At 49.0% G+C, this 279,213-nt stretch overlaps 7 protein-coding genes and 2 long non-coding RNA genes across 28 annotated transcripts; 4 read left to right on the top strand and 5 right to left on the bottom strand.

Moving 5' to 3' along the window:
- The first annotated feature begins 17,719 nt into the window (after nucleotides 1–17,719).
- ZSCAN2 (zinc finger and SCAN domain containing 2) lies at nucleotides 17,720–38,286 on the top strand. 3 transcript variants are annotated; one of them, XM_053223515.1, is made up of 4 exons: nucleotides 17,720–17,986; nucleotides 19,752–20,251; nucleotides 20,383–20,477; nucleotides 35,562–36,010. In XM_053223515.1, exons 2-4 carry the CDS (start codon nucleotides 19,861–19,863, stop codon nucleotides 35,868–35,870), a joined length of 795 nt encoding a protein of 264 aa, XP_053079490.1. In that variant the 5' UTR covers nucleotides 17,720–17,986; nucleotides 19,752–19,860; the 3' UTR covers nucleotides 35,871–36,010. The 3 variants fall into 3 exon arrangements, with proteins under 3 accessions (XP_053079490.1, XP_053079489.1, XP_053079488.1); XM_053223514.1 differs by lacking the exon at nucleotides 20,383–20,477 and having other exon boundaries at nucleotides 19,756–20,251; nucleotides 35,562–38,286; XM_053223513.1 differs by lacking the exon at nucleotides 20,383–20,477 and having other exon boundaries at nucleotides 35,562–38,286.
- Nucleotides 38,287–46,388: 8,102 nt separating this feature from the next.
- LOC106965894 (zinc finger and SCAN domain-containing protein 20-like) lies at nucleotides 46,389–65,344 on the top strand. 4 transcript variants are annotated; one of them, XM_053223512.1, is made up of 8 exons: nucleotides 46,389–47,005; nucleotides 47,759–47,843; nucleotides 48,399–48,475; nucleotides 49,157–49,280; nucleotides 49,755–50,522; nucleotides 50,922–51,374; nucleotides 52,077–52,175; nucleotides 64,482–65,344. In XM_053223512.1, exons 1-8 carry the CDS (start codon nucleotides 46,607–46,609, stop codon nucleotides 64,910–64,912), a joined length of 2,436 nt encoding a protein of 811 aa, XP_053079487.1. In that variant the 5' UTR covers nucleotides 46,389–46,606; the 3' UTR covers nucleotides 64,913–65,344. The 4 variants fall into 4 exon arrangements, with proteins under 4 accessions (XP_053079487.1, XP_053079486.1, XP_053079485.1 ...); XM_053223511.1 differs by having other exon boundaries at nucleotides 52,074–52,175; XM_053223510.1 differs by lacking the exon at nucleotides 64,482–65,344 and adding an exon at nucleotides 53,746–56,457.
- WDR73 (WD repeat domain 73) lies at nucleotides 52,294–79,584 on the bottom strand. Of its 3 annotated transcripts, XR_008298942.1 has the most exons (10): nucleotides 79,493–79,584; nucleotides 78,856–78,923; nucleotides 78,449–78,537; nucleotides 76,864–76,952; nucleotides 76,223–76,287; nucleotides 69,908–70,072; nucleotides 69,241–69,606; nucleotides 67,467–67,759; nucleotides 53,065–53,354; nucleotides 52,294–52,399 (listed from the first exon to the last, which is right to left on the bottom strand). XR_008298942.1 is itself a non-coding variant. In XM_027068146.2 (8 exons), the coding sequence occupies exons 1-8, from the start codon at nucleotides 79,531–79,533 to the stop codon at nucleotides 67,524–67,526; spliced, it is 1,119 nt and encodes a 372-aa protein (XP_026923947.1). In that variant the 5' UTR covers nucleotides 79,534–79,584; the 3' UTR covers nucleotides 66,889–67,523. The 3 variants fall into 3 exon arrangements, 1 of the variants encoding a protein (XP_026923947.1); XR_008298941.1 differs by lacking the exon at nucleotides 52,294–52,399 and having other exon boundaries at nucleotides 52,490–53,354; XM_027068146.2 differs by lacking the exons at nucleotides 52,294–52,399; nucleotides 53,065–53,354 and having other exon boundaries at nucleotides 66,889–67,759.
- Nucleotides 79,585–80,464: 880 nt separating this feature from the next.
- NMB (neuromedin B) lies at nucleotides 80,465–83,434 on the bottom strand. The gene is made up of 3 exons (XM_015061974.3): nucleotides 83,215–83,434; nucleotides 82,430–82,602; nucleotides 80,465–80,737 (listed from the first exon to the last, which is right to left on the bottom strand). Exons 1-3 carry the CDS (start codon nucleotides 83,369–83,371, stop codon nucleotides 80,573–80,575), a joined length of 495 nt encoding a protein of 164 aa, XP_014917460.1. The 5' UTR covers nucleotides 83,372–83,434; the 3' UTR covers nucleotides 80,465–80,572.
- Nucleotides 83,435–92,213: 8,779 nt separating this feature from the next.
- On the bottom strand, nucleotides 92,214–132,838 carry SEC11A (SEC11 homolog A, signal peptidase complex subunit). 3 transcript variants are annotated; one of them, XM_027068149.2, is made up of 7 exons: nucleotides 132,642–132,838; nucleotides 111,531–111,640; nucleotides 105,559–105,708; nucleotides 99,203–99,322; nucleotides 98,649–98,686; nucleotides 93,148–93,205; nucleotides 92,214–92,738 (listed from the first exon to the last, which is right to left on the bottom strand). In XM_027068149.2, the coding sequence occupies exons 1-6, from the start codon at nucleotides 132,690–132,692 to the stop codon at nucleotides 93,180–93,182; spliced, it is 495 nt and encodes a 164-aa protein (XP_026923950.1). In that variant the 5' UTR covers nucleotides 132,693–132,838; the 3' UTR covers nucleotides 92,214–92,738; nucleotides 93,148–93,179. The 3 variants fall into 3 exon arrangements, with proteins under 3 accessions (XP_026923950.1, XP_026923948.1, XP_026923952.1); XM_027068147.2 differs by lacking the exon at nucleotides 98,649–98,686; XM_027068151.2 differs by lacking the exons at nucleotides 98,649–98,686; nucleotides 105,559–105,708.
- On the bottom strand, nucleotides 109,300–111,025 carry LOC128315850 (uncharacterized). Its single transcript, XR_008298943.1, has 2 exons — nucleotides 109,607–111,025; nucleotides 109,300–109,384 (listed from the first exon to the last, which is right to left on the bottom strand). It is a non-coding gene; the product is annotated as an uncharacterized LOC128315850 (long non-coding RNA).
- A 9,233-nt stretch (nucleotides 132,839–142,071) lies between the features above and the next one.
- Nucleotides 142,072–161,078, bottom strand: LOC106965898 (uncharacterized). Of its 2 annotated transcripts, none has more exons than XR_008298940.1 (4): nucleotides 160,435–161,078; nucleotides 157,872–158,040; nucleotides 155,542–155,682; nucleotides 142,072–145,772 (listed from the first exon to the last, which is right to left on the bottom strand). It is a non-coding gene; the product is annotated as an uncharacterized LOC106965898 (long non-coding RNA). The 2 variants fall into 2 exon arrangements; XR_003423331.2 differs by having other exon boundaries at nucleotides 160,609–161,078.
- A 274-nt stretch (nucleotides 161,079–161,352) lies between these two features.
- On the top strand, nucleotides 161,353–219,901 carry ZNF592 (zinc finger protein 592). 7 transcript variants are annotated; one of them, XM_053223507.1, is made up of 12 exons: nucleotides 161,457–161,506; nucleotides 178,759–178,842; nucleotides 189,209–191,480; nucleotides 198,247–198,425; nucleotides 203,967–204,143; nucleotides 204,417–204,576; nucleotides 204,691–204,978; nucleotides 205,210–205,322; nucleotides 205,883–206,018; nucleotides 207,618–207,875; nucleotides 218,300–218,396; nucleotides 219,090–219,901. In XM_053223507.1, exons 3-11 carry the CDS (start codon nucleotides 189,228–189,230, stop codon nucleotides 218,384–218,386), a joined length of 3,651 nt encoding a protein of 1,216 aa, XP_053079482.1. In that variant the 5' UTR covers nucleotides 161,457–161,506; nucleotides 178,759–178,842; nucleotides 189,209–189,227; the 3' UTR covers nucleotides 218,387–218,396; nucleotides 219,090–219,901. The 7 variants fall into 7 exon arrangements, with proteins under 7 accessions (XP_053079481.1, XP_053079480.1, XP_053079479.1 ...); XM_053223504.1 differs by lacking the exons at nucleotides 218,300–218,396; nucleotides 219,090–219,901 and adding an exon at nucleotides 173,886–173,989 and having other exon boundaries at nucleotides 161,453–161,506; nucleotides 207,618–211,582; XM_053223508.1 differs by lacking the exons at nucleotides 218,300–218,396; nucleotides 219,090–219,901 and adding an exon at nucleotides 210,924–211,582.
- Nucleotides 219,902–221,042: 1,141 nt separating this feature from the next.
- On the top strand, nucleotides 221,043–276,156 carry ALPK3 (alpha kinase 3). Of its 4 annotated transcripts, none has more exons than XM_027068157.2 (14): nucleotides 221,043–221,260; nucleotides 226,289–226,327; nucleotides 229,746–229,867; nucleotides 239,897–240,014; nucleotides 240,613–241,825; nucleotides 257,738–259,757; nucleotides 261,311–261,458; nucleotides 261,874–262,001; nucleotides 262,127–262,162; nucleotides 264,536–264,816; nucleotides 265,403–265,491; nucleotides 266,279–266,514; nucleotides 269,367–269,415; nucleotides 270,240–276,156. In XM_027068157.2, exons 1-14 carry the CDS (start codon nucleotides 221,118–221,120, stop codon nucleotides 270,583–270,585), a joined length of 4,968 nt encoding a protein of 1,655 aa, XP_026923958.1. In that variant the 5' UTR covers nucleotides 221,043–221,117; the 3' UTR covers nucleotides 270,586–276,156. The 4 variants fall into 4 exon arrangements, with proteins under 4 accessions (XP_026923958.1, XP_026923959.1, XP_026923960.1 ...); XM_027068159.2 differs by lacking the exon at nucleotides 221,043–221,260 and adding an exon at nucleotides 221,884–222,153; XM_053223503.1 differs by lacking the exon at nucleotides 221,043–221,260 and adding an exon at nucleotides 222,185–223,402.
- Nucleotides 276,157–279,213: the final 3,057 nt, after the last annotated feature.

The following is a 279,213-nucleotide window of genomic DNA, read 5'->3' as shown; positions in this document are numbered from 1 at the left end:
TCAGCTCAGGTCATGATCTCGCGGTTTGTGAGTTCAAGCCCCATGTTGGGCTCTGTGCCGACAGCTCGGAGCCTGGAGCCTGCTTTGGATTCTGTGTCTCCCTCTCTCTCTGCTCTTCTCCTGCTCATGCTCTGTCTCTCTCCTTGAAAAATAAATAAACATGGAAAACAACAATAATAATAAAATAAAATATTGGTAAATTCTGCTAAATCACATTCCAAAAGGCTCCTTCAATTTCACTGTCTACCAAGTTTGTGAAAGTGCCTGTTTTTGTGCATCTTCATCAAACTTGGTATTATCAATTTTTAATTTGGCCAATGTGTTTGTCATATAATGATACATTGTTTTAATATGTATATTTGTACTATTAGTGGCATTATATATTTTTGCATATGTTTCATGACCAGTTCATAAGGTTTTAATTGGAAAGTATAATAGCCAGGTTCGCATATAATTTCCTACCATTACAGACATTATTATAAATACACACAATGAAACAGAAAATCTGAACAGGTCAACTACTAGCAAGGAGATTGAATTAGTAATCAAAAACCTTCTAACAAAAGTCCAGTACCAGACAGCTTCACAATGAATTCCACCAAACGTTCAAAAAATAATTAATACCAGCCCTTCACAAATTCTTCTAAAAAAGAGAAGGGGGGGAACTCTTCCAAACATATTTTACAACACCAGCATTACCCTGATAGCAAAACCAGATAAGGACGCTACAAAAAAAAAAAAGGGGGAATTTTTACAGGCCAATATCCATGATGAACATAGATGCAAAAATCCTCAGCAAAATATTAGCAAATTGAATTTAACAATACATTAAGAGGGTCATACGCCATCGTCCAGTGGGGTTTATTCCAGGGATCCAAAGATGTTTCAACATCGGCAAATCAGTTCACAGGATACAAAACGAAGGATAAAAATCATATGATCACCTCAACAAATGTAGAAAAAGCATTTGACAAAATTCAACATCCATTTATGGTAAAAACTCAACAAAGCTGATATAGAGGAAACGTACCTCAATGTAATAAAGGTTATGTATGTCAAACCCACAGCCAACATCATACTCCATGGTGAAAACTGAGAGCTCTTCCTCTAAGATCAGGAATAAGACAGGAATGTCCACTCTCACACTTCTTTTTTTTTTTTTTTTAAGTTTATGCATTTACTTTGAGAGAGAGAGAAAGAGAGAGAGAGAGAGTATGTGAGTGAGCTGGGGAGGGGCGGAGAGCAAGAGAGAGAATCAACACGGGGTTCAATCTCATGAATTGTGAGATCCTGATCTGAGCCGAAATCAAAAGTCAGACACTTAACCAACTGAGCCATCCAGGTGCCCCAACTCTCACCACTTCTATTCAACATAGTATTGGAAGTGCTAGCCACAGCAATTGGGCAAGAAAAAGAAAAAAAATTTTTTCCAAATTGGAGAGGAAGAAGTAAAACTGTCACTATGTGAAGATGACAAGATATTATAGATAGAAAACCCTAAAGGGACACCTGGGTGGCTTAGTCGGTTGAGCGTCTGACTTCAGCTCAGGTCATGATCTCACAGCTTGTGAGTTCAAGCCCCGCATCGGGCTTTGTGCTGACAGCTCAGAGACTGGAGCCTGCTTTGGATTCTGTGTCTCCTTCTCTCTCTGCTCCTCCCCCACTTATGCTCTGTCTCTCTCTGTCTCTCAAAAATGAATAAATGTAAAAAAAAGAAAAAGAAAAAAAAAGAAAACCCTAAAGATGCTATCAAAAAACTGTGAGAACTAATAAATTGAGTAAAGTTGCAGAATATAAAATCAACAAATATCTATTGTGTTTCTTTACACCAATAATGAACAGAGAAATTAAGAAAATAATTCTATTTACAATTGCATCAAAAAGAATAAAATACCTAGGAATAAATTTGACCAAGGAGGTGAACAACCTGTAGTCCAAAAATTATAAGATACTGATGAAAGAAACTGGAGAAGGTACAAACAAATGGAAAGATACTCCAAGCCCACATACTGAAAGAAGTAATATTGTTGAAATGTCCATAGAGCAATCTATAGACTCAATGCCATCCCTGGCAAAATTCCAATGGTGCTTTTCACAGAAATAGAACAAACAATCCTAAAATTTGAATGGAACCACTAAAGCCCCCTGAATGGTGGCATCACACTCCCTGAATTCAAACTTTATTTTGAAGCAACAGTAATGAAAACGGTATAGTACTGGCATAAAAACAGATACATAGATCAATGAGACAGAATAGAGAGCCCAGAAATAGACCATCACTTATACAGGCAATTCATTGATGACAAAGGAGAAAGGAAAACACAATGGAGAAAGGACAGTTTCATCAGTAAGTGATGTAGGGGAAATTGGACGGCCATATGCAAAAGAATGAAACTGGACCACTATCTCATGCCATACACACAAACTAACTCGAAATGGGTTAAAGATTTGACTGTAAGATCTAAAACCATGAAAATTCTCGAAGAACACATGAGCAGTAAACTCCCTGACACAGGTCTTGGTGATGAATTTTTGGATCTGACACCAAAGGCAAAAGCAACAAAAGAAAAATACGGAAGTGGGACCCCATCGAAGTAAAGAGCTCCTGCATGGCAAAGGAAACCATCAACAAAATGAAAAGACAACCTACTGAATGGGGGAAAGTAAGTGCAAATTACATATCTGATAAGGTGCTAATATCTAAAGTATATAAATAACTCAGACTCAATAGCAAAAAACAATCTGATTTACGAATGAGCGTAAGATCTGAATAGACATTTGTCTTAAAAAAATTTTTTTTGAGAGAGTGAGAGAGAGAGAGAGCATGAACAGGGGAGGGACAGAGAGAGGAAGAGAGAGAATTCCAAGCAGGCCCCACATCATCAGCATGGAGCTCAATCCAGGGTTCGAACTCACAAACTGTGAGATCATGACCTGAGCTGAAACCAAGAGTCAAATGCCCAACTGCATGAGCAACCCAGGCGCCCCTGAGTAGACTTTTTTCTAAAGTTTTTTTTTTTAATTTTTAATGTTTGTTTTTGAGAGACAGAGAGGGAGCGAGTGGGAGAGAGGCAGAGAGAGAGGGAGACACAGAATCGAAAGCAGGCTCCAGGCTCTGAGCTGTCAGCACACAGCCCGATGTGGGGCTTCAACTCACAAACCACGAGATCATGACCTGAGCTGAAGTCAGATGCTTAACTGACTGAGCTATGCAGGCGCCCCAAAAGAAAACATACAGATGGCTAACAGGTATGTGAAAAGATGCTCAATATCATTAATCATCAGGAAAATGCAAATGAAAACGAGAATAAGAGATCATCTCCCACCTGTCAGAATGGCTATTACCAAAAAGACAAGAGATAACAAGTGTTGTGAGGATATGGAGAAAAGGGAACTTTTGTGCACTGTGGGTGGGAATATAAATTGGTGTAGCCACTATGGAAAACAGTTGGGAGTTTCCTCAAAAAATTAAAAATAGAACTACTATAGGGGTGCCTGGGTGGTTCTGTTGATTAAGCGTCTGACTCTTGGTTTCGGCTCAGGTCATGATCTCACGGTTCATGGGTTCGAGTCCTGAGTGGGGCTATACACTGACAACATGGACCCTACTTGGGATTCTCTCTCTCCCCCTCTCTCTGCCCCTCCACTGCTGGCTCACGTTCTCTCTCTCAAAATACATAAATCAACTTAAAAAAAAAAAAAAAAGAACTACCATATGATCCAGCAATTCCAAATTCCACTTCTGGGCATATATCCAAATAAAACAAAAACACAAATTTGAAAAGATATATGGCACTCTTCATGTTCCCTGCAGCATTATTTATAGTAGCCAAGATATGGAAACAATCTAAGTGTCCACTGATGGATGAATGGATAAAGAAATTGCACACACACACACACACACACACACACACACTCAGAGGCTGGGATGTTATTCAGCATTTTAAAAAGAACAAAATCTTGCCATTTGCAACAACATGGATGGGCCTCGAGAGCATCATGCTAACTGAAATAGGTCAGATACAGAAAGAAAATACTGTGATCTCTCTTAATGTGGAATCTAAAAATAAATAAATAAATAAAAACCAAGCTCACAGATACCTGTTGGTGGTTGCAAGAGGTGAGGGGTTGGGGGTGGGGAAGAAATGGGTGAACCGCTCTATTTAGTGTGGTTTTAAAACACTGAATAATAATTTTAAAAACCCTACATATTCATCGAACCACGCAAGGCTGACATGATCTTCAGCTGGACTTAGGGAAGCTCCAGGTTTGGCACCATTGGGGGGTTACCAATGTCAAAGCCCTAGATTCCTTCTTCCTGCCATGCCATCCCGGGCTGGCATCCCTCTTGCCACAACATGGCTGCAAGCGTTTCCGATATCACACTGGCTACAGAAAAGTTCCTAGAGGGAATGAGACCATCTCTTCAGAATATGCAAACTATTCCTAGGAGCCCCTGCGGCACATCAGCCTTTCTCATCTCATAGGTCAGAATCGGATCACTTGTTCACCCTTTAAACCAATCCCTGGTAAGGAAAATGGAACCCCGGTGATTAGCTTCAAGTCCACAAATAGGCCAGACAGTCCTGCCTCAACCAGGCATGCTTGCTCATCTTTCTCTGATCTTTCCTCACTTCTCACCTTAGCAGCCAGGCTTTTCTTGACCATTGTGTTCGCAATGACACCTCCAGCATTCTCTTTTTCTCTTCTCTGCTTTAGTTTATTCTAACATAGCATATGCTTTACTTGTTTTTTAAAACGTATTGCCCACCTCTTTCAACCAGAATGTAAGCTGAAGGAGCGTAGGAATTTTGCTGTTCTATTCACTGCTAAATCATTAGCACGTTCTGGCCATATAAATAATACTCCGTATTTGGGGCGCCTGGGTGGCTCAGTCAGTTGAGCGTCCGACTTCGGCTCAGGTCATGATCTCACGGTCTGTGAGTTTGAGCCCCACGTTGGGCTCTGGGCTGACAGCTCAGAGCCTGGAGCCTGCTTCGGATTCTGTGTCTCCCTCTCTCTCTGACCCTCCCCCGTTCATGCTCTGTCTCTCTCTGTCTCAAAAATAAATAAAAAAACATTAAAAAAATTTTATAAAAAATAATACTCCGTATTTGTTGAACAAATGAATACTATTTGAATGAATTCTATCTGAATCCATCTCTCAATTAATTCTAAACTCAGGTGAGGAAAAGAGGGGAATTGTTTCTTGAGTCCTCCCCGCTCCCACCCCGCCTGGCCGCTGCAACAACAGTTTGCATATCAGCAGGGCAGGGTGACCCCATCATCACCTACCAATCTTGGCTCTGTCGCAGACTAGGAGTCTGGAGTTCTTCTCTCTTGTCCAGCAAGAGAGCAGACGCAGCATTGAATACGAGAGAGGCTAATGTCTGGGAGGAGACAAGAGCCCCGAACAGGGGTTTCATCTCCGTATTTATTGAGCTCTCAAGATCTTACACACGTGGTGAATGTGGAGAAAACAATGGGACAGTAATTGTTAACTTGTGTAAGAAGTAAAGGGCCTGGGGGGCAAGTGGTGTTTGTGATCAAAGTATATTGGCACCAGATGGAAAGTAGTTTCCTGTAGGTGACATAACAAGTTACTTGTGGTCCTGTTAACAATATCTCGCTAGCTAACCTCGGGCGCTTTTGCCACATGGTGGTGGCTTTCCACCCTAAGCTTTTTTCTACTAAGTGGTTAACCTTGGGAGCTTTCACCCTGTGGTGGTGGCTCTCTGCCCTAAGCCTTCATAACCCATCTATGTGAGTATAAGGAATTCTGGAGACTATTTCCCCCCAGGCTCCACATACAGCACTTCTACCTGGATGTGAGGTTGCTGCTGCCGCCCGATCGCAGGTGCATTTGAGCCGAGGCACAGTTCCCGGTCCTGGCTGTTCTGCTCCAACGTTCCTCACAAATGACCACGACCACCCGTTGGTGTCATGCCTTAGCTGAGAACCTCTACTCCAGGCCACTCTGCGGTCACGTTATGGCTTTGGGACCAGTATCTTGCCCTCATCCTCGGTTGTTTACATTTCCACCACCTGTGCTCATGGTCCCTTCTCCTCCTCTACTCCGGTGACTTACACCTCCATCTACTCAACCTCTGAGGCGTGGCCATATCAGGAACCTGCTTCTGCTTCAGGACCTCAACTCTGTTCTCCTTATTCCCTCTCTTCCTTTCTCTTATAACAACGGGGACAGCTCTTTATCTTCACTGATGCCTCTTTTGCGTCCTTGCTTATTATTCCTCTTACTGTCCACTCAGTCTGGACCCTACAGTTGGTTCTTCAACCATATTCTTTTTTTAAGTTTTTTTTTTATGTTTATTTGCCCTTGAGAGATAGAGCGAGAGCAGGGGAGGGGCAGAGAGAGAGGGAGACACAGAATCCGAAGCAGGCTCCAGGCTCTGAGCTGTCAGCACAGAGCCCGACATGTGCTCGAACCCACGAACCCTGAGATCATGACCTGAGCTGAAGTTGGACGCTTAACCAACTGAGCCACTCAGGCGCCCCTCAACCGTGTTCTTGCTAGTGTCCTAGAGTTCCTGTTCTCCAGCTTCTCGGTCTACCCACTGTGTCATTCCCCACAAAGGGGAATTCCCTGCTGTCTGCATCTGCAACTTTCGGGCGGATAGAAGTGGTCCTGACCCGGCCCAGCCGGAGGGACCTGTCCAGGCGGTACAATCCCCACAGTGCCATCCGCCATTTTTCTTCCTGGAGCTGTCTGGGGTCCTGCCATCTGACCGGCCTAGGGAGTGGGAAGGAGATGGGTCAGGTGAAGGAGGGAGAGAAATGTGGGGCCTCAGTGCACTGGGCTGGCCAGCCTGGGGGAGATTCTTCTCTCTCCTGTTCCTCCTTCAGGCTAGCCCAGATCCCTTACCTACGCCTAAAAACTTTCACATCACCAGGGAAACTGCTTGATTTCACAAATGCTTTGAACCAACTGGGAACTTCTTACTAGAAATGAATGAAAACAGGGCTTGCCCTCCAGGAAGCCCCTAGCAGCTCACTGGCTCCCCAAGTTTTGATGCTTTGAGAAGAAGCTGAAGTAGCAAATGAAAAAGCAAAAACAAATGCCCAGAAAGACAACAGTATATGGACTTCACCTTCTTTACTGGAAATTTGGAAATGTGTAAGAATGTATTTCTTTATGTTTTCTAGGCACAAGAAATAATTCTAGCTTTTCTTGATGATTTATAATTAAACTGTTGGTCTTGTCGTAACCCTATCATTTATTTATTTTTAATTGTTTTAAAGTTTATTTATTTTGAAAACGAGGGAGAGAGAGAGCACAAGTAGGGAAGGGGCAGAGAGAGAGAGGGAGAGAGAGAATTCCAAGCAGGCTCTGTGCTTGTGGGGCTTGAACCCACAAACTGTGAGATCATGACCTGAGTGAAATCAAGAATCAGGTGGTCAACTGACTGAGCCACCCAGGCGCCCCTGTCCTAACTCTTTTAAATACACTCAATTTGATTTTGAAAAGAAACTGTTTCCAGAATGAATCCAGGCCATAACCTATTACTAACCCTCAGCTTAAATATTGGCAATATTTTTTTAATGTTTATTTATTTTTTGAGGTGGGGGGAGGGGCAGAGAGAGAAGGAGACACAAAATCCAAAGCAGGCTCCAGGCTCTGAGCTGTCAGCACAGAGCCTGATGCGGGGCTCAAACCCACAAACCGTGAGATCGTGACCTGAGCTGAAGTCAGATGCTTAACCTACTGAGCCACCCAGGCACCCCAATATTGGCAATGTTTAAAGGTAATGTTGTATTTATTTATTTAAAAAAAATTTTAATGTTTTTATTTACTTTTAAGAGAGAGAGACAGACAGACAGAGTGTGAGGGGGCAAGGTGCAGAAAGAGGGAGACACATAATCCGAAACAGGCTTCAGGCTCTGAGGTGTCAGTACAGAGCCCGATGTGGGGCTCGAACTCACGAACCGTGAGATCATGACCTGAGCCGAAGTCGGATGCTCAACTGCCTGAGCCACCCGGGCGCCCCAAAGGTAATGTTTTGAAGAGAACATGATTGCAATTCTCATGCAGATATAAAGTGAATACATGTCAAAGATTTTATTGAATGCATTAACTAATCAAGAAACTAGTAAGATGTTCACAAGAGTATTCAAAGAACTACACACACACACACACACACACACACACAAATGTAGGCAGATAGGAAATGCTAAAAGGAATTTATAAATCGATGCAAATGTATATATCCACAGGGCAGTAATCAGTTCCATTCCACCAGACATGACTAATTTGCATTTCTCTGGACAAGAATAACTTGCATTAATACTGGTTTTGTACAACTTACAGAGGTGTAAAATAGGTCAAAGATGAGAAAGATACCAGGGATGGGTCCTCTAGATAAGACACCCAGTAATGTGCGTTTGGTCCAGTTTAGTCTTTTGCTTTTTCCTAATAGTGACCACTGGAGGAGAAAACCAAGAAGTATGAATACATTAACATTTAAAACATGTACATCACAGTATATATATATATATATATATATATATATATATATATATATATAGTTGTTAAAACTCTTTGGTATGTACACCTAAGATCTGTGCATTTCATTGTCTTATATTTTACCTACATTAAAATAATTATTTCAGGGGTGCCTGCCTGGCTCAGTCAGAAAAGTACACGACTCTTGATCTCGAGGTCATAAGTTTGAGCCCCATGTTGGGTGTAGAGATTAAATAGCTAAGTAACTAAATAAATGGTGTTAATCTTAAAAAATAACAAGCTGACGGGGCGCCTGGGTGGCTCAGTTGGTTAAGCGGCTGACTTCAGCTCAGGTCAAGCCCTGCGTCGGGCTCTGGGCTGATGGCTCAGAGCCTGGAGCCTGCTTCCGATTCTGTGTCACCCTCTCTCTCTCTGCCCCTCCCCTGCTTGCTCTCTCTCTCTCTCTCAAAAATAAACATTAAAAACAAAAATTTAGGGGCGCCTGGGTGGCTCAGTCAGTTAAGCATCCGACTTCGGCTCAGGTCATGATCTCACGGTCTGTGAGTTCGAGCCCCGCGTCGGGCTCTGTGCTGACAGCTCAGAGCCTGGAGCCTGTTTCAGATTCTGTGTCTCCCTCTCTCTGACCCTCCCCTGTTCATACTCTGTCTCTCTCTGTCTCAAAAATAAATAAACGTTGAAAAAAAAATAAGCTTAAAAACCTTGTGGATGTTAAAAATGTTACTAATAAATTTTTCAATTCAGCACTACACTGAGAAAACATTTGAAACATGTATAACAGACAATAGATGAGCATCGTCAATAAATAATGGGGTCATGTGAACCAACCGAAAAAATTAAAACTCATATAAATGGGCAAAAGCTACTAACACACAACAGAAGCAGAGACATACATTTAAAACCATTCATACCAGTGATTAATCACAAATTTAAATAAACTCTTTTTCACGTATCTAATGGTCCGAGAGTCTTAAAAATCATTTTACTTTGGACAAGGGTGCAGGAGGGTAAGCATTCCATATCCTGCATGCTGCTGGTAGGACACACGGTTACCTGTTTTTGAGGGCCTCCGTTTACAGCATGAGTAAAAAGACTTACAAATGGTTTTGACTCAGTAATTCTAATACTAGGTCTCTTACAAGGAAATAATTAGAAATAGCCCAGGTGGCTCAGCTGATTGAGGGTCTGACTCTTGATTTTGGCTCAGGTCACGATCCTCAGGGCTGTGGGATTGAGCCCCATGCTGGGCTCCACCCTGAGTGTGGAGCCTGCTTGGGATTCTCTCTCTCTCTCTCTCTCTCTCTCTCTCTCTCTCTCTCTCTCTCTGTCTCTCTCTCTTTCCCCCGCTGCCCCTTTCTACCACTCAGCTCTCTAAATTAATATAAAATAAATAAATAAAAAGAAATACATTCCAAGATGTTATGTACAAAAATATTCAATATTGTGAAAAATTGGAAATAACCAGTATCTAGTAAAAGGCGAACCACTACAAAAATTACAAAAGAGGGGCAACCAGCTGGCTCAGTCTGAGGAGCCTGTGACTCTTGCTCTATTGTGAGTTTGGGCCCCATGTCGGGTGCAGAGATTACTTAAATAAATAAAACTTTAAAAAAATTACAATAGAACCATAAGGTGAAAAGATCACTCAACCATTAAAAATAATGTTCAAGGGACAGCTTGTTGGCTCAGTCCGTATGGCACGTGACTCTTGATCTTGGGGTTGTGGGTTTGAGCCCCAGTCTGGGTGTGGAGATTACTTAAAATCTTAAAAAATAATAATGTTTATGAAGAATTTATAAAGACATGGGGTGATGCTCAAGATACATTACGTGAAAAGTGGATGTGGATCTGTATAGGTTACGTTTACAACCATATAAAAAATATATGCACCGCATATTCATATGTCATAGATGCTGTGCTGGAGATGTAACTTGTGGGTTCTGTCACTGCTCTACAAAAAGAATGCCAGAGGGGAGCCTGGGTGGCTCAGTTGGCTGAGCGTCTGACTCTTGGCTTCGGCTCAGGTGATGATCTTGTGGGTTCGTGGGATTGAGCTGTGAGCTGGGCTCTGTGCTGACAGTGCAGAGCCCGCTTGGGATTGGGATTCTCTCTCTCTCTCTCTCTCTCTCTGTCCCTCCAACACCTCCTATCCCTGCTCTCTTACATCCCTCCCCACACACATGAGCCCTCTCTTAGTAAATAAACATTAAAAAAAAAAAAAAAAGAAGAAGAATGCCAGAAAGTCTTCTCCTGGGGAGGAGATGCTCTATGAGGTCTCCTTCCTCCAAGGGAGGTAACTAGACTTTAGCTGTTTTGAAGGGCTGGCCCCGCCAGAGACAATCAGGCCCTATTGTGAGGGTAGGTGGGGACCAGTTACCAACCTTTTGTGTGAAAGGGTACACAAAGGAGAATGCGTAAAGCCTACTGAAAGTCGCATTTGGGGCTAGGGTGGAATTTGCAGCCCTGCGGTCCAGGGGGGAAGTGGAACAAGCCCAGTCTGGTTTTGTTTTGTTTTTATATGAAATTTCACTTTTTTTTCCAGTTAATTTATTTATTTTGAGAAAGAGTGCACATGCGTGGGGAGGGGCAGAGAGAAGGAGAGAGAGAATCCCAAGCGGGCTCCGTGCTCAGCACAGAGCCCAATGAGGGGCTCAAAGTCACGAACCTCGACATCGTGACCTCAGTTGAAATCAAGAGTCAGAGGCTTAACCGACTGAGCCACCCAGGCGCCCCAGGCCCAAGCTGTTTTAAGGGTCGAAAACACCTATGCAGGAAAGAGAAAGCGGTTGGTAGAATTACACAGCTGTTCATTGGAGCCAATCCTGAGGCAGTGCTGGGGGTGGAGGGCTGAAAGGGCTGGACACCTAAACGAGGCCTTGGGAGCTGGCAAAGGACTCTGGATTAGCTGACGCCGAGAGAGTGGACTCCCTCCTCCCTAGGACCTAACAGACCCTGTGTCCACCATCCTGGCCATCAGTCCCCTTGGTGGGAACAAGCAGGAGCACCGGAGAGTGACACCTTGTGGTGGCAAAGAGCCACTGCAGAAACAGCCACAGCGCGGACCTTAGGACAGGAAGGCTTTTCTCCCAGTTTTGAGCGGGACTCCTTTGTGTATTACATAGACTCCTGGGCAGGCCAGGAGAAGGGGAGCTCCAAGAAGGGGGTAAATGGCTAATTTAGTAGTCAGAGTCTAGGGCTTGGTTTTAGTTTCATTTATTTTGGAAAACTTTTTATTTTTTTTAAATACTTATTAAAACAAATTTTTTTAATGTTTATTTATTTTTGAGACAGAGAGCGACAGAGCATGAACGGGGGAGGGTCAGAGAGAGAGGGAGACACAGAATCTGAAGCAGGCTTCAGGCTCTGAGCTGTCAGCACAGAGCCCGACGCGGGGCTCGAACTCACAGACCGTGAGATCATGACCTGAGCCGAAGTCGGACGCTTAACCGACTGAGCCACCCAGGCGCCCCTTTAAATACTTATTTTTGAGAGAGACACGTATACACATGCACACACGCACACATGCACACACACACACACACACACACACACACACACACACGAAGCGCAAGCTGGGGAGGGGCAGAGAGAGGGAGACCCAGAATCCGAAGCAGGCTTCAGGCTCAGAGCTGTCAGCACAGAGCCTGATGTGGGGCTCAGACTCATGAAGTGTGAGATCATGACCCAGGCCAAAGTCAGACGCTTGACGGACTGAGCCACCCAGGCACCCCTCCTTTGTCCCTTTTTCTATACAGTTGTTGGTCTTTCTCATGCTCAGCTGTATGGATTCATAGTAAATTATAAATTAGTCCTTTGTTACATGTTACAAATATTTCCCCTACTTTGTCATGTGACTTCAGTTTTAACCTTTTATGCTACACAGATGTTTTTAATTTGGGGGGTTCAAATTTATTTCTCTTTCTTGCTGTGTCTGAGTGCATTTGTTTTATAATTAAAAAAAAATTCAAGTTGCTTATGTGTGTGTGTGTGTGAGAGAGAGAGACAGAGAAACAAATCAAATACACAAGTAAACGACCATTAAAGTCTATGGCCAAACCATTCCCTGGGGATGTCTCTACCTCCCACACCATGTGGCTCAGTCAATCTCAGTCAGTGGCTTCGATATTGGCATAGGAGCAGCAGTCTGGTTTGACAAGCCAGTTGGGGAACTTGTCCCGGAGCCTCTCCTGCATGCCAAGTGCCTTGCAAGCTTTTACTGAAGGTTACAAGATTTTTCTTTTTTCTTTTTTTTAATCTTTCCAATGGTCAACTATTCCAGGAATGATTTTTCTTCCTATGAACTGAGCAGCCTAGGGATTATATATACAGCTGACTCTTGAACAATATGGGTTTGAATTGTGCGGGCCTTCTTCTATGTGAATTTTTAAAAATAATTTTTCTAAATGTTTATTTTTGAGACAGAGGCAGAGCATGAGCAGGGGAGGGGCAGAGAGAGAGGGGTGACAGAATCTGAAGCAGCTCCAGGATCTGAGCTGTCAGCAAGAGCCTGACGCGGGGCTGGAATTCATGAACCGTGAGATCATGACATGAGCTGAAATCAGACGCTTAAGCGACTGAGCCATCCAGGCACCCCTTAGGTGGATTTCCTTTTTTTTTTTTTTTTAAATAAGCTCTATGCTTAATGTGAGGCTTGAACTCATGACACAGAGATCAAGAATCATATACTCTACCAACTGAGCCACTCAGGCACCCCTAATGTGGATTTTTTTCAATAAATACCGTATGGTACATTTACTGTATAGTGTATGTACTTTCTTTTATGATTTTCTTTATTATCTTTTTTAATATTCATTTGAGAGAGTGTGTGAGTGGGGGCGGGGGGAGGGGCAGAGAGAGGGAGACCCAGAATCCGAAGCAGGCTCCAGGCTCTGAGCCGTCAGCACAGAGCCCGACGCGGGGTTTGAACCCACAAACCATGAGATCATGACGTGAGCCACAGTCAGATGCTTAACTGACTGAGCCACCCAGGCGTCCCTCTCTTATGATTTTCTTAATGTTTTCTTTTCTCTGCTTTATTGAAAGAATACAGTATATGCCCACATATCAAATGTGTTAATCGACTGTTTCTGTTATTAGTAAGACTTCTGGTCAACAGCAGGCTGTTAGTAGTTGAGTTTTTGGGGAGTCAGAAGCTCTGAGTAGATTTTCAACTGCTGGGGTGGAGATGGGGGCGGGCACCATGCATGCATTTACATTTTTTCTTTTTTTTCTTCCCCTTTTAAAAAATGTTTATTCATGTTTGAGTGGGGGGCAGTGAAGGGGAGAGGGAGAGAGGGAGACACAGAGTTGCAAGCGGGCGCCCAAGCAAACAGCCTGACGTGGGGCTCAAGCTCACGAACACGAGGTCGTGACCTGAGCCCAAGTCGGACGCTTAACCGACTGAGCCACCCAGGTGCCCCTTTTCTTCCTATGTTCATAGTTAGTCTTTGCTTGTAATAACCTGAAGGGACACTGGCGATCGTGGAGCTAAATCCCCCGTGAAGCACCCTCTATGTCAAAGCATATGCCTGGCGCCACTCCCGCCTCTGCGTTTGGCAAGCATGGCTCTGCACGAGGCCGCCTCCTGAGTCATTCCGTCCAGCCCAGAGCGCCCGTGTGTCTTCTGAGAAACATCCTTGACTAGGGCGGTTCACAACAGGGCGTGGGAACTGGCCGGAGGCCCTGAAACCATTCTTTCTCTTCCCTCTTGGCACAAAGAGGCTAAGGAGCCCAGGCCAACAGGACGACTTGAGACAGAGAAACCAGCATCACAGGAAGAGAAAGACAAGGACCAAAGGGCCTCCCCTCTGTCGCACTAACTACAAACCATTCATTTAAAAAAGAGGTGGGGGGGGGGGCGCGTAAGGCGCCTGGGTGGCTCAGTTGGTTAAGCATCTGACTCTTGGTTTTGGCTCAGGTCATGATCTCATGGTTCATAAGTTCGAGCCCTGTGTCGCTGACAGCGCAGAGCCTGCTGGGAATTCTCTGTCTCTCTTTCTCTCTCAAAAGAAAATAAACATTTAAAAACCAAATCCAATCAAATCAATGTTTCCCTGATCATTCCCTAATTTCTCTTTCTCCCTGGGCATTCCTACTATAAGCGAGCCTCCCTTTAGATTTTTTCTCTTTTTAGGCCAGTCTTACAGCACCCTACAGCACTGTTCACTTAACGATCCTTCCCCGGTCACACATAGGGGTGCCAGCTCCGTGGCATACCTAGCAAAAATGAGACACACATTGTTCACACAAATGAAGAGACTCCCTTCCTACACATGGAGGAAACGGGGTAGATTAGGCAATGGTGGGGGTCTCAGGCAGGGGGAGATTCTTCCTACATCCTGCCTCAATGCCTGAGTCTGCTCGGAGGTCAGTGGCCCTGATCCTGACCAAGTGTTATGGAAATCAAGTTCCCCCACCCCATCCTCACCATCTCATCACTTCCAGCTGGCCTGGGAGCTCCCCCAAAAGCCTTAGGTTGAGCATTCCCTGGGGCAAGGTCTCTTCTCCCTCAGCATCTAAAAACAAGTGGTGACACATGTAGTTTCTTCCCGTTCACTTTTCCCTAATGGGCCTTCCATCGATGGAGTGGAGAACCTGTCTTTGCGTGTGGTTATGAGTAAGGAAAACTAGGAGCCAGATCCAATCCCCTCACCCGGGTGGGTTGCGGGGGCGGGGGGGAGGGGGAGCAGGTGACAGGCTCAGCCAACCCAAGGCGCTTCCCCTGGTCTCGGAACCTTGAGAGGAAGGCAGGCTAACAGAGATGCCCACAGGATCACCAGGGCTCATGGGGAGGGCACACTGGCCTGTTTCTGCTAAGAGATTGCTGCTGTGATTCTTGGGGCCTTACTTAGCCTCTGTTTCTTGATCCCAACTGTTAATTAAGCCTGATTCTTCAGCTCCCATTTACTCATGAGTTCTCTACTATTCTTTCCCGAAGTCCCTTTTACTTAGCCAGACTAGTTCTCTGAAGCTTTTAACCAGGAATGCCCACTGGTAGAACAGAGCGTCTGTGACCCCTGTGGTTTGGGCGATGGAGAGGAGATTCACTGGGAGGAACAATCCTATTCACTGAACAGGGTTGTGTTTCTAGGCTTGCTTGCTGTCCCAGGATGCTCTTAGGGCTCTAGCTTGGGCACCAGGACCGTTACGCCATAAGTGTCTCAAACGTCTTAAATGTGAGTTGCTTTCTATCTAAACCCAGGACAGTTGACACTGGCCAGGACCATCTTCCGGAGAATCAGGCACAGGGAAGAGACGGCCGGCTCCAGGATTCTCCTGTGACAAGACAGTGTCAGTTTCCTGTAGTCCAGGGTTGGCCTGGGAGAGCAGCAGGGGCAGATTGCACTGGTAGGCTGTTAGAAAGCTTCAGCAGTGCACCCCCTCCCGCCACCTAAACTAATCTTTTCCCTTTTGTGTAAATTCCCATTCCTAGTGGGGATGGAACTGTGGAGAAACAGATCTTTGTAATACGAGATCATCCCCAAGAATTATCGTCCTCGATTATTTTGCATAACTGGCTCTCTAGGAATGCTGACCACTAGAGGGGAGGCTGGGAGTTTTGCCTCCAGGCAGGTGGTGCAAACTTCTCAAGCTGGCCAGGAGGTGGTGCTATTTGCATGAGGTCGGTTTAGGCTACTAAACGGAGGTTGTAGTCAGTAACCGGACCTCACTTTGCATCTAAAAAAATTTTTTTTAGTGTTTGAGAGACAGAGAAGGAGACAGAGTGTGAGCAGGGGAGGGGCAGAGGGAGAGAGGGAGACAGAGAATCTGAAGCAGACTCCAGACTCTGAGCTGTCAGCACAGAGCCTGACATGGGGCTCAAACTCTGAAGGGCAAGGTCATGACCCGAGCCAAAGTCGGACCCTCAACCGACTGAGCCACCCAGGCACCCCTGCATCTTTTCACTTGCACTAATTAAAGGGATTAATTAGTGAAAAACAGGTGAAACTCAAATAATCTTGGGAGTGGGCGGAGAACTTTCTAAGAATGACACAAAACTCAGAAGTTATAAAAAGACAAGGTGGACGGCATAAAAATTTCTACGCTAAAAAAACAGCAAAAAAAAAAAAAAAAAGAACAGCAAACAGAAAAATAGCAACTTCTGTGACACACTAATAAAGAACTCTTACAAATAAATTTAATTAAAACATAGGAAGAGAAAGAACGATCTTGCCATTTGCAGCGACATGGATGGATCCAGAGGATTTAATGCTAAGAGAAATGCTGAGTAATGTATGGAATCGTTGAAGCCATATATTGTACACCTGAAACATAGAACATTGTATCTTAACTATTGGATCAAGAGAAAAAGAAAAAAAAACACAAAAAAAACCATGGGAAGATATTCATTCACTGATATCTCTCAGTTCACAGAAAAGGAGATTAAAATTATCCAAATAAACATAAAACATCTTTCAACTACTCATGAAATTTTCATAAAAGTGAAATGAAATATAAATTAAAAATTAAAGCAACAAATGTAGTCATTTGCTTGTGCGCCTCCAGTGACTGGTCTGCATAATAAAAGCATTCACAATTGTCGTATCACAGACCACTGACAGCGTGTTTGTTTCCATCCTCATATTTCCCCCTTGGGTTTCCAGACGGTTTCTCACCTGTTGGCAGGAGGTGTTGGGGCAGTCCTTTCTTCGAGGGCGCCAACTGTGGGAAGGACAGAGGCGGATCTCCCACTCTCACCTCCCAAGGCTGAGACCCACGGTGAGTGGCGCTGGCGTCGGTGACTGACACCGAGCCGTGGAACAGGTGTGCTGGGCGCGGAATCCGCGCCCGGGGAGGTGATGATGGGGCAGGCTCCGAGAAGACCAGGTGGACGAAAGAAGGGAGTTCTTCGGTGGCAGAAGAGGCGGGGACTTACCTCCAGCAGGAACGCCACGTGCGAAAACAAAGGGGTGTGCCGAGGCCAGGTGCGACCGTGGACTTGCAGGTTGAGGGAGGGGGCGCCGGGCTCGGGCAGCCGCGGGGATGGGGGTGCTTTTCCCGGGCGGACTCCCGCCTGCCCCGGGCACAGCCTTCGGAGGCGCCTAACAACATGCCTTGCCACGCAGTCCCCTCCACACAACTTTCATTTTTTATAGGCAAGTACGCGGAGGCCTTCGGGAAGTGAAATGACTCGCATCAGGTCACAGCTCTGGTCCACCCTGGGGTCCTGAGGGCCGGTCCGCGGATTGGCCTGCCGCACTGCCAGGGCCGTCCACGCTGAGCGGCGCTCCCAGCCCGCGGCCCGGGCCGCCGCTGTGGACTACGACTCCCACAATGCCCTCGGCCCAGCCTCCTCCCTCTGGCCGTCTCAGGAGAACCAGTAGAAGAGCAGGATTTCCAGGGGCGTTCTCGGCGGCCAATAAGCGCGGTGGGGGGCGGGCCTCTCCCGTCCATTGTTCTCGGTGCCCCTCGGGCTCGAGCCGCGGTGGATCCGGAGGGGTCGTGTTGTGCCCGGGGGCGCTTTTGCGTGCGGAGTGGCTGCGGAAGCCCGATCTGGTCTCCCGAGAGGTGAGCCCGGAGAGACGGGCCGGGAGCGGCGCGGGCCGGGGAAGTAGCCCTCAGCAAGGGAATAACGGGCCTGGAGCCAGTGCGGGCAGTCCTGCTGGGGGAGGGGCGTCGGGGGCGCTGTCCGCGACAGTGGGCCGGGGTCCCAGGGTGGGACGCCTGGGGTCCGCTCGGCGAACGCACCCGAACCTTGCTCGCGGGCGGTGACCTGCCTGCAAGTTCAGTCAGGGGCGCGGGATTGGGACTGGAAGGCACGCTGGACGGCGTCCCGCTCAGCTCCTGGTTTCACGGATGGGGAAACTGAGCTTCCGAGGGGGCGTGTCTTGCCCGGGTCCGAAAGCGAATGAGCTCACCGGGTGCAGTTTTCCCGGGCTCCCAAGCAGGACTTCTGTTATACCTGTGCCTCTTCTAGCCCTTTGGTAAATAACACATTGAGAGCTTCAGTGTTCCCACTAGCTTTCTTCTTCTTTTTTTCCTTCTTCTTCTTCTTCTTCTTTTTTTTTTTTAGTTTTTCCTTCCCAGTTTTCCCTTTTTTTTGTGGGGGGGGGGAGGAGGGTTGTTATCTGAGTCTTTACGATATAGTAATGATTTTTAAAGAATAATTTTCCCTTTTATAGTCTTTGAGTAGTAATTTCACTGCTCCCAACATCTTGTGTAATTAACGTCCCAAGTTTTTATTTTGTTTTGTTTTTTGCCTTGTGTACGTGTTCATTTTTAAAGGGATTTGGGGTCATACTTTGTCTAGTGTTTCTGTTTTGCTAGGTGTGTTTTTTTCCATAATTTTCATATTTATGAAGATTATCCCAGATTATTAATGGTTAATAATAATCTTTGTCAGCATAATTTTTTAAAAATATTTGAAACTACAGCAGAATGCACAAATCTGAGATTTCATATGTATGTTTTGTGCAACCATCATCAAATCAATGTGTAGAACGTTTCTAGCACCCCAAAGGCTTTGTTGAGCCCCTTCTCAGTCAGTACCCCTGCGCCAAGGTAACCATTATTAAATCAGCATATTTTTTAAAAAATTGGCATAAAATAAATATATTTTACTGTGTGGCTGTGCCATAATTCACTATTCCTCTGCTGCTGGATTTTTAAAACGTCAGGTTTGTTTTGCAATTAGGAACAATGCCACGGTTTTGTTTCCTTGCAAATATATTTTTCTTTACAAAGATGATTATTTTTAAAGATAAATTCCTGAGGGGCTGAGTCTGCATTGAGGAGAATGAACATTTTAAAACTTCATACTTTTTTTTCTCATTTATAATTTTAATCGAAGCATTGCTGTTTATTTTTTAAAACTTCATACTTCTATGGTAATAATGCAGTTAAGGTATTGCCTTCCTTCCAGCAAGGCTCACAGTATCTTCACACCTGATCCATTGCCAATCCTGAAGATGTCCCCGTAAGAAGGATGGTCCCTGAAGTTAAGTGACTAAGTTGTGTGTTAGGTCAGGGTCATTCCGCAGCAAGTTTGAACTGATTCAGGGCAGAGTAACTCAGTCCTGGGTTCTTCGGAGGGCTTTGGATTTCTGATACTCCTGCTTTTGGAAAGAAAAGTGCTTGTTTTTTGTGCTTGTGATTCATCTATTGCCGTAGAAAAGTTTTCAGGAATAAGCCATTTTTCCTTTAAGAGAGGCAGGAAACTTCTGTTGATCTGTGGAGGTAAGAATCACTTGGTGGCCTGACCTGGGCTGCTGTGAGTTAGATCCCTGTAGGACAGTCTGCTTATTGATTGTGGTTCCCTTTTCTCACTTCTCAGCCAGACAACTTGTTGAAATTTGAGGACGGAGGTGTCTTCTCAGACAAGCCTGGGTCTAGAAGACTGACGTTCAAGGCTCGAAGCCTGCGGGATTGCCTCGGGAAGGTGGATGATGGCTGCAGAGGGGCCGAGAGTAAGCACTCCCTTGAGCCCCTTGGTCCAGGCGCCTCATGAGGAAGATGAACAGGAGGAGGTCACCACCATGATCCTGGAGGACGACTCTTGGGTGCAGGAAGCTGTACTTCAGGAGGATGGCCCTGAGTCCGAGAGCGCCGGCAAGGGCAGCCCCCACGGGGAGGCTGCTGGAGGGCCTCAGGGTGCGCTTGGCCGCCTTCGGGAGCTCTGTCGGCGCTGGCTGAGGCCGGAGGTGCACACCAAGGAACAGATGCTGACGGTGCTCCCCAGAGAAATCCAGGCCTGGCTGCAAGAGCACCGGCCCGAAAGCGGCGAGGAGGCCATGGCCCTGGTGGAGGACCTGACGCAGACCCTTCGGGACGGTGGTAAGACGCCGGGCCTCACCGGGAGGGTGGGCACATGCCTCCGATGAGGGGGAGTGTGGTGTTTGTGGCAGAGGAGAACGTGGCGTCCAGGATGGAGCCCGGTGCAGCCCATTCTCCTGCTCTGTCTGCAGGCGGTCAGAACGCTGTCACCCCGTTTAACGCCCTTGTTGTGTGCAGTGACAATTCCAGAATTTCACAGGACTACGCTCGGAGCTCTGTCTGTGCAGTAAGCGCAGTTTTTATGTCTGTGCTTATTTGGCGAGGGTGGGAAGCCGGTGGAGGTGGGGGAGGAGGGCGGCTGGAGACCGAGTAAACCACCCCCCTTGGCACCTTCCCTTGGTTGTGCAATAAACGTTCAAATATTTGCATTGCCAGCAATTAGAAAAACCAGATAATCCTATGTTCAAAGAGTGATTATTTTTATGAAACCAAGATCAGTGACGGGTAAGCCAGCTAATGCCTAGGAACTGTCTGTTGAAGTCATCCCGGGCTCTTGGCAACAGTTAACATACTTGTCTCCCGTGTCAGCAATACCTTCTGGGACGTAGACATGCCATTTCACTACTCTGTCTCCGTTCGGGGCTTCGGTTGTGGACTGAGCTCCCTGCTTACCAAATGCCTTCCTTTAGGCTGCTCCAGGACCCGTCGATCGTGGCTGCCTTTGCACTGCCCAGAACCGTAGACGTTCAGAGAGAGCAGAGGACGGGAGAGGTCAGGGAGGATGTGGGACTGGAGCAGGAGGTCGTCGGCTGGAGTGGAATTTGGAAAAGGTGCAGGGTGGCGGGGAGGGGTTGGCACGAAGCTCGCTGGTTCAGGTGACAGTAAGGGAGGCCCGCTGGTTGGAGTAGAAAGTGTGTTTTTAGGAAGCGGTAGGATGTGGAGCACGGGGGCAGGGTGGGCTTGGACTGGATGTCGCTGGCCTCAGCAGGTTCTTGAACTAGAGCCCAAGCCTGGGAGGAAGCGGAGTTTGGCAACAGGAAGTAGGTTTGATTCGAGTAGGGAGATGCTGGTGACAGGACAACAGCCGGGCCTTGGCTGGGCTGAGGTGGGGACAGCTGGAGAAGGGGAGGAGACCGGACACACCTAAGGTGAACTGAGAGTAACACTGGTTAGCGTTCATGGAGCCTTTTCTGGTCCGGGCCCTGTGCCTAGTATCTACGATGCAAAACTCACAGACCCTTCACCATCTTGGGAGAGAAGTGGGATTATCACCAGAGAAACTGAGTGACTCCCCGAAGATCATGCAGTGAGTACAAGGCCAAATCAGGATTCGAACTCATGGGTCTGAGGACACGGTTCACGTTCTTAAGCATTTCATCACAGATGTGGTGCAAAGCGATAGTTCCCAGTGAGGGGTTGGAAAGAGCGGACGCAGGTGAGGACGAAGACAAAAGGGGGCTGACTCAGAGGTGTCTAGTCCGGAGGATTCAGAAGACTGGAAGAGAAGAGAAGGAAAGGAAGGTGGTTTGGGAGCAGAGGTTGTGACAATGCCTAGGGACGTGGGAGGTATGAGTAAAGCTGTCTTTTGGAGAAAGGGGCTGATGTCAAGGGCCCACTGTGAGCCCAGCCCTGCCCTGGGCACCTTATGTGGCCATCTCACTGGCAATCCTGGGGGCCACTGTCCTGTTGCAGATGAGGAAATGGAAGCTCCACCAGGTCAAGGCCTTACTCAGTGTCACACACAGCTGCCAAGTGCTGGGGCCGGGATTCGCGCTCTGGTCTGTGTGCTTCCGTGTGTGTTTCGTAGTTTTTTCTTTCGCGTTGTTTTGTTTTTTGAGCAGCAGGCAGAAGTTTATATTAGAGTATAAGACCCGAAAGGAAGAATAGTATGAAAGCTGTCTTTACAGAGACGGGGGCACTTGAAAGTGCATACCCTCGTGTTTGGTAGGTTTTATTTGAAGCGAAGTACCTGAGTTTCTTTGGCCCTGAAAAATAACTTTTAATCTTACTCTTCCTATTTAAGAAAACAAAACCAAAAATCTGGCATCCTATCCTGAAAACTTAACTTACCTGCCTCTTGACGGATGTGACAAGCTTGTGATGAACTTCAGGCTCTTCAGTCTGAGGCTGTGGAGAGGCCAGAGGGGTTGAGGGCTGGGGAGTGACCCCTGGGTTGTTTAGTTGGGGAAGTCACAAAACAGAGGGTCAGGTCTCGGCAGGTGTCTGAGGTGGTTACAGGCACCCCCTGCTACGACCCTCCCCACCTGGCTTGCTGCAGGGCTTTGTGCCTCTTATCAGCCCCAGAACATCCAAGATGGGTTCTTCAGTCCTCTGTCTTCTGCCCTTTCGATCGGCTTTGTTGGTCTCCATTCATTTCATAAAGTGGTCTGCCCTCCTCGCCCCCCCCCCCCCCCGTGATGACTCAGAGGTACACCTGTGATCATCTCCGTCCTTTCTCATTTATTCAGCGTAAGACCACTTGACCTCCATTCTGTTTGTGCAGCTCGGCACCTTTGGACATGTGTATCCAGCACCGGACATTGCAAGGCCTGGTTGGACAGTGGTTATTTAATGTTTCACTACCAGGCACATCTAGGTACTCACATTTGAAGCTTCTTATAAGTTCAGTTAAGACAGGACTTGTGTGAATAGCTGAGGTGGTAACACTCATCTCTCCTTGTGTTCCCCAAGGACACTTTCGTCCTCATTCACAGCCCTGAGCCAGGCCCTTGGTATTTCTCACCGGCACCCCCGTAGCGGGCATGGCTTCTTCCCCGTCCCTGCCCCTGTTCCAGTCCCACCTGAGTGATTGGGCGCCCTCCTGCTGAAAACTCTCATGAGTTCCCCCGTGACTCCTAATCCAGCAGGACCTACTTCTTCAGCCTGGGACCGGGGCTCTGTGTGACCTGCCCTGCGGCTGCCCTCGGTCATCACGTCACTGCCCCTGCTCCATTCACACCAGATCTTGCTGTTCCTTGAACGTAGCTGGTGCTTTCTAGTGTTCATCTGTGCTCCTGAATTTAGAGTTGGAATGGCTTTGTCCCGTCCCTGTGCGAGAAAACCCCGGGAGTCCTTTGACCGCATACCCTTGGAGATACCCTCCATAAAGCTGTCCTTACTTCTGGTCCCTCTTCCTGTCCCCAGGTCCAGCCACCCAAGAGCGTCCCTGATCATCTCTTCCAGAAACCATCTCCCCCAGGGCGTTTGGAACCTCCTTGTCCTTTAGCTTTTGGCCTTGTCCTTTAGCTTTTGATTATGTTCCATGTTGTTTTCCAGTTATGTGAAGGGTTGACTTAGTTCTTCTAGGAACCTATAAAATCCCAGAAGGCATGGAACCTCTTACCTTTCCTTTCCCTCCCTCCGTCCTACCCTTCCTTCCTTTCCTTTCCTTCCTTCCTTCTGTCTTTCCTTCCTTCCTTCCTTCCTTCCTTCCTTCCTTCCTTCCTTCCTTCCTTCCCTCTTTCCTTTCCTTCCTTCTCCCTCAGCACAGTGCCCCACTCACAATGGGAACTCACGAAGTGTTATTGGTATGAATAAGTAAATCCTTCCTGCCCATCTGCAGGTGTGGAGACGCTCCCCTGCACAGTCCACGAAGGAAGCAGACAGCTTCTTCATTCCAGGCTTTCTGCCTCTCCTTGAGGAAGCCGTGCTGAGCTTTTGTTTTATTTTTATATTTTTAAATGTTTATTTATTTTTGAGAGCGCCGAATCGGGGTAAGGAACAGAGAGAGGGGGAGACAGAGAATCTGAAGCAGGCTCTGCGCTGGCAGCAGCGAGCCCGACTCAGGGCTCGGACTCACCAACTGTGAGATCGCAACCTGAACCGAAGGTGGGACACTCAACCAACTAAGCCCCCCAGGCGCCCCTAGTCACTGTAGAATTGAGGCAGTTTGACCCAGTGCTGTTCTGTAATTGCTGTACCCAGGTTTCATCCAACTTTCTGTAAGAGGTAAGCAGACACTGTTGGAGCCTACGGTGGCCTTCCCCAGACTCCCCACTACCGTGTTGGTGCTACATCAGAGGAAAGGGGAAATGCTTCTCTCCTGATACATAGATTTCATCCCACAGAAGCTCTATCACCCAAAAAAGAGACTGCTGACATGAGAGGGGAGCAAAGGGAAATTACTGGGCTCAAGATGGATAAATTCCTGATAGATCAGTCCTCTGACCATTATTGCAACGTGTGGTCCCTGGACCAGCAGCATCAGCGTCATCTGGAAATGTGTTAGAAACGAAATTCCTGGGCCCCACCCCGGACCGATGGAACCGGAAACTTTGAGCATGGGGGGTTTAACAAGCCCCCCGAGCGATCCTGATGCTGTCTCTACTTCGCGGGCCACCATGCTACACCTCTGGTTCTCAAACTTGACCACACTTGGGAACCACTTGGGGTCCCAGAGCCCACTCCCAGGGATTCTGATTTTCTGATTTAGTTGCCATGAGGTGTGGCCCAGGCAAGGAAGTTTTGAAAGCTCCCGAGTGGTCCTAAGATGCAGCAAAATTTCAGAACCACTGCTTAGAGCCTGGTTACTCAAAGTGTGGTCCATACACTCAAAGATACTGGAATCACCCGGTGCTTGTTAGAAAGGTACACTCAGTCTCACCCCAACCCAAGTGAAGCCAAATCTGTATTCGAGAACTCCAGGTGGTTCGTCTGCACTTGGAAGTTTGAGAGGCTCTGCTCTGGCTTAGAGAGCATTGGAGGTTGTCCACTTCAGACCTACTCTCGTCCAACAGTCGAGCCAGAGTCACAGCTGACCTCTCCAGCCATCTTTAGAATCATCTGGCTTTTGAGCACAGGCAACAGGTGACCTATTCTGAGTTTTCTGCCACAGCAAAATGCTCCCTTTATGACAACAGAGCAAATACATTCATTTTTCTTAAGAAGGAGAGCAGAGAAGGTGTCTGTCTTTTTAAAGCCACGATTCTTGGGGTGCCTGGGTGGCTCAGTCGGTTGAGCGGCTGACCTCGGCTCTGATCACAATATCGCAGTTTGTGGGTCTGAGCCCATGTCGGGCTCTGTGCTGACAGCTCAGAGCCTGGAGCCGGCTTCGGATTCTGTGTCTCCCTCCCTTTCTGTCCCTCTCCCACTCAACGCTGTCTCTCTGTCTCCCAAAAATAAACAAACATTAAGAAGTAAAAAAATAAATAAAGCTACGATTCTCAGCCTCAAAACAAAAATCACCTTTAATTCACGTAAATATCTGAAATGTGTACCACACAGAGCTCTTAGATAGAATGTCATACCTGTAGGATGTTCGGCAGTCACTCGTTTAAACTGCTAACAGAGCTCACTGCCGGTTTTATCAGCGGTTAAGCTTTCAAGCGGCCAGAGTGCAGGTGGAACAGAGACAGCGCTCCCAGTCGCTCAGGCGTGAGCAGGTTCCTGCCAGGCTTGCCAGGACAGCGCTCCGATGAGGGAGCTCGACTGGGCCCCAAGGGGTAGCCCAGTCAACGCCTGCGTTTTCGACCAATGGCTCTGACGGTGGTGTCGCAGTCAGGTGGGAGGGGCTTTACCAGAATTTGAAGCCTAACCCATGCTAAAGTGCCAAAGCCTGTGACTAATTTATTTCATTGTTGTAAATGAATTACAGTAAATTCAGGTTTATCTCCCTACTGATAGCTGTTTTCTGCACACTCGCTGTGTTATGCCTCCTGGTGTGAGAGAGAAAGAGGAGGCGTCTGGCCAGGCAGGGGTCACGCACGGCCCTGTGAACCCCAGCGGGGATGTGCTGTGCATGTGAGTCTAGAGCCTGTGTCCTGGGTGGGAAAATCCAGGAACCATTGCTTTCGCCTGAGCTTGGCCTGCAGCTTTTGTTCAGTAACCCAGAAGGGAAGAAAAAGGTCATATGGCAATTCGAGAACTGTTTAGTGAATGGTATTTGGACGGTGGTCTCGCCATTTTGAAAAAACTAACATTGGATCCTTATTTCATAACTTACACAGAAATAGATACTGCCTCACAAGTGACAAAAATAAAGTCCAGATGGATTCTAGCTCTCTACTCTAAAAGACCTGGAATGACACGTAGGAGAATCTTTTTATAATCTTGTGGTGGAGAAGGCCTTCTTAAGCAAGACAGCAATCCTCAAAGATGGATTGGACACAGGAAAACAGAAAAGTCCTTTGTGTAAAAAAGGTACTATGCACAAGGTTAAAAAACAGTGCACCAACTGGAAATATTTGCAGCAAAGTCTGCGGTGTAGCAGATAAGCGCCCAAGATCCTTGATCTGTGAGAGGTTCTGTAATCATAAGAAAAGTCAACCCAGAACAATGAAAGGTAATTAAAAGATATGCATGGTCGGGGGTGTGCATGGGTGACTCAGTCGGTTGAGCGTCTAACTCTTGATTTCGGCTCAGGTCATGGTCTCGTGGGTCATGGGATCGAGGCTCCCACACACACCCCCAATGGAGCGATCAGCTTGGAGCTTGCGTGGGACTCTCTCTCCTTCTTTCTGCCCCTCCCCAGCTCATGCATGTGAGCTCTCTCTCTCTCTCTCTCTCTCAAAATTAATAAATAAAAGATATGAACGGGCAATTTAGAAATGGAAAGTAAATTGTAACTTTATGAAACCAGATGTTCAACCTTAGGAATGATCAGGGAAATACTCATTACAACAAGATACTATTCTTTTGCCTACTGGACCATCTGAAACTTAATAGCATGTTTCTGAGAATTCTCTGCCTTTCTGAGCATTTATTTAATCTTTTAAAATTAACTTCAGAATTAGGAGGTAATGTCACCTATTTTAAATTTGATAGAGGTGAGCCATATATTCTTTTTTTTTAGTGTGATAAAATTTACAGAATATAAAATTTGCCATTTTCACCATAAAAAAAATTTTTTAACGTTCATTTATTTTTGAGAGACTGAGACAGAACACGAGCGGGAGAGGGGCAGAGAGAGAGAGAGAGAGAGGGAGACACAAATCTGAAACAGGCTTCCAGGCTCTGAGCTGTCAGCACAGAGCCTGACATAGGGCTCGACCCCACGACCATGAGATCATGACCTGAGTCAATGTCGGACGCCCAACCGACTGAGCCACCCAGGTGGCCCGCCGTTTTAATCACTTTTATGTGTACAGTTCAGTGACATTAGATATATTCATATTGTGGTACAATTGTCACCACCATCATTCATCTTCAGAACTTCTTCCTTTTCTCAATCTGAAACTCTGTGCGCATTGAACAGTAACACCCCATTCCTTCTTCGCCCGCGGCCCCTGGCGACCATTGTCCTTTCTGTCCCTATGATGAACTTCCTCCAGGAACCTCATATAGAGGAATCACACAACATTTATCTTTTTGTGTCTGGCTTATTATTCCATTTAGCACAATGTCCTCCGGGTTCATCCGTGTAGAAGCATGGGTCAGAGTTTTATTCCTTTGCAAGGTCGAATAATATTTCATTCGCTCATTTGTTGATACATGTGTGGGTTGTTTTCAACATTTGGTTGTTACGAGTAATGCATGAACATGGATGTAAGAATACCTATTTGCGTCCCTGCTTTCAGTTCTTTTGGGTAAAGATCCAGATGTAGAATTATTAGATCATGTGGTGATCCTGTGTTTAATTTTTGGGGGGAACCGCCACACTGTTTTCCATAGTGGCTGCACGATTTTACATTCCCACCAGCAGTGCACAGGGAGAGAACCATAAATTTGAAGTCTGTCTTGGGGATGCATTTTTCAAAAAGTTTATGTTATTTATTTATTTTTGAGAGAGAGAAAGAGCAGGTGTGCACAAGCAGGGGAGGGACAGAGAGAGACACTCTCAGAATCCGAATCAGGCCCCAGGTTCCGAACTGTCAGCGCAGAGCCCCATGCGTGGCTAGAACTCGCGAACTGTGAGATCATGATCTGAGCCGAAGTCAGATGCTTAACTGACTGAGCCACCCAGGCGCCCCTCAGGGGTGCATTTTTGACAATCTTTTTATACTTTCTAAAACCTGAAGTTAGTCACAGACAAATATATATGGCGCTGTTAGTAAGTGGGTAATTAAGCGCTATATCCAAGAGGAACAAGCTTGCTAATTGTGTTTACAGTGAAGCATATGAATAAATCAACTGGGTCGATACTGTACAGATAACTGTTAAGGTCAGTTAGAGGAGGGGCACATGGCTGGCTCAGCTGCTGAAGCACGCAACCCTTAATATCAGGGTCATGAGTTTGAGCCCCACATTGTGCGTAAAGTTTACTTAAGAAAAAGTCATTCAGGGGTACCTGGGTGGCTCAGTCGGTTAAGCGTCCGACTTCGGCTCGGGTCATGATCTCGCGGATCATGAGTTTGAGCCTCGCGTTGGGCTGTGTGCTGACGGCTCAGATCCTGGAGCCTGTTTCAGATTCTGTGTCTCTCTATCTCTCGGCCCCTCCCCTGCTCATGCTCTGTGTCTCTTTGTCTCTCAATAATAAATAAATGTTAAAAAATTTTTTTTTTTTTTTTTTTTTTACAAAAAGAAAAAGTCATTCAGAGGAGCACCTAGGTGGCTCAGTCGGTTCAGTGTCCGACTTGGACTCAGGTCATGATCTCACGGTTCGTGAGTTCAAGCTCCATGTCGGGCTCTCTGCTGTCAGCACAGAGCCAGCTTCAGATCCTCTGTCTCCCTCTCTCTCTGCATCCCCCCCCCCCCCCAATAAATATCAAAAAAGAAAAAGTCAGTTAGACCAATATTCCCATCTTGGCCAGATATCAGCTTCTCAAGAGGGGCCCTCTGGCCGCTGGCTTTCACATTACCCTATTTTATTGCTTTCACAGTACTTCACACTGTCTGAAAATAGCATAATCTGAATAAAGAGTGTATGTGAGGCTCATCAGTTCTTAAACTGCACAGGACAGTCCAAAACCTTCGTTTTAGAGTCTCCACATCGATAAGGTAACTTCTTTGCTACTTCAGTAGTTTTAGGGGAGAGAAGTTATTTAGAAAATGTGACCCTCTCTTCCTTATTTCCTTAACACCTGACTCATCTCTGGAGTTTTCTGTCCTGGAGATCTGGGCCTTCCTACCACATCCTCCTTCCTTCCTGCCAGCCTCCCTCTTTGCAGCCACATCTGCAGAATATGCTCCTCTTGGCATCTTGTAATAGAAGATACGACGTCGACTCGTGAAGTTCCTTTGGAAAGAAAATTCCCAGCCCGACCGGCTCTTCCCGCCCCACGCATCACGTGTTGGTGAAGACACTCCCCGTGCATCTGACCTAGCCGTTTCTGAATCTTCATGCTCTTCATTGGCCACCAATAAAAAAAAGGAGGGAGCTGCCTGAGCTCAAATGCACTCTACTTTGTACCTTTTTTTTTTTTTTTTTTTTGAGTAGGCTGCATGTCCAGCATGTGGAACCCAGCGTGGAACCCAGCGTGGGGCTTGAACTCACGACCCTGAGATCCAGACCTGAGCTGAGGTCAAGAGTTGGGCGCTTAACTGACTGAACCACCCGGGCACCCCTACTTTGTACTCTTTTGACTTCACCCGTGCCCGTCTTTCTTGAGATGCTCAGAAGGGGCCAGGATCCTTCATCCTTCCCACCTCGGTGATTGTGTTTCCCGTGGAGGCCCTTGTGAAGGCAGATCACTCGAAGGGCCCCTCTTCTGTCCTTCAGAATGGCTCCTGTGCCTCTCTGCTATCAGAGAGCAGCTTTTAAATAACTCCCATCCCTCCTCTGGCCTTTCCTGGAATATCACAGTCTTGCCTCTTTGTCTAGTAAAGGGGGGTAGGACTGGTTCTTAAGCTGCAGACGGCGGGAGGGGGTGTAATGAGGTGATAGAAGATAAGCACATAAAGTTAAGCATCACTTTTAAAAGCTTTCCCAGGGGCGCCTGGGTGGCTCAGTCGGTTAAGCGTCCGACTTCAGCTCAGGTCACGATCTCGCGGTCCGCGAGTTTGAGCCCCGCGTCGGGCTCTGGGCTGATGGCTCAGAGCCTGGAGCCTGCTTCCGATTCTGTGTCTCCCTCTCTCTCTGCCCCTCCCCCGTTCATGCTGTGTCTCTCTGTCTCAAAAATAAATAAACGTTAAAAAATTTAAAAGCTTTCCTATTATAAGGGAATTCTCTCATATTTTCATCTAATTGTTTGACACTGTTTTTGTTTTGTTCACATTTAAATCTTCGATCTAGTTGGGATTTTTCCTGGTATGGGATCCAACTCAGATTTTTGCATGTGGCCTAATCAGTCGTCCAGCCTCATTTACTCAATGTCGTGTCTCTTCTCCACGGATTTGAGAGGCTGCCTTTATCATATGTTAAAGTCCCAGAGTCATTATACGGATTCTTGTTTCCCTTCCACTCGTCTGTCTTTTCATGTGACACCTGCATCAAATTCTGAATTCACATGTCCTTGAGTCTATTTCTAGAGTTACTGTGTTGCTTTGTTGGTCTTATTGTCAATTTATATTTTCATTCTTGAGATTTGGTAATAGGTTTTAACATCTGGCAAAGATAGTCCCTCTCCTCCCCACCCCTGATTTTAGTCAGTAATCTTAAGATTTTTTCAAGTTTCTTTTTTTTTTTTTTTTTTTTTTTTTTTAGCAATCTCTACATCCAACATGGTGCTCGAACTCACAGCCCCGAGATCAAGAGTCGCACGCTCCACTGACCGAGCCAGCCAGGCGCTCCTTAATGTTTATTTATTAAAAAAATTTTTTTTAACGTTTACTTATTTTTGAGAGAGACAGAGGGCGAGTAGGGGAGGGGCAGAGAGAGAGGGAGACACAGAATCCAAAGCAGGTTCCAGGATCTAGGCTCTGAGCTGTCAGCACAAGGCCTGACTTACGAACTGCGAGATCATGACGTGAGCCGAAGTCAGACACTTAACCTATCGAGCCACCCAGGCGCCCGTTTTTGTACTGATAAAGACACACTTCGAGTGCACAATTTGCCAATTTTTCGTGATGCGCTTTGAATTCCTGGGTATCCAGATGAGGCAATCAGTGAACACGTCCCGTCTCCCACCCACCTTCTCTCAGCCCCGATTTTGGCTAGAGTATCACTTCTGCACCGCTCTGTAACCTTGACGTTCTCTTTTCTCATCGTAATCGCCCCAGTAGTGTGAGACTTGCTATCAGGCGTTCATCCCCAGCCCTTTTGCTCCAGGGTTGCCTTCATCTCTTGGTTGACCGAAGCTCACCTCCTGGTAGTTTCTTCAAGAAGGGCTCCTAGGACCCACATTCTGTGACTTTGTGCAGATTCAGCGCTGTTTGCCTGCAGGCCTGATCCTTGGGGGTTTCGTTGAACACGAGATCCCCAGCCCACCTTTGCTTTCCTGGGCTGCCTCGCGGCTCTTGCCGCCTGAGGCGCTGAATGTCCCCGTGGAGAAGTCTCAGCCCAGCTGGTTCTCCTCCCCCATGTGAGTGATTGGGGCCTTGTTGTCCCGTCTCGTCGCTAACCACTCTGGGCTGGTTTTCCTGACACAGCGCACCTTTCAAGGGTCCTTGTAGCTTCATAGGTTACACTTTTAGTGTTTGTTCTGTTCCTTGGTTTAGTTCTCTTTCCTCGCTAACTCCAGTTCTGTGCGTGTGGCCTCTCCTTTTGTCTGTTTCCGCCCTTCTCTTTAATCCCCTCGTCCTCTCTGTCCCCTTCTTTTCACTGCTTTTCTCATTTGGGTCCCCCTTCCCCCTTTCTGAGCTTTCCCGTCTGCCTCTTTTCCTCTGTGTCCTCATCTTGTCCTCTCGTCTCCGGACTTCCCCTGCCTCCCAGAGCCCTGCCGCCACCGCTCCGGCTCTTTCTCGACCGTTCACTTCGCAGCCGGCCTTCCTACAGGCAGTTGCTTTGCTTAGTGTTGTTTTAACGTGTGACCTATGTCGCTTTCTCAGGAATAATTCCCATGATTAATGTGAGGGTCAGAGGCTCTCTCTTTCTCCGCTTCGCAGAAACAGACGCTCCCTGCATAGGTGGCTCATGTGGGTGATTCTGGTTGCAGCCTGACCTCCCGAAGCCGGCCCTGCTTGCCCAGGTCCCACATGCACTGTTGCTCTTGAGGGTGAGTCCCTTACCTTCAGGAAGTGACTTTCTGAGCTTATTGAGATCAGTTGCCCTTGGTCCCCCCCCCACTCCCCCCGCACCCACTTTCCATGTTTATTCTCTTCACTTCCTGCCTCCTCAGCCTCTGCCCAGTCTCTGCTGTTTTTGGAAGCCCTTGTATGTATTTTGGTGTCTGCAGATTAATCTGCTCCCTAATCTCACTGCAAATGGAGTTTGGGTTCTGTTCATCTTCCCTGTTGCTTCTGAGCTCGTTCCAGAACACACCAACCAGTTCTTCTGATTTTAAGGCAGCGGAAAAGCTTATTAGCTACTGTCCTTGTTCAGAAGAGAACAACTAGTAAAGTCATTTTAAAAACATGTCTCGGGTAGTGTTGGCTTGCCGAAAATAAACCAGGGCAGGGCGTCTGCCTGGAGGACCTTGTAGAAGAGTGGTGATGGCAGACCTCTGTGCCAGAACCTTGGGAAACTGTTGCAGGAAACCGAGGACGCGCAGAACTCCTGGTCCTGGCCTTGTGGGAACATGCACCGGGCCCCTCACGCCTGCACCGGTCCCTGGAGACCTGGGGCCAGAGGGCAGGTGTAGGGGCCCACACACTACCAGCAGAGTGTGTGTTAGTGAGCATGAAATGTACCCTTATGTCTACCTGTGAGTTTAAGTACAGTCTCAGCCAGTATTGACTGATGGCACGGCTGGAACCCGGGTTCTCCCTGAGGGATGCGTGGCAGATTTGATCATGTGCACATACGGAAATTTACCTTACCTTGCAGAAACTCATAATCATGGAATCAAGCATCTAACTTTAAATAAACGATTTCTGGGGCGCCTGGGTGGCTCAGTCGGTTAAGTGGCCGACTTCGGCCCAGGTCATGATCTCGCGGTCCGTGAGTTCGAGCCCCGTGTCGGGCTCTGTGCTGACAGCTCAGAGCCTGGAGCCCGTTTCAGATTCTGTGTCTCCCTCTCTCTGACCCTCCCCCGTTCATGCTTTGTCTCTCTCTGTCTCAAAAATAAATAAACGTTAAAAAAAAAGTTAAACGATTTCTTAGCTTCAGTCATGGAAATGTCACTAGGACTTTGTATAATTATTTTACTAATTGTCTTCCCTGCTCTGGATGGATCCGCTCTTTTCTGGAGGTCTTAAGTTAGGTGTTAGGGATAATCAGCCTGTCATCCTTATCAATAAATCATTGATTTACTTCTGTACCCTACAGAATTCCAAAAAAGAATTAAAGACAGCTTACGGAAACTGCACAAGGGTGCTCGCTTCGGTAGCACATGTCCTAAAATTGGAACGTTACGGAGATTAGCCAAAAAGAAAGAAAGAGAGAGAAAGAAAGGGGAGGGAGGGAAGGAAGGAACGAAGGGAGAAAGAAAAGAAAGAACAGAAAAAAGAAAGAAAAAAGAAAGGGGCACAAGGAAATTATAGCAAAAAGGAAAATAATGGGAGGGGAAAATGAGATGAAAGAACACAGATTGCAGGCGGGACAAACATCCAGTATTCTTTCTCTGAGCTTTTGGCTCCAAGCTTCCAAGCAGGCAAGGCAGAGAGGGGGAGCCATCACCAGAGGTGTGAGGCAAACACAAATGTGTTGATCAGAGAGTGGTTCTTTTGGGAATTTCGGTTACAGGGAAATTTCCTTCTCGCTCATCAAGAGGACATTGTGTGGTATAAACAATGTTGCCAACAACTTCCTGGCAGTGTTAACGTTCCCGACAGCCATTAATTTCTGATGACACTTCTCAGACTGCTCGTGACTATCGGCCAGAGTCATTAAATCAACACACGGTTCAGTTCTGCGAGGATCAGAACAGTGCGATCCAGGCTAACGGCTCTCCACTGCTCTGGTTTGATCTTGGGATAGACTTCAGAGTCTCTCCGTTAAGGAAGGGAATGCATGTCTTTTCAGGGATCCTCCCGAATGACTTCTTTCACCCAAATGTTTGATAAGTACTAGGCGGTAGTTTGACAAGTTTCTGGAAGGTAGATACTTTGTATTACCGATGGGAGGTCCATTCTACTGCAGAGAAATTTTAGGGCTCTTAACTGCCCACGTGCTTCCAGTCATCTATATAGACACCTGGAAGTCCTTTTTGTAGAGGCCCTGTTATCTCATCTGTCTTACTTAAAATCTAGTTCGATTATTAACACCATAGTGTGACGCATGAGATTATTATATAATCTTTTTTTTTTTTAAAAGCTTTTTAATTTATTTTTGAGAGAAAGAGACAGCGTGAGTGGGGAAAGGGCAGAGAGAGAGGGTGAGAGAATATCCTGACGCGGGGCTCGAACTCATGAAACCATGAGATCACGACCTGAGCCGGAACCAAGAGCTGGATGCTTAACTAAGCCACCCAGGCACCCCTGAAAAGAGACTGAGTTTTAGGGAAATTTCTCCGGCACCAATGAAAAACGTATTCATTCATTCACCAAATTTAATTGAGCACCTGTTAGGCATATAGCACCCTGGTGAGTTTTGGGGGTCACTGTGTTCCCTGTTGTTTTCCCTTGATTAGGATTTTCACATCCCCACCTGACTTCATTTCCCAGTGGAGAAACAGATATAGATGTGGGACCCGAATCTTTAAGTCTTAGAAATTCTGGGTGATTACCACATGGGTATGAGGTCTGACAACCAGATAATCAGAAGGAAAGGAAATCAGCCTGGTTTTTTTCTTTTCTTTCTTTCTTTTCTAACATTTTTTTTTTTATTTTTGTGAGACAGAGAGAGAGCGCAAGCAGGGCAGAAAGAGAAGGAGACACAAAATCTGAAGCGGGCTCCAGGCTCCGAGCCGTCAGCACAGAGCCCAACGAGGGGCTCGAACTCATGAACCATGAGATCATGACCTGAGCTGAAGTCTGACGCCTAACTGACTGAGCTACCCAGGCGCCCCAGAAATCCACGTGGTTTTTAAAAGTTTTGAGTATTCCTTGGCCTCTTCGTTTTCATTAGTTTAAATTTTAGGGGAGCCTGGCTGGCTCAGTCAGTAGAGCGTGTGACTCCTGGTCTCAGGGTTGTGAGTTGGGGCTCCGCATTGGGCATGGAACCTACTTTGTTTATTTTTATTTTTTTAGTGTTTATTTTTGTGACACACAGAGAGAGAGAGCGTGCATGAGCAGGGGTAGGGGCAGAGAGAGAGGGAGACGCAGAATCTGAAGCGGGCTTCAGGCTCTGAGCTGTCAGCACAGAGCCCCACGTGGGGCTCGAACTCAGGGACTGGGAGACCGTGACCCGAGCCCAGGTTGGACACTTAACCGACTGAGCCACCCAGGTGCCCCAAGCATGGAGCCTGCTTTGAAAACAAAGTTTAGTTTGTAAAAGATTTCACTCTGCTTTCCTTTCCTCATCATTACAGGAGGTGGAGTACAAATTGAAGAAACGTGTTTTTCCTCCCTGTTTCAGATTTTGAGATCCAGAGCGAGGATGGGGAGAACTCCAATCAAGATATGTTCGAGGACGCGGAATCACGGCAGATGTTGCCGGAGAGGCCCGACGGGGCGGGCACTCAGCGGCCTGGCTGGGAAAGCGACTTGGAGAGAGACCGTGGCCCCGGGGGGCGCCGGGGAGGGGCCCCGGCCGGGGGCCGCAGGGAGGTGGCGGCCCAGGGCCGGGAGGTGGGACGGCTCATCGGCCTTCAGGGCACCTACCTGGGGGAGAAGCCCTACGAGTGTCCGCAGTGTGGGAAGACCTTCAGCCGGAAGTCCCACCTGATCACGCACGAGCGGACCCACACGGGGGAGAAGTACTACAAGTGCGGCGAGTGCGGGAAGAGCTTCAGCGACGGCTCCAACTTCAGCAGACACCAGACCACGCACACGGGGGAGAAGCCTTACAAATGCAGGGACTGCGGGAGGAGCTTCAGCCGGAGCGCCAACCTCATAACCCACCAGAGGATCCACACGGGGGAGAAGCCCTTCCAGTGCGCCGAGTGCGGCAAGAGCTTCAGCAGGAGCCCCAACCTCATCGCCCACCAGCGGACCCACACGGGGGAGAAGCCCTACTCGTGCCCCGAGTGCGGGAAGAGCTTCGGCAACCGCTCGAGCCTTAACACGCACCAGGGCATCCACACCGGCGAGAAGCCGTACGCGTGCAAGGAGTGCGGGGAGAGCTTCAGCTACAACTCCAACCTGATCCGGCACCAGCGGATCCACACGGGCGAGAAGCCCTACCGGTGCCCCGACTGCGGGCAGAGGTTCAGCCAGAGCTCGGCGCTCATCACGCACCGCCGGACGCACACCGGCGAGAAGCCCTACCGGTGCGGCGAGTGCGGCAAGAGCTTCAGCCGCAGCTCCAACCTGGCCACGCACCGCAGGACGCACCTGCCGGAGAAGCCCTACAAGTGCGGCGAGTGCGGCAAGAGCTTCAGCCAGAGCTCCAGCCTCATCGCGCACCAGGGCACGCACACGGGCGAGAAGCCCTACGAGTGCCTGACGTGCGGGGAGAGCTTCAGCTGGAGCTCCAACCTCGTCAAGCACCAGCGCATCCACACGGGCGAGAAGCCGCACCGCTGCGGCGACTGCGGCAAGAGCTTCGGCCAGCGCTCCCAGCTGGCGGCGCACCGACGGACGCACACGGGCGAGAGGCCCTACCGGTGCGTCCTGTGCGGCAAGAGCTTCAGCCGCGGCTCCGTCCTCGTCATGCACCAGCGAGCCCACCTGGGCGACAAGCCGTACCGCTGCCCCGAGTGCGGGAAGGGCTTCAGCTGGAACTCGGTGCTCATCGTCCACCAGCGCACCCACACCGGGGAGAAGCCCTACAAGTGCCCCGACTGCGGCAAGGGCTTCAGCAACAGCTCCAACTTCATCACCCATCAGAGGACTCACGTGAAGGACAAGCTGGGCTGAGGCGGCAGAAGGGCCCCGGGACACCGAGGTCCCTCCGGGAGAGCCATGCTCCCTAAGCGGTCTCTGGGGACTTTTGCGGAGACCTCGCCCTCCCCCGTCCCCATCTCTAACACACCTCGGTGGTCGCAGGCGAACCCCCAGAACAGGGCACGGGGACGGAGGGTCGGGTCTTCTCACTGCTTCGTTTCCAGGCGCGACTGGCGTCCTGCGTCCCGGTGCTCTGTGCCTCGGTCCCCTCTCTAGTGGGACGGGGTGGGGTGGGGGTGGGGTGTTTCGCATGTGGAACGGAAGGCCGCGTGCCCCCAGCCCAGGCTGAGTCCTCGGAAATACGGTCCACAGGTGCTGGTGGTTTTGCCCCCACCTCGCTGGGTTGAGGTGCCTTGACCCCGAGCTGCTGGCACGCCAGGGTGCCCCGTCCAAACCCACTCTTCCTGGCGTGCGTCCTGGGCTTTGATTGCAGGTCAGGGTGGATGGGCTTGTCCAGCTCTGGGTCCTCCACGTGAAGGCAAAGGCCGTTTCTGTTTGTAGAAAGCATCAGGAACACCTAAACACCAGGCTGTACGCCCTGGAGCCAGCGTCCTGGTAGGCTTTCCGTTGGTTAAGAGCTGAACAGGGCCCGCCAGGAAGGGTATAAACGGGGATATACACATTTGCCTGTGTCTCTGCTTACTGTCCTGTGGGAAGTCGGCTGCTGGGGGAATGCACTGGTTTTTGTGGAGTTTTGGTTTTTGAGTGGGAAGTGAAGTTGGGGACCCCCACTGCCTACCCCTGGCCGATGGTGGTTTCTGTCTCATCGAGGGTGGGACAGCCCTGCACTCTTCAGGGGGGCCTGTGTCTTCACCCCCACAGATAAACAGCCCCCAGATCATCTCTCTGCACTGGCCATTCCCGTTCTTCTATTTTTTATGTTCTATATGCAGAGATAGAATTCTGTCTGGTAGCTTTTGTATACTTTCATATTTTTAAGGAAGTGTTGATTTTGAGGACACACAGTCTGTCCCCCGGAGGGATGTGAGCTTGAATCAGGGGCTGTTCTAACAGGTGTCATCCTTGGTCTGGGGATGCTACCAGCGCTTTGTGGTTGGGTCCTCGAGCCTTGAAACCGTAGAGACCAGGGGATGGTAGCAGGTCAAGGGGGTTGTTATAAGGAAGAGGAGAGCAGATAAAGTGTTTCTGGGAAATATGAAACCACCTCCTCCAGCGCATGGAGCCTGTGCTCACAACGGGCCTTGGTTCTTAGAGAACGGATGCTCAACATTGCCTAATAAAATAGTCTCATTCTTTTCCTGTGTCTGCCTTCTAATGTGGACCGGACTATTAGCAAACCCACACACCTCACTTCCCACCCACTCACCTCCTGCCCTAGGCCAAAAGTGGCCCAAGACCTTCAGGGAGTCAAAGTCAGTGGCTTCAAAGAACACACCTTTGGGTGAACCAGGATCTGTGTGCTTGACCGGTGCACACACCTGTCCACCGCCCTTGGCCGACTCTGCATCCAGTCTGTCAACCAAGATGGAGTGGCAGGTTTGGCTAAGGAGGCCGTTGGGCATCATCTCTATCCAGAATCAACTAGAGTAGACACAAGGAGGACGTTTCTAAACTAGGCAGTGATGGTTGTTAAACCAAGCCACGTAGGCCATGAAATCCCCATCATTCACTTATTTGGCAAACATTGAGGACTTAAGTACCATCACGATGTTGGGTACTAGGTTCTAGGAAAACTCCGTGAAGTTTTCGTAGGAGGAATAATCCCACCTGTCTGGATGGATACGGTGGTTTTCCAGCTGATACCAAATTCTGGGATTTGGGTCATAGAAGATACTAGCGCTCTCTTCCTCTAAGTCTCAAGAAAAGAGCTGATATTAAGCTTTGCAAAACTTTTTTTTTTTTTTTTTTTTTACTCCTCTCTACCTAGCAGGGACACAAAATATCTTAGGAAAAAAGGGACAGATCAGGTTGGGAGATGACAGTCTGTGGTCCTAGAAAGGTTGAGAGTCCGTCACTTCCTGTCCTGCCTGCCCCTGGAGCGGATCTGTGGAGGCAGGGGGGGCTCAGCATGCACTGGCCTTCGTGCGGCTCTGCGGGATGCAAGGGCACAGCCTTCTTCCCTGGAAGACGTCAGGAAGCCCCAGGCCCCTTGGGGGGGACTACTTCGGCCCCCCAGCAGATTTCCTTCGGCCATGTCTTTGCCTGTGATTCAGTCACACCTCTGTAACAAAGGCTATTTCCCCTAAATGTACATGCATTTAGGGATTGAGGTTTTATCATGTTTGTTTCATGGGAACAGCCTTGGGACAGTTACAAATTTAGGGACAAATTTCAAATTTAGAATAAATGGTGAAAAAAAAAAAAGCGATTGCTTCACCCTCGGGGAGTCCCCCATGTCCAACTCAGCAGGTCCTCTCCATGACTTGCTCACTCCCCTCTCCTGGGCCCTCAGGGGCCTCCTTGCACCCTTCGGCCGTTCCCAGACCCAGCTTGGCTCACCTTCCCTGAGAACCCCGAACCTGTCCGGTGTGGCCTCCCTCAGCGTCCCGGCCCCAGAACAACAAGCTTGTCCGTGGCACCCTCACTTCCTCCAGGCTCACTTCCTCCAGGCTCAGCCGAGAGCCACCGTTCAGGGTAGCAGTAAGCCATCTCCACCTGCGCCAGTGGCCGCTTCTCTCCCGGTCAGGGCCTTGCCCCCTCAGTCACTTCCCGACCCCTGCTTTCCAGTCTCCTAGAGCCTCAGACTCAGCATGTCCAGGAGGCCCCCTCCCTGCCGGCCTCCCTTGTGTTTGCTCTGTGAGTAGCACTGCCATCGCATGGCCCCACTCAAACCCAAACCTGGGAGTCACCCAAGACTCCTTCCTCCCTCCCTCCCTCAGAGCCCTTCAGGACCCAAACCCTGCAAGTTCTGCCTTTTTAACCTCTCTCCCGGCTCCCGCCTCACCCCACCCCAGGGCATAGTTCATACCCTTATGCTTGCAGTAGCCCACAGGCTCCCTCCCTGCCTCCTTCTTCATCCTCAACTGTAGCCAGCCTGAGTGTGAGCCCCTCACAACCCAGTTTAACCCCCCCAGGGCTCCCCATCCTACAGAAAGGCTGTGTTCCTTGGAGCACAGATGAAGTCTTCCTGACGGGCCTCTGAGGAACCTGTGTACCCTGACCATCCTCGCCCCCTGGCCGCTCCCCTTGAATGTGCTCCACAGGCCCTGCCTTGTCCTCCCGCTGTCTCCTGTTCTGTTCTGGGATGCCTGGCCTCCCGAGGGCACACCTGCACATTTCTGAAAACTCAGTCTGGGTACCGTCTCCTTCATGAGGCCTTCCCTGCTCTTCTCTGGCAGACCTCACCCTGCGTCCTGCACCCAAGGACTGTCCAACCTCAGAGCCTCAGACATGATTCTGCCCCTCTGCCTTCTATGTGTTATGATCACACCTGTACTGATGTCAGAAGCCAGTGGGAAACTAGGCATGTTCTTTCCTGTAGCTGAGTCTAGTACACAATGTTTCTCTTGTCTGGACAAGCAATGGGACTTGGAGACTGTATCTTATCTCACTCTTACCCTTTGATCCTAGTGCGTTCATATGACATATCCTGAGGACCCCCCCCCCGTTTTAATATATACATTTTAAAATTGTTTTTTTTTTTTTTTTAATGTTCATTTATTTTTGAGAGAGACACAGAATGTGAGCAGGGGAGGGGCAGAGAGAGAGGGAGACACAGAATCCAAAGCAGGCTCCAGGCTCCGAGCTGTCAGTGCAGAGCCCGACTCGGGGCTCAAATCCATGAACCGTGAGATCATGACCTGAGAGGAAGTTGGACGCTTAACCGACTGAGCCGCCCAGGCGCCCCTAATATATACATTTTAAAATACAAAACACAGGTAAGTGCACAAAAGTGTAAGCTCATGGCACTCTTACAAACTGGACACACCCATGTAACCAGCACCCAGACCAAGAAACAGCACCGCCACATCCCAGAGGCCCCTCAGGTCCACGCCCAGCAGTACTTTGTCACCCTGTCCCTGTTCTCATGTTTGGCACAGTAGAGGGAGTGTTGGGAGCTGGACAGACCTGGTTCTAGACACTTGGGCCACCAGTCACACCCCCCCCCCCACTTGACTTTTAGTAGACATTTTACAGTATGAGGCAAGTCATAAAGAGACTTCTTTTTTCATGGAATTTTTCTTCCCTTTGGGTTGCATTTTTATACTTTATGATAAGCCACACTAGCCTACAGTAACAACCCAGGGAGCAGCTGCTGTGCACAGGCTCTGTGCTACGTTCTACACGTACGCCTCACTTGATCTTGACAACCCTGTGAGGTAGGTCCGTATCCCCGCTTCGGGGCTGGGGGAGTGGAGGCTCAGAGGGGAATCCGGTGCGTAACCTGCCCGGCACCTGCTGCTTTATTTCACTGTGTTATTAAAGCCCTGAGAAGTACCCATGGGAAAAAATGGAGAAAAGAACCAAACACTGAAATGCAAACAACACTGGCTACGAGGCTTCCCTGTAGCTGGTAGCAAGAAGATCCCACAACTGGAATTGGTCCTGCCTTGCACGGGGCCACGTTGACCGGTGGTGGCTCTTCCCAGCCCCTTATCCCTGACTTTGCAGTCCTGTCTCCTCACAGGGAGCTCAGCAGGGACCCAGGATGCTGGGCTTGCACTCACAGTCCCTCCCGGACAGTCCTGGAGTTTTTTCACACGCACGGCCATTTTAACCTCTCCTGTTGCCCGGGCGGGCCCTGTTAAGCTATTTCAAATTTCTGGACAGAATATTAGGGCCCTTCCTTTTTCTACTCTCATGATTTGATAACATAGCCCCAGGCCCCAGAGGAAGTGGAAGTAGGATTGTATGGCCAATGGTCAGATTTTGAGACAGAGGATTTCCTCGCCTGGTGGGGGGTGACGGCTGGTGGCGAATCCCCTTTGGCTCTCCACCCAGTCATTGGTGCAACTGAGCTCATGCCTCTGGTGTCAGCAGGGGCTGTGGCTCTAGGGCCTACCTGCCCCCGGTTCCCCCTCTCCTGCTGGCTCTTCCCAGTGTCCCAGCTCTGATAACTTTCCATCCCTTCGCAGGCCCGAGCCAGCTGTGGAACGGCTGTGGGGTGGGGAGTCCGGCTCCAAGGAAACACCACCCGGGCCCCTGGAGCTCCCAGGCCCTGGCAGACACAGCGTCTCCACTGCCTGTTTACACTGTTGGCGTCTGAGGGCAGGCGTGCCTGCCAGGAGGCCTCAGCGGGGGCACCTTTGGCCAACTGACCGCAGAGTTCTGGTCCCCAGCCTTTCTGGTGCAGAGACTGGATTTCCCCAGTTACCCAGAGGTGACCGGACCCTGGGTGGCAGGCTCCTGCTAACTCAATTTCCAAGAGACCAAGAGAATCTAGAACTCAAATTATTAATTTATGGTGGGGGATCTCCTATCACAAGCCTCCTTCAGAGCACCCATCATTCCTGGTCTTGAGTGACTGCAATGGTGGCTTTGTGATCAGAGAGTGCTTGAGCAGCCGGACATGAAAGGAAGCGGTCATGTGAGGGACAGGCAGACGCCAGCCACGAGCCCCTCCGGGGACAGATGCTGGGCTTCAAAACCACTTGTTTCCGTGTCCCCCCATGCTGTCTGCTCAGTGCCCAAGATGGCCTTGTTAACTCTGCCAGCTTTCCCTGTTGGACAGGTCTCCTTGCGCAGGTAAGTTAGTATCACTGGTTAAATGAGTTGGATGGATGGTCCAGTGGGCCTAGGGAACACAGTCTCCACTCATTATATGTGGCTGTCATCTGTCGAATTCCTGGAGGATAAGCTTTTATCTCCTTCACCTGGAAACCCTTGTCCCCTTATGCACTGCTTCTAAACACCTCTGTGCAATGTTTTTCTAAATACATCAGGGATCCAGAAACCAAACGCTTGCTGAAACTGACGTACAGACATTTGCCGCTCCTAGCTGTCCCAAATGGCGCTGCCTTCAGAGTTACTGGCTCCTGTGTGTCTCCCTCCCACTCATGTTCTGGCATCTGTGACATAGTGGATGGTGGGTTGTGAGCCAAAGAGACCTGTTGGGCGTCTGGGTGGCTCAGCTGGTCGAATGACGGACTCTTGATTTTGGCTCAGGCTGTGATCTCGCCGTTCTCGGGATCAGGCCTCGCTTCCGGTTCTGCACAGACAGCGTGGAGCCTGCTTGGGGTTCTCTCTCTCTCTCTCTCTCTCTCTCTCTCTCTCTCTCTCTCTCCCCCCCCTCTCTGCCCCTCCCCCCAAAGCATGCTCTTTCTCTCTCTCTCTCTCTCAAAATAAACTTAAAAAACCTCGAGACCTGCCAGACCTGGTTCTAGACACACCTGTGCCACTAACCAGCATTATGATGAGGCAAATCACTTCCGGAAGCCTCATTTTCCACATCTGCAAAACTGATGACAGGGCTGCTCGGAGGAGGTCGGTCACTCTGTATGGCAGAGAACACTAAAATCCTATCCGTGGTAATATTGCTAACTCTGACCTAGACGTAGCCTGCTTTCACCAAAAAATGCACCTGTCTAGGTTTCTGAGGACAGCTGTCCTCTGAGGGACCAGGAGGCCACAAGTGGGAAAGTATCTCATGTGTGTAGACTTTTGGGGGTCCTTTAGTCCCATTCTTTGAGGGGCGTGGCCCACAGCTTGAGGACACGTATGCGTGTCTTCTCCCTTCAAGTACTGGATGTGGTGTTGATGGTCGATATGACTTGTGTTTGGGGCTACACTGTCCCTGCTTGATTTTGCTTCCAGTGGAAGTTCCATGTGCTCAGGAGCTCCCTGAGTTAAGGTAATAGGGCAGGGACGTGGATTAGTAATTTTAAATTTTCTTCCCTTTTTTTTAAACAGAGGAGGGGCGCCTGGGTGGCTCAGTCGGTTAAGCGGCCGACTTCGGCTCAGGTCATGATCTTGCGGTCCATGAGTTCAAGCCCCGCGTCGGGCTCTGTGCTGACAGCTCAGAGCCTGGAGCCTGTTTCAGATTCTGTGTCTCCCCTCTCTCTGACCCTCCCCCATTCATGCTCTGTCTCTCTCTGTCTCAAAAAATAAATAAATGTTAAAAAAAACCAACAACAGAGGAACCTCTTTTCAAGGGAAATCTTAAACTAATAGAAAATGCATAAAAGCAAAGCTTCTCCGTGACTTGATGGTGGGAACCCAAAGCCTTCTCCTGGCCCAGACTCACAATTGGACTTAGGGCTTTCTGGAAAGCCCCTCTTGCCATCCTGTGTTTCCCTTGCCTGCCCCTCCCCACCCCCAAGGCTGTCCCTTCTGTGGGAATAATCACAGCTTCACCCACCTTTAATTGAATTTTAGACCTTTCATCTGTTAAAGAGGGAGTGAGGCCTACTATGCAGGATTCATTATCAGATCCAAACTGGAGAAAATATGCAATGTAAGTGCTCAATAAAATGCAGTTTCCTGCCCCCTTCCCCTGAGGCCGCACCTTCTACCCTCTAGGGCTCTCCCAGTCGCTCTCCAGTATTTCTTTCCAGCCACATTCTTTGAAGGCACCTTTTAGCACTTACCACACTGCATTGGAGATATGTGGGTTGTTCAGGGCAGCATTTTAAAATTGCATCCACCAGAGGCGCCTGGCTGGCTCAGTCATTGGAGCATGCCACTCTTGATCTCGGGTCATGAGTTTGAGCCCCAAGTTGGACCTAGAGATACAAAAAATAAATTCATAAAAATGCATCCTCTGCTGGCCTGCATTCCTTAGGAGGAGGGAGTGTTTGGCTTGGGCCAAAGTTAATGTTCCACGGCTGATTGTTGGAATGAATAAGCGTCAATAGTATTCATCTGGTCAAAGTATTCACCTTAAATCTCCCAGGGCTGTGCACGCAGGAAATGAGGGTGTGTGGTGGACGTGTGTGTGTGGAGGGGTGGTGGTGGTGGTGGTGGTGGTGATGGTAAAGCATTGCCATAGTGGACAACCATGCCAGAAAAGTACTTTCTTAAGTGGCGAAAAATCTGAATTGGAGTCTCGGCGGCGCACTCGCAGACCCCGGGCCCCCAAAGGCTCTCCCTCTCTCTCAGGGCCCCCGGCAGTCGGGGAGCGGGTAGGACCACATCACCTCCGCTGGGTCTGCTCCAGGCTGTGGCTCTGAACTCCCAGATCCCGCGTGCAGTAAAGTCCCACCCCTCATCAGTGATTCGTCTGAAACACAGACGTCTAGGCCGTTCTCACATTTTATTGGCTAGTGCTGTTGTCAGTCTGCGGGCACGGAGGCCTATGGGAAATGGAGTCTGGCAAAACCCAGTCCTTTTGGGGATCGCGTTTCCGCTTCCGGTGTTTAGTGGACGTCCGAACGCCAGGACTCCGGGTCCCGGCTGGGGGTTCGAGGGTCGTTTGGGGACGTTGTGCGGCCGCGGAAAAGGTGCCACGGGCCCCGGCCCCCCGGCGTCGCAGGGCCTCGGCGGGCGCGCGCGGCTGTCACCTCGGGCCCTAGCCGCCCTCGCCGGGTGGGCGTGGCCGGACAGAAACCCAGGGTCCCGCCGCCTGGGGCCCAGGCCCCGCCGCTTCGCGAGCGGCCCCGGGCGAGATGCGGCCCTCGTGCTGGCGGCGCCCTCCTTCGCGCCGCCCACCGGACTCGGCGGGGAGGACCCTGGCCTTGTAGCCGCCGAGGCGACCCCGTCCCCAGGGCCCGCATTTACCCCATAAGGCTTCCAGAGAAGGTCGCCCGCGGAGCAGAGTAGCCTTCCGGTGTAAGTCACGCTCCGCGGGCCAGTCCCCCAGTCCACGGTCAAGGGGCTGAGCCCCTGTTTATTTCCTGCCAAACACCAGCCATGTGACCTTGGGCAAGTCTCTGGGGGTCTCTGAGCCACGATTGCCCAGCTTTGAGGGAGTTGAAGTCCAAGTATTTCTTAACTTTCCTGCCAGCCCTGACATCCCGTATGGGTCTGTTTTTAGTATCTCTGCTCTTAAAGCTTGTAATCCTAACCAGGGTAAATCTTTCTGTTTGGGAGAGAGTTATTCCAGGGCTGAGGAATCCCGAGTGGGGTGACCAGCCAGAGGTGAGGGCATAAAGTTTAGAGGTTGGACCCTTTGAATCTCTGAAAGGTTAGAGCCAGCTCCACCCAGCTGCTGCTCTCCAAGGTGCTGCTACCTTGTGCGCCCTCTGGTACTTGTCCTGCCACATTGACTTTGTCACACTCTAGTTCCGAAGACCAGTGGCTTGGGAGGGCGGGCGGCTTATTGTCCCCATTGTCTTCTCCAGTCCATCCTCACTCGTCAGTGTGGATGAGTGACATCTTCTCGGCCTCAAGTAAATTGCTGTGCAAACACAGCCTCCAGCCCCCCTACTTTCCAATCAGATCACCTGCTCTTGACCCTCCTCTTAAACTTCTGGAGCTGCTTCCCCAGTGACACAGGGCCAGACTCCACGGGCACCAGGACATGGGGAGGGGAGGATACGAAGGCTCTTCTCTTCACCTCAGTCCTGCTGGGCTGACACTTGTGATGGTCACTAGCATTCACTCTGTAATGTATTATCCGTGGCTCTAGAATTTCGAGTTCTACTTAGTGACTCCTATCTGATGGTAGCTCCCCGTTGAGGTAAAGGAAGAGCTTTGAGCTTCAGAGCCCAGTGGCAAGGTTCTTCCGTGAGCTGAACGATGGCTGTAGCTGGGGACCCACAAGTCCAGACTCCTCGAGCGCGAGAAGAGCTTCAAAGAGTGAAGCTGGAAGACGATTCCCACTGGGAGCGGGAAATTTCCCAAAGGAGCGACCCTGGACCAGAGACCTCCTGCCGGCGGTTTTGGCATTTCTGCTATCAACAAGCATCAGGACCCCGGGAGGCCCTCATCCAACTCCGGAAGCTCTGTCATCAGTGGCTGAGGCCAGAGAAGTGTACGAAAGAGCAGATCCTGGAGTTGCTAGTGCTGGAACAGTTCCTGGCTGTCCTTCCTCGGGAGATCCAGTTCTGGGTTAGACAGAAGCATCCAGAGAGTGGAGAGGAGGCCGTGGCCCTGGTGGAAGACTTGCAGAAAGAGCCCGGGAGACGGGGGCTCCAGGTGAGAAGCAAGAACCTTGTTCTGGGTAAAGCAGGGGGAAGTGGGAGAGTGCCCTTGGTTTGCCAGCAGTGTGGGTGATGTGCCGTACTTTGCTGTTCGTGGCTAAGTGGCATTTGCTCATTCCCTGGGCCTGGTGGCTACGGCTTTCCTTCCACGCTCAGACGGACTCTTCAGAGAATGCGTAACAGCGCTTGCTCTGAGTGTGGGGCCCTGCCGTTAAGTAAGAGAATTGCTTAAAATGGCTTGAACACCACTCCGGGTGAGGAGGAGCACACAGAAGGACAGAAAAGCTAGGGTTTGTGGGTGGGTGGGTTGGTTTTTGGTTTCTTTTTGGAGAACAGCTCTCATTCATCAGCAGCCAGCCTGACGCAAGTGGCTTCACTGGTCTGTATGGCCAGTATTGCACCTTTGGGTCCTATTGAAAAACAGCTATATTTTTGGTTGGCTGAGTCTTGCCTCAGGAGAGCTGGTGGGCAGATTGCAGTGAGCCTGGGATCCAGACCTTATCTGTTAGTCTTTTGCACATCCACACTCCTTACTGGACTGCAGTGATTTGCAGGAGACTGATTTCCTCCTTTGCTTCTTTGCATCTTGGGATAGTTAAGTTTTAGTGCCTACAGAATTTCGACCCCTCTAGTCCTTGAACAGGGACAGGAGGTATGCTCAGAGGAGAAGGAACGCTGAGGATCAGTACTAGCTTCCCAAGACATCCATCTCAAGGAAGCACAGACAGGATTCATGTGTCCGTTACAGGTAGTGGTGAAGAACTCACAGCCAGAACCGGAAGAACAGTGGCATCACAGTCCCGAAAAGGAACTCCCAGCCTTGCACAGGAGCGGTAAGAAGCAGCAGTCTGGGGAGAGGGTGGGTAAGTTCCCTCAGAGTGCCGAAGGTGGGAGGATGGGGCAGGTGAAATGAGGCTTGGGGGATCCTCGGCAGGTACCTCTGAAGGGAGGAAGGGCCTTGGTTGGCATGTTTTGTAAAAGTACCCAGCGGAGCCTGTGGTACCTCTCCTTGTGTGAGTGAGGTTACTGTCCCAGTAGATTGGGCACAGATTTTAGGTCTGGCTGGTGGAGAAAGCACAAGGTGGGGTCAAATCCAAGCACAGAAATTCTCAGGACAGGTACATGTGTCCCAGACCAATTTGGATGAGGCAGATGTGTTATCAAAACTGAAGAAGAAAATCATGAAACTGCATCAGTAACCTGGATGGATATGGAAGGGGAAAATTGGGAACTCTCCTCATTTTGGTTTTTCACCAACTTTCTTTGCTGGGACAGAGCAGACACCAAGAGAAGGGGGAAGACTCTTCTGTTTCAGAACTAAGTTGGGCCTGTCCTCAGGAGGAGTTGAGAAACATGGTCTCCTCACGGCTCCTTTCTCTTCCCCACAGCCCTGCCTGGTCCTGGAACTCTGGGTCTTTCTGTGGAGGAGGGCGGCAGTGACCAGGGGGTGATGCACAGCCCCCAGGTGAGCCAGATCTTTCTCTTACTTAGGACTCCTTTCACTATCCAAGTGGGGGCCCTTTGCCGCCAACTCTTCTGCTCACCAGAAATGCCAAGAGAATTTTACCCAGCGGTGGTGGAGGGGGTTCTCAGTAACTTTGTAGATTAGGCTCCAGAATTTCACCAGCCAGAAAAATGTTGCTGAACCCCCCCTCCATCTGGAAGGCAGCACCACAGCTGAGGTGGTGAGGAATGGTATTAAGTCATTCTTTTCCTTGAGCCCGAGATTGTAAGATCATGCTGATTGGCACGTTTGCCTTAAAAGGAATAGTTACTTCCTTCTTTCCATATCCGAGTCTTGCCCACATGGTGTGCAGGACTGTGGAGGCGTGGAGGGAACAAAAGCCTCAGGGTCAGAGAGTCCTGCGTTCAAATCCTGGCTCTGCCACATACTGACTGTATAACTGAGCAAGTGTGAAACTATCTGGCACAGCACACCTGGTGTTCCGTAAATGTTAGCTTCTTTCTGGCTTTTCTTTCTCTCCCCCGCTCCCTCCCCGTCCTTTATTGCCTTTAAAAGTCAAAGAAAACTCACTTTTTAGTTTCTCCTCAGCCTTTTTCATCACCTGCCCTCTGATGAAGGCCGTATAGGGAGGCATTTTGTCCCAAGGCGGCACCTTTTGAACAGGGTGTTACGTTTTCCCAGGAGTTGGTGACATTCGGCGATGTGGCCGTGTACATCTCCCAGGAGGCGCGGAGGCAGCCAGGACCTGGATGGAGGAACCACCTGGAAAGAAGTTGGGAGAAATCTGCAAGTGAGGTCTCGCCGGGTAAGAGCGCCGTTTTCCTGTACAAAGTTAGCCATGGCGTTATCTGTAGTGTTCACTACCCCAGACCTTTTTGGGATCATATTGTTCAAAGCCCTCAATTCTGCTTGAAGAGAGACCCGTAATCTAATACCAAAGTCAGTGCTCTCAAGGATGAGTTTCTAGAACCCAGAGAGAATATTGTGTTGACATTTACTGACCATCTTAGGAAGACGGTCAGTAAAGCCTCTGGTGGGAGCCTGAATTTTATTTGTTTCAGGACAGATGTACGTGCATGTGTAGGTCTAGATTTGGGCCTGGATTTTTTTTCTTACTGTTCCCTCGCAGCCTGAATACTACTTTTACCGAGGCTTCCCAAGAATCCCTTTAGACTTAAAAAAAAAAAATGAATAGTATCTCCCCTCCCTGGCATATAAGGTGGTTGGGATGAGAGTCACCAAACCACTGTATCTTCTGTGTGTCTCCCTCTGCAAACAGATTTGCCAACCCCCCTACCCAGTGTCAGCTCCCACGTGGAGCAGGAGGAGGACCCACGGAGGCATGATCTTCAGTGTCCCGGAGAGGAGAACGCCAGCGACTCCGCAGCGGGCGGGGGGAGAGGCCAGCCTGGCCACGTGCCCGTCCTGAGAAAAGCCAAGATGTGGGACGAGCTGGAGTTGCAGGGCCTGGAGGATGAGAAGGTGGCAGGGGTGCACTGGGGCTATGAGGAAACCAAGACTTTTTTGGGAATTCTCAGTGAGTCTTGGATCCACGAGAAACTGCGCACCTGCCATCGGAACCGCCAGGTGTACCGGCTGGTGGCCGAGCGGCTGCGGGAGCGCGGCTTCCTGCGGACCCTGGAACAGTGTCGCTACCGGTTCAAAAACCTCCAGACCCACTACCGCAAAGCCAGGAGCACGCACGCCCCGGGCACCTGCCCCTTCTATCGTGAGATGGACGCCCTGATGTGCCCACGGGCCGCCACCCCCCTTCCAGAGGTGGCAGGGGCTCTTCTTGGGCACAGGGCCTGTGATGTGGAGCATGCAGAGCTTCAGGGGCGCCGCTGGGGACAGGAGGAGGCAGTGCTGGCTGAGGCTGTGTTGGAAGGTAGGGCAGAGAAGCAGGGGCCGGACCCCGGCCACACAACAGCATCTGTAGAAGAAGGGCATTTAGGAGCCGTCACAGAGGATTCTGAGGGGGAAGAACTGGGGGTCGAAGAAGTGTCTGGAAGCCCTGGAATCCCAGCCCTGTTTCGGAGTCCGGCTGGTAAGTCCTTGTCATGAGCAAGCTGGGAGGGTCCTCGCTGTCAGCGGGGTTTGGAGAAAAGCTCGCTGCGACCGGTCATTTCCGGGGTGCCATGGGGATTCAGGGCACACTGTAGTCATCTGGAAAGGGCAAGGAAAGGCTATTTTTATGTACAAATGGGACAGCCCTTTGTTCCTGTGTGCAGTCGAGAAAAAGGAAGAACCATTATGTAAGAGTCATGTGTATGAGTGTAAAAATAAACGTGTGCACATTGTCGGATCGAGTCCCATCACAGAGGAAAACCCGCTTGACTGTTTCTCCGGAAATCACCGAGATGCTGTGGTAGGAGTGGGGGGTCTCCTGCTGTCCTCCGCACAACCAGCAGCACCATCTCAGCTCACCTCTGTACCTCTCCTCCAGGTGTGCACTGGGGCTACGAAGAAACCAAAATTTTCCTGGGGATTCTCGGTGAGCCCTACATTCACGAGAAACTGCGCACCTGCCATCGGAACCGCCAGGTGTACCGGCTGGTGGCCGAGCGGCTGCGGGAGCGCGGCTTCCCGCGGACCCTGGAACAGTGTCGCTACCGGTTCAAAAACCTCCAGACCCACTACCGCAAAGCCAGGAGCACGCACGCCCCGGGCACCTGCCCCTTCTATCGTGAGATGCACGCCCTGATGAGCCCCTGGACCCTTGCCAGCACCTTTGATGCCTTCGAGGTGGCGGGAGGCCTCCTGCGGAATAGAGGGGGCTCCGAAGAGAACCGGAAGGCCATGCTGGAAGGCGTGATGGGAGACGGTAGCGAACCGGCAGAGAAGCCCCGAGAGGAGCCCAAGAGCCGTGGCCCCCAGGCTCTGAGGGGGAATCCCAGTGGTAAGCTCTCCTCCCCACAGTGGCCACAGACAGTGGGAGAGACAAGGGCCCGAGGGAAGCATTAGGGACTGTGAAGCGGGAGAGATGCTTCTTGTCTGTCACTCTGGAGTGACCTCCTCAGGTTAAGACCGATTTCTTAGCCAGTAGTGCAGGGTGACTCACAAAGACAACGTTGAGGGTCTTGCCCTGCTCCCTGTCTGCTTTTAGTAACAACATTCTAGAAATAATATTAGTAACCATTATAGGAGGAAAGAGAGGTCCGAGTGATGTAAAGTTCCAGTTGTTTGTTTCCATCTAACATACCCTGTGCGTATTACATGCAACAGTCTGCCACTGAAAGACTTCTCTGTTCTTGGGCAAACTGGTTAAACACCTAGGCCTCCACCGTCGCATCTGTAAAATGGACAGAGTATCTAGCTCACTGGGCTGTTATGAGGATCCTGGTACATTGCTGGCCCTCAGCAAATGTTCCTTTTCATTGTCGCCATCATTGTACTTACCGTTAAGATAGATGAACACCTTGCCCTGTACTCCTCACTTAAGGGGGCACATTTCCTGAGTCTTTCACTAAACGATTTCTTCTGAAAACCAGATCTTTCTGGTAGGTGTTTCCATTCTCATTTCACCCACCACGTCCAGGTATAAGAACAGAAGGCAGATTGCATAAGAACTCCATGTCCCTTCTTGATTTTCCTCGAGTAGGACTTCCAGTCCGCCAGCCAGACGGGGTCTCGAGGCCAGAGAGAAGTGAAGAGCTTTGGAATGACGATCCCCGGGACTTCCGGAAAACTTCCTGTGCAGGTGGGAAATGAATGAAAACGAGCAAAAGCTAGTATTGCACCAACAAGGAAGTCAGATCTGGAATTCCGAACATGGACAAGGCAGCACTGGGCGAGGGCTGGGAGAGGAACCCACTCACTTGGCCTTCCCGGTTTATTATGCAGGGGTGCTGAAGCCACAGGATGTGGGAGAACAGAAAAGCAGGTCCAGCCAGGAAAGCCTGCTCTCCTGAGTTACCATGGCTTCTAGATAGATATAAACAAATCCTTAGTGTTGATGATTTCCCTCCTAAATTTCTTTTTTTAATGTTTATTTTTGAGAGAGAGAGAGAGAGAGAGAGAAACAGAGACAGAGACAGAGACAGAGAGACAGAAGCGAGCCGGGGAGGGGCAGAAAGAGAGAGAGGGAGACACAGAATCCGAAGCAGGCTCCAGGCTCTAAGCTGTCAGCACAGAACCCCAGGCGGGGCTCGAACCCATGAACCGTGAGATCGTGACCTGAGCCAAAGTTGGAGGCTTAACCGACTGAGCCACCCAGGCACCTCTAAATTTCTTTTTTTTTAATGTCCCCTTTATTTATTAAGTAAACATCTACCCCCAATGTGGGGCTCGAATTAATGACCCCAAGATAAAGAGTCACATGCTCTACCGACTGAGCCAGCCAGGCTCCCCTCCCTCTTAAGTTTCTATCAGAGTTTTAACTATAATTGACTATCACTTAACTAGATTAATAGAAAAAGTGAGCCCTGGCAACCCCAAATTAAACAACAGTCAGCCTTAGCTTATTGCAGGGGTGAATTTCTCATGGTTAAGATGAGCTTCCCTCCTTGGTTGGGCTCAGTCATTTTGTTGGAAGTTTAGGAGATCTGATAAATAGTACTGCTCTTCCCCCGCTCAGATTCCAGACCAACCAAGAAACGTAAGAGTAAGACGCTGAGATCAAATGACAGCTTTCTAACTGTAGAGCCCTTGGGCAGTGTGGCTCAGATGGGTGGCCACGGTGGGCTTCCTCACTGAACCCCAGTTGGAGCCACAGGCAGCAGGGGACGGCCACAGCCTCCCCCCCGCAGGGATAGAGGCTTCACTGCTGGTCTTCTGAGCCACGGGGCCCAGCTCCTCGTTCATCAAAGAAGTCCTCCCTCCCAACTGCAAGGAAGGGGACGGAGAGAGGCCAGAATCACTCTCAGGCTTGTCCCTCTGCCTGGAAGAGAAAGGTAGCCTTTTAGTACCGATTGCCAGCACACAGGTGGGTGGGGAGAAGAGGGGCCATGCCTGGGGGCAGAGCATCTGATTGGCGGGGAGAGGAAGAAATGGGCCTGGGTCCTGCCCTCCTCCCTTTCCTCAGTCTTCCTCCCCACCACCTTCTTGTTCAGAAGCTGGGGGAGGGAGTGAGATCTGGAAGTCTGCTGTCTTGAACGAGGTTCAGCCCTGTTCCAGATGATTGGTTTCTGGTTAATGGCAAACTGACTGTGTTCTATGTGTCACCGGCAAGAGTTTGTTTCCGACCGTCTGGTAGGGCCGCTTTCTCATCGGTTCTGTTCTTCTGAGCTCAGAAAACACGCTACATTTGCAGTTTCACCTCATTCTTTCAGATCTTGAAACAAGGACAGAGAATGAGGAGAATTCAAGCCAGAACATTTCAGAGGAAGCAGAACTGCCGGGGGCATTATTAGAAAGACCCGAAGTGGATGTTTCCCAGTACCTTGCCTGGAGGAGAGACTGGGAAGGCAAATATGGGGCAGAAAAGCAATGGGAGGTACCCTTAGAAGATGGACGAGGGTCACTCTCCCCTCCAGAAAGAGACGCAGGGAAATTCATAGGTCCTCAGGGAACCTACGTAGGAGAAAAATCCTATCCATGCTGTGAATATGGGGAAAATTTCAGCCAGAGCTCCCACTTAGCTGTCCACCGGTTAGCCCACATCGGAGAAAAGAAACCTTTTAGGTGTGGCCGTTGTGGGAAAAGCTTTGGCCGAAGCTCTCACCTGGTCTGCCACCAGAGAACCCACACCGGGGAGAAGCCCTACAAATGCCCCGAATGTGGGAAAGGCTTCAGTGATCATTCTAACCTCACAGCACACCAGAGAATCCACACTGGAGAAAAGCCCTATAAATGTGGAGAGTGCTGGAAAAGCTTCAACCAGAGCTCCAGCCTCCTGATGCACCAGAGAGTCCACACAGGAGAGAAAGCCCACAAGTGCAGTGAGTGTGGAAAGAGTTTCACCAATAGCTCGCACTTCAGTGCGCACTGGCGAACGCACACTGGCGAAAAGCCCTACCAGTGCCCTGAGTGCGGGAAGAAGTTCAGTAAGAGTTCCACGCTCACCAGCCACCAGAGGATCCACACAGGAGAGAAGCCCTATGAGTGTCTCGAGTGTGGCAAAAGTTTCAGTGACCGCTCAAACCTCATTACCCACCGGCGAATTCACACTGGAGAGAGGCCCTACAAGTGTGGCGAATGTGGGAAGAGCTTTAATCAGAGCTCAAGTCTCATCATACACCAGAGGATCCACACAGGAGAGAAGCCCTACGAATGCGGTGCCTGTGGGAGGCGATTTAACAACAGTTCGCATTTTAGCGCGCATCGGAGAACCCATGTGGGCGAGAGGCTCTAAATGTCTTTAAGAAGCATCAAATCTAGAAGCACCACAGAATCTGTTCTAAGAAAGGTCTGTATGGTCCTTGATTCTATACCACGACCCCCACAGGAGATGGGAGACCAGGGATTTAGGTCCCAGTTCGGTAGAGGTCATTGTGTTTCTCTCACTGAAAACTCAGCTGGCTTACGGAATACTACTCAGGGCTTGCTTATCCGCGCTATTGAAATGGAAGCTAATTTCCAGAGAATTGAGAGACTCATTCTGAATTGGACTGTACCACCATCACGATAGGTCTCCATTAGGATTCTGTGCCTTAACTTCCACAGCTTGGTAATATGAGGGTGAGACTCTTGTCCCCAAGACCCCCCTTCAAGGACAGAGGAGGTCCGCCCCGCGGTGCTCATGGCATTAACGGTGGCCGGCTCCGCCACAGGGCCGGTAGTGGCTGAGCTCTTTCTTCTCAGCACTGGGCAGCTAGACGGGGGTTTATTAACTGAGCACATTTTTCAAGGTCTTCCACGGTTCTCCCCGTGGAGGGTGGGGCCCGCGAACCGTCTCCATTTCTCTACGTGCTTCTTACCCAAGAGGAGAGCACTCTGTCGTGTCATTTGGAGGAGGAAAGGTCAGTGCTCCAGGTTGGCTTTCTAAACCATGACCTACTCTTCCTCTCGACATGTTAGGTTGAGCCATAGGAGACTGGCATCTTTGAGGTATAGAACCAGCAATTAATAGGACTCGACCTAAGCAGACGTCTCGCAGGGTAGAACTGCTCCAAATTGCCAGCAGTGTTGCCGGCGAGCCCTACGGCCCATGCGGTGCCCTAAAAATATAACACTGTGTCTAGGAGATCACGAACAGGATGATGAAATGGGGAAAGCCTTTTCCGTTTGCAAGTACGTCCGGAGCAACGACCACTAACCTTGGCAGCGGTAAGGAGGCCGGGTTGGAGGAGCCGCTGCTCCATCCCCAGCCTCAGGGGAGGCCGCGTGCAGGCGCACAGGTCCTGGAGATCTAGGGTGTCTCTGAGTGAGCAGAGCACAGCCCCTGGAGGGACTCTGACACACGCAGCAAATGGTGCTTAGAAAGAAATGGAATACGGTTTCTTGCTCTTAGTTTCTCCTTCGTGCATTTGGCTTGAAAATATTTTCCCCCAGCCTTCCAGAAACCCACCAGTTATAAAACAAAGCACAGTCTACACATGTCACGGTTTCATATCGTTAGATTTATAGAATACGATTAAGTAAGGAGTCTTCTCTAACGAACATAAAAGAACCTATTCAAGTAAGTGTTGTCCGTCAAAAGCAGCCGTTCTGACGGGCTGTGAACTCTGTTTGTTGTTGCCATTACTGAAAACATTGAGTTTTCCTCTGAGAATTGTCTTCAGACCACCTTAGAAGGCCTCCTATCGATGTAGTTCTAGCACAGAGTAGTGTCTGGCATGGAAGAAAGGCTTAATAAACACTGGCAGAACGAACAGCGTGTTTATTATCTGGCCCGGTCACCTCTCTTATCTGTGAGACTTGTCTCTGCCCAGTATCTGCTATCTGGAACCAGAAGTCCTTCGAAGGATATCAGTTTGCTGCCACTGAGGACACTTCGGAGAGCCTGTTTTTGGAGATCGTTTTCAAAGAGGTATCCCAGAAATCTGAGTTCAGAATTTTTTTTATACGGCCAGGAAATAAATCTGATAATGTATTCTTTTAAATCATTTTACTCTTTTGAATGAGAAAATCTTTACTTGGGTGGAAATTCACGATACTAAAATTAACATAGCTGTGCGTTATAAAAAGAATTTGGAAATAACCACATTCCCTTTTGGAAACTTCTGGAATGGAACACGGAGATTCAGATGTAATATCCATTACCATGCCATCTCACGTGTATTTTCCCCTTAGCAAAGCAAGGGGAAAACTGAGCTGGAGACTGTAGATATTTCATACGGATTTTACAGTCCGTGAAGCACTGGGACACGTGAGATGGCTCTCCTAAGTGATGTTGGCATAGTTCTCAGTGGAAGACTAGAGCACTGAGTCTCACCAGTTGACTATCACGTGGAGAGGTTTCCCAGTGAACCCAACGTAATATGTACTTTTTACAGTGCCTGGATTTTGATTTGAAACTAGTTATCCATTCCCTTGCTCCAGAGTGTTCTGATTTGCCTTTTCGCCTACCTCGGGACGAGGCATGAGCAAAGCTCTGGGGGCTTTAGTTTTTAGCTCACCTCCAGCTCCAGCTCATAATCACAGCTTCAGAGTTTCTGAACCAGGCAAGCAAGGTGGCTTTTGGAAGCTGTTCACTTGGAAATCCCCTTAAGAGAAAAATAATGAAGTGATAGCGGGAAATGCATGAAATTCACCTCTATTATAAAAGTTGCAATAGATGACAATCAGATTATGCATTGCAAAATTTTAACTGAAGAGGCGCATAGCAGAAATACCGGTTCTTATTCTCAGGCACAGAGAGCAAGAAACACAGGAGTTAGGTTTCGGGGCACTAATCCTAGTAGCCGAAGCTGATGCAAGTATATTAACCCATTAAATAAGCGAATTCCAAGCGAATCCTGTGAGTGCGATGGCCAAAGGGTGAGCCGTTTTCATCAAGTGATCACAGACTCAGCCCCAGGGCGGAGAGTCCAAGAAGAGACTCTAACGGCCACAAGCACCAAACCCCGCTGAGGTGCGTGTGACCCTGGCCTCCCCTCTGTTCAGCCCAGGATGCGGGACCCACTCACTGGCTCTGACTGCTCGGCTTGCAGAGAACAACACCCTCTCCCTTTACTTCTCTCCAGGACCCCGGCTCCCCAGGCCTCCTGCACAGCTCCGCCAGTCCTCTAGTGGAAGGCGGAGCGAATCAACACCAGCCCCTGTTCCCTGGTTCCCTGCGTATTTGGCGAGGCAGGCCCCACGCTAAGCACTTTATTGCAGGATGTCGACCATTTCGGCCACTCCGAGGTGTGGGGAGACGCACAGAGCTGGGACTGCGGCCCTGATCTGTCTGCCTCCACCACGGGGGGGGGGGGGGGGGTCTCGATGATCCTGTCGTATCAGTCCCCAGATGCGCACTCCTGGGAGCCACGGCTTCTGTGGGGGTTGGGCTGTAACGTCGGCACGGAAGGGAATGATTGTGTGTGCCCAGAATGACTCTTGAGAGTCCCTGCCACAGCCCCTTAGCAAGGACAGCGTCTCTGTCAGGCCTGTGAGATGCTGAGTGCTGAAGGCCCACGGGGGTGGGGGGCAAAACCTGCGGGAAGTAGCGGCGGGGCCCCGTCTCCCAAAACCGCTCCGGACAGCTGGTCCCTTTAACTAATGAGCGCCCTCCTGTCCAGGCCACATCCCCTCTCTGTGCCCTGTATTCTCATCTGCAAAACTCACTCCTGACCCTGGGGTCCGATGCCCCAAACACCCTACCATCATTTAAAACACATAACTATAGCTCAGCCCCGGGGCCGGACCCCGACATTGTGAGACACTGGCCAGAGTACAGGCCGTGACAGTCGTCTAAATATTGAGGGTTCCAAGTCAAGCTAACAGACTGATATTCTTAGCGTCTCCCCTCAACAAGTATACTTCAGTATGACGTGGAACATCAGATTTGTGTGTGGGTTTTTTTTAAGTTTAAAATGCAGCTATTTTCAGGATATTCAGAAAATTCTGCAAGTGTCACCACTATCTAATTTTAGAACATGTTCATCACCCCAGGAAAGCCCGTATCCATTAGCAGTCGCCCCAGTCCCTCCGCCCCACGTCCGCTCGCAGCCACTCATCCACTTTCTGTCTCTGCGGATTTGCCTGCGTGAACATTTCACATAAATGGAATCCTACAAAAAGTGGCCTTTTGTGACTGGCTTCTTTCCCTCAGCTTCGTGTTTTCCGGGCTCATCCACGTGGACCAGGTGTGAGTGCTTCACTCCCCTGTCCAGCCTGGAAGCGTCCCGTCGTCTGGATAGAGCCCAGGTTTTGTTAGCCCTGCGTCAGCGGGTGGACATTGGCTCGTTGCACCTTTGGCTGTTGGGAATCATGTTGCCGTGAACATTCATGTGCACGTTTTCACGTTTTGTGTGGACGTGTTTCCAATTAGGAGTGGAATCGCCGGGTCCTCTAGTAACTCGATGTTTAACCTTTGGAGAAATTGCGAGACTTACTTTCCAAAGAGGCTGCACCGTTTTACAGTGACACTTCCAGTATATGAGGGTTCTCATTGCTCCACATCCCCCCCCCGCCCAAACTGGGTATAGTTGGTTCTTTTTTTTTTTTTTTAAGATTTTATTTTTAAGTAATCTCTAGACCCAAACGTGGGGCTCGAACTCACAACCCCGAGCTCAAGAGTTGCATGCTCTACCGACGGAGCCAGCCAGGCATCCCTGTTCTGTCTTTTTGATTCTAGCCATCCTGGAGGCTGTGAGGCGATGAAGCCAGGCTTTGAATTTAGAACCGGGGACTCCTGGGGCACCTGGGTAGCTCGGTTGGTTGAGGGCCTGACTTTGGCTCAGGTCATGATCTCCCAGTTGGGGAGTTCAAGCCCCATATCAGGCTCGTTGCTGTCAGCCTGTCAGCGCAAAGCCTGCTTCAGATCCTCTGCCCCCTGTCTCTGCCCCTCCCCGCTTGTGCTCTCCCCAAAAATAAATATGTTAAAAGAAAAAAAAAGAAAGAACTGCGGACTCCTGCAAGGCCCAGGATGGAACCTGGAGGTGTGGGAGGAGCCGCCCCTGCCCCGCCCGCTCTGCGCTGTGAGGCCTCCCCTGCAAGTGTTCAGGTGCCCTGCTCTGTGCATGTGGGCTCTGTCCGTGCTCCTCTCTGTCCGTGCTCCCGCCAGTAGCTGCTCTGGCCACCTCTCAGGCCCAGAGTGCACACACTGACTGCCTAGCCTGTCCTTGAGAGGATGGAATGGACAAGAGGCCATTCAGACAGGACGTTCTGGGTCCCGGGTTCCCGGAAGATGGCCTGGAGGAGGAACGTGGGATCTGTGGGTGCACTGCCTTGGCCATGAGGACTTCCCGGCCACGGAGAAGGACACAGCTAGAGGAGGGCTGGGTGGGGCTGGGCCCTCTAAAGCACTGGGCCCTGGCACCCACATTTGAAAACTGTGGTAAAACAGGGGTGCCTGGCTGGCTCAGTCAGTTAAGTGTCCAACTCTTATTTCAGATCAGGTCACGATCTCATGGTTCCTGGGCTCGAGCCCCACGTCGGGCTCTGCGCTGATAGGCTGGAGGCTGCTTCGGATTCTCTGTCTCCCTCCCTCTCTGCCCCTCCCCTACTCATGCTCTGTGTCTCTTTCTCAAAATAAATAAAGAAACATTCAAAAAACTTTTGGGGGGGGGGCGCCTGGGTGGCAAGCACCTGACTTCGGCTCAGGTTGCGATCTCACAGTTCATGAGTTCAAGCCCTGCATTGGGTGAGTTCGAGCCCCGCTTTGGGTGAGCCCCACTTTTCTCTCTTTCCCTCTGCCCGTTCTGGGATTCTATCTCTCTGCCCCTTGCTCACTTGTGCCCTCTCTCTCTCTCTCTCTCTCTCTCTCTCTCTCTCTCTCTCAAAAAATAAAATAAATTTTTAAAACTCAAGTTGAAAAAAAAACCGTAGTAGAACATACACAACATTAAATTTACCATTTTCCCATGTTTAAGGGTACAATTCAGGGCATCAAAGACATTTGCATTTCTGTGCAATGATCACCACCATCCAAGACCAAAACTTTTTCATCAGCCCAAACTCAAAGTATATCCGTTCACCGCCAACTCCCCATTTCCCCTCCCCCCAGGCCCTGGCAACCACAGTTCTACTTTCTGTCCCCGTGAATTGGCCTGTCAGGTCCCTCATGTTAAGCAGATTCAGACATTTGTCCTTCGTGTCTGGCTTCCCTCCTGGCGCCCACTCTGCCCACGGGGTGGTGCTGGGCAGAGGAAACCTAAACCACCCGCTGACTGGTTATACTTCCCAGAGGAAACGTATCGCAAACGATGAACGAGCATATAAAGACGGGCTGCCGCACAGGTGGGCATCTGTCACACATCCTTGCTCTCCTGGCCTGGAGGAGGCCTACGTCCCTCGTCCAGACAGCCGCGTAGTCCCCGCCCGGATCTGCTCACTCAAAAGCCTCCGGGCTCTGCTCTCCGGCCCGACACCCCGACATGCGGGGCCGTTACTGACTGGCCACAGCCCATTTTCTCAGTCGTATTTCCAACTTGCTTTGCCTCCCAGGCTGGGCCTGTGGCTTTTCTCACTTCTGTCTCTTCCCACGTGGTTCCCTCGGCCTGCAACACCCCACCGTCTCCTTGGCCTGAAGGAAGGATACAACTCAAATATCCTCTTTCCTGATCACACCTGGTCTCTCACCAAGCAGGGGTGGATACTCGGCCCTCTGTGCCCTCAGAACACACGACTGCTTCCCCCTACACGTGGGTCCTTCAAGTCCCCCGCCAGCGGGGCCAGGTTGGCACATCTCTGTATCTCCTATCCCAGCGGCCATTGTGGTGCGATGCTCAGTAAACGCGGTGGAGAGGACCAGAACCTGTGGCGTCACCTCCACCTCCCACAGCTGCAGGCACCTGCGAGCCCCGCTGACCGGACCCGTTCATAATAACCGGTCACGGCAACGACACACGGGAGGGACCATTCATGCCTCCTGCCTTCATGCAAACCTTACCGTGCCCTGTCTCTGTCTCCCTTTCCTTGCCCTCCCTGTCCATCTGTCTCAGGCTGCGGTTTCCTTCTCGCCCCTGCTCTTCTCTGCACAGGTGTCCATGCTCCGGGCCAGGGCTCCTTCCACAGGCTCGCATCCTTGTTCCCCCGAGACCCAGCCTCACGCAGGAGCCACAGCGGTCCCGAACTGAATTACTCACCTTAGCTGCAGTGCCATTTGCTGTATTTCTTTGTTTCTCTCTGTTTTGCTGCTTAGTCTTTCTCTTAGTTCTTGAATTTTTATGAGGCCAAAACAGTTCCCGAACATTCTCTCCCTTCCGTGCTGCTGAATCTCCGCTCTCCTTGCCCAGAGCTGGAGTGGGTCCTGTGCTGATGTCAGTGTGAAATGACTGGGTATCTGCAGGTCCCTCTAGGGATTCTCTCGGGCATCTTCCTAGAATTGCTGAGAGAACCCCAGGAGTTCCTTCCCGGGGACTGTGTAGGTTCCCACAGGAGCATTCTGGAAACCGGAGGTGAGGACGTGTAGTTGTCCCACAAATCGGAAGCTCAACTGGCATTTGGTGGCCGGGGCCATGCAGACGAAATGCGATTTTTGAGACAGTCCTGACCAACGCATGTGCTGCTGGACGTGCAGGGACTCGCGGTGGCTCACATACGTGCAGCAAGGGCATCACCTGGGAACCTCCTAGAAGTGCAAATTCTCCAGCCGCACCCCCAAACTTGAGGTGGCTTTATAATGTGGCAACTCGGCCAGGTAGAACCACATCCCCCCAGAATTCCCTTCCCTGTATGTTTCCAGGTAGAGCGAGCCACAAGGGTCACTGTGGGATGAGACCTGGACGAAGTTAAGTGGCTGCCATTTTGTTTTGATGCTGGGCCGTGGGGCCGGTGCCTTTGCAACTCACCCCGGCGCCTGTCTGCATGCAGCCGCTCTGTCTCCAGTGTCTCCCACTCCTCAGCCATGGGTGGGCTTAGCTCCGTGGTGAAGGGTGCCAGCTCCTCCTGCAGGAGACCCACGTCGTCAACACTGGAGACAGCGAGAACTGACCCGCTCCAGGTGGTCCCGGCTCTGCCCTCCTACACCCACCTTCCCTTCCCAACTGCCTGCCCGCGGGCCCCAGGCCCAGCTCCCCCAGGTCCGTAAGGTCAGGTCTGTGTGCGCGTGCGTGTGAAGTAGCCCCGGCTGGCCTGCCTCTCTCACTAACCCCTGGCTGGTACTCTTACTGGTCACAAACTCCAGGAGCGGAGCCCAGCAACCTGAACCAGGTCTCTAGGTGCTTCTGACATATGTGAAAGTTGGAGAACCAGTGATGGAGGGGAGCCTTTTTTACGTGGGCCTAGACCCTAACTTTTTACATCTACGGGAGGACAGCTTTGCACGGTTTTAATAGATCCGAATTTCCCGGAAACTCGACTCCTATAGAAAACGAGGGAAAATAGGGGCACCTGGGTGGCTCGGTTGGTTAAGTGTCTGACTCTTGATTGCAGCTCAGATCATGATCTTGCGACTCGCGGGATCGAGCCCTGCGTCGCGCGGACAGCGTGGAGCCTGCTCGGGATTGTCATTCTCTCTCTCTCTCTCTCTCTCTCTCTTTCTCTCTCTCCCTCTGTTCCTCCCCTGTACGTGCGCACTCCCTCTCTCTCAAAATAAACTTAAAAAATAAATTAGGGAAAATGGCACATTCTTTTGTTCAGAACTTTCCAAGGTTTTCGCCAGTTCCGAAGAGTCACGTCCTCAACTCCTTGGTGCGTGAGTCACAGATACGGCACACACCTGTACTGGTCCGTACTTGGAGCGGTCCTGTTCTCGATGATTTTACACACGTATGAACATTTATGTATTGAAACACATATTCTTTTGTATTCACACTGGTTCTGAAATTGTAAGTAATCCATTTTCCCTGTAAAATTTTATTTCAGGGCAGAAAAGGGGTACTCACAGAAGGCATGCTGGGGCTGGCAGTGTTGAGGGCCACTGTCTAGTGTTAATGACCGAGCTTGAGCAAGGGTGTCTGTGTGTGCGCATGTCTGTGAGCACACCCGGTTTCTGGGCCATGTGTTGGTATTATACGATTACATATGGTATCATATGATTATAGCACCTTCATAAAGAGGAATCAGCTAGTTCTCCAGTTTTTTGTTTTTGTTTTTTAATGAAACTGTCTCTATGGCATGGGAACTTGCTGTTCTTTAGAAGTTTAAAATAATGGGGGTGCCTGGGTGGCTTAGTCAGTTAAGCCTCGGACTTCAGCTCAGGTCATGATCTCACAGTCCACGGGTTTGAGCCCCGTGTCAGGCTCTGTGCGGACAGGTTGGAGCCTGGAGCTGGCTTCGGATTCTCTCTCCCTCTCTCTCTGCCCCTCTCCCACTCATGCTCACTCTCTCAGAAATAAATATTAAAAAAAAATACAGTTTAAAATTTTGTACCCACAAAATTGCCCTACCCCCAACATTCTTTTTGGTGCTACTCCTTGAAGTTTTTTTTTTAAAACTTTTTATTTTTTAAATGTTTATTTAAACTTAAAAAAAAAATTATTTATTGAGAGAGAGAAAGACAGAGAGTGGGAAAGGGACAGAGAGAATCCCAAGCAGGCTCCGTGCTGTCAGCGTAGAGTCCTATGTGGGGCTTGATCTCATGAGCCGTGAGACCATGACCTATGCCAAGATCAAGAGTTGGACACTTAACCAACTGAGCCACCCAGGCATCCCAGTTTTTCCTTCTTGAGTATTGGGTAATTTCAAATTTTCTACTAAACTAGTAGTTTATAAATATCTATGTTTTTAAGAAAATTAACAGTATTGGGGCACCTGGGTGGCTCAGTCGGTCGAGAGTCTGACTTCGGCTCAGGTCACGATCTCATGATTTGTGAGTTCGAGCCCCACATCGGGCTCACCACTGTTAGCATGGAGCCCGCTTCGGGTCCTCTTTCCCCCTCTGTATGCCCCTCCCCCACTTATGCTCTCTCAAAACATAAACATAAAAAAAGAAAATTAACAGTATCTTGAGATTTTCAAATTAACATGCAATTGTACACAGTAGTCTTTTACAGTCTTTGTCCTATTTTCTTTTTTTCCTTTTTCTTGCTTAGTTCAGAGGTTTCGATGTGGCGCCAGCCTTCCGTCTTCAGATCCGTCCTGGTTCCGTCCCCTCTGCTTTATGCTGCAGGTGCAGACTCCTGCTGGCTGCCCCTCTGCGCTCCCCTACGGACGAGCTCCTGTCACATCTGGTCTTCTGGTCCCGGGCACAGGCAGGATGCTGGGCGGCGGAAGGAGAGGAGCCAGGGGACTCGGCCCGTCTGTACTTCCTGCACTCTCCCGTGGTCGCCTCGGCGGTCCCCGCTCCTGCCCCGTGGCTCCAGCCCCCGCCAGCAGGACTACTGCGCTCCCCTCCCCGCTGGGAGGCCCGACGGTTCAGCTCCGGTCACCCGTCCCCCCCACCCCTCCGTAACCCTCCGTGTAACTTCCTGCTGTGGCTCACGTCGTGGGCCCCACCTTCCCTCGCAGCCGCTTTCAGATGCCTTGTAACTAAATCCCCACGACTGAATTATTCCGTGTGTTTGGCTCTCTGGCTGGACGATGACTGATTGATATGCATTTTATCAGGATTTTTCAGCAAAACAGCTTTTCAGCTCATGCATTAACTCTACTATTTTCTAAAATAACTCATTTCTGCTTTTACTTGGTGACATAATATAGCTTAGACAGTGGTATGCTGCAGTATTGGCCAATTTCTGCGGGGTTAAATATTTCCATCTTGGCCATTTTCAAACTGCTGATGTGACGTAACTGAACAGGGCTGAGAAGAGAACAGAATCAGCTCTCGAGGGGGCGTGGGGGAAAGGAGTAGAAGACTTCGCAAAATGGTAAAAATGATCACATCTTGAAACTGTGTATTTTAAACTCCAAAATGTAATGTTCCCTCGACTTCACTGTTAAACTGAAAAAAACAAAACAAAACATTTCATTTGAAAATTAGGTTTTTCTCACTTCAAAATAATTCCTAAGTGCTATGAATTGAATTGTGCCCTCAACCCAAATTTCTATGTTGCAATCTTCACCACCAATGTGACTGTATTTGGAGACGAAGCCTTTAAAAGATAAATAAGGAGCGGGCGCCTGGGTGGCTCAATCAGGTGAGCACGTGACCCTTGGTTTTGACTCGAGTCATGATCTCAAGGTTTGTGAGATCGAGCCCCACATGGGGCTCTGGGCTGACAGTGCAGAGCCTGCTTGGGATTCTTTCTCTCCCTCTCTGCCCCTCCTGTGTGCATGCTGTCTCAAAAATAAATAATAAACATGAAAAAAACAGGAGAGGTAAATAAAGTTAAATGAGGTCATAATGTTGGGGCCCTAATCTGAAAGGACTGAAGGACTCTTGTCCTTCCAAGAGGAAAGAGACCAGAGCCCTCTCTGCAGGGACACAAAGAGGCCATGTGAGCACACAGAGATGGTGGCTCCCACAAGCCAAGAGAAGAGGCCTCACGATGAAAGTTGCCGCCACCCGGATCTTGGACATCCAGCCTCCAGACTGTGAGTACTGAGTTTCTGCTGCTTGAGCCCCCCAGTCTGTGGGGTTCTGTTATGGCGGCCCGAGCTGAGGAATACAAGTATGCCCTCCCCACAGCCAGAAAACCAGAGCCGTGATGGTCACCGTTTGTTCGGGGTGATGAAAGTTCTGGAATTGGATGCGGTGATGCTTGTGCAATGCTGTGGGTGTACTTCATTCTGTGCAATTGTATGCTTCAAACTAAAAAAGACCACAGATTGTTATATGTATTTTACCACAATCATTTCTCCTTTTTATTTTTTGAGAGAGAGAGAGAGAGAGAGCGCGCGCGCGCGACAGCGCCCAAGTGAGCAAGGGGCAGAGAGGAGAAGCGGACTGAGGGAGAAGGAGGAGGCTCACCCGAAGCAGGGCTTAAGCTTACCCAACGTGGGGCTTGAACTCACGAACCATGACATCATGACCCGAGCCGAAGTCATATGCTTAACTGAGCCACCCAGATGCTCCCCACAATCTTTAAGAATTGACAATATACCAAACCACTGAGTCGTACACTTTCAATGGGTGAATTGTATGGTGTGTGAACTGTACCTACGGTGTGTGAATTACATGTCAATAAAGCTATTTTCTAAGAACTCAGAGTCCAAACAGCGACTAGTAATCAACTAATTTCAAAACCAAAATGGCTGAACATTCTTTAACAAGTGGGACAGTGAGAAATTATATGTGATGGGGATGCAGAGGCACTTTAATATCTGCTACAGACCGGACTGCCAAAAAGAAACGTCCCTTGGGCCTACTCCTCTGGGAGGGCGGGGGCTGGTCTGGCAAGGTGCCACCCTGGTGAAGGCTGTGTTCCATGGTGGACCGGGGGGTGGGGGTGGGGTCCCAGCCTCTGCCTGAACTCGGAGGCCGCAGGGGGTACCGGGGACAAGGCCTGTCTCCCCACCCTGGCTCTCAGCATCCTGAGAACTATTTGCCCCCCAATTTTTAAAAAAATTTTTTAAATGTTTTATTTATTTTTGGGAGAAAGAGTGCAAGCAGAGGGGGGGCAGAGAGAGGAGAGACACAGAATCCGAAGCAGGCTCCAGGCTCTGAGCTGTCGGTACAGAGTCCAACATGGGGCTCAAACCCATGAACCGTGAGATCGTGACCTGATCATTGACCTGACGCCCAACCTACTGAGCCACCCAGGCGCCCCTGGGGTTGACTCTTTTGTTTTTTTCATGTTTACTGGCCCATATACATTTTGAGCTCTGTAAAAAAGTTCACAAAACTGGTTTACAACATTTGCTGTTGTTTTGGTTCTCACTCTGATACTGTGAATACAGACAGGGAGGAAACACTGCCGTTCTACACGGGGGGTGGGGTGAGGGCAAAACGGTCGCTGCGAAGTGTTTACTGCGCCACGCATCTTGCCAATTATTTTTTAATACATTACATTACTTCTAACTTTCCCAACAACCCTGGTAGGCGGTTATCACTAAAACTGGGGCTAAGAGAAGCTGGTTAATTAGCCCGAGGCCACTGGGCTGGGAACGGGGACCTGTGGTCACTTGAGTCCTAAGGCAGTACCTTGGCTTTCCGGTAGCTGCTTCTCTTCTTAGAGGCCTGGGCAGGGAGAGGCTGGAGTCAGCAGTCCGCACGGTGGTCCACCCAGTCCCACACGTGCAGAGAGGCGTCGCTTGCTGCCGATAACAAGGTCCTCGGCTTGTGGGGGTGCCAGGTGTGGGTAGTGACCAGTGGCGCAGTATCTGTCTGATGGTCTTCCAGGAAGATGTGACCTCTGTGAGTGAAGACAGGTTCTACTTGGCCCCCCGTTCCGTCCCAAGATGTGGCATCATAGACCTGGACTGTCCCATCAAAACCTGAGGAAGAGCAAGAAAAGAGAGGATTGACACTGAAACTCTAAGGTAATTTTTCATTTTTTTGAAAAAAGTTATCTCTATGCCCAACGTGGGGCTTGAATTCACGACTCTGCGATCAAGAGTCGCATGCTCTACTGACTGAATCAGCCAAGCACCCCTAAAGTAATTTTTAAAGTTTGTTTGTTTGTTTATTTATTTATTTAGAACGTGAGTGTGTGGGAGGGGCAGAGAAAGAGGGGGAGAGAGAGAATCCCAAGCAGGCTCCACACGGTCAGTGCTGACTCCAATGTGGGGCTCGAACTCACGAACCATGAGATCTGACCTAAGCAGAAACCAAGAGCCGGCTGCTTAACTGACTGAGCCACCCAGGCGCTCCACCCCTAAAGTAATTTCATAGTTTGCTCTGTGGTACTAAAACAGGCTATAGGATGAAAAGTCAAATAACAAGATGCTTAAGGCCGGGGTGCCTGGCTGGCTCAGTCGGTATGGCATCCAACTCTTCGATCTCAAGGTCATGACTCTGAGTCCCACACTGAGTGGAAATTACTTAAAAAAAAGAAAAGACGCCTGAAGCCAACCGAAGGGCACATATCCTCTGCCCTCAATGTCGGCTCCACAGGGCATGTGATGGTGTATTTCTGTTGTTCATCTATTATGTGCCAGGTGTGAGGCCAATCCTAGACATGAATTCTTTTAATCCTCAGAACTGTATGAAATTGGTACTCTTATTCCCTGGGGAACCAGGGAACTGAGGCCTCAGAGTCTTTTGAGTCTTGCCTCAAATTCCCGTCCTGCCACATGTGAACCCTCTCAGCAGATGGCCTTGCCTCCTGCTTGGTAGGGATACGGAAGGCTTTAGAGAGAAGCACCCTCCTGTCCCCCATGACTTAGCTCTACCCACACTCGCTCCAGCCCACTGTCTACTTGCTACCAAAAAGCCCATTCCTCCACCAAGCTCGGTTCTTTCCTTCTGCTCTTTCTGGATCCTGCCATTATCAATGATCTTTTCTTAATCTCTCGACTATTCTCTCAACCTCTCCCTTCAATGGATCCTTCCCACTGGCTTTTAGAGATGCTCATTAACACCCTTATTCGGCTAGAAACTGCCAGGCCAGACCCAGGAGCCTACGGACCTGGTGGCCTGCTATCATTTGAAAAGCAAGCAGGCTGGGAAGCACTTTGCCATACCCTCAGCTCTTCCTGGAGCCGTCCCGGGGCCACCCTGCTGCCTCGTTCTCTGCAGGCCTCTCCGCCAATGTCGGCTCTGAGCTCCCGCCCAGGTAGGAAAGGCCTGCTACCGATGTGGAAGTTTAGTAGCCAGAATGGGGAAGGGCCTGCCACAGAAGCACCTGGAAAGCTGACCTCAAGCTTTCAGCTCCGGGCCAGATGTATTACGGGGCTGCGGGCTCCTTCCTGAGCACCATACAGTCCTCTGGAAGAGAGGGATCAAGTAACAGACACAAAAGGATGCCCGGCGGTACCTGAAATAGCCAGGCAGTCGTCCAGGCCTGGAGCCCAGGTCACTCGCAGCAGCTCTGGGGCAGGGCTCGGTGCGGACACGGGGCACCGCCCCGAGCTCACAGGGTGGCAGAGATCCCGGGGATCAAGGAGACAGAGCTGCCCGTCTGAGCCAAGGCTGGCAATGCTGGGCCCAGGGCCCCGGCGTCGGCCCCCAACTTCAGCACACCACCTCCTTGCAGCGGCCCCGGGGCCGGGGCCGGCATTCTCTGACGGCGCCCACTTCTGGCGGATGTCAACGAGCCCCAGCCGGCCCGAGGCACAGCAGAAGGCAAAGGTGTCTGCGTCCAGGACCTGCAGGCTGCTCAGCTCCTCACTGTCGCCGACCCCTGAAAGACACACGGCGACACAGAAAAGCTGCTGGAGTCACAGGAGTCCAGCTGGGTCCGAGCCCCTTCCTCCGGAAGCTTCCCTCTGGTCCCAGGCACCTCGCCACGCTCCGCCCAGCTGGGTCGGTGCCGGTCCTGGGCCTGACTCCTCCAGCCCCGATGCGGGAGCCCCTCGAGGCCAGGGCCCGCCTCGCCTCCACCTGGTCTCCCTAGCACCTGGCACACGTGGCTGAACTCTCTTCTTCACACGGCTAAGGGGGGCCGCCAGGAGAGGCCGGCAAGGGCCGAGCTGCTGCGGTACCTGAGGAGTACGTGGTCTTCTGAGTTTCCAGATCCACAACCTTCAGACCGCGGAGCCTCGCCCCGTGCAGAACTCCGGGGGCCATCGAAGAGAAGATGGCCACCCTAGGCCAGAGATTCCCCTCCTCCTCCTGCACGGCAATGGTGCTGACAGCTTGAATGACGTCTGGGGGGAAAGGAGGAGAGGCTGAAGCCCGGGACGGTGAGGAAGTCTCCAGACCTCACAAAGTGAGGGCCGGCCAGCAGTCTTCCCTCGTGCCTTTAGGAGGTCAAGGAAGAGAAAGGGAGCTGACAGGTGGCAAGGGAGGATGTGAGACACGAGCACTGTGTTCCGCTCCCATTTCTGAAACGGTCACAAGTGCTTTCGTCTCTTTCCAATTTGTCCTACACACGGTTCTGCAGAGGGGAGATAATGAACCATAGTAGCCACCTCAGAACCCCAAGAGCAGTTGGGGCTTTTTATAGTTTTGCAAAGAACAAATAAAGATAGAAGAAAGCAGAGAGCACCCTGATGATGTCATTTACATCGTAGGTGAAAATAACAGTACAGAGGTCACGAACTAATAGTATTTTTTCAGACGCATGTTCCATGACCTCCAGCGATCCGCTGAAGCCCAACAAGTAATGGTTACAACACAGATGTCTTCTTCAGAGATAGACGGGGCGGGAAGGCCCACGACGTTGTGAACAGAAGAGTCGCCGGACCTCAAGTTGAAGGAAATTTCAGTTGTGTTTGTCTCAGCCTGCTTGGTTCTCACCGCCACCTGCTATGGTTGCTGCTTCTCTTAATGGCAGCCATTTTGGACTCGGCTGAGAACAATGAGTTTGCTGCACACACTACTTAATGGGGGACGCAGATTTTCCACTTTTTTTCTTGCTCCAAGACAGGCTCATTATTTGGTCTCTGCATTCTCTGAAGAAAACGGAGACCTATCTATTCTTTAAATTCCGCAGGCTAGGTAAAAGCCAGCATGAGGAAGGAACGGGTAAGAAGGAACGCTGACGTGGCTTGTCAAGCGAGCACATGGCAGCAAGTCCCCCTGAGAGCGTTCCCATCCCAGGGGTGCACGGCCGTGTCCGGGCCGGGCTAGAATGCAGACGGCCCTTGCGTGTTGCTCCTCAAGCACACGGGCTCTGGGTGGCCTTGCCCCAGACTTATTGAACGTAATCGCTCCTTCCACAGGAGCTACGCAGGCTAGGAGCAGACACAACAGCTGAGCCTCAGGACCAGCGTTGGTCTCTGGGGAGCACCAATGGGGCTGGGATTCAAACCAGCCCCAGGAGAGCCTTCCTGACTCTCCTGGGCCACGTGTGAGCCCCTCTTTCCTTTCCACACCCTCTGAGGAGCCTGGAACAGATTCCCCAGGACCTGCTGCTCAGATGTGATCTGTCCTCTGATGGGGGAGAGGAGGCGGCCACGGGAGAGCCGTCAGAGACCTATTTCAAAGATGGGGTGGGAAACAAGGCTTCGGAGCCTCCTGACTGGAGAATCACTTTATAGCTTTTCAGAAAGAAGTGCAGGCCTCCTCCTCCTCCTCTCTCTAGTCAGTGGTAAAATGCTCTCCTCCAGGGAATCCACACCACATTTAGCAAACCAGCCCCAAACGGAAAAGAGAAATGACTAGAAAATCAAAGCAAAAGACAGTGAGGCACCTCCAAGAACTTGGCAATAAAAGAAGGTTGTGGCTGAGGATTAACCCAACACAGAGTAGGTCAGAGCTAGAGGTAGGCACACTCCTAAGGAGTCAGAATGGCGCCCTCACCTGCAACACTGAGCAAATGGATGAACGGTGATCTAAAGGACGGTGGCGTCCCTGAGAGGGGGCTGTCCAGCCATGGGAACAAAGAAAACACTGGGGTCTGTCCAGGGCAGGAGGGGCCACGCCAGACTGAATATTGAACTTCAGAGTGGATACAGCAGGTGAAATTCAGCTGAGACCTTTCGAAATGTATTCATCCAGCTCAATGGTTTCCCCAGCCCTAGTGAAAGAAGAGGCCTTGGGCGCTCACCAGGGGCACGGACGGCAGTGAGGCCTGGCCAGCAGAGCCTTCTCAAGTTTTATACTTTCTGCCTAAGACAACGTGCAGAAACACAATCTGGAAACTTCTCAGCTGATTCCTCTTGTTACGGTTTCATTTAGCACGCAGTCTTTGATTACATTCCATCTTCTATAGGCAAAGAATAAGGACCTGGAATATTCCACGTTTAGGGATACTCATGGCAGTCTTTTGAGTCTGCTGAGTACGTCTGCCTCTATAAACAGATTAGTTTAGGACGTGGTAACAATATCAAGTTTTTGAGACAACAAAGCTGTGGGTCAAAACCTGGACCTTGGAACATTCACCTAGGTAATGCTACGCTTTTAGGCTTCTAGGCAAACAGCTGGCCAATCTTCCCTAGGCTCTGGAATATTCTGCTCTAATATCTAGGGGAAGGTAAGTCTTGATCTGATTTCCCATTCCCACATGAATGTCAAAGCAAGCCCCCTTCGGCCAGTAGCTCTCCTGGGCCTGGGGCTTTAGGTCCTATTTGGCACCTGGTACCAAACAGGCGCCTCCACACGGTGAGACTCCTCTCCCACTCATCTCTAAACAACTGCCACCCCACATGGCCTATTTTTAGGCAAAGATAAAGAAACAACTAAAAGTTACTGGCATAATTATGGACAGACAGAAAGATCAGTGGAACAGAACTGAGAGTCCAGAAATAAATCCTCGTATTTATGGTTAGGCAACTTCAACAAAGGCATCAAGACAAATCAGCGGAGAAAGGTGAGGCTTTCTGACAAACAGGGAAGAGACAACTGGATATTTCCATGCAAAAAGATGAACTTCGACTGTTACTTCAAGCCATACACAAAAGGGAACACTAAAGAGATCACAGGCTTAAATGCTGGTGCTAAAACAAACTCTGGGAGAAAAATAAAACAAAGCAGAGGGGACGATCTGTGGGTTAGGTAAAGATTTCCTAAATAGGACCCTAAGAGTACAGTCCTTAAGAGAAAACACTGACAAACTGGACCTCATTAAAATGTAGACCTCTTATGCTTCAAAACACTCTTAAGAACGTGAAAAAACAAGCTACAGACTGGGCGAAAATATTAGCAAAACACGTATTGGGCGAATAATTTGTATGTGGGATGTACAGAGGACTCTTACAACTCATTGAAGACAAAAAGGTAAATCAAAAACTGGGCAAAATATGTGACCAAATATGAGCACCAAGAAAAGAAGAAGCGTCTATGTTTTTGCTTTGCTGTTGTATCCCCAGCTGGACACATCCAAAGAGCACAAAGAGGAACTGTTGACTGAATGAGGAGATGTTAGTTACTGCTACAAATAATAGTAACAGTAATCATCATAACTGTTCCCCTTTAAAAAGTTTATTTAGGGGTGCCTGGGTGGCTCGTCAGTTAAGCGTCCGACTTCGGCTCAGGTCATGATCTCACAGTCTGTGGGTTCGAGCCCCGCATCGGGCTCTGTGCTGACAGCTCAGAGCCTGGAGCCTGCTTCCCATTCTGTGTCTCCCTCTCTCTCTGGCCCTCCCCTCCTCATGTTCTGTCTCTTTCTGTCGCAAAAATAAATAAAAACATTAAAAAAAAAAAAAGTTTACTTATTCTGAGAGTGAGAGATGTGATAGGGGCAGAGAGAGAGGGAGACAGAGAATCCCAAGCAGGCTCCGTGCTGCCAGCACGGAGCTTGACATGGGGCTCAAAACTCATAAACCGTGAGATCATGACCTGAGCTGAAACCAAGAGTTGGACGCTTAACCGACTGAGCCACCCAGGTGCCCCTTTCTTTCTTTCTTTCTTTTTTTCAAAGTGATCTCTGTGCTCAACGTGGGGCTCAAACTCATCAACCCAAGATCAAGAGTCACAGACTCCACAAACTGAGGCAGCTGGTACCCCCGTAAATGTTCCCTTTCATTGACAAATCTGCCTCCAGGAACCAGCTCAAAGCAAAATGGAGGCAAGGACCACATTGCTGCTCAGTAAGTACCCTACCACTTTTTTTCAGAGCCCGTACACCTGTACTGAGATCAATTATTATCATCTAACTATACTTAGACCCTGACATGGTTCTGAGCAGACCCTGAAGTTACACTAGACCCATGACCAGGTCGTGTTACTATCTTTGTAACTTTCAACAAGTTAGCTTCTCTGGGACAGACTCTGTTCTCAGACTTCTGAGAATATGATATCATGCATGGAAAGTACTTGGTACAGTGCCTGGAGTATAATACGCTTATTAATATTACTGTCACCTTGTACAGATTATTGGTTAATTTGAGCAAGTATCTATTAAACGTACAGTGAAACCAGAACATCAAAGGGCCTGGGACAGCACGCCATCTCAGCCTGCTGGGGGTGGGGGAAAAAAACAACAAAACTGCCTCATGAAGATCTGAATAGGCATTTCACCAAAGAAGATATATGAATGGCTGATAAGCCCATGAAAAGATGCTCAATATTATTAGTCATTAAAAAGATGTAAATGAAAGCCACAAGCAGAAACAATTTCACGCTCAATAGGATGGCTTTAACAAAAAAGACAAAAACAAATGTTAATGAGGACATGGAAAAATAGAAACCCTCACACACTGTTGAGGGGAATGTAAACAATGAAGCCATTTTGGAAAACACTTTGGAAGTTTCTTTAAAAAATCAAACATAAATTTACCACCTGGCCCAGCAATTCCACTCCTGTCTATCGAAGGGAAATGAAAACTTATGTCCACACGGAGACCCGTAGATGAATGTTCTTGGCGGCATTCTTCATAATAGCCAAAAATCAGATCCATCAACTGGTGAAGGCTGGCCCAATAGAATAGATCCACGCAGTGGAATACTAATCGGCCACAAAAAGGAACCACTGATTCACAATGTATCACTGCCGTTCGTCCTGACAGTGTCTGGGGCACCAGGTGCCACCAGGTGTGACACAGAAGACCTCAAAGCACTGTGCGAAGCGAAAGAGGCCACATACAACAGACTGCATACTGTACGATTCCACTGACAGGACGTGTTCAGAAAAGGCGAACCAACTATAGAGACAGGAAGTAGGTTAGTGGTTGCCTGGGGCAGGTGTGGGCATGGGGATTAGCAGTAAATGGCACAAGAGATGTTACTGGGGTTATGAAAATGTCCTAAAACTGATTTATAGTGATGGCTGCACAGCTCTCAAATGTACTACAAATCACAGAACCGTCCACTTACAATGTGTGAATTTCAATAAAATTGTAAAAAAATCATCATAGGTACAAGGAAACGACACAAACTGGCAGCTACAACATCAGACAAGTGACAAGTGACAAACCACGAGGGAAAAGCCCTCTGAGTCAGCGACTTCGAAAAGCAAATGAGCACAAGAGCGGCCGTTCTGTAGCAGTGAAACTTGGGGAGAAGCCAACAGCTGCCAGCCAGTTTCTGGGAAGCGTCTAAGCGAGGTGGCGTGGGGACCGGGGACAGAGGGTCACACAAGCAAAGGGCCGGTCCCAACAGTGGTCCTGAGCCCCCGAGGCTGGTCTCCATTCTGGCCGACGGTGGGAGGATGGAAGGGGCTGGATCAGGGCTGCAAGCTCTTGGCGCCTCCCGGATGGGAACCTGCAAACCCACTGCCAGAAGGAGCCCTATTCCGCGTGAGGGAATGGGATCAGCACTCCCAGCTCCTTTTCCTGTTGCCGCCAGGGAGCAGAGTGACCTAAGAGGGAGACTGGTCAGCCCCGCCTCGCCTCCTGCTCGCTCCTTAAGTTTCCATGGCCACGAAGAAAGGGGACCTCTTTGCCCCCGCCGCCACCTCCTGCAAGAGGCGAGCTCACCTGAGCGGCCCCAGCTCTGCCCTCGCAGCCGCCCCTGCCGGGGGGAGAGGCGCCACTTCACTAGGTGCTTTGCTCACGACTGGGTCGGCAAACTCAGTTCCTGGAGCAAGCTACAGGAAGCTCCATTTGGGAGCTGTAAGCCGGACTCTGGTAGCTAATGCATCTTTGCCCATGACCAAGTAGATACTGCATTTTCATTCCCGCCTGGCTCCGAGAATGCTTTTTTTCTTTTTTAGCGTTTATTTATTTTTGATAGAACGCAAGCGGGGCAGGGGCAGAGAGAGGTGGATGGAGGACCTGAGGCGCGCTGTCAGCACAGAGCCTGACACGGGGCTCAAACTTATGAACTGTGAGATCATGGGCCGAAGTTGGGTGCTCAACCGACTGAACCGCCCAGGCTCCCCTGAGGCTCTTCTTAACTGGCTTACATTGGGGGCAGGGGTGTAGGAGTATCAGGCTTTCTTACAGCCCAGCCCCCACCACGTCAAATTCACTCACCACTGTCCTCTGTCACCTGCCACACATGCAGGTGACAACCTGGAAGACCACTGGTTACCAGCAACCTATTCAAACCAGATAGGAAGTATCAGTCCAGACGGTGGGGCGCTCCCCCGCCTACCTCCCCACCCCCCACACGCACCCTCAGCTTGGGATCCCTACATTCCCCACACGGGGAGAGCTTCCTGCAGGAAGGGGTCATCAAGACCAGTCACCCCCATGTAACAGATGAGGGACAGCCCCAGAGCTCACGGGAGTCACGGGACTGAACCCAGGCTTCTACGTGGCCTGCTGGGTCCTCACAGGACACCAGCACGGAGCTGGGACATGCAGCCCTGACCCAGAGACTCTCCGCCCCCGCCGACTGGGGCTATTAGTCCCCGCTACCCAGCACCAGCTCTTTGACAAACTGCACTCCCTGGAACAGCTCCGGTGCTCTGTGGGGAACATTCGTCCCCAGGTCTGCGAGGGACATGAAGCTACCGGAACGATGGTTTTTTAATGTTGTGAATCCGGATGTGTGGGCACGCCTGTGTGCCGAGAGGGTAGGGGCAGAGGTGGCGATCAAGAGGCAGGACGCCCCGGATGTTTCTAGCCGCTCCACCCCAAATGGAAGGGCTGGGTCACGGAGCTGACCATACCTTGTGTCCAGCACGTGCTTCAGATCAAAGACAGACGTGTCTGAAAACCCTCCGTGGCGTACCTTGAAATCTCTTTCTGGGAATAAGCCCTGAAATGCAAAGGGGCGGCTGGTCAGAGAGCCTGCTTTCCCAAGGAACGTTTCAGACGAACTCCGGGTGGGGGGGAACAGAGAGAGAGAGAGAGAGAGAGAGAGAGAGAGAGAGAGAGAAATAAAGAGAGAGAGAATCCCAAGCAGGCTCTGTGCTGGCAGTCCAACTCAGGACTCAAACCCACAAACCGTGAGATCGTGACCTGAGCCAGTGGGGCACCTTAGCCACCAGAGCCACCCAGGCGCCCCGGTTCTTCTAACGATAAAAATGCAACAGCCACCAATTGTCCAGTGTTCGCTGTGTCAGGCACTGTGTTTAGTGCTTTTTCTACATCATCACATTGAATTCTTACAACCACCCCATCACGTAGGTTCTTGTAATCACTCCGATTCGAAAATGACAACACTTGGGCACAGGGCACTTGAGCAACTTTTCTAAGGTCACACAGGGATTACGCTGTGAATCTGCACCCAAGTCTGTCTGACCAAAGTTCATGCTCTCGGCCACCAGACGCCACTATCTCCACTATCTCCACGTGAGCAACCGGAAGCAGAGGGAAGGGAGGTGGCCACAAGCAAAAGAAGCCAGGGGTGAGGTAGGAGGTAAATAAGGCCTCTCATCAAGGCTCAGGATGGGTGAGCGAGCTCCCGGCTCAAGCTTGAGTGGTGGGGATGGAGGGGGGGGGGGGCATCAAGAGCACTAGGCAGGAAGCTTCCCCCCAGGGAAACAAAGGTCAGGCTGCCCTATGAGATGGGTCTGAGAGATTCCACAGCAACGCTGGGCAGGTACTACCTCTTTTCTTCTTCACATGTTCTCTTCTCTTCGCTTCTGAAACACTGACCTTTTCTGACACCCCTCCTACTTCGAAGACTATTATTCCTTCTGAGTAGGTGTTGTGGGTTCGTCTTCCTCTAACCGTTCCTTACGTGTATTCCCTAAAGTTTTATCTTTGGACATCTTCTGCTTTTATTCCTGAGACACTACAGTCATCCTAGGTGATCTCACTAAGGGCTTCCACCACCCTCTATACCCTAATGGCTCTCTAGATCTATTTAAAAAAAAAAAAGAAATTTTTTTTTCATGTTTATTTTTGAATGTGTGAGCAGGGGAGGGGCAGGGAGAGTGGGAGACAGAATTGGAAGCAGGCTCCATGCTGTCAGTGCAAAGCCCGATGTGGGGCCCAAACCCACAAACTATGAGATCATGACCCGAGCCGAAGTCACACTGCCAACTGACTGAGCCACCCAGGTGCCCCTGGATCTCTTTTTGATGACGTTAAACTGCCCTCTTCCTCTAGGAGCCCCCGTAAATTTCAGACATTCTGTAGCACTCCTCTCTGTGGGTACTTGCCTCCCTCTATTAGACTAGAAGGGGAGAACCAGTGTTTGTCCCTCTCTCTTTCTGGTGTCCAGGGCAATACCTAGTAGACAACAGGAACTCCCTAAAGGTTTAACAAAAGGAGACACACATGCTCAGCATTTATATTTCTAGTTACCTGGTTTTCTTTTACAGAAAGTCTGAGAGGTAGTAACAGATGAAGAATCTCATTTTTTTTCAGGCTTTCATAGCCAGCAACACAGACTCCTGGAAAAAGAAGAAGGAGCTGTGACAAACTGCTAGGAAGATTCTGGACCATGGCTGGGGTCTAGAAATTCCGGCAAATCCCCCAAAGCAAAGACAAATTCCTCTGCCATTGGTATGCAGCCTTGTACTGGGGAATGGAAGAGACTTAGACCTTAATAAGAGGAATATAAGCGCTGACGGAGTGTGAACATTGCTACGAGACCAAGAAGAGGCCTCAGATTCCCAGAAGTGTGGGTTGGGTCCCTCTGGGCTCAGCTTCAGAGTCCCAGCCTGAGAAGGAAGATTCCATCTCCTTCAGGGCCAGGTAGGGCACATCACCTTTGTCATCAATCCATTCAAGGACTCGTGTGGCTTCGGAAAGGTCGAATGCATGGAAATCTTGGTACCTGCATGATAAAGACACAATGTCACATGGAGCGCACCACTCTACAGCTGTTCAAGAACTCTGAGAGGGCGGTGTGATCCGGTGGGTAAGGGACCCAGGCTCTGGAGTGAGGCAGACCTGGGAGCAGGTCTTGTTGCACATTTTAACCCCCGTGTGACTGGGCCCAGGCCAGTCACAATATCCCTGAGCCTCGGTCCTCATCTATAAAATGGGATTCCCAGAGTACCCAGACTTCCTTCCCAAGGTTGATGTGAGGAAGCAGAGAGACAGATAATCTGATCAGAGATCCACTCCGGCTGGCGCAAAATAATTGGTGGCTCGTGTGATTAATTCTCCTCCGCAAGCACTGCGCTTCCTAGTGCACTGCGCTTCCTAGTACCCCACACAACGGCGCACATAGGCGGGTCCCGCTTCCCAGACGCGGGAGCCGACTTCCAGGCGGAGTCCTCGGTGTCGCCACCCCCCCCCCCCCGCCCACCCCAGGGTTCCTCACGCGCTCCAGCCCGCACCCGTCCCCCCACGCGGCCAGCTGCAGGCCCGGGTCCCACGTCCCAGGCCCACAGGATTTACAAGCGCAAGGATTCCACCAGCCAGTCCTCCGCTGACTCCATGGCAACGCCGCTTCCGCTACCCCACTTCCGCCTCTGAGAACCTTCCCGGGCAGGCGCGAACCTCTCGCGAGAAGTGGGCGCGGCCGGCTCGGGCTGGGGGCGTGGCTCACGCCAGCGGGGCGGGGCCGAGAGGTGTCCGACCGCCGGCACCAGCGCGCGGTGCCCTTGACCGGCTGGGTCCGGGGTTCTCCCGGCAAAAGCTCCGGGGAAAATGACGTAAAATCCGGGGTTCCCAGGATGTCAGTTCCGGGCGGAGCCTCAGGGACCTAATACCCGCCCGTTTTACGACAGGATATTTGCAGAGCAAAGGGTCAAGGCCAGAGAAAATACAGGATGCCCGGTTAAATTCGAATTTTAGATAAACAAGTTTTTTTTCTTATAAATATGTCCATGCAGTCTTTAGGACATCTCATACGGAAAAACTATTGATTATTTAAATGAAATCAGAATTTAACTGGGTGTCCTCTATTTTTATTTGGTACCTCTGGCAACTCTACCAAAGGCCAGAGAAGAGAGTAAGCAGACAGCGAGGGCCGGATCCTAGCTCGGCTCACTCTCTTGCATGCTCTGAGCACTCCCCTCGAAGCTTGGCGTGGGAATGAAATGAAATGCGGTGAGCAAAACCCCATCTTGCAGTGTAGGCAGCTCCCTTCTACGGGAGAGGAAACATGAGACTTGCCTGTGCCAGCAGGTGGCAGAGGTGAGTAAGAACCCAGCGCCTGGCACAGGACCAGGCATATATAACAGGCCCTGAGTACCTGCTTGCTGAATGAGCGACTGACTTCGAAGTCCTCAGGAGGCTGGTGTCGTGAAGTTTTCTTGGCTTTTTGGAGCCAGCTCCATCTTACTGAGCATCCTGTCCTCCAGTCTTTCGGCCCCCCTTTCCCTCCCATGCCCTCAAACATAGCTGGAAGGAGAGGATCAGACATGCTTCATAAAGAGCTGGGTTTTATTCACAACTTCAACAGGGAAGCAAGAAATACAGCAGGGACATAATTTGTGTCTGCATTGGCAATATTCCTGGCGACACAACCAGAAATCACACTAATGGAGTCACAGAGATTTGAGGCCAGGTTTTACGTCCAGATGGGGCCACTGCCAGGGTCCCGTTCAGCTCCTCCCCTGGGAGGGCACGGTCCAAGCCACGACGTCGTATCTTCCTCATTAATGGTGTCACTTCTGCACCACTTGCACCAGCAGCCTCCTGTACCGAAGGGGAACACACAGAAGAACTGACCTGGGTCGAGGGGGGAAATGACAGGGGCATCCTGCCATTCCTAAGTGCTAGGCGTCCACAGAGGCAGGCAGGGGCAGGCTCTTAGCCTAGGCAGCCTCCCCCTAGCACCTTTCTCCCAGAAGAAGAGGTGGGAGGGGTCGGGGTGGTGGTTTTCCCAGGGTGACAGCCCAACCTCAGAGTGATCATGACAGTCAAGGAGATCACAGAAGTGAAGTCCATGTGCGTGCCTGGCCCTGGGCCAGTGTCAACGTTTTCCCTCCCCTGCCCTCAGCTCTGCCCCAGACCTCACTTCTGAAGCCCCATCCTCTAGTGCTAGGTACTGCTTCCTCTGAGACTTGCTAGTTGGTCTGCATGCTTTAGGCCTTCAAGACCAGCAGCCCCAGCCAGAGGTGACATCATCTCCATTCAGACTCAGCCAGCCCAAGGTCCTGGCCCTTACATCTGAGGTCCCCAGGGGCTGGCAATTCTGTGCATGAGGAGGACCAGGCATGCTGACTGGGGCTGGAGTTAGACCTTCTCTAGGGAATGCCCCCTCCCTTCCTTCAAAAAGTGTGCACTATATGCTGGGCACAGTGGAGGTATGAAGGTGAGTCTGTAACAGGTGCTGCTGATAGCTCCTGTTTACGAAGTGCTTTCTATGTGCCAGGCATCATGCTGAGCATATGACACAAACGGTCTTGTTTAATATGAGATGGGCGCTATCAATCCCATTTTATAAATGAGGAAGATGAGGCTTAGAGGGGTTAAGTGACATTTTTAAGGTCACACAGCTACTAGTTAGGTTAGGAGCCTAGCACGCTGTCTCCAGAACCCACATTCTACCACATTACACTGCCTTCTGCCCACAGTAACAAAGTACCGGGAAGGTTGTGTGGGGTGGGGGCCGCCTCAGGAGCAGGGAATGAAGAGCTGCCCTTCTACCAGGCCAGAGACCAAAGCTGGCTTGGCTCTACTTTGGGGCCTTGGATCTCATAGGTCAGTGGTTTATGACCAAAGGTAATCTGGCTCCCTCCCCTGACCCCCTCACAAAGAAGGCCTCCGGCAATGTCTGGAGGCATGTTTTTCTGTTGTCACAACTGGGCAGGGGGAGGATGCTCTAGTGGATAGAGACAAGGGATACTACAAACTTCCTACAATGCACAGGACAGCCCCCCCAACAAAGAATTATGCAGCCCAGGATGTCAAGAGTCCTGAGGTTGAGAAACCCTGCACTGAGGGTCACTGAGGCAGACGAGTGACTGGGAAGAGCACTGGTCAGGGCGAACAAGGTCTGGACTCCGTCTTGGATGCTGACTCTCCTCCTCTCTGGGCCTCAGGGTCCCAACTGTAGCCGTAAGTATCCCCGAGGCACGGCAAACGTGGGCAGCTGGGGTGGGGCAGGCCTGGGGGTGGGGGGCACATCCTGCTGCAAGAGGCTGGCTAATCCTAGGCTGTGACTTTAGACTGAGGACTCGGTGAGGGGGAACTTCTTCCCTACTGGGAAGGTCAGCTTCCTTTCTTCAAAGTCTTCTCCCTTTGAACTCTGGATCATGGGGAGAGCCTGGAATCCCTGGCTTTCTGGGGCCCATCATACCTTGGGGAGAAGTCACACCCTAAGCCCCGTGCTGGAACCAGGAGCAGCTGGGTCTCTCCTGGTCCTGAGGTGGGAGCCTGGCTCACCTGGGGGTGAGGTGCTGGGCTGCTAAGGCTCACGCCCAGAACTTTCTTTAGCAGGAGGATCCTGGGCAGATCGTGACTCAGCTGCCATCTCTGGTCCCTCAGGGAGATGTGGGGAGCTGTTCCCAAGAGGAATGGGCTGGGGGTTTCCAGACTCTTCTTGCCCATGAAGTGACCTAGAAAGGAGGTGCCAAGGCACAAGGAAGGTGGGGAGAGAGGATCCCATCTCAGTGGGAAAGTTCCCCACCTCTCCCAACTTTTCAGTTCTCATGGCAGGAAGACCCACGGGCAACCTTCCTCCTCCCTCTCCTCCTCACCAAGGAGCCACAAGCACCCCGGGGTTGGTAGCACAGCCCACCTCCGCTTTTCCCGAACAGGAGAGGATGGCACAGCTGGAAGGAGGGAAACTCTGCCAGCTGTGCTGCCTGCTTTCCAGGGGCCGGGCGAGGGCAAGGAGGAAAGTGGAGAAGGAAGAAGTGTCTGCCAGGTGCAGGGGCAGAGAAGACACACCAGAGGACACAAGAGGATTCAGTAGACTCTTGCCCAAGGCCAGGGGCACCGGCTGGCAGGCAGATCTAGGATCCAGCCCCAGTTCTGCTTTAACTGGCTGAGCGATCTCAGCCAAGTCACTGAACTGTCTGGGTCTCAAGTTTTCCATCTATTAAATTAGACGGGTTCCAGGGTCCTCATCCGCGCAGACACCAGAGTCCGTGGCTGAGGAACGGCCTGAGAAGGGAAATGGGATCAGAGCACGGAGAAGGGCACTTGCGCGGGTCCCGAAGACTTACCGGTGGCCCAGAGGTTGCCCCGCGGGTGCACTCGGATCTTGCTGGCCCTGCTGCGGGGCTCCGGAGAATCCCAGCTGAGCGGCGCGGCGCCCGCAGCGAGCAGAGCGAAGAGCAGGAGGCCGCCTAGCAGCCGAGCGCCCCCCGCCCGCAGGGTCATGGCTGTGCCCTCGCCGAGCCTCCGCCCCGGCGCGCTTCGCAGCCAGTACGGACGGGGCCCCAGCCTTCCCTCCTTTTAAACCCGCGCTCCTGGGGGGGCGGAGCCTGCTCCGAGGAACCCGCCCCTGGCGCGCTCGCGGCCGCTCCGCCCCCGCGAGATGCGAGGCGCCGCGCCCGTCGCTTCGGCCACCGCCTGGGTACCGCGTCCGCAGGGCGGGCGCCCAAGCCCACTATCTTCAGGCAGAGGACCCCCCACTACGGGGAGGGGGGACGGGGCGAAGCCCGTTCCCCTGGCCGCCCCCTCGCCGCTCCCACTGGCTTTCGGGCCACGAGTGGTTACTTCTTGGAGTCTCTCATTTATAAGGGTAGAAGTGGGGGCGAGGACACTGGCGCTGCAGTGCCCAGCAAAGTCCCGGGCACCAGGCGAGCCATGAGATGCCTGCCAGCCCTTCCCTCTTCGGGAATACGACCCGTGTTCACCCTACTCTCGGCCCTCTCACCACCAGCTCACCAGAGGTGATGTCGAAACCACAGCAGGTGCTGGGGTGGGCAATGCAGAACAATGGATGGGGGGATAGTGAACACCCCTCGCCCCAGGAACGGACGCTCTACTTGGGGGGCGACCAGCCTATCACTTCGGCCGAAAGCGGATCTCTGGGTCAGGGAAGTAGAAAGAGCACCAGACCAAGAGTTCATATGCAAACCGTGTGACCTCGTTGAAGCTCACTTTCTTCGGCTATAAAATAGTAATAACCACGTTGCCCCGTTTTTAATAATTTTACATTTCTTAGCACAGTCACGTTGTGGCAGGAAGCAGCAGTCCTGCAGCCGGCCCTCTCACAGCCAGCACTCTCCTCCTCCCAAGTCCACACCTGTCTTGGAAAGAACTTTCGGGTCAGTGGCATCACTTAATGAGTAAGGCACTGTGCTCCAGAATAATACTTTTATTTTTGCTTAAAGGTTCACTAAACACCAATGTTCGGGAGCATCAAGGTAGGCACAGTAGGGAGACAGAGGGTAATTCCCAGCTGCCAAGGGAGTTTACCGTCTCACTGGAGAAACAGAGCACCAAAGGAGTGAATGATGGGGGAGCGTGAGTGCAGACCAACCCGGGGTTCTGGGCTCTTCCCTGAAACACTGCACAGTGTGGCTGTGACAGAACCTATGCCCCAGTGTGGCTCAGTAATGCTGCTTCATATTATTAATCTCACACGTATCCAGCGCAGCACGGGCTGCTAACTCTATGGATCACCGTCCTAAACGGGGAAGTGTATATGAGAGGCTGGTTGTCATGCTGAATTCCCAGGAGCATGACATACAGGACAGGGACACTCCATTTCTGGCCCTGGCTTTTCCCCCCAATCTCCTTGCTTCTCACCCCCCACCCTGGCATTTACACCTCTCTGCATTCTTGTCACTGTTTAGCTGTGGTGTACAGATATAGCTCTTATCACCTTCCCATCACAACTCCCTCTGTGATCCCCTCCCTCTCCTCTGGCCCACGGATGTAGAAATTAGTGGGAACACACACGAGGAACCTTATTTGGAACCTTACTTGGTAGGTTTATCTCTCATTTTATAACTGGGAACAGGCTCAGAGGTTGAGTCACTCGCCCAGACGTCACACCAGAATCAGACTTCGGGTCCGCTTGGATCACTCTGTCAGGCCCCCAAAGTCATGCGGGGCAGATGCTATTTCCCTAAACCACACCCACTCCCATTTTACCACCAAAGTGTAACCATCTCAAAGCTGGTTTGGGTTTCTCAGGGGAGAAAGGGAGCAGGCACTGAATTTAGAGTTTGCCCTCGCTTCTAAAGGTGACCCTGGGACCGTGGGTTCTGCTCTGACAGGTTCGTTTACACTCCAGACAAGCCTCCTCTGTCAAAGCATGGGTCCACAGCTACAAGACTGTCCCCAGGTGCCCCCAGGGGGATCATTTTATCGGTCAGGCTAGCACAGCAAGCACGGGGGCCTGAGAACCTTCCTGCAGAAAGAAGCAGGGCAGCAGTCCCACTGCCAGCCATAAAACACTGTCCCAGGGGTGAGCAGCACTAGGCAAGCAGAGGGGCTGGCTTGCCAAGACCACAATTCCAAGCTCGATGCCCCAGCGAGTGTGCTAGGCTCTGAGTTTAGAACGAGGACCCCAAGTGCCCGCTGCCTGTTCCCCAAGTCTACTGTGACGGCAAGGGAAGTCTAAGGGCTGCCGTCCCACTGGGAAGACGGACAGTGAATCATCCGGAGGCTCGTGGAGAAGCTCTTCAGTGCTCACACTTGGCCCTTCCCAGGTTTCTACAACATTCAAGGATATCCGAAGGCGCAGAGAAGATTCATCGGACAATCCAAAAGATGATTGAGGGGTGAAAGATACACGGCAAATCCTGTTATAACCAATGCCGACGAAACATTTAAACTGCACCATGGTTTTTAATCAAAGATGGCTTTGAATAAAGGACACATGTATTACTCTTTGCTATATTTTCATTAAATTAGGATCAATTACAAGTTACATCTTTTCACAACTGCATCTTTTCTGTTGTTGTTTTCCAAAGGTACCTACACGCACGTTCCTTTGATCATCGACACTATTTTCACGTAGTAAAGACTGGTACGACGCCCATTTTATAGATGGGTTAACGCAAGGACAAAGTGAGTTAGTCACACAGAAACTAATAAACAAATGGAGAAAACCAGAGTGGACTTCACACACGTGAAAGGTGCAGAGGACAACGGAGGAAGGGAAAAGCAGAAACTTAGACACACACGAGTCTGGTGAAAAGGAAGCACAGTAAACCCAGAGCTGCTCAGAAAAGGACGCTGTAGGAGCACTGGCGGCACACGCTTGAGCACAGATCTGTGCCCGTGTGGGCCGGGAGGCTGAAGAGAAGCACACTGAGCTGTATCTCAGGTCCTGCTCAGGAAAGCAGTGTAGAATCAGGAAAACAGCAGAATCCTTAAGAGAGGAGAGGAGACTCAGGGATGGAGGATACAATTTCTCAGCCAGAGGGAGCACATAAAGATTAGCTAGAAAATCAGAACACTAACCGTTAGTAAGGAAATACTGCAGAAACCGAAACTGCCAAAACACAAAGTGGTTTTTAAAGGCAATATTCAGAAAAAGAGAAAATCCCTCCGTCTGACAAAGTGAGGGCAATCCCAACGGTGGCTAAGGGGGCAAAGCAGCTGCTGCTCAGGGACGTCCCGAAAACCCGAGAGAGGGGGCGGCCCCAGGCCCAGCACTCATGTTACCTGGGTGGAACCACCATGTACTTCAGGGGACATTTCAGTAACTGAAATAAATACCCCTTAAGGTCCAGAGCGCCTCACTATTTCTAAGCGATTCGCTCATCTGAGCAAGCCCACAGGACAGCCTAGAGCCTCTGAAGAATTCCCAAGAGCCCTGTAGGCGTGGGATCTATTCCAAATGAAAGGGTCTCATCAGATATGACAGAGGTACAAGGACAGGGTGATTGATGACCCCTAACAGCGTGACATGAAAACGGCAACAGGCAGGTCTCTTAACTTCTGGTTTCTCTTATGTAAAGTGCAAGTTTATTCTGAAGACTGAATGGGAGAAAATAAAAATCTGTCACAGATTCAAAAGCACTTAGCCGAGCACATGGCAGACTCTAAGTACCCTGTCTTATTAGCTGGGTCCTGGGAAAAGCAGAGCCTGCCTCACATCTGAAGCCCATTACAGGGGAGGGAGGGGCCCTGGGTAACCTCTCAAAGTGTGTTGACACCACAGTCAGCAAAATGCCTGTTACACTGCAAGCTGTCTGGTAGACTAAAAAGGCTAGCATATTGACCTCAGCTTTTGGCCCATTCCAAGAGACAAGTTCTAGAGCGATTTCTCTTTTTTCGCTTAAATAAGTTGTCAGGCTAAGTCTCATGCCAGGGATTTAGTTGCCCGCCTGACACAAATCCAGAGTACAAACTCTCTTAACTAGACTCCTTGATTTAAAGCTGGAATCCAGCTTATCAATCTAAATTAACTGGCCAATTAAAGGAAAGGGAAATGACTCTTAACCAAGAGTAGGTACCATTCCAGAAACTCCTAAGATTCGTAGAATAGGGATTTATAGTTTAAAAATCATATTCTCTCCCTCCACATATGATATGTATACATATTCAATATAATATAACTGTATATGAGAGTCATATTCAATATAATGTAACAGCATATGAGAAGGAAGTCAGTCTTGTTTTTACAACAAAAACGAGAAAAAGCAAGAGAAAATATTCTTTGCTGGAGAGGATGGAGGTTGCATATACCAGACCTGAGGGGGGAGTTGGCCAGAATGGAGAAGAGGGAAGAGATTTTATGTTTCTTAAAAGAGGCCATGAGTTTTAAAAGGTTAAGGAACACCGTTCTACAGGAAAGGTGCCGGGGGCTCCTGGCTGGTTAGACGGGTAGCTGGTGTTTGGTGAGGTGGCTCTGTGCGGAAGCGGCCGACCATACCTGTACTACAGAACGTTCTCTGGAACAGTTGCATGGAAATCATGAGGCTACTCAATGTAGAGATTACTGCAGAACATCACCCAGTGCCCTTGTGGTGGGGTCCCAGAAGAGAGATGTCTTGGTCCTCGTGTACCATTACAAGGTTTTTTGGCGTTGTTGGTGGTTCCATTTTATGTCCATTCCATAAGGCACAGAAACGACTGCCTCCCTGTTTACATGAGCCGGAAGGAGTTGCGAACCAAGTCTACGGATCTCCTCTGGCAGACGGCGGAATGTCTGACGTGTCTTGTGAGCACTAACCCACCTCTCATTTCATCCTTTCCTCTCCCACACTTGGTCCCACCCTGGACTCTTCAGTTATGTTATATCTAATCACATGGTGGGTACCACGCGTATCTTGATAAGCTGTTCCAAGCCCTTCCTGGAACAAATCCTTCTGGAACAATTTATTTATCAATCAATAAATCTAAAACGTGCAAAGCACTGTGACAGGGAAGAGAGGGTACACAAGGATGAGCCAGAGGCTGGCCTTGTCTCCACGCCTCTCAGGAACCCGTCGGGATGTGGGACACACACATGACGCACCACTCTGAGCGCGCTGTTTAGGAGGACGTGGACAACGGGGAGGGGCGGGCTGGGAAAACAAGAAAAAAAGAAAAGAAAAAAAGAGGGCTCAAATCAAGTCCTGACGGCACCGAGCAAGAAGCACTAGCAGAGAATGAAACACACTCCTCCCCTGAGCTCCCTCCGCGTCTGTAACCCCACTTATGGCGCCCTGCGGGAAAACTGTTCACATGTGGCTCCGGTTAAGGCATGGAGTTCCTAGCAGTTCCCTGCCTTACCCAACTTTGTACCCCCAGGGGCAGGACCAGACCTGGCACAGACTAGATGCTCAGTAAGTGTCTGCCGAGTGCAAAAGCTGTTAGCAGGTGGAGAAGTGAGCAGGCGCTCTAGGCGGAGCGACCAGCATAAGCAAAGGCTAGATGTCTATCCACTGAGACCAATGTCAAGGGTAGAAGAGCTGAGAAAAAGTCCTATATGACACTCGGAAGGCAATGTCTTCACTATTAAAAAAAAATTTTTTTTTAGTGTTTATTTGAGAGAGAGAGACAGAGAGACAGAGAGACAAAGTGAGACAGAGTGCCAGCAGGGGAGGGACAGAGAGAAAGGGAGACACAGAATCCAAGGCAGGCTCCAGGCTGTTAGCACAGAGCTGGATGTGGGGCTCGAACCCACGAACTGTGAGATCATGACCTGAGCCGAAGTCGGACGCCTAACCGGCCGAGCCATCCAGGCACCCCCTTCACTATTTTTTTTTTTAATAATTCCTGCATATTCTAGTCTTTAAATGAACATTTCTTAGTTACAGAGAATTCCTTCTATGCCCAGACTCAACACTTGTGTGTTAAGGCTCATATTTGTTGTTTATTTCTAAAAGTCTATCTGGTATTCCTTACAGTTCTAGTAAGGGAGAATGCTAACAAAGATATACTTTGCCAGAAAATAGTCTGAATAGGCCGTCCTGACAGACAGGGGCATCTTGAGGAAGGTGGACAATCCATTTAACTGGCTAGAATCAGCTGGATCATTCCAGAAGCTCAACAGTGATAAATGTCATAAGAAGGGTGCCCTCAGATGCTGAGATAGCCTTACACATTGTCCTTAGAGGTTGTATGGACTTGGTAACACACGAGAACAAATGACCAAAATATGCACTTAAAGGTCACAGAGCCTTTACTCTCAGCCTAGGCTCTCTGAGAAGCCTCGGACTCCTTAAGAAAGGTGACAAACACCAATGCTTCTCCCGCGGAGAAAGAAAATGCAGGAAGAGTCCAAGGACGAACACAAAAGGGAAGAAAACAGGATTAACATAAAAAATTCTAGGAAGAGAACATGCTGTTTAAATGGAACCACGGGGAGAGAAAGTTTTCAGATTCAAATCTGGCAAGAACAAGATAATGTACTTACTAAATAACAGGAAAGTGCAAATCACTTTAATGATTCATATGCTCTGCCCCAGAATAACAGCTCAACAATAATGCTGCCCTAAGTTACCGCCTCTGGCTCCAATGCATGGTTACGCTGAACATTTAGAACAAGCTACTAGATGTTACCGGGACAGCACAGTACAGCGTCTGTAAAACAGCGCCCCTGTATTAGAGGAGCCTGCAATTTGATGGGGGAACTTGCAGCCATGTCCACAAACTTACACATCATTTATGGTCCAAAAAGAGACACTTTTTAAACGGAAAACTAAAATTAATTAACAAGTGGAAATAATCTTGAACAGGCACAGACTGGCACGCGGCAGGGAAACTGAGACATAAAGTCACCAAGCAAAGGGAACCACTGACTGTGTTTCTGGATTCAGGTGATGGCAATGAGAAGTGGAATGACAGGGGTAAATGTAGGGCTTTTAAGTGACTAATAAATATGGTGGGAAAATGAAAAATCTATGTGACCACTCCTGCGAAGCAAAGGTGAAATCTGGAGGGGGAGTTTGCAGGAATGGCTATGAGCTTAAGTTTAAAGAGGGGACAATCAAGTGGAAGCATCCAGAGGGAACAAAGAGACATGGGCCAGAAGTGAGGACAGGTATTTGCGAATAACTTGTAGAGAATTCCTCGCTGGGCTGGTGACAGTTGGGTGAGTCACAGCCGAGAGGCAACCCCAAGATCAAATTCTCACTTGAAGTTTTATTGATCTTGATGGCTCCTGGATCCCCGACACTCCCAACGGGCAAGCCCTCCGAACTGCCCGCTAGCCTAGCCAAATCTCAAAGAGCTTACAATTCCATAAAACACCAAAATGAACATCTCTGGTGTGTCAGCCATTCTCGAAGGGCTTTTAGAACACATTATGCTGACTGATAATACAATTGCCCAGCTTTAAGTCAGTCTTAGGTGTTAGCTCTAAACTAGACAATATACAAACGGATAACATAAAACCTCTCTCCCAGAATAATCTTTATTTTTGGCTGGTAGAGTAATTCAAATATTCCTGAATGATTTGATTGCTTTGCAGACAAATTCAGCTGTTGCCTCCAACAAGAGCATCCAGCACAGGAGCAAAAACAAAACTGGGTGTGAAAATATGCAAATGAGGAAAATATTACTGTCTTAACTCCGTAAGCGTGTACGGAGAAGATATCCGGACAGCTGAGGATACAAGTACGAGGATGCTTACACTCAGGCAGGCTAGGATCACAAGGCACCCCAGGGGCAGCGAAGCACACTGCTTCTCCAGGGTAGTCCCCAAGAGGACGCTACAGAAACAGAGCCTGGGCAATCAGGCCAAGCAGTTAACCCCCGTCCTCTGCGGGCGATCAGGAGGGAAGAAATGGAGTGAATGGCAATTTTCTACCATTCTGCACACAGGAGACTGCTGCCACATTCTCGTGGCGCAGGAGAAAACCTAAGTACAATATAAGCCTCACGGGCAGATTCAAAGAAGCACTTGTTAGCAGGGATTTGCCAAGTTTCATACTCGGCTGAGATCATTAAGAGCCCACGTCCAAGGTCTCAAGGCTAAAGCCTAGTTAATGGATTTAGGATGGCACTACTCCCTATACAGGGGAGCTTCAGAAGATTAACTGTTCTGATTTTTAAACTGTCTCTGTTTTTTAATGGTAATTCCATCAGCAGTAAAGTGTGGACCGATTCCTACTTCAGCTGAGCAAATAATGGAACCTGTTCATTTAGCCCCACACAGAAAATCTGCTTACTTTCAGGTTTCACATTAATACAAGAAGAGAACAAAAAGAATCAAGAGTACTTTGTACTTAAAAACACACTGGCTTACCCTACGCTAGCCATTTCCCGAACTGCCTCCATATTAGAAGAAGAAAAACACAACCGGGCCTGGCATTCACCGCTTTAAAACCCTGCCTTCCTGAAGTCTGCATCAGACAAAAGCGAAGCCAGGCACTTAAGAGGACAGGTTCAGGCAAAGTAGTTTTTAAAAAGCAAGGAGCATGCCTGGCCTCCAGCACCTTCCTCTGGCTTCCTCCAGATGCCGAAACACACTGCCACCGTGTAGAAAGGGCTGAGAGTCTCAAGTGAAGAAAAGGGCAGGAGCCTTTACAGCACAGTGAGGGTTTTCTGAACCTTCCAGCAACGCAAACCGTGTCTCTACCCATCTGGGTCACACCCCAGTGAAGAATCAATTTCATGGCTAAGAGATTTCCTACGAATGTCAACGGGCATTGCTGCTCCACAAAAACAAAAACAAAACACACACACAAACAAGAAACAGTTGTTGGTATCAGGACAACCTTCTTAGCTGAAGGACTGTTCACATCAAAGTCTGTATCTCCCCAAGGGTGCTAAGAACCGGCAGAGGAAGGCAAAGCTTTCCCGACAAACACAAGTCAGGGATAAGGGGTTCGATATGCAAAGTCTTTTATTTAAAATTTGAAAAGTTAAGACTTACGACCACCTCAGTCTACGCCATTCCCACCTCATAGGGAGGAATGACGGGTTCAGACTCGTGCAGAGCTGCATGAATTTACAGAACTCTGTAGGCACTTTAGAAGTGAAGCTTGGCTTCAAAATACAAACACTGGGGGCTTTGGCTCAACCTTTTAATATAAAAAATTCACTGATGTACAAAAATGTGAAAGTGTGACAATGACAACATATGAAATCCTGTGATTGAGAGTCCCCTCGAGAGCGCGCCATGGTGCCCGTGCACCCGCCCACACATACCCTGGCGTGGAAACAGAAGCTAATGCAAACCATTGCTACCAAGAAGCGCCGACATGAGCGTTCTCCACTCCACCAATCACAGACCAGTATCTACTCCGAACATTCAGTAACGAAAAGTACGGCATCTTCCGGGAACAGCAAGGCAGACTTCTTACTCACGATGGACCAGCACAAATAAACCCAGCAAAAAGAGTACCGCGTACTGGAAAATAAACACAGAACGTCACAAGTCAGAGGAGCTTTTAAAAGTTTACAGGTCCTCAGAGTTCATGAATAAGCGGGTCTTTGTGGCCATGATAAATTACTAAATTATCCAACTAGCTGGTAATCCATTTAACAGTTTTCCAAAATTAAACAAAAGATCATATATACATATTTATTAGAGAGCAAAAAAGAGAGAGAGTGTGAGTGGGGAGAGGGGCAGAGGGACAGAGACAGAGAAAATCTCAAGTAGGCGCTATGCTCAGCACAGAGCCCAACGCGGGGCTCGATCCCACTACTCTGGGATCATGAGCTGAGCCGAAATCAGGAGTCAGACGCTCAACCAACTGAGCCACCCAGGAGCCCCAAAAGATCCCATTTTTAATGAAACAAACAGTGTAGGCTCTTACCTTAAATTTAGGGTAGTCATTCATGAGGATCGTCACAATCCCAATATAAGGAACAAATCTAAACAAACAAACAAAAAAACTGATCATCACAGAACTCCCCGAGCAGCCATTCTCATTAACCAAATATTCTCAGTTATCTTCCACAGAAAACTAATTTTTCAGTTCACAAAGTCCATTCGCACAGACTGTCCTAGAAGATCCTTTCAACAACTCATGTGACAGGGAAGTTAGGAATATCACCATTTTATAGATGAGGAAACAGATGCTCGTGCTTGAGGTCCATGGCTTCTGTGGCCAAGAACCAGAACCAGATCTAAGGTCTCAGGCCTCTACATGGTGGCTCTCGGGCCACATGCGGACTCAGTGCTAGGGGCTGGGTTTGTGGTCATAACCTTCAGGGAGTGGTCAATATCTCTGGGGAGACAAGGCAAACACTGCCAGATTGTTATAAGGTACTTCATAGTAAATGTCCAGAAAGAGAGCGAAAGAGCTCCCATTACAGTACTGAAGATTTCAGCACCCTCTCATTTGTTCGCCACCTGTACTCTGGCTCTCTTAATCCTGAACCTTTTTCCAGAACAGTTCAAATCACCATATGCAGCAGACCAGTCTCACCAACCACCTTCCTTCACATGTCTGCAGAAGCGGACTTTGAGGACCACAAACTTTCCCTGAAACCCCTTCCTCCGTGGTTTCTCTAACACACCACAAATCTATTTCTCTACCTACCTCTCGGCTGCTATCCCTTTGGTGTTTTTTCACTAGTCTTTCTTTCCCCTCGCCCCTAAAGTTTATCCCCTGAAAACTCGATAAAACCACTGTTAAATAACCTCATAGACCTGATATATTTCCTTTGAAGTCTTTACCACAATATTTTTAAAGTTTATTTATTTATTTGGGGGGCGGGCAGAGTGAGAGAGAATCTCAAGCAGGCTCTGCACTGTCAGCGCTGAGCCCAACATGGGGCTCGAACCCATGAACCACGTGATCATGATCTGAGCTGACATCAAGAGTCGAACGCTTAACAGACTGAGCCCCCCAGTTTTTTTTTATTATGTAACTAGCTGCACAACTAGCTATATAGCGTCTGTCTCTCCTACTAGACTCTAAGCTCTGTAAGCGCAAAAACGATGCCAGTCTTGCCCCCCAGTGTATCCTCAAGGCCAAACATAACACCTTGCACCGGTCGTAGGCATCTAGTAAATACTGCCTGACTGAATGTTTGCATGTCCAGGCCTCTTTTTTTCCCCTTTCCCTTGGAGACCTCATTTGCTCCAGGACTTCACTTCTCTCCTCGATGCAAAATACTCAACTTCCTAAGAATTCAGGGGAGAAAGAAAAGGTCAGCAGGGGCCGTCAACGTGGAAGGAGATGGCAGTTAGCAAATGAACAACTTTCTTCTTTCTCCTCCTGTTTTACCGCCTCCACTTTTACTCCAGGGTGCGCTCCATGATACTGACCCAGAGCCTGTCCTAGAGAAGGGAGGCTGGACTGAGGTGGAGACTGAACTTTGCATACTTTAAAACAGCCCAGATGCTTCTACTATTCAGGGCTGTGCACCATGCCAAAGGTGCACAATGGGCAACGACCTCTGACATCACCCCTCCCTATCGAAGCCTTAAGGCAAGCTTGAAAAGCAGAAGTTTTGTCTTTGGTGCACTTCACTTCCTTTGAAGAACTCCTCTTACTTCCTGTCTCCGGTCCTCACCCCGTCCTGGCAGCATTACCAGACCCATCCCTCTCTCTCCCCATTCCCAAACTCTCATTCCATAAGTTGGTGTTTCCTAAGACCTAGGCCTCCTTTGTCAGAATCACATGGATAGCCTGTTAAAACGTGGTGGATCTTCCCCAGATTTGTGGAGTCAGAGCATCTACGGAGGGTGGGGCCCAGATAGTGCTTCTGCACTCTCGGGTAGCAGAGACTCAGTTCTAGCTAGTGAGATGCCTGGACCTGGCATGTGGAGGCAAATAATACCCCTCCTAGGGCCCAGGCTTTAGTTTCAACCCCTGGGACCTCTAAGAGCTGAAAATTCACAGTCCCTCCAGGATGGCAGAGCTAAGTTCCAGGAGGGTAGATTCAGGTTTTCTATAGTTTTAATACGTATTTTTTCTTTTTAATGTTTTAACTGTTATTATTTTGTCTCATTTATAGCATCTTCATAGAAGCAATAGCTTTCTGTGGGGTGAATCATCTAATTTAAGAATGTGAAGACAGGGGTGCCTGGTGGCTCAGTCGGTTAAGCATCTGACTTGGTTTCGGCTCAGGCCACGATCTCATGTTTTTGTGAGCTTGGGCCCCACGTTGGGCTCTATGCTGGCAGCAGGAAACCTGGTTGGGATTCTCGCTCTCCCTCTCTCTCTGCCCCTCCTCCACTCACACTGTCTCTGTATCTCTCAGAATAAATAAATAAGCTTACAAAAAAAAAGGATGTAAAGACAGATGCCTCACAGTCAAATGCAGACTAAATGCAATAAAAGCACCTGTGATTTCTACTAAACCAGGACCAGGCTGCTTATTCTGGTCTGATGATTAATCAGCAGCCATTCTCACAGACAAGACTTTTGCTGTTCCCTTCACGCATTATCCATGCTCCAAGAGCTTTCGGCTCCCAGTGATCATACAGCCTGTTTATGGGTTACCCGTGGAAGTGTCTTTCCCCCCTAAGGCTGGTTTTTTCCTTGCCCCAACACAAGTGGAATGGCAGCACCTTGGACTTTAGGAGCAATGGAAGCAAATAATATGTCAGGCAGCCCAAAGTCAAACAAAAGATTTAATTCTTCGTCTCACTGGTTCCCTCCATGGACAGAGGCACCAAAGGTGCAAATCAAGTGCACAACGCTACCATTATCGGTCGTCTTAAATTCACATCAGGCGCACGTTTCCCTACTCTGCTCAGAGAAACTCTGCTAAAGCTGAGTTGATAATAAGCAGAAGAAGGTTTAAAAGAAGTGAGACAAGTGCCACCCAGAAAGCCATCCCCAAGAGCGGCCGGTGCCAGGTTAACAACCAGGAGGTAGAGGACGGATAAACACATGTCCCTGGGGTTCTTGGGACCAGAGGTGCTGGGGAGGGACGAACTAGCTGCTCACACTCGGGAGAAAATGGTTTTGTCAGCTGTCAAAAGGGAGGTCTCTGTCTGGGAGCTGACTTTAAAAGGGTCATTGTTTCTACCCCAGAATGACGTTTCGAGTTAAGGAAAAAGTACATTTGAAAAGCCTCGTCCTTAAAACTGACTTTAGTGAACAGAGAGCTAAATCACTCTGCTCCTTTCTGTTTATGTCTCTCTTCATTGTCACTACATCCCACTGCTCAGCTTCTGCCTGTCTTTTGTCTTTCTCTACTCTTATGGCTAAGGTCCTCTTGTGTTTTTCAACATCCTGAATTTAGGCAGAAATCACTCCTACTAGATACTTGGTTGGTTCAGTATTAGTTTCACTTTCTACGGGTTGTCTTTATTACATGTTATAACATGAATAAGGCTTGAAAACATTCTGCTAGGTGAGAGAAGCCAGACATAAACGAAGACCACATATTGTAAGATTCGGTTTATGTAAAACATTCAGAACAGGCGATGCATTGAGACACAAAGTAGATTAGCGGTTGCCAGGGGCTGCGGGGAAAGGGGACAGGGACTGGCTGCCGAGGAGTATGGAGTTTTCTTTTGGGAGTGTGGCCGTGCTCTGAGATTAGACAGTGGTGACGGCTGTGTAACTTTGTGGATATAATAAAACCCACTGAACTGCGCACTTCTACAGGGTGAACTTTATTTTCTAATATATGTGAATTCTATCTCAATAAAAGAGATTTACCTTTTTATTTAGGGCCTTAGGCCTCAGCGTACAACTTTTTACTGGGCAACTATTTGAAAAAAAAAAAAAAAAAAAAAAAAAAAAAAAAGTTTTTTTTTTTTTTTTTTAATCGCATAAAGACATTTGCACCAGTCACTGACTGACCTGAAAACAAGTTATCCTCAAGGTTTGGGTACAGTCTGACTTTGAATTATCAGTTTAGTGTTTTATAAACAAATTTCCACAAAAGATGGTGCTCTGCCCACTGTGTCAAGGTGTCAGTATAATCAACGCCAAGTAAATCTGTACAGCTAAGGGTCTGTGCGCCTGCTGTGTCCCAGATGTTTATACTTGGTGGAAAGTTATTTAGTTCAGAAATTGCCAGGCTATTACTTTTCTTAATTAAAAGCTACAAAAAGGTCTGTATTTTCAATGTTGGGATTTTATTTTATTTTTTTAAAGACTGTATTTTTTGGGGGGTGCCTGGGTGGCTCAATCAGTTGAGCGTCTGGATCTGGATTTCAGTGTCACGAGTTCAAGCCTTGTGTTGGGCTCATGCTGAGCACAGAGCCTACTTAAAAAATAAATAAGTAAAATTAAAAAAAGATTTTACTTTTAAGTAATCTCTTTAATCTCTTTTAAGTAATCTCCGAACTAGCCAGGTGCCCCTCAATGTTGGGATTTTAGAAATAACACTGTATATAGATAAAGATTTTTAAAAAAGTCTTCAGAAAGACATACTTTAAGCATGTGCAGGGGTACCTGATTGGTTCAGTCGGTGAAGCAGGCGATTCTTGATCTCAGAGTTGTGAGTTCAAGCCCTATGTTGGTGTAGAGATTAATTAAAGCATGTTTTAAAATGTTTGTTTATTTTTTTGAGAGAGAGAGAGAGAGAGAGTGTGAGTGAGGGAGGGGTAGAGAAAGAGAGAGGGAGACACAGAATTCGAAGCAGGCTCCAGGCTCCGAGCCGTCAGCACAGAGCCTGATGCGGGGCTCGAACCCACGAACCGTGAGCCAAAGTCAGCCGCTTAACCGACTGAGCCACCCAGGCGCCCCAGGTGTAGAGATTACTTAAAAGTAAGTAAAATCTTTTTTAAAAAAAGGTATACTTAGCTCCAACATAGGAAAAGGAGTTCCCTCAAACTGGAGGCATGCACACAAACAGCTTTACAAGAGACAAAACACACCAGTGCTTGTGCTGCTCCAATCTCTCTGGCCCCAAACCAACACCTCTCATGCTACAGCTGAGGCAGCTCTCTCACGCTGCATTCTCTGTGGGAAGGGAACTCCTCAGTGTGGTGGCTGATCTCCAGCGGAATCACTGTGAACCCAGTGTCTATAGAAGGAGGGGACATTCTGACAGGGGTCAGAGCCCCATGGGGCATCTAAATAGTGAGAACCGGCAGCTATCCACTTCAGAAGCATTATGCCAGGACTTTTGGTGGGATGGTCCAGAGGGTGGGTTCCAGAGTTGGCCAGACGCCTCCCATCGTCAGTGTGGCCTTGGATAAGCAGCCTAACTTGTCTGTGTTTCCTCATCTGTAGAATGGAAATATTAGGGTTGTTCTGAGGTTAAAATGAGGTAACACTTGTAAAGATTTTAGAATGAGTCTCTGGCACATAGTAAGCCCTGGTAAATGTGAGTTATCGTTAATACTATTAATAACATGAGGGTAGTAACAATTCCATATGTCCTCACATCAACAACTTACAATTCCTGTCCTCCACTGATCTGTTCTCCTGATAAAATCTGAAATAAACAGGCTTCATATAACTTTTTAATTTCAGTTGACCTCAATGGTTTTAAGACTAGAAATAAAACAGCATGAAATAAACATGACAAAATTAATCTAGATGGATACTTTAAGTTGCTGACTTAAGAAACTACTTAAGAAATACGTTTCATGAAGCAGGATGAACACTGCTCTGGACCCCCAGAGACTAGGCGGTGTAGACATCAGAGTACATGGAAGCTGTCCAGTAATGTTTCTTGAACAAATTAAATAAAAGATGAATTTTTAAAACTGTCACCCCAATCATCATCTCATCACTAATATTCTTTCACTGGACCCCATTTCCTCCCCTCTGGAGCAATGTACCTCAAGTTTTAGATGTAGTCTAAGAATACTTTTTCAAAGGACACAGGGTGATTTGGTAGAACCAGCATCAAAACATTATACTCAATTGTGTGTGACCAGACGACTGGAAAGAGGGCCACGTCTCATGTGACACGGGTATCTCAATAAACGCCTCCCTCTGTACTCACCCCCTTGCTCTCCCCACGACATCCTTCTTCTCCAGCCAGTGTTGTCCTTGTTTATAGAGGCCTCGGTCATCAACCGCATTATTATCTCCTTTGGTCAAAAACTTGATATGTCCATTTTGCCTTAAAAGAGTACGGGAGACCCAAATTATCAAATACCTTTATGCCATTTGCAAGCACCAAATCTGCTTTTGTTAACTAAAACTCCAATGGAGCTGTGGTATTTGACCATCATTCCTAATATCAAAATAATTACCTATGTAGCTAAAAGGATGTTCACAACTGTGTTTATGAGAGGGAAAAACTGGAAACAGGCTAAAGTCTAACATTCAGGAGTTGAAATAAGCAAGCATTGAGAACGACGTTATAGAAGGACCGTTAATGACACTGGAAGATCATACAAATTTTATTACATGAAGAAAAGATTACATAATAGCATCGACAGTATAGTCTCATAAAAATATTAAAATAAACACAAGCCACCAATTTTCTGTAAACACAAAGAGCAAAGGAACACATTAAACTACCTCACAGGACATAATCGGCAGTAACCAGTAGGGGAAACTACAGAATAACTGACTTTCTTCAACAAGCTGTGAGGGACAAAGGAAGCAGGAGAAAGAATTTACAGGTTAAATGTAAGAGACTATAAAGCCATATCATATAAGCCAACTGCAACCGAGGACCTTATTTGAATCAAAAAGTCAAACAAACTGCTAAAAAAAAAAAAGTTATGACACCACTGGGAATCTGAACAAAGACTGGACACATAATGATGCAAACATACAGTTGTTCCTTTTTGGGGTATAACCATGCGGACTGTAGTTATGTTTTTTAAAAGCTCATTGCTTATGCTTTATAGACACTTGCTAAAATATGTACATATGACACGACATGACATTAGGATCTGATTTAAGTCACACAGGCAGGACAGTGGGAAGAGGTAGTGTAGGTGGGGCCGAACTGACCACAGATTAGTAATTACTGGGACTGGCTGACAGGTACATGGGAGTTCATTATACAGTGTTGTATACTTCTGTGCACATTAGACAGTCTCCATAATTAAATAATTAATTTTTAGTTTTAAGTAGGCTCCACACTCAATGTGGGGCTTGGATTCACGACCCTTGGATTCACTGACTGAGCCAGCCGGGCGCCCCAGAAATGCTCCACATTTAAAAAATAAAACGAAAGAAAAAAAAAACGATATAAAAGAGATCTGAAGTGATATACCCAAGGTAAAAGCAGTGGCCATCTATGGCTTTCTTTAGCTTACCTTTTTCTTCTATTTCTTTCTCCAACAAACATACATTGCTTTTACATGTCAGGGTTTACAGGAAAAGCATTTTACTTGATCAGGGAATTATTAGTTTAACTCTGCTAAAGAACAGGAGGTTGCCAATAATTTTAAAATTTAATTGAAAGCAAAGTACATTTCACAGTTTGATAAAGACTATCTTAAAATTAATTCAAGTGAGTTTGGGTTAACTACTGTATTAGAAAGAAGAAAATTAGCCTCAGCCTCCTATTGACTGATAGCCACTTAGACGCTAAGCCAAAAACTAGCTTACTAGACACTAAATGTGCAGATGAAACTAAATTGGAAGGTGCTGCAAAACACCAAAACTAGTTAAGTGCAAACAGACATGCTAAAAATGAGATTCTGGTTAGAAAAAATGCAAATATATACAGAGAAAAAAAATAATGTGTAGCTGACAAGTCGGTGAGCGAAAGAATGTCTGAAACAATCTGGAAAGTGAAAGAAGGCAGGTGCTGAGAGGGGCCGTCGCAAGAGTCAAAGTCGGGAGCGCAGAAAGGAAGAGTCCACTCAACCACGAAAACAGCAGCAAGCCCACAGAGGCAGAGGAGTAAAGTCAAGTTCGAGGAAAGGAGAATGGAGGAACGGGAAAGCTCCCCAGGAAAGGAAAGGGATGCTACAGGAGATCTGGGCTCTTCTGAAAGACCCAACTTACCAACAAAACACACAAACAGACCCGAGCTCCCGGGTCCAAGGTGCCGTCCGCAGGGACTGCTGGAGGGGTCTTGAAAAGCAGGGGACCCCTTCGACCTGATGGGAGTGGTGGCGGCCGGCTCCTGACCCACTGGCTGTCAAGACTCACTCCAGCACCTCACGGCTCACGGGCCCAAACACTGACCGGAAACACAGTCGCATAGGCTTGTCCCTCACTAGCACACGGACCGAACAGTTAGCATGCTGTCTCTCCGAGGAGCCGGTGTGTGTGCGGCTGAATTCAACCAGCATAATACCGTGATGCTGGGGCGGGGGACTGAATCACTTTCTAGATAAGAAAAAGACCCCAGAAGCCAAAGGGGTGCAAAACAATCTCTCTGCACAGAAAAAGCAAAGCTCGTCGTCTCAACTGCAAAAATTTCTCCTTCCGAACACCTGACCACATGCCGGTATTCAACATCATCAAATTATACCTTCTGTAATAGGCTACACTCGCTAAATGCGCATGAGAGTACGCTATGAAATAAGACAGAGTGGGAATTTATATGTGAGAAAAACATAAGCATTCAGAGCGACTAACAGGCTAACATGAGGAACTGTTCAAGAGAATTAAGTCGACTGATGATAATGAAAAGCAATGTCACCTCTTTACATGGAAACACAACCATCATTACGAGCTAGCTCTTTCGTGACTCATTTAACCTGGAAGAAAATGGAGAACAAGAGAAGAGTAGAGGGAGAGAGGAGTATTCAAAGAAGAGCTGTGGCACCGTTTGCCTCAGCAAGCGTTATCTCCTAGCTCTCGTGCAGGAGTGAGGCGTGAGAACTCCCCTCGTTTTACTTAATTAAAACACAGTAATCACAGTCAACGCGGGAGGTGGCGGAATCTTTAAAGACCACCACTGACCACCTTTTCGCAATACACTATTTTCCAAGCGACCTTCTATTATAAATACTGGAAGTTTCTTAACGTTTTTTACAAGAGTTTCTGCCTGAGCTCAGCGGTGCACTGGATTATGTGTGCTTTCCCACTGTCCGGTCACACAGCTCAGCGCACGCGGTTAGTGTCATCCCGAGAACAGGTAGGGCTAGGGAATGACTACGCAGGGCACAAAGAACAGATTCAAATTCATGGACCCAATACCAACATATTAAGTGGTACTTGGCCAGCTGGTCTTTTAGTTTAGGGATTCTTTGCATACAGGGTAACACCAGCATATTCCACCATATGTTCATGAGATCATCACGTTACAAAAGATAGTAGAGTAGATCCCAGTGCTGTACGGGGGAGAAAATGTGTGTTTATAACACAAAGAGAAGATGACTCCAAATTTGACATTCTCTCCGGGTGCTAGGGTTACAGGTGATTTTGTTTGCTGTCTTTCCTAAATTTATACAGGATCGTGTGTATACATGTAATAAGAGTGTTCACAAGACGGAGAGTCAATACATGAAAAAAAAAGAGCTTTATATGATATTTACAAATTTACAAAGGCACAGCACACAAGGAGCAGGTAGAGAAGGAGGAATGAGATAAAAGAAAGAGGTCAGCTGAACAATTCCCACCTCTATCCTTCTCAAAGCTCAGGATTTTATTTTATTTTATTTTTTTTAACGTTTTTATTTATTTTTGAGACAGAGAGAGACAGAGCGTGAACGGGGAGGGGCAGAGAGAGAGGGAGACACAGAATCGGAAGCAGGCTCCAGGCTCTGAGCCATCAGCCCAGAGCCCGACGCGGGGCTCGAACTCACGGACCGCGAGATCGTGACCTGAGCTGAAGTCGGACGCTTAACCGACTGAACCATCCAGGTGCCCCAGGATTTTATTTCTTAAAATAACGTTGGGATGAAAGAAATGAGTAACAGTACAAAAATCAGCCTGAAAAGGTTCAGGGCACATTTACCACAAACAATCCATTCTGGTGTCATTTGGTCCCACATTTAATAACAGTATTAACACTATTAAATCAAATGATTATCAGGGTGCCCAGGTGGCTCAATTGGTTGAGCATCCAACTTTGGCTCAGGTCATGATCTGCCAGTTCGGGAGTTTGAGCCCCACGTTGGGCTCTGTGCCATCAGCTCAGAGCCTACAGCCTGCCTTGGATTCTCCCTCTCTCTCTCTGCCCCTTTGTCACTCCCGCTCTGTCTCTCTCTCAAAAAAAAAAAAAAAAAAACATTTAAGAAAAAAGGAAATTGGAAGCTTCAGAATATTAGCTGGATCTGTTATCTAAACAGGACTTCAACTTGGAGGCATCTCCAGAATCCAAAATGAATCACCAACCTTAAAATATTCAGCATTCTGTTAAAATTATTTTTAAACTTTAAGGACTGTAATTGATGTAATATCTGTCAATGAACCTGTCCTAAAACAAGATGAACTGTTTAAAATAAAAAACTCAATCAATTTTGAGGGACTGCATATGAAAATGGACAACTTTTGCTCTACCCAAAGCAGGGCCTGAGTTTAATTTGATTTTCTCTGCTACGTTCAGTTGGTTCTGCTTTGCTTACAAAAGGCAACGCTAAGAACAAACGCCGCAAAATAACTCTGAGACTCTGGAAAACACTACCTGTACGGAATAAACCTTCATAATTCCACACTAAAGTTATTTTTTTAATTTTTAAAATTTATTTTGAGAGAGAGAAAACGCAAGAGGGGGAGGAGCAGAGAGAGAGAGACAGAATCCCAAGAAGGTTCTGCACTATCAGCGTGAACCTGACACAGGCTTGAACCCATGAGCCGTGAGATCATGACCTGAGCCGAAGTCGGACGCTTAAGTGACTGAGCCACCCAGGCGCCCCCAAACTAAATTTCTAAAAAAATTCAGTCATTCCTTTCTAGTCAATAGCAGAATGCTGTTTTAAAATTATAATCTTTCAAAATACAGACTGAAGTTTGAAAAAAAAGAGCTGTCAGATCTTCATTTCATCAGTGAAGAAGGAATTCTCTTAAACTAGAATGTTTAGGGGATTGTCGAAAAGCAACAGTTGACAGGTCCTTCTTCTTTAAGTGGAGAAAAAAATTACCCTAGAGGGTGGGGTAAGAATAAGATAATATTTATTTAGGGCTCCCCCTCATTCCCAAGAGCCTAAATCACCTGCTCACCGTTCTACTTGTCCTCTGTGTGTCCTCCAGGACACCTACTTTTTCCTTCATTTTTTTCTTTCCTTCCCTCCTGAATGATTCCTAAGCTAGAAGTACCATAGATTTAGAAGGGAGGGGGTGAGGAATACAGAGCTGGACAGGGAAGCACAGGCTCAGAACTCAAAGATCTTGTAATTCATCTTCCAAAACCTCTTAATGTTACAGATAAAGAAGCCCACCAAGAGAGGTAAAGTTTTTTGCTCATTGTTATGCCCCACCTCTACCTCCAGGTGATTCTAAAGGTTTTACATATGTCGTTTCTAATTCTAAATCTTTAAAAAGTTTTTTTAAAAATTTTAATGTTTATTTATTTTAGAGAGACAGAGAGAGAGAGAGAGAGAGAGAGAGAGAGAGAGGGTGGGAGAGGGTCAGACAGAGAGGAAGACACAAAATCTGAAGCGGGCTCCAGGCTCGGAGCTGTCAGCACAGACGCAGGGCTTGAACTCACGAACTGTGAGATCATGACCTGAGCTCAAGTCAATGCTTAACCGACTGAGCCACCCAGGTGCCCCCCACCCCACCCCGTTCTAATTCTGAAATGCAAGAAGGGTCTATGTTTAAAAGAGTAATTATATTTCAGAAAGTTTCTTTGGAATTTGAAAAAGTTGATAAATTTATTCTTGTTTGACATTATCTATTAGATTGCCTTAAAGATTTTTTTTCAAAAGATTAAGGAGGGCTACTTCATCAATTACATTAGAAAATTCTATTTTGGGGGGGGGGGTGCCTGGGTGGCTCAGTGGGTTAAGCATCCGACTTCGGCTCAGGTCATGATCTCGCGGTTTGTGAGTACAAGTCCCGTGTCGGGCTCTGTGCTGACAGCTCAGAGTCTGGAGCCTGCTTCGGATTCTGTGTCGTCCTCTCTCTCTGCCCCTTCTGTGCTTGCGTGCTCTCTCTCTCTCTCGAAAATAAACATTAAAAAAAAAAAAAGAAGATTCTATTTGGGACCATCTGTTATGTCATGTGCTCTGGGGGATGATATACAGGGCTATGGATCTGATTGTGAAGTAAAAGGCAACCAAGAAAAACTTCCAGAAAAAACTTCAGAGAGATAAATGAATTACTAAATTACTTAGTTTTCCAAACGTCTACCAAACCTTCAGGTGTTCATAAAAATGGACTGGAAGAAGTACGTAGGTGCTCCCCACACTTCTTAATCTTCAGGCCATCAAAATTAAATACTCAAAACACTAAAACATGAAAACATTTTAAAACAGAGAAAATATAGTTTGCACATACTTTTCATGAATCTTCAAGACTCGATGAACTATAGGAATCTCTCTTCCTTCTATCCTAAAAACAACAATTTCTCCCACTCGGATGGGATCTTCAACTCGGTTTGTTAAAAAGAGAAGATCTCCTCTATGAAATGCAGGTTCCATGCTGCCACTATGAGGGAAAGAAGTTAGTAAAAAGAAAAGTGTGAGATTAAAATTACTTTCAAAATTAGTTACTCAACAAAACAATCAAAAGTACCACCCTTGGGATATACTCAATACCTTAACAAATATATCAACATCAATGTATACTCTCAAAATATGGTTTCCACGGACTAATGAGTTACACAAAGCTTTCTTCAGTTTTTAGCCTTTACTAACTAGATCCATTTCAAGCATTACTATTCAAAGGAGCTTAAATCTTGAAAAGGGCAATGTTACTAATTCCTTAACCTTTTAAAATTTCAAGTGACAAATGGAATATAAAAGAATGAACTTTATAAACACTGCCCTTATTCCCACCTCATCTGAAAACGCTAAACATTATTCAAAATACATTCAAATGAGAACTGGGTCATCTTCTGCCATTTATAAAGATATAGACCAAGATGACCTTACGGTTTCAACCCATTTAGAAGGAAAAACAGCCCATCAAGTCAAAGAACAGTCAGCTACAAAGATAATGCTTCTGTTCTCCACTTATTTATTTTAAAAAGAGACACAAGAAAGAAAACCAAGAACAAGAGCAGGGATTTTTGTCTAAGAATTTCAGAAACGAGTAAAGGATTCAATGCCATGGTGATTAGTGAAGACAAACTTCTAGAGCGTCTTCTCACCTCTCCTCTGGTCCACCCTGTACCAAGTTCTTCAAAGGTCCTATGATATTTGTACTAATTAACGAACCTTTTCTTGCTATGAAGAAATAGCCCATCAGTATTATTTTCTGAAACTTGAACTCCAGTGCTCAGTAACAATAGATTTAGTAAGAGAAAAATAAATAAGGATTAAAATCTAATATAAGAATAATGACAAAGTCCAAACATGTCTTTATGGAGATTCTGGGACCTCATAAGAGAATATAGCAGTGGTTCCCAAACTTTGCTGCATATTAGAATCACCCGGGGAACTTTTAAAAAAATTCCACACTCTAGGTCGTATCTCTGGCCAATATAAAGCAGAATCCCTGGGAATGGGAGGCAGGCAGCAGTATTCTGTAAAGACCCCAGGTGATTCCAACGTATAGTAAAATCTGGGAACTGCTACGTACATGGATTTTCCAGGACATGTTTATTCTCAACACTTTTGTTAAGGTTCCTCAGGGGACAATGAGTGTTCCCTTTTTCAGATGTTCAGGCAGAAGACAGGACAGGTGTTTGGTGAAAACGTTAGAGAAAGTATTCTAGACATGTAGTTTACAAGGTTTTACTGATTGCTTTTTAAAATCAGTGACATCCTTTGTTCAAATAAAACCTTGCTTGAAAATTATATAAATAAAACAGAATAAAGCTGAGTTGCTATGGTTTAATAGTTCATTTTTATTGAGCATTTACTGTATACAAAGTGCTATTCTGTTTCTTTTAAACAATCTTCAGAACAACTCTATGATGTAGATATTATCTTTTAATTTTTTTAACACTTATTTTTTTGAGAGAGAGAGAGACAGAGAGAGAGAGACGAGAGAGAGAGAGAGAGAGAGAGAGAGAGAGAATGAGTAGGGGAGGGGCAAAGAGAGAGGGAGACACAGAATCTGAAGCAGGCTCCAGGCTCTGAGCTGTCAGCACAGAGCCCAATGTGGTCTTGAACCCACGAACTGTGAGATCATGACCTGAGCCAAAGCTGGATGCTCAACCGATGGAGCCACCCAGGCGCCCCTGATTTAGATATTATTAGTACCCCAACTTTATAGATAAGGAGATTGAGGCTAAGAAAGGTAGAAAGTTATCAACCAAAAAAATTATAAAGAGGAGATTTGAACAGGGAGTCCAACAGAATCTACTCTCACTGTGCTAAACTGCCTCTGAACCACACTAGAATTTTAGGGAGTATTATAATCATACTGCATTTAAGAAACGTCACTTCTGGGGCACCTGGGTGGCTCAGTCGGTTAAGTGTCTGACTTTGGCTCAGGTCATGATCTCACAGTTCGTGAGTTCGAGCCCCGCGTCTGGCTCTGTGCTGACAGCTCGGTGCCTGGAGCCTGCTTCACATTCTGTGTCTCCCTCTCTCTCTGCCCCTTCCCTGCTCATGCTCTGTCTCTCTCTGTCTCAAAAATAAATAAACATTAAAAAAAAAAAAAACATCACTTCAGAAGCTACAGAGTAAAGGATATTTAAATATTAATTTTTTTAATGTTTATTTTTGAGAGAGACAAAGAGACAGAATGTGAGTGGGGGAGGGTTAGAGAAAGGGAGACACAGAATCGGAAGCAGGCTGCAGGCTCTGAGCTGTCAGCACAGAGCCTGATGTAGGGCTTGAACCCACGAATGGTGAGATCATAACCTGAGCCGAAGTCGGATGCCTAACCAACTGAGCCATCCAGGCGCCCCAGGACATTCAAATATTTACTGAAATAATGAGTAAACTAGAAAAGACCAGAAGGTAGACTGGGAGACCAGTTGTCCAAACTATTACTTGGCAACCATTAAAAGTGTTATTAAAAATATGGACACGGGAGAATCACAAGGGGACAAATAAAGAAAAGGATGCACATACAGAATTACTTCAAGTATGTAGGAAGTAATATACATGAAAAAAGAGACCAAAATGGTATATTCATTATATCCCAAACTACGGGTGACTTCACTTCATCTAGATTCTTTGTGTTTTCAATGTTTCATACAATGAAAATATATTAACTTTTTCTGATTATAAAAGCATACTTTTAAAGGTCACTACAACAGCCCAGGCAGGAAATGCTGAGGGCCTGAAATAGAACAACAGCAGGGGAGACAATTATAAAAGAGTAGAAGAGAGAGGGAAAACAACAAATTTGATGGCCAATCGGATATGACAGAAAGGGGTGAGCAAGGATGACTCCGGGGTTTTCAACAATGGCAATGGAGCAGATGGCAGTGACGGTCACAGAAACAGGGGGAAGAAGAACAGGTGTGTGGGAAAGGAGATGAATTTTACTTTTATTACATGGAGTTTCAAGTGCCTGGTCAACATTCAGATGGAGATGTCCAGGGTAGGGTGAAAACAAGAGTCTAGATTTCAGAGAGAAAAATCTAGAAATCTAGACTTCGGCTCAGGTCATGATCTCACAGCTCATGGGTTCGAGCCCCGCGTCGGGCTCTGTGCTGACAACTCAGAGCCTGGAGCCTGCTTCGGATTCTGTGTCACCCCCTCTCTCTGCCCCTCCCCCACTTGTGCTCTGTCTCTCTCTGTCTCAGAAATAAACATTAAAAAAAATTTAATACATCAATCATAAACTTTATAAAAAGTTATATATAAACCACTGAAATATTTTAAAACTGATTTCAGCTCTATTAAAGGGGAAAAAAAGTTTTGAAAGTTCCCTGAAACTCAGTTAATGAAAGTATTTGTCTTCACCTGAAACTAACATAACACTGCGTGTTAATTATATTGGAATTTAAAAAATAAATAAAAAATTATTAACAAAGAAAAGTTATTTGTCTTTATCCCCAATGACTTCACAAAAGTCTTAAAGGCGGGTTCTCGGTTAGCCTGAGTCCTTTGAGGCATATTTGGTTCCATGTAAAAATTATATTCCTCGAAGTTACATGAAACCTGGGCCACCTGCTTTTACTTGGCCACCCAATCACATACATGACCTTTCTCTAGTGACTGCTCCTTCCAGTCTTGATCAAATTCTCTTCCAATAGGACCTGGTCTCTTTTTTTTTTTTTTTTAATTTTTGAGACAGAGAGAGACAGAGCATGAACGGGGGAGGGGCAGAGAGAGAGGGAGACACAGAATCGGAAGCAGGCTCCAGGCTCTGAGCCATCAGCCCAGAGCCCGATGCGGGGCTCGAACTCACGGACCGTGAGATCGTGACCTGAGCTGAAGTCGGCCGCTTAACTGACTGAGCCACCCAGGCACCCCAAGACCTGGTCTCTTTTAATTTCCTTTCCTTATTTCACACTGGTAATAGGAAAAGCTTAGTATATAAATAAACCTCGCTGCAAAATAACTTATCCCAATGCCACTTTTAAGCCCCAAATGATATTACAAATTTTCTAGCTGCAGGACCACCACTGTGTCGAGCAGGGCCTTAGTTGAATCCCCTGTTCACTTCAACATCTCCATTTCAAGGGTCATGAGACTGTCCTTAAGCAGCTCCACTGAAGGGAACTCAATATGAAAGAATCCCAGAAGACTCTCGAAAAGAAGCCTCCCCGGGCTCTCTCTCTACACCTTTTCCCCACAGCGCCAATTAGTGTGGTTTCTCCTGTCAGTGTTTGAAACTGAAGCTCTCCACTGAGTCTAAAACTGTCTGGGAACTTGGGGCGAAGTCTCTATACTCCCAGACTAGTACATTAAATGCTTTCCCAGCTAATAAAATCCATGCCTTTGGATCTCTAGAATTACAGTTCCGTGTGACTGTTAAGAAACACAGAACAAAGGTATGCGTAACAGCAAGTAAGGTAAGAGTGAGACACTGGAGACCCAGCGCCCTGGTGCTGGAACCACTTGTTGCTGAAATTTGTACATCCTTTTCTTTCTTTTAAATTTTTCTTTAATGTTTATTTATTTTTGGGAGAGAGAGAGAGAGAGAGAGAGAGAGAGAGAGGGCAAGTGGGGGAAGTGCAGGGAGAGAAGGAGGCACAGAATCTGAAGCAGGCTCCAGGCTCTGAGCTATCAGCACAGAGCCCAATGTGGGGCTCAAACTCACGGACCGCAAGATCATGACCTGAGCCGAAGTCGGACACTTAACTGACTGAGCCACCCAGGCGCCCCTGAAATTCATATATCCTAATATGACAATGAAGGAATCAAATTGATCTTGTTAACAGTAATGTACTAGTACCTAGAATTTACACATTAGTGATTTATTTTATATTAACACACCATTATCTCCAGAAAAGACTTGAAAACAGCTTACATAATTAAACCCCAAATAAGACAGAACTATAATGATTCAATTCAAGAACCAACTGGTAATTCTCCCAGAAGGAGTTAGTTACTAAATTAGTTTTTTTTTTTTTAAAGCACTAGAGTATGAATACGAGGGTAGAGAAGGTGGAACGGTGGAAAAAAAATCAGTACTATCTGTCACTTTAAGAGACAGCATTGGTATCTTCAAAATTCCTGAAGTCTATTTAGAAGTGATATTTAAAGGTCAGCAGGAAACACGGAAATAATCAGTGATGTTTCTGTACTGACACTGAGTGCCGCAGAAAAACTCTTAATTCGTGGAGAGGATACAGAATCTAGTAAACTAACAACTAAGTATCAGTCTTGACGTATCAAAATGAAGAGCGCACCAAGACAGAAGAATTTCAGGAAAACACAGTACATTGAAACACTTTCTTTTTTTTTTTTTTCTTTTTTTTTTCAACGTTTATTTATTTTTGGGACAGAGAGAGACAGAGCATGAACGGGGGAGGGGCAGAGAGAGAGGGAGACACAGAATCGGAAACAGGCTCCAGGCTCTGAGCCATCAGCCCAGAGCCCGACGCGGGGCTCGAACTCACGGACCGCGAGATCGTGACCTGGCTGAAGTCGGACGCTTAACCGACTGTGCCACCCAGGCGCCCCACATTGAAACACTTTCTTAAGAGATGTGCCCAAAAGAAAACTCACAACAGAATAAGTGTTTTATAGAAAAGTCATGAGCCCTTTGGGGTCTGAATGGTAAGTGCCTAACAAGGCTGTGCATTTCTCACAGTTGAAAAATAGGAACTAACTCTCTTTCAGGCCCTCTTCTGGGAAAATGTAGTTTCTAGAACAATAATACAACGGTTATTCAGTTAGTCCATTTTTCTCTCAAGTAATGCCGTGCAACCCTATGCCGTGAAAAGAAGTTGTTACCTGAGCACCACTACGATCGGACTTTCGCTTCCGGTTATGACCATTAACCCCTTCCAGATCATTAGTGCCGAGGAAACTATCATTCCAAAATTTAGGACTTGATAATACAGCTGTAAAAACAAAAGAGAGGAAAATCAGATCCATAATTATCCCCGCTCAAGACAGCGACCGAGAGTAGTATCAACTTAAAACATTTCACGCAGTACCATCAGGGCAGCCGAGGTTCCGAAGCACTCTTGAAAACACCGTCGGGATTATGCATGAGCATCCCGGAACAGCCCCCCTACCACCCAACCACCTTTCTCCTTTTCGTTTGCTAAACACGCTCCCCTTACAGGAAACTTATGTTCAGAACTTTCAACAGACGTTATTTCATTTAGGCTACAGGACAGTTCCCCTCAAGTTCAATTTCATCCATGATACACACCAGCCGGTAGTAACATACCAGTGCTCCTGAACTCCTTCAGGAAGTACTTCCCCACAACACTTACCTCTTGATAACCGTGGGCTATTTGATGGCATGTGACTGCACTCCTCATTTTATGGTTGAGGAAACCTAGTCTCAGAGGGAGGAAATGACTTCGCCAAAGTCACGCAGCTCGTCAGTCACACAGTTAGGACTCGAAGTGTTAGGCCACTACTTGACAAATCGTCAAATTCTAGGACTTGAAGAAGCAGATACAACACCAAAAAGGCGTTTCATGTGAGGGAAATAATGGGAGCTAACTGTGTCAGACTGAGACTGGATAATGGGTAAAAGCAGAGAGGATGATTGACTCATTTTTGTTCCTTAAAAACATATATGTGCGTGTGGACATGCTGCAAGACAACGGGTCTAGTCTTCAAAAACTCAACATCATGAAAATAAAGGTGGGAGACTGTTCTAGATTAAAAAGGACTAAGGAGACACAACCAAATGCACTCAATGCATTCTGACTGGATCTTTGTTCAAAACAAAAAAAATGCTTGTAAGAAAAAATCCCAACTATTCAAGACATTTTGGGGGGTGCCTGGCTGGCTTAGTCAGTATAGCATGTGACTTTTGATCTTGGGGTTGTGACTTTGAGCCCCACATTAGACGTAGAGATGATTTTAAAAAGGCATTTTGGGATCAGTTGGGGAAACTCAAATATGACTTAAATTCTGGCACCCCTATGAAATATGATGTGCTCTATGGATACAATTAACATCATCCTCAAAGAAGAAAATATGAACATTTTCTAACGGACACAAATATTTGCTATTCTTTGAGTACTGGCGTAATACGAGCATACAGGTACAACCTGACACCCAGTTTGACACTCCCATTTACAGGTAGGGAAACTGAGGCACAGAGAGGTTATGTGATGTGCTCATGGCTGTACAGCTGTTGGCAGGCAGAGTAGTAACTACAACTCAGGTCTCCTAAACTCTACCTCTTTGAGAGGGTAGCTTCTGAAAAGACCAAAAAAATGGTCCTTTGATTCAGAAAACAGAATTGAGGAAATGGAGGAGAGGCTAGAAGTAGGAAAACTAGTTTCTAAGAAGTGATTATCGTCAACCAGTGGGTAAACAGTCAGGAATCCAGCTAAAGGCTGTATTTTCCAAATTTTTGATACTAAAAAAATCACTTACAGTACTGCTTAGAACAATAGATTCTACACCCCAATCCCGAATTTCTGTGAGATTCCACACAAACTACCAAATGTAAAATACGGTTCCATTATCCCTTATTCAGGAGTCAGAAAGGTGTCATATTTCAAAATCAGCCAAATTTTGAAAAGGTAATCCTTGCGAGAACCATACATTTACATAACACCCCTAGCAGGGTCTATATGGCAATATCCCCAGATCAAGCATGTTAATATTTCTGTGGCAAAACTTAAACAATTCACACTGAAACAAAATCTAAAAATAGCCACATCTATCAGTTCAAGTATCTTTTTTAATGAGTTGGTTTTTTTTTAACATTTACTTATTTTGAGAGAGAGCACGTGAGTGCACACACGTAAGGGCAGAAAAAGAGAGGGAGAGACAGCAAATCCCAAGCAGGAGCTAGGGAGGCTCTTTTATCTTACTCTTTTGAGTAAGGCTGTTGGTAGGAAAAAGAGGCGAGAAAAGAAAGGGAGAAGAACATGACAGTTTTCAAATTTTTGCTCAGATAGTGTGCTGCTGCCTAGGTTTCGGCCTCAGACTGACTTAGCTGTATACGAGCCTTTTAAGGGACATACCAGTTATACACAGCGGGGGACTTTTAACCTTTTCCTCCTTAATAAGAACGATGGGGGTGACTTTGGTGATTAGATAAATTTCCCAACAATGACTCTATGGTGAAAGGCAGTATTACAAGTCTGAGGAAAAAGGGAAGGGTGGTTATGGGTGGAACAGTGACCTTGCAGGGACAAAGGAAATTGTAATTTCTGTCTTTCATGTTTCTTTTAAAGAATACTTTATTAGATACCCCGCACCTGTTCTGACAATGCTGCACTGGTGCCCTTCTGAAAATGCAAAGATGACAATGGAAAGATTTTCATTAACAAAAAGACACTTGGAGGCGCCTGGGTGGCTCAGTCGGTAAACGGTGTCACTTGTGGGCACGCACATGAGCACTCTCTCAAAAAGAAATAAACAAACAAATAAAATACGCTGTAAGTAACACATAACAAGAGTTCAAGAAAATTCAGCAAAATAAAAGCTGGTAAATTTTTTAACAGCCATAATCTATCTAGAAGATAGACAGTGCGTTTAGATAGTGTGTGCATTTATCTGTTATAGTTATCAAAGACACAGTGTATTTCTTATTCTTCCAAAAGAGATTTGAAAGTTCAACACATAGGGTATTTTCATAGAAGTCACACTTTTAGCAATCTCCAGCAAAGACAGAAGTGACCATGGAAGCAAAATGTGTCTCAGGGCTACAAAACTACAGTTGGCCTAAGTCTTCAATTCCTCTTAAGACCTCAAACTAACAGACGCATCAGTCCATAACCACAATTCTCCTGCTGTCTAACTCACGAAAGAGGAAGTGCTTAGAAGCTGGGGTATTAGAGGCAAATATCCTGACGGCAGCTAGAAGTCATACAGATGGTGCCGGAAAAATTGAACGTGTTCAGAATAGATGCTGTTATTATGGTCCAGTAAAGTCACTGACAGTCCCACTGATGACCTCAAATGATGATAACAAAAGATCTGGAATAGTCTAAACAGGCATAATATTAATAACAGTAAGGTAAGTTTCATTTAAGACAAACCCATTATATCTTTTAAAAATCTGACACATGGGACATTTGGCTGGCTCAGTCGAAGAGCAAGCGACTCTTGATCTTGGGGTCATGAGTTTGAGCCCCATGTTGGATGTAGAGATTACTTAAATAAATACAACTTAAAAAAAAGATAAAAAATCTGACACAGAAAACATATCTTTACAAACATACCTTTATACCGATATACATTATCTTCTCATCACTGAAAGACATAAGCTACCAAAGCTCACTGAACATGAAACAGATAATGTGAACAGATCGATGTCTGTTAAAGAAATTGAATTTATAGTTTAAAGCCTTCCAACAAGGAAAAACTCCAGTTTCAAATGGCATTCACTGGTGAATTTTACCAAGCATTTAATGAAAAATCCTAACGATTCAATGACAACTCTTCTAGAAAAATTGCATAAGAGGAATAACATTAAGCAATCTAGCATACAAGTAATGGGATTTGTCAGGAGGAAGGGGAAGACAGGAAAAACCTGAATAATGGCCAAAATTTTTCCAAATTTGATTAAATCTATAAACTTGTATATCCAAGAACCAGAACAAACTCCAAGCAAAAGAAACTTGAAGAAAACTACAAGAAAATTAAAATAATCATCAAACTGCTTAAAACCAATGAGAAAGAGAAAACTGTAAAAGCAGCCAGATTTTAAAAAGACATTATGTAAAGAGGAACAAAGATCACAGCAGACTTCTCTTTGAAAATAACACATGCCAGAAGTCACTGAAGCAACATCTTAAAAGTACTAAAAGGAAAATTATCAACCTAAAATTCTACCTGAGAAACTTCTTTCAAAAACGAAGGCAAAATAAAGCCTTCCAAACATACAAAAATTAAAAAATACTTCTTCTTTAAAAATTTTTCAAGTTTATTTATTTGAGAGAGACAGAGACAGCACGAGTGGGGGAAGGGCAGAGAGAGAGAGAGAGAGAGAGAGAGAGAGAGAAAACCCCAAGCAACCTCCACACTGCCAGCACAGAGCTCAATGAGGGGCTCGAACCCACGAAGCCATGAGATCATGAACTAAGCCAAAACCAAGAGTTGGGCACTTAACCGACTGAACCACCCAAGCACCCCTAAAAAATACTTCTTCATCGTGAGCAGACCTACACCACAAAAAATGTTTTAAAAAGTCCTCCATGCAAAAATACCAGTCCCTCAAAAAATTAAAAACAGAACTACCCTATGACACAGCAAATGCACTGCTAGGTATTTATCCAAAGGATACAGATGTGCTGTTTCGAAGGGGCACATGCACCCCAATGTTTATACCAGCACTATCAACAATAGCCAAGGTATGGAAAGAGAGCCCAAATGTCCATCGACAAATGAATGGACAAAGAAGATGTGTATATATATACAAGGGAGTATTACTGGGCGATCAAAAAGAATGAAATCTTGCCATTTGCAACAACATGGATGAACTAGAGTGTATTATGCTGAGCTACATTAGTCAGAAAAAGACAAATATCATATGACTTCACTCATTTGTGGAAGTTAAGATATGAAACAGATGAACATAAGGGAAGGGAAACAAAAACAATATAAAAATAGGGAGGGGGACAAATCACAAGAGACTCTTAAATATAGAGAACAAACTGAGGGTTGCTGGAGGGGTCCTGGGAGGGGGGATGGGCTAAATGGTCAAGGGGCATTAAGGAGGACACTTGTTGGGATGAGCACTGGGTGTTACATGTAGGGAATGAATCACTGGATTCTACTCCTGAAATCACTATTGCACTATATGCTAACTAACTTGGATGTAAATTAAAAAGTAAAAGAAAAAAAAAAAAGTCCTCCAGGAGAAGTACCAAATAAAATCTAGATCAACACAAAGGAATAAGAGCAGATGTCAGTAAATACATATACACCTTTTCTTTTTAAAACAATTTTTATTTCAATATTTTTAAACTTTTATTTATTTTGAGAGAGTGTGTGCACAAGTGGGGGAAGGGGCAGAGAGAGAGAGAGAGAGAGAGAGAGAGAGAGACAGACAGAATCCCAAGCAGGCTCTGAGCTGCCAGTGCAGAGCTGGACACAGGGCTCAAACTCACGAACTGTGAGATCATGACTTGAGCCGAAATCAAGAGTTGGATGCTTAACCGACTGAGCCACCCAGGTGCCCCTTCGAATAAAATTTTTAAAGACTATTAATAGACTATTTAAAGCAAAAATAACAATAAAGTATTGTGGCAAAATATACAGAAGTAAAATATATAACAAGAACCCAAAGGCAGAGGAGGGGAAATGGAAATGTATTATTGGAATGCTCTCATACTATACATGAAGTCATAAAATATAAGTTGAAGATAGACTGAGATGAGTTAAAAAAAAACACATGATAAACCTTAAAGCAAACAAACAAATAAGGTATGCCTCACAAGATAACAAAGGAATAAAATGGAAACTTAAAAAAAATCCAAAAAGACCTAAAAAACACAACTCAACTAATCCAAAATAAGATGAAAAAAGAGGAATGACAAATAATAAACAAATGGGAGAAATAAAAAAATTAAGATGGAGATTCCTGAACACAACCATAATAATCACATAAAATGTAAACTACCTATATACTATACCAATTGAATTTGAAAAAAAAAAAACGCCCGATTATATGTTGCCTACAAAAAATGTACTCTAAATATAGATACAAATGTTGTTAAAAGTAAAAAGACAGGAAAACATATCATGCTAATCGTGCTCAAAAGAAAATTGAAGATAAGACAGATGGAGGGATGGATGGATGGAGTGGCTATGTTAGTATCACACAAAGCAGATTTTATAGCAAATAATATTACAAGGGATATGAGGGTCATTTCATAATGATAAACAAGTGAGTTCACTATGAGGACATAATCCTAAACATTTATGCAACTAATAACTTAGCTTCAAAATACAGGAAGCAAATACTGACAGAACTACAAGAGACACAGACAAATCCAAAGCTGTTAAGTTACTAATTTTTAAATCCTTCTATCAATAATTGATATAGGAAGAAAGTAGAAAATTAGTAAGATTAGAGAAAATTTGAACAGCACTTCCAACCACTTGGACTTAATATTTACAGAACATTCTGCCCAACAACAGATACACATTCCTTTTAAGTATACATAGAAAGTTTACCAAGATAGACCATATTCAGGACCACAGAACAAGTCTTAGTAAGTAGAAAAGGATTTGAATTATGCCAATTGCATTCTCCAATCACAATGTTATGAAAATAGAAATCAGTAACAGAAAGGTATCTGAAAACTCCCTCCAATATTTCAAAATCAAATAACAGGCTTCTAAATAACCCATGGTAAAAGAAGAACTCAAAAAAGAAATTGAAAGTATTTTGAAGTGGATAAAAATGGAAATACATCAAAATCTGTGGGATGCATTTAAAATACTACAAAGAAGAATTTTATAGCAGTAAAATTAAAACAGAAAAGTCTCAAATTATATGTTGTATTTTTGCTTACACAGTTCAAAATATTTCGTAATTTCTCTCCTGATTCTCCTTTGACCCATGGGTTATTTAGAAATTGTTTAATTTCCAAATATTTGTGAATTTCCTAAATTAAGCTTCTACCTTAAAACACTAGGAAAAGCAAATGAAACCCAAAGTAACTCACAGAAAGTAAATACTAAAAATAAGAGGAGAAATAAATGAAACAGAAGACAGGAAAACAATAAGGAAAATCAATCAAATCAAAAGTTGGTTCCTCAAGAAGATCGATTAGCCAGACTAATCAGGAAAAAGAGAGAGAGAGAGGGAGAGAGAGAGAGAGAGGGAGGGAGGATATGGATTACTAGTATCAGGAAGGATGATATCACTAGAGTAATATCTATTCATTTGTATTAATATACAAACATTATAGGGATAATAAGTATTATGAAAACCTTTATGCTAATATATTTCCAATTCCTTGAAAGACAGTTACCAATGCTCACTGAAGAAAGATAACTTGAATGGATCAATATCTATTAAAGAAATTGGATTTATGGTTTAAAAACATTCCAAAAAGAAAAACTCCAGGCTTAAATGGCATGCACTGGTGAATTCTACCAAGCACTTAATGAAAAAATCATTAACAATTCTATGCCAACTCTTCCAGAAAATCGCAGAAGAGGGAATACTCTCCAATTCATTCTATGAGACCAGCATTACCAAACCAGACCAAACACGGTTTGAGAAAACTATTAACAAGGGCGCCTGTGTGGCTCAGTTGCTTAAGAGACCAACTCTTGATCTTGGCTGTCATGATTTCTCAGTTCGTGAACTCAAGCCCTGTGTTGGGCTCCACACTGACAGCACAGAGTCTGTTTAGGATTCTCTCTCTCCCTCTCTCAGCCCCTCCCCAATGCAAGCGTACTCCCTCTCTCTCAAAATAAATAAATAAAAAAAAACTAGCTTTAAAATTTTTTTTTAATGTTTACTTATTTATTTTGAAAGAGAGACAGAGTGCATGGGGAGGGCCAGAGAGAGGGCCACAGAGGATCCGAAGCAGGCTCGTGTGGAGAGCAGCCATCAAGCCCCAAGTGAGGCTCAAACTCACCAACCACGAAATCATGACCTGAGAAGAAATAAGGATATTCAACCGAATGAGCCATGCAGCCACCCCTCTCCAAAAAAAAATAATTGTTGTTGTTGCTGTTGTTTTTAAGTAAACCACGGAACAGATCGTTGATACTGATATAAAAATTATGTGCAACATTTTAGCGAATCAGATCCAAAAATACTTACACTGCATACCCACGTAGGATTTATTCCAAGATAAAAAGTTTGAGACTTCAATATCCCTTTCTCAATAGTTGATAGAATGACACAGACAATCATCAACGGTATAAAAAATTGAATACCATCAACCAACTAAACATCTATAGGGCACTCCACCCAATACAGCAGAATACATATTCTTTTCAAACACACATGAAACATTCTCCAGAGATCCGGCCCTTGGCAAATAAAAAAGAGCCTCAAGTTTTAAAAGACTATAATCACACAAACTATGCTCTCCAACCACAATGGAATTCAATTAGAAATCAGCACTGAAAGAAATTTAGAAAATCCACAGATATCTGGAAATTAAACATTTTTATAAATAACCCACGGGTCAGAAGGAAATCATAAAATATTGTGAGAACTGAGTGTAAACGAAACCACAATATATCAAAATTTATGGAGTGTAGCTAAAGCACTGCTTGGAAGGAAATTTATAGCTTTAAATACATATATTAGAAAAGATTTAAAAAAATCTTTTTTTAAATATTTTCAGAGAGAGACAGAGCGCGTGTGTGCAAACAGGGGAGGGGCAGAGAGAGGGGGGCAGTGAGAGAATCCCAAGCAGGTTCCACGCTGTCAGTGCAGAGCCGAACATGGGGCTCGAACTCACTAACTGTGGGATCATGACCTGAGCAGAAATTGACAGTCGAGTGCTTAACTGACTGAGCCACCCAGGCGCCGCAGAAAAGATCTTGAATCAATAACCCAAGATTCCACTTCAAGAAACCAGACAAAAATAGCAAACTAAACACAAAGCAACTGAGGAAGGAAATACAGTTTAGAGCACAAATCGATAAGACAGAAAATATATAAACAAACAAAAAAATCAATAAAAGTCAAATTCATAGAGATAGAAAGTAGAAGGGTGGTTGCCAGAGGATGGGCTGAGGGGAGAATGGGGAGTTTTTAATGAGCACAGAATTTTAATTTTACAAGGTGAAAAGAGTCCTGGAGATTGGTTGTACATTAGTGTTAATGTACTTAACACTACTGAACTCTACACTTTTTTTTTTTTTTTTTAAGTAGGCTCCACACCTACAATGCAGCGCTTGAACTCACGACCCTAAGATCAAGACCTGAGGTGAGATTAAGAGTCAGCTGCTTAACCAACTGAGCCGCCCAGGCACCCTGACTGAACTCTACACTTAAAAAATGGTTGGTCTCACAGTTCTCACAGATCTCACGGTTCCTGAGTTCAAGCCCCGCATCAGGCTGTGTGCTGACAGTGTGGAGTCTGCTCGGGATTCTCTCTCCCCCTCTCTCTGCCCCTCCCTTGCTCATGTGCGCGCGCTCTCTCTCTCAAAAATAAATAAACATAAAAAAATGGATGAGTCAATAAATTTTATGGGTATTTTACAATTAAAAAATTATATGCTAAATGAAAGTAGCCAGCTGCAAAAGACTACATTTTGGATGATTACATTTATATAAACTATCCAGCTAAGGATAAATTTACTGAAAAACATGAATTGTACACTTCAGATGGGTGAATTTTATAAATTATATGTCAATAAAGTTTTTTTTTTTTTTTTTAAGCACAAGCATACAAAATAGAAGCAAACAGAGTAGGAAAGGCCTCAGAGTAAAGACAGTCTTATTTAATTGACCTGAAATCCAGAAGCTATGGAGCAAATATAGGTAAAGGTAACTACCAAAACAAAACAAAAAAGCAAACAATAACTAAAAAAATCCCACGACTATGCATGGCAAATTATAAGTCAAAAGACAAATGATAAACTATGAGAGAGTATTTACCATATATACATTCAAAAGACTCATCTTCCTAGAAACAGCTCCTGGCAATCAATAAGAAAATAACCCAAAAAAGAAAATAGGCAAAGGATTATGAACTGCCAGTTCTTGGAAAATGAAGTAAAAACAACTCCAAAATCACATGAAAATATGCTCGACCAAACTCATAATAACGGACATATAAAGTAAAACTATTCTGGGATACCAGTCTTCACTTACTAGAATGACAAAAATCTAAAAGTCTGGAAACATACAATGCTGGCAAAGCTATAGGAAAGTCACTTTCCCTTTTATAATTTTTGAGCAATGTAAATACAACACCTATTTAAACTATTCATTGTTTCATTATGGGAGGGGGGGAGCCCATAAACTTATTTCAACCACCTTACTTGTCTTTCTGAGGCATTTAGCACTCGATTAACTTTCTTATAACCCACTCATCCCTTGGTTTGTTACGCCAGACCCTGAAAGACAGGTGTTCTAGGATCGTCTTTGCCCCTGTCCTTCCCCATTCTGCACGCAATCTTGTCTCTTCACGGCTTCAATTATAACTTCTACGCTGATGACACTGAAATCTCTTTGTATCACACCATTTATATCCTCTAGGTAAATATATTCAGTTACCTTCTGAAAATCACCCATGTCCAAAGCTGAACTCAACCCTTTTCCTCAAATTGCTTCCTCTTTCCACACTCTCCAGTGTGGTCCCAACATCCGCCATGGGGCCTCTAGAGTTCACCTCCCCAACATCTCTAACATCCAGCCTGTTGGCTTTACTCCTGCGGCTACTGCCTGAATTCAGGTCTCGTTTCCTCTCACCAAGACTATGAAAATAATCTGACAGTTCTACCTCTAGATTTGCATCCATGTAACTCATCTGCCTGTATATTACTTTTATAAAGTGAAAGTGAAATTACTGTACTGTCTGCTCCAAATTTTTTCTCACAACTTACCACGTCTGAATTCCTCCGTATACAAGGCCTTCCATGATTTGGGCCCTGCTGACCTCTCCAATCTTATTTCTTGCTACAAGTGATGTTCCAGGCCCATAACCATAAAAAAATGCTGTATGTCACAGTCCCTTAACAATGTTACACGCAGCCATAATCAGAACTAAAAGGTACACATCCTTAATGAGTCTGAATGATGAAAATCAGGGGTTGAGTACCCTGTCTTAGCAAGACAATCATCAGTTTCTAGCCAACATCAACTTAAAAGAGGCTCGTTGCATGTTTTCCTGACAATTTCCTGTCTCTGAGGACCCCTGCAACAAGAGAAATAAGACCACTAGGTATACTTTTGGTGACAGGGTCTACTTGAGGGCTACATCAATTCTAGAGCTTTCGATCATAATCTAGCCACAGGGACCTTGATTGGCCCTCCATTCCAGAGTAAACTTGTTTACTATGTTGATGACATCAATATAGTGCTGACTGCACTTGGTAGTTGAACCTTGTGACCTAGACCCCTTGGTAAAATACCAAGGGTGGCTCAGTCGGTTAAGCGTCTGACTTCGGCTCAGATCATGATCTCACGGGTCGTGAGTTCAAGTCCTGTGTCGGGCTCTGGGGTGACAGCTGGGAGCCTAGAGCCTGCTTTGGATTCTGTGTCTTCCTCTCTCTCTCGCTCCAAGAATAAACATAAAAGGAAAAATACACAAGTGGCCAAAGTGTGGGAAATAAATCCCACAAAAATCCCCATCCTGATGAAAACTCTTGGTGTCCAGCAGTCCCTGCTAAAACATCTCCTCCAAGATGAAGAGGAACTTGCTGCATCTGGTTCCCGACACCACTAAGAAACTTGAAGCCTAGCGGGCCTCCTGGGATTTTGGAGGCCACATATACCTCATGTGGGTGAGCTAGTCCAATCTCCATATCTAGGAAACCCATTTTGAGCCAGTCTTGAGCAAGGCTCCACAGCAGGTCCAAGCTGCCATGAAAGCTGTTCCAGCAACTGGGCCATCAGACCCAGACGGTGACTGAAGTGTTTGTGACAGATGGGGAGCCTCTGGCCATTCTCTAGGGGTGAATGACAGCACACACCTGTGGATCTGGGGGCAAAGCTATGCTATACTTTGGAGAACTGTTCTCTGAAGTAACAGCTTCTGGCGTCTATTGGGTTCTGGCAGAGACCAAACACTTGGCCGGGGGCAGGGGGGGGCACCAAATTACCACGTGACCTGAACTCCCCAGCTTGAACTGCCAGATACACCAAGCCACGAAGCTGTGCGTCAGCTCACGGAAGTACTCCACCATCAAGCAGAAGCGGGCTACTTAAGACCGGGCTCGGGCAGGTCTGAAGACACAGCTGTACGAGCAAGTGACTCAGATACTCATGGCTTCTACTCAGGTTAAACTGCTTCACTTCTCTCATACCTACTGCCTCACAGGAGCTCCCTTTGACCGGCTGACTAAGGACGACGTCAGGCCCGGTTTTTAGACGGTTCTACACGAACCACCTAGCACCAGCTGAAAACAGACGGCTGTGGCACTGCATGCCCATTCAGGGTTGACCACGAGGGACCGGGATTAAGGGAAATCTCCCCACTGGGCAGAACCTTGAGTGATAGAAGTGGTTCCTTTCGCCTGGAGGGAGAGGTGGCCACAGGTGTGGATTTACACTGATTCGAAAGTGAACGGCAGTTTGGCTGGCTGGCTGGGGACTGGAAGGGACATTATCGAAAAGCCGGAGACAAGGCATTTGGGCCAGTGGTATGTTGACGGAACTCTCCAAGCAGGTATTTAGAATGTGAAGATATGTCTGTGTCCCATATAAATGTTCACCAAAGAATTATATCATCAGAGAAGTCTTTTTTTTTTTTGAGGGAGAGAGAGAGAGAGAGAGAGAGAGAGAAGTAGGCAGAGAGGGGGAGAGAGAATCCCAAGCATGATCCGCAAGTTGGCACAGAGCCCAACACAGCGCTCCCTCTCAACCAACTGTGAGATCATGACCTGAGCTGAGATCGAGAGCTGGACGCTTAACCAACGGAGCCATCCAGGTGTCCCAGCAGAGGAGTTATCTTAATAAATCAGTTAAGCAGCGCTCGTTTCGGCAGCACATACTAAAACAGTCAGTTAAATAAAATTACCTACTCTCTGGATGTCAGTCAGACATCCAGCTACCCTCGTCTTGCCCAACAGGCTCATGGTCAAAGTGGCTGTCCGTAAGCAGCCAAGCTGATGGTTAGCAATGTGGATTTTCACTCACCAAAACCAATTTGCTTCTGGCCAATGATGAGTGTCTACTCTGCCAACAGCAAAAAAATCAACAATGATACCATTCCTGATACTGGTTTACTTCTGTCATGGGACGGACAGCAATTTCTCCTTACTAGACTATATTCTAGATAGGGATGTCTTCCCTCGCCTTGGTATTTCTGTCAAAACCACCATCCGTGAACTTACAGAATGCCTTAGTTCCTCATCATGGTATTCCATACAACATTGTGATGAGGGAACTCATTTCATGGATAATTAAAATACAGCAGTGGCCATACAGGTCATGGAATCCACTGGTCTTACTAGGTCTCCCCTCGTCTGGAAGTGGCTGGCCGGAAATAACAGTGGAACAGTAGGCCAGTTATCAATGTATTGCCTCCGAGCTCCAAATCCATTCTTATGTTACCTACACAAATTCTCCTTTTCCAACTGGCTCAGCCATGTTTGGATTTCTTAATAAAAGGCACGAGAGGGCCACTGCAAAGTGAGGGAGGAAGGGGCTTCTCTCCTCCGTTCCATGTTTTTATTTCACATGGCAGTGAGCGGATCTGTGTGCAGGTCTGGCAGTGTTCGTCACTGGCCATCACAGACTGGCTCCTGCCCACGTGATCTCTGGCAAACTTCTCAGCCGCCCAGCAGGCCAGTTCTATGGAGCAGCCCCAGCTCACTGCTCTGGCAAATGTCACTGCCATGGCAGACGGCATGTTCCTGCGGAGCCACACCCTCTCAAAAGAGGTCTTGAATCTCAGGCTTGGGAGGGCAGTTCTTTCCTCGTTCACTCCCTCATCCTAGAGGGTGTAGCTGTTTTCTGCATATGACATTTCTGAACTTCTGAGTGCTCTTTTACCCATTTTTAGTAGTTGAACATCTTTTACTAGTTAACAATTCTTCATATTAAACTTTTCCCTGTTCAGTTACTGGTATGGTTTCTATCTTCCGAGTGACACAGACGGCCTTAGCGCACCAGTCAGTCACCAGCAACACTCTGTGGGGCTGGGATAATGTCTACTGCCTTCCGGTATGTGGTACATGCTCTGAATCAGCAACCAATATATGAGATTATTTCTTCTATAGGTACTACTCATTCGTCCAGAATAAAAGGATGAGAATGGGAGTGAGCTCTCACTACTACCCCTAACAATCTGCTAGTGAAATTTCTGCTTTCCATTCTCACAACTTTGGATTCTGCTGGCTTAGACATTTTCATTTCCACAGGAGATATCCTTCCATCAGGGGACACGATGATTCCATGAAACCGGAAGTTGAGAGCACTACCTGGCCACTTTGGGCTCCTCATGCCAGTGAACCAAAATGCAAAGAATAGAGGGTTACTTATTGGCAAGGGTGACTGATCCTGACGTTCAGAAGAAGATAGGGTTGTTTCTACATAATGAGGGAAGTGAGTATAATTGGACTATATATAGAATCCTGGACTATACAAAGAAGTTCTCTAAGTTCTCTTATGCTCTGTGATAAAAGTTAGTGAAAACCACGACAGTCCAATTCAGGCAGGACTACTCTTGACATTAACCCTTTAGTAATGAAGTTTGGGTCACTCCACCAGGCAAGAAACTATGACCAACTTGGGTTGTGGCTGAGAGCAGAAGGACTATGGAATGGCTAATGGAAGAAAGAATACAGCTACAACCACATGAACAATTACAAAAACAAAGGATAGCTACATAGTAGACAGAAGCATAATTTTGTTTTATTTGAAAAATTAAATACAAGGGTGCCTGGATGGCTCAGTGGGTTAAATGTCCAACTTCGGCTCAGGTCATGATCTCACAGCTCATGAGTCAGAGCCCCACAGCAGACTCCCTGCTGTCAGTGCAGAGCCCCCTTTGGATCCTCTGTCTCGCTTTCTCTTTCTACCCCTCCCACCTCCCCCCCCCGCCCTAAAATCAATAAACATTAAAAAAAATTAAATACAATTAGAAGATGTGTGTATAGTTGCCGAGTTGACTACAGTAGTTTTGCACTTTGCCAACCTGGATAAGCTACAACTAGGCATCCCCAAATCCCCTCTCTCTAGGGTTCTGGGTTAAAGTTGGCCAAAAAGAGAAATGTGCCCAAGATCTAGAAGGTCAAAAGGAAGGACCTGCTATGATGCTGGAGGTCGCTGTGGTTAGAGGCGGCGAGAAATCAAGGGCCTGGCTGGATGTGGTCTGTCCTTGCTCTCTTCTGTTCCATGTCTAGCCCTTCTGGCTGACCAACAGAGCCTAGCTGGAGAATCAACAGCTTTCCACACACTGCATCTCCTCTCCTTTGGTGTGGTCCCAATCCATCAACCAGATGTGGACTCCAGCCGCGGATGCCATGGAAAGCTTGGATTTGTCCACCCGTAACAGTGCTGGCTAGTGACATCTCGCTGATTCACCATGTCTCAGTTTTAATTTTTTTTTAGTATTTGTTTTTGAGAGAGAGAGGGACAGAGCACAAGCAGGGGAGGGGCAGAGAGGGAGACACAGAATCCGAAGCAGGCTCCAGGCTCTGAGCTGTCGGCCCAGAGCCCGAAATGGGGCTCAAACCCATGAACAAGATTACAACCTGAGCAGAAGTCGGGTGCTTAACCGACTAAATCACCCAGGTGCCCCTGATGTTAGTATTTCTACACTGAAACTTGGCAACCAACTACTGAATGTGGACACGTTGTCAGTAACATTTTCCTCATCCTAAACAAGACTATATGAGTTTTCAAAAATCTGGATAGATCCGTTCTCTGTGCTATATGTACCTCCTATTTGCTGCACACTTACTGATATTAGGTCGAAGACTAAGAAAAATCTCCTTGGCTTCTGTGTGCCTCACTGGGGGACCAATTCATTTAAACAAAAATCATCACAGTTATCTAGAGTTCAATCAGATATCCTTACCACAGCCATTAGGAGCTGAGTGATCCTAAGAGACAAGAAGAAATAAAAAGACAAGGATTCTGCCAAGTCCTAAGATCTTTAGATTTAGGCAAGAAGACATACAGATAATTAAAACCCAAAGAAATGCAAAACTCAAACCGAGTAATGTAAGAGGCCTAAGGAGGAGCTAATAAGCAAATTCTGTGGAAGTTGGACCAATCCCATCAGGGCTCAAATATGGATCTAGTCACATCCTGGCCAATACCCTCTGGTCATTAAGAATTCTTGGCAAACAGGGACAATCTCAAATTTTACATGTGAAAGTAGCATGAAAACTACTTGGCATGACATACTTCTTTTCTTAGTGGGTAAACAACTTTTGACCCCAGTAAAATTTATAATTAAGAACAAAAATTCTTAAAAGAAATTATGTATAGTGTTAATATTTTTATGTTAAAAACTCTGTGCATATTCAGTATTTTAAGTATTTATAAAATTTAAAAGAACTTGGCCCATTAAAGTCAGGTTTGTAGTTTCAATTTGTAATATATAATCAATTGTTGCAGATTTATGATTTTAAGCAGAAAGCTTACTATTTACACAGTGTTGAAACATTTCAGAGAACTTAAGTAGTCCCAGACATATACAAATGATATAAGTATGCAGTGATGTTTGCTGAATGATGTTCTTAAAAAGGAAAATTTTAAAGTTTACTTACTTATTTTGGGAGAGAGCGTGCGTGCAGAAGCCTAAGAGAGGAAGGGGCAGAGAGAGAGGGAGAGAGTCCCAAGAAGGCTCCACACTGGCAGCACAGAGCCCGATGTGGGGCTTGAACCCACAACCCATGAGCTAAAGGCCTGAGCTGAAACCAAGAGTCGAATGCTCAACCAACTGAGCCATTCAGGCACCCTTTACAAAAGAAATTGTTCAATTTATAATATTTTTAAGGTGTTTGTTTGTAAATTAGCCCAAATATTCAAAGGGCCTTAAAAATGTCTGTTAAAATTTCCTAGAATTTATTTTTTTTTAATTTCCTAGCCTTTAAATAAGATTTGTACACTCATTCTAGAAGCTTAAGAACTCAGTTTTAAAGTTTTAGCTTTTACAAGCTGAACATTATTTTTTAAAATAAAAGATAATTTTAAAGAGGCCTTTCTGGACATAAAGGCCTTATCAATGGGCATCAAAAAACGAACCTATATCCAGGGTCACCTGGCTGGCTCAGTTGATACAGCATTCAAACTTATCTGAGCCCCACAATGGGTGTGATTACTTAAAGATAAAATCATTTAAGAAACAAACAAAAAAAACTGGGGCACCTGGGTGGCTCAGTCAGTTAAGTGTCAGACTTCAGCTCAGGTCGTGATCTCATGGTCTGTGGGTTCAAACCTCACATCGGGCTCTCTGCTGTCATCCTGGAGCTCCCTTCAGATCCTCTGTCTCCCTTTCTCTCTGTCCCTCCCCCACTCACCCACACTCTCAAAACTAAATAAAAATTTGAAAACTAAAAACTAAAATAAAAAACCTAACCTATACCAGCAGTGTGCTGGAGCCAATTTGCTAACTTTTCAGGAGTTTTGCAAGCTGGGTGTCAAGCACAGTGTTATTGAAAATCAGTACAATTAAATTCAATTTTAAAAAAACAACAACAAAGAAATAATCTAAATTCATCAGTTCCCGACTATTTTACTACATTTTATCATTATCTATGTCCTTTTTTAAAATGTTTGTTTGTTTATTTATTTATTTATTTATTTATTTATTTATTTAAAGAGCTAGAGAGCAAGCAGGGGATGGGCGGAGAGAGAGGGAAAGAGAGAATCCCCAGCAGGCTGCATGCTATCAGCACAGAGCCCGACGAACCCATGAACTGTGAGATCATGACCTGAGCTGAAACCGAGAGCATGAAGCTCAACCTACTTACTGAACCACCCAGGCATCCCCTCGTTATCTATGTTTGTTCTTCCCCTCGTTATCTGTGTTCTTGAGATTACGTTTTTCTATTTTATCTGTAAAGTGGAAATAACAGGTGCCTGCTACCACAGCTCCTCTTAATTCCACATTGAGAGATGTCATGTTGGTAGCATGAAATCAGCCATGTTGGGTGTATTTACACCGCAGAAACAGTCAAACTCTATTGATCAGGTCTTCATGGATTAAGAAAAGCTGCAGGAAAACAGCGATCTGATACTTCAGTAAAGGAGCCATACTCCAAAGGGAAGAAGACAAATAAAATAGTATATAACTGCTAACAGGGCTGTAGAGATCACTGAATGTTCTGGGCCAGTCCACAGAGACTCGGAAAGAATACAAGAGGAGTTTTAAGGCAGCAGAGTACATAAGGTTTGAATGGAACAATGTTCAGAGACAATGACGAGACAGGTAGAAAAAGTAAACTGAAGCGGTGAGAAACGGCGACTGTAACACGACTGTGGCTTACTGCAAATGCCATTCTAAGGGTCTAGGCCACTACCTACAAGGCAATGAGGAGCTGAAGGTCTGAGGGCAGGAGAGAGGCCTTCAATCTGGCAACAATGTACAGGAGTCAGGGAAGGTAAACACTTTACTTCTGGCAACTGTGAGGCTGACCAAAAAAACTGCATTACATATAACAAACAAAAGTCTTGAGTAAGGTGCTAAAAAATCAAAACTCAAAGCTCAAAAGAATATAAACTGCAAGTCCAAAATTAAAAATAAAAATAAAATAAAAATGCAATGCAAGTCCATCTATACTAACAAAAAGCAAATCAGTAGTTGCCAGCTGCTAACAGACGAAACAGAAAGGGGCACAAGGGATCTTGCGGGTGATAGAAATGTTCAGTTATCTTGACTGTGACGGGCGCAGTTAACTGGAAGTTTATCGAACGGTACACTTTAAATGGATAAAATCTGGGGTGCCTGGGTGGCTCAGTTGGCTAAGCGTCCGACTTCAGCTCAGGTCATGATCTCACGATTCTTGGGATCGATCCCCGCATCAGGCTCTGTGCGGACAGCTCGGAGCCTGGAGCCTGCTTCTCATTCTGTGTCTCCCTCTCTCTCTGCCCCTCCCCTGCTCATGCTATCCCTCTCTGTCTCTCAAAAATAAATAAATGTGGGGCGCCTGGGTGGCTCAGTCGGTTGGGCGTCCGACTTCAGCTCAGGTCACGATCTCACGGTCCGTGAGTTCGAGCCCTGCGTCGGGCTCTGGGCTGATGGCTCGGAGCCTGGAGCATGCTTCTGATTCTGGGTCTCCCTCTCTCTCTGCCCCTCCCCCGTTCGTGCTCTGTCTCTCTCTGTCTCAAAAATAAATAAACGTTAAAAAAAAATTTAAAAATAAATAAATGTAAAAAAAAAATTAAATGGATGAAATTTATTGCACTAAGTATTCCTCTATGAACCTGATAAGAAAAAAGAACAATGACAACTCAAACAAATTAACCAGACATTTGATGATATTTAAGGATAAGTGGAAAAGTTATGCAAATGACAGCAATTTTAGAAGAGAAGAACCAAACTTCGAGTTACCCTTTTCGTCCTATTAGCTCTCAGTATCTAGAGTCACTGTCAACTTTTTTCCCCAGATATCATGTACGGGTAAAGCCTCATTTCATTACTTGCCCTCGCCCCACTGCCATGCTATTCAGTCCTTGCCACGTCCCCCCAACAACCTCTGGGAGTTTGCTCATTTTCTTCATCTGCAGTATGGGAGTGACGTTACCTACCTCTCAGGTAAATAAACACATCACACACACAGCAAGAGTGCAAAATAGTTATTATTTGCCTTAGTCATTTTCTACACACTTATGCTCCTCGAAGCCATTGTCTGTCTCATTGACCTTTGCATCTGATTCCTGGCATAAGTCAAAACAAAAACAAAAACAAAACAAAACAAAAACCAGTAGGTCCAAACTAAGTATTTCTCCGGAGAAATGTCTATGGCACCTAGAAATCCAGATATGAAGAAGACAGCACTGTACAAGTGAGACACTGAAGTGTTACCATAAAGACCAGCACTTCGTGCAACTTGAAAAGAATGATCAATTATGACTGAGGGAATTAGGAAACGTGTTTAAGAGGTGACACTGAGCTAGGAAAAGTCTGAAGCGGACTAAGCGAAGGGTACATATCCACTTCCTTAGACGGTAACTATGAATACTGTAGAATACAAGTCCAAAAGAGCATCTTTAACAGTGACACGTTAGGGGCGCCTGGGTGGTTCAGTCCGTTAAGGGACCAACTCTTGATTTCGGCTGGGGTCAGGATCTCCCCGTCTGTGGGTTCGAGCCCCACATTCCGCTCTGCGCTGACGGCTCGGAGCCTGCTTGGGATTCTCTCTCTCCCTCTCTCTCTGCCCCACCCCCACCCCGCTCTCTTTCAAAATAAATAAATAAATAAACATTTCTTAAAAGTTAAAAAAAAAAATAGTGACACGTTAAATTCTGAAAAGCGAAATACCATTTAAAAAAAGGTCCAAGGCAAGCAAAACTAGGCTCTACAAACACACTTCGTGCAGAAGACAAAAAGGAGTGACCTTTCCTAATGACTAAATAATTACAAGAGTGTTGCCAGGACCATCTGGCAAAAGGTCTAGAAGTTCAAGATGGAGTAAGGTTTAAGGGACAAAAATCACAAGATCTCAATTTCAAGATCCCTGTGCCACTACTATTGGGCAGCAAATCCGAGGATTCTGAGAGCTGCCACCTTACTGCTAAGAGGACTCAAGGGCAAGTATTACTGTTGCTCCAACTCTGAGCTCAGAGGCGCTCCAGGGAAAGGCCCTGCAGCCCGCTGGGGTCCGGCTGCAGCAGGAGGGTTGCCTCGGGCTGAGAGCAGCCAAACGGCTCTTGGGGGGCCTACAGCCGCCCTCCCGAGCATTCCAGAAGCCAGGAGCAGCACTGAACTGCTAAACCCAGTCGCCGGAATTGACCGGGAGTCGCTGCGATCGCAGAAAACACGAGTTTGCCGCCTTCCCAAGTCTAAAATAACAGGCAACCCCAACTCCCACTTAGCGCCCTGCGGTTTCCACCCGCTCTCCTCCCTCGATAGCAGGAATGGAACATGAAGCCCCGGCTTCCCGCTTCGCCCCTAGCAGGCCCAGACGCAGCCAGGGGCTAAAAATAGGGGGCGGACAAAGCGACCTCTGGCCACACGCGCCACCAAGAGAAGGAATGATCCAGGCATCAGACCTCCTCAGGCCCTCTCACTGGGGGCCAGAGGTCCGCCCGGCCCCGCAGTGGCAGCGTCAGAGAGAAGAGGGGAGCCCCAGGAAAGAGTGGGAGGCCATCCTCACCTGCCGCTTGTTCATTCGCCGCACATCATCCAAAAAATCTAGAGACAGCATGGCGAGGCCGTCGAGCGGGGGAAACGGGCAGCCGAGAGGGCGCGATGTGACCGGCGGGCGGAATGGCTGGCGCACCGGCCGGGCTCGCACTGGACGGGACCCCGAGGCGTCCGCACTTCCGCTTCCGGGGCGGGAACCGGCGCTCCCTCCCCGCGCCCAGCGCGTCGCTGCGGAGAGCAGACAAAGGGACTCTCGTCTCTCCTAATGTAGCCTCCCGGCCTGGTGTGGCGGTAACAGGGCGCTCCCACGCCCGACCTCGCCTGCACAGAACCTACCGGAGCCCTGTGCCCGCACTCAGCTACCGGCCCCTAGCGGAGGCGGCGACCCGGGGGAGCCGAGAAGCCTCCCGGCAACCTCCGGAGGGCGGGCTCTCGTGCACGCCTGGCCAATCGGGAGCCGGGCTCCGGCGTCCGGGGTCAGCGGCGGCCCTTGAGTGGCCGGCGGCTGCAGCCGGGCCCCGAGTCTGGGTGTGGCACTGGACTTGTGGCCAGGCTTTGCCATCTCTGGGGCGAGGAGTGCGAGGTTGGTCTCCCGCGCTACGGGAGGTGGCGGCCGAGGTGGTTTCGTTAAGTGTTTTACGGGTAAGGGCGGAGGATATGAGAGCCCTTCAAAGCATGGCCTCCAGCTCTCCCGAGTTCAAAAGACTTGGTGCAAGAGAAAACAACCAAAGCGTGCTACAGTGTGATGAGACCACCAGGCGTGCGGGGTGTCAGGAAGCCCCTTGCTCCCGGTCTCCCCGCCCCGAACGTGACCCCGTTAACAGGATCTGCTGGCTCCTTAAACTCTGCCTCCTGCTTTTGTTACCGTGGGCACCTGAATGTGACCCTCTTCTCGCTGACCCTGACTCTGTACAAAGTTTGCCTTGACTTGTCCAAGCTGTTAATATGCACCGAGGACGAGAAGGAGCAGAGCTGGCCTCTTAACTATTATTTCTATCTTTTCCAAAAGATTGGTGATCTCACATTAGGGGAACCTGAGTGCAGGATCTACTTTGCACTATCTTTGCAATTCTATGCATCGAAGATGATCTCACGATAAAAAGTTAAATATTTTGGAGGATGGCTATAATGAAAAAGATAATAGCAAGTTTAGGGGAGAATGGAAGCCTCATAGGCTGCTAGTGGGAATGTGAAATGGGACAGCCATTTTGGAAGATAAACTGGTAGTTCCTCAAAAGGAGGAACTATAGGGGCGCCTGGGTGGCGCAGTCGGTTAAGCGTCCGACTTCAGCCAGGTCACGATCTCGCGGTCCGCGAGTTCGAGCCCTGCGTCAGGCTTTGAGCTGATGGCTCAGAGCCTGGAGCCTGTTTCTGATTCTGTGTCTCCCTCTCTCTCTGCCCCTTCCCCGTTCATGCTCTGTCTCTCTCTGTCCCAAAAATAAATAAACGTTGGAAAAAAAAAAGAAAAAGGAGGAACTGTAGAATTATTACATTAACCATACTCACCAGCAGGTCCACACCTGGGTATATATCCAAGAGAATTGAAAACATATGTCCACACAAAAACTTGTACACGAATGCTCGTGACAGCATTATTCATAAAAACCAAAAAGTGCAAATAACCCAAATATGCGTTAACCAATGAAGGGATAAGCAAAATGTGGTCTAGCCATAAAATGGAATATTATTTGTCAGTAAAGAGAAATACAGCAACACAGATGAACCTTGATAATGTTAGGCTTAGTGAAAAAAGTCACAAAAGACCGTGAACTGTATGATTCCATTTATACAAAATGTCCGAATAGGCAAAAATAGAATGAAATGGTTGCTGAGGGTTGGGAGAAACGGGGAGTGATTGCTACTGGTTAGGGGGTTTCTTTTGAAGGGTGTTGAAAATACTGGTGATAACTGTACTACTTTGTGAATACACTAAAAACCACTGAATTGTACACTTCAATTGGGGTGCTGTATGGTGTCTGAGTTATACTACAATAAAGCTGTTATGAGAAAGAAAAAGAAAGAAAAAGCATTGATGATTTGTTCATTGTTAAATTCCCAGTGGCGAACGTACAACCTGGCACGTATTAGATACCCAGTAAATATTTGTTGAATTTAAAATGTATGGATGTGTACATGTGTCATCTCCAACTGCTGCCCTTAGCACCCATACTTGTTGAGTTGAAAATGAATTTCCGATTTTTCCAAAATAGGAAGGCCTGTGGAAGAAAATACACATAAACCCCATGAGGGCAGGGACTGCATAATAGTGCCAAACTCATAGCAAATACTTATTAAGTATTTGTCAATAAATGTTGACTATGGGTTCTAACTTAAATTCTGGCTAATACAGTGTTTGGCCTACGCTTGTGAATGTTGAATTCAAGTCGAAAGATGAGGCTCTATAACCATTTTAATGGGTATGAGCCTCACTTAATCTTTGTGTTGTGAAGAAAAGAGCCCTAAGAGAGGCACAAAGCCCTGTGGGGCTTCAGATGTAGCAAGAGTCAATTTCGTTGGGGAGGTTAAAAGGGGCCTCAGAAGGGAGAGGATTTTTGGGTCAAGTTGGCAGGTGAAGGATATACCCAGTGGAGGGAATTGAGGCAATAAAGGTGTAGGGGCAGGAAACTGAAAAATACATTTGAATAATCCAGTTGGGTTTTTCCAACTTTGCCCATACCTTAAGGAACTGGGTTAGCTGGCTCTGTAGGTGCTCTCTTACCACAGAGGAAATTTGAGCAAGCCTAAGACGTCATTTGTTGGATATACACAATTCATACTTGGGCCATGTTCAGGTACTACTCTACCTCTGAAACCTTGTATGCCCATAACTCACATTCTGATGGTGACTTCTTTTTCATTTCTCTGTATGTTTGAACTATATGAATAATACACGAGTACATTCTCATCATAAAAGATCAGAACAAGACAGGCAATTCCAGCCATCCCACTTCTGGGTACATACTGAAAAGAACTGAAAGGGTCTTGAAGAGGTATTTGCACGCCTGTGTTCAGAGGAGCACTATTCACAACACCCAAAAGGTGGAAGCAACCTAAGTTGCATCCATGAATGCATCCATGCATCCATGAATGAATGACTGAATGAATGAACAAAATGTGGAATAAACATGCAATGGAATATCATTCAGGCTTATAAAGAAATGAATTTCTGATAAAGGCTACAACATGAATGAACCTTGAAGACATTATGTTAAGTGAAATAAACCAGATACAAATGGACAAATATTGAAATGATATCACTTATACGAGGGAGCTAGAATAGTCAAATTCATAGAGACAGAAAGTGGAAAAATGGTCACCAGGGGTTGGGGGAAGAAGGAAATTGGAAGTTGTTATTTAATTGGTAAAGAGTTTCAACTTTTTCAGATGATAGAGTTCTAGAGATTGGTTGCACAACAATGTGAATATACTTAACACTGTTGAACTCTATACTTAAAGGTAGTTTAGTAAATTTTGTGTTGTGTGCATTTGACCACAATTTGAAATTAATAAGAGGCATACATGGGGCACCTGGGTGGCTCAGCTGGTTATAAGTCCGACTCCTGATTTTGGCTCAGGTCATGATTTCATGGATCGTGGGTTCAAGCCCCGTGGCAGGCTCTGTGCTGACAGTGCAGGGCCTGCTGAGCATTCTTCCTCTCTCTCTCTCTCTCAAAAATAAATAATAAACATTAAAAAAAAGATACGCATATAGAGAGTAGAACATGAAGGTTCCCTTTGCTCTCCTAGCCCCTCCCCTCCCTAGGCTGATCACTGATAACAATTTTTCCTTCCAGTGCTTTCTTCCTATGTACTTAAAATTTACACTCACTTTTTTACATAAATGGGATCACACTGTACATTTCCTTTCAATTTTTCGCCTTTTCATCCATTTACATTTTTTGTATTTCAATGAGTCCTCTGGTCATGTGACTCTGCAATATATATATATATATATATATATATTTTATTTTTTTTCTTCCCCATCTATCAGCCTTCTTCCAATATGTGGTCTCTCGACCCAGGGACCCATTAAGTTGTCTACAGGCTATTTTATTGGGATGAAAAGCTTTATTCACACCTATTTCACAAACTTTAGATGTCATGTTAAGTATGATTTTCTCAGAAATCCTGTTATATTCTCAATAATCATTTTGCTCTTAAGGTTTAGGTTGCGTTAGCTCTACAGTTTGTCTCAGCTAATGTGCAATTAGTAGGGTGTGGACATGTTGTTTCACAATATGTGTTATTGTTTATGTGTTAAATTTGAAATGTATTGTGTTATGTTGTATTTTAAATTCGCAAAAGTAGATCAGTAATACAATTCAGGAATTCAATTAGTTAGCTGAAAGTTAATTAAATCAGTATGCTGAATACTTTTAAACTCAGGGGGGGAAAAGAACGTTGTAAGTGAAACATTAACCAGGAATCCAGTGCAAATAAATACACAGCGTGACTCTGTCTATGCTGGGATTGGGTAATCCACAAGCATGATGAATTATGATGAGCAGCTGAATGGGAAAATTACTAATAAGAAATATGATAAACCTCTAAGACATATGTTTTATTAAACTGGTAATCTATTTTGCCCTGGTTCCCAGTATATTATGCTATAAACCTTGGTCAAACAGTGGCACAAAGCGAATGAAGTCATAGTGCCATTAAAAATTTTTTTAAAAAATATTTACTTACTTATTTTAAAAGATTTTTTCTTAATGTTTATTTTTGAGAGACAGAGAGACAGAGACAGAGCATGAGCAGGACAGGGGCAGAGAGAGGGGGAGACAAAGAATCCGAAGCAGGGCTCAAACCCACGAGCTATGAGATCATGACCTGAGCTGAAGTCGGCCGCTCAACCAACTGAGCCACCCAGGTCCCCTGTAGTGCCATTGTTAAGAAAACCTCAGTGGCCAATCTGATAATCAAAACAAATTTTTCTGGAAGAAGAGCTCACAGAATAGTGCTTCCTAGTGACATTGATAACATTTACCCCTAAACATAAGGAGAAGCGGTCAAAACTATAAAGGCATCCTTTAAGGTTGTATTTTTTAAAGCCAAAACAGTCACATTCTGGCTAAGAAGCTTTTACAGTCAGTCATAATGTTAATAATGATAAATTTGCTTGGTAAGAAAGCTAAATAAGCTTTTGGCAAAATTCCTTTATCAAAAGATATCATTGGGGGAAAAAGATACTGTTGGACATTGCATAATATCGATGGTATAGAAAGTGGATGAGCACGTTGTGTGGAGTTGTCGAGGGCTGCTGGAGAAAGTCATCCAACCATGCTAGGACCTGGAAATCTTTCTCATTATTTCCCCCTCATTTTCAGTGATCTGATGAATTAGTTGTCTATTTCTGCATAACAAATTACCCCCCAAACTTAGAAAATTAACACAACAGGGGCGCCTGGGTGGTTCAGTCGGTTAAGCGGCCGACTTCGGCCCATGTCATGATCTCGTGGTCCGTGAGTTCGAGCCCCGCGTCGGGCTCTGTGCTGACAGCTCAGAACCTGGAGCCTGTTTCAGATTCTGTGTCTTCCTCTCTCTGACCCTCCCCTGTTCATGCTCTATCTCTCTCTGTCTCAAAAATAAATAAACGTTAAAAAAAAATTAAAAAAAAAAGAAAATTACAACAAATATCTCACAATTTCTATGGGTCAGAAATTTGGGGCCATCATGGTTGGGTGGTTTGGACTCAAAGTCTCTCATGAAGTTATAGTCAAACCGTCCAGAGGGACTGCAGTCTCATCTGAAGGCTTAACTGAAGAACGTTCTGCTTCCAAGCTCCACTCCTGTGGCTGTTGGTAGGTCTCAATTGTTCTTGGGTTATTGGATTGAAGCCCCAGTTCCTAGCTGGCTGTTGACTCGAGATCTCCCTCAGCTTCTTGCCATGGGGACCTCTCTTTAGGGCAGCTTGCAACATGGCAGCTGGCTTCCATCACAGCGAATGATCTAAGAGAGAAAGAACCAGCTCAAGACCAGGATCACCAATGCATCCTGATTTTGCATTGAAATTCCTGCATCTTTGGTCCCAGGTAAAGCAGGATGGTTGGTTGCTCTATCACGACAAAAGTCATAGTGTTTTTTGTAGCCTAATCTCTGAAGTGACATAGCATCATTTCCTCCCTATTCAGTGAGTCCAATACAGACCCAAAGGCAGGGGAATTAAGTTCTACTTTTGAAGGGAAGAGTATCAAAGAATTTGTGGGCATATTTTTTAAACCATCACATCTGGAGTCCAGTTTCATGCAGAAAAGAAAGTATTACAGAGAAACTCGACTTCCTAACATACTCCCTATCCAACTTCTCTGCTTCTGTAAACACCCCTTCCTCCTCTTTTCTCTGTCAGTGAAAGAGGCATCCCTCCTCCTGTCTAAAGCTAATCTTTCCACTGGCCAGAGTTTATCTCTTCCACCTCCTCAAAACTTTTCCCCCTTAATCACTCCTTCTCTCCCTCAATTTCCTCCCCTTAACTTTCTATTTTCCTAGTATATGATCATGTTCACATATATCTTAAAAGACTTTTAGGCCGAATGCTTTATGGAGGTATAACTTACCTATAGTAAAACGTGAAATAATATGCATACAGCTTGATGAATTTCAAAGGATACACATATCCTTTCATCATCTATATTCTTCTTCAATTCACTGAAACCTGGTTTCTGCCCCCATCCTGTGACTGAACGCCACAAAAGAACCTTTTAAGATGCCTTTCGGCCTGTTGGATCCCCCTTTCAGTTTGCCTCCTGCCCCTGTGGCTTGTTGTTCTCAGTCTCCTTCATGGACTCTTTAGCTTACTCCTTCGACGGTGAAATCCTGCACCACTTCTCAGCCTACGACGCCTCTGGGTGATTTTATCTGTTCTCATGACTCCAATTACCTTCTCTATGCATTCACTTCTCCAATATCCATAGCTCTGATCTCCTCCTGGATGTCAACTTTTTATGTCAACTGCTTCTGGACATCTGCGCTTGGGTGTCCAACATACACTTCAAACTCACTGTGTACCAAATGTCACATCTTCCCATCCTCACTACTCTCCCACAAAAGACCTGTTCTTGGGGCACCTGGGTGGCTCAGGCGGTTAAGCATCCGGCTTCGGCTCACGTCATGATCTCGCAGTTTATAAGTTCGAGCCCCACGTTGGGCTCTGTGCTGACAGCTCAGAGGCTGAAGCGTGCTGCAGATTCTGTGTCTCTCTCTCTCTCTCTGCCCCTCCCTAGCTCGTGCTCTCTGTCTCTCTCTGTCTCTCAAAAATAAATAAACATTAAAAAAAAAAAAAAGACCTGTTCTTGGGCACCACCCAATCACAAAAGTAAGAAATCTAATTGTCATCCTTGATTCTTCCTTCTCACTCACTTGCCAAATCCAGTTAGTCACCAATCTTGTTATTCTACTTTCTGAATATCTCTCTTATTCATCCACTTTCTCCAACTCCACTGTCACTGCCTTGGTTCATTCTACTTGTCCTGACGGTTGCGATGAACCCCTAACCAGTCTTTCAGCCTGAAGTCTTGCCCCCCTGTCTTGCCTCACTCCAATCTCTTCTGCACACTGCAGCCAGGGTCCTTTATTCAAACCGTAAGTTTGATGATGTTACTTCCTCACATAAACCTTTCAGTAGATCTTCCTGACTTTCAGGATATGGTCAAATTCCTTAGCATGCTACAAAGGGCACTTTGTGTTCTGGCCCCTGCCTACCTTTCCCTCTGGTCTCACTCTCCTCACAATTGAGAGTATGTACTTCCCCGAATGCTGCATACTCTTGCTTTTGTGTCCTCGGCTTCCTCCGCCTGAAAAGTCTTCTATCTCACCCAACACTTTTTATTCCTCCTCGCCTTTCAAGTTGAGCTCGTGCATCATGTCCTCCCGGAAGCCTTCATGGCACTTCTACCTGCATACTCACCATCTAATTATGTACCTGTCGCTCTCACCAGACTATGAGTTTCCTGGGGGCAAGGGCCTTCTAACCTATCTTTTTACCCCCAGAATATTACGAGAAATAAACACACAAAAGAATTGTCAAATGATGAATGGAGATGTTAAGGCCCGGGAGGCTCAGCTCACCCAGAGACAGGTGGATCAAGCCAGACTCTAAGGATAAGATCACCTTCCCTCAGATAGATGGGGATGTTGGCTCACAACGTGTGCTCAAGGCTGAAAGAGGGTTTATCAAAGTGAAAAGCAGAAGACATAGTCCTAGTCCTTGAAGAACTTTCAGTATCATTTGCAGCAGGAAAAAAAAAAAAGGTAAAAATAAAAGGTATCTTTAAGAAAGGAAACAAGGGGCCCCTGGGTGGCTCAGTCCATTAAGCGTTTGACTTTGGCTCAGGTCATGATCTCATGGGTCGTGGGTCCGAGCCCCATGTCGGGCTCTGTGCTGACAGCTCAGAGCCTGGAGCCTGCTTAGGATTCTGTGTCTTTCTGCCTGTCTTTTTGCCCTTTCCCTGCTTGTGTGCATGCTCTCTCTCTCTCTCTCTCTCTCAAAAATAAATAAAGATTTAAAAAAAAAGAAAGGAAACAAAAAGTTAAGGCATAACGGTCAGCCTATACATTCTATAGAAAGTCAGAGAGGAGAAAGGATCTTTCAGACACTGCTTTGGTCAAAGGAGACTTTCAACTGGGCCACAGTTGGGCCGGCATCACACGTGGAAGGGGAAACATAATGTCCAGCACAAACCAGAAATGGGGTTAGGTGTGGGGTGCTTTCTTCCTGGGAGCTTACGGTCTTGAGTCTGTTGCTCAGACAGACTGAGCAACAAGTAATTGGGATGAAAAGAATCCAGTAAGGAGAAACAGGACCTAGACAGAATAATATAAACTGGGTGGGTATGGAAACGCTTCATGAAGTTTCCCTGCAGTGTTACAGTGGAAACAGTGTGTCTTATGAAAATGATTCAGATATTTAGGACAGATGATTCCAGAGGAGATGAAGACATAAAGCCTAAGCCATTAAATTTTCCAAATGAGGGACTCTGACATGCTATGTTCGCTCCTCGCTGGGCTGCACATCTTCCCAACATAAAAGTCTTTTAGACCCCATCAATCACAAGGGCATGGCCGGTATTTTCTTTCATATATAGACTGCCGGCCTGCCTGAAGGAAACATCTTCTTATAGAAGTTGAGTTAGACCCACTTGGCTTTATTTATTTATTTTTTTAATTTTTTTTTTCAATGTTTATTTATTTTTGGGACAGAGAGAGACAGAGCATGAATGGGGGAGGGGCAGAGAGAGAGGGAGACACAGAATCAGAAACAGCTCCAGGCTCCGAGCCATCAGCCCAGAGCCTGACGTGGGGCTCGAACTCACGGACTGTGAGATCGTGACCTGGCAGAAGTCGGACGCTCAACCGACTGCGCCACCCAGGCGCCCCTCCCACTTGGCTTTAAATCACAGATCAACCACTCACTAGCTGTGTGATTTGGGCCAATGAGTTAAGTCTTTTTTTTTTTTTTTTTAAGTTTATTTGTATTTATTTATTTAAGTAATCTCTGTACCAAAAGTGGGGCTCGAACTCACAACCCTGAGATCAAGAGTCTCATGGTCTTCCATCTGAGCCAGCTATGTGCCCCAAGTTAACTCTCTCTCTTTTTTTAATGTGTATTTATTTTTGAGAGAGAGAGAGAGAGAGAGAGAGAGAGAGCGAGCATGAACGGGGGAGGGGCAGAGAAAGCAGGAGACACAGAATTCGAAGCAGGCTCCAGGCTCCGAGCTGTCAGCACAGAGCCCGACGTGGGGCTCCGACCCACAAACCGTGAGATCGTGACCTGAGCCAAGGTCGGACGCTCAACTGATTGAGCCCCCCCCCCCCGCCCCGAGGCCACCACCCAAAATAACCATGATCTTACCAGTTTCTCCTCGACCTTCCCAATGAAGGAAATGGTGGGTGGAAGGAGAAGGTTCCTGTATAGCCCTGTCAGGAAAGGAAGTGGTCCGGGAGTATCTAGACAAACCAGTGCACAGGCCACACTTTTCGGTGTGGCCTGGCTCTTCCCTGGTGCCACCTCCTGAAAGGATCTCTCTGGGTTTGCTGGAAGGACACACCCAGCCAGCCTCTTCTAGGTCAAGTCAGGGGCTAAAGAGAGGAGACTTTCTGCTTGGTGGCTCTGGACATCAGAAAGCCTGGTTTTAAAAGATGCAGCGGTTCTGTGCAACATGGGCTGTTGGGAAGAAATCTCATTCCCCCAATTAAAGGTGCCTTCTATGCAGAGAGATTACTAGAGTCAGTCACATCTCCCTGGGAGGCTTTTGGAGAGCTCTCTTTAAAAAGTCCTGGACAGCTGCTGGGGCAGCTGGGAGAAGGAAATGCCAGCCTTGTGAGTTGGTAGGCGTGTATATGCTGTGGGGGCGGGGGTGAGGGGACACCAGTTTCCTGTTTGGCCATTGTGCCCTGGCTAAACGAGGAAAGGGAGCTTGCTGTTTGTTCTACTGGTTCTCAGATAGGAGAGCGTGTGTTGTGACTGTGGAGGTCCTGCGGGTGAAGATTTGAGAGTGTGGGGACGACCTGAGCCCCTCTCGTCTAAGGAGGGCTCACACCTCCTCCATCGCTGATGAGCTGCCTTTTGAGCTTCTGCAGTTTTACAGTTAATCATGGGGAAACCAGAGGGACTCCATGTTTAGAAAGGCTCTCCCTCTGCTGTTTTTCTGCTAGCCCCTATTTATTCATGTTCTGTATCTCACCTTGCGTCCGAATCAACCAAAGAAGCTGTGTTCCCACTCGGAGAGGGAAGCAAGAAAGTTAATCATTTTCTGAGTTTTGTCCTAGGCCCCCAAACGCCTGATAACATCTAAAAGCCTGGATCCCAAACACGTTCCAGGACATTAGCTTCGAACAAACCTCAGCCCATGGTGGCATCCACACCTCCTACCTCCAGTTATTTATGAAATAACACCTATTGTCCACCTGCACTTGGCTTCGAGCGGTCCCTTCCCTGGATTCCTGAAGGAACATGTGCCCCGGACCCCTTTCCAATCTAAACCCGTAAACCCCAGCGAGGAAGAGACTCCCTCTCCTTTCCTTCCTGACTCTCCCAGACCTTCGTCTGCTATAGTCTGTCATTTACACTATTCAGTAAACTCTGCTTTTACTTCCTCCCGGCCCGTGTTTGTTTTCTATCCTGCACGAAGCCAGAGACCCTCTTGGCTGGTCCTGCGGGACCCACTCTGCGTCCTTCGGTCCGGCCTGCCTACATCCTCTTGATGTTTTAAAGGATCCGATGGGAATCTGTTGAGGCAGTGAATCGCCACTGGAAATGTGGTTTGTGTAAATCTGGATTTGGATATAATGTTTTCTTAATGCAACCACATTCAAAAATATGATCATTAGCAATCATTTATATATGCACTCAAGTCATAAAAAAAAAAACCATTTACCTAAAGGCTGCTATGTAACCTGTCTTCAAGGGGCTGCTGCTGAAACTCTGCCTGATGCGGCCACTGCTTCCCTCAACGGTTTGATCTGACGTTCCTTGCTAATCCCTCACCCTATAATCCAGGCATGTTCAAATACAATGGGAGGGGGGGTTGGTTAATGAGGTAAACTCTGGAGCCACACTATACCCCTTCCAAACTGTGTGACTCTAGACAAGTCACGTTAGAGTCACTTTACGTCTCTGTGCCTCAGTTTCTTCACCTGTAAACAGGGATGGTGGTATCTAGTGTTTTATTATTATTATTATTATTATTATTATTATTATTATTATTATGGAGATAGAGTAAGCTTAGAATGTAAACCACAAAAATAGTTCCTGACACTTAGTAAATACTATTGTCATTATCAGAATGTCCGTCCATTTGGAGGCCTGACTATGCTTCTTCTTCCAGACCCTGTTTAAGTGTCATCTGTTGTGGGAAGCTTAGCCAGACCTCCCCGGGGCAGAGCTAACACCCGTTCATTGTTCCACGCCTGTATTTTATATGCACTTTTATATGACTTCTATTACACGGAACTTCAACCGTGTTCAGTTTTCTGAATCAAGAAGAAGTCTTCATAGCCTGACATAATCTGAAAAGAGAGTAATCACTGTACGAGAGACTCTTGCTTTTATAAAGAACAGCTCACCAGAAAACAGACTCTTCACTGTAGAGAATAAACAGGTGGTCACCAGAGGGGAGGGGGGTGGCAGGGGTGGGGGAAATAGTTAAGGAGATTAAGAGTACGTGTATCGTGTGGCTCAGTCAGGTATCCAACTCTTGATTTCTGTTCAGGTCATGATCTCATGGTTTGTGAGATCGAGTCCTGTGTCGGGCTCTGCACTGTCAGCACAGAGCCTGCTTAAGATTCTCTTTCTCTCTCTCTCTCTGCTCCTCCCCCCTCCTTCTCTCTCTCTCAAAATAAATAAATAAACATTAAAAAAAAAAGAGGGGTGCTTAGATGGCTCAGTTGGTTAAGCGTTCAACTCTGGGTTTTGGCTCAGATTGTAATCTCACAGTTCATGAGTTCAAGCCTCGCATTGGGCTCCACACTGTCCATGTGGAGTCTGCTTGTGATTCTCTCTCTCCCTCTCTCTGCCCTTACCCTGTTCGCTCTCTCTCTAAGTAAATAAATAAACTTAAAAGAAAAAAAAGAGTACATGTATCATGATGAGCACTGAGTGATGGATGAAAGTATTGAATCACTCTATTGCACACCTGAAATTAATATCACACTGTATGTTAACTATACTGGAATTGAAAAAACAAAGAGTAAAAAAAAAGAAGAAAGAAAGAACAGCTCATTAACCCATTTGAGTGTGTAACCAGTGAACTTGAACTGAACTGGTGAAGGAATATTTTCAGGGAGGAGTACTTCCTGTCTTGGGCCGGCCTATTCCCAATTTGTCAACATCCTGCCTCGTAGCTCCCACCATTAACCGCACAGCCCTGAGGAGTAATGCCTGATGCCAGTGTCCCCTCTCACCCCAGAGGCCCCAGCCACAGGGAACCGCTTTGGGTTCCACAAAAGGCCTCTGGGCCTTCCCTACAGCTGCTCTTTCAGTCCCAAGCATTTTTCAGCTCTCCCTTCTCCCTGTTGCTTACCTGTTGTTCCTTCAATCTTCCTTCCTTCCTCCACCCCTGAAGCCTTCCCTTATCTCCGGAGATGGAGTCCATTATTCTCCCAGGCGGCCACTCAGCTCCTCATACTTCCCCTATCACAATGCTCACTACGTCAAAAAAAAAAAAAATTTTTTTAATATTTCTTTATTTTTGAGACACAGAAAGACAGAGCATGAGTGGGGGAGGGGCAGAGAGAAAGGGAGACACAGAATCCGAAGCAGGCTCCAGGCTCCGAGCCATCAGCACAGAGCCCGACACGGGGCTCGAACTCACAGACTACGAGATCGTGACCTGAGCCGAAGTTGGATGCTAAACCGACTGAGCCACCCAGGAGCCCCAACACTTAGTACATTTTACTGTAATGTTTTCTCTGGGTTTTCTGCTAAACTGTCTCTCTCACAAGCCAGAGACTATGCCTGGAAGACTAACCCCAGGCACAGTCCCTGACCTATAGTTGATGTGTAGTAACTGTTAAGAACGAATGTGAACTAGTGAATGAACAGAAGGAATGAATGCTTGGTAGCAGGTATCCACCTGCATGACATTTCCTGTCTTTTTATCTTTCTAAGCAGTTCACTGCACCATGAGGCTTAAAAAAAAAGAAGTCATCTCTCAAGGATAGGATGGAAATGGATTAGGAGAGCCATAATGGGAACATTTAAAATTTCAAACTAGGGGGGCGCCTGGGTGGCGGTTAAGCGTCTGACTTCAGCTCAGGTCACCATCTCATGGTTCGTGAGCTTGAGCCCCATGTCCAGCTTTGTGCTGACAGCTCAGAGCCTGGAGCCTGCTTCGGATTCTGTGACTCCCTCCTTCTCTGTCTCTCCCCTGCTCATGCATGCTCTCTCTCAAAAATAAACATTAAAAAAAATTTTCACACTAGAGACTCAGGATCTAAGTTTTCTCCCACTTCCTTAAAAACCCAGCCCTGGGGTGCCTGGGTGGCTCAGTCGGTTACACGGCTAAACATCTAACTTCAGCTCTGGTCACAGCCTTATGGTTCGTGAGTTTAAGCCCTACATCTAGCTCCTTGCCGATGGTGCAGAGCCTACTTGGGATTCTCGCTCTCTCCCTCTCGCTCTCTGCCCCTCCCCAACTTATGCATGTTCTCTATCTCTCAAATTATATAGACTTAGAAAAAACCCAGCCCTTCCCAAATTCAACATGTTTTAAAAGAAAGAAAGGTAAAATAAAAAAAAAAAACCACGATATAGGCAAAATATGTCAATGCCAGAATGTTAAGTACGGTTTTCTCTAACCCTGTGTTCATTGACACAAAGGCCAGTAGCCACATGGGTCACTGAGCACTCAAAGGGGGGCTAGTTTGGATTGAGATGTACTAGTACAAGGCACATTCTGGATCTTGAGGAGTTAGCATGACAAAAGGAATTTAAACTATTGGTCATATTGATTACAAGTTGAAATAATAGTAATTCTGATATATTAAGTTAAAGAAAATATATTAAATTTGATTTCACTTGTTTCTTTTCACTGGTTTTAATAGGGCTTCTAGATGATTTAAAATTGTATTTGTGGGGGTGCCTGGGTAGCTCAGTAGGTTAAGCGTCTGACTTGGGCTCAGGTCATGATCTCACAGTCTGTGGGTTTGAGCCCCGTGTCGGGCTCTGTGCTGATAGCTCAGAGCCTGGAGCCTGCTTCAGCCTGGAGCTTGTTTCCCTCTTTCTCTACCCTCTCCCACTCATGCTCTGTCTCTGTCTCAAAAATAAACATTAAAAAAACCTTTTTCGTTAAATTGCATTTGTGGGCATAGAGAGGTTAGTTTGCAAGCGGGGTCAGGCGGCTACCTCCTTTCTGCTCAGAGCTGTTTTTTTCAGTGCTTTCCTGGTTTGCTAGATGCCTTTGAACCCTGGCGTTTTCTCCACTGCCTTTGGTGTGACCTCTGGGGCTAGCACTGTGGTGAGGCAGCAGGGTCTGCTCCCTGTGTCCTGACCTTGGGTCCTGTTTGCCCAGATACTTACCACAGCTCTCAGTTTCTGTCTCTGGCCCTGACTTGCGACCTGAACATAACTCTACACGCTTCCCTCTGGGCTCTGGTTTGTTTTTGGTTTTCTCCGTGTTCCGCGCGTGTGGAAGTTTGGCAAAAAGAAACGAGGTCTGTCCTATAGGCAGTTACTTTGAAATCACCTATCAGAAAATATTGAGAGATGAAAAAGACACCACAGAATGCCTCAAGTCAGTAACTATAATAAACAGCCTGTCAACATATGCAAACTGTTTCCCCTCCGTTCTCCCGAATTAAGGGAGGATCACTTCTTCCACGAAGCAACCACCTGGGTAGAGGGTTGGGTGAATCAGTTGGTCACACAACTGTCCTGGGTCTTCAACTGTAACTTTCTTGGCCACAGCCAACGAATTCTCTCGCTACAGAAAGGTCGGCTCAGTTCTCTGGCTCAAGTTTTCCTCTATGTATAAAGCGAGGCTTTTTCAATCGTGCCAACTTTAAAAGTCCATATGCTTCTATGCTTCTCCATGTGAGTGGGAAGGAGAAGAATTCTAAATAAACACAAATCTCAAGCACACACATCTCTTCCAAGTCTTTTCCTTTCCTCGGCGCTGGCAGAAATAACTCCTCCTCTTCAGGAGTCTCAGCTTTTCTTCCTGTCTGTGGTGTAGGGTCAGTAAGCGTTGGCACTTTGGAGTCATATGACCTGGGTTTAAACCCTGGCTCTGTCACATGTTAGCAGTGTGATTTGGGGTGAATAACTTCGAGACTCTGTTTCTCCCCGACCCAAGGGGAGCCTTTAACTTCTCTGAGCCTCTGTATGGGGGGGTAACATGGTCTTATGGAAAACACCTGGCCCAGAGGAGCTGTTTATTACCATATTATGCTTGATCATACCTCTGGGACCTGGGACCTTGTTCCTCCCTCTCCTGCCAGCACCTACAATAGCTGCCTTAAAAAATTACATATATGTATATGTATATAAAATATGTATATATATATGTATATAACATGTGTACCTTTCCTGACTTTTAGAAAGAAAAATATGCCTCATTTGACTCTTTCTCTGGTTAATGTCTTACTTTCCCCTTCATTTCAGCATCAGTTCTTGGATCGCGGGTAGTTTACTGCCTTGCTCTTCTTTCTTTCTTTTCTTCTCTGTCATGTGTCATGTGCTCTGACGCTATAGTGACCCTCAAAACACTGCTTGAGCAGCGACCGGTCGGTTGGCAAGTCCAGCGGTCACCTGTCCGTCCCGTTCTTCCCGACTTCACTCAGCACCCGCCACCCCTTCTTTCTTTCTTTCTAATATTTTTTTTAATGTTTGTTTTTGAGAGACAGAGCATGAACGAGGGAGGGGCAGAAAGAGACAGGGGGACGCAGAATCCAAAGCAGGCTCCAAGCTCTGAGCTGTCAGCGCTGAGCCTGATGTGGGGCTTGAACTCATGAGCTGTGAGATCGTGACCTGAGCCCAAGTCAGACGCTTAACCGACCGAGCCACCCAGGCGCCCCTCGCCGCCCCTTCTTTAGATGCATTTCTTGCCCCGTAGCTCTGATGACCTCCTGAAGTTTCCCAACCAGGCAGATCAGAATCCCTATAAAGTCATGAGCCCTGAATGATCTCTGGCAATCTTGTCACCTGCTCTGCTCACTGCCTGTCCCCTCTTTAAAATAAAGTCACGACTTGTCCTCTGTCCTCAGACCTCCCGCCAGCCCCTTCTCCCCTCCCCTCCCCTCCACCACAGGTGGTATGGTGACACTCCTCCTCCCTGGCCAGCCTGCACCTGCAGCCACACCGCAGTAAACTCCTCCCTTCCAGCGCATGAGCGGAAGTGGCTTCCCAGCTAAAGCCAGACCCTCCACCTCTGCCCTGGAACCTTCCTCTCTGCCACCTGGGCACCTTTAGGGGAAAGAACAGATCATCAGTGATTTGGCTTCAGCCTCTCCCACTCCACTATTTCCTCCCGGCAGCATTTAGGATCTCGCCCATCTTAAAAAAAAAAAAAGAAAAAAAATTCTTCCTTGCCCTCACTTCCCCCTCTAGTTACTGCTTTCTCTTCCTTCCTCCATTTTGGCCAAAGATCTTGAATTCGAGCCCATGCTCTGTGCTTCCTCCTTTTGCTCTCAGCTCCGGTTTCTGCCTTAAGGCTCTGCCGAGGGCTCCCTCCATGCCTTGAATTCTAAGTGTTTTATTGGGATGTAGGATTCTCTTAATGATGAGGGTGAAGATAGTACCATCTCTGTGAAACACCTGCAGGGTGCAGGTGGATTTAGCAAATTAGCCAAGGTCACCCGGCAGGGGTTTGAAACCAGCCAGCGGGGCTCAGAGTCTGTGCTGCTGACCCCCATGCCACGCTACTCCATGCCTCAAACTGGATGGTGCGTGTGCCCAGCACACTACGGTGCCTCGCATATAGTAGGAGACAGACCACCATGTTTGAATGAATGGACACATACTGTCGCCATGGTTCAGGTTCTTAATCTCTCGGTCTGAGAATAACCAACTAATCATCAGGCGCCTGGGTGGCTCCATCAGTGAAGCATCCGACTTCAGCTCAGGTCATGGTATCACAGTTCGTGAGTTCCAGTTCCGCTTCGGGCTCGGTGCTATCCTCGTGGAACCCGCTTCAGATTCTCTCTCCCCACTCCCTGGCCTCTCCCCCCTCAAAAATAAATAAACATTAAAAAAAAAATCACCCACTGATCAAAGGTTCTTATAAAGTGCAGGGGCCAGGGGCACCTGGCTGGCTCAGTTGGTGAAGCGTGCGACTTTTGATCTTGGGGTTGTGAGTTCAAGCCCCACATTGGATGTGGAGATTACTTAAAAATAAAATCTTATTTTTAAAATTTTTTTTTAACATTTATTTATTTTTGAGACAGAGAGAGACAGAGCATGAACGGGGGAGGGTCACAGAGGGAGGGAGACACAGAATCCGAAACAGGCTCCAGGCTCTGAGCTGTCAGCACAGAGCCCGACGCGGGGCTCGAACCCACGGGCCGTGAGATCATGACCTGAGCCGAAGTCGGATGCTTAACTGACCGAGCCACCCAGGCGCCCCTCTTATTTTTTTTTTTAAAGGGCAGGGGCTGAGGTCTATGTCTATTTTTCTGAAAGAAGGTGTAGTTTTCGTGAATTTTTCATAGGAGTCTTTGTCCCCCCCCCCCCCCCCCCGCCAAAAAAAAGTTCATAACTTCTTGATTCATTCATTTCTCTGTCTTTGGTTTTATTTTCCCCAAACTCCTCCCTTATGTCTGGTGCACTGCCGTTAGATGACTCAATTGTCAATGTTTTAATTCTGCTGCTGATAAAAACATAAGAACAAATAACTTCCCTGCACCTGAAGAAGCCTTGAGTGCTTCCTCAGCTGGCTGCCTCCAAGATAAGAATCAAACACTTCGGCCCAACGGCTGAGACTTTAAGTAATCAAACCCCAGGACATTTTACCAGTACCTCCCTTCCATTTTTCTCCGACTTGAATCATCTGTCCAGCCAAGCTGAAGTCTTGTACCTTTAAAACTTCTGTTCGAACACACCTTTCGGCAGCTCCTCCGACAAGGATGTGTTACATTCCTGAGCTAAGCCAGGACTTTGCCTGGGGCTGAGAATACAGGGATGACTACAACAGAGTCCTTACTTGTGGGAAACTGTCTAGTTTGGGAGACATATGTGAAAACAAAGTCCCCAAAATAAGGGATGACACATTTGTGGGAGTTATTCCCACTTAGAGGTGGGGTGGAGCCAATACAAAGCAGACCTTCTCTAAGCTCAATGTGTCTGTATTCTTTACATGTTTCTTTTCCAACAAGCATGCCTTAATTTTGTAACCAGGAAAAAGGTCTTATCAGGTAAAGACTATGATTAATTCAATTAGGAGCACCTGAGTGCCAAGGGGGGGACTGTGTCCAAGAATTAGTAAAATTAGGGGCACCTGGTTGGCTCAGCCTGTGGCATGTGTGGCTCTTGATCTCAGGATTGTGAGTTCGAGTCCCACGTTGGGGGTAGAGATTAAGTCAGCAGATAAAAACAAATAAAACAAAAAAAGAATTAGTAAAATTAAGGAGGAAGGGACAATCAACCAGTAGAAAAGTGGGCACAATAGACATTTCCCGGAAGATGAAACATTTATGGTCAATAAATATATGAAGACAGGTTCAATCTCATGAATCGTCAAGAAGTAAAAATTGAGACCGCAATGCGATTCCATTTGATATCCACTTGGGTGGTGAAGATTAAGAAATCTGACAATCCCAAGTGTTGGCGAGGATGTGGGGGAACAATGGGCTCCCATAGATGACGCTGAAACTGTGAATCGGTAAAAAGCACTTTGGTAAACAGTTTGGAATTGAAACTGCAGAGTTGAAAGTTGACTTTAGTCTTTGACCCAGCATTTCTACTTTACATAAATACACAAGAGAAGTTCCTGCACTTGTGCACCCGTGGGTTTTACACACATCTTCTTGGCAGCACTTTTGCGAAAGCAAAAACCTGCAACAACGCGAACGTCCATGATCAGAGCATCGGTTGTATTAGCTTGAGTTCCTCAAAAGCAAAGATGGGGTCGAGGACTCGGGTGCAGGTTGTTTATCTGGGAAGTGATCTCGGGCCTCGGGAGGGAAGGAGAGAAGGGTGAGGCAGAGCAGGAAGGGAGGCTGACACGGGGCATGAGATTCCACGGACGCCTCTGAGAGGTGTACAGAATGCCTCCCAGGATTGTTCATCCGAAGGATGGGAGCCTGGGGCATTTATCTCTTGGCTCACATCCCCCTTTGGTCAAGGGTTAGCTCTCCTCACTTTCAGGCTGTGCCTGCCGGGCTGCCGAGAAGGCTCTTGTGGCACAGAAGGGCCTGAAGCAGAAACTAGAGACACCCAAGGCCTAAGGCTCGCATCGGGAATTGTCAGTGTTGGGAGCTCACGAAACTGGCCACCATATGTTTGCCTAAGACCTGAGACGGGCCAAGGGGAAGAACACAGGGTGCTAAGAGACTCTGCATCGAGAGGCAAAGTCATACTAGTATATTCACACTCCAGAACAATCTACAGCGGCCACAATGCAAATAAACTCGGTTACATGCAGCAGGCCCAGATAAATCTTAAGAAAATAACACGGAAAGTAAAAAGAAGTCCCAGGATATTATGTAGGGAACAATGCTCTTTAATGAAGAAACCAACTAGGGGCACCAGGGTGGCTCCGGTCATGATCTCAGGGTTTGTGGGTTCAAGCACCGCATGGGGCTCTGTGCTGACAGCTTGGAGCCTGGGGCCTGCTTCGGATTCTGTGTCTCCCCCTCTCTCTGCCCCTCCCCCGCTTGCGCTCTGTCTCTGTCTCTCTCTCTCTCAAAATAAATAAACATTTTTAAAAATTAAAAAAAGTAAAGAAAATAACTAAGATACATGCTTTGGGAATATGCATGCAGGTTTGCATACACAAAAATATATACTTAAGTGTTTATGTAAATATATAGACATAAATTTCTAGAAATTAAACTTGTTCTGTGTACTTGAATTCTAAGGGGGAAAAAAACTGGAAAGGATTATTAAAAGAACACATCAGGAAATCCGGAAAGTTAATGAGAAAAGGACAAAAAAAAAAAAAAAAGAAAATGGGCAGAAAGATACGAACAGATATTTCACAAGAGGAAATATATATAGCTGTAAAGTATATATAAACACATTCAATCTCAACTTTAAAAAATGTTTTTAATGTTTATTTAGTTTTGAAAGAGAGAGGGGGAGACAGAGGATCCGAAGCAGGCTCCATGTTGACAAGAGGGAGCCTGAGGAGGGGCTGGCACGCAAGAGCCATAAGATCACGACCTGAGCCGAAGTTGGATGCTTAACTGACTGAGCCATCCAGGCGCCCTTCAACCTTTGTAAAAAGCAAGACTTTTTAACTTTAAATTTTTATAAAGCTGGGGTAATTTTTAAAATTGACGTGTAGCTGGTGCGCCAGGTTAAATTAATTCCAGGTGGACAACATAGTGATTCAACAGCTCTATACTTCACTCCACTCGGCACAAATATGTAGCTACCATCTGTCACCACACAAGGCTATTACAATGCCATTGACTACGTCCCTTTCGTCCCCATGACTTATTCATCCCGCAGCTGAAAGCCTGGCCCTCTCTCTCCCCTTCATCTATTTTGCCCACCTTCCTCCCCCCGCCCTACTGACAACCACTGGTTCCTTCTCTATATTTAGGGGTCTGTTTCTGCTTTTTGTTTGTTCATCTATTTTTTTAAATAAATTTTTTAAACATTTATTTATTCTTGAGAGACAGAGAGACACAGAGCATGAGCAGGGGAGGGGCAGAGAGAGGGGGAGACACAGAATCTGAAGCAGGCGCCAGGCTCTGAGCCGTCAGCACAGAGCCCGACATGGGGCTCAAACTCGCAAACTGTGAGATCACGACCTGAGCCGAAGTTGGATGCTTAACCGACTGAGGCACCCAGGCACCCCTGTTCATCTATTGTTTTTTAGATTTCACATAGACATGATATCAGAGTCAGGGTAATTTTTAAAATTAATTTTTGATAATATATTTATTTTCTAGATAAAACTATTTTTAGGAGCAAGAAAATAACAAACACAAGATTAACCGTTGGGTTTGGGGGGGGGGGGATATGTGTAAGTTGTCAATTCTAACTTTTACAGTGGATGATCAGTAACAAAAGAGGGTCGGGCATGAACCAATGAAGGGGTTCGACCCATGGATTATATTTAAACCAAAGCATCTTGAAGTCTAAGAAATAAGATTATATGGTATAATAAATATATTCATAGGTACCTATAAGATACACTGATAACATGAAGGAGGGAGCTAGGAGATGCTCCCTCACACCTGGGAAGGGCAGGGAAGTTTGACCAAAGACGTGACAGCTAATGGGGTTAAAAGAATCAGGACAGGGTTGCCAAATTTGGGAGAAGGTGGGGGGCATGGCAGGGCATTGTAAGTGGAAAGAGCAGCATGAACAAAGATATGGGAATGAGAGACAGTGTGGCGTGGCCAGTAAACTACAGACAATTAGTGTGGGTAGAAAAGGAGAGTAGGAGAGGGAGAGGCGCGTGAAGGACCGAGAAGGTTCAAAAAGGTCCGGCGTCGTAAGGAGGTGAGATGGTTTTCCACATTGTAAGCAAACAGGAGCCTTGGAGGGTTTTAAGCAGGATACTGACGTGATTCATTTCAGGAAGATTCTCATGGCAGAGTGGAGGACTGCTTGGAAGGTGCTGGGGGCAGGAAGGTGTCACGATCTTTGTCCAGGTGAGAGATGTGCACGGCTTAATAAACTCAGGAGCTCTGGTGTGTGTGGAGGAGCGTGTGTGGTCTAAACCAAGAGGTTTTTAAGATGTGGAATGGGCAGAATTTTATTTCCCTGCTCTCCCATGTTTTTCTTTATAACACTTATCACTCGTGACATATTTACTTATCTATGGTCTGTCTTCCTCCCCACCAGGATGTAAACTGCAGGAGAGCAAGGATGTTAATTTTGTTCCCTCCCCAATCCCCAGGGCCTAACAGTTCCCGGCACATGATGGGTACTAAACAATTATTTGTTGAAGGCATGGAGTTTAGCTAGGAAGGAGAAATACAGGGTAATAGCCAATAGGGGAAGAATTTCCAGCACTCTAGTAGTCTAATTTAGCTCCTGTCTCTCCTTTTAATCTCTTTCAGAGCTCAGTCTCCAGCTAAGTATTTGGCAAAAATAAAAATAAAAATAAAAATAAGATGTGCCTGCTTCTGCCTCTCATCCTTGTCTCAGCCTCAGTTAACAACCTTTCCTCTTCCCTCCACCTACCCTCCCTGCTCTCTAGCTACCTTCACTTTTTATCTCTGGAATCCTTGGTTTTCTGGGTTCCCTTAAGATCCTTGGCCACATGCTTAGACAGTTCTTACGTTGTTATAGGATCACATACCTGCTAGATATTGTGCCTTTGTCCTTCCAGATCTACCTTCCATCATTTTCCGGAGGCTGGCCTTGAAGGACAACGTCATCAGGGCTCACTTGCCCTTAGGCTTCCTCTTGGGTTCAGCCAGTGGGAGGCAGCACAGGAGATCTGAGGGCAAGAGAGAGACAGGGGTAGGGCTGTATTCCTGTACGTTCCTATTGGCCTTCCCTTTCCATCAGCTATTGTTCTCACTTAGCCCTGGGTTTCCTCTCTTTGCTAGCCCTGGGGTGCTTCATTACCCCTTGTTGGCTTCCCTCAAACGTGCCCACATCTTTGCACACTGTCCCTTCATTAACTCTCTTCAGTTACACATTTCAGAGTAGGCCATCTGTTTCCTGCTGATCTTGGCTGATACAAAAGCAAAAATACAGAATTGTATCTTTTTTAAAAAGTTGAGATATGATTCACAGAATTCACCCGGGGAAAGTATACAATTCCGTTTCAGGTTCTTAGTATGGTAGAACAAATTGTATCTTTTTTCCAAATAATATGTCATTAAGTGTTTTCCAAGTTACCCCTTTCTGCTTACTCAGTGGTAAGTTACACAATGTTACACACCGTAAATTACTTCAACTTTCACTATCACAAAAAGGCAGTAGCACATATTGTGAGTGTGGACGTTCTCTTTGGGGGAGGATTACTTCCCAAGGAAAAGTTTCTAGGAGTGGTATTGATGAATCAAAAGGGAGCTGTATCTCTTTTAAGGCTCTTCAGAAGTAGCGTCAACTGCTTCTTAAAAGGATTATACCAATTCACATTGCAACAGCTTTTTCTGAATACAATCACACCATCTTATTAGCACTGGAAAGTGTTTAAGATACATATAGTTTGCTAATGCAGTATGTGATGTTACCATTTGAATTTCTTTGATAGCCATTCCAATCTTAAACCATTTAAAGCCATGTTTAGCCAAATGGGAGTGGAGGGACAGTGATTTTGAGGGGATTATAAAATGGATCCGTGACGGAAGAAGAATGTTAAGATATACGCATACAGAGTCGGTCATACTGGTCTATGAGCATTAATGGCTCTCTTAATGGACTCTCTGGAATCAACATGTTCCATTCCCTCTGATTAAACATAATGACTACTACCTGTCACCTGCTGAACGCTTTGGATTAATGAGTTCATTTGTGGAATTCCAACACACTTCTTCCTACTAGTTGAGTTAGATGCCTAACGGGAGTCTGTTGTGTTTGGTCCCAAACTTGCTTATGACCACTGCATGCCAGAGTGTAATTAATTTAAGTTACACAAACTGATGAAGCATGTGTATAAAGAGAAAGAGTTGTTTCTATGAAATGTCAGTTGAAGGTTTAGCTAATGACCAGTTGAAAACTGTCAAACCAGGTGTGGGTGAGACAATTACAAAGGATTTTTTTTTTTTAAAGAAAAAGCCTCCACTTATATTGCTTTTCAAGATGTTTTAAGTCCTTAGGCAACTTTAAATTATTTCTTAATGTTTATCTATTTTTGAGAGAGAGAGAGAGAGAGAGAGAGAGAGAGGCAGGTAGGGGAGGGACAGAGAGAGAGAGGGACAGAATCTGAAGCAGGCTCCAGGCTCTGAGCTGTCCGTACAGAGCCCAAGGCAGGGCTCGAACCCATGAACTGTGAGATCATGACCTGAGCAGAAGTCAGACGCTTAACAGATCGAGCCACCCAGGCGTCCCAAGTCCTTAGTCAACATTAAAGAAATAAATTGGAAAGCACAGAAAATATACCACAGATAGGTTTTATGTGAGATAGGGCTCAAGAAAACTGTAATCAGCACTGTTCCTCAAAGAAAAGGTTTGGCTCGCATCAAAAGATTGGCAAATGGGTGTTCCTTATAGGTTTTAAGTGAAAATGAAATGTTAAGGCATGTATTTGCCATTTTTTATAATTTGCTGTGTTAATACACTTTCCCATTCAACTGCCAAACTAATGAGTCAGATCCAGTTTGTTTGGGCAGGGATAAATCCTTATTCCCCAACTTTGTTTGCTTGTTTGTTTTCATAGGAGGTCAGGTAGGAGAGAATGTATCCTGGGTCTTCCAGAAGGAGCGACTTACCTAATTGGTGAATTTGGATCTTCCTGCCCTCAGAGAGTGCCATCTTCTCTAAGCAGACACAGTTAAAGTGGCTAGGCCCCCTCAAGGTGAAGGTTGGAGTTTTGGGGGAGAGAATTTTAATTCAGGGAATCTTAAAAAGCCTACGGGTCATCAGCTAAGCCACATTCTTCAGTTCAGCTCTGTTGGTGATGGAGTTATTTTCATCTCCTCATTGGTTCTGGACTTTGAAGAAAGGGGTGGTACTTACTGTCTCTATGATATTCCAACAGTGGTAAGACAGCTTCTATGTACTGTCACAGTCAAGATACATTTTTCCCCCTTTCATTGTAGTCTGTGATTCTGTTCATTCAAATGAAAAGTTGTCTCTGGTTTACAGGGTAGTCCGGCCTTGTCTGAAGTTTAAACTGTATCTCAAGCTAGACAAAGAAGAACACATTTACAGCTGCTGAGAGATGCTGGTGTCAGGAAATATTTGCTAAGAAGGGAAGAGGAATACAAACATGGCTTGTGCCAATCCTTCTATCCCCACCCCCACCACATCCCGAGAGTCTCACCTGTCCTGGTGATTTCTGGGACATGTAAACATGGCAAACTTAAGGTCACAGTCTGTATGGCTAGTTAAATGAGGACTGAAAACATAGCAGGGAATAGTCTAGCCTCTTTTCAACATCCTTTGAAGCATTTTGTAACCCTATAGTGGGTTGTAAAATCAATGTAGTAGGTTCTGACCGGTATTTCAAAAGAAATAAAAATCATGAAGCTGAAAGTCTCAGCCAGCAGTGCATAAAGTAACAGTAATACTTCATGAAACTTCTCGGAGGTGTGTACATGTGTGTGTCTATTCTGGGTTGAGATGTGCAATATATTTCGTATAGAAGGTCAGAGTCAAAAACGTTGGCAAAGAACATTAGTCAGCAATATGAGAAGGAAATACTGTCATTTGTGACAACATGGATGGACCTTGAGGGCATTATGCTAAGTGAAATAAGTCAGAGAAAAAGATAAATACTGTGTGATCTCATTTATCTGTGGAACTCACAGAAAGTTCTAAAAAACCTTTTTTTTTTTTTTAAAGCCCTGGTTTAAGGTGCACATTTCTTCCTTTCAGCTTCGCTCTTTGCTAATCTGTTCTCTCTGAAAATCTGGTGCCTTGTGAATAAAAATTGTAGTGATTAACAGGCAGAGAAGCAAGGGCCAATTCTCATTCTGTAAGCAGCTGGAATGCAAAATACGGTTGCCCCTGCCTCACTGCTCTGAGTCAATCACATGTCCAACTATCATTACGATAGAAGAGCTGAGATCCAGAACCTCATTAAGTAAGAGGTTACAGGAAAATTCACTTTGACATTTATCATCTGCACAGCTCAAGGGCCAGTGGTTCTTGCCAGCCACAAATCACAAAGGGTTCACCGTGGCATTTAGGACTACGGTCCCATCTTATTTTTCCAGACTGGGTCTCCTACTTTTCTCTCCCTTGAATCCTATGCTTCAACGAAACTGACCTGCTACTGTTACTGGACTATTCCCTCCAGTTCTCATTTTGTGTCCCTCCTGCCTAAGGCAGCCTCCTCAACTAGCCCATCTGTGCTGACCTAAGTCCCTTCCATCCTTCAAAGATCCCTATCCAGTCTCCTTGATTCCTCTTTTCATTTTTTTTAAAGTAGGCTCCATGCCCAAGGTAGGGCTTGAACTCATGACCCTCAGATGGATTGAGCCAGCCAGGCTCCCCTCCTTCCTTGATTCCTAATAACTCTTTTCAACTCCGCAAAGATCTTAAAAAGAAAAAAAGAACTTTCTTAAAAATGCTTTAAAATATCATTTTTCCTGATTTAAAGAGAAATAGTCATGTACTGTAAAAACAAGAAAAGACATCACAGAAAATAAAAATCCCATTTTTTTAATCTAGCATGATATCTATACGTGATATGCATAGTATGTGTATATATTACAAGCTAGTATTATCTTATGATGTGCTTTTCAATTGCTGATATTTTCCGTATCATCGATCCTTTTCTTCAACATGATTTTTAATGGTTACAAATAAACCATAATTTATTTAACAGTCATATAACACTGGGTGCTTTGTTTTCACATATGGTGCTATATTTGGGGGGAATATAGATGGGGTGGTATCCAGGCTATAGTGACAAATTTCCTAAAAGCGCACAGTGGAATACCGGGAATAGAAAATTGGGGCCAATAGGATAATTAGGAGAATTGGAAATGTTGGCAGGTAGGCAGGGTTTCCCACTTTAAGAGGAATAGGGATCTGAGCCAGTTGCGCTGAAGTCTGAAAGGGCAGTAACCTCAGAAGGCCCATGGATGACTTTAGGGTCATCTAGGCAGCTGATGCATGGAAACATGCAGGGCTCAGTAGGCCTCCTCCCCATCTCAAAATATTTCTGTTTATGCATGCATCCTTGAAGTCTTGTAGGAAGAGGTGTGTCCCTTCTCTGATTTCTTCCTCCCTCTCCACCACCCCTTCCTCATTTTCCTTTTCTGAGATCTTGCGCCGTTAATTACCCCATCTCTTATCCCCCCCCCCCCCCCAGCTCTTTTGAGAGCTCCACCTCATGCTGGGTGAGGGGGCTGGGGTGGGGGAAAGAGAAAGAAATCACCTGTCTCCTTTACTCTTACTACCTCTTGAACTACAGGCCTCTCCGGCTCACTGCCAAACGTCTGGAAAGATCACTCTTTACTGCCTTCACCGCTTCGCCGCCGCGCACTCCTTATCCGAGCGCTCAGCTCGGTGCCTGGCGCACAGCGGGCCCTGGCTGGAAGTTAGTTCCGCCCCTCTCGCAAACTGGCACCTCTTTCCTGGTTCTTCAGAAGGAATGTCTCCGTGCTCAGCAGTGGGTGTCCGCGGTCGGAGGCACCCTGACCCAGCTGCCACCTCAACGCCGCCTGTTCCCAGGTGCGCTGGGCTCTGGGAAGGTCCCGCCGGTCACCCGCCTGGCCTTCCGCCCGCTTCTCTGAGTTCTCACCTTGCACGGCCGGGGCTCCCCCAGTCACTCGGACATGTCCCAGGTCTAGCCCCGGGACGCCCCGCTGGCCGGTCCTCAACTCTGCTCGCCGCGGGTCTCCCGGTTCTCCCAGAGGCGACGCGTCAGCCTGCCCCCCGCCTCCAGGCCCGCCAGCAAGTCCCCGCGGCCCGCAGACCCTTGGGGCGCACCCGCTGAGCGCCTGGCCCGCGCCACCGCGGCGTCCCTCCGTGTGCAGCCCCTCGCTAGGCCCCACTCCGTGCCAGACCCAAGTGACGAGGACGCCGTCCCGGCTCCGGAGGCGCTCGCCGTCCGCTGGGGCGACACGGCCGCGGAGGCAGCCCGGGTCCCTCTAGCGGGAGACGGCGGCGCCTGCCCAAGGCCCCCGCCCGGGAGGCGCGGCGGAGGCCGAGAGGCCCAGGGCGCGGGGAGCGGCCTCCCCGGTGCTCGGCTGGGCGGGCGGGCGGGCGGGGGGGGGGGCGGGGGCCCGGCCGGGGCGCGCGGGGTCGGGGGTCCGGCCCCGCTTGGCACCGCCCCCGCCCCGCCCGCCTCGCCGCCGCCGCCGCCGCCGTCGGGCCCGCGCCGCGCAGCCCGCCTCAGGCGGGAGCGCGGGGCGGGAGCGGGAGGCCGGAGGCCGGGCCCAGGCCCGGGCAGCCCCCTCAGCCGCGCCGCCCTGGGCCGGCGCCCAGGTCCGAGCCGCCTTCCGCCCGCTCCCCAACCCCCCCCCCCCTCCCCGCCCGCGGCCCCAGCCGGGTCCCGCCGCCAGGCCGGCTCCCGCCCCCGCTCCGCCCCCGGAGCCGCAGCCCCGCCCGCCACCGCCGTCGCCATGTTGTGGCTCCCGCAGCCGGCGCTGGCGACGCGCGCGGCCGAGCCCGGGGCCTGCAGCCGCCGCCGCCGCCAGGTAAGCGCCCCCCGCGGGCCGGGCCGGGCGGGGAGCCTGCGGGCCGGGGCTGCCGCCGCCGCCGCCGCCGCCGCCGAGGCCGAGGCCGAGGCCGAGGCCGAGGCCGAGGCCGAGGCCGAGGCCGCCCCAGCCCGCGCCCGGGGCCGCGCCGAGCCGGGGCCGAGCCCGCGCCCGCGCCGCGGCCCTGCAGCCGGGCGGACCCTGCGCGCCGCCCGAGGCGAGGCAGGCAGCCACTTCCCCCGACCGCCGCCTGGCGGGCCGCGGCCGCCACCCCACCCCGCCCCCGGCCGACGGGGCCGCCTGCCCCCTGCCGCCGCGACCCGCCGCCGCCGCCGCCGCGCCGCCGCCCCGGGCACGGCCGCTGCCCTCCCCTGCGCGGGACGGGCGGCCGCCCTCGGCCACAGCCCGCGGCCCCCCGCCCGGGCGCGGATAACGGTGCCGCTTCGCCCCGCCGGGACGCCCTGTCAGCCCTTCCGTCCCCGCCGCGCCGAGAGCTGGCGCCGTCCTGGGGCGGACACTTCGGGGACCGACCCTCTGGGGCGCCCCGCAGCCCCTGCCCCCCACCTCCGCCCAAGTTCTGACCCTGGGGGAGGCTTCTCCGGGAGCAGACAGGTATTCCTGCTCCAGAGTTGGGGGTCCTCAAGGGGCGACCAGGCCTGTTGATCAGGGTGGAAATTATCTCTCTGCAGGGGCTCTTCCTGCCAACCTGTGTGTGTGCGTGTGTGTGTGCGCGCGCGTTTGGGGGGGGGGGGGGAGGCTCAATGTGACCCGAGGGAGGACAGGGGAGCGTCTGCTGGACAGATGGCCTCCTGGCCTTGGATCAGCGTGTGTGAGGGGGAGGGGTCCATACGACCTTAGGTATGTCTGTTCCTCAGAACCCCAGGATTATTGGAGCTGCTCAGGGATTTTTAACTTTTTTTTTTTTTTTTTTTTTGAGTAGGCCAGAGGTGGCATTAAAAGTCCTGGATTGGAATAAATCCACCGGCCCACCCAGGGAAGCATGTCTGGCACCCAGGACTAGCCTAGAATAGGACTTGGGGGTGAGATGGGTGCTGGGCCTAGGGTTGGCCCCCTTGCCTTCAGCTCTGTGTTCATGTACGGCCTGTAGGGTGCATCTGCTTGTGTGTACAGTGTGGCTGAGCATACAGGATGTGGACAGACAGATGCCTGGCCTGGTGGGTGCCTGCTGGGATTTCATGGGTCTGTTTCCTCAAACTCACAGGTACATCACACAGTGAAAGAGAGGAGGAAGCTAATGGTGCTAGCACACATATTTTGCCCATTTTTTCCCCAATGGTCGTGGCTTTGATTCACTCAGTAAATTTTTATTGAGCACTTATTACGTGCCGGGCACGGGACTAGGTGTTGGGAGGATGGTGGTAAAGCAGAAAGATATGTTGTAGCTTGAGCTCGTAGCCTAGTGAGAAAGGCCAATAATAAGTAATCTTGAAATTTCATCCAGCACCAAGTGTTTGTCAACAAACATGTGCCGGGCATTGTTTTCGATGCTGTGAAGAAAGCAAGCAGAAATAACTGCCCTTCTGGAGCTTTCATTTCAGGGCGGAGAGGGGGAGGGAGGACAGGAAAGTAAAGGATATAGTTCAAAAAAAAAAAAAAAAGCCTGTTAAAAGGGGCTAAATGCTAAAGGATAAAAAGAAAATAGGGAAGGAGGATATGAGATGTTGGGTGGGGGTTGAATTTGCATTCAAGTAGCCTGGGAAGGCCTTCTAAGAAGGTGTCTTTTGAATACCACTCTGAAGGAAGTGGTAAACTAATCATTTCAAACAGTGATGAGCGCAAGGAAGGAAAGATGAAGAGAGTGGTAAGAGTAATGGGCCTTGATTCGATTTGGGGGCTCAGGGAGGGCTTCCCTGAGGAAGTGACGTCTGGGGTGAGACCCGAAGGAGGGTTAAGAGTTAACCATGCGTGGAGCAGCACGGAGCTTGGCAAGTTGGAGGAAGCGAAAGAGGCCTGTGTGGCTGGGGGGGAAAAGGAGAGGGGAGGTAAGTCTGCAGGGAGGTGAGGGAGATCTCAGGGGGCCCTGCGGACAGAATGCCTCCCCCCTCTAACTCTGGTTTGTGTCTCCAGTGAAATTAGGAACCTTTGGAGGGTTTTGAGTGATTGACATGATGCCATTTACATTCGAAAAGGTCTCTGGCCTCTGTCTGGGGAATGGACTTTGAGATAAGCAGGTAAGGCGAGGCTTTCTGTGTTGAGGGCCTAACTATTTGATCTGCCTCAGAAAAGCGAAAAGCCTTTAGAGTAGTTTAGGAGAGAGCTTTTCCCTCAGAGTCTACTCTGTGCAGCTTTTAGGAAGGGAAAGGAAGACGAGTTAGCATTTATGGAGCGCCTGCTAGACGGGAGAAACAATTTGGGAGACTTTGGCAAACATCATATTTGACTTACTCTTCTGCAGTTTGAGAGAAAGGGCTTGTCTGCCCCTTTACAGACACGAGCGCAGAAGGGATAGGAAACAAGTCCTGAGGGGTTAGATGACTTATCCAGAAACCACATTTGTAACATAATCTGAATTCAAACCCAGGTCTTCCTGATCCCAGAGCCCAGTGGCTCTGGAACCAGAGTACCGGTTGCTTCTGCCACTTGCTAAGGGAATGATTTTGAGTTTGATCTCTTGTGTGCCTCAGTTTCCTTTTTGGAAAGGCCTCAAGCTTTACCCAGCTTAAATGCAGATAAAAGTACTTACCTCACAGGACTGTTGTGTGTATCAAATTAACCAAGCCATAGCGCTCACCTGGAATGTTAGTTGCTATTATTACTTAAATTTTTAAAACTTTCATGTTGCCTCTTAACCATATTGCAGTCACTTTGGATGAGATTCAATATATGGATAATTTAATTCTCAGATTTTGTGAGACTCTTTTCTCCTCCCTTTTCCTCCAAACGACTTAATGCCAGTGTTCCACCTGATCAACCTTTCAACATTGATCTCACCTTTCATTCTTGACACTGTGCTAGGACTTATGGATACAAAGTGAGTTTCTTCTCTGCAGAAGTTCAGGGTATCCAGAGGTAGGTCAGATATTGAAACAGATGAAGCACAATGTACTTAAGTTCTCTAATGCACCTGTAGTTAGCTGTTATAAGCTGTAAGAACTAAATGCCTGGGGGAGTAGGGAAGGCTTCAGGGCAGAAGTGAATTTTGAACTGGGCTTTGGAGGAAGCAAAGGAGTTTTGTAGGCAAGTAAGACTGGCCAAAGGACATTCTAGGTAGAGAGAGCTATATATGAAAGCATGGAGCCTTGAGAGGCTTGGCTTGTTTGGGTAGGAGGCTGGAAAGCTGAGTTGGAGCTGTGAAAGGCGGGTCAAGTTTGGATTTTATCCTACAAGCCATGGAGGGTATTAGATGAGTATTAGATACATCAGAGAGTATTAGACACATCAAATACACACCATGACGGGTGTTGGAGTTAGAGAGTGGAGACAGATGTCATCCTGGGGGTGGCTTTATTTTGGTGGGATCACTATGTTTCAGGATCTGGTTCTCAGTTTTGTAGACCCGAAATTCAGTTTTGTAAGGCACTTGGAGCTGATTGGATCCAGGCAGACTGACTCACTAACCAAACTTGGAAGAGACTGATGCATAAACTCAGGGTATTAACTGGCCATGAGAAATGAAACTGCAGAATGACAGATGTTCTGTCCTCTGGCCATCTCCCTCCCCACCGCACCCCACCCCCTCTGGCCAGGGCTGAGACATTTTAACAAAATCTTGCTCCTCAATTCCTGTCTGTTTTCCTCAGGCCCATGAAAACCCATCCTTTTTGTTAACATAATCTTTACTTAAGCTCCATACAGCATGGCCAACCATGATTATTCATTGATAGAATGGATGATTCTGTATCCTGTGGGTTGGATCATATGTTTGTGAATCTTAAGGAAGAGGAGGAATAACTTTTTTAGAAATAAAATACTGGAAAAGGGGGTTCCTTAGAAGCGGTATGCAGATTCTAAGTGGTGTGGGTAGTCTTGAAGCTAAAGGGTGGTTGTGGACAGATGCATTGGAAATTGTTCTGGGGGCAGAGGTCTGTGAACTCTTGGTTGCACTTGAGGAGAGATTAGTTTAGAATGTTCATCTTCCCTATACGTTGGAGACGGAAAAGAAAGTAGTAATGTCTGCCCTCTACTCAGCCTGGTCACGGTGAGCTTTCCTACTGGACTGGAGTGAGTCTTCGCGGGGTTTGGGTTTCATCCTCACACTTGTCTCTACTTGAGCAAAACTGGGAAGAGTGGTGGATCTCCTAGAAGTTTTGAGTTTGTGCTTTTCTGTAGTGAAAAATAAAATCCAAATAGACTAACCTAGATTGTGGACTAATTATTTTTATTTTAAAACTCTAAAAATAATTACACAAGCACTTTCATGTAGAAAATTTAGGGGCCGCAGGTATACAAAAGAAACAGAACTGACTGATAAATCCTATAACCTAGAACCACTGTTAACATTTGAATAATTTAGTGTTTGTATTAGATCTTTGTCTCCAACTCTGTCTTTCTATGTAACTTGGTTTTGACTTTTTCTTTGGCTACAAAATTAGGAACATCCTGAATAGGAGAGAATTCTGAGTGTTGACATCCATGAGGTGAAGTGATTGCATGTACATGAAAATCTGTGTCTGTTTCCATTTCTGGGCATCTGGTCCGGTGTCCTCCCCCTTCATGTTCTAGGAGTGTTGGGCGTGAGATCCATTAGCTAATTAATTTTTAAGAAATGTTGTAGGAGATGAGAGTGCTGCCTCAGCCAACCGTTCACTTTTATTTGAAGTGGGAAGTGTGTATGTGTGTTGAAATGACATATCTAATCCTTTTTATGACTCAAAGAAAAGTTAATGAACACCTTTCAAGTTTGGTGTCACCACAGAGTCATTCTTCAAACCCATCAGCACTTCTGGGCTGTCCTCTGTTCACTGTATGACTTTGGGTAAGTCCTTTACACTCTCCGCTTTAGATTCTGAAGGTGTTGTATCAAGTAGGAATCGTGGCCGCTTTTCTCATTAACACATTCCAGGGGACGAGAAGGCTGATGTTGTCTATGCTGGTGATTGATTGTGGAGAGACTGCCACAATATTGAGTGAGAAAAAGGAGTCCCTCTGCTGAACAGATTAACTCCAGGCCTCCAATCAGCATGTGGGGATGGGGGGTTCAGGTCTGTATAACTTGGTTACCTCTATTTGTGAGGGCTCTACCGTGATTGGAGGGCGCCCTCCCCACCTGCCCCGGGAAAATGCTCTGAGAAGTCCAGAGGTGGCGTTAAGGGCCTTGGGCACAACTAAATCTCCAGGCTTCTCCGGAGAATCAAGACCTACCACCCTCTAGTTTGCCTCAGAAGGGACCCCCCTCCTGTCCGCAGAGCAGAGTTTACTGTGAGATCTCCTTCCCTCTGAGTGGTGTGGGGTCTGGCGGTTTTTTACTTTTGTTTCTAGTTTTGCCTGTCACTTGAATTTTCTACAGATTTACAGATCATCTTTACAAAAACAAATAATCAGTGAGTCTATTTTCATTTGGGAGATAAACGTTGAAGGCCCTAAAGCAAAAACTCACACTCCCCGGGGCTGTGTCCCTCCAAGCCCCCCCTCCCCGCTCACTTCGGGGCAGGTGCCTCTGTTAGAGGGGAGGTGAACTGGGCTGGGACCTCTGACTGGGAGGGGCCCTGAGGGCCAGGGCTGCGCCATCTGGGAGGAGTGATTGGAGGGTGACTTGGCTGGGTGTTTTCTTCAGGAGGGCTTTTATTTTCTTATTTTTATTTTTTATTTTTTTGGAGGTGAAAGCAGAGTTTATTGAAGATAGAGCACAATTAACAGACGGAGTGAGTGTCCAGGAGATTCGGAAAGGAAAGGAGGGAGTCCCCTCTTCAGGAATGCTTTTAAAGAAATCACTCCTCTGGGTGCGGCCCCCAGGCCTTCTTCCGTGGTCCACAGGCTCAGTCTCCCGCATGTCTACATGGGGGGGGGGGGGGGGATGCTCGAGGCCTTGGTGTTACGACCGGGGCCGGCGGGGGGGCGGGTCATGGAACTGTAAAGACAGGGGTTCCCGTGTGTGAGCCTCATGTGCATTCCTAGGATCTCCCTGCTTCTGGGGGGGTCAGGTCATTCTGGGTGTGACGCGGGGGAGGGGTGGCTTCTTCTTCCTTATTTTCATCCAGCGTTTGGCATAGGAGCATCTTACCGACGCTGCCCTTGGCAGGTTGGAGTTGGACGTGAGCTGGTGGAGTGGGTTCTGGCTCCACCTGTGTTCCCCGGCTTGCTGCAGTTTACAGCGTTCTACTCCTCCCTGCCAATTCACCTGCTAAAGTTGAAGTTGTTTCTTAGCAAGCCAAAGGGCAGAGTGAGACCCGAGAGAGGTTTTGAAGGCAGGTGTCCATTGTAACTGCAGGCCTCTCAGGGTTATTCCAGGGCCTGAGAACACGTCTGAGGCAGAGGTTTGGCATTTTCAGAGGAGACGGGAGCCCAGGGGTGGGCAGTGAGCAGCTGTTCAGATGCTTCTGGGGCTTGGCCCAGTCGAGGCTCTCGTCTGCATGGGCAGGGGCTGCTCTCTGCCTTGTTACACAGACTCTGCAGACCTGAGCTGAACCGGCCGAGTTGTAAAAACCACTTCACTGTCTGAGACTTCATTAAGGCTATAAATCTTCAGGCCCTTAAAAATATTAGATGGGTGATTAATTCTACCATTATTCTTAATTAGAATGTTTACTTGTATTTAAAATCCTGTGGAGACTTTCTGCAACTGGGCCATCATCGATCAGTAATCTCCAGTTGCTTATGAAAGGCCTACCCTGGGTCCAACCCGGAGCTGGGCGCCCTGTGGCACATAAAAGACTCATGTGAGATGAACTTTGCCCTCAAGGAGTTCCCCCACTGAAAGCAATTAGAGAACACTTTGCTTCCAGACCAGACGTGTCTTAAGGGGGCTTTTCTTTCTGAGGGTGGTGGTTACTTTCACACAGGCCACCCCTCTGAGATGGCTGGGGTTACCTCTGGGGAACATTCTCTGGTACCCAAAATGGATTGGATGGCCCTCTGGGAGGAGGGAGGTGGCGGCGATGATGTAGTCTCATCTTTCATGTCTTCCCTTGTCTCCCTTTGCTGCTTCTCCAAGCACCTGAACCCTTCAGGAGAAGGTAGCCAGCTACCCACAAAATATGCACCCAGTGCTGTCGTCCCATCATTACAGCCCCAGGCCTCCGAGTCTAAGGCTTTTGCATTTCCACTTGGACTCCCCTTTTAAAATATTTACACCCCCCTGGGAGAGGTCAGACTCTTAGCAGTTCATCACCAAATAGTAGCTTTAATTACCAAGAATTAATTAAGTCAACTGAGAGAAAGACCGGGACCCAGGCAGGCACTTGGGGGCAAGAGTGTCCGAAGGGACAGACTCCCACATGGCAGGAGAGCAGCGAGGGCAGCACCGGAAACTTCCATGCACATGAGTTGCCGCGCGCAGGTCCCGCTAACTATGGGGTCACCCTGGTCGTCCTGCTGCCTGGGGCCAAGGGGGCAGCATGGGCACAGTCCTAGCCCTGGGCCAGGGGGGCCTTGAGGCAGACGTGGACTTTGGGCTGAGTCTTAAAGGGTTGGGAAGATTGTTTTTTCCTTCATTTAAAAAATAATACAATACTCACTGGAAAATTTTGGAACGTTCAAGGGGAGAACAAATCTGCCATAATTTCATTCCTCATGATAGATGGCTGAAATGAGAGGCAGCGGGGGGGGGGGGGGGTAATTCTTTTCCAGTGTAAGTCAGAGTGTGTTTCCTCTTCCCACATCCTCCCGAAACCTTCCTTCTAAGCGCAAGAGTCAGCCCTTGCCGTGGGCCCTCCGTGGTCTGCCTCCTCCCCTGTCTCCTCTGGCTCCCTCTACTCTGGTGTGGGCTCCTTGCCTGCGCCAGGCACTTTCCTGCTTCAGGGCCTTTCCACCTGCTCTTCTGTCTGCCCCAAACCTCTTCTCCCCACTGTTCACCTGGCTTGCTCTCTCACTTTTTTCAGAATTGAAAAAGCAGTTACTCCGATTTCTGATTTCAGTTGAGGAGCTCCTGTTGAGGAAGGTTGTAGGACTCCTTGACATCATGCATCTGCCTGTCAGTGTCTGTGTGTCTCCATCCTGTGGAATGTCAGCACCTCATGGGCAGGGACCTGGCACATAGCAGGTGCACAGTTACTATTACGGAATGAGTACGTGTGCATGCGTGAGCCCAGTGTGTGTGTGTGTGTGTGTGTGTGTGTGTGTGTGTTGTGGAAATGGAGCGGGAAAGGACGGTGTGGCTAGAAGCTGGAGGGAAAGAACGGGCGTGGATGGTGTGGAGAGTGGGGATGCTCTCGGCGGGGACGTTGATTAGAGACTTGATTCAGGTTGATTGGTCTCTGCAGTCTTCTCTCTTACTGCTGCATTGAAGGGGAAGGCCGTGATTTGGTGGTTTGAGGCAGGTGCAGAAGCACCTGGTGAAATATAAAGTCAGTCGACTTGGCCTCGGCCTAGCATGTGAACGTTGTCAAAAGCCTGGCCCGAGGCTGGAGCTGTGGTACGCTAGAGGAAACCACATGAGGCTGTTGAGAAAAGTGAGTGACCTGAGGAAAGTGGTGTTTGGGGAAGACTGGTCTTCGGGAGACACGCGGGACGACCGTTGGGAGAGTCTGAGGGGGTGAGGAAAGAGGCGACAAGTGTAAGGGTAAGGATGTGGAGCAGATGACCTCAGGGAGACGTGGCCATGGCAGGATGCTCCCCAGCTTCTGTGTGGCTGCCCTGACAAGGGCGTCCAGCACTCCCGACTTGGTAGAGCTCAAAGTATTGTCCGTGGCTTCAGATGAGTTTTGGAAGCAGATGGGTGTGAGTAGGAGAAAGGGGAAGGGAAGGGACCTCCTTAGGTTCAGGAGGTCGATGGGCCTGGTGGTGTGAGGTCGTATCCTGCTCCGGGCCTGCGCTCAGAGGCTGTGACCCGGGACTGGAGCCTTTCTTCTCTTCCTGCTCTGCTGTCTGAGAGCGGCTGTCTGTACTCCTGGCTTTTCTTCCGAAACTACACACATACCAGAGGAGTATCTGAAATCCATTTGTTCGATCACCTTCTTTCAAGTTCATTTTCTGTCTCCATAGTTTTATCTGTTTCTCAAAACAAATTGTCTTTGACTCACAAACCCATTTGGATTGAATTAATTGACTGGAAATACTTATTTCTAAATGGTTTCTGTTTCATTAGGCCTCCAGCCTGTTTTTAAAAAGGCTTTTGCCAAGATGAGATCAGTGGAGAAGTGATTTTGGTATCATCAGCTTCTCTGTGATCTTTTGGTACAAGTTATGTTTTGAGATTGGCGTTTCTGATGTGTTCATTCCTAGAATAAGTATTTGAGTGCCTGCTATGTGCCAGGCACTATCTTAGGCCCTGGGAAACAAACAAAAATCTTACCTTCATGGGGCTCATATTCTAGTGTGTGTAAACAAGTAGCAAGTAAAAATAAAGATAACAAGTAAAAATAAAGTATGAGAGAGGGTGAAAAGTCTTATGGAGAAAAACAAAGCAGGGATGGCGGTTTGGGTGTGGAGGCAGATTTTCTGTTTTAAATACAGAAGTCAGGGACGTCTCACTGATAAAAAGACACCTGACTAGAGATCTGCAGGAGTGGGAGAGAGGACCATGCGGATATCTGAGGGAAGAGCAAGCAGGGTAGAGAGAAGAACAAGAGACAAAGTCCTTGAAGCCCCAGAAAGCTTGAGGGGTTTCAGGATGCGTAGCAAGGAGGGCAGGGTGGCTGGGGCCGGAGTGAGGTGGGGAAAGTATGGGAGAGGAGGCCTGAGTGGTCCTACTGGGCTTGTAAATCCTACTGGGGACCTGAATGAGATGGGAGGCCTGGAGTAGCTGTGCAGAGCCACAGTGGACTCCCCCTTCTTTCTGGAAGCGTCACCCTCGCTGCCAGTATTGAGGCCGGGGGGCTTCTGCAGTGGCTCTTGGCTAAGAGTTGGTGTTGGGGGTCTGAATCATCTGGAAGCCTCTCTCGGGCCAGCTTCTAGTCCATCTAGGACTCTGGGGTCACCTGGAGCACATGTGCCATTTCTAGGACTCATGTGAGGCCGATGCCATTGTTCTGTAACCACCAGGTAACTGTCACAGCTTTAGGTTCCTGGGCTCACTCCACTGCTACGTAGTCCATTTCCAGGTAGGCCCAGAAGTCTGGACCATGCTTTGGTCCACAGACCATGGTTCTCAGCCCCAGAAACACCTGTCACCCTGTGGTTGTTTTAAAAAATGCCTGGCCCCGCCCCTAAAGCTTCTGATTGAATTGGCCTGATGTGGGCTTTAGTATTAGCAGTGCGCCCAATGTGCATCCAGGCCCAGAATCACTCCTTTAAGGATATTTAAATAAGCCTTGTCCCTGGCACTTGATGGAGACATTGGAACGGGTAACTGTGAGTGAGAGACTCGAGCCCCTTTGGGACGGAGGGCCGGTCCCCTTGCCAGGAACAACAAAAATCTTTCACAGTAATAAAAACTCCTCGGTTTATGTACTTTATCTCATTTCATTACCTTACCTCTCTGGCCTCGGTTTCCTTGCTTGTAGAGTCAGTGGCTTAAATTTAATGGTTTTCTGGAGTCTCTCTGGCTCTGGCAGTTCCTAATCTTTCAGGTGTTGGACGACCCTCTAATGAGAACGATGTTCTAGGACACTGTTTTCTGATCCGGGTCTTACAACACCCTCAGGTGCGCCATAATTACGGCAAGGGTCGTAGCGAATGTCTCGATGGCAGATTGAAGGGAGACGTGCGCCATCTCCAGTGGCACCCTGGGAAGAGAGGGTGATGGAAAATTTAAATGTGAAGTCTGACCTCCCAGTTCAGAGTTCCTGGTGGAAGGACAGCTTGGTCCTTGGGGGGCAGACAGGAGCCTGAGCGTTTTTCTTGGCTCTGCCACTGACTGGTGGGTTCCTTGTGAAGTGGGAATCATGGTTTATAAACTGTAAAGCTTCTGTAAATCCAAGGGTTGTAGGGTGACTGGGGTGGGGCGGAGGGGGCAGCCAGCCTGGGTCAGTGAAGCCTGATGCTGAGGTTTGCCGGCCTCTCTCTGTAGCCAACTGTGTTCCTGGCTACAGGGGACAGTTTGAGTAACCTGACAGAACCCAGTGGCTGCAGGCTAAGGTTAACCTGGAGTGAATGACCGGGCACGTTGACGAGGGCACCCCGGAGCTAACTTGCTTGGGACATCTTGTGTAAAACACCCACCTACCCGGCGCCCCGGTCTCTGACCTTTGTCCTCATTGGGGTAGCACAGTGTCTGCTTCTCAGTTTACGTTTTGAACTGTGATGTTCCAATAAGAAAAAGAAAGTTCAGGGGGGAAAAAGTTGTTTCCCTTCTGTAGAATTGAGACCGTGCGTTTCCCTCCTTTCCCTTCTAAATTTTTCCATTAATATTGTCTCTATCTCTCTTTAGAATCCCAAGTAAATGCTAGCCTTTCAAAGTTAAGACAGAAATGAAGTCAGGCGAGGGAATGCAGAATTAAGAGTGCACGTGAGCAGAATTTGAAATGTGACTTTGCGTTCTGTCGTTTGTGGGCTCACAGAGCCGAGGGGCCAGTACCCAGTTTCTCCCCGCTGGCTGATTAAACCCACGTTTCAGGGTGTTGTGGCTGAGCGTGAAGGAGTTTCTAAAGTTCTGAGGTGGTTCTGACGCTCGGTGACCGTGATCACCGAGTTTTAAAAAAATGGGTTCTGCCAGCTTTTTGGTATCTTCTGTCATTCTTTCCCCCTGCCCAGTGCTTGCCCTTCCTGCTCCTCCCCACCTGTGACTGCCCCCCCCCCCCCGCCCCGTATCTGCTGCGGTCCCTCTGCCCACTCCTGGGCCCTCTTCCTCCGCTCCAGCAGGCCTCCTGAGCTGTGTGGAGGGGTAGCCGGCCTTCCCTTCCCTTGTCTCTGTCCCCTGTGTGTGCTTCCAAGCAGCCTGACATTTGGGGATCCAGCAGCCTGCTGGGGCACTCTGACGTTGTGGCATAATACTTAACAAACACATGCATTTGCTGTGTTGAAGGCAGTGTTGTAAGAACTTTACAGATGTTAACTCACTGAGTCCCTACAACAGTTTCCCGTTTTACATATGGGGAAACTGAGACACAGATGTGAGCAAACCTCCGTAGGTCAAATGGCTAGTGAGCGTGGCTGAGGTTGGAACCCGGGCAGAGTCTGTGCTCTGAACCACCACATCATGGCCGGGGAGGGCAGATGGTCTGGGGCCCGCAGAAGTTTTATCTTTGAGTATGGGGCTTTGAGTTTACGTTTGGAGAGTTTTCTCAGGGTCTGACCTAGACTTTTATTATTGCGATTAGTACCTCAACTTAGACAATTGCCGTCAGGCCTATTAAAAAACATCTTCTTTTGTTTCTTTCCTTAGGTAGTGTTTGGAAACCATGTGCCTAGGCAGATGTTATGCCTTTCTCCATAGCTCCACACTCCCAGCAACACTCACCACACCCTTGTTTTGAGAACCTCTCTGAGGTATGATGTCTAGGCTGACCTGAGCTGGCCTTGAAGAGAGACAAGTGACGTCTTTATGTTCCTCGGTGTTGTGTTTTGCTTTTTAAACTGTGGCCAGATATACGTAAAGACACTGACCATTTTAACCATTTTTCAGTGCACTGTTCGGTAGCCTCCAGTACGTTCACGATGGTACAGCCATCACCACCCTCCAGAATCTTTCATCATCCCAGAATGAAACCCTGTACCCATGAAACACTAACTCCCTGTCCTCTCTCCCCTCAACCCCTGGTACGCACTGTCGTACTTTCTGCCTTCATGACCTTGACTACTCTAGGGAGCCTGGATTCCTAGGCGAAATCATACACTATTTGTCCTTTTACGCCGGCTGTTTTCACTTAGCATGATGTCCTCAGGGTTCATCCATGCTGTAGCATGTGTCAGAACTTTAAGCCTTTTTAAGGCTGAATAATATTCCATTGCCTGTTTATATCACATTTGGTTTATCCATTCATCTATTGATGGACACGGTTGCTTTCATTTTCTGGGTATCGTGAACAATGCTGCTGTGAACGTGGGTATAAAGATTACTCCTTGAGACCCTGCGTTCAGTTCTTTTGGGTATATACCCAGAGGCGGAGTTGATAAATCGCATGGTAATTCTATGTTTAATTTTCATTAGGAACCACCATATTGTTTTCCATAGCGGCTGCACCTTTTTTTGTTCCTACCGGCAACGCACAAGGGTTCTAACTTCTCCACGCCCTTGCCGACCCTTGTTCTTTCCTCCTTTTTTAAAATAATGGCCATCCTAGTGGGTGTGACATTGGTGGTTATCTAGCTGGACTCACAGGGTCCACTAGGCAAGGGTCTGGTCCTGAGAGGGCAAAAGTATACACACATAGAGACAATAACGGATAAACGTCCACGTGCTCCTCGCCCACGTCCAGGAGTTGTTTGTGGCAAATCTTGTTTCATTCATAAAAACCCTCCCTGCCCTTTCCTCCTGCTCTGTGTCATTTCGAGACAAATCCCAGATAACACATCATTCTGTCTGTAAATATTTTATTACGTGTCTTAAAAAGATAAGGAATTTTAATATTCCATTTTGTCTGGTGGTAGAAAGGCACACAGAGGTGTTTCTTTAGATACCTGTTCTCTGCTGTCCCCTTGGAATGTCAGGGGCACATACAGCAGGCACACCGTTGGGCACCCAGATGTCGGATCTGTTGCCATATTGCCTTGTTGGTAAAAAGCTGCCTTGGCTGGTGCCTCGCTTTCCTGAAGAAGTCTGACTGCCCTTGGTCTGAGGAGCCATGGTGAAAGAGCCCACCCGGTCTCTGTTTGTTTATTTATTAATGTTTTTATTTATTTTTGAGAGAGAGAATGAGCAGGGGAGGGAAGAGAGAAGGGGGAGAGAGGGGGAGAGACAGCATCTGGAGCAGGCTCCAGGCTCTGAGCTGTCAGCACAGAGCCCGATGCGGGGCTGGAACCCATGAACTGTGAGATCATGACCTGGGCCGAAGTCGGTCGCTTAACCGACAGAGCCACCCAGGCGCCCCCACCTGGTCTCTGTTGAGAGGGGAAGGAGAGAAGAGGGAGGAAGAAGGGGTGTGTGTGTGTGTGTGTGTGTGTGTGTGTGTGTGTGTGTGTGAGAGAGAGAGAGAGAGAGAGAGAGAGAGAGAAGGGAGCCACAGAGATACCCCAAGAGTAATAGCATGTTCCTTGCTCCCACCTCCTCACCCCTGCCCCCCCAAAACCTTTTGGTTTTGGAATCTCTGGGACCTCACTTTGCTTGTGGTAGATGAGTCCCAGAATATACACAGAGCCCGCAAACACGAGGGTGCCAGAAATGAGGAAAAAGTAATTCTGCGGAATGGCCACGTTTTCTTGGCTGGGCCCTTTTGTTCAGGGAGTGGAGGCTTGGTTCCCAACAGGTCTGAGGCTACCAGCTCTTTGTTTAATTTTGGGCGTCCCTACTACTAGGAGATGATGCTTTTACAAAACTCAGTGGGAGGGACTCCTTGAGGAGGAGGCCGTGTGATCAAGGAAGAGTCCTGTCCCTCTTGCTTCTTAGTCTCTGTTCTGTTCCTTTCTAACAAAATGCAGTGCCCAGTTAGTGCTGAGATCTGTTTGCAAGTAATGAAAGGGAAAGGGGGTGCAGGTTACAGAGTATCAGTTTTTGTCTCAGTTCTCAGCTCCGTTTAAACTTTGTTTTTGTCTATACCTGGTTTCCATTTCTATCATCTCAGTGAGCTGTCGGGTGCTGCCTAATCCCAACTCCTTCCAGTTTTATCCTCTCTTTTTATCTTAAAAAAAAAAAAAACAAAAAAAAAACAACACAGTTTTTTTGAGATAAGATTCACATGCCATGCAATTCACCCATTTATTTATTTATGTATTAAAAAAATTTTTTTAATGTTTCTATTTATTTTTGAGACAGAGAGAGACAGAGCATGAGCAGGGGAGGGGCAGAGAGAGAGGGAGACACAGAATCTGAAGCAGGCTCCAGGCTCCGAGCTGTCAGCACAGAGCCCGACGCGGGGCTCGAACTCACACACCGCGAGATCATGACCTGAGCCGAAGTCGGATGCTCAACTGACTGAGCCACCCAGGCGCCCCATGCAATTCACCCATTTAAAGCACACAACTGAATGATTATTAGTATATTCACAGAGTTGTATCCCCTTTTCTTAAGACTTAAGTCTACCCTGTGCCCTGCTCAGAGGTAGCCCTCCGTTTCTACTGATGTCACACTGTTTCCATCCTCAAGATGAGTGACCTTATTGTGGGGATGTTCGCCCGTAGACCCCTTCCACCGATCCAGCATTTTCACTTAATCAGCCATGTAGGAGCCTAGGATTCATGGCCACGTGCTACTCTGGGCAGACCCCTTCCCACTGGCAAGGCCCCACCGACCACTCAAGGTCTGTCTGTTTATGAAGGAATTTTAAAAAGTGAAACACAAATAACGTTGCAAACTTGCCAGCTGCTTGACTAGTAATAAACCTGCTTAGGATTCCATGGCTCTCCTTGAGCAATCTGAGTTCTGGACGGATGAGCCTGTCAAATCATTCCCCCTTTCTAATGGTGGATTACCTTCCAGTAAACACACTGGAGCTTAAAAAGAGACAATGAAGACATGAGCAATTATGCAATGTGTCAGGTGGTGGGAAGGGTTTTGAAGAAAAAACAAGTAAAGGACAGAGATTGATGGTGTGACCGTGAGGGTGGGGACTGGGATGTTACATACACTGGTCACAGGAGGCTTCTGACAAAAGGACATTTGAGTGAAGACTGGATGGAAGTGAGCAGTGAGCCCCTCAAGATCTGAGGGGAAGGGCAGTCCTAGCAGAGGGAACAGTAGACTAAAAGGCTCTGAGCAGGGGTGTGTTTGAGGAACAGGGCAGAGGCCTGTGTGCGCCCGAGCCAGCTGGGTGACAGAGACAGGTGTGGGAGACAGGGCACTTAGACCTTCCTGGCCACGGAGGCTGCGGTGATGGCCAGAGTTTGCTCTGTGTGAAATGGGACCATGTTGAAGGGGTTCAAGGACAGGAGGAATGTGATCTGATGGGTGGTTTGTTGTTTTTTTTTTAATGTTTATTTTTGAGAGAGAGTGCATGCGCCAGCAGGGGAGGGGCAGAGAGAGAGGGAGACAGAGGATCTGAAGCGGGCTCTGTGCTGACAGCAGTGAGCCTGATGTGGGGTTCGAACTCACGAACCCTGAGATCATGACCTGAGCTGAAGTCAGATGCTTCACTGACTGAGCCACCCAGGCGCCCCTGGTGGGTGTTTCTAGAGCAGCAATCTGGCTGCTGTGTTGGGAATGAGCAGTGGAGGCGAGGGTAGCAGACTTTTGCGGGGACCCAGGAGGGAGAGGTGGTGATGGCTGGAGGCAGGAAACGGTTGCATTGGAGATGTTTTGAAGGAACACTTGACGGGATTTGCTCTTGGATTGGTTGCAGGGTCTGGTGGTGAGAGGACTCACGGATGCCCAGCCTAAGCCACGGGAAATTGAGAGTTAGACTCTGGACATATTATCTTTGACATGCCTATCCAAGGAGAAACCCAAACCTTGAATTGAGGGGATATTCGTTTAATAATTTAGTGAGTGCCTGTTGGGGGGCTTATAAGACAGCGGAAGAGGGAATATTTACTGAAATAACTACAGCAAAAGTAAATTGTGCCCTCAAAGGAGTAAGGGACACAGAAGGGAGCCCAGGGGAGCTCACTGAGGTGACCCCACTCAAAGTCCCTCTCCCTTCCTTGCCTGTGGGAAAGCAGTGCCCTTGTTGGCCTTCCGTGGCACCCCCAGTTTCGTGGCGGCCGGGCTTTCCAGTGGGTCGTGTGTGGGGGCACTCAAGAGCAGGGTCTGGGCTTTCCCTTTGTGTCCTCAGTGCCAGGCACCATTCCTGGCATTGGGTCAATGTTTGGTGCGTGAACTTCTCCTTCTCCCCTCCCTTCTCCCCTCCCTTCCTCCCTCCCTCCCTTCCTTCCTTCCTTAAGATTTTATTTTTAAGCAATCCGTACACCCAACCTGGGGCTCAGCTCACAGCCCCGAGGTGGAGAGTCGCCTGCTCCAGTGAGCCAGCTGGGCGCCCTGAGCTTTTCCTTTCGGAGCCCAGGTCGTCCACGTAAAGATGAAGAGGGTGGACGAGGCCAGGGCGCTGGAGGCAACCGGGAGGCTTCACAAACACGCGGGGATCCCTCCCAGACTTGCTGAGTCGCAGTCTCCTAGTAGGAGCCTGGGACTCTGTGTTAAAGTCACTCCCCATGTTATTCTTTTGCAGTCAGTCCAGGAGCAATCTGCAGACGTGTATTTGGAAGCCACTGGACCAGATCATTTCTGAGGTCCCCTTCAGCTCTAACATCCTGTGAGTCCTGTTAGAATGTTTGCGATATGACTCTCTCCCTGGGAAGTGGGAGTTTTGCTTGGGCGGAAGGGCCTGGAGGGGGAGGGGAAGCTGCCTCGGGGCAGGGCCAGTGGGGTTTGGGGAGGCGCTGAGGACCTGTCCTGGGCCGGAGTGAGCAGTGACAGCTTGCTTGTCCCTGCGGACCAGCTGCGTTGGGGTCTCAGAAATAGAGGTGAAGGACATGACCCTAGCTCTGGAGAGGCTTACAGACCGATGAGTAAACCCAGGACCCCATCCCGCTGCGGGAAGTGCCGCCATGGCGGAAGGGGGGTGGAGGAGGAGGAGGAGGAGGGCAGAGGCCTGGAGTCACAGCTCTCAGAGGAGGCGGGCAGAGGAGGGGCTCCTGGGGCAGAGTAGTGCTCAGGCACTGTCTGGGGCCAGTGCGGTGGGCCATCAGGTATTCTATTGTCGGGAGGGAGTCTGCGAGAACCACCCTGGGAAGTGGCTGGAGAGGTGGGCGCAGACCGGATGGGAGTGGGCTCTCCCTCTGGGCGGAGGCTTGGAGCTCTCTCCTGCAGGTGACCGGCACTGTGAGCAGGACGTCTCTGTGATCAGATAGATGTTTCACAGCAACCGCTGTGGTGGAGTGTGCATTGAAGGGGGCTAAGACCAGATGAAGAAGAAGACAAGTGAAAAGCTTTGCCATTTCGCCTGGGTCCACCGTCCGCTGGCACCTGCTTTCTTTTACTGCTGAGCATCTCTTTGGGCTGTGCTTTGCTGATGATTCAAATACCAGGTGTCTCGTGAAATGAGACACTGGCTGCTGACTGACTCAGAACATCTGTGCCTTGGGATCGCTGAGACCCATGTTCGGGAGGGCAGTGACAGGTCTATGGTAGAGAGTCACTGGTCCACTTTAGGAGCTAAGTTTTGTGTAGAAATCCAATAGTTGTAGGGGACTCAGAGATCCTTCGAGTTAGTTTAATTTTACATCATAAACTGAAGTCTGCCTGAGATCTCCTCCTGGGTGACTGTGACGGGATAGGGGTGAAAGCCCTTCTCATGCTTCCCAGTTTGTTCCTCTTTTAGCTCTCCTGTTCCTGGCCTGGGGCTTCATTCTGGGTCCAGGAACGTGGGACCTTTCCCAGGTCATTAGATTTCACTGAGTTCCCTTCTCTACCTCCCATGGGCTCAGTGTCTTTCTCTCATCACCGTTTAACCTGAGTCCAGACTAAAGCTTCTGACAACCCCAGGAGCAGCAGCTCGCTCGCTTGCTCGCTCGCTCGCTCGCTCGCTCGCTCGTTCTCTTTCCCCTTGCCCAGCTTGCTTTCCTGCGACAGAACTTCCCCCGTCTGGCAACCAGCTCAGGTACCTTCTGGTCTCAGCCTGTCCTGAGTAAGCGTGGGTGCACGCACTTTCTCTGTGCATCAGACAGCTTGGATTAGTCTTTGCTCCGTTTCCTCTGGAATACTCCTTCTAAAGTAGAAAGCTGAGGGTAACTTCCACTTATCCCTTTGTAAACTCTAAACCATTATAACAGTGATTGAACACAAATTATATCAGCGTGTAAGCCACATTCAGTCATGTGGGAGCAGGATAAAGAGTTTACCCACAGGTTGGAAAACATACACACATCCGTCCTTCTAGACATCATCCGACAAGCGGTGGCAAATTCGAAGAAACTGAATTTGTGGTTCCCAGTCCAATGTTCCTTGAATCTTGCTGCCTTTAACTTTCATTGTATAAATCTGGAACATGTTATTTGCTTCCTTGGCTCATTAAACAATATACTGACTAGAGATCCAATTTTTCTTTTCTTTTTTTTTTTTTAAGTTTGTTTATTTTGAGAGAGACAGAGAAAGAGAGAGAGAGAGAGAGAGTGTGTGTGTGTGTGTGTGTGTGTGTGTGTCAGTAGGGGAGGGGCAGAGAGAGAGGGAGAGAGAGAATCCCATGCAGGGCTCCTCTCTGTCAGCACAGATCTCACGAAGTGTGAGATCATGATCTGAGCCGAAACCAAGAGTTGGAGGCCCAACCGACTGAGCCACACAGGTGTCCCGAGATCCAATTTTTCGTAATGCTTTTGGAGTGCCTCTGCCCCCTGGGTGTCCTGTTTCTGAACTTTTATTAATCTACCATTACTGAACTTAGTGTTGTTAAAAGAAACAGATGACCAAGTTTAATGTTAATTTGAAATTCAAAAGCGTTGGTGCTGAGGGAAAGGAAGCTCATAGGTTTAGTGACAATCCCTTCTTCTTAGTTCCTCAGAGCCTTTTCTTTTTTAATTTCTAGATCCAAATAAGTATGGATATTACTACATTTATATATTTTACCTATAACAACTTCAGTATGTTTCTGACTAGTGGGCAAAGTTATTTCTTGTCTGTCTATATCTTTTATTTCAAACTTCAGAATGCTTCTGTCTTCTCTCTAGTATTTTATTTGTGAAAGAGAGAGAGAGAGAGGGCACAAGTGAGTGAAGGGCAGAGAGAGAGAGAGAGAGAGAGAGAAGTGGAGCTCCCCCGAAGTGGGGCTCGAACTCATGAACTGTGAGATCATGACCTGAGCGGAAATCAGATGCTTAACTGACTGAGCCACCCAGGTGCCCCTCTCCTCTGTAGTATCTTAAGGTTTGATGAACAAATCTGTATGTGACTTATCCTCCCCCTTTCCCCAAACCTTTGTCTCTCCAGAATTAAAGAGTTCTATCTGTAAGCTCTTACTAGAAGGCTCTTCTATCTACTTGATAACTTCGTTCTTGTTTCTTAGGACCTTTTCCGACTCTGGTATGCCTTTCTTAAGAAAGGGAACCACAACTGAACAGCACATGTAGCTGTGGACACCGGGCGGTTCTGAAAAAGTGCAAGATCACAAGTTGTGTGTTGTTCCCAGTATTCTTTCTAATAAAGCCCCATGTTTTCTGGGCATTTGGTGAGAAAACATGCAACGTGGTGTCTTCAGGGAATAGTCTGAGCTGATGGCCAAGCCTCTTTATCGAACTGCTTAGCTTAGAACCCATTATTCTAAAAGTGTCATTAAGGTTGCATTTTCCTAAATGTCCCTTCACCAAATTGGCCTCCAGTGATGCTCCTTTGCCATAATTTCACCCATTCATACAGCCTCCTGAGAACTTGTTGTCTTTTAATTTTGATTTTGATTTCTGGAACAGTTTTAAGGCTATTTACAATCTTGAAGGTTTCACTTTATTGCTTCACAATATTTATTGAGTACCTAATGGAGAATGCAGTGATTAATGAGACAGGCCTCTTCCCTCCTGAAGCTTATAGCCTAATATTCTGCTAGATCATTGGTTCCCAAAGCATTTTGAATATGAGGCCTCCTTTTTATTTCTTTTAAGTTTATTTATTTATTTTGAGAGAGGGAGAGAGACAGAGCACAGGGAGAGAGAGAATCCTAAGCAGGCTCCACACCATCAGTACAGAGCCTGATGCTGGGGCTTGAACTCACAAACTGTGAGATCATGATCTGAGCTGAAATCAAGACTTGGATGCTTAACTGAGCCATCCAGGTGCCCTAAGACCTCCTTTAGAAATTTTTAAAAATGTTTATTTATTTATTTATTTTGAGAGAGAGAGAGAGAGAGAGAGAGAGAGAGAGTGGGGGGGGGCAGCGGGCATGAGCAGGGGAGGGTCAGAGGGAAAGGAGAGAGAGAGAGAATCCCAAGCACACTTTGCTATCAGCGCAGAGCCTGATGGAGGGCTCGATCCCATGAACTGTGAGCTCATGACCTGAACTGAAATCAAGAGTTGCATGCTTAACTGACTGAGCTCCCCAGGCGCTGCACTGAGATGTCCTTTTTCTTTTTCTTCTTCTTTTTTTCATGAAATTTATTGTCAAATTGGTTCCCATACAACACCCAGTGCTCATCCCAACAGGTACCTTCCTCAATAGCCATCACCCACTTTCCCCTCCCTCCCACCCCCTACCGACCCTCAGTTTATTCTCAGTTTTTAAGAGTCTCTTATGGTTTGCCTCCTTCCCTCTCTGTAACTTTTTCTTTCCCCCTTCCCCTCCCCGCTGGTCCTCTGCTGAGTTTTTCAGAATCCACGTATGAGTGAAAACATATGGTGTCTCTCTTTCTCTGCCTGACTTATTTCACTCAGCATAATACCCTCCAGTTCCATCCATGTTGCTGCAAATAGCCAGATTTCATTTCTTTCTCATTGCCATATAGTATTCCATTGTGTATATAAACCACAATTTCTTTATCCACTCGTCAGTTGATGGACATCTAGGATCCTTCTGTAATTTGGCTATTGTTGAAAGTGCTGCTATAAACACTAGGGTACAAGTGCCCCTGTGCATCAGCACTCCTGTATCCCTTGGGTAAATTCCTAGCAGTGCTATTGCTGGGTCATAGGGTAGGTCTATTTTTAATTTGAGACCTCCTTTTTAAATTAATTTTTTCAGGGCTCCTTGGTGGCTTAATTCAGCATCTGATTCTTGATTTTGGCTCATGGTTCATGAGATCAAGGCCCATGTTGAGCTCTGTGCTGATAGTGTGGAGCCTGCTTGGGATTCTCTCTCTCTCTCTCTCTCTCTCTCTCTCTCTCTCTCAAAATAAATAAATGAAGTTAAAAAAAATTAATTTTTTACAGACCCTCATTCAGTAGTGGTATTTTATTATTTTATTTTATTTTATTTTATTTTATTTTATTTTATTTTATTTTATTTTTTATGTTTATTTTTGAGAAAGAGAGAGAGAGAGACAGAGTGTGAGCGGGGGAGGGCAGAGAGAGAGAGGGAGGCACGGAATCTGAAGCAGACTCCAGGCTCTGAGCTGTCAGCACAGAGCTTAATGTGAGGCTCAAACCCATGAACCACAAGATCATGATTTGAGCTGAAGTTGGATGCTTAACAGACTGAGCCACCCAGGCGATCCGTAGTGGTGTTTTTAATGGGTGGTCATTGGGACTACCTATGGGTTGGGATCTACCATTCTAGGTAATTTATGAAAGCATTAAGCTTGTCTTGAACTGGTCAGTGGGTTAGAAACTCCACTGTTCATGGTTCCTCATAAATGACAATCACAAACACAGCACACACGCATACAACATTCATTCACCCAAGTTCTATGGCGTTCAGTTTCTAAAATTGTTTTTGGTGAAATATGGCGTTTAAAGTCTATAGGGATTCTGCCTACTAGTTCTGCCATAATCATATTGTTTATATCCCCTCAAAGAATTCTAATAGGCTGATCAGGCCTCCTGAGGCCCTTCCAGAGTTAAGGTGTTCCCCCTCTCATCCACTGACATATTTAAGTGTTTGATGAAATTTCTTGGTCAAGTAGTAGACCCTATAATAAAAAAAAAAATGGGGATTTATATTTACTTTCCTGAGGAGAAAGTTCTTTAGAGAGGACATAGTGTCAGTCTGACAGTCCTGGACTTGCTCTTTACCCGCACGGGATTGCACATAATGTCACACGGTTAGCCTAGGCCACAGAGAACTGGCGGGCTCACCACGCCTGGCGTTAGCCCGTCCAGATGCTGCGCAGTGAGCCCAGCCGGTGCTCTCTGGGCTGCGCCAGGTGTCTGGGCTGGTGTTGGTGGACACGGGGCAGAGGCCATAACCAGGCTCCGGTCCCAAAGGCTGTCCCCCGGCAGAGCAGGTCTGAGGTTTGCGCCTCCCAGCCCGCGATGGGCTGCAGACGCCAGCACGCTGATGCTTTACATCTTGACCGCGCTTTTTATGTTAATTAAGTTGTTTCACCAATTTTCTAGCTGGCAGTCCCCTGCTGAGTCATGCCAGATGTGCTTCGAGAATTTTATACTAGTGATTTTTGGAGTCCTCTGTAAGAAGCTTCTCAAGTGTTTTGGCCTCCCTAATTTCTTCTTCTTTATTTTTTATCTTTCCTTTAAAATTTTTTTTAATGTTTACTTATTTTTGAGACAGAGGGAGACAGAGCATGAGCGAGGAAGGGGAAGAGAGAGAGGGGAACACAGAACCTAAAGCAGGCTCCAGGCTCTGAGCTGTCAGCACAGAGCCCAACGCGGGGCTCGAGCTCACAAACTGCAAGATCATGACCTGAGCCGAAGTCAGACGTTCAACTGACTGAGCCACCCAGGCGCCCCTATTTTTTATTTTTGCTTAGAGTGCATGTGTGAGTGGGGAGAGGGAGGGAGAGGGAATCTCAAACAGGCCCCACACTCAGCGCAGAGCCCCACACGGGGCTCAGTCCCACGACCTGAGACGAAGTCAAGAGCTGGGCGGTCAGCCTACTGAGCCACCCAGGTGTCCCTTTTCTTCTTTTTATATTAAAAAATATAATTTAATGAAACTACATAAGCAGTACAACATGAAATAGCTTGAATAAATAATTTGAAAATGCAGATAAACGAAAGAAAAGAATCTCATCATCTCTTGAGATACTTTTAAGATTTTAGAGTGTTTCTCTAGCCCTTTTCATAAAAACTGTACGTTAAAATTTTTTGTTTTAAGTAGAGATTGTACCATGTATACACTACAGCGTCCTCCTGCCTCCACGTTGTATCAGGAGCATTTCTCATAGACATACGTATTGTCTTATCATGATGTCTAGTATTTAATTGTGTTAATATACCATAATTTATTGAATCAGCTTTCTATTGTTGGAACTTTGGTTGTGTCTCATTTTTGTCACGAAATACTTTTGTTATAAAAAATTCTGCAATGATTATCTTTGCGACATGATTATCTTTGCGAAATGTCACATTTCTGGGAGTAGAACTATTTTTTTTTAATTTTTAAAAATATTTATTTTTGACAGAGAGAGAGAGAGAGAGAGAGAGAGAGAGAGACAGAGCATGAGCAGGGGAGGGGCAGAGAGAGGGAGACACAGAATCCGAAGCAGGCTCCAGGCTCCAGGCCCGACGCGGGGCTCGAACTCACAAACCGCGAGATAATGACCTGAGCCGAAGTCGGACACTCATCTGAGCCACCCAGGCGCCCCTGGGAGTGGAACTATTGAGCCTTACGTAGGCATCGCTAACTTGCTGCTAAGACAAATTGTATCAATTTATACTTCCTTCAAAATGCCTCTTTTGCCACATCTCTGCCAATATTGGGAATTATTATTTTTTAAAACTTGGGTCAATTTGGTAAGCCAAAATGGCTTCTCATTATTTTAATTTGTATTCCTCTAATTTCTTGGGAGGTAGCAGCTTTTTTTATGGAATAGCTGTCCACTTGTGTCTTTCTTCATTATGTGCTCGCCACCTTTGCTCATTTTCTAAGTGGGCTGCTTATCTCTTACTTACTGCTTCGTAAGAGCCTTTTCGGTAGTAAAGACATTAATGACGGTAACTGTTGTGTTGCACATATTCCTGCTGGTTTGTTGTTTGTCTTTGAACCTTGTGCTGGCAGGTTTTTGACGAGTAGAACTTTTTGTTGGTAGTCTTTTTCTTCCTTTGCTTTTACAATAGGTTACATTTTGATTAGTTTCTATATTCTACTTATAAGCAATGTGACGCTTACTTTAGAGCAAGGTTTAGAGAAGTGGAAACAGGTACGCCATTAGCCCCTTATTCACCGTTACTGATTGCTGCTGGTTTTGGTTTCCCTACTACGAGTAAATAGAAAACAGGACTTGATCTTTGGCTTTTAAAAGTGTCAGCTTTGGTGTTTAAGGTCCAAAGGTTTTAAAGGTTTTTCCTGCTTCTACTGTCGAGCAGCCACCCCATTTCCCTGCAAAAGTTACCTCACCTTCCCCCTGACCGATCTCAGCCTGTCTCTGAGATTCCCCGACGTGGAGGACCTGGCTTTCTTCTGATGTAATCTCTCTCTGCTTTAAGCTCCTGTGACCTCACGTTATCCTCACACACACCACCAACCACTTCCTCTCCTCCCTCATGTGCTGGTCTCAGCTCCGTAAAAAGGCTGGTCTATTCTGCCCTTCTCCTTCCATCTCTTTTTTTTTTTTTCCCTCTAGACTGTAAAAAGTGGGGGTAGGAGTGGGAGGGGGAAGGAAATAAACGCACACAGACATCACAGAGGTGTTTCCTTACAGTTAGCACCATCCTGCATAGCGGGTGACTTGGTATTGGGGTGCCAGTGCTTTGCACAGTACCCAGTCCGTTCCCCTTGCTTATGGGCTCCTGTTTCCAGGAGACAGTCGTTTGTGTCCAGGAACTTTATATCACATTTCAAAGAGATATTCTGCCAACCCATATTTAGTGTAGATAATTGGTATTTCACTTTATTATTATCTACCATAATTAGATATATTCCCGGAGCAGAAGGTATTTTTCATTTTCTGCAAGAACTCTCAAGTAGGCAGATATGTTTTGTTGGGGGTTGGGGGAGGGGCAAGAGACCAAAGCTGCGAACCTGTGGGTCCCAGGAGGTGGGAACAGATACACCTGTGCTATGCCACCTGCTCCCTCATGGTTCTAAGTATTCCCACCCCCCCCCCCCCGTCACCCGCTGCCCTGTTTATATCCCACTTTTAAAATTATAAAAGCAATCTATCAGCACAAAAAAGAGTTTTGAAAAAATAACCCGCCAGTAATCCCACCACCCTACAAATTATTTTTCTCTTTCTTTTAATCTTGGCTCAACTGCATACTTAGTTTTACATGGCTATAGTCTAGCAGCACTTTTGTATTAAGTTTTTAGCTTAACTTTAAATTTGCATTAATAGCATTTTCTATTAATTTTTTAACAACACTGTAATTTTTTAAAAGTATATTTATCTATTTTGAGAGAGAGTTGGGGGAGGGAGGGAGGGAGAGAGAGGCAGAGAGAGGGGGAGAGAGAGAATTCCAAGCAGGCTCCTTGCTGTGAGCGCAGAGCCCATTGTGGGGCTTGAACTCATGAACTGCGAGATCATGATCTGAGCCAAAATCAAGAGCTGGACACTTAGAACTGACCGAGCCACCTAGGTGCCCCAAGTAATTTTTTTTAAGATTTTTTTCTTTTTAAGTAATCTCTACACCCACCATGGGGCTTGAACTCACAACTCTGAGATCAAGAGTTGCACTCTCCACTGACTGAGCCAGACAGGGGCTCCAACACTATCACTAGTTTTCCATGTTGCTATATGAATTTCATAATTAGGATTTTTATTGGCTGCCATAGTAGTCTGTCAATGATTTAATCATTCTCTGTTCTCGGACATTTAGATTCTTTTGTGCGTGTTTGTCCCTTTTGTGTTGTTTTAATCATACTGCATATTTCCGTATACAGCTTTTGGGAATTTTTGTTGTTAGGATAAGAACATGGGCCTTGGGGTCCCTGGACCCGAGGATTTGTCACGTAACTGGTTCTGTGCAGCTACTCTCCTGCTTGCTAAGAGTCATGTCTTTCTTCATCCAGACAGGTTTTCAGTATAAACGTGTAAGAAATGTGCAGGCAGGCGAGGCTCTGGGATGCCGAAGCAGACGCGGGAGTTGTGGGCTGAACAAGGGAGACGGTGGGGTTTTCCTTCCTCTTTCCAGCAGGTGGGAACCAGCTAGCTTCTGTTTCATCTGAGTGTGAGTGTCACAGTGATGTCCTGACAGAGGGCCTCTTTCCTAGGGCCCCGGGTTTCCTGTCACAGCAGTGCCATAGTTCTGCTTTTCCAGAGCATGAAGGAGACAGGTGGATCTTGTTGTCTTTGACTATTAAGTTAAAATGAAATTTGGGGCTTCCCCAAGACCGTTCTCCAGCTCATCTGATGACCATGTGGTTTCCGTTTTGAGAGTCATCCTGCACCTCACATTTAGTGGTCCACTTACCAGCCAATAACAGTTTTAGGTGAGAATTACGGCAAGCAGACACTAACTAGAGAAAAAAGGGCCTGAGAGGTGATACGATTTGCTGGAGTCTAGTTTATTTATGAGACAGCATACATCCTGGCAGTAGCGAATCACCTTAGATTTGACTGAATTCGTGCAACAAAAAACACAAAGCTATACAAAATTCATGATTAAATAGTAGGAGGCAAATTAGCAGAAGTCCTCGCCAAGTCTCATATATGAATCGGAAGATTTCTAAAGAAGAGGCGCTGAGCCATACCTTTGTTTTCTTGTTTTTTGTTTTAGTTTGTTTTTAGGTCTCGGTGACTGGGTTTTTACTAGCGCACGTGCTTAGGGAGTCATGCTGGTCCCTGAGAAATTGAGGGGGCGCGATACGAGTGCTTTTTCTCCTTTTGGCTAGGAATTTCCAGGTATTGATGTTTAGGGCCGGCCAGGTGGCCTTGTCACTGTGTGTAAACTTCTCTTTCCATCCGTCCCCCAATGTCCCCAGCATTTTGGAAACCTGTTGGGGTAAAACTCAGCCGTGAGGTTCACGAGCGTGCACCCCGGCTGTGTGCGTGTGTGTTAGTGTGATGGGCGTGTGATGAAGATGATGCCGAACAGAGTCCAGGGGGACCCCGGGGATCACTGATCCTGTTCTGCTTCTGTTGTAGCCCCTGCCAGCATCCAGCCATGGGGGATATGAAAACTCCAGATTTTGATGACCTTCTGGCTGCCTTTGACATCCCAGACCCCACCAGCCTTGATGCCAAGGAGGCCATCCAGACCCCCAGTGAGGACAATGAGAGTCCTCTCAAACCCGCAGGCATGTGTATGGATGAGAGCGTGTCCTTGTCTCACTCAGGATCTGCCTCAGATGTGCCGGCCGTGAGTGTCATCGTCAAGAACACCAGCCGCCAGGAGTCGTTCGAAGCGGAGAAGGACCACATCGCTCCCAGCCTCCTCCACAATGGATTCCGGGGCTCAGACCTGCCTCCAGATCCCCACAACCTGGGTCACAACTGTGGGAAATTTGATTCAACTTTCATGAATGGAGACAGTGCCAGGAGTTTCCCCGGCAAGCTAGAACCTTCCAAGTCAGAGCCATTACCGACTTTTAACCAGTTCAGTCCAATCTCCAGCCCAGAACCTGAGGATGCCATCAAAGATAATGGGTTTGGAATGAAGCCCAAGCACTCTGATGGTTATTTTCCACCCCCTCCTGGGTGTGGGCCTGTGGGGGGCCCAGTCCTGGAGGCTCTGGCAAAGTTTCCGGTCCCAGAGCTGCATATGTTTGATCACTTTTGTAAGAAAGAGCCCAAGCCAGAACCTCTGCCCTTGGGGAGTCAGCAGGAACACGAGCGAGGTGGGCAGAAGGTGGGGGAGCCTCACAAGGAGCTGGATGCCAGTCGATTCTTTGGGGAAGCTTTGGAATTCAACAGCCACCCCAGCAACAGTATTGGAGAGCCTAAGGGGCTTGCCCTGGAGCTCGGCACCTGCTCGTCAGTCCCCCCTAGGCAGCGTCTGAAGCCAGCTCATTCCAAGCTGTCCTCTTGTGTCGCAGCCTTGGTGGCCCTGCAGGCCAAAAGAGTGGCCAGTGTCACCAAGGAGGATCAGCCTGGCCACACAAAGGAACCCTCAGGGCCCACTAAAGAGGGCTCCAAAGGCAGCCCCAAAATGCCCAAGTCACCAAAGAGTCCCCGGAGCCCCCTGGAGGCCACTAGAAAGAGTATCAAGCCCTCGGACAGCCCTCGGAGCATCTGCAGTGACAGCAGCAGCAAAGGCTCCCCTTCGGTGGCTGCCAGCTCCCCACCAGCAATTCCCAAAGTCAGGATCAAAACCATTAAGACGTCATCGGGGGAAATCAAACGGACCGTCACGAGGATCCTGCCGGACCCTGACGATCCCAGTAAGTCCCCCGTTGGGTCCCCTCTAGGGAGTGCCGTTGCCGAGGCCCCGAGCGAGGCGCCAGAGGATGAGGTCACGGCCTTGCCCGCGGTGGAGCGCTCTCCTGAGGCGGGCGCAAACGCCGGGAGCCCCCAGGGTGACAAGAAGGGGGACGAGAGCGCGCCGAAGGCTAGCGAATCTTCGTCTTCCTGCTGCAGCTCCGGGTCTCGGGCCCCAAAGGGGGCTGCCCCCGGCCCGCAGACGGGCAGGAAGCAGCAGCAGAGTGCGGCGCCTCAGGCGTCCGCGCCGGCCCCCGCCAGCCTCCTGCCCAAGGCCGTGCACCTGGCCAACCTGAACCTGGTCCCCCACAGCGTCGCCGCGTCAGTCACGGCCAAGTCCTCCGCGCAGCGGCGGAGCCAGCCGCAGCTCACCCAGATGTCCGTGCCCCTGGTCCACCAGGTGAAGAAGGCCGCCCCGCTGGCCGTGGAGGTCTTCAACAAGGTCCTCCACAGCTCCAACCCCGTGCCCCTCTACGCGCCCAATCTCAGCCCGCCCGCGGACAGCAGGATCCACGTGCCGGCCAGCGGGTACTGCTGCCTGGAGTGTGGGGACGCGTTTGCCTTAGAGAAGAGCCTGAGCCAGCACTACGGCCGGCGGAGCGTCCACATCGAGGTGCTGTGCACGCTGTGCTCCCAGACGCTTCTCTTCTTCAACAAGTGCAGCCTGCTCCGGCACGCCCGCGACCACAAGAGCAAGGGGCTCGTCATGCAGTGCTCACAGCTGCTCGTGAAGCCCATCTCTGTGGACCAGATGTTCGCGGCCGCCCCCGCGAACTCCCCGGCCCCGGCCGCCCCCGCCGCCCCCGCCGCCCCCGCTTCCCCCAAACACGGCCCGGCTCCGGGCGGTGCGGGCCCGGCCCTTCCGGCTCTGCCGCTCTACCCGGACCCCGTGAGGCTCATCCGGCACGGGATCAAGTGTCTCGAGTGTCACAGGCAGATACGCGACTACATGGCCATGGCTGCGCATTTCCAGAGAACGACGGAGGAGACCGAGGGGCTGGTAAGCAGACCCTTCCTGCGCTGGCCGTCGGCCCCTGGTTTACACGAGCTCCATGATTGGGCATGGAGGAAAGCTCATTGATGCGGGGGCACTGGTGGCATCTTAGGAGTCTTAGAAGAGGACGTCTGGCCTGATGGTTAGTGACCCTCCTGAATGCATAGTGCTTGGTGTTTATTGGGGGAAGGGTCTTCCCCCCCCCCCCCCCCCACCCCGGGGAGACTCTGAACGTTTGCCCGCTGTATCTGTGGCCACTCAGCCCCCCCTCCGCTGGGTGGGTCTCTGCTGGCGGCCCCCAGGTCCCTGGGAGGGGTCCACACAGTGTTCTCACGTGCCCGGAGAGCTTGGGGACGCGAGTGGGGGGCCTCGCCGCCCGGTACCACGGCCCGTGCTCTCGGAACCACGTCACCCCTGAGCTGTTCCCCAGGGTCGGGCTGAGGAAGGAGAGTGTCCCGGAATGCAGGCCGTGGCAGAAGCTTCTGGGGCCTCTCCCTTCTGTGTCCTCCCACTCCAGGAGAGCAGCCACGCGTACGTGCGTGTTCCAGCTCTTGACGAGAGTGGTGTTTGTCTGGGCTGTGTCGGTGGCTGTCTGTGTTCATGAGGCCCTGTGAAAGCAGGCCTCCAGACGTGCCTCCAGAGGGCTCTCTCCTTCCTCCTCCAGGTGACTCCCTTCACGACCTAGCCAAGCCCAGCCCCTCACCCAGCCTCCCTGAGCCAGGGCCACAGAGGCCTGGGAGGAGAAAAAGCAGCTCTTTCTACTTTAGTCCAGCAGGGGCCGCACACCTGTTTGGTGGCCCAGGAGCTCTCCACAGGGGTTCCCTGTGCGCACTGTGCGCCCGGTCCCCCGCGGAGCACAGGGGTGCTGTGGGGGGTGGGGAGGGAGTCACACCCCTCCTCCAGGGCTTCCCGCGGCTCAGCGGGGGCAGGGCTCACCCCTGCTACAATGTGAGGCAGAGGCAGACGGAGGTTGGGGCTGACAGGCTTGTAGACGAGGTTGCACAGAGTGCCTGAGAGGGACTGACGCGGCGAGGAGGCGCCAGGCAGAGGGCGGGGGCCGTGGGGAATGACCGGATGATTGAGTTGGACCCTGGAGAAGAGTCTGGAGGAGGGGGAGCGGCCGGGGTGTTCCGAGTACCGGGAACAAAGGTGCGGGAAAGTGCAAAGTGCGCTCAGCTCAGTGGCCGGAGGAGAGGAGTGGTGGAGTTTGGTGGCCTGTCGACCTTCTGCAGCCCCCGGGGCGGGGCCAGCGAGGTGCTGTGGGGTGGCTGTTGTCTGTCCTCTGCGCCTTTTCCCCTCAGTTTGCATTCTGCTTCTGGTGAGTCCGATGGAGTGGGGCGACCCCGGCCCCTTTCCCCGGGGGCTTTGGTCTTCTGGCTGTCCCCACATGGCTGACTCGGGCCAGGACCTCTTCTTCTAGGTCGTGTGATCAGAACCATTTTCCGCAGAGTTCTGATGCTTGGTGTTTTTCCACACTGTTCTTCACCCGCCTTCTAAAATCCGTGCAGGAAGACGTCAGGGTATAGGATCCCCGGCTGACACCCTTCCCATCCTGCTTCTTCTGTGTGTCGCTGTCCTCTGGTGGGAGCTGGACCAGAGGTCCCCCGGAAAAGAAGGGAGAGGGTACCCAGGAAGGCTGTCGAGCTTCTCTCAGCCCAGCTCAAATCCCTCACGGGGAGTCCCGCCGTTAAGTGTGGTCTCCGAGTCTTAGGCAAAGGGTAAGGTTTGAGGTCTGGGATCCAAACCTAGCCTTGTTGGCTGGGGGACTTGAGTCTCCCGAGACAGTAGCCAGGCTTCCGGCCACATGCGGGGAGGGGGGAGACGGGCTTCACTCTGGGGCAGGAGCAGCCGGAGGGCCTTGCGAGCTCTCCCTGGGTGTGCCGGCCTCTGCAGGGGCCAGAGGGCTTCTGGTGTTCCACGTGGCCTTGTTGGGCAGGATGTCAGCACAGAGAGACTATTTTTTCTTGGTCTTAAGCTTTTATGCAGCTATAGTATCATTGTAACCTCTAACAAAATGAATGATAATTCTTTCATGTTGTCTAATACAAGTCCATATGCGAATTTTCCTTTTGTATCGAAAACTATCTTTTTATAGTTGGGCTCGTTTTGAATGGGGATCCAAACGTGGACCCACCTGTTAACATTCGTTTATGTCTTTTACATTTCTCACTCTAGAACAGCACCGTTTCCCACTCCACCCCACCAGACCCCCTCCCCCACTTACTTTTCATGTCCCTGATTTCCTGAAGAAACAGGTCCCTGGGCCCTGGGAATTTTCCAGGACAATTCTGGCTTTGACCGGTGCTTCCTCATACAATTAATTTGTTCTTCAATATGCTGTATCTTATGGGGTAGACTAGAAATTGGCAGTTTTGAGAAGGGGGACTACCGTGCCTTTTGGACTTCTTGACTTCAGGGAGGCACAGAGTCCTTGCCTGTCTCTGTTTTGACGATGCTCAGTATGACCAGTGAGTCCAGGTGATGCTGTTCTGATCCCTTCGTTGTAACGTTCCCTATACTTCGTGTAATTATTTTAGTATTCATTAGTAACTGCTCCTTGAGTCAGTCATTTTATTAGGAGTTGTGTAAGGATGTTTTTGTAATTTTATTATTTCTTTCTCAGTTGTTAGCTGGAGTTCTGTATAAAGTATCTTTTCCTCTTTGATGAGGGCTATTTGGTTACCTTGAAATATAGTTTATGTTGGAAAATGGGATATATACTTAATTTGTTTCCCTTAGTTAACAGTATTTGCAGTAGTGAGTTGTTGCCCAAACAATCTCAAGTAGTGTGTTAAGATTTTCTGTTTTTTATTTTTTTAATGTTTGTTTATTTTTGAGTGGGGGGGGGAGAGACAGTGTGAGCGGGGGAAGGGCAGAGAGAGAGAGGGAGAGAGGTTGGGGGAGACACAGAACGTGAAGCAGGCTCCGGGCTCTGAGCTGTCAGCACAGAACCCGACACGGGGCTCAAGCTCACAAACCGTGAGATGATGACTTGAGCTGAAGTCAGATGCTCAGCCTACTGAGCCACCCAGGCGCCCCACGATTTTCTGTTATTTTAAAAAATTGTGGTAAAACACACATAGCCTAAAGTTTACCATCTTCACCCTTTTCTAAGTGTGCAGTTCAGTAGCATTAAGTACATTCACACTGTTGTGCAATCAATTTCCAGAACTCTTTTCATCTTGCAAAACTGAAACTCTATACCCTTGAAACAACTCCACCTTCCCCCCTCCCACCTGCCCCTCGCAACCACCCTTCTATTTTCTGTTTCTATGAATTCGACTACTCTGTCCCTCGTACAAATGGAATCACACAGTACTGGTTTTGTCAGTTACCCAACTGACTTACTGCGCTTAGCATGGTGTCCTCAAGGCTTGGCTGTATTGTAGCACGTGACTGCGTTTCCTTCCTTTTTGAGGCTGCCTGGCCCTCCACTGTGTGTTTAGACCACCTCCGTCTCTCCGTTCATCCCCTGACGGCCGCTTGGGCCGCTTCCACCTCTTGGCTTTCGGCAAGAACGCGGCCGTGAACATGACCGTGAACATGGTGCACACACATCTTTCGGGGGTCTTGCTTTCCGTTCTTTTGGGTGTGTACACAGAAGTAGAATGGCTAGGGGGCACCTGGGTGGCTCAGTCAGTTGGACGTCCGACCTCGGCTCAGGTTGTGATCTCACAGCTCATGAGTTCAAGCCCCACATCAGGCTCTGTACTGACAGCTCCAGCCTGGAGCCTGCTTCAGATTCTTTGTCTCCCTCTCTCTGTACCCCTCCCTCACTCATTCTCTGTCTCTCTCTGTCTCTCAAAAATAAACATTAAAAATAAAAATAAAAAAAACCAAGTAGAATGGCTAGACCAGGGGCAAACCCTCTTTCAGAATTTTTACGGATCCCCGCCCCCTCCCCGCCCAATGCCATTTTCCATGGCGGCTGCATCATTTCCCGTTCCTGCCAGCAGAGCACGAGGGTTCCAGTTTCTCCACATCCTCACCAACACCTTTTTCTGTTTTGTTTGTGCGTCTGTTTGCCTTTGACGGGAGGCATCCTAGTGGGTGTGAGGTGGCCTCCCCTGCCGTTGTCATGGAAGCAGTGGTTTTCACATGTTTGGTATGTTGGGGTCAGTCACTTTTCCACGTCTTTGGTTGTGGGGCCCCGTCAGGCTGGTTCCTGCACCCTCTGGACGTGAACTCGTAAAGCCTGAGAAGCTTCCTTACTTTCAGCCCCCAAAAGATGTACTGGGCACGTTTCTTGTGCTAAACTAGGAGTCGGCCATCCTTCTGAGGAACCAGGGTTCTTGAAGTGAGGAATGGTGCTTAGGAGTCCCCTTCTGGACGCCAGAGGTGCTCGCTGGGTACATCTGCTACTAGGCTTTTGCTGTGGCCTGAGCTAAGAAGTGTATGTTTTTTTTATTGTACGGTTGTTAGTATGTATGTATTTTTAAAGTTTTATTTCTTTAAGTAGTCTCTACACTCCACGTGGGACTTGAAGTCATGACCCCGAGATTGAGTCGTGTGCTCTACCGACTGAACTGGCCAGGTGCCCCAAATTAGAGTTTTTACGTAACTGATTTTATACGGAAAATCTTGGTTCCTCTGATTTTCCTACTACACACACATACACATAAATTTCAAAATATCAATACCAATATTATTTCTAATGTTAGAACAACTGAATAAAATTGAAGATGTGTTTCCAGTTCTTTTTGCTCTTAGATCACATTAAGATGTATAAGTCAATATGCTGTGTTTAAAATTTTTTGGACATTTGTTTTTTGGGGGGGGAGGGGCAGAGAGAGCAGGAGACACAGAATCTGAAGCGGGCTCCAGGCTCCGAGCTATCAGTGCAGAGCCTGACACGGGGCTCAAACTCACGAACTGTGAGATCACGGCCTGAGCTGAAGTTGGATGCTTACCCCACTGAGCCACCCAAGCGCCCCAATGCTGTGTTTTAAAGGTCACACTGGGAACAGTTATTTTTTTCTATGTGGTTATGTCACCAGCTTGATACATTGTTAGATTATTTAGTTTCTGATTTTCAATTTTTAGGGAATGCTTTTGTTTACTTAGTTTAATTTTTTATTATTTTAAAACTATGTAAAACATTTTTGTGATTCCAAACTTAAAAACTGTATGACAGAGTCCACCCTGAAGTCTTGCTTCTGTCTTTGTCCCTTTCACTCTGTTCCCTCCTGCCCCATATGTAACCATTTCTGTTCACTTTTGGTTTATCTCTCCATGGCTCTGTTTTACAAATACGTATCAGTATGTCTGTGCGTGTGCATGTGCGTGCGTGTGTGTGTGTGTGTGTGTGTGTGAGAGGTCATCTTCCTCCGTCTCTTACACAGAAGGGTGCAGCTTACTTATTTACTGTTCTATATCTAAAGTAATACTTAAAAAAATTTTTAAAGCCTTTTTATTATGGAATGTCCCAAACACATATAAAAGTGGACAGAATGGCATAATGAACCCTGTATTAACAATTATCAACTCCTGGTCCATCTTGTTTTATGTATTTTCTAACCACCCCCCCACCCCGGATTATTTTTAAACAAATCCCAGCATCACCATATCTATAATAGTTCAGTATGTATCTATAAAATATGAGGTTCCTCCCCCCAAACCATAGACATGATATCATCACATCTCAAAATTAATCATAATGATAATTTCTTCTTATTATCAGACTTTAATATTAAATGTCAAACTTCCCAATATTATCACCGAGTTAGTGTTCAAGTATCTCTGATTGTCTCATTTCTTTTACAGTTGGCTTGCTTGAATCAGGATCTAAATAAGTGCTCTACATTGCGATTTGAAAATTTCTCTTAAACTTCTTTTAATCTGTAACTTCCCTTTCTCTCTCTGTTTTTCCCTTGAAATCTATTTGTTGAAAAAACTGGGTGGTATGTCCTGTCGAGGCTCCACATTCTGGATTTTGCTTTTCCTGTCTTCCCCAACGACCTGGCCCTCTGAACAGCTCTGGGCCCAGGTCAGTGGCCGCCGCAGCGAGGAGCGAGTGCTGCACTTTCCTTCTGACCCAGAAGGGCCCCTGCCTCGGGTGCCAGCTCAGTCTGCTGCTTCCCCCGGGCTGTGCCCACTAGAGGGGCTGTGCCCACGAGGGCGTCAGGGGGCGGCCGCAGGACTTTTCTCCCCCCAGGTTCTCTCCCGAGTCTGGGAGCGAAGGAGCCGTTGCCCGTCCTGCCCTTTCCTGCAGGTGTGTGTGGTCGGCTGTGGCTCAGGACACCCCTGAGCGGGCAGACCCGGCCGAGGGAGTGGGCGCTGGCGAGGCCACTCGGCCGCCTGGCCCGGGGGCTTCCGAGGGCCAATCAGGTCTGCTCTGGAGGTCCCTGAATGGGCTAGCGGTGTCGCGCAGGAACTGCCTCTGCTGAGCAAGGGCGGAGGCCCTGGCGGTTCTGGGAGCGTAGTGGGGTCTGAGGCTTCGGGAAGCGCCTTTGGCCTCTGGAGGGGAAAAGCTGGTCTTCTGCTCGGCCTGAGGGAAGAAACGCTCGCAGTCCTAGAAGCGGGACTGGTCTGTGGGAATGTAGCGTCAGTCCTGTCTCTGACGAATAAGGTGAGAGGCGGAGCTTGCTTGGGCGACAGGTCGACACCTGTCACGAGGCCCAGGGGCCCCGAGTGTCCTAGGAGGCGGGGAGGGGAGCCCGGCGGGAGGAGGGGGCTGTTCTGGCCCACGCTGCAGGGGGGCCAGGCCGCGGTGCTTGGGGAGCCGTGAGCCTGCGGCACCTGCGTGAACGGCTTTCTTGGTGTTTCCTCTTAGACTTGCCAGGTGTGCCAGATGCTGCTGCCCAACCAGTGCAGCTTCTGCGCCCACCAGCGGATCCACGCCCACAAGTCCCCCTACTGCTGCCCGGAGTGCGGGGCCCTGTGCCGCTCGGCCTACTTCCAGACCCACGTGAAGGAGAACTGCCTGCACTACGCCCGTAAGGTGGGCCACAGGTGGGTGCTGCCCCGCGCTGCTCCCGCTCCCGGGCCACAGCGTGCCCCCGCACGCCCTTCGGCCTTCAGGGGCCTGGGACCCCGCCTCCTCAGACAGTGACGTTGATTGGAGTAGACACAGGCATTTTCACGTGGTAGAGAACAAGAAGACAAAGGGGGACAAGAAGAAAGAGCGAAACTAAACATTAGAGTGCAGCTTTAAAGGAGAACTTTTGGCGAGATTAGTTTGACTCTTATTTATTTTTTAATGTTTATTTATTTTTCGAGGGAGAGGGAGGGAGAGGGAGAGAGACAGAGCAGGAGCCGGGGAGGGGCAGAGAGAGAGGGACACCCAGAACGCGAAGCAGGCTGCAGGCTCCAGGCTCCGAGCCGTCAGCCCAGAGCCCGACGCGGGGCTCGAACTCACGGACCGCGAGGTCATGACCCGAGCGGAAGTCGGACGCCCAACGGACTGAGCCCCCCAGGCGCCCCTCGTTTGCTTTTTAAAAGTATATAAAGTTGATTTGCTGATAAAGCTTCTGTGTTTGGCATATTAAACTTACAGTACCATCATGATAATACATTTCCTAATTGTCGTACTTGAGATGTTCTCAGTTTCCTTTACCAAATCGAACTGCGAGACGCCAAACCCAAAGAGCTCTGGTGTCTTGATGTTGACTAGTCTTTGTCAGTTTGTTAGAAACCAGCAAAACCTGACGATGGAAAAAGTGATCAGTCTCAAAGTAAAACCAAGAAAACTCTATTTTAAACTGAATCTCCCCGCCATGTGTCAAATAAACGTAGGCAAGAAGTCATTTTCAGGAAAAAGATCAAAATGGGGAAGAACACCCCCTCCCAGACTCATCGGTCTGTAACTTCTACATCAGCTCAGTCGGGCCCCCTTTACTGATTTATTGCATTTGAGAGTTTCTACATCTTCTGATGTGTTTACTTAATAACTTTCACATCTGAAAGTTAATTCGGCACCAATTTAGCAAGGTTTTCTTCTCTTTGGTAGTAAAAAAAATATTGATTTAGTTAATTTAGTAACTTTCTTTCTGAGTACTTATTATTGCCTTTACTAGCATGCCAGACACTTAGGACCCAGGGGCTTCTGTCTGATGGGTCACAAAGCTGCCCAGGTGACTATAACTCAGAACGGGAAGTGCCCCAGGAGAGGAGCGGTCAGGACAGCCTCAGAGTGGAGATATTAGGAGGTCTTCAGGCCAAAGAAAAGGGGAGAGTGTCTCCGTGTGTTATCCAGCACAGAGAAGGTTACAGGGACCATGTGCCCTGTAGAGGGCATTTCTGTAGAGGGGGGGGTGGAGATGAACTGGGCGGGGGAGGGGGAGAGAAAAGAGACTAGGGCACTGGAAGGGCCAGGCCCAGGCAAGACCTTGTATTCCTTGGCAGACATTTAGACTTTCTCCAGGGGACAGTGAGGGGCTACAGATAGATTTGTAGCACGGCGGTGGTCCCTGCAGGCCTGTGCTTCAGGAAGATCACTCTGGGGAGCTGACGTGTGTGCTCGAGAGGGGAGAGCCCGGAGGCTGGCTGAGGGGCGAGTGTGATAGTCCAGATGAAGCACCGAGCACTCTGGCTGTGGGGACAGAGAGAAGATGGGTCTGGGAAGGCTTTAGGGAGTAAAGCATTAGAGCTTGATGGGAGCTGGTAGACCAGGCTGAGAGTGGGGAGGGGCGAGTGGCGACTCTCAGGCTTCTGTCTTGGTGGAAGCATGTTGAAATGTGGACTAGTTTCTCGTGCACGTTAGGGAAGTGGAGAAGCTGCTGTGCCGGAGGAGCAGGACAGAGCAGGGGGTCACACAGCCCTCACCACCATGCTGCAGAGGAGCAGTGCTCGGCAGCTCCCAGCCCATTTTTGTTCTTATAAGTAATCTCTGCTCCCAACGTGGGGCTCCAACTCGCGACCCCAAGATCAAGAGTTGTGTGCTCCACACAATGAGCCAGCCAGGCAGGCGCCCCCCGGGCCACATTGTTAAACTTAACACCTGAATGTGTGTTTTTACAGTGTGGTGTAACATTTGAAAACACCTTTCCAACTTTGACTTAAGCGTGTGCTGCTTGCTCCAAGATCAAATCCAGCCCAATAAAAATGCAAGCCATGCTTGGGTTTTTGTCCTTGAATCTTAAATCCAAGGCATTTCTAATAGCATATGGATTCATGGCTTTTTTTTTTTTGTCTCTTAATTCAATGTTTTGTTTTACTTTCTTCTGTAAGACTAAAAGGAAACATAGTGTCTCAAAAGCAATTCAGTTTATCAAGCCTTCTTGTAAGGAACATCAGACACAAATGTAATGCGATTCAGCCAGATGGCTTACTGACGGTTTTGACAGTAAAATCTTCGGTGATCCGTGGTTGAACTCAGAAGATGTGTATGCTAACATAGTATTCGTGGCACTTAAAATCTTCAACTATTCACATATATTTTTTGTATTAGCTTTATTTAGACATAATTCACACACCATACAATTCACCCATTTTAAAGGGTGCAACTCAATGGTTTTTAGTATATTTACAGAGCTGTATAGTCACCACCACAGATTTTAGAACATTTTTATCACCCAAAAAGAAACTCTATATTCATAACCCTTCCATTCCCCCACCCCTAACACTAATTTATTTTCTGCCTCCTATATTTGCTTCTTTGGGACATTTCATAGAGATGGAATCATATAATATGTAATCTTAGCCAAGATTCATGCATATTGTAATATATCAGCATTTCATTCTTTTTTTGTGGCTGAATGGTGTTCCGTTGTATATGCATATACACCACAGTTTGTTCATCCGTTTACCAGTTGATGGGTACTTGGGTTTCCACCTTTTGGCTGTTACGAATAATGCCACTGATGAACATTCACTTGAAAGTTATTGTGTGGACATATGTTTTCAGTTCTTTTGGGTATATACCTAGGACTAGAATACCTGGGTCAACTGCTAACTCTACGTTTAACTTTTTGAGGAGCTGCCAGACTGTTTTAAAAAATGGTTGCACCATTTTTATCTTCCTGCCAGCAGGGTAGGAGATTTTTGGTTTCTCTGCATCCTCACCAGCATGTGTTATGGTCTGACTTCTGATGGCCATCCCTGTGGGTATAAAGTGGTGTCTCGTTATGGTTTTGATTTGCATTTTCCTAATGGCTCGTCGTGTTGAGCATCTTTTCTGTTTGGTATTTGTGTATCTTCTTTGGAGAAATGTCGTTTTTCACATTTTTAAATTGAATTATTAATTGGCTTACTGTTGAGTTATAAGAGTTCTTTGTATACTCTGGGTAAAAGTCCCTTGTCAGATACATGATTTGCAAATATTTTCTCCCATCGTGTGGGTATTATATTTTTTAGTAAATTCTGAAAATGTACCTATGTCCCATTTCATTGGGTTTTACAATATTACTTTGTTTTGTATTATTTTCGCTTTTTCTTGAAGACATTGTCAAAGTCCTGTACATTTTGTATGTGTTTTATGTGTATGTATTTTATGTAAAAGGGGTATATACGTTATATACATATTTTAGAATTATATAAATTATTCTGCTCTTTGTTGAAAATTTGGAGAGCGACCAATGATGTCATAAAGGAGCAAATTTAGATTGTTCTTAATGATATGTCATTTTCTTATTTGTGATTATTAGGACAATTAAGTATTTTACTACTCTTTGTTTTTTCTAAAATTTTACATATTTCGCAACATATGATTCCATAATTATCTATGTTCTCTTAAAAAATTGGTGAAGAGCTGTGTTGTGGGGTCAGATTTGTCTTCTGAGTGCTTTTTCATCAATTTGTAAACCCTACTTATTCAGTCTTTCACTGAAGCTGATGTATGTCCCTTTAAACCTTCATGTTTTTACTTTCATTGAGGTTTCTTTGAAGAATGTCTGTAAGGTAAATAGAATGGATTTTCCCTTGCATTTTTGAAGAGTATAGTCCCCCTGCTGAAGTTTGGTCAAACTGCACAAATATGGTTACTTAAGATTCTTTCCACATGTCAGGTATACTCGGCCACTTTGGATGAATTTGGAAATGTGTGGACTTTTTTCCTCCTTATGATGCCTTATGGTATGGAAGTACTTCTGTGTGCTAGAAGTTGGTCCCTATTTTGTTTAGCAGGAGAGAAAAGAAAATATAATTAAGTAGTTTGCATTAGAAACACCTAATTTAAAGAATGTACAGATTTACTAGTGAGTGCACCTCAGAGATCACTGCCAACAGCTTTCTGGTTCTTTGGGTTGCTTCTCGTAACTGATGAAGCTCGCAAAGGTGGTCCCATCTCCCGCCCACCCCCCTAAACGCACACAAAAGGATTCTGTGATGATTTATGTGGACTGTGAAAATGGGCTCACGTACTGGATTGAGGGGTTATATTTGGGAGCCAAAGAATTTTTAAGTGAAGCCATGTCCTTTTTTTCAGTAAAGCAATAGCCTCTCTTCTAGTGCTTACTGGGATGTCAGGGTTATGGGGTCAGGTAATACTGCAACGAAAGGAGGAAAGAAATTACCTTGAGAGGAGTGGCTAGGAGCAGGGAAGATGTTTGCTCATGGAGGGGAGACCTGGGTGTGTGTCTAGGGACTGGAATGGATGCAGGATGCCATGGAGGTCACATGGTCCCGTGATCCCGAGAAAAGAAAAGGCGGTGTTTATAGAGAGAGGTTCTGAAGTTGAAAGTTTCAGAATGCCTCCATTTCAGAAAAAAAGGCCTAAGACTGTTCACACATTATAAAAGTGATATATTCACCCAACAAAGCTCAGGAAATACAACCTGGGAGAAGAAGTAAAAAGTTATCCACTGTGCCACCCAGGAGACACTGTGACAGTCATGAGCCCCACAGCGCAGAATGGTACCAGCTACATCTGGCTGTGGAGCCCTTGACGTGTGGCCAGCGTGACTGGCCACTGTGTCTTATTTTATTTTATTTAGATCTGCTTGCCGTGTGGCCAGTACAGCGTAGAGCGTTCCCGCCGCCACTGAAGCTCCCCGGACAGGCTCTGGAGGGTTCCGTCCTGGGCTTTGAGGGCTGTGTGTTTGAATGTGCTTGTTGCCGTGCTGAGCGCCGCATTTCTAGCTGCACTTTTTATTAAGTGGCCGTCCCTGCACGTTGGGTACCAGCCTGTGGGAAGGCACAGGCTTCCTGTAGCCTCCTCCCGAAGTTTCCCTTGGACCCCTGCCGTCCTGTCACACTTCAAAGGATGCTGTTTATGTCATTTTGGAACCATTCCTCTCCCTCTCCATTCCCGCCAGCTTCTCTCAGCTGGGCTCAGATGTTTGGTTTACAGAAGCATAGCCTGTGGCCGGTGAGGGGAGGGGCGGGTTTCTCCCCCCTTCTCTACCAGGCATAGCCTTGGGCTTGGGTGTCCTGGGTGACCGCACTGTGACACATGGCAGCAGGCAGGCTCTCAGGACATAGGTGTGGAGGATGGAAGACAGTGCCCAAGGGAGGGGGACACAGAGAGTCCCGGAGATGGCTCTGTCCCTGCTTTCCATCCCTCCCTTACCAGCGCTGCTTCTGGGTCTGACACCCCCGCCCCCTCCTGTCATCCAGGTGCATCCACTGCGGGGTCGTCCACCTGACCTTGGCCTTGCTGAAAAGCCACATCCAGGAGCGACACTGCCAGGTTTTCCACAAATGTGCATTCTGCCCCATGGCCTTCAAGACTGCCAGCAGCACCGCGGACCACAGCGCCTCTCAGCACCCCACCCAGCCCCACAGACCCTCCCAGTGAGTGCAGCTCCAGGGTCAGCAGGCCCGTGGGGTGGAGCCCAGTGGCCTAGGTGCTACGGCGGGGGGAGGTTCCGGGACGGACCAGGGAGCCGGGGCTGGTGGAAGAGGTGCCTGGAGGTCACTGAAGACATCCTGAGGCAGGGGAGTATCCACATCGGCTCAGAGTAGTGTTTCCCCGGAGTGGACCCCGTTTCAGAGAGAGCAGAGTGGGGGTGGAGGTTGTGTCCACAAGAGCCTGGCCACCTCACGCCCCGGGGCTTGTCTCGTCAGGCTCATTTATAAGTGCTCCTGTGAAATGGTCTTCAACAAGAAGAGACACATCCAGCAGCATTTTTATCAGAATGCCAGCAAGACGCAGGTGGGCGTCTTCAAGTGCCCCGAGTGCCCACTGCTGTTCCTGCAGAAGCCGGAGTTGATGCAGCACGTCAAGGTGGGGTGCCCCAGGGAAGGAGGCTGGGGAGGAGGACGCGCGCCTCAGGCCGGGGGGTCTGATTCTGTGCACCTTTCCCCTCGCCCAGTCAGTAATCGCTCTCCCCATCCCCAGAGCACCCACGGTGTTCCCCGAAACGTGGACGAGCTGTCCAGCCTCCAGTCTTCATCGGACACGGCTTCGAGCCGGCCTGGCTCTCGAGTTCCCACCGAGCCCCCGGCCGCCAGCGTGGCCGCTCGGGGCAGCTCCCTGCCCTCCGGCCGCTGGGGCAGGCCCGAGGCCCATCGCAGGACCGAGGCCAGGCCCCGGCTGAGGAACACTGGCTGGACCTGCCAGGAGTGTCAGGAGTGGGTTCCTGATCGGGAGAACTACGTGTCCCACATGAAGAAGAGCCACGGTCGGGTCAGTGTCGGCACGTCGTCACAGTGCAGTGCCAGACTCTCTGGACGTCTGTGGGCTCAGAGCCCCCTTGTGCGGCTGACCCCTTAGGGTTCCTGGTGCTTGGGGCAGGGTGGGTACCACAGACCCCGAGGTCTTTGGGGCACCCCCTTTCTGCCTGCGTCACCCGAGTAGAAAGATATACCCAGAACCGTCTTACGGTTCTGATGCTTTGCATCCCGTCATCTCCCGTAGACGTTGAAGCGGTACCCGTGTCGGCAGTGTGGGCAGTCCTTCCACACCCCCAACAGCCTGCGCAAACACATCCGCAACAACCACGACACCGTGAAGAAAGTCTACACTTGCGGGTGAGTCCCTGGAGGTGGGAGCCGGGAGGCCTGCAATTCAAAAAGTCTGTCCAGGGCTTTTCTCTGCTGTGAGATCAGGGGTCGGAAGCAAGATGATACGAGCGGGTTTCTAATGGGAAAACGCTGTGGCTAAGTCAGAAGGCAGGGCTGGTAGGGAACCAGCTTCTAGAACCTGCTGGCCCCTGAGCCCTCCCCCTTCGTACCTCCCTGACCCTGGGCTGCACTGCCCGCTGCTCTGACGGAGGGCTGGCGGTGTCACTGTGCCCTGTCTGGCCGAGAGGCTTCCGCATCGTGTCTGTGCTTCGGGACGTAGCCTGGCCTCTTCCTTGCTGACCTGGCTTAGGGCCAGCACAGATATTGTGAGACCTGCTGTTGTTGTCTGCCACCTTGGCCGGCTCGTCAGCTGACCTTCTCTGGGAGCCCAGCACCGCCCAGCCAACCCGATGACCACCCAGCCAGCTCTCTGCCTGCTCCAGACTGTCCCCTGGAGCCAGGAGCAGCTTCAGCTCCTGCCAGGGGTGCTCGGAGCCTGTCCTCTTACACAGTCTCTTCGGCTGCAGGTACTGCACAGAGGACAGCCCCAGCTTTCCTCGGCCCTCCCTTCTGGAGAGCCACATCAGCCTTATGCATGGTATCAGAAACCCTGATTTGAGCCAGACGTCCAAAGTCAGACCTCCGGGTGGACATTCCCCTCAGGTGAGTGCGGGGGCCCCTGCCCCTGGAGGCGCCTGCTCAGTGAGCCCCCTGAGCTGCAGGGCCAGCAGGAGGGCTCCGGGGAGCAACCAGCAGCCACAGCTTCCCTCAATGTAGGCCATTCTCTAGTCACGCGTGACCCACCTGGGGGCTGCATGTAGGTAAAGGACAGGGGCAGAGATCTGTGAGACCGCCCATCAGCCTTTTGTTCCCGTGGTTTCCCTGTCACTGGGATGCTTTCCTCAGCTGTGTGTCATGTTGTGTGGACACTGGAGCGCGTTCACACTCACTGTCCTGTTTCTGCCCCACTAGTCCTGGGTCAGGGGGAAGGGCAGGGCTGCCTGTCAGGCGAGGACGGCAGTGAGTGTCTCTCTTACACACACACACACACACACACACACCCACCCACACACACACACAGTCGTTGTGGGAGGGGCTGGGTGCAGACCCCTGCTAGCCTGGGCCCTCGTCCCGTGACCTTGCCCCCATTTTGTGCCCTATTCCCATTATTTCTTCTGAACTTCTAGAACCGCTTGGTTCCCCTCCGCTGTAGGCCCTTCCTGCTCCATGGTGGGGAGGGCTGCTTCTCAGAGGGTCAGGCATGTCGGGGGGAATTTGAGAGCCGCCTGGACTTCCAGGGCGTTCCTTCTCGGCCACTCAGGGAGGGCGTTGGTCGGCAGGCCCTTCCGCACAGAGCAGGTGGGGTGTCAGTTGACATTCTGGCAACATCTGCCTGTGATTAAAACGCACACCCCCCTCCAAATGCACGTGCCCTTGGAGCCATCATTCCGTCCCTAGGGTTTGTCCGCCCTGTAGCTTCGGCCTCGTGCCTGAGGAGGTGTGTGCAAGGATATTCGCTGCGGGGCTGTGTGCAGTGATAATGACGGGACACAACTGAATGTCTGCCAGCGGGGACGCTTCGTCATTGCCAGTGTTAGAGGAAGGAAGCCTCTGTGTATGCCCTCATGCAGATGATGGCCAACGCATGTCATTAAGTAGAAAAAGGGGGAGGAAGAGTGTGCATGTAGTGCTATCATTTTGTAGAAAACAACAGTTTTTTTAAAAAACTTTTTGTAATGTTCATTTGTTTTGAAAGAGAGGGAGAGAGAGAGAGACAGAGAGCACGTGGGGGGGGGGGAGGAGGGGACAGAGAGGGAGAGATCGACGTGGGGCTCCATCTCATGAACCTTGAGATCATGGCCTGAGCAGAAACCAAGAGTTGATGCTTAGCTGACTGAGCCACCCAGGTGCCCCAAAGATGACAGTTTTATCTTTGTGCACACAGAGACTCTCTCTTGGAGGGGCCTCAGAAGCCAGGTGGCAGGGTGTTCTGTGGAGAGCAGAGAACATGCCCCTCCCATGTCTTTGGAATGTGGGGCCGCACACATACGTTACATTAGACAAAGCACCAGCCAACAGAAAAACCTGAAAGAAACCAGATCTAAACCCGGTTCGGGGCCAGGGCGAGCCTGGCCTGGGGGGGGATGTGTGGGGGGGCGCGGGGTGATTCTGCGAGTGCGGGGGCTGCGCCGTTCAGGTGTGCGGCTCAGCTCTGGGGCCCGGGCTGGGCTGGGACCCCACTCACCCTGCCTCCCCCTCCAGGTGAGCCATCTGAAAAGACCGGGCAGCGGAGCTGGGGACGCTCCGGGCACCAGCAATGGCGCGGCCGTCTCTTCCACCAAAAGGCACAAGTCCCTGTTCCAGTGTGCGAAATGTAGCTTTGCCACAGACTCGGGGCTCGAGTTTCAGAGCCACATACCTCAGCACCAGGCGGACAGCTCCACGGCCCAGTGTCTCCTCTGCGGCCTGTGCTACACCTCTGCCAGCTCCCTCAGCCGCCACCTCTACATCGTCCACAAGGTGAGAGACCAGGAGGAGGAGGAGGAGGAGGAGGAGGAGGAGGACGCGGAGGCGGTGGCGGAGGCCGCGGAGCCAGAGGAGGGCTCCGGGGAGGAAGTGTCCATGGAGACCAGGGAGAACGGACTGGAAGAAGGTGCCGGAGAGCCTTTGTTGGGCGACACAGAGGCGAGGTCGCCAGGCCCGGCTCCTGAGGAGGACGGAGCCCAGGACGCTCAGAGTCAACCACAGGCCTCTCAGGACCAGGACAGCCACGCTCCGACCCCTCAGGTGTGACCGGAGGTGTGGCAGCGTGCGTGGCCGGAGGGGTGCCCCGGGCGTCCTCCGTGTGCCATGGGGACGGTGGGAGATACGAGGCTCTGCCCCGGTGTGCCCTGGAGCAGTGCCCACCCTGAGCTATGGGGTCTGGGTGTCCCCCAGCCCCGGGCAGTGTGAGGTCACCCGGGACCCTGACAGCTCTGAATTTGCTTCTGTTATTTATGGCTTTGTGCTGCTTCTTGGTACCCCAGCTCTTGTCTGTGTCCTTCCAACCCCAGGCCGCGTACGTGGCCCGGCCCCAGCGCCGTCGTCTTGGCCTGAAACCCCTGGGCGCTGTGCTCTTCCGGGAGGTCCCCGCCCGCTGCCTGCAGCCAGGGCTCTCCTGGGAGCTCTTGCGGGCTGCAGGCGGGCCGCTCTGCTTCCTGCCAGCAGAGCCGGAGAAGGGGGTGAGGCTGCCGGCGCGGTCCTTCCTGGGGAGCTCCGCCCGGGCTGGCCTGCGGAGGGCCCTCAATCACCCTGCCCTTCCTTCCTGTCTTCTCGGATTCTTTTCCCCCAAAAACGGTCCTGGAGAATTGTCACCCGGGCCCCTCCTGTTTGTGCGGGTGGGAGAAGGTTGTGCAGCACACTGGTGTTTGGACCCCGGGAGGGCAGGCGCCGCGGTCCAGGCAGGCAGGCACCGAGAGGCACACCCCCTTCAGAAGGAGCCGTGCGCCCCTGTTCTGCTGCTGTTCCGCCTTTCCTGACAAGTGGGCTTGGGGGCACACGGACACTGGGATCTTTGTACTCTCGCTCCTGTGCCATTAGAGAGGCCGCCGCTCCGGCCAGGCCGGCCCCTCCTCCTCCTGGCTATACTCATGTTGCTCAGACTATATTTCAAATAAAAACTCTTCTTACCATGCAGGTGGGCTCTTGTATTCCTCTTCAGGTGAGCCTGGCCCTACCCTGCTGCGTGTAAGAGTCTCTCCCACACTTCTGTCACTGTCCCATCTCTAGGGGAGAGCAGTGTCCTGCCGTCCCAGGAAGGTCCTCCCCAGATTCTTGGAGCCGTGGTTAGGAAACCAGCGGCTCGGAACTTGGTCCTCTAGAAACCTTGCAAGGGCATGAGGGGAGGGTCTTTGTACTGGTCAAGCGTCACCTGCAAGGCCTCCCCGGGGTCAGCAGCCTTGGCATTAGGGCCCACTGAAATGTTCCGGGCGCCTCTCTCTTTCCTACAAACCGGTGGCCGTGGGTCGGGGCGGTGGGGGCGGGGGGGATGTTCTGTAGTTATCTTGTGTTCGGGAGGCCTTGCTGTTGCTGCTGCCACAGGGACCTCTCTGGTGTGGAGATTGGGGATCAGATGGGAGGCTGGGCCGTCTTCACTGCTGGCAGAGTCGGGGCCCTGTGGAGGTGACCTCTGAGCTCTGACCCAAGCCGTGGCTGCAGCCCTGCGTGGCCGGGGTGTGGGGCTGGTCCGGCGGCGTCCATTGCAGCAGAGGGAGGTGGGTGCTGGCTGAGTTCTTACAGGTGCTCTTTCAAGGGAGGCACTATCAGTTGTCAGATAAATACGCCTGACCTTTTCACAATCAAAAAAAAGTACGTTTTCTGTCAGATCCCGGTGGAAATGCGAACGGCACGGGGCCCGCCTCCGTTTCAGACCCTGCCGTCCCTGCTTCCCAGGCAGGCAGTGAGGCAAGCTGGGCCCGATCCGGCCACCTGCAGACGCTGAGGCCACCCCACGTGGGCTGTCATCCCTTTCCTGGTTCCGCTGCGGGGCCTGCCCTGCCCCCCATGGCCCATTCGCAGGGACGGATCACAGAGGAGGTCCTGAGAAGGGTTTGACATGGATTGTTGCCTCTCTTCCCCCTCAGAAATAGCGGTGGGTGGAGTGGGGGAGGGGGTAGTGACCTCGCAGCCTCGACGACCACCTGTCCTGACCCACATCCAGCTGTCTTTCCCGGGAGCGGTGTGGGGTGAAAAGACCGAGCTCCTCGCCAGGAAGCCTGGGCCACAGCCTGGGTTCTGCCCCTAATCGGCTCTTAGCAAACCCACCCCCCTTCCAGATAGTCCCGGTGACTCCCCTCCATCTCGTTTCACAGGCTTTTGTGGGATGAGGAGTGTGGGACCTTTTCTAAGTTTGTGAAACAGTATATGAATGTAAGGGATTCTTGCCTTTAGGGCATGGAGGGTGGGGCGCACCCCACCTGCTGTTCAGGCTTGGATGCGGATGGTCAGCGATAACTTGCCCGGGACACGTATCCATCATGTAGCAACAGTGATGGCGATGGCACTTCAGACCCTGCTAGCGCGCCCCGCATCTTGCTAAATACTTTCCGGTGGTTTCCATTTAGTCCTCACGAGGATCTCACAGAAAGAAAACCGAGGCTCCGAGAGGTCAAATAACCCGCTGGGCCGCCTGTAAGTGCTGGTGCCGAGTCAAGCCCGCGGGATCCTCAAGTCCACGGTGTCAATCCCTGTGCCTCCTCAGTGCCCCGGCTGCTTTGGCTGGCCACCAGCTCAGTGGCACTCCGCAGCCACCCACACACCTGCCTTCCTACCTCCCCTGTGGTCGGGTAGCCCACGGAGCGCCAGGTTCTCTTTGCAGTCAGTCTGTGCCAAGTCACCCCAAGGAGAGCCCTGCGCGAAACTTCCGTGCGTGACGCTCTGCAGCCCGGGCAGTGTTTCCCCGACCTTCCATTCACATTGGGGTATATCTTGCATTTGAAGACTGTTTTTCGGGGCGGGGGTGGGGGGGACCATCCCAGAAAACATGGTTCCCTCAGGGTCCAATATCTTCCGATCTTTTCTTTTTTTCAGATGTTTTTAATGGGTGTGCTATCATATCGTTTGTTATCATCAGAAAACGCTTGCTGTAACAAGCACTTATCTGCACATTAGCCGGAGTGAACACTCTGCTGATCAAGTTAAACAGATAAGATCCCCACCCTTGTAGAAACTACAACTTAATACACTCTAAGGCTTGACAAATGACTCGTATTTATTTTCCAACTGCTTTATCTCTGTAAAATGATGTGCTGAATTACTATAATTGGTGTAGAAAGAACTGTTCCCTTAACTTATGTAAACAGTCTGGTTTTGAAAACTTCACAGTTGTGGCTTAGCGAGTTCTCGACACACTCTGCCTTCCCTGAGACAGAGGAACCCCTGCTTGCCCTGTTCACCACTGTATATTCCGCTCTGGGCGCACTTTCTTTAACTCGTTTTTAAATTTTTTGTTGTTGTTTTGAAAAATTAATACATTTACACGGTAAGACATCCAAACAATACAAAAGAGTGAGTATACAATGGAAAGTAAGCTTCCTATCGGAGGTCAGCCTTCAGTTCCCCAGCCCGCCTCCAGAACTAATCACTGTTACCTAGATCCTGTGTACCCTTTCTGAGCAATTCTATGCATTTACAAGTTTATAAATATGTATATTTATATATCTATTTTTAATACAAATGGTAGCATTCTATGCAGTGTTCTGAAGCTTGCTTTTTTTTTTTTTTTCCACTTCCGCAATGGAGATTGTTTCAAATTCATCCATTGGGTCAGTCTAATTCTTTGAAAGCTCCTCACACGGTTCCTTGCAAACCGTAGCGGTCCCAAGAGTGTTCGAGTGAGTGAGTGAGTGAGTGCACGCATGTATGCACGTGGGAATGAAAGAGTCTGATTCAACTGGTCGCTACAAAGTTGTCTCAGGGTCTACTCTGAGCAAGACAGAATGTTCTAGATTCTAGGATGTGCCGTGTCATCACCCCTTCAATTACCCTCCCCCCTTCCCCGGCCATGTTTTCCAAGGGATCCAGGCCATTCTTGACCTTTTCCATGAACAGATGCCACAGCAGCCTTAGGAACCAGGTGCTGGGAACCTTGGGCCCCTCTGGAGGAAGGAGCAAACTAGGAGCCAGGTCCCAAGAATAGGATTTTTTTTTTTTTGAGGTCCCTATTTAAAATGCTTTTATCTTTTCTTTCTTTCTTTTTTTTAAATGCATTTTTCTTATTGGAAAATGACATCACATTGTTAGAGAAAATAAAAAACATGTGTATTTATAATCCCATCTTACTTTTGCATTTGTTTTTATTACTGCCTTATCAGTTTCCAGTTCTTTCCAACCGCTTTTCCAACGGACTCTTGTTCAGCTCATAGCTGAATATGATATGATTATGGTAACAACCGGAAATTGAAAATTTCCATATGACAGACATTATTCTTCCATTCATTCTCTTATGTAGGCTCAAAACTCAAAACACTAGGATTCTTTGGAGGTTCAGAATGGTTGAGTAATTTCCCTAAGGCCACAGAGCTCGTTGCGGGCAATGCTGGGATTCACTCAGGTGCGAGGAGCACCACATTGCCTCTGATTCTGTACCCTACTTTTTTCTACTTAACATTGTATCTGGGCATTTTCCGTGTTTCTACATAGCCCTTAAATCCTCATTTTCAATCATTGTAATCATTTTCAAATCAACATAATTTACTTAACCCGTTTCCTGTTTAACATTTAATAAATCTCCCTCTTCGTCAGTGCAAGGAAGAGTCCCGGGCATACAGACTTTTGCTTCTGCAGAATTATTTCCTCAGGGGGTTACGCCTACTTCCTTGACTGAACCCCCTGGCAATGTGCTAGAATGAAGAAAGCCAGTGACTAGAAACCAGAAGCTCTATAACTAAGTTGTTTGATCTTTCTTGGCCTCAATACTCCCATCTGTCAAATGGGGGGGGGGGGGGTGTGGTGGCTTAAATCTCTGAGGATCCTGAGCTGGGCTAGATTTTACCTTCTTGTTCCTTATAGGTTTATATCAAAGAGAGGAGACCTCCCTAAAGGCAAGAACTCTTAACTGCATTTCCTCTCCTTTTCAATTGTTTTATTTATTTATTGACTTTTGGTCCTTAGTCACACACAAAAAATGGAAATGATCCCTCTCCACCCCCTCCCCTCAAAGGCAGTATCACTTGTTTGCATTTGTTTCTATTATCATTTCCATCAGATTTATGCTTTTTCAGACAGAGTCTGGCTCTTCTCTAAGTATCTTTCTTTGGGCTTTTGTCAGGCCTTTCCAAGTTTGAACCATTCACGTGATAATTCAGAAGCATCTTCAGATCCCTCTGTTCCCTAGGTGTCTTTTCATTAGGGACCTAGGTGCAGATGAGTTCTTGAGCTAGTTCATTGTATAGTGCGTTGGCCTTTGAAAATGCTCTTATTTTTATATTTATTATTGCAAATTGAAATTGAGTTTTTAGTGCATGAATACTAAAAAAGTCAACATCTATATGACTGATTGTATGGAGAATGGGGCAAAGGGATGATAAAGCCATTTAGGTTAGTTCTGATTGGGAAAAGCCCCCATCCTGGCATGTGCTCACATGACAGAGGTCCGGCAGCACCATCGTTTCATAGGTGGGCGTGGTATTTGTGTGTGTATACATATATACACACACACGTGTGTATACGTACGTATACACACGTGTGTGTATATGTACGTGTATACACGTGTATATATACACATGTGCGCGCGCGTGTATATGTATACGTGTGTGCATGCATGTGTGTATATACACGTGTGTATATATGTATTCATATACACGTGTGTATATATGTATTCATACGCACGCGTGTGTATATGTACATATACACATGTGTATGCGTGTGTATATATACGTGTGTGTATATATGTATTCATATACACGCGTGTGTATGTATATAAACACGTGTGTATGTGTGTAGTGTATATATGTGTGTTTATGTACATATATACACGTGTGTGTGTGTGTCTTTTGCCTCTATTTTCTGTGAAGATGGGGATAGTTCATGCCTTTGATGCTTGCAGAGTGGTTCAGCTGCTCCTTGATGGGACATTCATTTATGAAACTGAGAAGCTCCACTGTTTCTCAGCCCCCCTCTTTCAGTTATAGCCCACGGCACACTGTGTATACAATTCCCATTTTCCTCTGGGACTTTCTGGTCCTTAGACCAATTTGCTTGGAATTTCTCCCTAGGACCCATGGTGCATAGACAGGGCTGAATATTTTTTGTATCTGAGGAGGAGGGTAGGTTTTGCTTCCTGAGAAGCTCTATTGTCTATGGAGGAGGGCTTTGAATATGATTTCCAAGTGGGGTTAGTAGGGGTGGGGAGTGGCAGCTGAGGAGGGGAAGGGGGAGGAGCTGGCAAGGAAAGGGCAGAAAGTTGTGGAGGTCAGGCAGGAGAGTTTGGGCAGCTGGAGGGTTTAGAGCCTGGAGATGGCACTTGACTTTGCGGGTGGGCAAGGGTGGTGGTGGTGACGGGCTCACACACTAGGAGTGGTCCATTACAGGCAAACATGGTGGGTGCCAGCAAGCTGGAAAATGATCTTAAAAATGATCGGTGGTGTCCCGTGGGTGAGCGGTCCTGGCAGCTGCTGTTGCTGAGAGTTGTGAATGGACGGTGAGATGTGGCTGCTGTGGAATGGAGGGCTGGCTGAGACACACGAGGTTCCTTAGAGAAAGACTTGAAGGGGAGGAGAAGGACCTACCTGCTCCTGCTGTAAGAGGACCAGGACAGGCCTGGGCTGGAGGTGGGGGGGGGACGCGGTGGCTCTCCTGGTCTCTCTGAGGGTGCGGCATTTGTGTCCTGGGCCTGAGTGACCTGCCCCCTGACCACAGAGTCACCCTCTCATCTCGTGATTGCCTTATTCTGGACAGGGCTGCTGTGGAATGAGAGTAGGTGCATTGGGGAGGGCACCCGGCTGGGGCAGCTCTACCCAGGTCCCAAATTCCCCTTCCAATCAAACCAGAATCAGGAGTGGCTTCTTGTAGCCAGTAATCCTCTAATTGGTGTCCACTTACTCCAGCGCAGATGTGGCCACTTCTCCAGTCCCTGGAGTGCCAGCCAGAGTGGCCAGCTCACCCAGGAAGGGAGGGCCCAGGATCTCCACCCTCCAGGGTCAGGGGCTCAGCTGCCTGAGATGGGAGCTCTGAGGGCCCTTGGGGGAAGGCCAGACAAGCCATCCAGAGCACTGCAGATTGGCTTGCCGGAAGGACAGCTTCAGCGGTAGGGCCTCACGGGAGGGCAGGACCAGCCACAATCCAGGGCTTTGTTGAGCTCAGGGCTAAGACCTTTAAAATGAATGGAATCAAAGGAAGGAAAAACAGAAAGAAGAAACTGGAGGGGTGGACATGTGTTCGATTAACTTACCGTGCTATTAACGACTTGCCCTGAAGAGGGGCCACAGTCCTGGGGGGGCTCGGAAGCACGGTGTGGAAGCTGACGTGGCTTCATAAGGAAGGTCTCACTGACCTCTGAACTCAATCCCTGTGCCATGGCTTGTGGAAAAGGCTACTTCAGCCTGAGTCCACACAGCAAAATAAGATCTTGACAGTCTATGGAGCAGAATGACATTGGTGATGGTGGTACGGAGCCCGGAAGAGCTCACGTGTGCGGCGTAAGGTTAACGGCACAGTAGCTTAAGGCGGACACTGGCAAAGCGGACGTGTTCGCAGCGTGGAGCATCCAGTCTGGTGTAGGGCCCTCGGTGCCATCTCATTCAAGGAGCTATTGAAGGAACTCGAAATCTCGTCAAGAAAAGAAGTGTTCTGTGACCAGTCACACTTCCTCTGTGTGGCCTCAGAGGGCAGAACAGAATTAGACTCGATAAAAGGAAAATCCTCTTGAAAATGAAACGGGCTGCCTGAGAAGTAGCGTATTTATTCCCAGTGAGAGGTGGAGGGGTTACTATAGGATGACCCGGTCCCCTTCCTGCCGACTCTGGGTAATCCCCGCCCCACCCCCTGCCCCCACTCCCTCGTTTCCTCCCCTCCACATGGCTGGGGCCACATGTTCTGCCACTCAGACGTGTCCCTGCTCCAGGCCAGGGAGCCGGCTCTGACCCCCAGGAGCACCACTGTCGCACTCAGGGACTGGCATCTGGCCACTCTTGCTGGGCGGGCCTGGCTCCGGCCATTGGTCTGTGTCCGCTCCAGAAGGCCAAAGCTTGCAATTTATAACCCAATTCTGGCAACTCATTACTGCTTGATGATGCGCCTGATTTCCTTCGAGCTCTTTTGGGATGCGGAGGCAGGGAGGGAAGGGAGAGTTGGGGTGAACATGTCCAGGAAAAGCAAACATTTTGTCGCCCTCGTGGGTGGTGAGGAAGGAGGCTGGGCAGGGGGAGGGCAGGGAGAGCTGACGGAGCAGAAGTTCGAGAGCCCTGGAAAGAACAATAGACATTTTGAAGCAGAGGTTAGTATGACTCAGAGATGATGGAGATAGCCTGTCCTCCTTCAAAGCTGAAGTTCTTGTCCGATGCTCCCACTTTTCCCTGCTGACCATTGCAAGCGAGGAGGGGGACGGGGAGGTTGGAGCTTGTTTGGAACTGTGGCTGTAGGGAAAGGAGAAGGTCAGCTTGGGGAATTGGGAAGGGATTGCCAAGTTGCCTGAGATCAGACTCAGGTTGGAAACCAGAAAGTTTGGCCAGACTGGGGGCAAGAAGCCGCGGCCAGATCCCAGGTTAGGAACCAGCAAGGGAGAGTGAGTAGAAGGTCAAGGGGCAAGGGAAAGGGGATCCCTGAGGAGAGTGTAGTTGTAGTTGAAGTTATTGTCTACCCCACGCTATGCCTGTGTGTCGACGGGGATGGGGTGAGGAGGATAAAGAAGCCAAGAAGAAACTCATGAGTGGAGAAGTCGGGGGGGCTGGGAGTCTGGAGTCGCCCTAAGGCAGAGGGCAGGCTTCGTAGGTGGAAAGATGATAACAAAATGGCATTTTAGAGCTGGAGAAATTCCTCTGACTGGGTTCAAGGGATGGCATTTGATTGGGTTGCTACAGGAAGTGAGGCTGAAGGTCTCTGAGGGGATGAGCTAGGCAGACCTGCTGCCAGTGTGTTGGCTGAGTTATTAGAAAGGCAGGGATGATGGCAGGGGACCGGAGCCTGGTACACAGTGACGCTCAACGTGCGGTGGCCTGAGCTCAGTAAGTTCAGGGGGAAGATGGTGAGGAGTGTGGAATGGTGTCCTGATAGCTAATAAATGTTGGGTGATGTGTGCTTTTGGCCAGTGCTTCAAAGGAGAGTGGATTGTTCTCTCTGACTTTTGTCAGTGTTGGAAGAAAGAGAGCTGAGTAAGAAGGGGAAGAAGTGGAACTAAGTCGGAACAAAAGGTGTGTTCAAACTCTTCTATGCCTCGATGAGAGGGGCTAATGTAATTGGGTCAGAGTGTCCTGGGAGACCCTGCCATTCTTGGACAGGGAACAACTTCCCCCGTCATTGCTGAGCTAAATACGTTAATTATCAGTAGCCCAAGGGGTGCCTGGGTGGCTCAGTCGGTTAAGCACCCGACTCTCGACTTCGGCTCAGGTTATGATCTCGTGGTTTGTGAGATCAAGCCCCGCGTCGGGCTCTGCGCTGTCACTGTGGAGCTTGCTCGGGATTCTCTCTCCCTCTCTCTCTGCCTCTTCCCCACTTGCATTCTCTCTTTCTCAAAATGAAAAAAAAAAAAAAAACCTTTAAAAAAACAAACAAAAAAAGCAGTAGCCCAAGATTTTCCTACTGTAAGCACCCGGTTACTCTAGGGCCCCGGGAAGTTCAAAACAACCGGGTGAGAGGATCCTGGCACCACTAACAGATTCCTACAACACTTCATCAGGGCTCATCCAATAGCAAACCTCGGATGACAGTTATTTCCAAATGCAAAACCACGGCATGAGCTTCTCTGTGCTCTTTCAGCACCACGTGCAAACTTCTATCAGAGGTTCTATCTTTCTTCCGCTGGAGAGGTTCTCCAGGGTCCAGACTAGAACATTCATCCCTGTACCCTCAGCGCCTGGCACGATGCCTGGAGTGCAGGAGTCAGCATGTACTTAGCAAACACTTGCTGAATGAACACCTACGACCTCCAGGATCATAAAGGGAACGCCTCACTCCTCTTTCCAAAGGGGAAAGCTCACACTCAGTGATGGGGAGCCATTGCCCAAGGTCACACTCAGTGGCAGAGGAGAATTAGAACCTGAGTCTCCAGCTTCCTGGCTAGAGAGAGGCTGGACTCCAAGCCTCGGACTTGGTTGACACCGCTCGACGTGCCCTTTCTCTCTCCGGCTAGACTGTAAGCTTAGAGAGGAAAGAGATTGTGCCTTTCTGACCTCTCCATCCCTGGGTGTCTCAGCGCCCCTTCCTCGGCTCTGCCCCCATCCTCATGAAAGTCTTGCTTATTAAATTGGCAGAGAGCCACAAGAAGCTGGAAGGACACCAGATGGCAGGAACAGAACCTGAAATGGTTCAGACAAGGAGGAGAGGGAGTGCGAGATTAAGAATAAGAAGGTGAGCTTTAACTGGAAAAAGGTACAAGTTTGCCCTTAGGGTAAAAAAGACTTTACAAGCAGGAGTGGGAAGGACTTAGGTGAGCGGTGGTTCACGCTGAACATGCACGGGCTCAGGATCAATGAAATCATTTGGCTGCGGCAAAGCCGTTGCTAGGGCGTGGGGCACACACCCAGAGAGGTGCTAATTCAATTCTAGGCTGCTGTGGGGTGACCTCTGTGTGGGTCACATCTTCAAAAGGAAATTGATAAATTGGAGGGCCACTAGGGTGACTAGTGGGACCACATCTGTGGTCCTGTGAGAGATGGGCTCGAAGGGAAGTCTAGGTTCCTCAGTGTACCAGACGAAACCTTCTGGAACTGGCCCTGCCTAATTGTCCATTTCCCCCATCTCCTTTACACTTGAGCAACATGCCCACCGGGTTATTGGGCACCTCCCTATCTTTGTCCACACTAGTCCCTCCATCTGGACTAGTCTGTCTATCCTTTTACTGTCCTCCAGTTGACTTGGTGAGCACCGATGCAGTTTTCAAAATCCTCAAGCTTACTGCCTCGTAAACTGTCCCAACCAAAACCCCTGGCAGCCCATTCTTTGCTCTATATTTTTATGCTCCCCCTCTACCTAGTTTTATAATTGTGCATTTCACCTTCACCGCATTTTGTTCATATGCCAGTCTTTCCTATTTGACAAAAGGTTCCTGGAATCACGGATCCTGTGGCTTCTGCCTGCATCACACTGCCCTAGCCTGATCCATGGGTGTTCACACAGCTTAAACAAATGACCCAAAACTTCCAGCAAGCTTCCAAAGACTTGGAGGAGCGTCCCGTAGCTGCCTGAAGAGATTCTGATATGTGCACCTGCAGAGAGAGCCAACAACAAGGATAAATGGGGACATGTGGCTGGGAGGTGGATTTGGGCTCACAAGGAGAAACTGCCTTAGTATTGGTCAGGACTCACATTCCACCAACAGAAGCCTCATTTGAAGGGGCGTGAGCAAAGGAAGAACTTTCTGGGTACCCCGATTCCGTGAAATGTTTGAACTGCCAACCCACAAGAAGGTCAGAGACAAAGCCGGATCTCAGAAACACAATGTACCTGGAAGTCGCCAGGACTCTGAGCCCCTTGCTTTGCTTCTCTCTGTCAGAGACCTCCCAGCTCCCAGCTTTCCAGCACAGAGAGACTGCTTTTCTCCTCCAATTCCAGTTAAAAACATTTTCGTGAAGAACTCTGATTGGCTTGACTTGGCTTGGGTGTGATGCTTCCCTTTGTGGTCAGGGAGATAGGTACCATGAATAGGGTGGCTTGAGTCAGCCGATTGAGGCCAGGGATGGGTTCACCTCGGAATCACACAGTGAGAGTGGGGGAAGGGCCATTTCCAAAAGGACTGGGAAGATACATGGATGCAGCTTCTAGGACAGAGGGGTTGTACTCCTTTGTTCCAAACTTCTTTTTAAAATTTATTTTAATTTTTTAAGTGTTTATTTTTGAGAGACAGAGAGAGAGAGAGAGCACGAGAGCGCGCACAACTGGGGGAGGGGAGGGGTAGAGAGAGAGAGGGAGACACAGAAATCAAAGCAGGCTCCAGGCTCTGAGCTATCAGCACAGAGCCCTACGTGGGGCTCAAACTCAGTGAGGTCATGACCTGAAGTATGAACCGTCAGGTCATGACCTGAGCTGAAGTATGAACCGTCGGGTCATGACCTGAGCTGAAGTATGAACCATCAGGTCATGACCTGAGCGGAAGCCTGACGCTTGACAGAATGAGCCACCCAGGTGCCCCCCTCCTTTGCTCTAAGTTCCTAATGACCGTAGCCATCCAGCTCCAGACACTTCCTCCATAAAGTGCTTTCATGGAAAAAGGAGAAAGAAAGATGGATAAATGTTGGTCACTCCCAACATTTAGAACCAGATTTAGGCAGTGCTTACAACCTTGCTCTGGGAATCGCCGCCCGGTTGAATTGTGTTCTGGGCGTCAGGACGCAGCCATTCCCCTCACGGGTGCTGGGAAACCGAGGCTGGGTGGACAAGGAGCTGCAATTATTCTGCCAGTGGGTTTTGAGCCCTTCGTCCATGCTGGCTAATGGACGGGAACACAAGACGCACCCGGGGGAGCTCTGACCTCCCGGGGTCACTCGACGACGGAGACAGGTGGGTCTGCCTAAGGGGGGGGGGACTGCAGTCCCCGGCGAGGCGAGGGGCAGCCGGGCTGTCAGCAAGGAGAAGGGGGCCGGTCCCGGACCCCCTGGGCGCCCATGCCGCTTGCCGGCCCGCAGCTCCCCGGGGTGGGGGGGGGCCCGCAGCTCCCCGGGGGCGTCCGCACCTTCGGCGGAGCCCGCGCTTGCAGGGTTGCGAAGGGGTGGGGGGGGGGGGCGGGGAAGGAAGGTTGGCGGGAAGCCGGGGTCCCGGGGCGTGGGAGCGGGGGCACAGCGGGAGGCCTCCCGGGGCCGGGCCCCGACGACTCCGGGGCGGCTCGGGGGCGCGCGCGGGGCCGGGGCCCGGGGAGCGGACGGGCGGGAGGCGTCGGGCCCTTGGGCGAGGCCCGGCGCCCCCCTGCGCCTCGGAGGCCGTGCTCGCCGGCCCGGGGCCGGGGGAGGGACAGCAGCAGGTGACGACGGCCGGGCCGCGGGGCTATAAATAGGGGCGCGCGTCAGCCGCGGGCGGGAGCGGCGGCCGGCGGGGCAGGGGCCTGGCGAGCTGGGCGCGGCAGGGGCCGGCGGCGGGATGGGGTCGCGCAGGGACCCCGGCCACGGCTGGGGCGCGGGCTGGCGCTCCGGGGCGAGTGGCGACGGCGAGGACGACGGGCCGGTGTGGATCCCCAGCCCGGCCAGCCGCAGCTACCTGCTCAGCGTGAGGCCAGAGACCAGGTGAGCGGCGCGCCGGGGGGTGGGGGTGGGGTGGTTGGTGGGGGGGGGGGGGCGGCGGCGGGACCCTCGATGGCACCCGGGCGCCCACCTCTCGGGTCCAGGCGCAGTGGCCCTGAGGCCCCTCGAGGCTCCTCTTGTCCTGACCCCACGGGCCTCGGGCAGAGAGAGGAGCAGGGCCCCACTCAGGGGGAGGTCTCGCGGGGCCCTGAAGGCCTCCCTTCTGTCCCCTCCCTTCCTCCCTCGGGGCCCACGGTCCCACCCGCACCCTCACCCCACAGCGGCTCCTCCCTGGCCTCGGATTCCACAGTGAGCGATAAGGGGATAAGGGACCGGAGTGGCTGAAATTCCTCCCTGGCTAGAAGGGAGGGGAGAGTATTCAGGGGGTGGGGGGACCGGAGAGATGGGAGGGGGGCGCTAGGGGGGCCCCCGCAGTGGGGGATACTTAGCTCGGGGTGGTGGTGTTGGGGGTGGTGTTCACCAGGAAAAAATTAAGGTTCTTCTTTTTGGGCAGATGGGTTCTTCCTCTGGGCCCGGGGCTGTGTGGTCTTCCCCAGGATCTCTGTGGGGCTGGTGAGGTGAAGGGGGGCGGGGGGATGAGGTGGGGTGAGGTTGGCCCTGTCTGAAGAGTCAGAGCTTGGGGTTCCCAGGGGAGCCAGTTGCCCTGCCCAGGTTGGGGGAGCGGGATGCCAAGGGAGGGGTCCGGCCATGAGCCCTTTGCTCCTCTGTCAAGAGTGAGAGGTGTGGCTGCTCTCTTTGTTTTAGGAGCTAGACTACCCACAGACAAAGACACACGGTCGGTCAGTAGAGAGGCATACGAACACTACATGGCAGGTGGACACCCAGGGACACATGTACTGCCATGGAGAGGGACATTTCCTGCCCCCTCTGGGCAGGTCAGTTTCCCTCCAACTCTGGAGCCTGTTTTCCAAAGGGAACCGTGATGGTTGGCTGTTGGGACAGTGGCTGTGTCACAGCCCCAGAACTTGGCTTGTTGTGGGTTATGCAGAAAACAGCCACTCCTCTGAGAAGCTGTCTGGGGACCTCTTGTCCTCCGTTCCTAAAACAGCACCAAAACAGGCATCAAGGACGTTCAGGAAAAGTCCCAGGCACTTCCTCGTGAATTGGCTGAGTTCTGTTGACCTTGGAGTTGGAAAAGTTCAAATGTAACCGGAACCGGTTTCTGCATAAAACTCGTCAAATGGTGTCACATGTCTGGGGCAGGGCTGAGGGCTGGCATCGGTGACTGAGTCAGACTGGACAAGGCCCCTGGCTGCCAGGAAAGAATGCCCCTTCCTCCTAACCATTGACTCCACGGAAAAGCTGGAATGAACCTGGGACATTTACTCCAGCCTGTGGGGGGAAGCTGACTTGCTTGTAGGAGCGTCACTCTTGTCTCCCACTTGTCACAGTGACTTGCCTGGGCTTTGCCTCCTGCATCTGGCCTTTGTCAACGCGGCAGAACAAATAGAAGAGAGGCAGTGATGGAGGGAGGGAAGCAGGGGCGGCTTGAAAACCAGGCAGAATGGGGAAGACAGTGGATCTGGACTGTTAGAGAAAAAGCTGGAGAGTGGACACCTACCTTGATGGTAGATACATTTTAATTGCCTAACCCATGAGCACAAAGCAGTGGGCCGGCCTGAGAACTGCAGGTGGGATGCGAGTGACTGGTTCAAGCCCCCTGAACCTAAATGAGAATGCTCTTAAAAGGATACTCTTTGCATCAAGCATTTGGAGGAGGCAGGGCTGGGGCGGTGTGAGAGAGGGTTTTCTAGTCCGGGCCTGTGGACCCGGTTTTGCCCCTGCCAGCTGGCTACAGACCCCGACAGGTCCTGAGGGACAAGGAGGGCCAGACTGATCTCACCTCCGGAAAAGCCTCTGGCCAAAGAGGGGAGAGTGTGGATGTGAATGGGGCTGTGTTGGGGAGAGGAGGGGCGGCAGTTCCCACTTGTCTAGCGAGGCCTGACTCTTGCGTTAGAGCAGGCAGCCATGCAGTCTTCTGTCCCTCAGAACAGCCTGACTGCCTGTGGGGATGGGAAGAGGGCCCAAGACATGAAGGAGAAAGAGGGTCCCTTGAGGACTTTGCCAGCTGTCCTTGGCTCCAGCCCAGATGAACCCTGACTATCCCAGAGTCCTGACTGAGAGGCAAGTTCTGTTCCACTCACTCTTGGCTCCACCATTTTCTGGGTCTCCCTCTATGCATGGAGCTCACGAGGCGTTGTTCTCAAGGGCCCTTGTGAGGACGGGCTGCCCCTTGGGGACCGATGGACAGCTGGGCTGGGGCCTGGGCCACGGGAAGCTTTGGTCCAGGTCTAGAGCCTGGATACCTGTGCATACCTCCCCTCCCCTGAATCCACAGCCCTGAAGTGGTTTCCAGTCAGTAGTCAGCTCAAGGATATTTGTAACGCCCGTTGGGGGCAGAGTTCCAGCATGTGGACGGTCCCAGCAAACTATAGGCCCAGCCTCCTAGGGCGTCCAGCCCCTAGGGCCTCATCCCTGTAGAAGACGGGGCAGGGGTAGGCTGGAGCAGGTTAAGGAGGTATAGTCGGGTGGGTCTAGTTATGACTAACTACCTTCCGAGGGACACTCGGAAGCTTTAGGAGTCTCTGTCCCCCCGTTTCTTGGAGACCCTGGCCCAAGGGGGCTCAGAGGAACAGCAGAAGCTATGGTGTTTGCTACAGACAGCTTTGGAACACCTCTTCTGTCCCGCTTAGGTCAGGCAGGTTGTCTCAGGCTTTCAGGGAAACTGAGGCATCAGGCTAGGACTTTCCAAGGGCCTTTTACATCCCAGAATATGTGAAAGCCAAGAAGAATGGGAGGCCCCGGGTTCCACAGCCAGTCCTGGCTCCCTCCAGGCTCACTTTTCCTTCTTTACCATGAGGCCTTTCCTTCTTGGGCCCTGAATTCCCATCCTGTAAAGTGAAGGTGGCACTAAGAACTGTTCCAGGGCTTTCTGCACCAGCGTTTGGTGCCCCTGATTCTGACCTCCTCACAGGCGGTAAAGGGAGAGTTTCCTGCCTGGATGGGGCCCTAAGCCTAGCTTTGGCCCAGTTGGCAGGGCACGGGCAGCGCTCCCACTTTCTGAAGATAAGCTGCCTCCGTGGCACAGGATTCCTCCTGCCGGATCTGGCTGACAGCGTAGGGGTGAAGCCCGGAGAGCGCAGGACAGGGAACAGAGCAGCCCTAGAGAGAGCCAGGGAGGGGGTCACCATCGCAGCTCAGTCCCTTATCTCCTTGCAGGTGGCACCTGTCATTCTCCTCTTGGAATTAGAGAGCTGATTCTCTCCCTCTCCTTCCCAGGGAAGAAATCCAGACCCACCAGAGGACAAATCTCTCAATTACGAGGTGAAAGGCAAAGGAAGTTCATGGTCAGGAAAGGATGGACTTGGCCAGTGTCTGGGAACCATGAGAGGTCCTGCCCACGCGGCCTCCAGAGGATTTTTAAAGCTCTGAGCAGAGGCAGCTGCGTTCTCGCTCTTGCCATCTTTTCTGGAGCAGCAGCTCCCTCTGGGGGGCGGCACCCTTCCTTTTTGAGAGATGCGTTTGCCTTCCCTCTCTCTACCTTCTTTCCCTCTCTCTCACTCTCTTCTCTCTCCCTTCCACAAAACAGCTGTTGAATGGCTGCGGTCAGCTGAGCACTGTGCTAGGAGTATGGAAGCTACAAAAAGAGCTAGGTCTGAAGGCTGGGTGGGCAGCAGGAAGGAGGGAGGACTTTCCAAGCAAGGAGGCCAGAAGGATGGGCTCAGAGGCCGGGCGTGGACATGTCCATGGCAGTTAGGGACAGGTCTGGTTCCAGTGGAACATGGTATTGGGAAGGAGAGAACGATAGTCATAGGGGTTGTGTGAGCAGATCAGGGAGGGCCTTGCACGCCCAGTTAAGGAGTTGAGACTCAGTGTAATGTACAATGGGGGGGCGGGGACTGTCACATTTTTTTCAGGGAAGTGGTGTGATATGCGGGGCGAAGGAGAAGGGGGCTGAGGTGGTCATCGGATTTGGAGCCGTGGGGGTCTCGATCAGAACACGACAGCAGGGGTAGAGCGAAAGGAAGAAAGCAGGGCCGAGAATTGTTGACCGGCTGGATTTGGGACCTGGAGGAGAGGGAGGGGTCCAAAATGGCACATTTACGGTTTGGAGTTTGGGAGGATGCTGGAGGTGGCCACACACCCAGGAACCCCTGAGAGGAAGCCGTGTTTTGGGGTAGAGGTTGAGGTTGGGTTTTGGCTTATAAAGGGACAGACCATCCCTGTCCTCATAGGGGCAGCTGAAGGGAGTAAGAGTGGAGGGGGTGGCCTCGCCTGGAGGTGTCTGTGTGAAGAAAGGTGGAGGGAGGGGCGGGTGGGGTGGTCTCCCTGGGTGGATCCGCAGCCCCCAGCTAGTGTCCCCTTTCAGCCACCCGGGGCAGGAGGGGTGATCAGGGCCCCTAGACACAATGGGCCCTTGTGCTGGTCTGACCGAGCTGGGTGCCTCCTGGCTCCTGCTGAATTAACCGCTTTGTTTTTCTCCTCTTCTCTCTTCCAGCTGGTTTGCCTTGTGTGGCCCCTTTAACTGTACTTTAACCTATTAATGGGCGTCCTCCAAGCCACCTGTCTCCTTCCTAGCCCGTTAGGGGATTTCTAGGAATGGGGGCTCTGCTCCCCCCAAAAGCCAAAGTGGGAGCTGCCCCCAGGCTGGTGTGCTGTGGGGTGGGGACACGCGCCAGGCAGCCGTGAGCCCCTCTCTTGGGGGCAGTGACCCAAGTGGCCTGGGACACATTTTTCTCCAAGCGCAGCCCCACGGGGCCTTCCTTCCTGCCTAACCATTCCCCTGGACTCTGCCGCATTTAACGAGCTCTCCGTTTCAGATACACCGGTGTGCCTGGTGGTGAGGCCACTTGCTAACTGGAGCAGGCCAACTAAGACAGCTGGTCCCTTTTAATAGAAAGGCCTCTGGGCCCCAGATGGTGGCCAATTAATACCCTGCAAACTGTTGTTGGTTTTGCCTCCTCTCCTTGCTCTTCTGGCCTAATGATTCCATTTGCTGTTTTCGCTTAGCTTATCAAGCAACCGGTTGTCTCACCCCAGCTCTGGAAGGTAAACGCACATTGCATTACATTTCTCTGACTGCCTTTTTCTCTCGGGTCTGGGCACTGAAGGGCCTCCGGGTGACTGCTTGTGCACTAATGGGGCTGCATGGGGTGAGGGGAGGGCCGGAGGGCGGGAAGGGGGGGAGGTGTGAGAGGGCACTCACGTGAGCGTGGGTCTCCCAGGGGCCAGAGTTGACGCCTGCATGGACCGCTGAAAGGCTTCCTGGGACCCAGAAATAGGCAAGGCTTCCCCAGATGCCTGTTACTGTGTGTCTGTGCCCCCTGGAGAGGCACCATGGGGCCAGGACAGAGAGCCACCAGCCATGTGACCCACTGACCCATCCTAGGTGTCTGCGGTGTTTGTGATCCCCTGTCTAGATTTGACACCTCATTGTCTATCTTCTGACGCAAGGTTAATGACTTCAGCGTTTCCTTCTCAGTCTCTTCTCTTTCTACTACCTCTTTCTCCAATTTCCCTCCCTTTGGGCTCTCTCCATCCCTGCGAAACTATGAACTCTTTGAGGTCCGGGAATACCACGTTAGCGTATGCCTGCCTTCGCATGGTCTCAGAATCTGCTCCAGAGCCAGGCAGGACTTGAGCATCAGGCTCATTCATAGTCGGGGTTTGCCCATCGAATGCCTGTTCTCTTGCCTCCTGAGCTGGGGACAGCTTTCTCCCGCGGGCTGAACTGACTTCTATCATAAAAGTCGGAACATTTCCTGGATATCTCCCACCCCACCCCTTGGGCCCCATCCCAGACTGGTAGGTCTGGGGAGAGTCACCTACGGTTTCTTTACACAGAGAAAGGTTTCTGAGAAGGCAACTGGTCTCTGAGTAGCTAATCATGTCTACCGACATGATTAGCGCCTACCCTGTACGTTTCCTTTGATATAGGAGAACATCAAAGAGCCTTTGTTCTGGGTTGGTTGATGATCTGGAGGGGGTGGAGGGGAGGGGATCACAGCCAACTCAGAGGGGAGCGGTGAGTGCTAACAGAGAAAGGATCTTGGAAGTTTCTTTAAAGCAAGGTAAAGAACCAAGTCTAAGGGCACAGTTAGGGTCCTTTGCGCATTGTGATAAGCCCACGGTTCTGGTGTTCTTTGGAAACACGCGATTAGTTAGGCTGTGCTATCCTTATGAAGTCACAGAGCTGGAAGGACTTGGAGGTGTCAGGGTGGGGCCAGACTGTTTCCAGATGTGTGGACTTCTGGCTTTCCAGGAGACTGGAAGCAGCCCTGCTCAGAGTCTATTCAAGTGGTCTGGAGGATGGGGACAGAAAGCGGGTGGACCTTGACCGCATATGCAGTGGCTCTCCCTGCCCTAACGCACCCCAGCCCCACCCCGCAGAGGGTGTTCATCTAGTCATGCCTTTTGGCAGTTATGCATGAGTTTCCAATGCAAGCATTTTCTATAATATAACTTAGAACCTAGTGGCTTTGGGAAGATGAGTGTACTTTCCCATTCAAGAGAAGTAATGAAATCAAATAACTACCTGCTACTGAATATCTAGCATGAACACCCGAAGAAAATTTCCTTGAAGCATAATTTCCTCCTTTTCTCTTTCCAGTAGCTTATTTCCTTAGACTTGCCCAAGTAGCTTCATCCTTAAGAGCCTAAGCTGAGTATTAGATCCAGGCTGGTGCTTCTGAGTAAGATAGGATTCTGGTTTTGCAGGGAGGACGTAATTAGGGATGTTCTGAATTAGCTGCAGAAGCCTGGAAGCCCGATGCCTTTTGGCATGGCACTTTCCTCTGGAAATGGTTGGTTGCGATTTGGTATTCCCCAGCCAGAAATATGCGGTCGGTATGAGAACAGCAAGAAACGTGTTCAGATGTTGTGTCTCCTGAGTGTCAGGGAGTTGAAGGGCCCTCTGTATCTGAGTGGGGTAAAGGCAAAGGCAGAGCACGATAGAGGAGGTCCAGATGAGAGTATCACAGCGGGTGTTATGGAACCCCGACCGCACGCCCAGTTCAAGCGTTCAGGTGCGTGAGAGCTTAGGGTCCCCTTTCTGGGCAGTCTTTGTGGGCGAGGGCTCCCGTCAGTTCCTCGGAGGCCCAGGTGTCTGCATTCCCCTGGAGACACCACGGCTGGACCCCTGTTGGTCCAGAATCTTACCTGATCCCGGACGCTCTTCCTGGGATATCACCTTTCTCCTCAAACTCTAGTCCAGAATGCCACCCACAGAAATGATGAGTTGAATGTGGACGCCCTCCCTGCAAAAGTCCTCTTTGCCGTGTTCCCACGGACACTCCCCTGCCCCTGGCGGAGAGGTCGCGGGCAGACGCATTGCCCAGGTGGCCGCCCCTCCTCTGAGGCACAGAGAAAGGCAGCTTTGAATGTTTTGTCTGTCTGTCTCCAGTTCCCCCTGCTTCTCTTCACTTCTCCCCTCCTGGTCCTCACTGCTGCTCACCACGGGGTGTGTGAGTGGGGAGGGGGAGGGGGGCTGGGCACAGCTTGTGCATCACACAACCCGGCCGTGTGGTTACGCTTCACGCCTTGGGACGCGTTGTGTCTCTGCTGGCCCGTGAAAGGGTTTGGCATGGTGGTTTGCTTCCCGTGCCCAGGAAGGAGAGGACTGTACATGCTGAGCAGCGTCGGTGAGTCTGTGCTGGACTCAGCGAGCCCGCAAATGCCCTTGAATTTTGGGAGGCGGATTGTCCCTATGGAACTACAAGTCCTGGCTTTTGCAGGAACGGATCTGTTGATGGTTTGGCGGTCGTGCTGGTCGGTCTTGGAGCTGGCCGCCATGCATTCACCTGAGCACGTGGTGTCCGGGGATGGACCCCAAGAGCAGACTCTCTTTCCTGACACCCCTGTGAATTAGAGTCTACCTTTGGGTCTCGACCCCTGGAATTGGCTGGCTTCTTCTTCCTCTACTCTGGTCTTTGCTCATAAATTCAGGGCCTTTTCTTCTGAGCGCAACCTTTAGGAGAGGCCCCTGAGCCGTGTGTCCTTGAGAGTTGACTGGCTTTTCCCTCTTTAGCATGAATGGAAGCTCTGCTGTGCTGGGGTCCCCGTCTCTGAGGCCGGACCTATCCATATGTGTGCCTCCCCCGTGTGCGAGCTTTCCTGGAGATAGATGGTCGAGGGTGAAGCAAGGCCTTCCGATAAGGATGGGAAGGGGACAGCAGGGCTGGTGGTTTGGCATGCTTAGGATCCTGGCCCATGGTCAGAAGCCTGCCTATTGGAATGGGTCTGTATCGGGATTCTGTTCAGCCCCTTGGTACCACCCCTGCCCCCAGGGTGGCCAAGAGATCTGGCTCCCTTGAAGAAAGACTTGCTCAGGTACTGGGGCCGTGGCCACAGGATGGTGGATGGACGTGGTAAGATTTAAGCTGCTTTGGACAACACCGGTCCAGATTGGACACCAGCGGAGATGCTGGCGGGGGGAGAGCCGCTCTGAATCGTTCTTTGCCTTTCGTAGGAGCACCTTCTGCTCCATCATCGCGCAGCTAACAGAGGAGACCCAGCCGCTGTTCGAGACCACGCTCAAGTCCCGGGCTGTGTCTGAGGACAGCGACGTCAGGTTCACCTGCATCGTCACAGGTAATGAGGCCATCCGTACGAGCCACACCAGGGTCACAGCACACAAGAGGGTCCAAAGGGGCTGTGGGGACGGGCATGGAGGGGGTTGGCTGTGTGCACAAAACTGTGCAAGTTGACATTTGTTTCTTAGCTTTCTCTCCAGCTTAGTCTCCCTGCGTGGGCTGGGGTCCCTTTTTCCTCCCATTCTGGAGCCACATCTACAGCCTGCTTCTCTTCAAAAGCCTACCTTCAGTGTAGTTCGTTACCCTTAGACATATGATTAATGAATCTTAGCTCCAAGGAAAGAAGCTGTCCAATTGAAAGAGTTTTTTTTTTTTTAATGTTTAAAAAATGTTTATTTTTATTTTTTCATTTAAAAAAAATTTTTTTTTAACATTTATTTATTTTTGAGACAGAGAGAGACAGAGCATGAACGGGGGAGGGTCAGAGAGAGGGAGACACAGAATCCGAAACAGGATCCAGGCTCTGAGCTGTCCGCACAGAGCCCGACATGGGGCTTGAACTCATGGACCGTGAGATCATGACCTGATCTCGACCGAAGTCGGTCGCTTAACCGACTGAACCACCCAGACGCCCCAAAAAATGTTTATTTTTAAGAGAAAGAGAGAGTGAGTGAGTGTGTGAGCGAGGGAGCCTGATGTGGGGCTTGAACTCAAGAACTGCAAGATCATGACCTGAGCCGAACTGGGATGCTTAACCAACTGAGCCACCAGGGTGCCCTGAGGTTATTTATTTATTTATTTATTTAGAGAGTGAGAGAAGGGGACGGCAGGGAGACAGAGAGAGAGAGAGAGAGAGAGAGACAGAGAAAGAGAATCCCAAGCAGGCTCCGCACTGCCAACACAGAGCCCAATGTGAGGCTCGACCCCACAAACTGTGAGATCGTGACCTGAGCCAAAATCAAGAGAGGGACGCTCAACCGACGGAGCCACCCAGATGCCCCGAAAGAGGTTTTGGAGGCCATCTTCCCAAAGATCCCCACTTCAAGCTGAGTGGTCTGAGGCTTGTGAATCTCAAGCCTGAGAGACGGTGATGTATCATGATACTGACTGCAGACCCTGGAGAGGGACCGGCTGGCTGGGATGCTGGCTCATCCCCTTTCCAGTTATGTGATACCGAAGAGGTTGCCTAACCTTGCGTGACCTCTCAGCGCCTCATCTGTGAGGCAGGGATGACCACAGCGCGAACCTCCTAGGGTTATTGTGGGGCCGGATGCGTCAAGACCTGCGAGATCTTTGGAATGGCGCCTGGCTACAGTTAGTACCATACAAGTGTTGGAAATTAAGCCTATTATTATTTGCGTTTCTCTGAGCTCCATGGTGGGACTTGGCAGAACAGGGAGTAGAGTGATACTCCTTGGAAGAGGAGGCTGGTGGAGTGATAGTACTGGAAAGCCGGCTCTGAGGAGTGCCTCTCCTCCAGACCTCCCAGCAGGGTCTCCTGTTGCACCACCTTGACCTGCTGGCGGGCCTGCAGGACTACCCCTCCCAGCTGTGCAGCCGTCTGCCAATGGGCCCAGGTCAAGGTTCCCTCCGAGAGCCCATTTTTTTTTTTCCAGTAAATCAAGGGCATTGGTGGTTTCCAACTGTGACGTGCCCTGATTCCGGGGCACCTGTCTGGCCCAGCCAGCAGCTAAACAGCTTCTCTGGGATCGGCTTCTCCTGGGCAGTTCCCACCCTTACCCAGAACCCTCCGAGCGCCAGCCTGAGAACACTGTCTGTTCCAGGGGACACAGAGGTGTGCATCTATTCCTTACCTTTGTACAGCGTAACACATTTTGCAACATTCATCTGTTTCCATTGTCATTGGATTCTGACAAAACCTGGTGAAGTAAGTGCTATTATTAGTCAAGTTTTACGGAGAAGGAAGCCAAAGTAGGTTAGGTGACGTGCGAGGAGGAGGTAACTACTGCTCTCTAAGGCATCTGACTGATGCCTGCTACGTGACCGTGATCCTGACGGTGTTCTGAAAAACCCGACTCTTTCACAGATCCGTGCTTTTACATGCGCTGTTTTCCCCCTCCAGAAAGTCCTTAATCCTTCCTTTCAAAGGAAATTAATTTTTATTTGATCAAATTAATACAAGCACATAGTTTAAGTGTTTGCGTTATACTAAAAGGCACGTATCAAAATACAGAAGATCCCACCCCCCCCCCCCCCCCCGGCCCTAACTTGTCTTCCCAGAAGCAACCTTTTCTTATCCCATCCGATAACCTCTTAAAACACTTTTCTGCCAAAAAAGAAAACAAAACAAAACACTTTTCTGCAAGGTCAGTGCCATCGGTACTCTTGTTAGCTGCTTTCCTTGGGGACACCCCTTTTGGAGATCACCGTTCTTCTGTCTGAACTGGCGGCCTTTTAGGTCCCATACCCAGCTGTTATCCCGGGGTTTCCCTTGGCCTTTCTCCTGGGTTTGAGTCAGGTTCCTGGATCCCATGTCATCCTTTTTTCTGGGTTTACTCTCCGGCTTTACTGACCTACATCCTCCAGTAGATTCATCAGGTGAAAAAGCCATTCTACCCCAGGTGGCACGACAGCGGGAGGCATGGTGATGGCGAGCCCTCCACCTGCCTCTCGTTTGAGCCATTCTGCTCCAGGGTGATACAGTTGTTCCGGGCGTCTGACGCAGTTGGCATCCTGGGATCTCCCTTTACCATCATCCCACACATTCCCTTTACCTCTCTCCTGTGATGGGTTTCCCGTTTTCTATATTCCATGTTTTTCTTTTTCTTGATTTGCATTCTTGTTTTGGTAGCTTCCTAGGCAGAGTATGTGGGAAGTAAATGTTAGACAACTTCTGTCTGAGGATGTTTTTTTTTTTCCCTCTTTATATGTTACTCTTTTTAAATAAAATTTTTTTCAACATTTATTTTTTGAGAGGCAGAGAGAGACAGAATGTGAGTGGGGGAGGGGCAGAGAGAGGGGGAGACACAGAATCGGAAGCAGGCTCCAAGCTCTGAGCCATCAGCACAGAGCCTGATGTGGGGCTGGAACTCACAGACTATGAGATCATGACCTGAGCTGAAGTCGGACGCTTAGCTGACTGAGCCACCATGGTGCCCCTCTTTTATTTTACTTTTGATGGGGAGTTTGGCTGGGTCTAGATTCTTTTTTTTTTTTTTTTTATGGTCTAAACTCTCAATTTATTTTTATTATTATTATTATTTTTTAATATATGAGATTTATTGTCAAATTGGTTTCCATACAACACCCAGTGCTCATCCCAACAGGTGCCCTCCTCAATGCCCATCACCCACCCTCCCCTCCCTCCTACCCCCCATCATGAGTCCTGAGAAACTTAACAGGCTGGGTCTAGATTCTAAGTTGAAAATAATTGTCCTTCAGAATTTTGAAGACATTGCTGCATTGCCTTCTTGCCCCCAGTGTTAGCATTCAGAGCAGGAAGATGGTTCTTATTCCTCACTCTTTGCAGGAAACTTATTTTTCCTCTCTGGAGGCTTGTAAGAATGTTCTGGTATTTCATAATGATGTATCTTGATATGGGTGTCTTTTCATCCTGGAGCGTGCTTGGACACTTTCATTCTGGTAACCAATGGCCTCTAGTTCTGGGAAATTTGAGATTACTGTGATGTTGGTTTCTTCCTCCTGTTTTCTCTGTTCTTTCTTTCTGGAACTCTTGTTATGTGAATATCTGCTTCCCTAGACTCATTCTCTTATTTTCTTATTCTTTCTTCCCCCTTTTATTGAGTTGTCTTTTTTGCTCCACTTTCCAGATTGCCTCAGTGTTATCTTTCAACTTTTCCACTGTTTTTTTTAATGTTTACAATTTTTTAATGTTTACTTATTTGAATTTATTTTTGAGTGAGAGAGAAAGAGAGAGAGAGAGAAAGAATGCAAACAGGGGAGGGGCAGAGAGAGAGAGAGACACAGAGTCTGAAGCAGGTTCCAGTCTCTGAGCTGTCACCACAGAGCCCGACGTGGGGCTCGAACTCAAGAACCACCAGATCATGACCTGAGCCAAAGTTGACGGTCAACTGACTGAGCCACCCAGGCACCCCTTTCACTGGGTTTTTAATTTCTAAGAGCTCCTTAAAAATTTTCTTACTGTGGTATCCTATTTTCTTTATGAATGTAATGTCTTCTTTTAGATCTCTGAGACTAGTAATGATGGCTTTCTAAAATTTCCTTCTCCCTGCATAGCTTGGGTTTCTTCCAATTTGCTTTTTTAAAATTTAACTTAATGGTTTTGGTCCTTCATCTTCTATGTATAGGCTTTCCTAGATACCTAGGGGTCTTTGGCTGTCAGGTAGTGGTTAAGAGGGGAGACTAAAAAACTGGTAGTTCTGAGCAAGTGGGAGGGGCCTGAAAACTTGGGGCTTCGTTGTAGGGTGGGTGATCTGGCAGCATTGGAACTGACAAAGTAAGTTTCTTTAATTCCTTCATCGTGGACTGGCTAGAGTCCCTAGTGAATGCTCTTCCCGTATCTTGCCCGGAGGGTAAAGATGTTCCAGGAACCGTGCGGATTCAGATTAGAGGGTTGGGTGGGCTCTCACCAGAGAGCATTTATTTTATGCACAGTCATCACATTTTTCTGTTTTCCCTGGAGTAGTCATGCCTCAGCAGTGCTGGCTTACCCTCAGGCTAAAGTTTTACCTTTCCAGATAATCAACCTCACCTTTGGCCATGCATGGGGGGGAGAAGCCATTACCTGGTGGTATGGACGGGGTGAGGGGATCCAGAGATCTGATCGCTTTTCAAACAATTTATAATCTCTCCTCCTTCCCCTTCCCCGCAAGTGGTTGCCAGCACTTATGCGCCCATGTTCAAAGGGTAGCTATCAGTTGCCCCGCTGCTGCCTAAGAGGCCAGCTGTCCCGGGTCTGCGGAGTCAGTTTCTGCTTGTCCATCTGCTTTCTGACCTTCAAACTATTGTTCCTCCTTCTGCTCGCCTCACCTGTTCTCCCCGTCCCTGTGGTCTCACATCTTTTAATACAAAATCTCTTTAGAGTACTTGTAGTGGGTTTTGTAGACAGAGTTTTCACTCTGTCTTTTTACCTAGAAGCCTACTCCTTTGCCTGGAAAATTCCTTCCCATCTTTCCAAGTCCAGCCCAAAAGGCTTATCCTCTAGGACATCATCTCCAGCACTTCCACGGAGAGCTCTCGCGATATCTGTTTTCCTGCTCGCACATCTCTCCCTCCAAGAAGCCTGTGAGATCTGAGAGGGTAGAGCACAAAGCTAGCACACCGGGTCTCTCTGGAGCAAGCCCGGATGCCTATTCCTTTGCACCGCAGCTGCTGCAGGGGCCTTGGGCCACCGGAGAGGGGCTGGCACCAGGGACGGCCCTCCCTCCTCTCCCTCTTCCATTCTGCCCTTCGGAGCCATGGACTCTGAGAGCAAAGTGGAGAAGCCAGACAGGATCCTGACTTACAGACTCCTGGGGCATTTTATTAAGTGCCTCCAATGTCATCACGAGGCTTTGCCCTGTTTTAAGCCCCACGCAAAGGAGCAAACTTTTATCCCCTCAGTTGAGACAACATCCATGTCTCATGAGACCACCAGATGACCGTGGTCTCCTTTCTGCTCGGGAGCCCCTGCCATGCTCGGGTCTACAGGACTCCCACTTGGGGCTGTGGGATTTCCAGGGCTCTAGCTGTGTCTAACATCCATGCCTCAGTCCTCTATTGTAACTAACTTCCTCCTCCCTGCTGTTGCCCCTTCCGCCCCCCCCCCCCCAAGCAATCTCAGGTCACCTGAGTTTTATGTAGCAGATTAGGGAAGGGGTCTCTGCGATCACCGTAGTAAGTAAGCCATTTCCAGTGAGCAAGGAGAAAATGTGGACTGTGTGGGGAAGAAAGGGGGAGGGCAAAGGGGGATGCAGAAAAATCAGAGAACAAAGGAGACAGGGGCTGGGTCTCCCAACCTGGAGAGGTAGATGGTGGATAGATCTATGGCTGAGACTGGCCTCCCTGTGGGACTCGTGTGGTGCTCCCAGCTGGTGTGTGTGGGGAAGGAGTGACCACACGTGTTTGTCTGCCTCCCACCCTGCTGCTAGCATCCCCTGAGCTAGGTGGTGATGAGTCAGCCCCACCAGGGCCCTGCCAGGGACAGGTGATACTTTCCGGTGGGTCCGAACCTAATAGCACGTGAGGGAGAGGGGTCTGTGCCGGTTGTCCTGCTCGTGGAGCTCTGAGGGAAGCCCTCGGGGTCCTGGAGAAGGGATGGACAGCCCTGAGGCTCTTCCCCCTCAGAGTGGGCATATGGGGGGTTAGCTCGCCTTGACTCGGCCTTCTGGCTGCTGTCTCCCCCAGGGCCCCTCTGGCCAGAATGCTGGTGTCCTTGAGGTTGTCCATCGTCGTCTGAGCTGTCAGCACAGAGCCCCACACGGGTCTCGAACTCACTGACCGTGAGATCTTGACCTGAGCCGAAGTCAGGTTCTTAACCAACTGAGCCACCCAGGCGCCCCGACTCTGTGGATTTTATGTTGGTGTGTGTGTGTGTGTGTGCACGCACAGACGTTAGGGCAGGAGGAGGAAGAAGACCGAGCCTTTAGACAGAACCACGTTCCTGAAAAAGGCCCTTTCGTAGAGAAATGAGTCCAGTGTAATGACTACTGGGGATAAACACTTACATATTGGTCCCGCAGTCCTCACTGGAAAGGGCGCTGGTAGAAGGAAATGGAAAAGCCACGTGCCTTGTCATGTGCCAACTTTGTGACCCTGGCTAAGTTCCTTTGCTTCCCAGAGCCTCACCTTCTTCTTGTGGAAAACAGGGGTTGAAACACCTGATCTGCCTGTTTTGTAGAAAAGAGGGATTTGAATTTGGGTCTTCTGCGTATCACCTGGATGGTTTGGGGCAGAAGCCTTAATTTCGTGGGCCTGGATTTCCTCCTCTTTTACACCTGGGATTAATAACAGTACGTTCCTGTAGGATCTGTGTAGGATCCGACGAGATGACGCATGAAGAACGTTCAGCTCAGTAGCCGGCACAGAGAAAGTCCTCAATAAATGCTTGGCAGTTGTTTTCACGGGAGGGCCAAACGAAACTACATTTGAAAGCTCTTTGAAAACTCTACATTGACATCTGTCGTTATTTCTCTCTTCAATCTGAGCTTCTCAAACTGGGGATGGTGGGGACAAGGTTGCAAGTCCCCGGGCTGGTGTTCCAGACTCGGGCCTGTCGGCTGTGAGGCAGAGGTCCCGGCCTGCAGCACCAAGGGGCGGTGGGGGGGTGGGGGGGAGGGCGTGTCCCTGGCTACAGCTTGTATCCGTGTGCGCATGCCTGCCCGTGGGCACACGCGTGTGCCGCTCGGAAGGAAGGACCTTTCCTGTCTGTGTTTTGGAACACAGTTCGTATCATCCAGGGGACAAGGAGATGTTTTCCGTCCAAACCCGTTGTTGCCACGGAGCCCTAAGCTGTCAGGTTGGCCCCCGTGTTTCGAAGAGGCACCCCGAGGATGGCACGGGGGCTGAGGCCTCCGCCTTCGGGCTGTGAGGCCCATTCAGTATCTCCCTCCTTGCCCCAGCTTGACTGGACTCAGGTGCCCTGGACTCTGAGGCCCTACTGGGCAGATCATGGGGCAGGGAGGCTCTGAGCCGGGCTCTCGGAGGGATGAGATCATCACACAGGATGGTGAGGACACCTGTGCTGGCCCCGGCCACACGCGGTGATGTAACCAGGGACTTTAGCTCACAGTGGAAACATGGGGTTCACTTTACAGTCAGGGTTGCCCAGAGTTTGTTCCTGGCCGCCTCAGCTGCCGCCTCGCCTCCCTTGCTCCCTGTTCCTGTACGTTCCCCGGCGTGTCCTCTGCTTTCCACCCCCACACCGTACTGTTACGGTTCCTACGTCAGGCACACCCTCCCCATCTGTCCCTTGCTTGTTTGTTTGCTCGTGTCCTTACTCACTCCTTTACTCACTCATCCAGCAGGGTTTTATTAAGTAACTACTACGTGCCAGGCACGATTTTAGGTGGCGGTGATATAGCAGTAAAGAGGATAGGATTCCTGCCCTCATGGGACATGGGTCTAGGAGAAGAGACAGATGAGGAAAGAGGAAGAGCACTCCATAAGAGTGAGGAAAAGTTTTCAGGAAATGGAGCGGGGTGGGGGGGCGGTTTGCAATGCTGACAGATTCGGTAGATGAGGCACGAGAATTGCCAGTTGGGGGCGGCTGGGGGGCTCAGTCCGTTCAGCGTCCGACTTCGGCTCAGGTCGCCATCTCACGGTTCATGAGTTCAAGCCCCGCTTTGGGCTCTGTGCCGACAGCTCAGAGCCTGCACCCTGCTTCGGATTCTGTGTCTCCCTCTCTACCCCTCCCCTGCTCTCTCTCTCTCAAAAATAAATAAACATTAAAAAAAAAAAAAAAAAGAATTGCCCGTAGATTTGGCCAATGTGTGAGTCGTGAGCGACCTCGACAGGAACAGTTCTGCTGCTGCCTGGGAGCACAGAAGCCCAACTGGATGGGGAGGCAGAGGAGACAGAGTGCGGATGGCACTTCCCAAGCACTTTTCTGTGAAATCCATACAGCAGGCTTGCATGCCTCCGGGAGTCATGTAGTGGAGGGGAATAGTTCGATGACACGGGAGGGGGCAGGAGCGACTGTTGGAGAGATGTCCTTGACGAGGCAGGAGGAGATGGGATCCAGTGGGGTCGGCTGGAGGTAGGAGTGTGGGCAGTTTACCCGGAGACGGCAGGGCAGACAGAGCAGGGGAGCCCCGTGTGATCTTTTCTAATGTTCGGTGGGTTCCCGGAGAGCAGAGACCCTGGTGGTGACGTTCTATATCTTTATAATCCTCGCTTGGCAGTCAGCACACACAGAATACTTATGTTGGAGGGCGTGTGTGTTAGGGGTCTCTGAGTTCTCATAGATAGTGGAAATCACTTGGCGTCAGCTTAAGAAATGAAGCAGGTGGGGCGCCTGGTGGCTCAGTTTTTTAAGCGCCTGACTTTGGCTCAGGTCATGATCTCTCAGTTCGTGGGTTCAAGCCCCGTCTCAGGCTCTGTGCTGACAGCTTGGAGCCTGGAGTCTGTTTCAGATTCTGTGTCTCCCTCTCTCTCTCTGCCCCTTCCCCACTCACACTCTGTCTCTTTAAAGAAAATTAAAAAAAAAGAAAAAATGAAGCCGAGTTCACGGGAAGGCTAGACGGGCTTCTTGTGGGACTGAGGAGTGCAGCTGTGTCCACGCGAGGCGTGGGCTCAATATGTGGAAGGGTGTTGAGACTGTCTGTCTGTCTCTGATCGCTTATTCTGTTCTGAATACGAGCTTCATCTTTCCGTCTTGCTCTAGGCTGGTCCATGAGGACAACAGGGCTGCCCCCTCCTTTGAGGTTACAGTATGGAGTTCCAGACCCAAGGGTAGAGTGTCTCGAGGTCTTGATTCCTAAAACCTAGGTCAAGTAACTGGATTGGATTAGCTGATTGGTGTCCATCACCGGACCCCTCAGCCACGTGGGGATGGAGGCAGGGACCGTGACTCTGACAGTTGGAAGCTCTCCCAGAAGCACCCCCCGGGAGAGGGGCTGGGGAGACACCTTGGTCGGCCTCACGGCAGTGGGAGCGGGTAGGGAGTTAGGGATGGATGGATGATAGATGAGTGGATGGATGGGTGGATGGGTGTGTTTTAGCCATGTCATCAAATAATACCAGCAGCTCGGCAACCTGGGCAGGAAGTAGGAGGGCTCTTGGTGTTGGGGTACTGGCGGGGGCATCTCTGAGGATAGAACTGTGACCACGGTTGAGGATGTGGAACAGGACGCTGAAGGAAGGAGGCTTATTTCTACCAGCCAAGGCTTTCTGGAAACTTCTTGCTTCCCTTCTTACCAGGAAGCGAGGACGTTTCTCCTCCCTCTCTGCCTTCCAGCTGCTGAAAGGGGCACAGTTTTCAGCCCTGACGTGGCCTGGCTTCTGCAAATGAGTTGAGCCAAATGATAGCCCTTCTCTTCCGGCGGGTGGGGCAGGCGGGCCAGCCCAGGCGCTTCCGGTGGTCCGGGGAAGCCGGGGCATTCTGCGCTCCCCTTCCGCTGCTTTGGAGCTGGTCTTCCCGCAACCCGGTCTCCTGCCCCCTTCGTAGGATACCCAGAGCCGGAGGTGACCTGGTACAAGGATGATGTCCAGCTAGACCGCTACTGTGGCTTGCCGAAATACGAGATCATGCATCAGGGCAACCGTCACACACTGCAGCTCTACAGGTGAGGGGAAAGCGGCCTCTCTGGTCACCTGAGGGTCCCGTGGCCCCGTCAGAAGTGGGCCCACCGGGACGCAGATGCCCAGGCGGGGTCCAGGGGTGGAGGAGGGTGGGGGTGGTTTCTGCTGCGGAGTCGAACCCGCTGCTGGCGAGGCGTGTCTGCCTGCCGGTGCCTGGGATCCCCTCTGGCCGGGGTGGGAGCGTTTCTGACAGCCCGAGAGTGGAGCACAACCAGAGGAGGTCCTGCCCCGTAGAAACATTTTCCATGAGGTCAGCTGCCAAAAAAAGGCTCCTGTGTCATCCTTACTTCACAAGGGGGCTATGCGGGTCACCTGCTTCTGAAGGGAGCTCTCCTAGGCCCCAAGTCTAATCCCCTCCCGGAACAGCATGACCTGGGCCAGCTCCCTCCCTGGTGCCGGCCTCGGTTTCCCCATCTGTACGTTGGATGACACGGTGATGTCTGGGTGGGGGCGGGTGGCGCTCAGGGCGGGACCCGTGGGGGGCGGGGCAGCGTGCTCAGCTCCAGGAGGCGCTGGCTGTGGGGCGTGGGGCCTCTCACCTGGCAGGAGGGCCGGGTCGGCATCTCCTGTTCCTACGTCTAGGTGTCAAGAAGAAGATGCGGCCATCTACCAGGCGTCTGCCCGGAACACCAAGGGCATCGTGTCCTGCTCGGGGGTCCTGGAGGTTGGCACCATGACCGAGTACAAGATCCACCAGCGCTGGTTCGCCAAGCTGAAGCGCAAGGCTGCGGCAAAGTTGCGGGAGATCGAGCAGAGCTGGAAGCCCAGGAAGGAGGTGGCGGGAGATGCCGACACCCTGCGAAAGCTCAGCCCCGACCGCTTTCAGCGGAAGCGGCGGCTGAGCGGGGCTGAGGTGCCTGCGCCCCCGGGCCCGACCGAGGAGGCTGAGGACGGGACCCCGGCGGCATGGCAGGTGGAAGAGACCGAGCCTGGTGGGCACCCCAGTTTGGGGCTGATCAACAGCTTTGTGCCCGGAGAGGTGACCACCAACGGGGAGGCTGTCCCAGAGAATGGGGAGGATGGGGAGCACGGCCTGTTGACGTACATCTATGAGGCCATGGAGCTGGCGCCTCAGAGAGCCCCCCAGAAGGAGTCTGGGGCCAAGAAGAAAAAGAAAGACGAGGAACCTAAGCAAGGTCTGCGGAAGCCAGAGTTAGAGAAGGCAGCTCGAAGCCACCGTTCTTCTGAAAACCGTGCCCCGAGTTCAGACAAGCCTGAGCCCCCGGGGACACAGGGGCCCGTGAATGTGGAGCAGGTTCAGACCCGGCCTGGAGGCAGGGCTGCACGGGGGCCTGCGTCCTCGGGAGTGGATGGCCCCAGGAAGCCAGACGCGGCTGTGGGCACTCCAGACCGGGCCCAGAAGGCCCCCGCCCCAGGCGCAGACCGGGAAGCGTATTTCTCCCTGAAGGACATGTATCTGGAGAGCACCCGGGGGGGCACTCAGGGGAAGGAGGGGCCCCAGACCCCAAGTGGCCGGGCACCCGGAGAGACGTCCTCGGGGAAGGTACTCAGTGAGGCCGGGGGTGAAAGGGGGCCTGCTGCCCCTGGCCAGCCCCCATCCTCAGCCCCCCAGCCGACTAGGCCTTTCAACAGGAGGAGATTTGCTCCGCCAAAGCCCAAAGAGGAGCCTGCCACCGACAGCATGCCCGATTCTTCGCTGGGCCAGGCTCCAGAACCCTTAGGCAAGGCCTCACCTCAGGCCTCTGCCCAAGTGCCCACACCCCCTGCCCGGCGGAGACACGGCACCCGGGACAGCCCCCTGCAGGGGCGAGGAGGCCACAGGACTCCAGGAGAGGTAAGTGTGGGTGTTGGGTGCCTAGAGGCTGCTCTGAGAAGCTGACCTCATGGAAACTCCTGCTCCAGCAGCTCGGCGGCCAGCGAGCAGTGGGCTATTTATAGAAGGGGGTGAGGTGGTGATGGAGTGCCCGCCAGGAGCAGGGGACCACAGGCCTGGCCCTCACTCCAGCCAATCTCCAGATGCCAGGCCTGAGGGCAGCACAGCTTGAGTCTGACCCTCTCCTCTGACAGCATGGGGGCTCACGGCCAAGGGACCGTGTCCCAGAGGGAGGGAGAGGAAAATGATGTTCTTTGGTGGGGAAAGAGCCTGTGGAGAGTTTTCTGTGAGCTATACTGAGGCAGCAGTGTTTCGTGGGGAGACTGAGGAACATGAGCGCACTGTAGTGTGCAGGGCGTCTCGACCTGGATGCTTAGCAGAAGATTTTTAAGAATATCAACTGTTGGTGGGTTCGAGCCCTGCATAGGTGCTGGCAGCTCGGAGCCTGCTTGGGATTCTCTCTCTCTGTCTCTGTCTCTCTCTCCCTCCCCCTCTCTCCCTCAGCTCCTCCCCCACCTTGCACTATATCTGTCTCTCTCAAAAATAAATAAATAAACTTAAAAAAAACATTAAAAAAATATATATCAGAGGCGCCTGGGTGGCTTAGTCGGTTAAATGTCCTACTTCGGCTCAGGTCACGATCTCACAGTTGGTGAGTTCAAGCCCCGCACTGGGCTCTGTGCTGACAGGGCAGAGCCTGCTTGGGATTCTCTCTCTCCCTCTCTCTGCCCCTCCCCCTGCTTGCTGTCTCTCAAAATAAGTAAATAAACTTAAAAAACATATAGCAACTGTCCAGGAAATTCTGGTTTAAGCTGACTATATGCTTAACATTTTGTGATTTGGGCACATTGTAAAATCAGAATAAAAATACTACCTGATTCATAAGGCTACTGAGAGTCTGTGCTCAGCACAGGGCCGGATGCATATTAAGAACTAAATAAATGGCAGGAGACAAAAGATAACTACTACGAGGGATATAGATGCTAACTCTTCCATGTGGGAACAGGAGTGCCATCATTTTCAGGGGTCGGGTAGCCAGCAGAGAGAGGGAAGGTGATGTTTTGTGTGGAGGTAGGGATGGGGATATCCACTCTTCAAAGAGAGAGGCAGGGAGGCGACAGCATTAAGGAGTTTGGGGACCGGGGAGGGACAGGGTTGAGAGGCGCGACAGAAGAAACTCTCCCATTTGGTCCGTGCTAATCTTGTTTCAGGGAGCAGAGGGCAGTTGCTATTTCACAGGAGTTTCGGGAGGCGGTTTTACAGTGGACAGTATTCCTTCTGAGTGGCAGAAAGGAAGGGCGTTTCAAAACCCAGGGCAGACGACAGAAGGGACAAGCCACCTGCCCCCAGACCTCATGGAGGGCACAGGGAAGGGGTGCTTCACGGACAACGGGGTTGGGGGGGGCTGCCTTTCCCATGGAGAGAACTTCCATCGGGAAAGGAGGGAGAGACAGGTTTTGTTTTTTTTTTTAAGTTATTTATTTATTTTGAGAGAGAGAGAGTGCATGGGAGGGGCAGAGAGAGAGGGAGAGAATCTCAAGCAGGCTCCATGCTGTCAGCGCAGAGCCTGACTCGGGCTTGAACTCATGAAGCGTGAGATCATGACCTGAGCTGAAATCGAGAGTCAGATGCCCAATAGACTGAACACCCAGGCACCCCAGGGAGAGATCAGTTTTAAGGGTGATCAGGGGAACTGGTTTTCTTCCAGTGGTGCTGAGTGAGTCTGTGGGGACAGTAGTTCAGAGGGTTTGGGGGTGGAGTGAACCTCAAACCAGACTCAGTCTGTTCATGACTCACCCCTCATGCTTGGTCTCTGGAGATGTTGGCAGCTGGTGTGGTGACTTCCTAGTGGCCCAGCCAGGGCTACTCTGTGTGCCTGACAGTCCTCAGGCTGGACAGGAGGGCCTTGCTGCAGGGATGGCCCTCATGGGCCCCGAGGGAGCTCATTTGGGAAGTGACCAGGCCCGCAGCCAAGTCTGAGTGAAGGTGGCCTCCCCGCCCACAGGGGTGGGGACGCCACAGCCGGGCCAGCTGCACCTCCCGGCAGGGCCCTCCTTGCCTCTCAGGAGGGACAGGTGCACCAGTCCCACTGTTCCCACAAAATTCTTGTGTGTCTTTCATTCTTCTGTGCTCTAAAAATTCGTGAAATAGATCACACATGTGAGAAACACATTTAACATCTATGTGCATGTTGAAGCTGCTGCTTTTTAGTGGCCGAATTTGATTGTTTTTTCATATTCTTTTTGTTTGTTTTTATGTGTGTTTATTTTTGAGACAGAGAGAGAGAGCATGAGCTGGGGAGGGGCAGAGAGAGAGAGAGGGAGACACAGAATCCCAAGCAGGCTCCAAGGCTCCGAGCTGTCTGCACAGAACCCCATGCGGGGCTCAAATCCATGAACTGCAAGATCGTGACCTGAGCCAAAGTCGGTTGCTTAACCGACTGCGCCACCCAGGCGCCCCTATTGTTTTTAAAATGTAATGTGTGCTGTTCTTCTGAGTCAGTTTTATAACCTGATTTCTTCACTTCTGAGTATTTCATGAGCATTTTCTCATGGTTTCTAAAAATTATCCAGAAAACTTTAATGGTTGCAATAAGGTGCCACCATATGGATGTTTTAACCATTTCTTTCATAGGTTATGCATTCCTTCCCTGTTCTAAGGTTCATTAAGTATTCGTCTACATTTTAAGTAATTTTTTGTTTTTTGAATGTCTTCATTTGACTTTTAAATTAACCCGGAATTGATTTGAGTATATAATATAGCATCGGTTTCCAGCTCGACTTTTAGTTAGCAAGTAGGTAATTCCCCCGGTATCATTTGTGGAATATTTAATTCTTAGCTATTAGTTTGTGATTCTTTCTTGACATACTAATTTTTATACACATTAAGGCCGATTTTGGTTCCTGTACATATACTCATCTTAATCTGTTAATGTGTTTGTTGATTCTTACAACAGAATGGCCTTGTTTGAATGATCATAGCTTTAATTTCTGGCAAAGCAACCCTCTTAGACTTCTTTTAAAATTTTCTTAGCTATTCTCTCTTGTTTATCCCTCTAGGAAAACTATAGAATCACTATTTGAATTTCTTTAAATTCCCACATACTAGTTTTTTGGTACCTCTATATTTACCTTTTTTTTTTTTTTTAAATCACATTTAAAAAAGTGGTAAGCTGTTTTTAAGAAGATCAAAAGCCTATTAAATCTTGGAAAACGTAAGTGCAATTTGCATTTGGAACGATCTTTTAGTAAAACTTGCTAGATATATATTTTAATCAGCATTATTGGGATGTCATATATATACTATAACATTCACCTAGTTCAAATGTGCAATTTAATATACACAACTTACAGTTATGCAGGCATTACCACAATCCCATTTTCGAACATTTCCATCAGCCCAAAAAGATCCCTGTTCCTTTTTGCAGCTTACCCGTGTCCCCACCCCCAGACCCAGGCAACCACTAACGTGCTTTCTGTCTCTATATCATTGGTATTCTGATTGGGATTATAGTAAGTATAAGAATTAATTTGGAAAAATCCATGCCTTAATATTTAGCTTTCTCACCTGACGGCATGGTATTCCTTTCCACTATTCAAGCCTCTTTCATACCTCTTTTTAAGTTCTGATGCTTCCTTCATACGGGCTCAGCATGTCTCTTGTTAGGGTTAGTACTTGAAGGATCTTGACTCAGGGCTCTGATGCCACTGTTCCCTTCTTTGTCTTGATTTCCTTTCCTGGAGATAGGGGACATCTCTGACAGTTTAGATGAGGCTTCCATATTAGATATGGATGAGGAGCAGGTGCTGGGACTGAGGCCTCTTGGGTTGTTAAGAATGTCTAGACATCATGCTCCCCTGCCCCTAAGCCCAGTAATGCTGTGTAGACAGCTCTTTCCCCAGGCAGAGGCAATCTTCCCTGAGGGTACTTAATGAGTGGGAACTGGCCTCCAGGATCCTCAAAGGCTGCTTGTTAGTGCCCTAACCTGAGCTCTTCTCTGAGACTGGCTTAGATCTCTGGAGCTGAGGTACTGGAGTGTGGGGGCATGGTGGAATGCCCCATCTTCCCAGGTCTTTGGAGGGGACAATGTAGACATGGGAGAGCGCTGCTGAATGCCTTGCGATCTCAGACTTGGGGATGATCATACCGAGATTTGGAAACTCCCCTCCCATAATCAGGCATCTTTGGCTTTCAGAGAATACGTGAATACAAGTATTTTCTGAGAGGGGGGACTTGAGGAGGGGCATGATCCTTGCCTCAAGGAATTATCTGGTGAATCGAGGGCATTAGACTTACACCAAACCACAAGGACAGAGGGTGTGGTGAATGGTTACTGCAGTAGGTTTCCAGGGAAGGAGGGTGAAGTAGTCCACAGTGACCAGGGAAGGCATCTGGGACGTGGCCAGGCTGGTTGGCAGCATGTACAGGATTCATTGCTGGAAATACCGTAGTAGAAAAGCATCAGCTCGAATTTTTCTGATCTGGAAGAGTGTCCATGATATCCCCAGGTTGAAAGAGTTCAGATAGGTGGGAGAGAGGAAGGAAGCCATTCTGGGAAGGACAGGGAGCATGAAGCAAAAGTAAGATGGTGGGCTAGCCCAGGAATGCAACCTTGCCTGTCCTAGTCTTAATGCCCAGATGCTTTCAAAGCGTCTCAACACTTTTTCTTCTCTTCTATGTCTTGTATTCTGCTTTGGTTGGTTTAGCATGAACTGTAACATCACCTAGGCTCGAGCATGAGACGGAAAGGAGGGGGAACTAACATTTATTGACTATCAGCTTCCAGTAGTGCTAGGTTAGATAGTTCAGACCAATTTCCCTACAGAGGACAGCAAGTAAAGGACAAAGTGAAGGGTTAGCAGCCCGGGATATGGGACAAAATGGAAATCCAGAATGGTGACAAACCCAGTGTTTGTCATAGCAGCTGTTTGCCACTCCAGGAGAGGAGAATGAGAGACTCAGAAGTGTTTTAGACACAGTCTTATGGGACTAGGGACACAAAGGTTGGCATCTGTGGTCTCAAGAGTAGTAACCCTGGTCAACCCCCTGGTCTTTGGGTTGGGACCCTGAAGGAATAGTGAGCCAGAAGTAAATTACCCACACAGGGATTGAGGTTTAGCTCTAAGTTACCCAGGTGACAAACACATATCCCAATCCCTGAAGTTAGGTTAAGGTGATTCAAGACACCTGGTGCCTTCAAGCACCTGGAAGAAGCGAAAATCATCTGGAGGACGATAGTATCACTTTAAGACTCAAATTATTTTTTAAAGTTCATTTATTTATTTTGAGAGAGAGCGAGCACAAGCAGGGGAGGGGCAGAGAGAGAAGGAGAGAGAATCCCAAGCAGGCTCTGTGCCATCAGTGTGCAGCCCTACACGGGGCTCAATCCCACAAGCTGTGAGAGCATGACCTAAGCCAAAATCAAGAGTCAGATGCTTAACTGGCTGAGCCATCCAGGCGCCCCTGGCCTCTAACTATTTTTAAAAAGCACTTCAAATATAATATTTGGCATCTGGGGTGCCTGGTGGCTCAGTCGGTTGAGTCTGACTTCAGCTCAGGCCATGATCTCGTGGTCTGTGAGTTCGAGCCCCGCATCGGGCTCTGTGCTGACAGCTTGGAGCCTGGAGCCTGTTTCTGATTCTGTGTCTCCCTTGCTGTCTGCCCCTCCCCTGCTCATGTGTTGTCTCTCTCACTCTCAAAAATGAATACATGTTAAAAAAAATTAACACTTGGCATCCAAATGAAGATAAGCAGGCACACCAAGAGAGGAAAATGTGAAAAAGAAGTAGCAAAACCAGCAGATAATATAATGTGTCCATGGGGGTTCCAAATTTTCTAACGTTGGGAATTATTAGACATGAACTATAAAACTAAAACTCTTTTTCCTGTATTCAAAGAAGGTAAAAAAAAAAAAAAACAAGATTGAAAATTTCAGAGAACTGGAAACTTTAAAAAGTGGCATAGACTTAAAAACCAACCAACTAGAAATCCAGAACTGAAAAATACAATGACTAGTATGAAGCTAGTTGTTATGGGTATAGTACTTCCAGTTCTGAATAAGATGGAGCAAACACACTCACCCCATGTCTCCCCTTGAATACAGCTAACAACTTGGACAGAATGCATGGTGGGACCATTTGATGACTTTGATAAGCAAACAGGAACAGGTAGATTGGGGAAGAAGACCAGAATTCAAAGTACCCCAGAACCAGCAGTGTTTACTGTTTTGTTTGATTGTTTGTTTGTTTCTTAAATCGACTATTCTCTGGCCTGGTCTTAATGCAATCAGAAGCTCAGAAGTAAGCATCAGCTTTACTTTAGGAGAAGCCCTCTACTCTAGATCAGGCTTGAGGAATAGGAAAGGAATCTGCTGGTAGTGACAGTAAGAGGCCATAGGTGTCAAACTTTGAGGGAGGGGAATCTTTCCTTTATTCAGAGAAGCTGTGGTCCCCAAGAGGGTAGGATGAATTTCTGTTGCTTTCTCTCTCGCTCTCCCTCTTGCTCTCTTTTGAGTCTCTCCCTGGCCTAGGACACAGGTTCCTTTGTGCAAATATGTGACAGAGAGGAGAAAATGAAGCCCCAGCTATCTGGCCAGAAGACTGAAAAAGGGGGCCCTATGGACCCAGAAAGTACAGGGGAAATCATGGGGAAGGAGCATTTGAGAAGTGACTTCTTAAGCTGTTTATAAGTTCCTGGGCTTATTCCCAAGCTATTCGTGCATGCATGGATCTAGTTTTGGCCCGTGTATCAAAAACTTTGACAGTGGAACTAAAAAACTATCATTCAAATCCCAGACTGGCCACTGGGTGGCATACCCACCAGATAGATCTGAATAGCCCTGCAAAGGCTTTGATAAATGGAACTGGCATTGACACTAGAACTTCAAAAGGCTGAATGGAACTTGCAGCCTGAACACAACCAAGTAGATTGATCATCTGATAAGACACAAATATTAACATTATCCATAGGGTTTATATAAGAACCAGCGTCTCATGATATTCAAAATGTCTAGGATACAATGAAAATTACTTGGCCTATGAAAAGCCTGGAAATCTCACCTTGCCTGGGAAAAGACAGTTACAGAATGCCAATGTCAAGATGGCAGCACGGTTGGAATTATCTGACTTAAAATCAGCTACTATAAAAATGTGACAAAATGTAAGGGTAAATACTCTGGAAACAAATGGAAACATAGAAAGTCTCTGCAAAGAAATACAGGGTACAAAGAACCAAATTTTGATTTCAGAACAGAAAAGTGCAATAACTGAAATGAAGACACTTCCTGGATGGGCATAATAGCAGAGTGAAGATGACAGGAAAAGGTCAGTGACCTTGAAGATACATCAACAGAAATTATTTAATGTGAATAACAGAGCGGGGGAAAAGATAGGAAAAAGAAATAAATAGAGCTTCAGGGACCTGTGGTACAATATCAAAACATCTAATGTTTGTGTCATTGGAAACCAAGGAGAGAAGAAAGTGTGGTACATAAAAAAAAAAAAAAAATGGTTGAGAACTTCCCAAATTTGGCAAAAGACACAAATCTACAGACAAGAAGTTCAGCTAATCCCAAATAAGGTACGCCCGCAGGGGCGCCTGGGTGGCTCAGTTGGTTGAGCGTCCAACTTTGGTTCAGACCATGATCTTGCGGTTTGTGAGTTCAAGCCCCATGTCGGGCTCTGTGCTGACAGCTCAGAGCCTGGAGCCTGCTTCGGATTATGTGTCTCCCTCTCTCTCTGCCCCTCCCCCACTCACACTCTGTCTCTCTTCCCTTCAAAAATAAATAAACATTAAAAAAAAAGATATGCCCACAGAATTCCCTGCTAAGAAACAGTAATCAGATTGCTGAGAAGTGAAGACAATGCAAAAATCTTGAAAGTAATCAATGAAAACACATTATTTATAGGGGAACAATGATTGAAATGACTACAGATTTCTCATCAGGAACCATGGAGGTCAAAAGGAAGTGGAATAATAGACCTGCTGAATGAGAAGACTTTCATTCTATAAGTCTACATTCAGTCAAAATGTCTTTCAGTATTGGAGGTGAAGTAAAGAGTACCAGATAAGAGAAAGCTACAAGACTAACTCACTGACAGATCTGTTCTAAAAGAATTGCTAAAGTACATTTTTCTTATGGAAGGGAAATGATACCAGAAGGGAACGTGTATCATCAGGAAGGAAAGAAGAATGACAGAAATGCTAAATGTCTGGGTAGACATACAACAGAAACAGGAGACGTAAGGGACCTATATGGTGGCAAAATCACTACATCTCACTTGAAGAGGTAAAATACTGACTCTAGCCTCTGAGAAGTTAAGTATATATATTGTTAGCCCTAGGGCAGCAATTAAAGTACTGTACAAAGAAATACAGTAAAAACCACAATAGAGGTGCCTGACTGGCTCAGTTGGTTGAGCATCTGACTCTCGATCTCAGCTCGGGTCTTGATCTCAGGGTTGTGAGTTCATGCCCTGTATTGGGCTCCATGCTGGGCATGGAGCCTACTTAAAAAAAAAAAAAAATTCACAGTATATAAATTAAAGTGGAATGCTAAAAATGTTCAAATAATCTAAAAGAAGATAGGAAGGGGGAAACAGAGGAAGGAAAGAACAGAGGAAACAAACAGAAAACAAATAATAACATAGTTGACCTAAATGCAAACATATAAATAATTATATTAAATATAAGTGGTCTAAACACACAAAGACATTGGGAGAATGGGTCGAAAACATTCCCAGCTCTATGCTTTTTATGAGAAATTGACTTCAATTATAATGATATAGGTAAGGCAAAAGTAAAATAATAGAAAATATACACTACACAAACAGTAATCAGTTGAAAACTGGAGTGACCATATTAATTTCAGACAAAATAGACTCCAGAGCAAAGAAAATTACTGGGGCAAAATAGTGAATTTCATAATGAGAAAAAGGTCCATTCAAGAAAACATAATTTAAAAAAAATGTGTTTGCCTCTAACAACAGAGCTTCCAAATATATGAAGAACTGGAAGGAAAAACAAACAAATCAGCCATTACAGTTGGAAACTTAAACATTCTCTCAGTAATCACAGTAGACAGAAAATCCATAAGAATAAGAACAAAAAAGAGGCTGAACAGCATTATCAACCAACTGGGTTTAACAGACTCCTAGAATACTCCATGTGACAACAGAATACTCATGCTTTTCAAGTGAATGTAAAACATTTACCAAAGTAGATCATATTCTGGATCATAAACAAACCTTAACAAATATAAAATAATTGAAATCATACAAAGTATGTTCTCTGACCAAAATGGAATTAAGTTACAAGTCAAGGACAAAGATAATAGGAAAGTCTCCAAACACTTTAAAATATTTACGATACACTCTCACAGCAAAGCGGAAAGTCTTAAGGACAATTGGAAAATATCAAACATTTTTTTAAATGTTTATTTATTTTTTTAGAGAGAAAGAGAGGGAGAGAGAGAGAGAGAGAGAGAGAGAGAGAGAGAGAGAGAGAGAGAGAATATGTGCCTGAGCTGGGGAGGGACAGAGAGAGAGGGAGACACAGAATCCAAAGCAGGCTCCAGGCTCTGAGCTGTCAGCACAGACCCCAATTAAAGGCTTGAACCCACAAACTGTGAGCTCATGACCTGAGTCAGAGTCGGAAACTTAACTGACTAAGCCACCCAGGCACCCTGGAAAATATTTTTAACTGAACCAAAACGAAAATACAACACATCAAAATTTTGGATGCCACTAAATCAGTGTTTTGAGGAAAATTTATAGCATTAAATATTTATATTAGAAAAGAAGAAAGGTCTAAAGTCAAAATCTAAACTCCCATGTTGAGAAACTAGAAAGAGAAGATTAAAGTAAACCCGAAACAAGAAGGAAAGAGATAATAAAGAAAAGAGCAGAAAAATGATGACATTGAAAACAGAAAAGCTGTGGAGACAATAAACCAAAATCTGGTTATTTGAAAAAAAAATCAGTAATATTGATAAACTTCTAGCAATACTCACAAAGAAAAAGAATGGGAGAAGACACAAATGACCAGCACCAAGAATGAAAGAAAGGCTTGATTGACTGGTGATCCTTTCGCTGTATGTAGATGTATCAAAACATCAAGCTGTACACCTTAAATTATAGCATTTTTGTCAATTAATACCTCAATAAAGATTTAAAAAAAAAAAAGAATGAAAGGTCAGGATGCCTGGGTGGCTCAGTCGGGTTGAGCGTCCGATTCTTGATTTCGGCTCAGGTCATGATCCCAGGGATGTGGGATTGAGCCCTGTGGCATGCTCTATACTGAGCTTGGAGCCTGCTTGAGGTTCTCTCTCTCTTTCCGTCTGCACCTCTCCCGGGCTTGCTTGTGTTCGCGCTCTCTCTGATAATAATAATAATAATAATAATAATAATAATAATAATAATAAAAGAATGACAGGTGGTAACACGAGAGACCCTGAGGCTATTAAAAAGATAATAAAGGGCTACTATGAAAAACTGTGCACATAGTTCAAAAACTTAGATGCAATAGACCAGTTCTTTAAAAACCACAAACTACCAAAACTCATGCAAACAATGAGACAACTTGAATAACCCTACAACTGTTACAGAAATAAAATTTGTAGTCAAAAATCTTCCAAAAAAGAAATTGTTAGGGCCAGATAGTTTTACTGGCAATTCTATCAAACGTTTAAAAATGATGAAACCTCAGTATCAGCTCTGGGTCTGGGTTTCAGGAGAAGGAGATTCCAGATCCTAGGCACTGCCCTCACCCTTCCTGTTAACCTTCTGGTTTTGCTCTGCGCCCCTCCCCCCCACCCTTGGCTTCCCCAAACCATCGCTCCAGGGCCACGCCCCTTCTTGAGGGTTAGACTCTATAGTACTTCTCAGTCAGTAGTTGATTCCTGGATCCTCCTATGTGCTTGAGTCTGCAGGATGCAAAGGTGAATCAGACTGAGTCCTTAATCTCTGAGAATTTATGAGGAAGACAGTAAGGATGGAAAATTAAACCTACGGATGTTCTTTATGGTGCAGAAGCTCACACAGAACCAGCTGGGTTCGCCACTGCTCACACAGTGGTTATTTTAAAGGAATACACAAGAGTCCTTCTTGTATCTCCACATAGTTCCAAATGTAGACACACACACACACACACCCCACAGTGTTTAGAGAGGTCAGCTTTTGCAGAAGTGTCCAGAAAGTATCCAACTGATCATTCATCATATAGTTACTGAGCACCAAGTCTCTAACTCTGAGACACTGCTGGGTCCACCTCTTCAGAGGGGAAGAGTTTACACATTAGCAGGTGACACATGCATGAAACAAATAACTACAATGCAGAATGAGGGCATACTGGTACATTTGCCATGGGTGCTTAGGGTAGGAAGCCACTAACTTTTTGGAGGGTGGGGTGAGGTGGAGGAGGGAACTCGCAGTCTTCAAAGAAGAGAAGAAACTTGAGCGCAGTCTTCAAGGATGAGAAGTCCTTCAGGTGAGTGAGGAGAAGGCTGAGACTGTCCCCTAGAGAGAAAATACACAAAGTAGTTACAAAACCACCCTGTAGTCAGTACAGTAACTTGGTGTTGGGCAGAGAGACCCAAGAGATGAACCCAGAGAGAGAGAGATGGGATCCTTGCGGAAGGAGGGGCATCGTTGATCACGCGAGGTTTTATTTACTTATTTTGGCTTTAAATTGAAAATTGCTGAAATACGTGTCATGTGCACATGGTATAAAATTTTAAAAGTAGAAAAGGTATATGGAGAATATGGTCTTCCTCAATTCCCAGCCTCGCCACCCCACCCCCCACCTGTTCCTCTTCCCGAAGTTAGTTGCCAGAACTGGTTTCTTGGGCATCCTTCCAGAACTATTTTCTATGCATTTAAAAATACGTGTGTGTCTGTATATTTGCTGCAAAACGATTGCATATTGTACCTTCTGTCCACACCTTGCTTTCCTATTTGGATATTTATTTATTTATTTAAGTTTACTTATTTCGAGAGAGGGAGAGGGGGAGAGAGAGAGGGAAGGGGAAAGAGAGAGAGAGAGAGAGGGAATGGGAAAAGGAAAGAGAGAGAGAGAGAGAGAGAGAGAGAGAGAGAGAGAGAGAGAGAGAGCGCATAGCAGGGAAGGGGCAGAGAGAGAGAATCCCAAGCAAGTTCTGCACTGTCAGCACAGAGCCCAATGTGGGACTCAGACTCACAAACCGTGAGATCATGACCTGAGCTGAAACCAAGAGTCAGATGCTTAACCGACTGAGCCATCCAGATGCCCATATTTTTTTGTTTTTTAAAAAATGTTTATTTATTTTTGAGATGGCACAAGCAGGGGAGGGGCAGAGAGAGGGGGACTGAGGTCCAAAGCAGGCTCCGCACTGACAGCATAGGGCCCCATGTGGGGCTTGAACTCATGAACTGCCAGATCATGACTTGAGCTGAAACAAGAAGTCAGACACTCAACTGTCTGAGCCACCCAGGCACCCCTCTACTTGGATATTTATTTATTTGGAATATGGATGTACCATCATTCACTGGATCTGTTCTGTGTGGATGGAATTTGGGTAATTTCTAGTCTTTTGCTATTATAAACTGTGCTGCAGTGAATATCCTTGTATATAAGTCCGTCTGCATTTATGTATCTATCTTGTATAGCTATAGGATAAATTCCTCATAATGGAACTGTTGGGTCAAAGAGTATAAGTGTTTCGGGGCACCTGGGTGGCTCAGTCGGTTAAGCATCCGACTTCAGCTCAGGTCATGATCTCACGGTTCGTGAGTTCAAGCCCCGTGTCAGGCTTTGTGCTGACACCTCAGAGCCTGGAGCCTGCTTTAGATTCTATGTCTTCCCCCACTCGCTCTCTGTCTCTCTCTCTCAAAAACAAATAAAGATCAAAAAGCAATTTAAAAGAGTATAAGCGTTTTTAGTTTTATTCGATGATGCCAAATCACTGTCCATAGAGGCTGTGCTGACACCTGTTTCCCCATACCCTGGCCAACAGAATGTTCTTAAACTTTTTGCTCTTTGAGGCTCGGGCTTTTAAGGCTTTATCCTGTAAATGATGATAAGCCCTTGAGAGGTGTTTAAGCAGGGGAGTGTCACAATCAGATTTGTATTTTGGTAAGATCACTTGGGCTGCATTGAGGGTAGGTGTTGAGCAGAGGCAAAGGCGAGGGTCACGAATGCCAGTCAGGAGGCTTTGCAGGTGTCTAGGCAAGACAGAATTGTTGGCAGCATGGTTTAGGCAGTCAGCAGTGGAGACAGAGAAGGTGATGGATATTGAGACACCGAGGAAGTAGGTTCACTGGCACTCAGGGACTGATCAGGCTTGGGGATGGGGGAGTGAAGATAACTTTAATCAAAACCTCTGGGGGTACCTGGCTGGCTCAGCTGGTGGAGTGTGCGATTTTTGGGCTTGGGGTTGTGAGTTCGGGCCCCGTGTTGGGTATAGAGATTACCAAAAAATAAAATCTGTTCTAAAAAACATGAAAGCTCTGTTCTCATCAGTCTTGTGTGAAAAGTTAGCATTTTCTTTATAGTTTTCATGTTCATGTTAGTGGTTCCTAATTCCTGGAACACCAGGAATTAACTGAAGGTCCGTTCTTTCTTTTTCTTTCTTTCTTTCTTTCTTTCTTTCTTTCTTTCTTTCTTTCTTTCTTTCTTTCTTTCTTTCTTTTTACATTTATTTATTTTTGAGAGACAGAGAGAGACAGCGTGAGCAGGGGAGGGGCAGAGAAAGAGGGAGACACAGACTCAGAAGCAGGCTCCAGGCTCCGAGCTGTCAGCACAGAGCCTGAAGCGGGGCTCAAACCCATGGACCACGAGATTGTGACCTGAGCCCAAGTTGGACGCTTAACTGACTGAGCCACCCAGGCATTCCCTGGTGTCTTAATTTTTTTATGATGAGCTATGATAAAGTGTTTCCATTACCCTTTCCCCCTGTCATTTTCTATCTTGTATTAGCCCCCACATTTTATTGTGGTGATTATCTCTGTTTAGTTAAAAATCCTCTATTTCTATCACCTGGTTTTTCAGCTCTGAGCAAACCTTTGGCTCCTGGTTTGTGTAGGTGATACAGTCAAGGAGCTTATCCACTCACCTTCTTCCTCCTTCCATTTTTGTACTCGTTATATAATCTCTGCCGGGTCTGGGCATACAGCACTCACATTTTGCTCTGTTACTCTAAGCCCCTCCGGTTTTCGTCTTGGTTCTATGGTTAATAAGTATTTGATGCTTCCCGCCAGTTCTTTCCCTAATCACCTTTTGGTTTGCAGTGTGTTCTCTGGTAGTTTCCTCCAGCGGGGCTCATGGGAACGATAGTCCTTAAATCCCTGTATGTGCAAAAGCCATTCTCCGAGCTTAGAGATGTTCAGGATTCCGCTTCAGCAGCGTGTTTTTGCTGGTGTTGTCTGAGATTGCTGCTATGGGGTGTTCTACTCTCCTTTCCCTGTGTATGCAGTGTGCTCTTGGTTTTGGGGGTAGATTCTCGTGATTCATCGCTTACATACAACACCCGGTGCTCATCCCAACAAGTGCCCTCCTTAATGCCCATGACCCATTTTCCTCTCTCCCTCGCCCCCCCCCCCCATAAACCCTCCGTTTGTTCTCTGTATTTAAGAGTCTCTTATGGTTTGCCTCCCTCTCTGTTTGAAACTATTTTTTTCCCCGTCCCTTCCCCCATGGTCTTCTGTTAAGTTTCTCAAGTTCCACATATGGGTGAAAACATATGATATCTGTCCTTCTCTGCCTGACTTATCTCACTCAGCATAATATCCTTCAGTTCCATCCACGTTGCTGCAAATGGCAGGATTTCATTCTTTCTCATTGCCAAGTAGTATCCCATCGTGTATATAAACCACATCTTCTTTATCCGTTCATCAGTTGATGGACATTTAAGCTCTTTCCATAATTTGGCTATTGTTGAAAGTGCTGCTAGAGACATTGGGGTACATGTGCCCCTATGAATCAGCATGAAGTTTGCTTTTATTTTCTTGTTCACGTTGTTGATTTTGATCATAATCAGGAGGAAAAGAGGCAAATTACTGTCTGATGCCACCATGTTTAGACCAGAAACCCTTCAATTATATTTGGGCACCATTCTAGTCTTGCTGCAGAGAATGTGGGATTTGAAGCTAGACACGCCTTCTCAGCTAACCTGTCCTGCTCACTCTCTGACAGTGGACGATCACTTTCTCCCTCAGCCATTAGTATTCTTATCTCTAAAATGGAAATAATGCTCACAACAGTTTCATATTGTGAGGAGTGAGGCAATATGTATATAATAAGTAGGGACCTAGCAGAGTGCTTTGCGAATAGTGGGTGTTCAAAAGGGCAATAGCACAATATTTCACTGACTTTTCCGCCACAGGTGGCATTCATAATTACTTTCACCTTCTCTGTCTGGATGTCACTCGCTCAACGTTAATGGTGGATGCTGTCACTGAGGCCACTATGGGGAGACCCTTTGGCTCTCTCCCATTTTTCCCATAATTCTATTCGCTGGCCGTTAGTGCCACAAAAGAGGGGCAGATCGATTGCTCAGAAGCCCTGGAGAGAGGATCCCCTCCTCCAAATGGCAGGGGTGAGGGGTGGGATGACACACGAGCAAGGTCTTTCGGGAAAGACAGGGTTTCTTTGGGGGAGAGGTGGGAAGGGCCGGAGCGAGACCTGGATTCTGGATACTCCTTGGTCCAGACTCTTGGCATCAGGGATCGGGGTGGGCGGGCTTGGGACTTTGATCACGTGTGCTTAGCAGGCCTGAGGAAGCAGGTGGCGGGATTCCCGTCAGGGCACTTCTGGATGAGGTCAGAGCAGGCTGGGAGGCCAGGGTGAAAGGGATCCTAAGGCACATGTAGCCAAGTTCTTGCTTTTGTCCGTGTCGCTCAGGTCCCGGAATCCCAGGCAAACCCGGCTCCTACCATGCTGGCCAGTAACAGCGCCAGTACGGTCTTCTCCAGAAGCCAGGGCGTCATCGAGCCCATGGACACAGAGACCCGGGCAGATCAGAGGATGACATCTGCTGACCAGCAAGCCGGAGGCAAGAAGAATACAGAGGCGGACGGGAAGAGGCAGGTGGCTAGGAGGACCCAGGGAGACAGAACACAAACGACCCAGAGGACACGGGCAGATAGGGAGCCACAGGTGGACACTGAGCCACAAGACAGTGAGAGGACGGCGTCAGCCAGGAGTTCCCAGGAGGATGTGGTGGCACAGGGAAGGGAAGGAACGCAGGTGGAAAGGACGCAGGCAGACGAGAGGACGCAGGAGAAGAGAAGGATCCAGGAAGACAAGGGGACACGGTCAGAGGGGAGCATGTCCGCAGCCATAAAAGGTCAGTCAGAGAAGGGATCCGTGACCAGCCTCAGCCCACAGTCCAGAGCCCCTGAACGCCCACCTTCAGAGGGTCCGCAGTCTCCCCAGATTACTGAGTGTTTTGAACAGACCCCAGAAGGGTCCTCTGTCCCAGAAGAACCTGGTCTTGTGCTCAGATCTGAGGAGACGGCTGTGCCGGGTGCCCCAGCAGGTGGCCCCAAGCTCCCAGCACAGCAGCCTCCCCAGGGGGGTTTGGAGCAGCGGGGAGGGGTGAGATGCCAAGGGCCTGAGTGGTCGGGCCCGGTCAAGGGCAAGCCAGAGGATGGTCTCATCCCGTGCCCCAAGGAGGAGCAGCCGGGGGCAGTGGATGTGGGTGGCTGTCCTCCGGCTGGCAGGAGCCCAGAGGCGCCCACTCTGCCCTCTCTCCCGGGGCCGGGCTTGACCCAGAGCTCTCAGGAGGCACGGCCCAGCACTCCGACCTCTCAGCACATAAGTGCCACTGCCTTCCCGCCCTCTGGGGACCAGGCCTTGCTGAGGTCAGCCCCGCCACTGCACCTGGGGCCAGGGACCCCCGCCCAGAGTCACCCACAAGCAACCGCGGCAGCCGACAGCGAGGGGGCCTGCGCCCAGGGGCCAGATGTGGAGGGGAGGCCCCCAGGACCCCGCGGCTGCGACCCTGGCCTCATAGACTCCCTGAAAAACTACTTGCTCCTGCTGCTGAAGCTATCCAGCACAGAGACGGGGGGCGGGGGCGCAGAGTCCCAGGAGGGGGCTGCCAGCGGGGCTCCGGTGCCCTCACCCACGCTGGTCCCCAACGTGGAAGTGGCCGGTCTGAGCCCCAGGACGTCCAGGCGCATCCTGGAGCACGTGGAGAACAACCATCTCGTGCAGAGCGCACAGACCCTGCTGCTGAGCCCCTGCACCTCCCGCCGCCTCACCAGCCTCCTGGACCGCGAGGTGCAGGCCGGCCGCCAGGCCCTGGCCGCAGCCCGGGGCCCTGCGCCCAGCACCCTCACCGTCCCTGCCATCGTGGTGGGCGAGGAGGAGGGCCCTGGGCTGGCCTCAGAAGGATCCAGTGAGGGCGAGGGAGAGGTTTCCCTCGAGGGGCCTGGGCTCCTGGGGACGTCCCAGGAGAGCAGCATGGGGGGGCCGCTGGGGGAGGCAGGTGGGCACACGGCCTCTGGTCAGGGACCACTCTCAGCAGACAGAGGGGCCCAGGAAGCCTTCCGAGAGGAGGAGGCCCCAGGGGAGGCTCTGACAGGTCTCCCTGCAGCCACACCCGAGGAACTAGCTCTGGGGGCCCGGAGGAAGAGATTTCTCCCCAAGGTCAGAGCGGTAGGAGATGGGGAGGCGGCCAAACCTGAAGAAAGGGAGAGCCCCACAGTCTCCCCCCGGGGGCTCAGGAAGGGCCTCGCACCCGGGTCCCCGGGGACTCCCGGGCGGGAGAAACGCTCCCCTACCCAGGGCAGGAAGGCAGGCATGCTGGAGGTGCCGCGGCCTGAGGAGGCCAGCGGCCTGGACGCAGAGCTGGTCCCGGAGGAAGGCAAGCAGGACACCCCGGCCAAAGCCAGGAAAGCCAAAGAGCTGCTAAAAGGTGAGCAGTGGGGAGGGTGACGCGGGGAGAGCGCCCTGCGGGGGGGGACACGAGCCCGAGAGGGGTTACTGAGGGCATTCTCCTGTAATGACCCCACCATCGTGGAGTCCTAGAGGCCTCGTTCTTGTCCTGGCTCTGCCCCTCGGGATTGGGAATAGCACCAGCTGTGCGCCGAGAGGGAAGTGGGATAGAAGAAATCAGGTCCTCAGATGGGGCCTGGCTCCCACGGTGCTCTAGGTGGAGCGCCAACATCCCCACCGTCCCCTCTGTGCAGAATTGTCACATGAGTCCTGAACAGGAGGGGCTGGGACTCAGAGGCAGGCCTAGAGCCCACACTGAAGTTCTTCTCTCTCTCTCTCTTTTTAAAAAAGTTTATTTATTTTAAGAGAGAGAGCACAAGTGGGGGAGGGGCAGAGAGAGAGAGGGAGAGAGGGAATCCCAAGCAGGCTCCATGCTGTCAGCACGGAGCCCAACTCGGAGCTCGAACTCATGAACCGTGAGGTCGTGACCTGAGCTGAAATCAGGAGTTGGACGCTGGGCCATCTGAGCCACCCAGGTGCCCCCCTCTCTCTTTTTTTAATGCCACAAGAGCCTTTTGAGAAAAAAACTTTGTGTTTTGTTTTGTTTCTTTGCTATTTTTAGTGAACTCAGTTCCTCTAAGAGATATTAAGGCCATTCGGGTAAAATCTGTTTCTTCTTGAGTGGGCTTTCCCAGCTAGTGTCCCTCCAGTGAATTCTCCCTTTTCACCTGTCACACAGACAGTTGCCATAGCGTGCTCCACAATACGTTTACCATCTGATGGCTCTGTACAGACATGATTCTGGTATGACAATTGCCGATTCTGGTAATCTGGGTTCTCTGTTTCTGCTTTCCATTCATCTGTTTAATCTCTCATAGATTTTGTTTTCCGTTTTTTCATTTTTTAAAATTTTAGTTGACACCTGGGGCGCCTGGGTGGCCCGGTTGGTTCAGTGTCCGACTCGTGGTTTCGGCTCAGGCCGCCGTCTCCCACTTCGTGGGTTCAAGCCCCACATCAGGCTGCACGCTGACACCGTGGAGCCTGCTTGGAATTCTTTCTCTTGCCCCTCCCCACTGCAGCTCACGCTGTCTCTCTCAAAATAAATAAACTTAAAAAAAATTTTTTTTGTAATTTTAGTTGACACACGCCGATACATGAGTTTCAGGTATATGACGCAGTGATTCAAGAATGCACACTATGCTGTGCTCCCCACGAGGGCGGGGTCCTCTCCTAACTGCTGTGTGTGTCCTCCGCTCTGAGGCTCCCCCAGGCCTGGGGGAGGAGCACAGAAGTGGGAACTTTCCAGCTTGGCTGTGTGATTCGGAGTCAGAGCAATATGGGGGCGGGGGGGGGGGGGGAGGAGGGGAGGGACGCAGCTGGGGACCAGGAAGCAGTGTGTTTGTGTGGAAGCCTGAATCCTGTTTTCCCTCACCTGTCCCACCAGGAACAACCAGGGAAGCTGGCGTAGAGCCAGCGAGGGCACAAGACCGAGGGGAAGTGGCTTGTCTCTCTCAACTGGGCCCCTGCTCTCAGCCCCACAGGTGATCCGGAAGATTCGGGTAGAGCAGTTTCCTGATGCCTCCGGCAGCCTGAAGCTCTGGTGTCAGTTTTTCAACATCCTGAGTGACTCCGTCTTGACTTGGGCCAAGGATCAGCGCCCAGTGGGCGAGGTGGGCAGGAGGTGAGCCGGCTGGGTAGTGCCTCCACTGACCAACTCCCTGGTTATGGCGCTAACAGAGTGGGGCATTGTCCTCACACTTTGGGTCTGTGTCCCCCCATCTTCTGCTCACAGTAACCCAGTGGCGGGGGGGGGGGGGGTTCTAGTATTTCCTTAGCAGAGAGGAGAAAATTGAGGCTCAGAAGTATTAAGTCACTTGCCCATAGTCACGCAGCTAGCGAGGATCAGGACTGCGGACCAGACCTGTGTGACCCAGGCCCAGCTCTTAACTGCAGCATGTCCGGCTGCCCGCTCGAGCTCTCGGTGCCGGGGTCCCCGGCAGCGTCTGAGGGCAGGGTGGGAGGGTCCTGGGGACCACAGTCTGGCCTTGGGCTGCGCGTGGCCATGGTCCTCACGGGGAGGGTCTCCCTCCCTGCAGTGCAGGGGACGAGGGCCCGGCGGCCTTGGCCATCGTGCAGGCATCCCCCGTGGACTGCGGCGTGTACCGATGCACCATCCACAATGAGCACGGCTCGGCCTCTACGGACTTCTGCCTCAGCCCCGAGGGTGAGCGCACCCCTCCCGGGCTCCCGGCCCGGTGCGTCCCCTGCGGGAGGGCGACGGGCATCTCTGTAGAGACGGTGCAGGCAGCCAGCCTAAGGGTGGCTGCTTCCTCTTCTTTTTCTCCACAGTGTTGTCAGGATTTGTCTCCAGAGAAGAAGGCGAAGGTATGGTGCCCCCCCCCCCCAACCCCAGGGGAGGAGTGGGTGGGCCTTCACCCCTACCCCTGCGGTCCACAGGGAGGGCCTTCTTTTAAGGACACGGGATCCATTCCAAATGCCAAGTTTACCTCCACACCAGCTGCCCTTTGCCTCCTAGTTTAGGATAGGGCTCAGGAGGGGGGGGTTGGGGAAGATGGGGTGGGGAGGAGGAGTGGCTAAGAGGCCCTTGCACAGGAAATTAATCCAGGCTTGTGCCCTTGGCCCACGTCGGAGCCCTTGATCAAGGGCAGGACTGGCCGCTGGGACACACTTTACCCTGCTTGCTCCCTTCCCAGAGCTTCTCACGGTGCTCTGTGGGTTCCTGCATCAGATGCACACTGCACGGCTGCTAACAATGCAGTTTCTTGGGCCCTGCCGCAGATACCCTTAATCGTAACGTCTGGGGAAGGACCCAGGAAAACTGCATTTTCAGTAGGCTCTCTGGTGATTGTGACGTCCCCAAGTTATAAGGCATTTCCCCAAACATGAGGGGAAGAGTCTGTGAGGCTTCTGTCCGAGACGCACTAAGGGTCAGGACTGCGAAGGCAGCTGATGGTAGATGTTTAGAGCTTCACTGCCAACGAGTGCACTCATTCATTCATTCACTCATTTGATCAGCCAGTGACTGAACTAGTGCCTCTGTTCAGTTGTCAAGTTTATTCGATACCAAATATAACCCCACACCTAAAAGCTTCGTAGTAGTTCTTTAATGTCCTCAAACATCCGATTGCGTTTCCCCAGTTGTCTCCCAGGTGTTGGTTTACTTGGATTAGGAACCACTCACCACTTTGGGCTGATCTATGTTAAGTCTCTAATATATGACTGTTCTTCATCGTTCCCCTTTTTTTGCCATTTATTTGTTGAAGTTGCTTGATGTGTAGAGTTGCTTACGCTCTAGATTTTGTTGATTTAACACCATTTCACACATTCTTCTACTCATGTGCTTCCCTTAAACTTATAATTAGATCAGGACGCCTGGATGGCTCAGTCGGTTAAGCGTCCCGACTTTGGCTCAGGTCATGATCTCTTGGTTTGTGGGTTCGAGCCCCGCATCAGGCTCTGTGCTAACAGCTCAGAGCCCGGAGCTGCTTCAGATTCTGTGTCTTCCTCCCTTTGCCCCTCCCCCCCTCACACTCTGTCTCTCTCTCAAAAATAAACATTAAAAAAAAACAACAACAACAACTTGTAATTAGAGCAAGAGCTTGGTCAGATTCACGTGCACTTTTGGGGAGAGGGGGTAAGAACACTTCACAGACGTGCCGTGTCTTTCCTTTTGCATCCTCTCTGGAGGCACAGAAAGCTTGTCATACTTTAGTAACATTAAGATTGATTCCTGCCTTCATTCAGTTGTTTCTGCCTGATCTGTCCTTTGGAAGAGTTTAAAAACTGTACCGGATACTTGTTACCTAGGGGTTTTTGCAATTACCAATTATTACCTAAATCCATTATTTCATTAGGATTTACAGCTAGAGTATCTTAATTCTGTCACTTCTTCATTCATCAGTTGATTTCTTCTGTTATTTGGTTGCCCTGAGACGGTGTCCTAGCATTCCCCAAAGGTCACCAGTGAGATCGAGGGGTTTTTTGAGGGAGGAATGAGTATTTCTTAAACTACAATTATGAATATTTTTAAAACATATTTGGTACGTTCACCACATTGTACAAACCATTGTGTTTAGTTGGTAAGATTGTCTGATTTGGGCCAATGGAAGCCCCTTTGGGAGGTTGGCTCCTGTGTCCTTCTTGGAGGTTGGCCTCCAGTCATTTTTGTAGCTTCTTTGCTCTCTGGTCGGACAAGGTAGGTCAGGTCCGTCGAGTATACTTCCTGCCACCGACAGACCTGGAATCAACTGTTTCTTTAGGGAGCTCTGGTTCCTTTTAGAGGGAAATGGTTTTTAGGGATCACAGTTTGAGCGCCAGGGCTGGATTGGTCCTGCAGACTTTCTGTTCCAGTCAAACATGTTGCTTGAGATGGAGACATTTCTTCATTTGAGCAAAACACCTAATTCCAAAATAAAGGAATTCTGGTATCGCATACCAATTGTGATGTCCACGGAACCCCCCTCCCCTCCAGACACTGACAGAGTCCTTGTGATGTGTGGGTACACTCACACACTGTTACACAATGGGGGTTGTGTCAGACACAGTCCTGCTCTCGGGGGTTCATGGTCCGGTTTGGGACCCATGGTGTGCATACACCCCAAGAGCAGGAATGCATGGAGAGTGGGCGCGCCAGCGTGGTGGGCAGGAGATGGTTCTGGCCTCTTCCTGCCCTGCAGAAGAGGGCAACCTCAGTTGGGCAGGAACTTCCAGTTTTCCACGTTTCCTGTTCCCCTTCAGTTGGAGAGGAGATTGAGATGACCCCCATGGTGTTTGCGAAGGGTCTGGCTGACTCGGGCTGCTGGGGGGACAAACTCTTTGGGCGCCTGGTGAGTGAGGAGCTACGAGGGGGTGGACACGGGTATGGCCTTCGGAAGGCCTCCCAGGCCAAGGTCATCTATGGGCTGGAGCCCATCTTCGAGTCAGGCCGCACGTGCATCATCAAGGTGTCCAGCCTGCTTGTGTTTGGGCCCAGCAGCGAGACTTCTCTCCTGGGCAGAAACTACGACATCACCATCCAGGTACTGCGCCCCATCCCCCTTCCCTCCTTCCGCTCTTTCCCCTCCCCCCCCTCCCGGCTCAGGTCCTGTTGGGAGGCCCAGTGTGGGGCGCAGACCATCTCAGTGTCAACCTCACGAGGCTCCTGGGATGGGTCTTGAGGAGAGCCTGAGACTTAGCCCAGGCTCTGTCTTTGGGGCCATTGTTTTCAAACCATATGTTTGGAGCAGAAACCTTTCCTGTTACCCTCACACATATCTTGCATGGGAGCCTGTGTGTGAGGTGAAAAGAGAGTGACTGGGTGGGGTGGACAGTCTAGGTCTCCCTCCCTCCCCAAAGCGTGGCCTATGGGGCCCTGCCACCTTTGGCTGGGGCTCCAGGAAACGCAGTTTGGAAACCACTTTGAAAACAAGACTGAGGCCTCTTGTTTTGCAAATGAGAACAATGAGCTGCAGAGTAGGGAGCAGGGGAGGCATGAACCACCCCCCTCCCCAGGCCTGGAATCCTCCCTGCAGTCCTCTGGTGGGCGGCCCTCCCACTTAGAGCCGGACATGATGGAGAACAGGAGAGCTTCCTTGCTGACCAGATTTGGTTCTCCTCAACCCACAGGGATGCAAGATCCAGAACATGAGTCGGGAATACTGCAAGATCTTTGCGGCCGAAGCCCAGGCAGCACCCGGCTTTGGGGAGGTGCCCGAGTAAGTGCACAGAGAGGGGGTCATGCAGTCTCAGACCCGTTGACTGGAGCTTCGGCCCAGAACAGTGACTTCACAGCCCCTGGGGGGTGGGGGTGGGGGGCTTGTGCAAATGGGCCCCCAGCTAACCCCACTTTCTGCTCAATGGTCCCACGAAATCTAGAAATAAACACCTCCAGATTAACTGCCCACTTTAGAAAAGCCTCTGCTTGCTCTTCTGCGGAACTCTCCACCCCTTAGCTCAGTGTTGGCTGGGTTGCAGAATTCCGCACAGCAGATTCTGGGACTCTCTGAAGGGGAGAGGGTAGGCCAGACTTCCAGGCACCCTGGCCAGGACCGTTGGGTGGGCAGACAGCGTCAGTGCAGGGCCTCGTAGGAGTCAGCTAGAAATGGTCATCGTTTCCATGCTGAGGCCTGAACTCTTGACTCGAATACCGGGGTCTGGTTGGCACTGAGCAGTCTGGCCGAATCCTCTCTGGAGGTGATCCTTTCCGTTTGACACATACTGGTCTTGGTCCCTCACCCAAGCCCGTCCTCCCGGGGCCATGGCACCGTTGGGTTCTAACCCCACTGACCTCGGAGAACGGACAGGACTCTGAAGCCAACGGCCCCCATTTCCTTTCCTGAACTCGGCGGAGCTCCGCTCTCTTTCTGTCCTTTGGCGTCAGGGCTGAGAATTCCCTTCTCAGAAGGGCCCTCCTTTGCGATCCAAGGGTAAAGATAGCTGAGATGGAGGGAGGAGTCTCTCGGGCCATACTTCCTGCTCACAGCCCAGTGGAACTATGTTTAGGATCCTCCCACTGTATCTCATCTACCGGCCCGCAAACAATATCCCGTATGCCACCCTGGAGGAGGATCTGGGCAAGCCCCTGCAGCCCTACTGCTCGCGGGAATGGGGCTGCGCCGCGGCTCCGGCCGCGGCTCCGGAGGCACCTAGCAGCTCTGAGGTCAGGCAGAAATGCCAGACCTTCCAGCACTGGCTCTACCTGTGGACGAACGGCAGCTTCCTCGTCACGGATCTAGCAGGTAGGAGAGCGTGGTGGGTGCGCCTGCGCGGGTGCATGGGGGCGGCAGGGGGGCGGGGCCGGCGCATGCGCTCTCCTATTTCTTCGCCTTTGCTTTTCACCGCGACCTCGTGGAGTAGACGCGACAGGCGCCGTGTTGTGTTGTGGGCGGCCCTGACACCCGCCGGGCCTCGCGCAGCCTGCTCTGTAACGGCAGGGGCATAAAGGAGCAGGCTCCAGGCTCCCGTTAAAATGAAAAAGGAATGGATTTCAAAGAACGTTATGTGGGGGCTAATTAAAACGCCACAACCACCTTTTCAGAATCTCCCGTCCTCCTTTCCCTCCAGCTTTGCTCTGGACTTTCCCCCTCTTCCTACTTCCCAAACTCTCCCCTCCATCCTCGCTCACTAGCTTACTGCCCCTTCTCCCTCCTCTCCTTCCTTCCCCTCTTCCCCTTGCCCCCTCCTCCCCCGCCTCTTCCCTCTCATCTCTTCCTCTTCCTTCCCCTCCTCCTTCCTCTCTTCCCTTCCTCTTCTTTCTTCCCCTCCTTCCTCCTCCTCCTCTTCCTCCTCCTCCTCCTCCCCCCCCGCCCTCCTTCCTCTCCCTTCCTCTTCCCCCTCCTCTTCTCCCTACTTCTCCTTCCTCTCCTTCCTTCCTCTTCCTTTTCTTCCCCCTCCACCATCCTTTCCTCCCTTCCTCTTACCCTTCCCCCTCTCCCCCTCACCTCCTCTCCTCCTCCTTCTCTTTTCCTCTTCCTCCCCCTCCTTCCCTCCCCTCCTCTTCCTCTCCTCTCTTTCTCTCCCTTATCCTCCTACCCCCTCTCTTCTTCCTCCTCCCCTCTTCCTTCCTCTCCTCTCCTCTCTTCCTCTTCCTCCCCTCCTCCTCCTCCCCCTACTCCTCCTTCCTCTCCTTTCTTCCTCTTCTCTCTTCCTCCTCCTTCCCCTCCTCCTCTTCCCATCCTCCTCCCCCTCCTCTTTCCTTTCCTCTCTTCCTCTTCCTTTCCCTCTCCCTCCTCCCCTCATCCTATCCTCCTCCTTTCTCTCTTCCTTTCCTCCTCCTCCTCTTCCTCCTCTACTTTGTTAGCTCTGTATTACGTGAACCAACTTAGTCTCTCTGGCTTCCTTTTATTTCTATCTCTCCCATTACTCAGACTTCCCCCTCCAACAAAGGCCAGCAAAGCACAAATCCTCCTCCATTTCCTGATCAGTCCTTCCCAGGCCTACTTACTCTCTAACCAGAACCAGGCAGGGGGGAGGAAAAGAGATTTTCTCTACAGTGGGAGGAGAGGGATGCTGGGAATATCACACATGACCTCATCTAGTCCCCAGTGTGCATTAGTGAGAAAACCAAGGGCCGGAGACAGAAAACCGGCTCAAGTGTGCTTTTCGTTGGGATTGAACTGCACTGCAAATATGGTATATATAATTCTGTATATTGGGGGGGGGGCACTGGTAGCACATTAAGCTATTGTCATTCATTCTGTTTGTTGACTCCATCCATCCTTCCTTCCATCCATCCAACATCTACCCAACATCGGGAAGCTAAAAAGGCGAATGGGGAATCGTTACTGTCCTCAGGAAGCTGTGATAAGTATACCAGTTTCTAGTACGAGATGATCATGCAATGTAGTAGGAAAAGCTGGGGGTCGGAGAAATTAGGCTTTAGTCTACATCTCATGGCTTTTCTGCTGGTCTCTGTAAACCCAAGGGAAAGCCAAAGCACAGACAGAGTGGGCCCCTTAATCTCCCCGAGTTTCACCACCCTTTCCCCCCCAAGGGGTGACAGTATCCTCCTTGCCTCCCAGACTGGCTGCGAGGCCTGAGTGAGGCGGCGTCCATGGGCACCTTCTGCAGACTGAAATTCTGTGCCAACATAAAGGATCATGGCTAGTGTGGGGCAGAGTGCAAGGTGATGGCCCTGAGAGAGAAATGACAGACAGATTAACGCCTCCTGTATGACCTCTGTGTTTCAGACACTAAATCAGAGCCCTGCACACCCCATGATGTTCTCAATACCCCAGCGAGGTGGGCAGCGTTGCCCCACTCTTACAGATGAGGGTTGGAGGTAGTTCTCGCAGCTTGGAAGGGATGGGGCTGAAATCAGTCCGGGTGTGCCCGCCTCTCAGGCCCACGCATGTGTCCCTCTGTCACATGCAGCACTGAGCCCTGCTAGTGACAGGCAGGTTCCCGCAAGGGTGTGACCAGACAGTTGGAAAGTGGGGAGAGGTTCCTACTCTAACGTTGGACGCTGGGATGCTGGGAGGACTGGCCAGGGTGGGGACCGTTCCTCCGTGTCTGTTCTCCCAACACTGCCTTCCTCTAGTCCTGTGTGGATGCTTGCCTGCTGTCTGTGTGAGTACGTGGAACCCAGTCTCATCCAGTGTTACTTTTCTGCTGGTCCAGCCTGACTGACTTTCATGTTCCGCCTCCTCGCTCTTGCCCAGATAGGCTAATCTGGTAAGAGGAAGGAGCAAAGGTTAGCTCAAAGCCAGAGGCCAGCCCAGTTTGTGGCCTAGTGTGATCCAACAGAGGCAGGATTGAACAGCTGGAAGAGTTTGGGATCTAGGAGTAAGAAAAACTGAACTTTGACTTTGACTCAGTGGCCAAGGCCCATGGTCAGTGCTCAGTTATCAAATGAATGAATGAATGTGACCTTGCTTCGGTCCCTTACCTCTGAGCCTATCTCCTCACCCGTGAGAATGGGATATTATTGCCACTAACAACATAGAGTTGCCCACACCACTTGTGATACAGGTCAGAGGTGATGGCGTGCCCTGAACCCTGGCAAGTTCCTGCTCAATGATACCCATCTTGGAGAGGTGGGGGCCCTGGAACCGGCCCGGGCTGCTCAACTCCCAGCTCTCTCTCTTTCCAGGGGTTGATTGGAAGATGACTGATGTGCAGATTGCTACCAAACTACGAGGGTGAGTGGTTCTCGGGGACAGGAGGCCCTCTGAGAATCTTCTCGGGGTGTGAAATTGTCAAAGGTCTTCTGGTTCTCCATCCCTGAGGTACGGGGCCTGTGGCCTAATGGTCCTAGCTGCCCTGGCGGCCGTATAGTAATGTCCCAGGGACTGCTGACCGTCCCCCACCCCCATGCCCCTGACCCCAGGTCTGGACCAGAAGCATTTTTTAAATTTATTTTTTTAACTTATTTTTAATGTTTATTTTATTTTTGAGAGAGAGAGAGAGAGAGAGAGAGAGAGAGATAGAGCATGAGTGGGGGAGGGGCAGAGAGAAGGGAGACAGAAGCAGGCTCCAGGCTCTGAGCTGTCAGCACAGAGCCCGATGTGGGGCTCATGACCTGAGCTGAAGTCGGACACTTTAACCGACTGAGCCCCCCAGGCGCCCCTGGACCAGCAGTACTGACGCCCGCACACAGACTCACCTGCTCACCTGCAGCCCTGGGCTCCTCTTTCTTCTCGCTTGAGAAAGCTCATCGGGGAGCAGATGAGCAGGGCCCTGGGAGGAAAGTGGTGATGTGGAGTCTGCTCTACTTAATACTGAAAAGGTAGGTCATCCGCACACCGATTAGCGTGGATGTGATGAGTTCCTGTGCCGTGGCGTAAGGAGGCCTCAGTTTAAAATTGAGGTTTGGGATGCTGCCCCGTGAGGTAGTGCCCAGCTGGACTCCCAGCCCCCCTGAAAGGGTAGGGCGTGACCCCGGCCCTGGCCACCCCAGAGTAGGCCCCCCAAGGGCTCTCACTCTGGGGGGAGCTCCCACTCAGCTCTTCCTGTTTGGCTGCAGATACCAAGGCCTCAAGGAGAGCTGCTTCCCGGCCCTGCTGGACCAGTTTGCCTCTTCCCACCAGTGCAACACCTTCTGTGAGATGCTGGGGCTAAAACCCCTCAAGGGCCCCGAGGCCGCCCACCCTCAAGCCAAGGCCAAAGGCTCCAAGAGTCCATCTACTGGCAGGAAGGGCGCCCAGCTGAGTCCTCAGCCCCAGAGGAAAGGCCCCCCCAGTCCCCAGGGCACCCGGAAGAATACTCCAAGCTCCAAGGCCACCCCTCAGGCCTCAGAGGCACTCACCGCCCAGTTACTGGGACAGCCTCCCATCCAAGAGGGCGGCCTCAAGGCCCAGGGCATGCGGTAGCCCCCCACGGGAGGCTCGGGGCCTCCGCCCAGCAGCAGACCAACAAGGAAGCAGCTTGAACTGATGGAGACTTGCCCAATATGGAACTAACCAGGGAAGATGCACCGGGGAGGCACCACTCGGGGGCCTCTCCGGGCAGCCTCTCCTCGATCCGCTCCTCAGCAGACGGCTTTTGTGCGTGGCACCCAGTGGCCTCTCCTGGTGCCAGCGTCACCCGGGGCTCCCAGACCGCAGCCCCAAGTGTCTGGCGGCCCAGGCCCTTCTTGAAGTTTACACTGGCCACTGCCGGAGGCTCCCGAGTCCTCTGCATGAGCTCCGCACCCAGCCCCCCGCCCTGCTGGACCCTGCGGTGAATGTTGTACCCTGGGGGCACGCAGGCCAGCCTTTACCCTTCTCCTTTGCTTGGCCCCGATCTGTCCTCGGGGCTCCAGACTGCCCCAGCCGTGTCTGGCCTGGTGACTCTCTTTCCAGCTACGTGGCTTCATTCTTCCCAGCTTGTCCTACAACTAACCGGTCACTGAGCCCACGTGGGGCTCAGTGCCCTTCCAGAGCCTGTCGTGTTCCTGTGCCGTGGTCTTTGGTGACGTGTGTTCATGCCCTTCCTTCTCCCAGCACGCAGACACTCACTCCCCTGAATCCTCTGCTCCCGCACCCCGATCTCCATCCCCAGCTTTGAGCCCTGTCACAGCCCACCCGTCCTGCCTCCGCTGCCTCCCTGCGCGTCCCCATGCCCAGGGGCTCCACCAGCCAGATTCCTCCCCAGCCTCTCCCAGACCCCTTGCCTGTGAGGCGAGAAGTGGCATGAGGGTTGTGTCATCGGCTGTGGCCAGAGGGAAGGTGTTGACTTGGAGGGACCTTGTGCTCCATACGGAAAGGAGATGCAGTCACAGTGAATTTCACATCCCCTCTAGACCGGAGCCGGAGGGCTAGGCTCTTCTCCGGGGGGTGGGGTGGGGGGAAAGCCCTTGGGAGTTGTAGGAAGGGCGAAGCCCACCCGCGTGCTGGGCTGGAGGGGAGTCTCTGTGCCTGGGAACCAGGACGTGTGCCCCCAGCCATTAGCTCTCGATCCTGGGGCTCCAGCTCTGGGCTTCACATAGGGGCCCCCGAGGAACTGCTGTGCTCAGCCCAGCACCCTGGGTCCTTCCCGAGGGCCCCTCCTTGAGGCCTGGGGCGGGATGGGTCTGGTGCTAGTCTGCTCCCCTTGGAATGCAATAAAGGCAGCAACTGTGTACCCCGCTTGCCCTTATCTGGTGTGGTTGTGGGTATACGGAGTCAGGGTCCCCTCTCCCCAGGCAGGTGCTCTGAGGGGATCCTGCAGCCCCTGGGCCCTCTGGAATGATGAACCCAGGTTTTGGCTCCTGGATTGACGTTCAGTCTCAGCCTTTTGTGGCCACGGCTAGACAATCTGTGCTTCTTGCACGACGAGGCTGATGGCTGTGTCCCTGAACAGGGTCCTGGGGACTGAGGCCTTTGGAATTGTTCCTTCCTTTGGAAGAGGAACACAAAGGAAGGAACCCAGGAAGGAAGAACAGAGCTGGAGGCCTTGGGGAGATGCCCAGTGTGTCTGGCTCTCTCCATGGCAACGAGGCCAGCTCAGGGCACAACCAGCATCCGCCTCTCAGCCGCTCGCTGACCGTTTCCTGCTTCCCCAGGTGCAGAGACTTCTTGTTCTCAAACAACCCCATGTCACCACCCAGGCCTTTTCTTGCCTGTCATTTGTGCCCCTCCGTTTTGACATTTCTGACCTCTCTACCTCGTCTTGTGCTCAGGTGACTCTCCCCACCTTTTCCTCTTGTCCCAGTGTGCCCCCAACCCTCCCAGTCTGCATATCCAGACCGCCTTGGTGAACTGAGAGTTGGAATATTATTCATTCATCCATTCATTCAACAGACGTACACTGAGCACCTGCTTTGTGCCAAACCCTGAGTTGACCGCTGTTGGAGGCAAAGATACATGAGGGGGTATCAAAGGAGCCTCTTTGCGTTAGGTTTCTTGGATTTTGCGCCACAGAAATGGACTCTGACCAACTTAAGCAAGGAGAAGGGGTTTGTGGGAAAGGTGTTGGGGCAGCTCCAAGAACCAAAGGAATAGCTGATGATTGGCTTTGAGGAGTAGCTTCAGAGCTACTCTATTCACCAACCACCCATTGGTTCCAATGGGATTCCCTTCACGCAAGATTCAGATTCCTGTCCTAGAGCTCAGGGCATCATGGAGCAGGGCAGCGGCAGTTTCCCAAAGCATAGGGATACTTACCAGAAGGATGGTGGAGAATGGAACGGTAGGAAAGCCTTGGTGGCAGCAACAAAGACACACACACACACACACACACACACACACACACATACAAACACTGTTCTTCCCCACCCGATGTATCACGACTCTCTCACATACAACCAAGAACAAGTTCCTCTCTGCTTGGGGAGACCATTCAAGGTCACATCCGATGACTAAGTCCAAGGGGTAGTGACCAGGGCTACCATTGTCCCAAGTCCAGCGTCACTAGTGACACTCTTCTCTCTTTTATATAATTCCATTTTGAAATTCTGCAACCTGTGGATTAAGTGGTGAAAGTAACTGTATTCAACCCAAGTCCTTGGACCCAGCAAGAAAGGAAGCATGGGTAAAGGCTGCAGTCCATTTCCAGAATAGGTCATGAGAACTAGTGTTCATGACGAGGGATGCTTTGCCCGTCGGCGTGACCCAAAACTTCAGAAGTCCAGCTCCTCTGTGGTCCTGCCTGCGTGGTGGGCGTTTATTTACCATAGGACCTGGCAGTGGGGGGGGGCACCCTAGGACTCACCCCACATCCACCTGTGCCCCCACCTCCTTTTATGTAGCGACAATATTTTCCCTCGATAACATTAACCATCTTACGACTCCCACGACCTCTTGTTATGTGTTCTCAGAGGTTTAAGGAGCCTGAAACGATCAGGTGCCTTAGCTTCTAATTCAGCTTATTATTATGACATTTTGAGGATGTGTCTCCTTGGAGACTAAAGCCTCATCCCAAAGCTCAGGTATGTGAAGAGTAATGAGATATGGTGACAGCACATCTCCACCCTGCTTCCCAGCCTGTGAGAGTGACCTAATACCATGACTCGGTTGCCAGTTCAGAGCCTATGCGACATCCTGCGGGTCTGGCCCAACCTTTCAAGGTATCGTTTCTCAACCCGGGCCATCACTGAGTTTTCGGCAAACTATCTCACCATATCATGAAGCTGACTGCTTCTGGACTGTGGGGACCCCGACAAGATGAGGGAATGCCACAGGCATCAACCCATTACTTTACTTTTGCTGTAAAGTGCATCCTTGGGTTGAATGCACTGTGTGGGGATACCACAGTGACGTTTACAGCATTCGAGAATTCCATGGGTGATGACGGTGGGAGAGGCATGTTGGAGAAGGAAAGTCAATGCAAAGCCGGATATGAAGGACCCATAGTGGTCAAGACAAACCCTGCCCCCTTGAGGTGATAGGTATAGACCGGGGTGGCGGGGGGGGGGGGGGGGCTGAGGAGCAGGGCAGGAGGGGGCATCGTGGAAGGATGAGTGAGGCACTCACACACGCGGCCACACTTGTGCCTTCAGAGCATCCCCTTAATGATGGAGTGCTTCTGGACATGGCTCACTATGGCTGGGTGCTTCGGATAACCCGGTTCGTGAGGCCACTTGCTATGCTGTAGCTGAGCATTTAGGCTGCCCCAGAGCCCGGTGGCAAGCCGGAGGACCCTGTCTCAAAAGGATAAGAGTTACTTATTGGCCAGAGCAACACTTGGTTCTGAACCCTGGGTTCCCCTGCCATGCTTGTTAGGACTTGCCAGAAGCATCATTATGCTGTGCTGGGCCACAGGCCCCACATGGTTCCCCAATACACCACAGACGGACAGATACCTCAGGCACGACATTTGTCCTGTCACGTGGCCTGGTAGAAGCATTTGTACTAAAGGCTCTCCCCACCGGAGAACCTGCTCAGGGCCCACCCCAAAGCTGGTGGCCTTCTGGGTCAGTGAGCACGTGGGTTGGAGCAAGATGCCCTAACATAGCATTTTTGCCTGGAATTGGGTCTTCGTGGTAAGGGATTCGAAACGCAGTCACTTGTTCTACACTATGGGGGAAAATATTCTGACCTAATCAGACCCCTTCACCCCCAGGAACTTTATCAAGACCTTTTTTTTTTTTTTCACGTGATTTGTCTCCCACCTGTGACTCACATATGTCTTCTCAAGGCACGTAGGGACACTGCTGACCTCCAGGCTCTATCAGCGTGATGCCATCAGTGTGAGGGAATGTGGTGGCGGTGAGGGCAGCGTCCCTGTGAGCCGGCTGAGCCACAGAGCTGGACGGCTGAGATGTTCTGTGCCTTTAAGCCAGGACAGCAGAGCAATATACCCCAGGCCAAGTGAAGATGAATCGTTTCTGACGTTCTTTGTTCTTCAAAGTAGAAGAAAAACATGAATTCACTAGATCAAAGGATTCATACCAAGTGCTGGATGAACTTGCTTTAGCAGGAAGACCGTCTCTGGAACAGCACCTGCCATTGGAGACGTCACTTTTTAAAACTTGAGGCAATCCGGAGACCTCTCAGTGTTTTGCACTGGCCCAGCTGACCTGTGGTAGGCATTGCTATGACTTCCCCCTCAAGGTTTTGATAGCTACACTAATTTCTACATTGCCCCTAGGAATGCGGTCCTGCTTTCGATTTACCGTTTTGGTAGAGAGGGGGATTCCAATGGCTTGTGCTTGTCCTGTCCTATTCTGTTGCTCTCACCCCACACATCAGAGCGCCAGTGTGGGAGCGATGCCTATTTCAAAAACATATCCATTTCAGCTCTTCACTCAAAATAATCCTTGGTTGCCTTTGAGGTTCCAGTGTGTTTACTCTGGTGCAAATTTGGTTTAGTAATCATCCCCATTGGTTGACAGGTCGCGTACTTTTCTGTTGTCCCCAGAAAATGGCCATGGCTTGGAGCCAGTGTCTTACAGAACCCCTCTCCCCACGTTTGGATATTTTCCCTTTCCTTGCCTAGTTCCCAGATAAATGGACACAGATCCCTTTGGGGAAGGCCAAAGAAGGTTTGCAATATATATCTAAGTGTCAAAGTAAGGTTTCCCTTCCAAGATGTTTGACTTGCTCTCCACTGAAGGTCTGGAAATTAGTAGGAGGTTTTGACGTGACCTTGGCAGCTTGAGACAGACCTGTCTGCCCAACCAGAAGTCTTTGGTTACGGTAACAACTAGGTGATATCTTAAGGACTGTCTGGTCTTTTTCATTCCTGGGACCCGGTGATCGATTAGCCACAGCCAGGGGTCTGGCTTCCATGCCCATGACCATTTTGATGACTCATCTACTTTGTTCCTTGTATCTATCTCTGCTGCTGAGATCAGGAAGCTCGTTTTCACAGCATCTCTTCCAACCAGCCTTCCAGACTAGAGAGGAAAGCCAGGAGCGCCTCACACATGTATTTCTCATGGCAAGGAGCGAGACCATCTTCTGGGGCCTGTCAGGGGACAGTGAGAGGGTGGATGGGCTGGACGCATGCAAGGGACCCAATAAAGCATTCTTGTTTCCTGACATCTGTGATTTCCTGCTTTCTCGGATATTTGGTCTTTTAAAAAATATAATTCAGCATGGCTCAACATTTGGTCCAGACTTGGATTATTCACCCCCCACCTCCACCACCCCCCAAGGATAAAAACCGTATCAAGCTGTGTGGGCTCCTACATGCAATGTAGAATCTCCGGTGAGCAAACGTATCAATAAATATCACCTGAACCACAATTATATTCCACCTCTCTTGGTCCAAAAGCCTTTTACAAGTCCCCATAGATTTTCCCTATGGTTTTTGACAAGGCATATTAGCTAGTTCATACAGTTTCTTCTGGGGGTATCTCTTCTTTTTCCCGACCGGACTCTGCTGCGCGTCCCCGAAGCTATGTTGAGCGTGCATTCTGGTTATTGGCAGATCGACAGTGTAATGTGAGGCAGGGTTTGGGTCTCAGTGACTTGAGATAAAACTCAGGGAGGCTGTCTCATTTATGGGAAAAGGAGATTTGCACACTGAAAACCCATCTCACTAACTTTTTTAAAGTTTATTAATTTTTGAGAGAGAGCGTGCACGAGCAGGGAGAGGGGCAGACAGAGGGAGAGAGAGAGAATCCCAAGTAGGCTCCCGCTGTCAGCACAAAGTCCCCCGCGGGGCTCAAATGCATGAACTATGAGATCATGCCCTGAGCTGAAACCAAGAGCCTGACACTTTAACCAACTGAGCCACCCAGGTGCCCCTCGCTAATTTTTAATGAGAAATTTAACCATCCGGGAGACGGGACACTTGTGGTAAGCTGAAAAGCGAATTCTTCCCTTCTTCTGAAAGGAAAAGTCGCTCAAGGGAAACCAGATTCCCAGAAGTTGTTTGACAGGCTTAGAACAAACAAGTAAGACAAAGTTCAGTTCAAATCCAGCTTTCCTAGCCATAGGGGTTGGAGGTTCTTGCTTAAATTCTCTGAACTGAGCTCCTCATTGTTGTTTGAGTCCTTTTACTAGTGTTTAGAGACTGCCAGTTGTATGTGACAATTCTATGTTCTGGGTACATCGTAGTGAACAAAACAGACCTAGACTCCTCCCCGAGAGAGCTTACGGTCTAGTGGGGGAGGCAAACCTTCAACAAACCCACCAATAAATGCATAATGGCGAATATATGTGTGGAGAACTACCAAGCAGAAGAATGGAAGAGAATGCCAGCGGGATGTGGGACCCAAATGAGACTGGGGCTCTCTGGAGCTACTCTGAGTGGCTTGGTAGTTCCTCGTCGGCGCGTATCAGAGGCGTGGAGTGAAAGCTCATGTGGCTAGTGCCTGGTAAAGAGGACTGTGGTATTGCGATATGAGGCTCCGAGAGGGGCAGGGCTAAGCCAGGGAGGGACATTTGCACTGGACGCCGAGAGCAGCGGTACATCGGTTAGGATCCGCTGTTATGGACACAACAGAGAAGGCCTCGTGTGACAGCAGTCCTAAGCAAGACAACTTCTTCCTCAGGAAGAAGGCCGTGGGCCTTAGGAGATCTGGACACGGTCCACCTGGGGCTGGCATGGAAGCTGTAGGATGATGTCAAAGCCAAGGCTCCTCCAGCTCTCTGCCCTGCTAACTCAAGCAGTAGTAATTGACCCCAAGTGCAACGGCATGAATGGAAGAATCAAAATGGTAACGCAGCCGTCAAGCATCGGAGAGCCGAATCTGGGTTTTCTATAGCGGAGTCAACAGAGACTGTCTGAAGTCGAAAATAAAAAATAGCATCTATATACTTTTATCTGTCAATCATCTATCTATCCATCTACCCATTCATTTATCTATCATTCACCCATTTTATTCGTAGACGTTGCTACCAGATGTGAATAGACAAGGACGGTCTGTCTGCAGTTGTCTGGGGTGGGGGTGGGGTGGCACTGGTCTCCCTGAGACTGTCCGGTGGTGACCTTCCTTTAAATGAACTCTGTTGGTCATTAATGCGGCTCTTACCTGACACAAAAGTGCCTGCAGAGGGACCCCAACTCCTTCTGCCTCAGGAACCGCCTTTCAGGAATTGGATCATATCCCATCCAGCCGGGCAACTTTGATTTCCACTGTTGGATTACGATGCTAAACATGACATTGGTGGAAATCAGCCCCCGGGGGGTATCTGTGTGCAGGAGGCGTGGTTGCCTAGCTGGAGTTGCTCAGGGTAGGAGGCGCTCCCCCCTGCCCCCAATGACACCAGAGGCACTGTCCTCTGACCTCAGAACTGACTTGGGTCACAAATGGCTCCCTCCTTGAGGAATAGTAGCTATACCACACACTCAGCCTCAGGAGACGCCACCCATGCAGACGAAGGACACTCCTGGACTTTGCCACGCATGCCCAAATGGTAGAGTCACAACAGGAGATGAGTGTCTGTGTTCCTGGCCTGAGGCAGCGGTCTAGTCAACTCCTCTGGCCACTGGCTGTTTAATGACTTGAGCAGAACATCCGGGTCCAGTATGGGATGGATCCCTGAGGATTCAATATCATTTCTGACCAGGTTAAACACCCTGGTTTCACACTAAACCTCTTTGGTCCCACCAACCCCACCCCGCTGCCATGAGAACTCTCATTGCGACAAGGCTGTGGACAAACCCAGGGTCCTGAGACCCCCCCCCGAGGCAGGCAGAGTACCTATGGAAAGGAGACTCCATTTTGGCATGGGCCAATGCCTGGGGCATTCCACAGCGGCCAGCACCCTGCTTCCAGCAGCCTGGGCGTGAGGGGTGCCACAGGGCCAATTGTGTCTCACCTGCAGTGGATGCTTCTGGGGCCCTGCCCAGGCCCCCTTTTCTGTGGGGACCCATCTCCCAGGGGCTGTGGGTTAGTTAGCTCACCGCTGCCCCGTGTCCGAAGAAGTGCTCTGAGTCGAAAGGAAGTCGCCTCAGCTGGGAGGCAAAATCCCTCCTAATCCCTTCCCCGGTCCTTGGTCCATGACTGACTGGCCTGGCCAGGCCCGGCCTCAAGGTGTGACTAACCTATGGGCAAGTTCGTGTTCCAGAGTTTCACTGTGGGATCAAACTAAAGCCAGACTCTAGTCAAGACCACGCTCTTTGCTTTTTCACCCCTGCCTGATTCT

The sequence above is a fragment of the Acinonyx jubatus genome, chromosome B3 (genome assembly GCF_027475565.1).
Source record: "Acinonyx jubatus isolate Ajub_Pintada_27869175 chromosome B3, VMU_Ajub_asm_v1.0, whole genome shotgun sequence".
Lineage (NCBI taxonomy): Eukaryota > Metazoa > Chordata > Mammalia > Carnivora > Felidae > Acinonyx > Acinonyx jubatus.
The sequence above is the reverse complement of the archived record's forward strand: the minus strand, read 5'-3'. Positions and strand labels throughout refer to the sequence as shown.

Excerpts from the sequence above, each read along its gene's own strand:
- ZSCAN2 (XM_053223514.1), top strand. The coding sequence starts at position 19,861 with ATGATGGCTGCAGAGGGGCCGAGAGTAAGCACTCCCTTGAGCCCCTTG. Across the intron at positions 20,252-35,561 it reads GCAGACCCTTCGGGACGGTG|ATTTTGAGATCCAGAGCGAG; the intron begins GTAAGACGCCGG and ends TCCCTGTTTCAG.
- SEC11A (XM_027068147.2), bottom strand. The coding sequence starts at position 132,692 with ATGCTGTCTCTAGATTTTTTGGATGATGTGCGGCGAATGAACAAGCGG. Across the intron at positions 99,323-105,558 it reads GTCTTGAAGATTCATGAAAA|GCAAAATGGACATATCAAGT; the intron begins GTATGTGCAAAC and ends TACTCTTTTAAG. Across the intron at positions 92,739-93,147 it reads ATGACTACCCTAAATTTAAG|TACGCGGTACTCTTTTTGCT; the intron begins GTAAGAGCCTAC and ends TTTATTTTCCAG.
- NMB (XM_015061974.3), bottom strand. The coding sequence starts at position 83,371 with ATGACCCTGCGGGCGGGGGGCGCTCGGCTGCTAGGCGGCCTCCTGCTC. Across the intron at positions 82,603-83,214 it reads GGGCAACCTCTGGGCCACCG|GTCACTTCATGGGCAAGAAG; the intron begins GTAAGTCTTCGG and ends CCTCCTTTCTAG. Across the intron at positions 80,738-82,429 it reads GCCCAGCACCTCACCCCCAG|GAGGCTGCTGGTGCAAGTGG; the intron begins GTGAGCCAGGCT and ends CCTTCGGTACAG.
- ALPK3 (XM_027068157.2), top strand. The coding sequence starts at position 221,118 with ATGGGGTCGCGCAGGGACCCCGGCCACGGCTGGGGCGCGGGCTGGCGC. Across the intron at positions 221,261-226,288 it reads AGCGTGAGGCCAGAGACCAG|CTTATCAAGCAACCGGTTGT; the intron begins GTGAGCGGCGCG and ends GTTTTCGCTTAG. Across the intron at positions 264,817-265,402 it reads ACTACGACATCACCATCCAG|GGATGCAAGATCCAGAACAT; the intron begins GTACTGCGCCCC and ends CTCAACCCACAG.
- LOC106965894 (XM_027068361.2), top strand. The coding sequence starts at position 46,607 with ATGGCTGTAGCTGGGGACCCACAAGTCCAGACTCCTCGAGCGCGAGAA. Across the intron at positions 47,006-47,758 it reads CCGGGAGACGGGGGCTCCAG|GTAGTGGTGAAGAACTCACA; the intron begins GTGAGAAGCAAG and ends TGTCCGTTACAG. Across the intron at positions 50,523-50,921 it reads CCTGTTTCGGAGTCCGGCTG|GTGTGCACTGGGGCTACGAA; the intron begins GTAAGTCCTTGT and ends CCTCTCCTCCAG.
- WDR73 (XM_027068146.2), bottom strand. The coding sequence starts at position 79,533 with ATGGAGTCAGCGGAGGACTGGCTGGTGGAATCCTTGCGCTT. Across the intron at positions 76,953-78,448 it reads TTTCTGTAAAAGAAAACCAG|GGCTTATTCCCAGAAAGAGA; the intron begins GTAACTAGAAAT and ends TTTGCATTTCAG. Across the intron at positions 69,607-69,907 it reads GAAGACCACGTACTCCTCAG|GGGTCGGCGACAGTGAGGAG; the intron begins GTACCGCAGCAG and ends TGTGTCTTTCAG.
- ZNF592 (XM_053223506.1), top strand. The coding sequence starts at position 189,228 with ATGGGGGATATGAAAACTCCAGATTTTGATGACCTTCTGGCTGCCTTT. Across the intron at positions 204,979-205,209 it reads TGAAGAAGAGCCACGGTCGG|ACGTTGAAGCGGTACCCGTG; the intron begins GTCAGTGTCGGC and ends CATCTCCCGTAG. Across the intron at positions 205,323-205,882 it reads AAGAAAGTCTACACTTGCGG|GTACTGCACAGAGGACAGCC; the intron begins GTGAGTCCCTGG and ends CTTCGGCTGCAG.